The sequence below is a fragment of the Triturus cristatus genome, chromosome 11, assembly GCF_964204655.1.
Source record: "Triturus cristatus chromosome 11, aTriCri1.1, whole genome shotgun sequence".
NCBI classification, from domain to species: Eukaryota; Metazoa; Chordata; class Amphibia; order Caudata; family Salamandridae; genus Triturus; species Triturus cristatus.
In genome coordinates, this window is record NC_140594.1 from 1123980531 (window position 1) to 1124268888 (window position 288358).

The window sequence follows — 288358 nt, forward strand, 5'->3', positions numbered from 1 at the left end:
CATCACATCCGTCATATAGACCAATTGTACACTGTCCCGCAGAAGAATCCTGCACCCCCCAAACAGTCACAATGTACATTGCCATACAGTCTGCATGCAAACCTGCCCAATGCGCCAACATATATGTCAACACAAAGTCAATTCGCACCTCCCCTTCACATCGCAGAGGGGCACAGAATACAACACATCAGTGATGCCAGAGAGGACCACCACACCGTCCACACTGATGCCCTACAACAGCACATATCCCACACAACCCCCCACCAGGACCCAGACAGCCTAGCTACTCAGAGGAGAACACCGAGCCTGCAACAGACCACACAGCAGGAAGCACCCACAAGCACAGCTGGCCCACGACACTTCACCCACCCACACATCGCACCCCAATGCCATGTTCCTGCACGCCAGAAAGGAGGTGGCCCAACAGGTGTGGGTGGGGACCGAACCCATGGAATGCGAACCAGGACACAAACATAGGTGTCTATCACCCTTCAGGGGCCACCAACACCCCACTAAGGAGACCCACACTGCCATAGAGACACATGCAGTTGCACATTCACAGTACAGAACCACGGGCAGGGGCACTCAAATTGCAGTCACACACCCATGTTGGCTCTGCATACGATGGCCCTGGCCACTCCCCTTACGAATTGATTGGGTGACGACAAAGCTACATGTCCAAGCTCCAACCCGCAGCCTGCGGTGACATGTCTGCATCCGATGTACACAGCACAGCGTAATGTCCTCGGGCCCAGGGCCCTCATGCATACAACAAGACCACAGGGACACACGTAGATATCATGTCAAACTGGCTACGGGCACGTGTGCCTGGCCTCTTTATTGGCAGGGCCACATGTACAGTGACGCCTGTGCTGGATGTGTGTGGGGTGAGTGTAAGCCAGTCCACACGGAATGCTTGGTGCTGGCAACAACTGGAACATTGGAAACCAGTGCAACGGAAACAGAAAATGCATACATAACAAAGCCAACTGCACGGCAACATGGTGGGAGCCGAAGTAAGGACAGAGGTCCCCCAATATTCAGTCAGGAGGTTCCGTGAGTTGCAGTGCACTGAGGTAGGGGCACTAGAGATGAGCGCACTCATGTGAAGGAATTGCTAGGATTGTGTCCCTTCGGGTTAGTCCTGATGCAGATGCAGTGGGGTGTGATACACCTGCATCAACTTCCTCATCAATGTCCCAGGTCTCCCACACTGCCTGAGGTGACTGTTGCGTCTGCAGTCCACAGCGCAATACCCAATAACGGTTCCGGGTGTGTGGCTCGACTACCACCTCCAGTCTGCATTCCTGCCTTGAGGATGTTGCCTCCTGCCCTCCCATTGTCTGTTGCAAAAACAACAATTGATGGACAGAATGCAGAACAATGTCATACATTCACCCCAGTACAGAGATCTGGGCCTAAATCCATCATTTTTTTGCTCACCATGCCATTCCAGTTTGAACCCAGCCATATGCAAATCAGTCTTGACCCTGTGCCCCATGGGAACAGTCCAGCCCGAACTGCCAAGCCAGGTCCTCCCTGGACAGGAAACAAGCATCCTAGGACCGGTTTCGGGCTTTCAGCCCTCGTCAGCCAGGATAGCTTGATTCCAGTGGCATGGAGAGCACGGGACTCACGTCTGAGCATACCCTTCCCACTCGGGGTGACAAATGCAAAAACAACAATTGATGGACAGAATGCAGAACAATGTCATACATTCACCCCAGTACAGAGATCTGGGCCTAAATCCATCATTTTTTTGCTCACCATGCCATTCCAGTTTGAACCCAGCCATATGCAAATCAGTCTTGACCCTGTGCCCCATGGGAACAGTCCAGCCCGAACTGCCAAGCCAGGTCCTCCCTGGACAGGAAACAAGCATCCTAGGACCGGTTTCGGGCTTTCAGCCCTCGTCAGCCAGGATAGCTTGATTCCAGTGGCATGGAGAGCACGGGACTCACGTCTGAGCATACCCTTCCCACTCGGGGTGACAAATGCAAAAACAACAATTGATGGACAGAATGCAGAACAATGTCATACATTCACCCCAGTACAGAGATCTGGGCCTAAATCCATCATTTTTTTGCTCACCATGCCATTCCAGTTTGAACCCAGCCATATGCAAATCAGTCTTGACCCTGTGCCCCATGGGAACAGTCCAGCCCGAACTGCCAAGCCAGGTCCTCCCTGGACAGGAAACAAGCATCCTAGGACCGGTTTCGGGCTTTCAGCCCTCGTCAGCCAGGATAGCTTGATTCCAGTGGCATGGAGAGCACGGGACTCACGTCTGAGCATACCCTTCCCACTCGGGGTGACAAATGCAAAAACAACAATTGATGGACAGAATGCAGAACAATGTCATACATTCACCCCAGTACAGAGATCTGGGCCTAAATCCATCATTTTTTTGCTCACCATGCCATTCCAGTTTGAACCCAGCCATATGCAAATCAGTCTTGACCCTGTGCCCCATGGGAACAGTCCAGCCCGAACTGCCAAGCCAGGTCCTCCCTGGACAGGAAACAAGCATCCTAGGACCGGTTTCGGGCTTTCAGCCCTCGTCAGCCAGGATAGCTTGATTCCAGTGGCATGGAGAGCACGGGACTCACGTCTGAGCATACCCTTCCCACTCGGGGTGACAAATGCAAAAACAACAATTGATGGACAGAATGCAGAACAATGTCATACATTCACCCCAGTACAGAGATCTGGGCCTAAATCCATCATTTTTTTGCTCACCATGCCATTCCAGTTTGAACCCAGCCATATGCAAATCAGTCTTGACCCTGTGCCCCATGGGAACAGTCCAGCCCGAACTGCCAAGCCAGGTCCTCCCTGGACAGGAAACAAGCATCCTAGGACCGGTTTCGGGCTTTCAGCCCTCGTCAGCCAGGATAGCTTGATTCCAGTGGCATGGAGAGCACGGGACTCACGTCTGAGCATACCCTTCCCACTCGGGGTGACAAATGCAAAAACAACAATTGATGGACAGAATGCAGAACAATGTCATACATTCACCCCAGTACAGAGATCTGGGCCTAAATCCATCATTTTTTTGCTCACCATGCCATTCCAGTTTGAACCCAGCCATATGCAAATCAGTCTTGACCCTGTGCCCCATGGGAACAGTCCAGCCCGAACTGCCAAGCCAGGTCCTCCCTGGACAGGAAACAAGCATCCTAGGACCGGTTTCGGGCTTTCAGCCCTCGTCAGCCAGGATAGCTTGATTCCAGTGGCATGGAGAGCACGGGACTCACGTCTGAGCATACCCTTCCCACTCGGGGTGACAAATGCAAAAACAACAATTGATGGACAGAATGCAGAACAATGTCATACATTCACCCCAGTACAGAGATCTGGGCCTAAATCCATCATTTTTTTGCTCACCATGCCATTCCAGTTTGAACCCAGCCATATGCAAATCAGTCTTGACCCTGTGCCCCATGGGAACAGTCCAGCCCGAACTGCCAAGCCAGGTCCTCCCTGGACAGGAAACAAGCATCCTAGGACCGGTTTCGGGCTTTCAGCCCTCGTCAGCCAGGATAGCTTGATTCCAGTGGCATGGAGAGCACGGGACTCACGTCTGAGCATACCCTTCCCACTCGGGGTGACAAATGCAAAAACAACAATTGATGGACAGAATGCAGAACAATGTCATACATTCACCCCAGTACAGAGATCTGGGCCTAAATCCATCATTTTTTTGCTCACCATGCCATTCCAGTTTGAACCCAGCCATATGCAAATCAGTCTTGACCCTGTGCCCCATGGGAACAGTCCAGCCCGAACTGCCAAGCCAGGTCCTCCCTGGACAGGAAACAAGCATCCTAGGACCGGTTTCGGGCTTTCAGCCCTCGTCAGCCAGGATAGCTTGATTCCAGTGGCATGGAGAGCACGGGACTCACGTCTGAGCATACCCTTCCCACTCGGGGTGACAAATGCAAAAACAACAATTGATGGACAGAATGCAGAACAATGTCATACATTCACCCCAGTACAGAGATCTGGGCCTAAATCCATCATTTTTTTGCTCACCATGCCATTCCAGTTTGAACCCAGCCATATGCAAATCAGTCTTGACCCTGTGCCCCATGGGAACAGTCCAGCCCGAACTGCCAAGCCAGGTCCTCCCTGGACAGGAAACAAGCATCCTAGGACCGGTTTCGGGCTTTCAGCCCTCGTCAGCCAGGATAGCTTGATTCCAGTGGCATGGAGAGCACGGGACTCACGTCTGAGCATACCCTTCCCACTCGGGGTGACAAATGCAAAAACAACAATTGATGGACAGAATGCAGAACAATGTCATACATTCACCCCAGTACAGAGATCTGGGCCTAAATCCATCATTTTTTTGCTCACCATGCCATTCCAGTTTGAACCCAGCCATATGCAAATCAGTCTTGACCCTGTGCCCCATGGGAACAGTCCAGCCCGACCTGCCAAGCCAGGTCCTCCCTGGACAGGAAACAAGCATCCTAGGACCGGTTTCGGGCTTTCAGCCCTCGTCAGCCAGGATAGCTTGATTCCAGTGGCATGGAGAGCACGGGACTCACGTCTGAGCATACCCTTCCCACTCGGGGTGACAAATGCAAAAACAACAATTGATGGACAGAATGCAGAACAATGTCATACATTCACCCCAGTACAGAGATCTGGGCCTAAATCCATCATTTTTTTGCTCACCATGCCATTCCAGTTTGAACCCAGCCATATGCAAATCAGTCTTGACCCTGTGCCCCATGGGAACAGTCCAGCCCAAACTGCCAAGCCAGGTCCTCCCTGGACAGGAAACAAGCATCCTAGGACCGGTTTCGGGCTTTCAGCCCTCGTCAGCCAGGATAGCTTGATTCCAGTGGCATGGAGAGCACGGGACTCACGTCTGAGCATACCCTTCCCACTCGGGGTGACAAATGCAAAAACAACAATTGATGGACAGAATGCAGAACAATGTCATACATTCACCCCAGTACAGAGATCTGGGCCTAAATCCATCATTTTTTTGCTCACCATGCCATTCCAGTTTGAACCCAGCCATATGCAAATCAGTCTTGACCCTGTGCCCCATGGGAACAGTCCAGCCCGAACTGCCAAGCCAGGTCCTCCCTGGACAGGAAAAAAGCATCCTAGGACCGGTTTCGGGCTTTCAGCCCTCGTCAGCCAGGATAGCTTGATTCCAGTGGCATGGAGAGCACGGGACTCACGTCTGAGCATACCCTTCCCACTCGGGGTGACAAATGCAAAAACAACAATTGATGGACAGAATGCAGAACAATGTCATACATTCACCCCAGTACAGAGATCTGGGCCTAAATCCATCATTTTTTTGCTCACCATGCCATTCCAGTTTGAACCCAGCCATATGCAAATCAGTCTTGACCCTGTGCCCCATGGGAACAGTCCAGCCCGAACTGCCAAGCCAGGTCCTCCCTGGACAGGAAACAAGCATCCTAGGACCGGTTTCGGGCTTTCAGCCCTCGTCAGCCAGGATAGCTTGATTCCAGTGGCATGGAGAGCACGGGACTCACGTCTGAGCATACCCTTCCCACTCGGGGTGACAAATGCAAAAACAACAATTGATGGACAGAATGCAGAACAATGTCATACATTCACCCCAGTACAGAGATCTGGGCCTAAATCCATCATTTTTTTGCTCACCATGCCATTCCAGTTTGAACCCAGCCATATGCAAATCAGTCTTGACCCTGTGCCCCATGGGAACAGTCCAGCCCGAACTGCCAAGCCAGGTCCTCCCTGGACAGGAAACAAGCATCCTAGGACCGGTTTCGGGCTTTCAGCCCTCGTCAGCCAGGATAGCTTGATTCCAGTGGCATGGAGAGCACGGGACTCACGTCTGAGCATACCCTTCCCACTCGGGGTGACAAATGCAAAAACAACAATTGATGGACAGAATGCAGAACAATGTCATACATTCACCCCAGTACAGAGATCTGGGCCTAAATCCATCATTTTTTTGCTCACCATGCCATTCCAGTTTGAACCCAGCCATATGCAAATCAGTCTTGACCCTGTGCCCCATGTCTGTGCCATCTCCCGTACTCACACTTGACACATCTTCCCCATCATATTCCCAGGTCTTACACACTGCATGAGGTGACATAGCTGCGCAACATCTACACAGCACAAAACTCAATCACTAGCGGACAATGGCTTGCGGTGCACTGAGTCACTGGCACCTGGAGTGCTGAGCAGGGTATCAGGCCGATAATGGCATCCACAACAGGTCTGAGCAACACTGTAGGTCTGTCAGGACCACCGTATCAACTCTGGCAGATGGCTTTTGGAGGTGGTCCTTGCGGTGGTGGCGTGTGCCTCCTGCGGTGATGCGACATCCGGGCCGGTCAGGACCCGAATCTATGTGTGTGCCCGGGTGGCCTGCAGTTGAGGCCGGAGGCTACGGACAGCGCAGGGCCACAGACACATGGCGTTGATGACCCCAAGGCCAACGCTTCAGGGGCCAGCCAATATCTCAGAAGAAGGGGTCCCGGACCTGACCAGCACAGAGTTAGTGGCCCTGGATCCACAGCGACTGGCACAGGCACCCAGCCACGGGACTGTGACTTGTGGTGCAGTCAGATGGGCCATGCGACCTGAGCGGGTCACCATCAATGTCCGAGGTGTATGGTGCAGAGGGTATCGGGAGACAGTGGAAGATGTCCTCCAGGGCATGACGCCAAAAGGTTTGATTTTATCCGGAAGCAGCAAATGGAGGAGTGGAATGCGTCAGCCTCGTTGCCACCACCAATTCGGTATGAGCTACATGAGGATGAAAACTGCCCCCTAGTCTATAGACGTGTGGTTGTGATGCCATGCACAGACTTGTTGGCACCACATCGAAGGGGGTATAGTGACTTGTCCTATGCCTTAAATGGTGTTCACTGTCATGGTGTAATCAAGACTCAGTTCCAAATGTGTGACCTACCTGACCGTGGGGTAGGCCTGAGGCAGCGGTCAGCACAGGCCATTCACGAGTGTCGCCGGCATGGGTTGGATGGTCCCACCGGCCTGCGTCGTTCAAGTTCCTCTGGGCCGGTCCCCCCACGCACCGCGCACACTCTCCGTGAGTGAGCCTAGGCTGCCCCCGATCCCGCCGATGCCGCCGCTGCCCGCAGCTGTGCTCCTGGTCCGCTGTTGTGGTAGTTCCTCTGCTGCGCTGCGTTGTTTTCCCTGTATTAATTTTTATTTTATTCCCTCTGCTGTCCTCTTGTTGTGCCCAGCCCCTGCCCTCTGTTTATTTCGTTTTTTGTTCTTCCTCCTGTTGTGCCCAGCCCCTGCCCTCTGTTTATTTCGTTTTTGTTCTTCCTCTGTTTGTGCCCAGCCCCGGTCGGGTTTCCCGCCACCTCCCCGCTGCCCCCTTGCGGCCCCGCCCCCTTCCCTCTGACTCCCTTCCCATTCGCTGCCCCGCTCCCGCCTCCCAGCTGCTCCTCCCTCGCTCCGCCCCCCCTACTCTCCACATATGGCAGAGTGGCTAACGCGCAGCGGGCGCGCCCAAAGCGTGCCGAAGGTGCACCAAAGGCAAACCCGTCTGCGCCCGTCCGCACCTGGCCCGCACCCAGCGCCCGGACCCCTGGCCCCCGCAGATGCCAACCCACCCGCAGGACTTACGCAGCAACCGAATTCAACGCACTCAACACCGGTCGGATCCCCGGTTGCTACCGAGACGCACCCACGGACCCTTCAGCTGCCATTCCTGCTACTTCTCCTGCATCCGGATCTGCACCGCACCCGCACCCGCCAAGCCGAGCACCAGCAGCAACCACCTGAAGTGCATCCTACTCAACACTCGCTCCGTCCACAGACACGCCGTGGAACTCTGGAACCTGCTCGACACAACATCTCCAGACGTCGCCTTCCTCACGGAAACCTGGATGAATGCCTCCTCAGCGCCCGACATTTGCCATCGCCATTCCGGACGGATACAAGATCACCCGGAGGGACCGCGTCAACCAGACTGGAGGAGGCATCGCCATCGCCCACAAGAACACCATCCGCATCACGACCAACACCGACGACACCCTCACAACCGCCGAACACCTGTACTTCCAGATCCACACCGACCCCAAGACCACCCTCTGAGGCACCCTCATCTACAGACCCCCGGGACCACGCACACAATTCAGCGAAGACATCGCTGACTTCATCAGCCCGCACGCCCTCCCCTCCGCTGACTACATCCTCCTCGGGGACCTCAACTTCCACCTGGAGAACAACAACGACCGCAACACCACCACCCTGCTGGACAACCTCGCCAACCTCGGACTCAAACAGCAGGTGACCACCCCCACCCACTACGCCGGCCACACGCTTGACCCCGTCTTCTCCTCAGCAAGGACATCTCCTTCAGCCACGCCACCGGACTCCACTGGACGGACCACAGCTGCGTCCACTTCAGCTTCAGAAAAAACACAATCCACCACCACCAGCAACAGGCTGCACGCAGAAGCTGGAACAAGATCACAGCCGACCAGCTCGCCGCAGCCCTGAGCCAGGACCCTCCCGCCAGCTCAGCGAACCCCAGCCATGCCGCCAACAACCTCACGACTTGGATCAGCAAGTGCGCAGACGACCTCGCCCCACATAGGACCCCGCCCAGCAGACCAGGCAGTAAGAAAGCACCCTGGTTTACCGATGAACTCAAGAGCTCCAAGAAGAACTGCCGAGCCCTCGAGAGAGCCTGGCGTAGAGACCCGACACCAGACAACATGACCACCCTCAAGCTCGCCACTCGAAAACACCACCAACTGATCCACACCACCAAGAAAACAGCATTCAAGGAACGACTGGACAACAACGCCCACAACAGCAAGGAACTTTTCAACATCGTCAAAGAGCTCTCCAACCCCAGGGCCGGAAACAACGACATCACCCCATCGCAAGACCTCTGCAACTCCCTTGCCTCGTACTTCCACAACAAGATTACAGACATACACAACAGCTTCAGCACACAGCCGACGCACCCGACGATCGCACCAGCGCCCCCCCACCACCACCCTCCACGCCTGGACCCCGATCAACACCGAAGAGACCATACGCACGATGAACTCCATCCACTCCGGATCTCCAACCGACCCCTGCCCCCACCACGTCTTCAACAAGGCCGACTCCGTCATCGCTCCCCATCTACGGGACATCATCAACGCCTCCTTCGACACCGCAACCTTCCTGGAGAGCTGGAAGCACGCCGAACTCAGCGCCCTCCTGAAGAAACCATCAGTCGACCCCACCGACCTCAAATACTACTGCCCCATCTCGCTCCTCCCGTTTCCTGCTAAAGTCATCGAGAAGACCGTCAACAGACAGCTGGCTGCCTTCCTCGAGACGAATGGATCCCTCGACCTCTCGCAGTCCGGTTTCCGAGCCAATCACAGCACCGAGACCGCCCTACTCGCATCCACTGACAACATCCGAGCCCTGCTCGACAACGGGGAAACAGCGGCCCTCATCCTCCTGGACCTCTCCGCGGCGTTCAACACTGTCTGCCACCACACCCTAGTGCAGCGCCTCAGCAACGTCGGAATCCAAGAGAAGTCACTGGAGTGGATCATCTCCTTCCTCGCCGGAAGGACACAGAGAGTCCGCCTCCCCCCGTTCAGATCAGAAGCCACCGAATTCATCTGCGGCGTCCCTCAAGGCTCCTCGCTCAGCCCCACCCTCTTCAACGTCTACATAAGCCCCCTTGCGGCCATCGCACGCCAACACAACCTCAACATCATCTCCTACGCTGACGACACCCAGCTGATCCTCTCCCTCACCAACGACCCCGCCACCGCCAGAGCCAACCTACACGAAGGGATGAAAGACCTAGCCAAGTGGATGAGGAACAGCCGCCTGAAACTGAACTCAGATAAGACGGAAGTCCTCATCCTGGGATCGTCACCCTCCGCCTGGGACGACTACTGGTGGCCCCCGGCCCTGGGCAGCGCACCCAAACCAACGGACCACGCACGCAACCTGGGCTTCATCCTGGACTCCTCCCTCTCCATGACCAGACAAGTCAACGCTGTCTCCTCGTCATGCTTCAACATCCTACGCATGCGCTACGGAAGATCTTCCGGTGGATCCCCACCGAAACCAGGAAGACGGTCACCCAGCACCTCGTCACCAGCCGACTGGACTACGGCAACTCCCTCTACGCCGGAACCACTGCAAAACTCCAGAAAAGACTCCAGCGGATTCAGAACGCCTCAGCACGACTCATCCTGGACATCCCCCGACACAGCCACATCTCCGCACACCTAAGAAACCTGCACTGGCTCCCCGTCAACAAGAGAATCACGTTCCGACTCCTCACCCACGCACACAAAGCTCTCCACAACCAAGGCCCAAGATACTTCAACAACCGCCTCAACTTCTACACTCCCACACGCCAGCTCCGATCGACCAGCCACGCCCTCGCCGCCGTCCCCCGCATCCGAAGAGCCACTACGGGAGGAAGATCCTTCTCCTACCTGGCCGCCAAGACGTGGAACTCCCTCCCCACCCACCTCCACCTGACCCAAGACCACCTCGCCTTCAGGAGGCAACTCAAGACCTGGCTGTTCGAGCAGTAGCGGACCCCCCCCACCCCAAGCGCCTTGAGACCCTCCGGGTGAGTAGCGCGCTATACAAATGCCTTGATTGATTGATTGATTGATTGAGTTCAGTGGCACCATGTGTTCGGACACCTCCGTGTATGTAACCCGAGTTTCGCCCGGACTGAGCCGCATCTTCCTCTTACTCCTCTCCGTGCGACTACTGGTGTGGACTATGCCATTCGTGATTTGCGCCTAGGTGCTGGACGTGGGACCTATTGGTCCGCAGGGTAGTCCTGGTCCCTCATCCACGTATCGCCAGCTGGCGTTGAACAGGGTTAGTGGCACCACGTGTTGCCGGCTGGCGTTGAACAGGGTTAGTGGCTCCACGTGTCGCAGGCTGGCGTTGAACAGGGTTAGTGGCACCACGTGTCGCAAGAAGCCCATATGGAACTATGCCTCACTGATTGAAGGGAGTCTGGTGCTGTTGCCGGTGGCCCGGATTTGGGGTTCATGACACAGTTTCACACATGGGACCTACTGGGCCGAGGAGTAGGCCTGAGGCGGCAGTAGAGTACGTTAACGAAAAAGGACTAAAGCGGGCCCGTGTCGTGGAGGCCGTGATGGTCTGAGGAGGCCGCCAAGGTCGCGGGACTCGGGCCTGGAGCTTGTGCCGGAACGTGGTGGGCCCTCCTTGACACACGCTGGTGTCGGCAGGTGATCAGTGAGGCCTGGCTGCACAGGGGCGGGCCTGACTGTTCGTGGTCCAGCAGGCGCACAGCGTCGCAGGCAACTCCGCCCTAGAGGATGGCATCAGCCTCGTGGCGGAGTGAGAGGTGCCACCCTGGCAGAGACGTTAGGCTTTCCGGAAGAGGACCATGCTCAGGGCTACGTGCTTCTTATTCACACCCCTACGCTGGCGTGGCGTACGCTGGGCCATCCCACTCTGATCACGCTTAGGGGGGAGCATAACAGGCAAGATTTTCGCGAGGTCCCCCACTGGCTGTGGTGACATGGTTGTGTCCACTACACTCCATACACCAGAGGTGAACGTTGCCATGGATATTGGTGTGTGCTGCATACTGCGGTCTGTCCAGCACATCTCTGCCACTCTTGGCATTGTGTACTTTCCCAATCATGGTACTACTGCATCCGTCACACATGCCTGTTTGCCCCCTCTCCCCACATTCGGCTGTTTTGTGGCTGAGGTGCCATGCCGTTGATGGCTCATGTTCACGGCTTGGCCAGGTAACCATTGTGAGTTGTTCTGTCGTGTCTGGTGGGTGGGCATGTTGTTGTGTATGTTGGTTGTGATTTTGTGACGTGTGCATTGCCAGAGTTGTGATTTGCATAGTTGTGGAATTGAGGTGAGTGGGGTGTTCATTTGGAACTTGCCATGGGGCTGTGCATTTCCCTTGTTGCCATACTGGGTACGCTGGTTAGGGATGGACGGTTGGAGGATGAAGGTATCATGCACACTGGCTGTGTATTTGAAAGCGACATTGTTGAAGGTTCCACGGTGTTGTGTTGTTGCCTGCACATTGGGGTGGGACGTGTGCTTTCTGTTGCGGTGATTGTGTGCTGTGTCACCAGGGGGCACAGGTGGGACATGTGTGCTGTGGATTGCCCCCAACACGTATGTGCATCCTGCTATGGCGTATGATCCTTGCTTGGTCTCCAGTGTGACCTGCGCATTGTGTTGGACATATGGGGACTGGGGTACCAGGGTGATGGTGATGTCCAGGACAGGTGTGAGGGACTTGGATGTGGCTGGCAGTAAGACTCCTCCGATTCTAGTGGGTGTTGGTTAGGGGTGCCAGGGGCCAACAGGTGCAGCCAAGCCAGCAGCCTGGTGTGGGGTGGGATGTTGGTTGTCCGCTGTGTTAGTGCCTTAGGCCTGTTGGGCGATGATGGTTGGGATGCGTGGTATGCTTTCCCTTTCAGCCTGTGACATTGTCAGGGGTTGGGTCTGTGAGGCTGGTACGCTTCCTGGGGGTCTTTGTCTGCGCTATGTCTGGGGTGGTCCGGGGGGTGTTCCGGGTGTGGGTTGTGGTCCTGGGGTGGTGTGGGTGGGTGTTGTGGCCCTCTTGGGTGTCCCGGCTGCATGATGGTTGACTCCATGGCATCTGTTGCCCTTCCGATGTGGCCCTGGTCTGGTCTCCCTTTTGTGGTGCAGGCTGCTGTCCGACTTTACACCAGGTCAGAGCAGGTGTAGATTTCCTGGTGCTAACGCGCCTTATCGCCTGTTTTGTGTATTTATCGCAGTTCTGTCTGTTCGTTGTGAATGTTGAGTTGTGATGTTGGTGCGGATTTTAGCACGGGAACGCCCACTCTGCATCTCATTAGCGATAGTTGCGGGTGGCCTCTGTGGCGATGCTTTTTGCTGCTGCTATGGCGGGTAAACTGGTGCTGGGAGGTATTTTTATCACGACTTTGGCTATGATAAAGTGACGTTAGTTCGGCGATAGTTTCTTGTGAATATGCCCCCAGTGGCTTCAGGAAAAAGCCACCCTTACTCCTAGCTACCTTGACCAGGGGAGATGGTGCACGCTTTGTGTTCTGCTCTCGACAGATGCTATGCAATAGACCAGGAAGATGTTGTCTTGGGGAATATGCATCCTGGATGGACATCATCTTAAATGCACCAAAGGGAGACACCTTACCTTGAAGTATTCTGGTACAATGCATTTACTGAGCCCAACTCGAAAATAAATGGAATTATATTATATATCTAACACCACCTACTTAGACCATCCATGGCCAGAGCAACGAGAACTGCTGAATTTTATTCACAGAAGCTCTAGTTTCCAGTGTACAGAAAAGGATCACTAAAATGGCTTCTGCAATATTGAACTTTGGAGACATGTCACTATCAGAATAGGAGAAACTGAGACCTAAACCGATGCAGAGATCACATGACTTTTGTTTACTTGTGTGTAGGTCTCCGGGCTGTCCCATTCTGTAGAACATCAGAGTGTGTGATAGAACACCGTTAAGAGTACAAACATGACACATGCCACTGGCCCATGTCAAAAACACATGAAATCATATGTAACAATTGCTGTCGGACGGACACTGACAAAGTCTTTATGCACCCACAAGTGTTGTTTGTAGAAAGAAGAACACAATATTGTGGTGTTGTGTTTAGCATTGCAGGAATACCAGTTGGATCATGTCTGACCGGTACATGGAACTCAGAGTGGATGATACATTGGACTGTAGATTGTTTCCTTGTAGAGGTCTGTACTGGATTCTTACAGACCCATAAGACAAGGCAACAACTGCCTCCATCTCTTCACTTAGGACCATATTTATGGGAAAGACTTGCGATGCAACACAGCGCAGCAAGTCACCTTGCTGTGCTGCATGAAAGGGTAGGACTGCACCATTGTTTTAAAGCATACAGTGCATTCCTGCCTTTTCCCCTGCTCTGGTGCCGTTTTGGCTGCCTAGTGCCAATGGAGAGGGTTCAAGGACGCCTGTGTTGCATGAGGATTGTTTTTGTGCAGGAAGGAGCACCTTCCTGCGCAAAAACAATCCTCTGAGGCACATTCCTCTTTCTCTGTGTGCTGCAGAATGCAGAACACATAGAAAGAGGAATAAGCGAGGAGAAATAGAGGTATTTCTCCTCGTTACTCCTCCCCTGGGAAGGTGTAAGATTTTGCTGCATCCCTAGTGTGAGCCGGAATGCGAGTCAGACCGGAAGTGGAGCAGGACTGTGCCGCGGCATGTAGCACCGGAAACGGGAGACGGTCTAGTCTCGAGACCGCCCTTAGAGGAGGGGCCAGACACGGAAGAGGAAGTGGGACGCTTAAAAACGGCAAGGAAGGACGAGAAGGTGTGGGGGATGCGAGGAGTATCGAGAGGAGCAGGAGTATCGAGCGGAACAGCGGTGAGCAGAGGAGCAGCGGTGACCGGAGGAGCAGCGGCGACCGGAGGAGCAGCGGTGAGCGGAGGAGCAGCGGTGACCGGAGGAGCAGCGGTGACCGGAGGAGCAGAGGCGACCGGAGGAGCAGAGGCGACCGGAGGAGCGGTGGTGATCGGAGGACGACGAGCGAGAGGAGAAACAGCAGCGGACGACGAAGCAGGTCGCGTCAGTAACATCTTTACGGCTCTCAAACCCGGTGGGCAGCAGGGAGGAGAAACTACCCCGGGTCCCAGCGCCGCGGTCCGGAGAACGGGCCGTGGCTCGAGGCAAGTGGCTCTGCGGGGACCTTTTGGGTGGGGGCGGTGGGGAGGTTGTGAAGGGCTGTGACCCACGTGAGAGGTGCAGAACATCCCCGACCCCACACTTCCCCTCCTACACATCCCCTTGGTGACGGTAGCACAACAAAGAGATCCTGGTAGCAGTAACTCAGACCATTCTCTTTCTCTTTTCTTTCTCCCTGCAACCCCGAGCACCTGTGAAGATTGAGACCCCTGACGTGGAGGAGCAAGGAAAACACCCTACAGGGAGAAATCTCGGGGAAGACCTACGTTGTTTTGCTCTGCCTAGTTACAGTTTGAGACTGTTCTATCAGTGTTTGGTTCTCCGCCTATCTGTAAATAAACAAGAACCTAAACCTATTCATGGTATACCCAACTTCTTTCTGACAGTAAAACCCCACGAGGGACGGTAACCCCCACGCCTAGGTTAACAAGTTGTTGTAAATCTAGGGATGCGTCAAAATCCATGGGAGTTGCGTGGGATCACTCATGGAACGCCCATGGAACACCTTGCCAGGACAGAGTAACGCAATGCAGTGATTTGCGCTGCCGTACTCCAGATTTTGGAGCCACTCTGACCAAAGCAAATTGGCTTTGCCTGGCTTTAAAAATCTATCCTACGTTTTGCTTCATTCTTGCACCACTTTATGTGGTGCCAGAGTGACGCAAACAGCTCATAAATAGGCCCCTTACATTCTACGAACTGCCCCCCCCCCCCAGAGTACACTTATCTACATCCAATAACAACTATGGGGCATATCAGCAACAAACGGCGATAATTATCGCTAAGCGCACTTAGCGCAAGGATAATTATCGCCGGCTAGCATGGATTTTTATTGCTGAGATAGTGTTCTATTAGCAACGCTTATCTCAAAAGCTATAAAAATCCTAGTGCTAACTGCCTAATGTGAGATTATATCTCACGAAATGTGGCGTTGGCTTGTTGATAGGGCCCCACAAACTTAGCCATGATATCCACCTTCCATAGGATATCATGGCTAAGTCAGTCCTGAAGCAGGCGTAAGGAAAGTAGCGATAACAGGGGTTAACACTACTTCTCTTGCAGCTATGCTTCATAGCGTGGGGCTTGATGATAGGAGAAATGTCGCTTAGCGACATTTCTCCTGTCATGTTAGGTCAGGAACGCCCACTTTGCATCTCATTAGAGATGCAAAGCTGGGCGTTAAGATTTCGTGGGTTACTGCAAGGTTTCACGCGTTAGCGTGACCTTGCTAATTAGGCGATGAAATTATCGCCGCTTTTCGGCCGAAAACGGCCACAAAAGCGGCAATAATTTTCTATCACCGCCTTGCTGATATGCCCCTTTATAGGTAACAGGAGCAAATGCACAGATACTGATCGAACCTCTGAACACCATATAGAGACACGGCTGCTTTACTTACTTCCTTATGTCTACGACCCCTCCTGAGGCATAGGCCATCAACCAGGACTCTCCAGCTGCTGAATTATCTCATTGTCCCCAAGGCAGCCTGTTATTACACTGATCTCAACACAGTAGTATTGTGTACAATTTGAAGACGTACAGCATACAGTGTGATATCACCTCACCTTGAAGGGGTACACGGGTGTCAATCATTGCTTATATGATGACGAGGTCCTTCCATATTCTGCAATGCTCCTTAAATCTAAGATGCTTCTTGTTTGTAAGATGTTTCTCTAATGTGAGGTAGGATTTCTGGTGTATAGAATGTTTCTAAATTCTCATCCATTTCTCATATGTCAGATGCTTCTTATCTCTTTAATATTTCAGGGCTGTAAAAGGTTTCTTGATTCTACATTTTTTCCCCATGGCTGATTTATACTTTTGAAGGGTTTCTCAAGTCTTGCATGACACGAAAATGTTTCTCAAACATAAGTTGATTCTTATTTAAATATGTTTTTCAAGACTACGTTTCTGCAATCCGACTTTTCTCTACTGTCACCTGATTCCTATTTTTTATTTACTTTCTCTGCGATTTTCCACCAATGGACTCATATTTCTCTACAGTTGTTTCCTGATTATAAGGTGATTCTAGATCTAATTATCTACATTAAATGTCTGGAAGTATTTATTCAAGGCTTAATTTATGACTCTTCTGCATTACTGTGGAAAAGGGTAGAATCCTCCCTTATGAAGCTTTCCTGAACCCCCAGGGGCAAATGTACTAACATTTCACGCAGCGCTGCGAAGCAACTTACTGTGCTGCGTTGCATGAAAGGGAGACATCAGAGTGCACCATATTTACAAAGATAACACGCATTTCTGCTGCCTCCCTGTGCTGGTGCACTGTGTGCGCCAACGCAAGCACCCGTGCACCACGCTGCAAGGGTGCCTCCGGTACAAGCAATATTGTTTATGAACAGAAAGGAAGACCTTCCTGCACAAAAACCATCCTTAAAGGCATTTGCATTTTTCTATGTGTGATGTGGTGTGCTTCACACATAGAAAAAAGGATGTAATAATGAGAAATAAAGATATTTCTGCTTGTTACGTCTACGTCTGGGAGGCTAACATTTTGATGCATTCCCAGGTTTACAACGCTCTAGGGATGCACCAAAATCCATGTGTGGATACATAGGAACACCCACACTCCACCTATGGAACGCATCTCTGCTGCAATGTAACGCAAGGCAGCAAAATGATTTGCCTTACATTACCTTGGAGTTACTAAACCACACAGAGCCGTGCAAGGTGGCTTTGTGTGGCTTAGTAACCCCAGTCATAGGCTTGTGTTGGCTTGTGCCACCAAGCAAGATGCGAGGGCAATGCTATCCCTTTGTAAATCTGCCCCCAGTCTCTCTCTTACACATCCATGCATGAGTTGCATTGACATCAAGGCTGCATGTTGCTCTAAGATGTGGTGGGCAAAGTGTGGAGACATATAGGCACTTTAGTCTATCATAAGCACTTGGTCAAGCTATGTACCTGCCTGTGCACCAGACATCCTCTCTCTAAGTCCATATGAAAATGTATATCCACTTTAAAGTGTAGGATAGCCACTTTGCTGGGGACATGGTCTTCACATTGACAATGCCGGAGCAGCACTATTGTGTACGAACATAGGCCCGGCGCGTTGTCATATACACCTGCGCAAAGAGGTGTTGAGGACGAATGGTGTTTCTGATAGACTTCCAGTGATGCAAATGTTGTTGGAAGAGTTGGAGGCCAGAGTAGAAGTAACTCTGCTGTGTTCCTCAGATTTTTTATTTAGAGTTTTATATAGCACGAACAAGACCCGAGACATCAGGTATCAGAGCACTTTACAAGGGCACCAGTTTCGTTACAGATGGACCCATTCATTTTTGTTAGGCTCGGGGAGATTAAGTGATTTGCCCAGAATCACAGGATGTTCAGTGTCATTGCCGAGACTCGAACCCGATTCCCCAGCTTCAAGGTCGACCGCTCTAGCCGTAAGGCTACATCCTCTCCCCAGATGAGACATTTTCTATTTACTCACAAAACTTTATTGCCATTCTGTTTGCCATATTTACCTTCCTTGCGAAGAAGTTGCAGCCAACCACTGCTGCATCCAGCACACCACTCCACTGCAAAATAGTAAACTTCCCCAAACTCAAAATGTTGCAGCTGATGGAATTTGTTGAGCTTTTTCCAAGTCAGCCTAGAGCATCCCTCAGCAGATGTGCGCTTGTGTTGTATGGACACTTTTAAGTCTTGCCAGATAGACAACCCTTTTTTCTCTTCTTGATTCCACCGTTTGTGCCAGGCTTGCCATTGCTGGTTTTCACACTTGCCCTCCCCCTTCATAGTTCCCTTACTTCTCCCCTTAAGGGTTCCTTCAACCCGCACCACCAGCAACCCTGACTAAACTGCTGTCCCCTCCTTTCCAGTCCCATGAGGGACAGTTCATCTATCCATGATTTCTGTCCTATCTCTTCGGTCACATCCCCATCATAGAACTGGCTAGGCCTGCTGGTCCAATTTTAATTAACATTTTTGGGTTTAAATAAGATGGAAAGTGTGAGCAAGAAGGTAAGTATTAAATACTCATTTCCAGCTACATACTGTCCAAGTATAGTGAATGGCCATTGGGTAGTATATTGTTGATATAATTCCTGCACTATATATGGGATAAAGTAATCCCAGCTGTACATTATAAGGACATTGTAAGTCACTAGGAGTTCCAGTTCCACACAGGGAAACAAGGTCGAAGGCAGAGTATAAGGTCATGGAACTCTGAGGTGACTTGCAATATCTTTTTAATATACAGAAGAATGTATTTTATTCCTTCTAATACATGGTCACAGCATTACACTTTCCACAAACCACAAACTTGTCTTTTATGTTCATTGCAGGCAAAGAGTCAAAGCAGAATATCTACTGAAAAATTAAAAACACCAAATAGTAGTTAGTAATGTTTGCAAAAAATATATTAGAATTAGTTTAATGTAAATCAGATTTACAAACTACTCTGGCTCTGCTTATGAAGAAACATGCAAAGTCTACCTTTCCAGTAATAATCTACAGCGTGGAAAAAATAAAGAGGTTGTCAGAAATATTTCCTTTCTACTAATCACTTTCTAATTTTTCAGAAACTAGAAGAAAAAGCGAGTTTCAATTTCCAGTGTTTAAGCTGCAGCTGCAATGATGGTGCATGACCTGTCTTTCATCCTGGCTGATGGCTCTTGCAGCAGGCATGGTGAAGTCCGAATACATCTGTATCAGGTTTTTACAGTGGAGCAGCTATGTGATTTCTTTATAAAAGTAGCTAGAAATGTCACAGCTCAGCAGGAATATGGAAATTAGAGATGGGCTTTTATAAACGTATTGCAGGCTCCCATGTATTATATGTTGTCGAGAATTCTGAAAATCTGCAGGCAGTGGTACCATGGGTGGGTTGATCTGCCATCGTAATGTCTACTGTATGTGTGATGCAGAGAATGGGTCATTCATCATCGTATTGGGAATCTCCATATCTGAGAACATTGGGAGAAGTCCTCAATAAATTCAACATCTGTTTGGTATAAGAACAATGCATGGAGCTCCGGAGGCCAGAAAGTAGGTAGTCAAATGGGCCATAATTCTTGACAAATGTGTGACTACAGGGCTCACCCCCTCAGAGCCTCCATGTTGTAAAGAATTACAGAGCAATAAAGACTCAATTGGAGTTAAATAAAGATAAAACTGTAAGGTACAAACTAGGATATTGTCTCATGCCTTCGTATGCACCGGAATCTGGTCCTGGAGAATGCCGTACTGACCCACCTGGGCTGCTTAGACATTATGGCTGAAACATGTCGACCTAATCTAAGGATGTGAGAGTTCATTGGTTTCTCTCAACACATCCACCACTGCTTTAAATCCTTGTATAAGTTTACCACTATTAAAATATACCACATTTGTAGATAACCTGACGACAATTTTGAAATCACCTATTTCCTCATTGAGAAAACCAAAGAAAACCTGCTCAGCTGTAATCAGGTGTTGAAGCACACCGTTGACGTGCTAGGTGTCGTGGGTGAGACCCCAGTGATGAAGAATGTCACCAACTAGGTTAGTGGCTGAGGGGTCTTTTAGTAAAACCTAAAGGCGTTTTGTTAACACCAAGTGTGAGGGACATATCAAGCAGACTAATAAAGGAGTAGGGTAGCGTGCTCGCTTTTCTTTGTTGAATGTCTGCATCCTGAGATTTAGGCTCTTTGGCTTTTTTCTTCATGTTCAACATCTCTAAAGACACACTTGTCTCTTCTTCCTCCACATCCTCGTTTTCTTGCTCACATTGACATGTGTCCCAGTTAGGCCTAGAGGGAAACATTGCTATTTTTACATGTACACAAGTTTCTTCCTAAAGGTGCCTTCACTCTCACACAATGCCTTTTGCCACACATTTGCAACTTTGAAAGTGCGGATTAGTTTCTAGGAAACTGTACTTGCTTACAAACCAACATCATAAGCACACTATCATGATACCTTGACACATCATGTACAAGGTTAATACATACATTGTGCACCTGTGATTATTTGTTTTGTGCCTATGGCGACACAGCTATCTATAACACAAACAATGGCGGCCTGACCAAGATTTCAGCCCAAGGCAAGGATGCCTTTTGTTATAAATAAACATCCGTTTCCGTGTGTTGGCAGATAAGTCTTTGCTGTAATTTGTGAGGTCTCTACGTGCTGATGCTTCGGCCCAGCAGCCTGCTATATCTATGTGAGGGGTGTCCAGCTCGTGACCACGACGGGGACTTACATTCTTTTCCTTCAGGTAATGAGGGTTGGATCGTCCAGTATGGGGATTCTTGGGAAAACACACACATGTCCCTGACACTCAGGGTAAGGGATGCATAATTGGAGTACGCCAATTTCTAGATTGTTTTATATGCTTGCATATATACATTGTTTCAGCACAATGTTGAAACTTTTCACACTGTTGACTGTCCTAGTACTTCTAATAACTTTCATTTGCTTCTGTCTATTGATCACTGCAGTGCATACATTTTATACAAGAATCATGTTGGTTCAATAAATATTGCAAATGACCCACTGTGTATTTCTTGTATACTTCTCGGAGAGAAAGAGAGCACGAGTGACTGAGTAAAAGGGTTCCAGATCGGTTACCGTGATTCCGGAGGGGATCAGGATAGTCATGTTCAGTGGTTGCCAGAACCATTTCCGACCCCCTAGGGTTAGGGGTGCTTATGGTCGCACTGTAAGCTAACTCGTCTATGGGACAACATATCCTGTGGGGGTGCACAGAATCAGTCTGGCACAATCCGAACGGTTATACTGTCCACAAACACACGGTTCCTACCATAGGTTGAAAACGACATGATGACATACCTGGGTGGGAGAGGGCCCCGGCAGGATCTAAGCTTCTGGACATAGTATGATACTTGGGAAGCACCTGAAGTGTCTGCAGTGAGAATGTGTAAGTCAAGGTACGTTTGGTAATATCAACAAAACCACAGTCAATGCTGTGGTATAAGAAAGAGCAGACGATAAAGGAACAGCCGATGTCTCACGCTCAGATGAGGTTGTCAAGGCAGGAGTGCTGGCGAGGTCATCAATAGGTTGACTATCGATCAGGTCATCGACAAGCCAAGTGCTGATGTGACAACCATCGACTATATAGGTTCGGACAGTGACTTAGTCGACGATTAACAAGAAAATGACCATGTTAACACTGTTTCTTTTATTACTGCTGAGGAGGAAACACTGTGTGACCAACTGAGAGAGCCACAGTCAACAACGTGGAAACTGATGACGTGATAATGGATTTGACTGAAGATGAAGCAGACATCAACAATAGCTTGGATCAGGTAGTAAATTAATGCGGAGACTTCATTTTGACCGATGGTGTGGAAGGCATGGTGTGGGGGGAGGGTCAGCAGTAGAGGGGAAAGCTGAGTAAAGCGTTTTTTACCCCTCTAGCCACCTGGTGGAGGATGGAAGGGGCTGGGCATAGCAGCTGCTCGCAGCCCCGGCAACGGCTCTGTCAGGTCTGGGTTTGGTGTCTCTGGGCCTGGGACCAGAATTACTAAGTACTTGCATTGTCCTTGCATCATGCCAGACACTGCAAGTGCTTAAGGGACATTTACAAAGCCACGCAAATCGGTGCTTGTGTGACCTTGTGTCACTCTTCATCTGCAAAGTACCGCAAATCAGCCCCTTTCACTACCTTGCGTCAAACAACATCGGAAAGGCGTTACATGGGCGGGGCACAGCTGTTTCTGTGCATCCAATCATGGATTCTGACACAAACCCAAATTTACTAAAGTCAGTATACCATAGTTTGTGCCAAAATGGTGTGACGACCCGATCTTGGCATAAGGAGGAAAAATATCTTTATTTCTCCTCGTTACGTCCCCCTTGCATGTGTGCCACATTCTGCAGCACACATGCAAAAAGAATGAGCTGCTAAGGATTGTTTTTGTGCAGGAAGCGATACATTCACCGTCCCCAAGGGAGCCTGCATTGGTGCTAAACAGCCTTAAGTGTGCCAGCGCGGGGAACGAGCTGAACAGTGCTATAGATTTGTAAATACGGCGCAGTTCAACTCTCTCTCATTCGTGCACTGCAGCACCTTGCGTTTTGGGTGAAAGATTGGCAAGTCCGAGCCCTGGTATTTACAGCCCTCTTCCACATCCACTGACACTGGAAAAGGTTCACTTCTGTGAGCAGCACATGGGCTTTAGAAGGTTGCTTTGGAGGCTGTTTCTGAGGCTGCACAACGACGACAACAAGGAAGTCATGGGCAGAAGTAGCCTCAGTTGCTGGAGGCAGATGGAGTGGAGACACATGCGCCTTCGAGAGAGGCTCGGAGAGTCCTTTAGCAGATCTAAAGGCAGTTTCTGCAGAGGAGTCTTCTTGCTGTCTAAAGATATTTATTCATTTGTTTGTTTGTTTATTTTTCTAACTAGCCACAACCCATGTGCTTTCCATCCTCTGAAGCAAACCTGAGTGTGATGGCCAGTCACATGTCACTCTCTCAGGTGAGACATCACGTCAGATGCTACATTATTTTAAGTTTTTTTCTGGAAAGAAGCAGTAAAAGTGCTGGCTGTGCAGAACATCAATGAAAAGCTTTTTTTTCCACAAAAAAATTCAGACCTTGAAGATGCACTTCTTGGAAATTGTTTCTTTCAGGGTGAGCAAAAAACAATGAGGCAGATTTACAACAACTGGCGCATCCCTGCATATCAGCAGGGATGTGGCAGTTATTTTGTGTCACGGCAGACACCTCTTGCGCCACCATGGATGCGCCGCATTTATAATGCGGCGCACCATGGGGCAAGAATAGACAGATGCGTGACGCATGTACTGCCGTAAAGGTGACGCATTGCTGGAGTCGCGTCGCAAGAGCGACGCAGCTCCAGCAAGGCTCGGAGTGCCCCTATGCCTAACATGCTGCGTCAATCCTTACGCCTACTTCAAGCAGGCACAGGGTTTTGACGCAGCATGGCCGTAAAAGTGACTGAGTGAAATCTTGTAGATTTCACTCAGCCACTTTTAGGAGGCGTTCCTGCACTGGAACGCCCCCCCCCTGTGCGGGAACGCCCACATGTGGCGCAGGGCTTTACAACGTGACGCATCTCCCTAGATGCGTCATGTTGTAAATACCCCACAGCATGGCGCTGGCTTTGCGCCACCGCTGCGTCACAAAAGTGACGCAACAGCGGTGCAAATGTGTCGTACGGGGCTTGTAAATCTGCCCCAATGGATTCAGGCCCAGATCTCTGTACTGGGGTGAATGTAGGACATTGTTCTGCATTCTGTCCAGCAATAGTTCTTTTTGCATTTGTCGCCCCGAGTGGGACGGGTATGCTCAGACGTGGGTCCCGTGCTCTCCATGCCACTGGAGTCAAGCTATCCTGGCTGAAGAGGAGTGAAACCCTGAAACCGGTCCTAGGATGCTTGTTTCCAGTCCAGGGAGGACCTGGCTTGGCAGTTCGGGCTGGACTGTTCCCAAGAGGCACAGGGTCAAGACTGATTTGCATATGGCTGGGTTCAAACTGGAATTAACATGGTGAGCAAACGATGGATTTAAGCCCTGATCTCTGCACTGGGGTGAATGTATGACACTGTTCTGCATTCGGTCCATCAACTGTTGTTTTTGCGAACATCAATGAAAAGCTTTCTTTTCCCACAAAAAAACTCAGACCTTGAAGATGCACGTCTTGGAATTGTTTCTTTCATGGTAAGAAACATACTCCTGGATTCAAGCTACTGAAAAACAAACGCAGCAAGTTTTACCGAAGCCAATAGGCCTGGCTTTAATGTGTTAAAGTATGAAAAAAGCATTGCGCAAGACAGCATCGGCACATAAAAGCTGGACCCATTGGTTTTGACAATACTTGCTTATCATGTACATGGTGCACACTACTGCAGGCAAAATGTGACAACATTAAAAAGTACCTGCTGCAGTGAGAAAACAAAATGAAAATTAATTGTTTCAGCGCACGACAAAGAATTTAAGGGTCAAGATTCATTGTATTTTGAGATATAAAAATTCCCTCTCGCATGCCAAAGAATGCACTCTGTAGGGGCAGAATGACATGACATCCCCAGAACGAAAAAACGCGGAAGTGTGACCAAAGCCCACTTTATGTATATTTGAAGGATTGCAACAATAAGTCAACAGGACAGTGGCGCAGCCAAGCCAGACCTAAAAAGGCTGTCATCGCCTTCCCCTCTCTAAATACAAGATGCGAGTCCAAGAACACAGAATAATTCAAGCATGTGAATCTATGGAAATTCCAACATTGGAGAAATTGTTGTCACCTCTAGTTTGAGCTTTCAGGGTTCACCTCGCCTTATGGAAGCACCAGTCCTGAATCTTTAAAAGCAGAAGCTGGAAAAGCTCTTTTAAGTTATCCGTGCATGGTAAGGTGCTAGATATTCTCAGCAAATGTTTTTTCTGGGTGCCATTGCTGCTACCCAGTAAATAGCAAGTGTCTTTCTTCCTTACACTACAAAACATTTGCTTAGTGGTCGAAGTGCTTTAAAAAAAAGTAAGGGAATTGTGATGCTGTGCACAATGGGGTCAGAGTGAGCAAGAGTGGGGGTGGGATGGAGTCAAAGAGCTGGCTAAATAAACAAACAAAGGGGGCAGATTTACAAGAAACTGAGGCATCTGTATAGATGCATCAGTTTCCTTGTGCCTGTGTGAAAAACCCTTGCACCACCATAGATGCGCCCTATTTACAATGCGGCGCACTATGGCGCAAGGATTGACAGATTCTGACGCATCAGTTGGCGAAAAGTCACGCATTGCTGGAGTCGTGTCTCAAGCACAACGCCACTCCAGCAATGCGTGTTGCGGCCTATTCCCAATACACTGTGTCACTCCTTAGCCTACTTCAAGCAGGCGTAAGGTTTTGACGCAGTGGAGTCCTAACAGTCACGCAATTAAATCTTGTAGAATTCACTGCGTCACTTTTACGAGGCTTTACTGAGTGGGAACGCCTACCCTGCATACATTATATCTGACACGGGTATAATGTCAAGCGAGGCTTTACAACGTGACACATCTTCCGCATTTTCTACGCAGCCATTGCGTCACAAAAGTGACGCAACGGCAGTGCAAAAGTGTTGCAAGAGGTTTGTAAATCTGCCCCAAAATATTCAGTAACTTTTTTCTGTCTATCACCATCAGGTATATACATATAAAATAACACACAGGCTAAATGTAAAATAAATGCAAGTTAAGTTAATCAGTGGGAAACGCACTATTGTCCTATATAAAGCCTTTATTAAAGAATGCACTGTAGAGGTCTGTGTCTGTAACCAGAGAGCCACGGAATAGAATCCTGGTTGGAGCAGTAGAGAACAGTTAGGGGCGTAAAACGGGCCCCTTCAGCACAGGGCCCTGTATTACGCCCCTTTAAAAAGCAACAATTCATAGCTCAGCTGGTTACTCCTTTCCAATACCACTCAAAAAGAATAAATACGTGTCATCAGGAAGTGTCAAGTGATTCCATCAATTATAGCCAATATCAGCTTCCAAGCTCCCTTTACATTTGCAGATTGAACCGTTGTGCACATTTACATCTCTTTCAGGCAAGCAGGCACCCTGGCAAGAAGGCTTGTTTAGCTGTCTGCCCGCCTTCCATTTAGCAGCACAGGAGACTCCCTACCCTACACTGCAGCTGAAGTATTTCAGCTCTCGGCATTAACCGTCCCAGGAAGTTATCTTTTCACAGAGAGAAGGGAAAGTGTTTTCCCTAAATTAAAAAAGTATGGGCACGCCTTGCCCCTCCGATCCCGCTCACTTCGACCAGTGCATTTGCTAATTACCTTTTTCTGAATTACACCAGTGGTTTGCTAACATGTTGCATTGGGGGTTTTCAGTCTTCCCTGGAAATCGTCTAGAAAGTAATCTTACACTGCCATCTACTGGTCAAATTGAGGAGTGTTGCCTAATTAGAGCACATTCATTGTACAATATACATCCTTACAAATGCACCTGAGCGATGTGGGATTGGATGAAATACAAACAAGTGCAAAGACAAGCAACTGCTTCCCATCTGCCCCTTGTGTCTTGCTAAGATTAAAGTTTCACTGTGCGAATTTCGAAAACCTGTGTGTCTGCGAGTTGAGCGATCTCTTATGCCAATCAGTGGGGTCTCGAGAAAGGATTATTACAGGGGGCACGCCAGGGGCCACCAATAAAAATGGTGGGCCACTTATGTCAAATGTGTTGTTTTTTAATTTCACTTGTATTTCTCTTTTCTATAATTCCCCCACCAATTCTTTTTTAATTGCGATCACATCTCCTTTTCTCATTTCGTTTTCGTCCTGTGTCTTCCCCTAGAGGCCTACTTCCACTTGCAGCCTTAGATAAACAGCTTAAGTCCTGCTTTCTTTTTTCGTTTTACAGAGCTCTTTGATTTGCTAATAGGCTTGGTTACAGGGGCCACCAGGGGGCCAAGAGGAAAACACCTGGGCAAGGGCCCCAGGTAGTACCACTGGGGATGCCACAGATGCCCACAAATAAATGATAAATATTATTTTATCCTAACGTGATTTACATTTTCCAATATTTGATATGTTTGTTCAGAATAATACAATTATGTAAAAATGCTAAAAGACATGTGGTATAAAGTACCCCCTGCCTCACTTTACAAGGGTATTCGGAGTCTCTGGGAAATGCCTTTATACGGTCATGGAACTCCAAGGTGACCTTTTTTATCTCCTTTTAACATTAGGTAGGGGGTATTTTATTCCTTATAATTAGGGCTCCCGGTTTTATGGTATTTATTTTTCTAACATTCCTGTCTGTATTTATCCATATTTATTTTTTGATCATTGTATCTGTATTTATCCACATTTATTTTTGACGCAAGTAAAAAAGGCTGAAACTAGTATTTTGCCACATTTATTTAAACTGATATGCACACTTGCACTAGGTTGTTATAGCTGTTTTTTTTAAATTGGATCCTATGCTAAATGCAGTATTCACATTGGGGCCGTCCCTGCCTACCTTTGAGAGTGCAGGCAAGTTTCTTCCTATCCTGATGAGGCATGGCGCCCTCCCACCCCAGATCGTTCCACCTCCATGGCCCTACTGAGGGAAAGCATGCTCGCCTGTCTGGTGGCTGATCGGCGAGGGGAGGCCACATCACTACCCAGAGAAGTGAAACCTCTCTAGTGCCTAGGGCCTATGGAGACAAGAGCAATATGCAATAATTATGGCCCGGAAATCCCAGAATGGAACTAGCTTTCTATTATACCCGCTGGATTTCGTCGCCATCACATGCCCCACTCTTGCTCGCCCTGTGTGGTATGGATAAGAGGTATGAGTGTTGGGCTCACCTTGCTTGAAAATCGCCGGCGTGGCAAGGCATATCTGAGCTCGCTCAATCCGTCTTGGGAGCCGCAATCTCGGGTTCCTTTGGTCCCTGCCAGCGGTGCCTCACTCCCTCGTAGGACCCATCCCCCCGTTTCATGGGACCGTCGCTCCACCTTCAACAATCTACTATATTTTAAAATAAATGGTGTTCTTTATGCGCTCCCCTTTGACCCACCTCCATTCAGTGTGAGCTAATACTTATTAGAAGCATGTCCGCCCCCTCCATGCCCTGCCACATCAACCTCCTTCCCCCTCCCATACAACAACAAAAACAAAAGGTTGCTAGGGCTTCACCGGATGTCCTGTGGTGTTTTCACATCTCTTAATGGACATCGGCTGCTTGCACTGCTTCAACAATTTACACCTTGCCTGACCACCGCTGTGAGGGGTCCTGGAGGGTCTCTGTCGACACGGCGCTCCCAGCTGCACTTGTTTGCCCCTCTTCGGAGCGGCAGTTTGAGGGCAGCAGTTTACGATTTCTTTCGGCAGCCCCTGTGCACCTCTGACTCAGATTTTATAGAGAAACACAGAGGCGGCAGGAACATCTGTTTTGTAAGTATTTTGCAGTTTCTATATATAAATACAGACAAAAACCAAAAGGTTTTCCGTCTGTATTTATATGTATAAATCCGTTTAAACGGAAAACCGGGAGCCTTACTTATAATACATGGTCATACAATCATCCTTCCCACAAACCACTTAAATCCTTCATATCTTGCTCTTTCATATGAAAGAGATAGTATGGTTGCTGACATGAAGAATAGCTGATTCTGTAGTGTGAAATTAAAACACCAAAAAGTATTTGGTAATTTGCTGCAAAAAAAGATATTAGAATCTGTTTAATGTGACTCGGTTTAACAATGCTGTATTTCAGAACGAATAGAAACATGCAGAGAAAGTTTGTCTTCCCCATAAATCTGTCATTTCTGTTGATTACTGTTCATGTTAGAATTTTGCTTTCGAAAAAAACAGTTGTTATTTTTATTATTTCAAGTGCAGCTGCATTATTGCTCTGTGCTCTTTTAATGACTGCTGGTTCTTGCAACATATAGATATATATTATAGACAGACTTTTAATTATGGATTCCATGTTTCTATGTCTTATTTGCAAATAATTACATTTAATAGGTTATCTTTTCACATGAAGCCGTGATAATGAGGTATATGTGGAAGAGTAAATAAACCAGGAAATGGTAGTGAGACAATATAAGTGTGTTGTCTGTAGCTAGATAGATAGTAAACAACGTCCAACTTTACAATCAACAGACAACAAATCGACTTCATGGAACAAATCAAAGAACCAAGACTACAGCGCACGGACTCAGGCACGTAGCGCATCACTACTAAACTAAGGGGCATATTATCAAGAAACTGCGTTAATTTATCGCCGCTTGCCCTTGAAAATTCCCATAGAAGCCCATGTTCTGGGGTCAACATGGGCTTCTATTGGAATTCTCTGCGGCACATTATCAAGCCCATTATCGCCACCTTAGCGGCAGTTTTCTGCCGTTAAAGCGGCGATAATTTTAACGGCGTGCTTGATAATATGCCCCTAATACATTAGGGGCAACATGCGAATGGAAAATAGCTTCTCAGGTTGTATAAAAAAAGGCTTTGTAGTCTCAATTTTAGGTAATCCAAAAAATTGAGATTACCTAAAATTGCTACTACAAATAGGAAATTGTAAGTGTATAAGCATTTTCCAAATGCAAACTGAGCATTTAAGAAAATTCAATTACCATCGACTTCAAGTCAATGGTACTGGTGCCCTAGGGCATGTGTGCGCTGTAAATGAGCACATTTATTTTTGGGGGAGTTCTACAGGGGGGCCTTAGCCCCCCGGTGTTCCCTTGGCTTTGCATGACCTAATTTGCAATGGTCAATTAGGTAAACACAGATTAGCTAATGCAAAACCATTCGCACCTATGGGCCTTTCGGCCCAAAGGAACAAACTAAGTAATATTACTTAATAGTGATTCTCTATTTACCGAATCGCTATTAGGTAACATTAAGGAATCGCACAATTTTTGGCGATTCCATGCATCCATAGCATTTTGTGATTACCAAATAGCGATTCGGTAAACATTGCTATTTGAAAATCGCAAAATGCTTATTTGATGCATGCAGCTATAGATGTCCAAGCCTTCTCAGTGGTAAACAGTGGTGCCACAACACCAAACAAATGACAGAAAAGCACCATAAACTTGGATAAAATGACGTCACCCCTCCAGTAATACCAATACAAAGTTTGCCACAATTAGTCCGAAAAGCCAGTTTGTCAACTGTGGTGTTCCCCTAAGCAGAATAATTCACCATGCCTTCATCACGCGGTTCAGCTGCAGCCCTTTGTTGAGAGATTTTGTCCCAGAATCGAGTCCAAGGTTCTGGCTCTGCACATTATGATGGAGAAACAGATTTAATGAATGAAGGAAGGATCAAATCATAGAATCTGATACACATTTTATGGTTCCTGATCCTTGCTACCTTAATGCCATTTGGGATGGATGTTTCATGAGGATGACAACTGAACTTTAAGATGCAATAGTGGTCTTCAGCTGGTTGGTCTTGTACCCTTTGAGGTCTCTCCTGGCACATTTTCGATGACTGTCAGAGATACTGGTGGCTTCCATCAGATGGTTCGTCAACATCTTACCATGATGTCAGCGAGAGGATGGCCATCAGTAAGACGAGGAGAAGGCCCGCCTTCGGCACCACGCCACTATCATGGGGACAGTCTGTGTAGGGCTCGATGCAAGCCGCATATGCCATGGCATGCGCGACAAAAGTCTGTTCCTGGACACCGTGAAAGAGATGCGCCATTGGACCCTTGGCGAAGATCACAACATCTTCACCGCCGTGGGTTTCCGAGGACAGAGGGACCGCTGCCAGCTGCTCGTAATTGTTCAGTTCTGCAAAAGCAAAATAAAATATATGCAAGGAATTGCACACAAAAAATATTCCCCTCACCACTCCCTGTGGAATATCTCAATAGGAATTATTATACTGCTGTGTTTAGCTTCCTTTGGAAGTGGTTATCTATTACACTGACACATGAGCAGTGAAGAACAACTTTCTGTTTTATTTTTAAGAGCACTGAAAATAACTGATTGTGAGCCAGGGTTCTGGTAGACACTGATTTCACACTTCTTCCCGGCTTCTGGGTACCCTAAGGAGGAGGTAGAATGGTGGATACTGGGCCAGAATCTCTTTCCATGCATCTGCTTGGTGTCTGCAGACCATGGGGAGGCAGGTGTATGCGAGTGGTGCATTTGGGCCGTCAATCATATCTACCTGTGCAGACTCGCGACCAACAGAGGATCTGAATCTATGCTGGAAGTGTCTCTCATAAACACTTAGCCCTGCAGCGAACCCCTGCTGCCCACAGCCAAAGGCCATGTCCAGTGCGTATTAACTGCCCTCAGGAGTTGGATGCAGGGCCTGGCATGGCCGAAAAACACAGTGGAGTTATGGTGAGGGTGGTTATAGGAACTTGCCATAAATGTATTTAATAACTATGAACATCATTTCACAACTACAGCTAAAATAAAGTTGTGTTTACAAAGTAACATTAAAACCAAAGAAACACAAAAATTCACCAGCTATAATTAACTCTGCAAAGCATAATTTACACAAAAGCCATGCAAACGAAACTTGCACGCAAAATGCAAAGTTATTGTTGGGGTAGTAAAATACAGCAATTATCAGGGCTCAATGGGCCCCTCAGGGCTCTAGGTCCCGGTGCACTGCACCTGCCACACCACTAGTAGCAATACCCCTGAATACTGTCATGCTCTCTTATGAGAGATTACCATGTGCGCTCACTCACAGGGTGAATGCCTGTCCGATGCACACACCGAAGTGGACAGATCTAGCAGGTCCTCATCAGAAGACTTCAGGCCCATCATCCCTTCATTGAAAGGCTGCATTCCCATCTGCCAATCACTGGAAGGCTCAAGCCTATCAGATCCCTTATTGGTAGGAGAAAGCCTCTCAACACAACTCATTGGCTGGGTGTGGCCTATCACATCTCAAAATTGAGAATTACTTTGATCATAGTCATTTCTGAAATTGCACAGCTTCTCTCTTTATGCTACAATTAGACCCAACCACAAAAAAACCTCATGATCCTACAAATCAACTTAAAATTATCTTTGTTGGAGCTGCAGTTGGGATTACGCACCCTCCAAACGTTTTCTTCCATATAACTTGAATAATGTTACATCACCTCCACCAATACAAACAGGCAAACGTTGTGATGTCAGGCCCTTACGCAACCTCGGTGCATGCATAGCACAGTTGAAGAGGTGCAACCGCACACTACCCAACCAACGTAGCTTGCTGCCCGCGAGTGATGTGCTCCGTAGACAGGAACTGGGATGTACCAGTCTCTTTACATTTAACACTTGGCCTCCTGGGCACACAACATCAACTATAGTTTGGGGGATGGAGGTGCAAGCCCTACAGCAAATGGAATACTCTTACCGAGCTCTGTTTCATTAGGGGCGGGCCGGCCTGCTGAGGTATCCCGGTATCCTGGTCCGTTGCCATAGAGAATGGAGGTGTATGGTTTTTTGTCAGCCGCTAGCTTGGGGGCGAGACCTGTTGCAAAGGAAGCAGAAGAGGTGTAAGTAGTGCAGGGAATTGGGAAGAAGCTCTTGATGAAATACTAGTGTACATTTTTATTACGCGTCCAGAGACTGCGTATTCCACCTAATTTATCCTTATTCGCACTCACAATTTTACACATACTTTTTCTCCCATGGGAGACTGCTGAAAGTAGAACATGTCTTGGGGGAAGTGTGAAACTGATAGTTAATCATCAATCAATCAGGGGCTTGTAAAGAGTGTCTACTCACCCATGAGGGTCTCAAGGCGCATATTAACATGGCCGTGAGGCTTGACTGTACTAAAAAGTCTCCCATTGGTGTTTCACATGACATTTGTGGGCAAGACATGCTTTTTGGATAATTTTTTTACATTAGACACCAACCAAGTGCAGTGAGATGAAATGCTTAATTTAATGTAATTTTCAGAAAATTACACATATCACACGAAGGATAAAAATTGCACGTCCCTGAAAGCACTCATCAAGCGTCAGAGTTGCACAGTTAAAGATTTAAGTCATCGAATAAAAGCCGGAATCACGCCGGATCCCACACAGAAACATTTGATGGCTGATCTTAACTTTCCCTCAGAAGAGACACCTTCAGTCAGCAAGGGTCATGTTAGATGTTAAAGATTAACATGATGCTTGTCCAGGGAGTTAGATTAAAAATAACAAAAATGTATTTTGCTGAAGGAATAAAACTTAAACATGTCAGAACCAGGGTTTAAATTGAACGAATAATCTCAAAGTACAGAATAAGATAAGATGATTTGGAAATGTGGACTGTGTTGCAAGCCACATGGGAGAATAAGATATTGTGGGTGAGTAAGAGCCACCAGGGAGTAGCTACTCCTCACGTGTTCCTCCTTGAAACCCCAGACATCTTCCAGACAACCCCTGCCTTCTTGCCACTTAGTCATCATTGCTCTCTGCTGCTTTGTGTCTTCTAAAGGTAACTGGGGTACCATGTGTGATAGGAGAGATCACACAATTCATACATCAAACCCCAAACACCCTGTGAATGCAACCACCAGCAAACCGCACATTGAATCAATTCATTATTGACCAGTGATGTCACTTCCTATGACGTCATTGTGTGAACAAGGAAGATCTGTTTTCATTTCTGCTAAGCTGGGTATGTTGAGAAAGTGACATAAGTGATAGGTGCTTTCTGACATTGAAACTGTGCAGTGTGTTACCAACTAAATTACAGACACGCATATGTTCTGTCCCCAGAAAGTTAAACACCGGATGATTCAGAAGGCACCTTCCTGCTTAACATGCCGAACTTTCACTCCAAGACTGGGACCTGGGACCTTTACATTGTGCAAGGGCTCTGGCATTGCTAATGTAACACATAAGATGCTCGCCAGGTCCATGACTTGATTATGGAATTATTCAGACTACTAATGAACCTAGCAAACAGAAATTCCACCTGCCTATATGGTTCACCAGTTGCTTTAACTCTTTTTTGGCCTCTACTGTGGTCTGAGACCCACTTTCCAGGCCTCGGCCACAATCCTTTTGTGAAATAGATTTGGTCTTGACTTTCAGTCCAGCCCTTCGGTAACATGAGGCTCGTCTGACATTTGGACAGTTTGCAAAGCTCTCACTTTGCAGTATCAGATATTAATAAATAGAAACATATAAAATAAATACTTGTGTACAGGGCCAAGCTCACTCTGTCCTACAAGTCTCTCAAACCCTGGAATGCCTAAAGTATACCGGGTGAGAAACACCGAAAGCTGACTGGCTGACCGCAGTTCCATATCCCTCATAAACAAAAAATATGTAATTTAGTCAAAAGCTAATTGGATTTGGACGTTGGCAGCTAGAAGGCTGATCTTTCATGAGTTTATGCGATATGGTCAAAAAACGGCCTTATAAAAAAATAATTCTATTCCCTCACTGTTCCTGAGATCCTGTTTTCATTCTTTGGAGCAGATGTAAATTAATGCTAAGGTAGACATTCTCACCCGAGAAGCACATTAGCTGTAATAAATGCTTAGCATTGAAAATGTGGGTTCTAAAGAAAAAATCCTGTTTTGCCACTGGGTTCAAAACTTGGAGATTTTTGTACTTCAGGGACTTCCTTCAGGGTGGCGCGGGAAAGCCTTCTAAGCAGCCCCTTAGTGCTTTTCTGCTGTGTAAGCTAGTTACCTGCTTGACTACTAGCCTCTTTGGCTTGGAAGCAGAGATATTAATGGGCCAGACGCAGCGCCCAGATTCTGACACCTTCACAATTATTTGATAAACCATTTCGAAGAATTTGTGGACCTGTGGCAAATGGGTATTTTCTAGGAGGACTGAGTTTTTTGGAGAAACTCAACTAAGTAAAGTGTCTGGAAATCTTCTGTGCCTTAAAATCAAATTTTCTGGGTCAGAAAAAGCCCAATTTGTGGGGCTGGAATAGAAGCAGGTTCGGAAGGATTTATTCAGACTCAAGAGCAGCCTAGCCAAACTTTTTCTTCTCCACGAAAGCTGCTAACTGAGATGTCAAGCCAGGAATAATCAACTTTAAGTTTGCTTTAAAAGATTTAGCCCTACCTTTGGAATTATAACAAACTCTACTAAAACCCTGGGAATTAACATAGATATTTACCTTCTGTATTTAAAGTTTACTAGAGTCAGGCTGGTTATTTTCCTGTGTAACTAGTATTGTTTCTCTTAAAAGTGGGTTATGTAGGATTGTCATTGGAGTTTGCTGCTACAGTTGTTGCTTTTAAAGGCGTTTCGTTGCGCTCTTCCATAAACTAGTTTCAGAGTCTGTTTTGCTCAATGCAACAAAATTTCAAAGATACTCATTTTCCAAACAAATCCAGAAGCCCACCTTTACCTCTGATTCTTCAAAAGCGATCTTACCGAAGAGTGAAGTTCCACGGAGGGTGTATCCACCAAAGGAGAAGACGTGGGAGTGGTCTGCGGTCACCACCGTCAGCGTCTCCTTCTCCGTGGTCAGCTCTCCACCCCTCTTGATGGCCTTGTCGAACATGACCCCCTCTGTCAGCGCCTGCTTAGCTCGGGTGTCGTGGTGGCCGTGGTCAATTCGCCCTCGTATAGGAGGAGGGGAAAAAACACACAAACACGGTACTCAACTTGGGGAAGTAAAGGGAACTTTAGAAGACGCATGGCTGCATTCAGGGTGCTTATATTCATTATGTCAAAAACTATCTGAAATATTCCAGGGGATCCCACGCGCACAAAACTGGCCAAATAAGTACAATCATCACATTAGTCTGAGAAGAACAAGAGTCTAGCCCTGTTGAAGGTCAGAAGGAATATAGTCATGTTTCCACCATTGAAACATAGTCGTTGATTCTTACCCGATACCCAACTCTTTCAACATGGCCTCCCTAGGACACTGACTGCAGGTGGATAATACCCAGATGGAAGACCATCTTTACTCATGAAGCCTCAATTCAAGTATATATTGTCATTTTTAAAGATTAGGAGGTCTTGCTTGTGCATTAAAAAACAGAGCACAGTTTTTTAGGATGCCGTAGGACAGAGAGGACATAAGCATCGCTTCCTGGCTTCACGTTTATTTGGATAAAAGCTTTCTATCCTCATGTGGGCAGGATAGGGATGGGCCTAAGCTATTCACCCAGTTGCTTTCCCATCACTTCATCTTGCCCTAATTGAGAGACGGGGCACAATGTAATTAATTGGCAACCATTATCTTAGCATTACCACCAATTTTAGTGAATTATCGATAAGCTAAATGTTTTGATTGATTCTCTTAGGACCCCTGGCCCACAACTTATTTGCTCTCCAATTATCCCTGTCCTGATGAAGAGCTTTTAATTTAAGACAAGGTCAAAACTCTGCTGACTTCAACACAGCTAGATTCTGGGACCCTACATATGACCCTTACTGGGAATTTCTCATCCCCGATTATCTCCCTCTGAATCCCAGAGTCCTGGATTCGCTGTTTTCTTCTGTATATGCACGTCTCACCTTGTCACATGAGCACAGTGTGATCACCATCTGAGCACCATTATCAATGACTTTCATCTATTTTGGCTGTGTGTATTGATTTATTGTAAAAATCTAAAGAGGTAAGAAAGAGGGAAATGGTGGTTGTGACTGACCCGCCCCCCCCAGTGTTACAATCAAGAGAGGGTCAACCTCGAGTCAACTAGGGTGGGCCCACAATGTAGGGGAAAGACCTTTTCCTTAAAGGAGCTCTCACTCACTGAATGTTATCCAGTGGCATGCTCCATCATCGAGTTCTTCCTGACCCTCTGAAGGTCGGGCATGCTACCACCTCTTTACTTACAACGATCATACTTGAGGGCCAAGGAGCGATAGTAAATCCAGCTAGCCTGTCTACCCCAGTTGTTAACCTTGTCAGATGGACCAGTGAATAAATACGGATTTGAGCACCGCTTAGGCATTTTTAGAGATTACCTCATTTAGATCCCACACCCTTTTTCCTTAAAGAAAATGCTCCCTTGTAAGTTAAGAGGTGGTAGCATGCCCTGACCTTCAGAGGGTCATAAAGGACTTGATGTCACAGGATAACATTCAATGAGTGAGGGCTCCTTTAAGGAAAAGGTCTTTCCTCTATATCCTGTAGGCCCACCTTCGATGACTCTAGGTTGACACTTTCTTGATTGTAACACTGTATTGATTTATTGTCAAAGTCTTCTCCTTTACATTGCCTCCTGCAAATAACAACTTATGTATGTAGCTTTCAATGCACTCCTTGTTACATTGATTACCCTGTGTGTTAGAAAGCAGCTGTTATATGAGTCCACCAAGAACAAGTATTTTGGATTATCAACACAAGGAGAGGAAGGCATCACCATGTAATGCAACAGATAAAATTAAAGCCTGTGCTGGGCTATACCACAGTCACTAAAGAGTAATGGTGCAATGATACCCTGCTTATGTTATATGTACCTCTGTCCATTCCAAGGGTGATTGCTGCGAAACTCTTCAAATGGTTGATATAGCTGTTATGGAGTTTTACAGGTACAATCACTGGGTCTCGTGAGAAGATACCAAACGGAGCTCTACAAGGGCCTTGTATTGAGGGATTGGACTGTGCGGCAACATTAAATATGTGGTGGATGGGATTCACAGTGATCCTGGGGATCTAGAATCCCACTTAAGGGGAGCATCCTGCTAGATCCCATGTTGGACAGTACAGCAGATTTCCCAAAAGTGTAAACTCGCTATAGGCAGTTCACACGTCTGATATAGAAAATTGTGAAAGTAACGCTTGGGTCCCCATAATTGTTCAGAGATGAGGAAAAGGTTTAACCTGGTGCTTTATGTGGGATGAAAAACTTGGGAGGGTGTAAACAGGGTGCAACATAAAAAGTGTATCTAAGAATCTTCCATGGCAACATAGGCATTTGTCAAATGGACATGACCCATGTAACTAAGGGTGAGACCTAATACATGTGAAAGACAACCCTGTGCTTGGAAAGTGTTTAAATAGGGTCTTTTTGGTCAAGAATAACTAAAATCAGCAACCAACTAGATATTTATTCAACAGTTTTATAGCAAATTCTGGCCTACGAGCAACAGACCCCTTGACAAAGTAAGTTTAAAAGTAAGCAGCGCCTTGGCTGCTTGCTATCTCCTTAGGCGAGTCAATGGTACAAAAGTCTTAAGTTGGTTATTCAGGTGGAAGGCGATAGTAGTATCTGAGATCCTAGGACACCAGTGGTAAACAGCAGAGTCCGCCATGTTGCTTCGTCCCTTCAATGACAGCTCCAGCATGTGACAGTGCGGGGCAACAAAACAATGGCGGACTCCATAGCTGCATTATCCAATGTCTGTTTCTTTGAGTGGCTATGGTTCAGCACTGTCAAGCCCTATTAAATTATAGAACCAAGGAAAGGCTTCCCAGAGATGCTTTGAGTGACCTGAATTTGGGTTGTGTGCTCTAAAATGATGGACTTCTCGGTAAATGTTGGTGCGTCACTAAAAGAGGGAGAGGTGTGGGATAACGAGCAGTCATTTCATAATCTAAGCCAGTTATTTAACTCAGTAATTTAACCCAAAATATGGATATTGGAGCTGAGGATTGCTGGAAAGAGAACAATGGGCATGCACAAAGAGCATGTTGGCTTGTGTGTCAAAAAATGTGGGAATAAGAGGAAGCTGGCAAGATAGCTCAGAGAGTTATGCAATTCTTCCTGTTATTTGTCTGTCATCCACAGGCCATCACTTAAAACCCTTTTAGGGCACGTTTTAAATTCTTCCCTCTTCTGTCGGTATAGTATAGTCCCTTCTGTTATTATAGAGCTAAGATATGGCACAAATATGGGCTTGGAAGGGGGTTTTCTAAAAAGAAGCTGTTTATTTATTTATCTATTCATTTATTTGTAGTATTTATATACCATGTACATAGTCCAAGGGCATTGGAAAGCTTTAAATGCAGCTGGGAAATGGTAAAAGCACCATACATTGATGATAGGGATAGAAGAGAGGCTACAGGGAAACTATTAGTCAGATACATTTTCAAGAGAAGGGTTTTTCAGTCCTTGTGGGAGAGTAAGAGATTTGGATTTACTTTAAGAGGATCCTTGATGGAGTTCACACAGCTGGAAAGCTAGGTAGGAGTACACATGTTTGGATGTTTTGGCTCCCTTAACTGTTAGGTTTGTCAGGATTAGTTAGTCTCTGTACCAGTTGTTTCTGTGGCCTTTAGTGAGTTGAAGTTTGTCCGTCAGGGAGGGTGGTAGGCGAGTAATGCTTTATGAGCATCGCAAGCAACTTGAAGTCAATTCTTGTTTCCCGGGGGAGTCAGTGAAGGTCTTTAACAAGGGTAGTGATGTGGTCAGATTTTCTGGCTCCAATGACTAGACGGCCAGCTGCTAGTTTCACATAGTTACATAAGCCAGGGTGAAAACCACCATTTTATATTTTCATGTTTCAAGTTGACATCTTTCTTAATCGCGGACTCTTGACCCACAACTACAAGAGCAGAATCAATAATGACGGCATGACTAGAACTTCCGCATGGTAACATGGGTGAAGTTTTATTATATAAATGACACCACTCCTTTATTTAGGGAGAGGAGCCCTTCACAGTCACTGACAAGGTTGGCCCATGTCGGAATACTAGCCCAGCTGAATCCTGTTTACCTTCCTGAGAAGGACGATGTCCTGCTCTCCACAAGAACGGGTTCCCAGATGAAACATACTCATAGGTAACTGGGGAGTTAGATCACCCTAGGGTATTGTGTCAGATTCGTACCCCCTAAACCTACTACGTTAGGAATCACTAGGTAGCAGTATAGATTTGATTATATATGAATGCATATAATTGATGTAACAGAACCATGGTTGCATTGTTTATCTTCTTTACCATTCTAGTAATGCTGATTACTCTGTTCTGTTTCCTTCTATTAATCATTGTAGCGCCTGCTTTTTTACTAAGAATCGTTTTGTTTCAATAAATGTTTGAAATGCCAATTTGAGTAGTTCTTGTGCTTTCCTTTGGGCATGCATGAGTTATTAACGAAAGAGTGAGAGCCATGATTCCACGATTTCCTTGGGGAGTCAGAGTTGTCATGTTGTGAGGTTGCACATGCCCCCGGTACCCTGTAAGGTTAGAGGTCCAGATGGTGCATTGTGAGCTAGCCAGAACTAAGGCCAACATGGGCAGCTGGTGTGCGTGGACTCAGTCTCACACAGCTTTGATGTTTATGTTGTCCAAACGCTCAGTCTTACTGATATAGTTTGGGGATTTTCCTTTATGTACCTTCAAACGCTATTTTGAATTGCCAAAGCAGCCTTATCATGTGAATATTCATGGTGACAATGGATATTATCGTCAAATAAAACTCAAGATTTACCTTGTTGAACTCTTTCTGGATTAATTGCGACTTTGTCGCACCTTTATCGCTGTGCTACAAGAGGGACACCACTCACAGCAGAGTGGTGCAACTATTGCCTGTATTCTTTCGCCCTGGTTTAGAGGACGACTCCTCTTCAGCACGCTCAGAACTTTCAAATTTGGTTTATTTTATTCAAACCATATGTGCGTGGTATTCTATATCATTGAATAGTATGAATCATACACATTACACGAGATGAGCACCTGCATGTGAAACAGACTTTAGAAGCATCAATGCACACAAGCGTTATTGTTATTTATTGTTATTTTTAATACTAATGTTACTGTTGTTTTTGTTGTTGGTATTATCATCATTGTTATTATTAGTGCAGTTAAGATTATCATTACTATTATGGCTATTTGAAGGTGGTTTTGCCTAGTGTGTTTTGTGTTGCATTTTCACCCTGTGGGAAGGGTAAGCCCAGACGTGGTTCCCGTGCTCACTGTGCCACCGGATTTAAGCTAGCCTGAGCTGATGAGGGGTGATGCCTCAAAACTAGTGCTAGGATGCTTGTTTTTCGGTCCAGGGAGGACCTGGCCTGGCAGTTCAGGTTGGACTGTTCCCATGGGGAGCAGGGTCAAGGCTGATTTGCATATGGCTGGCTCCAAACTGGAATGGCGTGGCAAGCAAAATAATGTTAATGTTAAAGGGTTAATGTCTCACCATGGATTAAACCCAGATCTGTGACTGGGGGTGAATGTTTGGCAGTGTTCAACATTCCGTCCATCATCTTTTTTTGTTAATTGTATGGGGCTCCAGAGGGCAAATATATGTATTGTCGCTTGGGTTAAAAATCCTCCTTTGTTGTAGCATAAAGATGGAAAGAGAGAAGAATTTGGAAACTGAAAGTGCTGATTTCATATAGCAGGTAAAAGACACATGTAAAAGAATCAACTTATCTTCGACAAAGAGATAAAAGCCTTTCTCGTTCTTGCTGAGGATCTTAATGGCTTTTTCTGTCAACTCAACAATAGAGGGGTCGGAGGTGTGGTTCCGGTTCAGTTCATACTTCATGTCTCCAGGTTCAAACAAGCCTGCAAGAATTAAAACACCTTTACAAAGATGGCCGCTGAACTATTAGTCACTCTGATACACACATGGAACCAGTCAACAGGCCAGGCTACAAGTGACTCAGACCTACAGGTATGACTCAAAGTCGATTTGCCAAATGATGGCGGCAATGGAAGTCACAATAGGCAACCTACGACCTCTGATGACATTGCAGTATCAAATTATTGTCCAATCTCTAATCCTTGAACATCCTCCTTTGTACTTGTTTACCCCACACTTCATTGCTCCTCCATCAAAATCCATCTGAACACGGTTTTTATGCTGAGCCTGATTCCCACCTTTGCATTAGCTGCTCCATAATCAATGTCAGTGAACGTCAGACCTTTGCGTCACTGGTTTTTGCTCCTCTTCTTCTAAATCTAATGGGCCGATCTGTGCTATTCCTCTCCAAGCAGGAACTGATAGTGCAAATCTGAATCTTCTGTACATCCCCTTCTTTCTCGTATTCTGGAGACCATGCATGCCTAAACCCTGGCCCAGTACAATCTCAGCAGTAGGCCATCTCTGGCAAGACAATGACACTCTGGAGGAACTTGGAAAGATCCCTTTTCATCTCCGGCTCCCCTTCCCATGCCCTCATCAGACACTAAAACACAATTGAGACAGCACTGACATCAGCCATGCCTAAGGTGCCTGGGAAATCTTGGTCTTTATGCCCTGAGTGTCAGGGGTTCAAACCCAAACTCAGGAATTCAGCGACATTCTCAAGGTACATAAGAAAACATTTTAATGTATAGCTTCCATTCCTCTTTGTCGCTTGGTTTATCTGCTACAGAGCGTTTCATGAGCACTATGTATGCTAATATGTAAGGCTGAAGCCTGGAATATTAACTAAGGAGCATTGATATACCTTAATATTATGGCCAAAATATTGAAGACAAACCACTGAAAGGTAAGTGCCTATAGGGAAGTATAAATTTAATATTCTAAACCCCACATCTACATACCTTGACGATATTTATATCAGCAAGATAACGTTGGCATAGAAAATCTTTACATACCTATCTGTTGATAGTTTTGTCCTCTATATATTGGGTTTGGTATTAAAGTATAATGATCGGTCGTACTCGATATATGCAAAAAACACCAATATATCATCTAAGAACCTCTACACCAAACAAATAGGGCTTCTGAGAGTACACAGGAACACAAAACCCACTCAAACAAAAATTGTGCACACAAAGCATCCAACACTACGGCCAAGATAGCAAAATACAGACATTCTACACAAACCTTCAAAATGTCAGACCCTGGTCTGCCTGACTTCCTGTCCGGTGTCATTTCGCACATTCCAGCTAGGCCAAAGTTTCATGTGAAAACCAAAGGAAATGATGGACGGAGTGTTGAACATTGCAAGCACTCACCCCCAGTCAACTGATCTGGGTTTAATCCATCACCGTTCTTTAGCCCACTCTGCCACCCCAGTTCAGACATGGCCATATGCAAATCAGTCTGACCCTGTGCCTCATGGGAACAGTCCAGCCCGAACTGCCAAGCCATGTCTTCCCTGGACCGGAAACAAGCTTCCTAGGACCGGTTTCTGGCATTTCAGCCGTCTTCAGCCAGGCTTGCTTGAATCCAGTGGCAAAGTGAGCAAGGAACTCACGTCTGAGCATACCCTTCCAACTTATGGCGAACAAAGCAAAAACCAAAGGAAATGATGGACGGAGTGTTGAACATTGCAAGCACTCACCCCCAGTCAACTGATCTGGGTTTAATCCATCACCGTTCTTTAGCCCACTCTGCCACCCCAGTTCAGACATGGCCATATACATGGCCATATGCAAATCAGTCTGACCCTGTGCCTCATGGGAACAGTCCAGCCCGAACTGCCAAGCCAGGGAAGACATGGCTTGGCAGTTCGGGCTGGACTGTTCCCATGAGGCACAGGGTCAGACTGATTTGCATATGGCCATGTCTGAACTGGGGTGGCAGAGTGGGCTAAAGAACGGTGATGGATTAAACCCAGATCAGTTGACTGGGGGTGAGTGCTTGCACTGTTCAACACTCCATCCATCATTTCCTTTGGTTTTTGCTTTGTTTGCCATAAGTTGGCAGGGTATGCTCAGACGTGAGTCCCTTGCTCACTTTGCCACTGGATTCAAGGAAGCCTGGCTGAAGACGGCTGAAATGCCAGAAACCGGTCCTAGGAAGCTTGTTTCCGGTCCAGGGAAGACATGGCTTGGCAGTTCGGGCTGGACTGTTCCCATGAGGCACAGGGTCAGACTGATTTGCATATGGCCATGTCTGAACTGGGGTGGCAGAGTGGGCTAAAGAACGGTGATGGATTAAACCCAGATCAGTTGACTGGGGGTGAGTGCTTGCAATGTTCAACACTCCGTCCATCATTTCCTTTGGTTTTTGCAAAGTTTCATGTGGTCACATTCGGATCAAGCGAAAATACCACCATTTTTCAAGTTCACGTTAAATTACATCTTTTTCTGAACACTATAGATTGACATTTGATGTGCATTTAATTGTGCACTGGTGCAGGATAATATTCTCTGAAATGGCTTTGTTTACATTTACACTTCCGAGGCATATTATCAACTACCTTGAACATTCTGTACAAGGGCTCAGTTCACTACACACAAAGTTGTCACTTATTTTTGTCTGCTCTGCGACAGAGCTATCACAATAGAATTATCAATAGTGGCCTGACTGGGGGTTCGGCATGGCAGCATGGGTGATATTTATTATATAAACAGCATTACTTCCTTGTTTAATTAGAGGAGCATTTTGCTGACCCACAATGCGAAACCCAGGCAAATAGAAATCCCAGGAAAAAGTAGCATAAAGCCATACATAGACCAGAAGAACGTTCAAAAGGACACAATATGTAAGCCAAATTTAAGAAAATAGCACAGAGAAAGAAGGGCGTTTCTTACCCATGACATACGTTGCCGTTGTATCATCTATTTTATCCAACTGCTCCTTATTCCACACATACTGTGCCCTCTGGAAGAAGAGTAAACACAACGATTAGATACCCCGTGTCTTGCATTGACCTGAGACAAATGGCATCCATTGAACACCTTTCTCACAGCCAGAAAACAAGTCGTGTCTACCTAGATCCAGTGTCCCCTCTTACTGTGGCAAATCTAAGCAGGTGGCAGCAGAAGATCTGTAGGCCAAACATCTGCAGGGGCCACAGTGAGGCCCGACGTCTGCAGGGGCCCTGGTGAGACGTCTGTGGTGTTCTAATCAGGCTTTAAAGAGGTGGGACGGTGGAACTGATTTAACAGAAGGGAGGAGGTCGAAGCCTGAAAAATGAGAGGGAGAAAGTAGCCACTGTTGAAAGACTCTCATAAGCAGCGGCTGTAAATATGGAAGCTCTTGTGTCGTGTAGTTTCCACTTTCCAGTAGGAACTGGGCGACAGTAGTGCCTCGGTGGGAGAGAGATGGGCTGAGGCTAAACTAAACTCACGAAAGCTTACAGCAAAATACCAAAGAGCCACCAGCCAGGAGGGCTTTCGACTGGCATGGAGCTTGCCTTTTGCCTACCACTGCAAAGGAAAGATTTGTGTGTGAGTCTAGCAAAATGGGTAATTCATATATGGATTAGAGCTAACCTGATGCCCAGTTTACAATATACAACAGCATCGCTGCCTTCAATTCAGCCTGCGATTGCCCGAGACCTCCCAGGAGCCTGAGTAAGGCAAGTAAGAGAGGGGCCGGGAAATGGAGTGTGGGCGCTGAAACTATCATAGGAAGGACAATATGTAAAGAGCAGATCATCTTGGGGGTAGGATTCTGTCTTGGGGAGGCTGTCCATGGGTGTGAGGACAGGGATAGGTCCTTGTACGGGATCAAGTGGGTACCACTCTTCAGATAAGGTTCTAAGCTGGGGACCTATCTTTTGAGAGGATATCTTTTAGTAAGTGGAGTAGAAATGGGAAAAAGTGAGATAGGGGGACCTGTCGTGGGGGAGAATTGGTGAGGTCTTTGCCAAGACAAAAGACAAGAGAAAAAAGATGGAGAAGATCAAAAGTCTTGTGGAGGAGGAGCTGTAATGTTGGTTACAGGCAGGAAGGTGTAAGGAATATTGGATTGGCGGAACTAGGAGGCGGCCTACTATCGGTCGCAGTCCTGGGGGAATGATGTTCTGGGAGGCGACAGTCCTGAGAAAGAGGAGATGATGACCGGGAGAGGCAAATAAGGTGAAGTGTCCTCAGGGCTGCTTTACAGGAGTGGGAGACTCATTCTGGGAAGCGGGAAGTAAGAGTGAAGAATGAGGAAGTGAACCAGCGGCTGTTCTGATGACATTGCAGAAAATGGGTAAACGTGCTTTACTGCCGCACTGTGGAAATTGAGAAATGTGGGCATTGAGCAACTGTACACTACTGCATATTGTGAAAATCGGGGTAATCTGTGTTACAACAGCACTGGTAATTGCTGCCCTCTTTATGTGCCTCCTCTAGTCATTTAGTTTCTTGCTCTGTTTTTCCCTTTCTGCCTGTTTTTCTGCCCTTTGTTTTGTGTTTTCTGCTAATTTTTCTGCCCTGTTTTGCCCTCTTCTGCTCGGTTTTGCCTTTCTGCTCGTTTTCTGCACTCTATTTTGCCTTTTCTGCTAGTTTTTCTGCCCTCTGTTTTGACCTTTCTGACGGTTTTCTGCCCTTGGTTTTGTCTTTTCTGCTAATTTTTCTGCCTTATGTTTTACCCTCTTCTGCTCTATTTTACTTTTCTGCTTGTTTTTCTGTCCTTTGTTTTGTCTTTTCTGCTTGTTTTTCTGCCCTCTGTTTTGCCTTTTCTGCTAGTTTTTCTGCCCTCTGTTTTGACCTTTCTGACGGTTTTCTGCCCTTGGTTTTGTCTTTTCTGCAAATTTTTCTGCCTTATGTTTTATCCTCTTCTGCTCTGTTTTACTTTTCTGCTTGTTTTTCTGTCCTTTGTTTTGTCTTTTCTGCTTGTTTTTCTGCCCTCTGTTTTGCCTTTTCTGCTAGTTTTTCTGCCCTCTATTTTGACCTTTCTGACGGTTTTCTGCCCTTGTGGTTTTGTCTTTTCTGCTAAGTTTTCTGCCTTATGTTTTACCCTCTTTTGCTCTGTTTTACTTTTCTGCTTGTTTTTCTGCCGTCTGTTTTGCCTTTTCTGCTAGTTTTTTCTGCCCTTTGTTTTGTCTTTACTGCTCGTGTTTTTGCCATCTTTTGCTGTTTTGCCTTTTCTGCTCGTTTTTTCTGCCCTCTGCTTTGCCTTTTCTGCTCATTTCTCCCCCTCTTCCCGTTGTTTCCTCAAGACCTTGCTTTTCGACAGAGACCTCACGACCCAGCGCCCAGATACTCCTAGGGGTGACAATGCCACGCTCTACAAATGCTGATTGATTGACTGATTGATTGTAGAATATTAGAAAATATGCCTTCCTGTGGCATTGTGGAAGCTTGGAATTATGTCTATTCCATTGTGGAACTATGCAAATCACTGTGGCAACAGCAAGATTATGAGCATTTCTAAAACACAGCAACTGGCCAGATACGTGCCCTACTGCGGCTGTGTGTAAACTCCATCGGTTACGTTCCGGTAATCTTCATTACTCTGAGTTCTAGTCTTCCTTGTCCCAGTTCTTACAATATGTGGGGCTCTCATGCCGATGACAGAGTAATGCACGCCAAGTCTTCAGCAGCTAACAGTTAAAAGGTACTTTGCTGGCATCAGCTAGAGGCGCCCATGCGAGACTAGGAGTCAGATATGATGGTCTTATCTGTTTTACAAATGGTTCTAAAGGTTGTGTCCACTTTGGCAAGAAGGAACTGTTTTGCTAATGTTATCGGTTATCTGTTGTACCATGAACAGGGAAACTCCTTTAAGGGCTCCAGGGCTTCGCACTCCTTGTTTCCTGGCCAAGTTTTTATTATAGCAAGAGTGGATAATAATGTATTATCCACTCTTGTTAAAAAAAAAGAAAACAAATGCAAACCAGCAACAGATTGATACAGCAAGTGGCACTGTCTGATGGCTGGCACAGCCGTCAGAGAGATTGTCCAGGGTTGGTGAAACCCCAAGTCCCGGCTTCGAGACCCTCGCACGCCACACTGCCTCCCCATCTGTGACCGATTATTTATTTATTATTTATTACGGAGTTTTACATAGCGCGAACTTGACCCGAAGGTATCAGAGCGCTTTACACAAGCACCAGTTGCGTTACATGAGGACACATTCATTTTTGTTAGGCAGGGGGAGATTAAGCGATTTGCCCAGAAGCACAGGATGTTGCGCGTCCTTGCCGAGACTCGAACCCGGTTCCCCAGATTTGAGGTCGACCGCCCTGGCCGTTAGGCCACATCCTCTCCCCTGCTAAAGGGTCACAGCTAAAGGTAGTTACAGGTGCTGCAGGAGTAAGCCCTTGAGTGACCAAGGCTACACACCAATCAGGCTGTCACCCTCCCTTTCCCAACTCATCATCACAGAGTTGAGTAATGGTGGGACGAAGGAGCAGAGACTGAAACATGGTGTGAGAAGTTGGCCTGGCATATGCTGGTCACTAGTTATAGTGGCCACCTTGCACCTATCCAATTCGACTCTTATGGTAGATAGGTTTAAGACAACCTTTTAAAGAAAGCTATCCTAGTGGTAGCTGTGGAGAGCAGCCTTCAGGCTAAGTCTCAGAGGAATGTAAAGCAGCTTGTTTTACCTTATAATCTCTTGAATTACCAAATGAAAGGACACCACACAGGTATATATACCAAATATATATGTATTTATTACTAGACACACTCTACTAATCTCATTATGAGATTAGAAACCAGGTACACATTCAAATGTCAACGTTTCACAATAAATTAAGCACAAATATGGCTGGAGTCCTAGGGGCGTACCAGACCATATACTAAGAAAGTGGTATAAGGATGTCGACTTGCAAAATAACAAGGCCTAGGGCCTGGGTAATCATTGGGGCTTCACTACTGCAGTGTTAGCAGGTAAGTAACAGGCCCACGGGAGACGCGTGCAGTGTGTGAACACAGCCGCGGGTTTCCTATTAGTTATAATGGTTCAAGTCGCGGTTAGATTTTTACAGTTCTAGGGTACTTCTAGGAAGACTACAAGCAAGCCACTTACAAGGTAAGTATTTCGAGAGCCAACACACACTTGGGCGCCAGAGTGCACGAGTTACCTCACCCAGGGAAGCCGGGTGCGTAGGTGTCTTTTGATGTTGGGTCGCGTCGCTGTTTTCTATGGAGACCAAAGAAGACTTGCTGCTTGCAGTGTCTGAAGAAGTGTCCGGTGGAATCCGAAGGTGTATTCAAGATGGAGGAGACCTGAAAATTGAGGGGACAGTGTTCAAAGTCACTTGCCAGTGACCGGTGGCCATCAAGATGGATGACCACAGATGTCGCGTCGATTCAGGTCGTCGATGGTGTTTTGACTCTTCACTCACAAGGTCCTGGAGAGATCGACGATGACTAGCAGCTGGATTTGGAGTGTCCCACAACGTCTGCAGATGATGGCGGTGTCGGCAACCGGATTGGAGCCAATAAGTCTTGGCAAATGCAAGTCTTGTGTAGACTGAAGAAAGTCGATGGTGCAGACCAGCAAGGTCTGATGGACTCACCCAGTGAAGGTAAGTGAGGGCAGGCCCGGAGCAATCAGAAGAGCCCTTTGGGTTGTTGAGAAAGTCTTCGGGGGACCCACTAGCCAATGGGCAAGTGATCGCAAAGACGCCACCACAGGAAATGCTTCACAGGAGACCACGGTCACTTGGGACGGGGTAGGCCGCTGATTTTTGGTGCAAGACCTGCTGGAGGCTTGGGCCACAAATGGTCCAAAGCAAAAATTCGTAGAACGTTGTTTAGGGTTTGCACTCTAAAATAGTGCACAGTTCCCAGGTATTGCAGTTCCTCATCACTCGTGGGGTCCAGATGCCACAGCTTCGCTGGGGACTCAAAATGGTTGTCGAGAGGTCAGGAAATCTACTTCTGGGGTCGCAGGGACTTCGGACTCCAGCGGGAAAGTTTGCAACCGTTAATTAAGGTTTTTGGTGCCTGCCAAGCAGGGGAGTCACTCCTTGACCCCAAGGGAGATTCTTCTGTCTTCCAAAGGTAGTGGAACGTCGAAGGGCCAGGATTCTTCTTTGTAGAGCATCATCCAAGGTTATCTGATTTGTAAGGGCAATGCTCGCTATCTTATAGTGAAGATAGGGGAGGGACCAGCGAGACCTCTGATCCCGACTGGAATGTTGCGGTCCCCGCTGACTATTCAGTGGTTCATGTAGACAGGACTGGTACCAAAGGTGGAGGGATCGCTATTATATATCGATCATGTCTCACTGTTCGGATGTTGCTTCAGCTCTCGGTAGAAGCAGAGGCTTTAACCTTTGTCATTAAGTACAAAGGTCTGGAACTTTTTAATGGGCTATTAATATACAGACCACCGGGGGAAAGATCCTCGTGTATAAGTGCTCTTCAGGCATTTTTAGAATCCTGTTTGGACTATCCCACTTTCACCATTCTGGGTGACTTTAACTTTCATCTAGAGGCCAACAGTAACTCTGATACTTCTACTTTGGTGGACAATCTGGCAAGTTACGGCCTTAAACAACTAGTTGAAGAGCCTACACATATAGCCGGATATATACTCGATGGTATTTTTACCAATCACGAGCATCTTCAAGTCGAGAGTGTCCTACCCACTCTGTGGTCCGACCACTCCACAATCCATTTTAATATAAAACTTCCATCAGTAACGAGTGGACGAAGACGTAGGGTAGAGCTATCCAAGTCCCGTCCCTGGAAAGAAATTAGAAAGAATGAGTTGCTGACTACTTTGGAGACTGAGCCACCTAAGGTGTCGTCTGACAACAACATCTCAGCATAGAATTTTGAAGAATGGCTGAGATCAGCTGCTAATCTTCATGCTCCGGAAGTTATCAAACCCTCCCACAATAAAAGGGTTACTTCACCATGGTATACGCATGAGCTGCGGCAAATAAAAATAATGTGCAGACGGAAGGAGCGAATTTGTAGATCTGACTATAGTTCGGAGCATAAGAAAGGGTACAATAGTATACTGGAAGAGTATAAGGCAGCGATAAAACGGGCGAAATCAGTATATTTTACCACAAAGATCACGGGGGCTTCAAGCTCCTCTAAGGAGCTGTTTAAAACTGTAGCAGAGGTAGCTGAGGGTCCGGGCGACGAGAGGTTTCAGCCAGATCAAAGCTTTGTAGAGCAGCTATCTTTGTTCTTTCAGAATAAAGTACAGATGGTATACAACTCTCTACTGACCACCGTAGGTGCTCAACAACACATGACTGCACCATCCCCGAATTATCAGGATCTTCCACACAGGCTAGCTCGCTACGTGCCCCTGGAAGTGGACCAAGTGGCCAATCTGTTGCTCCAGACGAAGTCTGGTTCCCCATTGGACCCATGTCCCCCTTACATCTTACATCTACTGCCTCATAAGACTAGTTCTTCTCTGACACCGCTTATAAATGCCGTCATTGCTTCTGGGGTTTTTCCCACGCCGTGGAAAAAAGCCTGTATTAGACCTATTTTAAAGAAACCCGCCCTAGATCCTCTAGACGTAAAACACTGTCGGCCAATTTCGTGACTACCATTACCCTCTCAGATTTTGGAAAAAGCAGTGAATTTACAACTAACGGACTATTTGGACAGGAACAACTTGTTGGATCCCACACAGCATGGTTTCCGCTCGTCTCACTCCACCGAATCTGCATTGCTCATTGCCACGGAACAGATTCGGAAGGTGATGGATGGGGGAGGAAGAGCAACACTTATCCTGCTCGATCTGACCGCGGCCTTCGATACTGTAAACCATTCGGTGTTGGTGCAGCGGCTGAAGGAAGTGGGCATGGGGTACAATCGGGGCTATTCCATCTCCCGTGCGGAGCACCGCAGGGCTCTGCGTTGTCTCCCACTCTTTTCAATCTGTATGTTACACCTCTGGCACAGGTAATCCCTGAACATGGTGTCTTATGCCGATGACACTCAATTAGTGGTCTCCATGTCTCAGAATGTCGGGCAAACAGCTGAGAGGTTCCGGAAATGTCTTACTGATGTAATGGCGTGGATGACTGGGAACTTCCTGAAGATAAATACTGATAAGACCGAGGTTATTGAGTTTGGCCAACTTCCCTCCATCTGGAGCCAAACCTGGTGGCCCAACGAGGCAGGCTCCTGTCCAGTCCCTGTAATCAGGGCGAGGAACCTGGTAGTGGTTCTGGATAAAGATCTAAAGTGCGCCTCTCACGTCAATCAAGTTACTTCAGCCTGTTTCTTTACATTGAAAATCTTACAGAAGATTCTACCTTTTATCCCGCTATCTCTCCGTAAAACGGTGGTGGGAGCCCTTGTCCTTTCAAAAATCGATTACTGTAATGCGCTTTATCTCGGGATAGGTAAGGGTCAGATGAAAAAACTCCAATCCCTCCAGAATGCGGCAGCGCGATTACTCCATGATCTGCCCAAACATCATCCGACCTCAGCAGTAATTAAACAGCTGCGCTGGCTTCCAGTGGGCCAGAGGGTAAAGTTTAAAGCTCTCTGCATGGTGCATAAGGCAATCTATGGAGGTGGAGCTTTGGACATTCAATTGATGTTTCCCATGTACCTACCCGTACGTACCCTTAGGTCTGCTAACGTAGGGCTGGTTTGTGTCCCCAGAATTAAAAGAGCCAGATGGGGAGGAGCTGGTTTCTCCTATCTGGCCTCTAATCTGTGGAACTCTCTTCCGGAGATAGTCAGGCTGGAACCTAACAGGTTTCTCTTTAGGAAAAAGATAAAGACCTTCCTTTTTCCAAGACCCTAGGATTTCGCGCTGTATGTTTGGTCCTCCTAGCGCCAAGACGCCACGGCATGAGTGCACTTTATAAATGTTTCAGTCAGTCAGTCAGTCAACCACGACATGTTTTGATGCAGTCATTCCAAAGTTAGCATTTTAATGCACTTAAGAGTATATGGTTTAACCGCATCCACAAACAGCCATAGAGAATAGACTCTGGTAGCTGCAGAGGGGCCCTGCTCAGGCAGAGGCACCCCCTCACATTGTAAATCAAGTACCCTGCCCTCAGGATTGATAGGGCCTGCCCTAGGGGTGGCTGATAGGTTTATATGTGTGTGTATGTTGAGATATAGGAACCTATATTTCAGTGAGGAGTGCTAACACTACCTCACCCAGGCTGCAGTAGCAGGCCTGTGGTGTCAGATTGAGAATGCTTCCCAGGGGTGGCATAATACATGCTGCAGCCCCTGGTAGGCCTGTGAAGTACCAATGCCCTAGGTACCTAAGGTACCATATACTAGGGGCTCATAAGGTACCACAGTATCCAATCACTAGTGCATCTAATATGCACACCAAGTCGTTTAGAGAGAACAGAGAGACTGGGGCCATGATTAGCAGGGACCCAGCCAGACTATAGCCATAAACCAGTGTATACATCAGAAAAAACGTGGGTGCAACATAAGTGCAGATCCTACTCTCCTACACATGGCAACTGCACAGATTCGAGGCTTCAGTTTCATGCTAGAAGCAGAAAAGATCCAGAGTCCAAACTGAACCTGAGCAGGCAACAAGGGAAGTAAATAAGCTTTTAAGTGTGTGGGCGAAAGTGTGTGTATGTGAGAACGAGCGTGTGTATGTTTGAGCAGGTTTGTGTGTCTATGTGTGAGTGAAAGTGAGAGAGAGAGTCAGTTAAAGAATGAGTGAGAATGAATGACAGTGAGTGAGAGGGAATGACAGTGGAGCTGAGTGTTTCTGTGTGTGAGACTGAGTGAGTCAGAGAATGAGTGAGACGGAGTGAGTCAGAGTGAAAATCAGTGAGAAGGATTGAGTCAGACTAAATGGGACAGTGTAAGTCAGTGGGACTGAGTGGAAATGAGTGAGAATATGTGAGTCAGGGAGACTGAATGGGTCACAGTGGGTCATAGTGGGAATGAGTGAGACTCCGTACGTCAGTGAGACAGAGTGGGTCAAGTGGCACTGTGTGGGTCAGAGTCAGATTGAGTGGAGCTGCGTAAGTCAGTAGAAATGAGTGAAACTGAACGTGTTACAGTGGTACTGAGTGGATCACAGTGGGACTGAAGAGTTCAGAGTAGGAATGATTGAGACTGCTTAAGTCAGTGGGATTGAGTGGGTCACAGTGGGAATGAGTGAGACTGCATAAGTCAGTGAGGCTGAGTGGGTCACAGTGGGACTGAGTGTGTTACAGTGGGAATGAGTGAAAATGAGTAAGTCATTGAGATTGAGTTGATCAGAGTGAGGCAAAGTGGAACTGAGTGAGACTACTTAAGTCAGTGAGTCTGAGTGGGTTGCAGTGGGTCAGAGTTGGGACGAGTGAGACTGTGTAGGTCAGTGATACTTAGTCGGTTAGTGGGGGACTCAATGGGTCAGAGTGGGACTAAGTGACGCTGCTTAAGTTATTTGGGCTGGGGTGTCAGAGTGGTATTGAGTGGTTCAGAGTGGGAATGAGTGAAACTGAGTGGGTCAAAGTAAGAACTGAGACTGAGTAAGTCAGCAAAATGGTGTGGTCAGAGTGGGGCTGAGTGGGTCAGAGTGGGAACGAGTGAGACTGCATAAGTCAGTGAGACTGAGTGCATTGCGGTGGGACTTAGTTGAAATGAGTGAGACTGCGTAAATCCTTGAGACTGAGGTGGTCAGAGTGGGTTCGAGTGAGAATGGGTGAGACTGCGCAAGTCAATGACACTCAGTGGTTCCTGGAGCCTGAGTGAATCAGAGTGAGAATGAGTGAGTCAGAGTAAGTAAAAGCGAGTGCAAGTGTGAATGAGAGTAAAATAATTAGACTGGGAGAGAATGAGTGAGAGAGTAAGACTGAGTGCAAGCAAACCCTTCTCCAAATCCACTGAGAAGGAGGATGTTTTGCTCAACGGAATTTGCACCAAGGATTACGCCACACTACTTTCACAGGTCACCAGCCGCCACTGACCATGAAGGAGTTGTTACACGTTTGATGAATGTGCAACTGTTTTAGTTACCTGAGAGCCAAGGGTTTCAGTAACTTTCCATTGCTGACATTGCTGAGGGAGGGAATATCTATCTGGGTTTACTGTTCTTGTGTTAGACATTAATGGACCTGCTGAGCTTGAGATGTTGTTCAGCTGAATAAAACTGTTCTCAAAAAGTTATCCCACTGCTGGCATTTATTTCTGAATTATGCTTTGACAATAGCACTCAATACAAGAGAACCAAGCACCAGAGATAAACCTTACTCAACCTGCAACTGATAATGTGTTCCGATGGTGCGCAGAGAGGACCGCGTGAATGCACTGCAGATATCCTCAACAGAAGCCCTCTCAAACGTTGCCTACAATGTGGACACTGCTCTTGTTGAATTAATCTGGACTGCTGTTATCAAAGAGATAATATTTAGCTCATAATCAATAGTCACCAACTAGTAGATGAAAAACTTGGGTGTTTCCCTTGACCTGTAAGGGAAAAAGTAATAAACAGGTAGTTGACCTTATTTAAACTAGGCTGCCCTAGCACACTAGTTAGAGAGGGCCCTGTGGGCATTACATGCATGAAATGTACCATCTGCTACAGACAAGATTGGAGGAAAGAGTACTGGAAGGACTGTCTCCTTGACACATGAAAAACTGAAGGGACTTTTGGAAGAAATGATGGGGCTGGGCAAAGAACTACTTTGTCAGGGGGAAAAAGTTCATTAAACCACAAAGCAGCAGTTTCATAAGCTTGGCATCCTGGACATATAGCCACTAGAAAGATAACTTTGTCATTAAGAAACTAACTCTGCCAAGAGCAGAGGTTCAAAAAAGTGTTCTTGTACGCCCTATTACATTAAATGGGGGTCCTATGCTCAAACTGGAACCTTAGCATATCAATAAGAAACTCGTCAAAAGATGGGAAGCTAAGTTTTCGATGGGCTCAACCTTTTTCCATTGAAAGTCTCTCATAGCAACCCACTGATTTCTTGAAGTCCATATAGCTAGACCAAGAAAAAACCCAACTTTAAAAAAATCAAACATCTTCATGCAATCACAAAGAGCAACTTGCAAACCTTCAGAAATAGACCAAGCCAGAAAATTCTTCCAATATCTGGAGGGCACCTTTACGTCTCAGGACACAAAGACTGCTGTATACGTAAAGTCACTTCTGTAGAACACTCCAATGTTTCTAGAGCTCCACCTCAAATTCCAGTCTCCTAACTGTAGTCACCTGATGGACAATTTCAGAAGTAATAGTAACCTCTACCTAGGCTTGATTAACAATTGGAACAGAAGAGGGAACCAGGGGAGCCTGGGCTAAAGCGGAACTACCAGAATAATACAGACAAAATCCTCTTGGATTATCCTAAAAAATCTTGGTATTCGAGGGATCAGAGGGAAGATGTACAGAAGACTCCACCCATAGGATGGATAGTGCACATCATGCCCAAACTTGTGCAGATAGAACTAGAGAACAGGTGTTCAGGAGGAGAGCATTTTCTTCTTATGCAAAAAGGTAGAGGCAAACCTTGGAAATATCTCCTGAAACAGAATTGGGCACAAACTCAGACATACCTAAAATAGAAATGCCCAGCTCAGGTAGTAAGCAAGCCCATTCTCCTTCTATGGCAGACACTCTGCCCTCAAAGTGCGAATGTTAGACTCTACCTCAAACAGATCTTTTGAGTGAGAGTTGATAGACCCTGCAACTGTGAACCCCATGCTGATTCACAAAAGCTCTAGTCACTTAGTGATCCATTCTTATGTGTACAGCTGGCATTCTGATTAAGTGAGCAAAATGCCTTAGGTCTTGATTCCAATTGGAAGTCCTCTTACTGTCTAAATGAGATCATTGGACCTATACCAAACCCCTTCCAGAGATATCCTCAGTATGTAAAATGCCCACCAGTGGCACTCTTTTGGGAGGAGAGGCAAAGCCAATCTGCAAAACCTAAAACAGGAAATGACTGCCCAAAGCAAAAGAAATTGAGGTACTTTCTGGAACCCGCACAGACAACAATATGAAGGTAAGCATCGGGGGCGGAGCTAGCTCGCGACCAAGATGGCCGCTTGAGCCGAGAGCTCCGATAAACCGTCTCACAATCCGAAAATTATCCTGCACCTGTGACATTACTGCAGCGCTACACATAGATCCCCTGACTCCTGAAGTTGTGTGGCGTAGGCGGAGTTAGACGCCGAATCTCTAGCTGTCCCCTGTGCGGAGAACGAGCCTCCATCGGCGCTGGGCGGTTCGGGCCCTGGACGCCGGGGCCGCACTGAGGCGGGCGCTGTGGGATCCCGTGGCGAGGCTTCCGATACAGTGGAGGCGGCGTCTGGATCCTACGGCTGGGCTGCTTTGCGGGGCCGGCTGGCGGGGGGTCCGCCCGGCGAGATCCGGTGCCCGGCCATTGGTACTTCCACCGGCTGGGGCCTAGTGCTGCTGGTGCCCGCGGCGTACATGACCTGCTAGGGGCTGGGATTGATGGATTGGCGGACCCTGGCCTTCCGGAGTGAGATCGGAACCAGAGCAGCTGCAGTGAAGGAGGTGCCGCTGCGGAGCGAACAGCGCTTCGTGGACTTGGAAAAATTACGTCTTGGCAGCGCTCAGTGAGTGGAGGGGCGCCTGGAGCCTCTGAGCCCAGGGGGTTTGGTGCTTCCCCCCGGCTGTGCACCTACGCGTGAGCTGCCCTTAGGGAGCTGGGCTTCCTAAAGCAAAGAGGCCTGGTTGCTGTTATCGGGCGGTCTCTGCCCCGTTTCCGCCTGGCACATTATCGCTCTACTGGAGGTCTGGGCTGGTCAGGGACGCTTCAGGTCACGCGACACGAGGACTGCCCCTTGCATCAGCCGACTTACTGGGCCTTACGACCCCCGATGGGTTGATCGGGAGGAGGCCTCTGTTTTGTGCTGGGGGAGGTGTGCGGCCTGCTCATTGTCCCCCCTTGCCATTGAAAGCGGACTGATTTGGCTTGCGCTGTGCCCCCTTCTGTGACCTGCCTTGTTGCTGTGCTGCTGAGGGATGGAGGAGCCTCATGCCGTTGCTTGTACGTCCTGTGGAGTGCCTGCGGAGGCCCTGGTGAGTGAACTCTGGATCTTGCTGTGTGGACCTGCCCCTTCTGCTTGCAGTGCCCTGATGATGTTGTGGGTTGCGGCTGCCCCCCCTGGCAGTACAAGCTGATCTGTGCCCCAGCTGTCCGGCCGGCCCCTGAGGCTGGCCTGTTCCTGTATACACGGTGAGTATCCCGTCTGAGCTCCCTGCTGTTGATGAGTAGCTGGCTTCTAGGGGTGAGGACTGTTGTTGCAGGTGACCCCTACCATTGAGTCGCTTCCCCGGAGTGCGTTGTTCTCCGCCGCGGTGCCCCAGGGGCTGTTCATACCGACCGGCTGCAAGATGCCAACTGTGCTGTGAGGTCCCCTTGCACCCTGGTCTCTGCTGCGTAGGGAGGACCCGCTGGAGGTAGCCCTTCACTCCTCTTTTTGGTTCAGTCGGTTGGCTTTATTATTGGAGGTGGTTGGTGCCAGTTTTCTTGCGACGCACACACTGCGGGACTTGCGAGGTGTTGGCATCCTGGGATAGTGACTGGATCGCAGCTGTGGTATGCCCATGTCCAGGATGATACCGATGGCCTGCGGCTGGCGGTGAGGGGCCTGGTGGCTGTGACGAGATCGCTGCTTCCAACGTTTTGTTTTGGTTGGTACTCCTTAGGGTGCCGAGCCCTACACGAAGATACGATGGGACGCACTGATAAATCGCAATCTCAATTGTCGTTTGACCCTAAGTGGCCCAAGTCTGGCAGATCTGCGGCTGAGGGGGATGTCGGAGAACAGGTCCAGAACCCGGACGAACAACACCAGGATATTCGCGGCCTCTTGCTCTCCATGGAAAAGAACCTCCAAGGTGGGATATCCTCTTTAGGAGCCAAGATGGACGCATTGACTTACAGAATGGACCGCATGGCCGAAAGATTGGACAAACATGCAGAGCGGCTGGACAGCTCTGAGCGCAGACTGACGGAGACCAAGGAGGCGCAAACCGTCCTTGATACGGAACACAAACAGCTGGCCAGGGTGGTGCAGCTCCTCCAGGACAAGACAGAAGACTTGGAGGCCCGTTCTCGACGCTGCAATCTCCGCATTACGGGCTTGCCGGAGTCGGCACCCACAGGGAGCTTGGAACTCTTCATAGAAAAGCTTCTGAAGACATTATTGGGTGATTCCTCCTTTTCAAATATGTTCGTGGTTGAAAGGGCGCATCGCTCACTTGGCCCTGGGCCAGCGCCGGGCGCCTCTCCCAGGCCAATCATAGCTAAACTCCTAAACTATAGGGACCGAGATGTCGCACTTAAACTTGCCCGCGAGAAACAACCGCTTCAATTCGAGGGGTCGACGATCTCACTGTTCCCAGACTTTACTGCTAAAGTTCAGAAGGCGAGGCGCTTGTTTGCTCCCATGAAGAGGCAGCTTCAGGAGCTGGGTGCGGATTACGCCATGCTATACCCTGCTAAGCTAAGAGTGAATCGGCAGGGCCACTCTCATATATTTACCGATCCGAAGGTCCTGCAAAAAGCTTTGAAGGAATGGACGAGGGAGAAGCGAGCACCGCCGGAGCGACTGCTCGACTGCTCTTGGATGAAGCGACGGGGGGTCCCTTGGATGAGCAGGGCTGACCTGCTCCTGGCGTCAGGAACTGTTGACATTTATTGTTGAGTATTGCTCCTTTTTCTTCATGTTTGTGGGTCAATGCGGGGGCACGCCCTGGCCGGCATGTCTGTTGATTTGCATATTGCTGGGTCATTTTACTCCCATGGCTGTGAGGTGGGAGGTTATCGCCTTTGCGGCTTGGGGGAGACACAACAGCTTTTCTCATATACTAATTTGTTTCAGTCTTCCGGTGCCATATTATTGGGGGTCATAACTGTTCTGCTTTATATTTATTGTTATGTGTTCTTTGTTGGATTGGTATTAGATTCACAACATGCTTATGTCGCTCCCCCTTTAGACCCCGGGGGAGATACGCTCTTCTGGATTTAATCACAGCTGCAAGTTTTCTTTATGGCGGGGTGTGGAGCATTGATCTTATTGATCACATACCTTTTTCTTTTGAGCGGGCTACATCCCCCCCGCGTGTATTACACCTGGGATGTTTCTGGATGTTTGGATTTGGGTGGGGTTTCTTTTCATTGGGTGGGTGGGATGGTTCCGCAGCCTAGTTGGGGTTGGGCAGGCGTGGGAGGGGGGTGGGGAGGGTCTGACTCGTGCATTGTTGAGAGGCTTGCTATTGTGGAATGTTGGCATGGGCTTCACCGTTCTAGGAGGGCTGATGCTTACTTTTGGAGGCTGCATGTGTGATTGGGCACGATTGGGGGGGTGGGTTTATGATGGGAATGTTTATGGTTGTATTTACTTTGCATTTATATTCGCTTTGTTGTTGTGGCAAGACACGGTCTGGATTGTACTCTCCTCGTCCTTTTCTTATTGTATTACCATACATGACTGACATACCTAAGTTTCATTGCAATAGCACCCTAGACTCGCTGGTTTTGCTTACCTGGAACATCCACGGCCTTAATGACTTTCGCAAGGTTCGCAAAATATTAAGCTACTTGAATAGGCACAGCGTGGATGTGGCCCTCCTGCAGGAGACCCACCTTCACCCGGATAGCCCCATACTACGCACCAAAGGGTTGATGGGTAATATACATGCTGCGGGTTTCACTTCGCACGCTAGGGGGGTCATGACGTGGGTGAACCCGAGGGCAGCGATCTCATTGACGCCCCTGGATACGGACAGAGAGGGTAGATTTGTTCTGTCTAAGTGCTGTGGTAAGGGGCTCGAACTTTTCATTTACAATGTTTATGGCCCTAACTATGACCATCCTGACTTTTATGCTAACTTAACGGCGATGTCCCAACCATACGCTTTGGACAATATCTTGTGGGGCGGGGATTTAAATTTTGTCAGACACCCTGCTCTGGATCGGTCCGATGGTCCAGATAGACGTCCTTCGGCCTCAGCCAGATTGGTAGAGACGTCCTTGATAAAGTTGGACATGTATGATGTATGGCGCCATAGACACACTCAGCAGGGTGGATACACGCACTATTCTGCACCCCACAATATACACACAAGAATAGGCTACTGGTTTGCTTCACAACAATTGACTCAACAGATTTGGGCGTGCACGATCCTCCCTCGCACCTACTCCGATCATTCTCCATTGCTTCTTACGCTGGCCTCCCCTAAGAAACGTATCCCTCCATTTGCATGGCGCTTTCCCCCATACTCCCTTCTTGATTCAGTTTTTAAGGAGGAGATCGCAACGTCCATTGAGACCTTTTTCGAGACAAACATAGGTTCAGTGGACTCCTTTCTGACTGTTTGGGAAGCTTTTAAGGCATATATTAGGGGGGTGACCATATCCAAGCATGCGGGGTTCTAAAGTCGCTACGCACTAGATTGACTGCTTTAGAGCGGAAACTGAAGGACCTTGAATCCTCTCGTGAAAAAGTACAAAGTGAGGAAGTGGCGCAAACTCTACGAGAATACCATAAGGAAGCTGACGTAGACATAAAACACCTCGGGAAATACGCCACTGCCCGTAACTATGGTGAGGGGGAGAGGCCTGGTAGGGTGCTGGCACAGATTCTGCAGCAGCGGAGGGCCAGAACCACGATTCCAGTTATTAGGTTACAGCATGGTGATCCTCCGCTTACGGAGGATCAGGTAGCGGGGAAATTTCGGAAATACTATGCTGAACTCTACTCTTCCCACGGTCACTGCTCTGATGAACGTATAGAGGATTACCTGTCGCATATTAAACTCCCTTGGTTGTCCAACTGGCACCGCGAGTTCCTGATGAGGCCAATCGAACGCGAAGAGGTGCTACTTGCCCTCTCGGAGATGAGGGCTGGTAGTGCTCCGGGAAGTGACGGTCTCACAGTAGCCTTCTATAAGGCATTTCAGGATCTCCTACTTCCCCACTTACTCACACTGTTTGAGGATATATGCACCTCAGGAAGTATGCCTCCAACTATGCGAGAGGCGATACTGGTGGCCATACTTAAACCTGGGAAGCGACCAGTGGAGTGTGCTTCGTACCGACCATTGTCCATCATGAACGTGGATGCTAAGATCTTCGCGAAGATACTTGCCAATCGTCTTAGCCCACTGGTCACCACCCTGGTGGCACCTGAACAGGCTGGCTTTGTTCCTAGCCGTAACTTAACCTATAACTTGCAAACTGTCTTCGCTGCTTTACAACATACCCGCTCGGAAGTCCCAGCGGTTGCGGTATTCTTGGACATGGAGAAGGCCTTCGACTCTGTTGAGTGGCCTTTTATGCGCCATGTCCTGGGCCGTATGGGAGTGGGGCCGGTTTTCCTGCAATTACTTGCGACACTCTACTCCTCCCCAATGGCGCCCATTCGGATTGGGACCCTAGTCACTGATCCCATACATATTTACAGAGGCACGAGGCAGGGATGCCCTCTCTCACCAATATTGTATGCCCTGACGGCAACCCCTGGCTTGTGCACTCCGTGAATACCACAGCCACAAGGGCATACGATTCCCAAATTATCGCCTAATTGTATCAATGTATGCGGATGACACGCTTATCTATGTTAGGGAGCCCGAGACCCACCTTTCTTCGGTGTTAGGGGACGTGGTCCTCTTTTGTTCTCTTTCAGGCATAGGGGTGAACTGGAACAAGTCCATTATGTTCCCTCTTACTCCGGCCACGGTCCGTTTTGAGCCAGAATATCCCCTTTTATGGTCCACAGAGGTGGTACGATACCTGGGTATCCGGCTACATACTGACTCGGAGGTTGTCCTGCGGGAAAATTATGGAGTTGCCATCTCCAAGCTGGAGGATGATGTGGACAGATGGATCGCCCTTCCGCTCTCTTTGATGGGCAGAGTGGCACTCATGAAAATGATAGTTCTACCGCGTTTTCTCTTCCTATTTATGAACATTCCCATGGATTTGTCCAAAGCATTCTTTAGTCGTCTTCACTCTCTATTGGTGCGCCTGGCATGGGGGGGCAGGCAACCGCGCGTTGCCTGGAGGATATTGACGCTACCATATGCGATGGGAGGCCTTAGTGCTCCGGACTTGGAATTGTACTATAGAGCCGCCCAATCCTCACATACATATTATTGGATACATGGACCCTCTGACATACCACACTTGTTGATTGAGACTATCGTCGCTGATCCCAGGCCTTTGCCCGCCTTGTTGTTTTCACCTCGAGACAGGCGTACGGGCATAATGGACTCTCTTAATTCGGTCGTGCACGCTTGGCACCATATATTGGCCGCTCATGCCGGTAATATTCTGTATGCCCCATTAGCTCGATTGGACTGGTGCAGCTGGCTGGCGCCATGCAGGGACAGAGGTGTCCTTCTTGCGTTGCAGTCACTCAATATACATACCATGGAGGACCTCTTTGAGGACGGTACTGCCCGTGTCTTGGGGGATGTCGCTGAGGGGGACACAGCCTGGACTCCCCTCGCGTTATTTCAATTTCATAGAGTCAGACACGCCCTTAGGGAAATATTGGGAGAGGACATGGCAGAACCCCCAGAGATCCCGATACTGACCGCCATTATCAAAGTCAGTCATCGGCTAAATTGATTTCTAGAATTTACCACTCCACGTTAACTGCTAGAGACGGTGCATATGCGAAACCACGTCTGGCATGGCAACGGGACCTACAGATAGACCTAACCGATGATAAGTGGCGATACTGCTGCTTGAGTACCAAACGAATCTCACTTAACGGGCGCCATAGACTGGTCCACTTTAAATTCCTCAACAGGGTTTATCACACCCCGGAGTGATTACACCGCTTTGGTCTACGTGACAGCCCCCAGTGTGATAGATGCGGAGAGCCTACAGCTGATTTTCTGCATGTGGCCTGGACCTGCCCGGGGATTGCCCATTACTGGGGTGATATATTCTTGGAAATTAATCGCATTACGGATATGTCTCTGTCCCCTGACCCGCTCCTAGCCCTACTGGGCTATTCACAACCACTCCCCAAGAAACATAGACGCCTTGTTGATATGGCGCTGCTCCTCGCGAAGAGATGTTTGGCGGTCTGTTGGCTTTGTGGCCCGACACTGACCCTGTCTCAGTGGACTAGAGATATGCTTTACTGTTGTACTCAAACCGAAAATTACAGTGAGTTATTGCCACCCCGTAACAGACCTAAAAACTTCTGGGCCCTATATCTTACCCGGAAACCTCCTCTTGCTATTTCTGAGCATGGAAGTGTCGCTTCCCCGTCGGGGGCTACTTCCAACTCTTAGGACCCTACAGGACTATGCTACGTAAGTTATGAACTGTCCGCCCTTGCCCACTCTCTCTTTCTCCATTAGATGGAGATACACCGGATAAGGTGCTTCGGCTCGTTTAGTTGGTGGGACCAATCTTTTGTTTTCATTCCGAATTCTCTCTACCTTCCTACTGCTTGATTTATTTTATAATATATGCTTTGTATGCATGTATATGATTTGCTACAGGAGGCTGTCAATGTTTGGACTGTGTCAATGCCTTGTTATTATTGTTTGTATTATTTGCACTGGTTCCTTTTTTTTTGTTGAAAATTCAAATAAACATATTAAAAAAAAAAAAAAAAATATGAAGGTAAGCATCTCTGAGATCTAATGATACCCGAATGACTTTGGGTGTCATCAGAGGAAGAATATAAAATGGAGGTATACTTTTAAAATGAATGTGTGGGATGCAGAGATTGCCCCTCATTAAGTCCAGGCAGGACGAAATGCCCCCCGACTGCATCTGCACCAGAAACACCCATTCTCTTCTTTCTCTGAAGACTCTTGTTTTATTGTAGTCTATAACAAGAGATCCTGTATTGCTTTCCTGAGAGCTTGAAGCTTGACAGGACATTCAAGAATAGAAGTTGAATTGAAAACATATTGAGGAGGTTCCCAGAATTGAATTCTATAACCTTCCAGAATTGCTCGAAGTGCCCAACGGTCCGTTATTGAATCTTGTCAGACATGAAGGAAACTTTGCAACCAACGTCCCAATGGTCTCCAAGCAGAAGTCATGGTTTTGATGTTGGAGGATCAGAGAAGGTTGTAGACCTTGATTTTTCTGAGAGGGGGCACCCAAGCACCAACAGTTCCTTTAAAGGGCTGGACAACACCCTTGCATGGAAAGGAGGACCAAAAGCCCTCTTGAAACCACCACGCCTCTATCAGATGACCTCAACAGGGCCATTAGGGCCTTCTGCCAATTTCTTGACCAACTTTGTTAACTGCGAACCAAACTATTTGGAACCACTAATAGGCAATCACATTAAAAGACCTTTTTGAGATTTGTCTGCTTTCTACATCCTCATCTACGTGGCATGGGGTGGCCAATGAGGGTCAAGATGCTCCTGTACATAAAGAATCAAATGGAATGCCTAACAAGACCCATACTTACTGTTCCATTGTGGACAAAATGTTTGCACGGTTATTGCCCTAGTGCATCCCTTCTGCTAATGATTGAAAATCCCTCAAAAGGAACTTACAACATATGTTGAATCCGCATTGCCTCCGATTGAAAAGTTCGGGAGGGGGATGCGCTAACAGGGACTACAGGTCCCAGGATTCTCTCTCTGCTCCCAGAAGCAGGCTGCCAGCCAGGAAGGAGGTGGGCGCTGGCAATCACGAGCCGCTTTAAGGGCGGCCCCCAACCGCTCAATTGGAGGTGCTAATAAGGGCTGGCAGTCCCTGGATTCTCTCCCTCCTCAAGGAGGGCATTGCCAGCCAGGAAGAAGGAGGGCCCTGGCCCTCACAAGAAGCTAAAAGGGCACCGTCACCATCACATGTGACCGGGCCAAAGGCAGGCCCGTCATCGACCGGAGGAGGCTGGGCAGGCCACCCCTCTTGGCTTGGCGACCCAGAAGTTCAGTTCCAACATACAAATGTATTAATTTCTCATGGTGGTTCAAAGGAAGGTAAAATTAACCAGCTGGGCTATCTATGTATTAAAAGAACACCTCTTACAGAATATGGACCCACTGTTGTATCATTCAAAAGAGTATGCTGGACTTAATGCTATCTTAGTATCTCAGTAATCAAACTGGCACTCAGGAAGTCTGCTTCACCCTAGTCATCTTGAACTTGTGCTTTTTGTATTATTTTGAGTTTAACATCTCTAAATCCCTCACCTATCATATTGACTCTTGCCTTCCTCATCTTCCATTACAGGGAAAGAAAAGCCGAGGATGCCCCACACGGAAGGAGAATTCTTTTTTTTTTTAAATCCCCTGCGTCCTTCAGCCAACAATTGTCCTTTAAAGGAGATCAATACCTTAATAGAGGAGGTAGAATCATCCGTCAACTTAGAGTGGACTCGCAGGGGGTAAAGTGCCCGGTCTTAAGATAACCAAGTTCTTTAGCTCTGCCAATACACTGACATCAAGTACGGGCATACACCTATCCAACATCCTAATGAATAATCTGGCTCTTCAGCAGCTGTAGTAGCAGAAACTATCTCAACAGACTTACAAGATGGTGACTTGGCTCTAATGACCAACAACAGATTTGAACCCTTATCTGCACTTGATTCTGTAGACGGCAACAACTTCTCTTCTTTCCATCCGACAGGGCGCACTACTTGCAAACAAGGCTTATGTTCTGCTACTAACCTCCCCCCATTCTTTGCCAACTAAAAGGGAGGTGGGGCATTTAAATACCAAAGCCTCAAGGCTAACTGTATTAATTGAGGTCCTGTCATCACTGAGATTGACCCCAAGTGCCATTGTCCCTGCTGGTTTAATACAAGTCTGTTCCACCAAGGACTCTGCTCAGACAATTTAAAACTCCAAAGTTTGAAATATTCTAAACATCAACTTAGGCTGGGATCCTGAGCTCCATAATAATGCTGCTGCAGACCATCGCTCCACCTCATATGGGTACAAGAAGTCACTATCTACTTTGAGTACCCATCAGAAAGGACACCATTGGCATCCTCATGATTTCCGACCTACATCCCCTCTCACACCTTTAGGCAGAAATACTCTTGAGTCTGGCCCGGACCTTGAAAATATGGTCTCTTCACAAGCCTTCTTCTCCATTCAAATAAACCACAAACCTCTTGTTCCACTTGACAAAGCAGACAATGTTTATATGAAAAATGACCCCAAATATGGTGGAAAGAGGATGATGAATCTTTAAACAATAAAGTGATACGTTGGATCAGACAGCATGGACAATGTTGTTTCCTCACTCGATCGATACACTTTCAGTCCGGTGCTTATCAATGAGGTCAGGTTCTTTGGATTCCATTGAATTGACTGACAAACCCTTCTAACAATGGCTCTAAGATACGGTTTAAACTGAATGTTACTCAGACCCCCTGTTATTGTATCCCTAATCCATCTACTTCGCAATCTCCTGAGAACAATCTTGAGAAGATTACTCTGCCTTTAGAAGGCTCTATTCTTAGCAAAGTTGACTGACCATTTACTTAGAGTATTTCCCCTGACAACCAATGCACTGCTTAGAGTGTCTCTGTAAATAATCATACGCAAAACACTCAATTTCAAGTCGCTTCACCTGCTGGTTCAGTTATCTTTAAGGAAAAATCCATTCGTACCAGCAGATCTTCCATAAAAGACCGATGATCATGTAACTAAACTCCATCTCTTATCTTGGAACGTTGCTGGCCTACGTTCAAGAATAATCGATCCTGGGTGGAATGTGCTCAAGGATTCATATCACCTTTGCCTATTACAAGAACATGGGCAACGACCCAGAAACACAGATTAGCGCTACGTAACGATCGATATAGATGAAATCCTCTTAATTGCTGGTAGCCACTCTGGAGGCCTAACTATATGGCTCAGTATTTTACTGGAAGGCTCAATTACAAGACTGAATATTCCTTCATTGGACATTTTAGGCTTTAGAAAGGGCCCCTACTTTACATTTTTAATGATTATATCTGTCCACTTCCCCCAAAACAAAGAGTCCTTAACTTTACAAATCCTTAATAAATACTAGGTTTGACTAACGGCTCTAGAAATTTTCTTACCGGAAACTTCAACACTACTTTTGAACCCCTCTCCTGCATGACCAACTTAATGCAGTGGGAGGATGAGAGTCTAGGGATCCCAATTTTGAAGGGTGAACCAATTAGGGCAGCCCCTGCGGTCACGGTCCCCCACCAGCTGACTTCGTTAACCTTGTCCCACTCTTCAAGGGCGTGCAATGGTAGAACACCCTCTGATCTGGCTAGACTACAGCCCATACTTTCAAACCAGGGGCTTCCAAAGCAGAATTGACTATTTCATTATAGACAGAAGTCTTTGGGGGAACCTGGAAGACTTTAAGGTAATTTCCTGGCAGGATAGTGATAATGATGAATTACACCCAATACTAAATGATGATTTTTTATTTTTTTATCTGGTGGATCTCACATACAGAGCTCCCCAGAGCCCCTTATTTCAAATAACAAGAGACTAGTCAAATGGCCGTCCGTACAGAGCAATCCTACCACCGTGGCTAATTTATGATTCTTCTCCAACTATTTCAGCCCCCTATGGCACATATGCCCAGTTTGCAAATACCAATTATAGAACTGCATATTAGACGAATTTCCTCCCTTAAAGGTTTTGTAAGTCATACAAAAACCCCGGCATCTGAAGGTGAAGCCAAATCAACCCCGTGGTATTGTGGTGTGTGTCGTAGAGCCAAGAATGTATTTTTAGGTCTCGCCTGACCCAGCGCTTGCGCTGGTCTGGCGAGACTTAAAGTAAGGGCTTCAAAAAATGCTACCGCCGGCCACAGCTTGCAGTGCATGTGCGCAACCGCGCGCTTGAGAAGAGGCGCCATATGGCGTTATTACTGCTGCGCACGCACCACTCGCGCACATGCACTGCAAGCTGTGGCCGGCGGTAGCATTTCTTCCCCGACACGGCAGTCATTTCTCGAAGCGGGCGCTTGCTTTTTTCTGTTTATTACTTCTATGTAGTCGGGTGCTGAGATTGCTTCAAAAGTAAAGAAATAGACAATTCTTTACTTTTGAAGCAATCTCGGCACCCGACTTTAGCTTAAGATGTTTAAGCTAAAGCACGGGTGCCGCCATTACTACAGAGCAGTAATAAACAGAAACAAGCATTGGCATAGCCAGTAGGTCTCGCTTTTGGGACCTTATAAGTATTTAGTTATGCAACTGTTGCATGGGTAAACACTTATAAGGTCCCAAAGGCGAGACCTATTGGCTATGCCAATGCTTGTTCATTTGAGGAATGTGCATTAAATTGTATGCATTCATCTGTAGGTGAAAGGTCCATATGATTGCTGCAGAATATTTTGTTCTTTTCAGATTCAGAGCTATCAGTCACCGACCCTACCCCATTCTTCTCAGGATCACAGTTCCCATACTTTCATTTATTCATTCACCCACTATTCCCAAGTGAGTAAACTGCTTGCGCATGAAGGGTAGCTGGGCACTGAGATATGCTGCACGGATGAAACGAGACAAGCCGAGTCCCCCACGATCTTCTGGCTGGCAAGTTAGCAGGGAGCTGTGGGCTCTGGTAAATGGCACAACCCCAAGCTTAGCACTTGGTAGGGCAGCACAGAACTGGATCCGGTGCACTGCTCAATGTCTCTCAAAACGTATCTTAAGAACAAATCTCGTAAATTTTACTACCACAGTGTGTCTTAAAATGAGTTAGGATTTTTCGTCACAGTCCCAGCCTCCGCCTTAAACATAGAAGAATTATAATAAGTATAAGAAAACACTAACAAAAATTAAAAACGTGGTATTGTTTTTGATGCAATTGCTAGGCCGTAATTTTTTTAATTTGGCTGACTTAGCTTCAAAATCGAGATCCCTATCACAGAAAGGAATTGAATTATCCATCTAAAATCAACTAACAAAGACCCTTCCTAGTGTGGCTTGGATTCCATCGCTAGTTATGTTTAATTATGTAAAATTGATCGATTAGGCTATTCCATCGTAGCGGTCCGGCTCTACTGGACCAGGTTGGTGACCTGATGATAATACCCTGATGTATCCAAATAGTGGTCTCTTTTGTGACTTAGTGCCATATGTAGGTAATTTCAATTTACCGATTCATAAATACCGAATTTTACCGATTCGGTATTTAAGAATCGGTAAGTTATATGTAGGTCAACAATCGGTAAACATTACCGAATCGGTAAAATTCGGTAAACATGAATCGGAATTTACCGAATCGGTAAATACCGAAGTGGTATTTACCGAATCGGTAAATACCAAATCGGGAGTTCTAAAACACATGACTTGAATCAGCCAATCCTGTGCAACCTAAACCCCACCCAACCAGGAAGTGGCCACACCCAGGCAGGTGCACACAATCAGCAGACTCTGGTGAGGCTGGGAGTGCTGAGGAGAGGAACAGAGCAACTGCCTGATTCAGCCCTGGAAAGTGCAACAATGGCCAGCCAGGACACAGAGAGGGAAGGAGGGGAGAGGAAGCGAAAGCTGAAATTCAGCCAAAAGGAGCTGCAAGTACTGGTGGAGGAGGTCGTGAAACAGCACCAGAAGCTATTTGACAAACAGTCACAGCAAGTGCCTGAGTCAGAGAAACGTAAGATCTGGCTTGGAATCCAGGCACAAGTGAATGCGATGGGAGTGACACACCGGGACATCGATGTCCTCAAGAAGCGGTGGTACGACATACGTATCATCACGAAGAGGAAGGTGGCAGATTTAAAAAAGGAGGCCAGCCAGACAGGAGGTGGACGCAACAGGGCACCAGCCCTGACAGACCTGGAGGAGCTAGTGGAGACCACCATTGAGGCAGAAAGCATCGTGGGGATTGGGGATGCTGACAGCTCCGGCAGAGGCACCTCCAAACAAGGTAAGACGCTTGCACAGCAATGTGCCCCCCCCCCCCACCCCTATCCCAACTCCCCAAATGTGCAATGTGAATCCCACTCCAGTACAGGTGTCAGTGCATGCTAGCAATGCATCATGGGAGATGTAGTCCCTGCAAGCCCAAACATGATACGATTAGCACAAAATAACAGGGCATGTGACACACAGTGGCGAGAAGCTGCCAGAGGACATTGAGATACTGGTTTGAAAATGTACTGTCATGTCAGCAAATCAATGCTTCAGGTACACTTAGCTGATGTTGCTTTTCTGTCCACAGGCACTACTGCGCACAGAACAGCCCATGACAAGGGAGAGAGGGCACACCACAAACACAGCGCAGAGAACGCCACCACCTGCACTGGCCAGGGACCGGCACCACAGGCAGTGACACCACCCCAGCCAGCATCGCCGCTCCAGCCAGCATCCCCACTCCTGCAGGTGTCACCACCATCTTCACCACCTGCATTGCACAGGTTGAGGTGCCGTCCTGCTGCCAGGTTGGATGTGACAGACTCATCGTCTGAAGACTCAAGGGGGGCGGAAAGGTCCACTGTACCCCAGGATGTAACCCATGCCAGTGTGCCTTCCGACTCAGAGGGAGCCGACACAGTTGGCAGACGGTGCCGCAGGGCTCGGCTGCAGAGTCCACCTCCCCTTGGGCAGGGCCATGGAGTGTTCTCAGGTCTTGAGGGCACCATGGTGAAAATACAACGCATCCAGGCAAGGGCAATGGTGTCCGTACAGCGACAAATGCGTGGCCTCAATAATACTTTTGGAAACATTGACAAGGGCATCAGCGCCATGGCAGGGGGCATGGCTGAGATGGCAGCGGGCATGCGGGACATGTCCCAATCCATCATGCTGCTGTGCTCAAAGTACGATGAGGACAGGGCAGCACAGCACAGGGGACATCAGAGAAAGGATCTGACCTCAAGGGCAGTGAACCGGCTGGCGACTGCCACATCGCTGCTCTGCAGGCGCTCTGTGGCGATACAGGAGGGCCTTGCACACTGCAGCACAGATGTGTCCAGGGGGATGGTTAGGGTCACGAGTGCACTAGAAGTGCTGCTCACCAGCCAGTCTGCAACAGCTGGCGCTTTGGATGCTGGTGACACAGAAGACACGACCAGCAGGAGCAGCATAACCCCCCCTGTCCAAGACACACGTCGGAGCAGCAGGCGGCAAGGTGGTGCCACTGGTACCCCAGCCAGTGAGGACGCTCCCTCAATTCCATCCCGCACTGGTGCGCGTGGGCGCAAACATTAAAGCGTCAGGCAAAACAATGACACCATTGGGTGAAGTAACCCTTAACTGACAAAAATGTATTTCTCATTGTTGTTGGAATAGGTTTTCCTTTGTGTCGTGGCGTAGTGCTGCCTGATTAAACTACGTTATGGCATCCGACTACTGGCTCTGTCCCCTTACTCATTCAGAAATAGTTGCATGTGATCTCTGCCCGTCTCACTCTCCCATCTGTTGCTGTTGGCACTCCTGCTGCGTTGGCCTCTGCCTGTGCAGACTCATCATCATTGTCCTCAATATGTCATTTCGACCTCTGTGCCTCTCTTTGTGGCAAGGTTGTGCAGCATTGCACAAGTGGCAATTATCTTGCAGCAGAGGATGGGTGTGTACTGGCGTGCACCTCCGCTCTTATGGAGGCAGCGAAACCTGCTCTTCAATAGTCCAAACGTGCGCTCCACCACATTGCGTGTAGATTTGTGTGCCACATTATATCGTCTCTCACTCTGGGTTGATGGGTGTAGGTAGGGAGTGAGGATGAATGACCGCACGGCATATGCACTGTCCCCTAGGTGAGTAAAAGGGAGACATCAGTCACATGCCTCAATACACTATGATTTGCACTGAGTACTATGGAGCGTCACTGTTACTTACCTAGCAGGTATCCTTCTCCAAATTCTCCCGCAAGCAGTCGTGTGTAGATCCCACTGTTCTGGAAGATGTAGGAGTCATGGGTGCTCCCAGGGAATTTGGCAACAATATCAGTGATGATGTTCCCTGCATCGCAGATTACCTGCACATTGATGGAGTGGGTGGACTTTCTGTTTCTGTAGATGTGCTCAGTGGCAGCTGGTGGGCAGATTGGGATGTGTGTGCCATCTATACAGCCAATGACATGGGGGAACTGTGCCATGTGATAAAAGTCAGTTTTAGTTTTCTGCAGTTCAGCCTGTGTGTTTGGGAAGCTGATGTAGTGGTGCATTCTCTGCATCATGGCATCCAGGAACTTCCTGAAGAAACGGGACAGGCAACTCTGGAATACACCGCCCACCGCAGCTATCACCCCCTGGTAACTGCCAGATGCAAGTAGGTGTAGGCTGCAGAGAACCTGCACATGTGGTGGTATGGCATGCGCCCTTCTTGTTGGCCGGTCCAGGAGTGGGTGCAGGTCCCTTATCAGGTCCATGATGGTTTGGGGGTGTAGCCTGTACCTTTCATGTATCTCAGCGTCAGTCAGTTGAAAAAGTGTGATTCGCTGTCTGTAGATGCGTTCCTCCCGTCTCCATATCCTCAGTCCTGCTGCCTGTAGACGTAGCCGCCTTGCAATGACATACAGAGCGGCCATGTTGTCCACGCTGTTGCATTTTGGGATTGCTTATATGCACTGTTGATGCTTACCACCTGCTTTCTATCAGTGTTAATTACCGACTCTTATTTACCGATTTTCATGGATTTCTTAATTACCGAATTTACCTACATATCTTTTTCCGTTTTACCACTTCATATTTACCACTTCATATTTACCGAATCGGAAAATATGTATTCGGTAAATTTGAAGCGGTATTTTAGAATTCGGTAAATATGAATCGGTATTTACCGATTCATATTTACCGAATATGGGTTTTTGGCCTCCTACATCTCAACTATCTAAATACCGGTCGGTAACGGGTTTTTTACCGCATTTCGGCCATTACCGACCGGTATTTAGCTACCTACATGAGGCCCTAAATTACAATACGTATTGTTCCGGTATGAGACGTAAATTTGATGTATAACGAGTATGAAAAGAGTTACGCTCGGTAATGATTACAATATGCTACTCAAAATACCTTCAGTTGCCATGCCATGATGTCACAGAATGCACAATGCTGGGGTACTTGTCTCTCTGCCTTGAAGAAGCATGTCTAGTATTGCAATAACTCACCACTGTCCATTTTTAATCTCCATTGCCCTTGACAACATAGCACATTAAGAATTAGGGATACAAAATGCACCATTGTCAATGTGAATGATACCAAGGTTGACCAGCAACAGGGATGAAGTATACTCTACAAAAATTCCTCAGACAATTTTCAGCCAGTAATCTATTTTAAATCTCATATTATCATCACTAGAAAGAAAATATTTTTTAACAACTCAGGATGGTGCTTGGGTATACAAAACTTCCCTCAGTCAAAGAAGATCTGTTTCTAACAAATTAACAAGGAGACTATAAAAAAGCTGCAAAAATTAGCTGCTATCATAATGAAGTGTCGGAGAAGTTGAACAGATCAGAGGGAGGTTCGTCAATTGTGACTCCTAAATAGACATGTCATACCTTTCGAAGGGGCACTACAAGTTTCTGGTGTTGGCACTTGGTATCCTGGTCCTAAGTATGAACTACAAAATATTGAAGCTTCATTATAGAGACAATTTTTAGGTCTAAAATAAAAAAAAAGATTACACTTGAGATAGGTAGATTGGAACTTGATTTAAAATCTTGAGGACTGGTTGTGAGTATTTCTATTTTTGTGGAAATTAGATACAATACGTGCAGTTCATGGTTCTTCAGTATAGCTTCTTAGATGTATCAATGGCTAGTTGAAAATAGTTATTAGTTAATATACGGGTAGATTGAGGGATGGTTTGTTGAGCTAACCCCCTATAAGATTTTCATGAGCCCTGAAACAATTATACATGAATTGAAGAGGATTTAATAGGGTTGAACATATTTTCAAGCTATTTTTAGGACGTCTTGAAGAGACAAAAATGCACGATATACATAATTGTGTATCAAGAAAGATAAACATTATTATTACATTCTTCCCGAAGAGCAAGATGCCAGGAGAAAATGCATGCACTTCCTATTCAGAGAGGAAACCATGGTTGATTGGGCTTGTTCCCTTTGCAAGAATGCCAGAATCTGGCACGTGTGACAGATAGGATGCCAAGCCATCCTGACTTAACTTTGTGCCATCGCTACAATATATGCATTAATGATGCTATTGAATGTAATCGCGTTTAAAACTAAATTTATTATATTTCAGTGTTTAATTAAATATGCAAGTAATATAGAATGCGTTTGGGTTAATGGGATATTCATTGTTTAAACCAGAAGTGTAGCAACTTGGAATTATTTAATGTTTACAGTAAATCAAATAAACCTTTAAAATGTTAGGTGCTGTTGAAAATCTTCTAATTTGCTCCAAAAGAACTGTTTATCAATTGTGCATTATGAGACCATTTGTTTGAGAGAGAATGGAGGAGATTAATGCAGTTTATACATGTGGATCATCCACGTTCAAGGACTTAGTGCAAATCACTGAGACAAAAATGCTGCTGGAGATGACGGTAAGCGGCACAAGAAAGAGAAATTTACAGTCAGCTCTCAGTAGGCGTGACTGCTGAAAAGGATGCCTGTTTAGCCCTACGGCATAGGTCTAAAAGACTGCATAAATGCTTTTACATATTGAAAAGAATAGGTCATGATATACATTGTCCATTATTTCCCAATTCTCCTTGACTTTTATATGTGCAGTGACAACTACTGTAAACAAACAGAACAGCTCTTGGTCTAGCATTCCAGATGGAAATGCATGATTGACAGTTTCTTTCAACAACATATTTCTACTTTTGTTTTATTGAGCATCTCAAACATGATGCTGATTGGAGGTGACACCAAGCGCTACATTAAAATTTAGCGTCTTAGGTTACCGCAGCCTACAGAGGTCAAAAGGTTGGCAAGGGATTAATTACAAGATTGGAATGACCATTACTTCACATATTATATCTTTGAGTTAAACAAATGCTTAGTGCATTTCCTGATATCGAAAGCATGGGTTGCAACAATCACTTAAAGTTCTCCCACACTTACCGTTCGGTTTTTGAGCCACTCGTCGATGAGATTTCTCCCGTCTAAGCGAAGCCCATTCTGTTTTGGGTCAAGGGGGTATTCAGGATCCGGAGTGCCGCTGGGAGTCATGTACTTTCTACCTCCTCCCAGGATGACCTAGAAAAAAATATACAGTTTGTCATCCAGAACACGCTTGCACGAGGATTTATTGCGACTGATCAACAGTGCAGGCAGTGGGATTTGTAGTTTTAGGCAGAAAATATGACTCAATGTAGATTACATGCTGTCCTTGCAGAAGGACTCACAACACACCATAGCTCTCATGAAGGACATGAATGGTGTCTTCTCAGCAGTCCCTTGTAATTGAATGAATGGTCTGAATCTGAAATATTGTGTGACATTTGGGGGTGCTTGATGGGCTTGAAGTGGAAGGAGAGTTGGTTGGCTAAAGATGGCTGTCAGTGGTTCTGTGAGCTTCTAGAGTAACAGGTAGGTAGAAAAAGGCGTGGCCTCTTGTTCACCACTCATGGGATGCACCTTGAGAATGGTCTTGTATGTGGTGGTGTTTTTGAGAGGGACATGGAAACTGCAGTGGTCTATCTACAACTTACCATTTCCCGAAAGAGAAAGTAACAACTTCTACAATACAATAAAATTATGCAACATTGTGTGATATTCCGCATCGTATGTTTCCCTATTATGCATCGTTGACCTATTTAATTATGATGTACCACTTTGCCCTTTGTCTCTTTCTACTGCATTCTCTGCTGCTGCAGAGAATTCCATGTGGAATGTATATAGTTGAATTGCTAGTGTGGCGCGGCAGTTGGCAGAGGCTTCCCCTCTGTGTTGGTGGCTGGAGTTTCTTTCGATGGAATAAAACTTTCTTCATCAACCTACATCGCTTCTTGCATTATTGGAATACGCACCTTTACACATTGTCAATTTGTTTAGACTGATTTGTCCACTTGACATTTATAACCATATTGAATGAGCATATATCTATAATGGTGCTACTGCTTTATTGTATGCAGTTATCCTAAGAATGAACTGCTAAGCTGGAGTCTCTTCAAGCAAAGTAGTATATAAAAGGCACAAATATTAGTTTACCCGCATGGACATGTGTCATATGCAATCATACCTAAAACCAGTTAGGCGGAGGTGAGATGGAAATGGAAAGACACTCGTGTAGCATTTCCGTATGCAGCCACACCATAGCACAGTAGTTAGTGGTTCTATCCTCTTTTTTATGATGGAGGACACCCTGAGCTAGTTCCGTGCTTTGATCTTAAAGGCCGAAACTGTTGGTAATCAGTGACTCATATAATAGTTTAATGGTTTTTCTGAATTGTGGGCTAACCCACCTTTACTCCAACATCTCATGGAGGCCCAATCTATCCTATCAAATGCCTTTTCCACCTCAAGTGAGATGGCCGCTGCAAGTTTCCTGGTATAGTGGCTGGGAGAGACATGTCTGACAGGGTACAAACCTGCCTCACTGCCTAATGCCATCAGCAATAGCAGTGTTCTCATTTCTGCGGGCTCTGGCATCTGCTTCCCTACTATGTGCATTATGCGTGTTGCACATGAGGACCATGTGGGGTCTCACGATTGTTACAAACCTACAGCAGGCCTGTGCCCAGTCCTTTATCAAGCTCTTTGCTAGTCCTGGGTCATTGTGATTGACGCATAGACCCGCAGCCGAAGCTACATTCCAGATAGATTTATTTTGCTCCGTTTATTCAAGGGCATTGGAGACATTAGGAATAATGCAGGCTTTGTGGTTTGGAGTAACTGTATATGCTCCGTGTAATGACAACTTCTACCCACAGGCCTGTGTGGTACTCATTCCAGGGCAACTCCCAAACACTATAAATTGAGGCACAACACAACTTGATGCTGCTAATAGATACCTTTTGCTAGGCTTGGGGAGAATGACCGCACTGTTCAAATCCCGGGGAGAGGAGAAAAAACTGCAGAAAATAAACACAGCTCTTGCATGCATGTTTTATTTCTGTTGTCCTGTGGCCTTCGTGACCAATGAAACCAAGGGTAGAAACAGCAGTGCCAGGTGTACAAAGGGGTAACTGGGTGTAGCAACTGATACCTCTGGCTACCACTAATTGATGCTCAAGCAGTCATCTAATTTCCAGTTGAATGATGAGGGCATTCTGTGAGGCAGTGAGTTTTACAAGCCAAGAAAGGGACCCTGAAGCAGCTGCAGTCACTCATTGTCACTAAGGTGATCTCACTGAGAAGGTCTTTCTCAAAACACCTCAAGATGGCTTCATCACATTCCACACGACTTGCAAAGGGCACTAAACTAAACAATATTTAAGGGCAATTTTCTGGTCAAGTTACATGGCTTGTCCATATGGAGAGGTAAAGACATACAGTTGTACCGAAACGTAGAACAAAACACTTGTTTCAGGCACTACTGGGGAACAAGTGATATGTAATGCAGTGGTCACCTTGATGGAAGGACAGCCCTCTTCTCAGCAACTTGAATTTCCTACAACTCCCCCCATAGCTGTGGCAGTAAAAGAGCAGGGTAGAAGCCGAACAGCCCAAACATTGCGATCCTGTCAAATCGTTTGTCTATAGTACAGGAACGGAAGAAACACCTGACCAAACATCCACATATCTTGTGGCTCCTGGGGGCCCTTATGATCAATTGTCAGAAATAGTTAATGATTTTATTCCAAGAACTGTGCAAAGCTGCAAAATGGTGTTGTTAAGGTACTTTGTCTCATTGTAAAATGGATGTTTTCAGATAGCAGACGCTCGACACTGTTGTCAACTTTATGGTGTTCCCAGAAGGTCTTTGTAGTTTTGGGCTCCCATACCAAATAACTTGTCATTGAAATCCCTTATGAATTGTATTGTGTTATATCAAAGCATTTATATACCACTTACTACCCCTTTGAGTGGCACTGAAACACTTTGCTACATGGGCAGCAAGCCACAGTGTGTAGGGTGTGTGATTGAAAGGGTGTTGTCTTTGTGTTTTGAGAGAAGGGAAGAGAAGGAGAAGGAGAAGGAGAAGGAGAAGGAGACAGAGAGAGAGAGAGAGGTGCAGTTTATTGTTTTCAGTAGGCGGTCAGCTTTGAGCTCCCCTGCAGGTCCCTTTTGGTATTTCGCAGGATCATTGTCTACTTAGCTGGTTCCTGCACTGCGTTGTCCAACCTGATATTTTGTTTAAAGTAGTTGGTGCCGAGCAGGACTGATTGGAAAAAGAATTGGCCACAGATGTTCAGTAAATACGAGGTGCATTCACGACATACGGGGTTTTAAATAGGATCCTTGGGGACCCTTCTTCAGCTGTCTGAAGATTGTGAAAGCCAGCTTTCATGAGAAGGGCCTTTTATTTTAGTGAGTGAATAGGTAAGTGAGTGTGTAAATTAGTAATTGAATAAGTGAGTGTATAACATGTACAGTGAGTGAGTCAGAGATTGACTTAGCGTCTTGGTGAATATGTAAGTGCAGTGGTGAATGAGTAGAAGTAAGACTCAGTGGGTGGGTACATAAGTAAATAAGTGTGTACATAAGTGAGTCAATGAGTCACGTCTCTCTCGTTGTCTTGTGCTCTAAACTTACATCGATGTCCACATTGGTCACGAGCTGGTGAGCGATATCAGTGCACCCTTCCTTTAGCACCGCTGAAGGCATCTCTGAATCTGCGTACCAATCCCTCTCCGCAATGTGGGCGTAGGAACCCGCAGGAGAAGCGTGTTGCACACGGGTAGTGGTCACGATTCCAACTGATTTACCTGTACAAGGAGATCACAAAGAGACAACTCAATACAATGTGAACATAAAGGAGTGCTCTGAACTGAAACAATCACCCTATGTGGCACGGGTGTTACAGATGTGGCCTCTGTGGATTGCTGTACCATCGAGTCACGTTCTTATTTTTATATCCTAATTTACAGGGTTCTCCATAGCAGAAAAGATCTCATGGGCGTCAGAGCATGAACAGAGATGGTCATTCCTTCCTGTTGTTGTAGACATACCAAGATGATTGCTGCACAGAGCAAGAGAACACGAGATAAGTGTTCCATAATATCTACATGCAGTTCATAAACGGAGCGTGCTCTACAATCAGGTGTTTCCAATACTCGTTGCCCATCAGTAGCATTCCATTACAATGCATGAGGTAGGTAGACACATTAACATAACAGGTGCTAGCGTGTAGGCAGGAGAAGAGGGAGGATGTCTACATGCATGCCTACTCTTGGTGGTCATACATGACCTCCTAGGGTAGGCACGAATGTAGAGTGGGCCTGAATCCAAGTGTCCCCTGTGGCTATTAGGGCGTAAGCCTAGATTCATGTTTGTGCACTAGCCGCGAGGTTCACTTTTCACAATACTAGCTCGGCATGCTTGGAAGTTCTTGGGTTCAGACTTGGGGATGCTCAGGGTGGTGTTTTCCTAAGAGAGAGGGGCAAAGAAGTCCAGAGTTCAGGTGTTGCTTCAGAGACAGTCTGATCATGCCCCCTTTTTATTGGGAAAGGGCAACACCTTTGGGTAGCCTAGGTTTCTGCTATAAGTATTTTGGAGTGGTTACTTGGACTGCAGAGAATGTACATGCATGTTAAAAGGACCATCTTGCTCTAAAGGGGGCTTCCGGTCAATGATGTCACAATAGGTATCAGAATCCAAGCAAACATCATCAAACAAAGGAACATTCTGGAATGCCTTTGATGGTGATCGTTAGAGGCGCAGGACTGGGTAAGAATAACTTAGTTTTCTATACCTCTTTATGTTGGAGCCGACATTCGATTAATGTGATCCTTTAAATAGAAATCACATTTATTCATTTATTTAGACACATTTGCAATATACTGGAGATGCAGGACGTCAGCCAAAAAGCGATGGATGTCCCGTCTGCGGTTTTCGAGTGTGCAGACATGTATACTCTCTAAGTAGCTTGGAGAGGACATGCACCACTTTTGGAGGAAGTTGAACATCAGCCAAACTCTAAATAACCCCCATAGTAAGTATCAGCCACCTAGATTTTACAGTATGAAATCTTGTTATTCGTTTTCAGACATGGGGTGACCCACATGGTTGCAGCCAGACACGATGTCTAAAGGAAACAAGTTGTAAATGTAAATGTCAAGGTACTTATAGAGCGCACTGTCACCAGACGGACACCTTGCGGTGTCGCCTTTGCGGTTTCCTGGCGCTGATCCTCATACCGCTGTGGAACCCCTCCTGGCTTTCCCTGTGAAGTGTCCACTCCTGGGCACCCCCAGGGTGAAGCCAGGCATCCTTAGCGCTGTTGGGGCCGGTGTGGAGGCTAAGCAAGCTATTGCCCAGAGTTGCAGCGTGGGGCCCGTGATTAGAATAGGCACCGAGGCGAGAATAGACAGGTCCGAGAAAATAGAGCCCGAGCCCCGCCGAGGCGGGAATCAAACCCTGGTCCCTGGCCAGAACTCTGCTTCAGGGTCTGCCGCTCTAACCATTGAGCCACACTCCTCCATTTAACTTTTTTAAACTTTACCTAAACTTTTTACAATGAAAGGAGCATATTTTTCTAGATTTCATTCTGAGCTGTAATGTCTCCTACATCAAATGGCATTATTGACATAATCTCTGTGTCCTTTCATGTTATACTTGTAATTCTTTCCCAATCCCCTAAACTTAGAACTGCATGTTGCAACAAATCCTCTCTTTTTTAATCTTAAAACATCCCATAGATGTCTAGTCTTTTTGCTGAGGTCTGCAAAAAATAATTTAGAGCTTTGTTTGCTATTCTTAACTCCATCACTCCAAACCCAATGACACATTCTAAAATGAATATAAAAACTGTGAGCATGGGCATCTTCGTTGCATGTATTTCCCCCCACTTGTATGCACCAACGTTCCAAAAGTTTACCCCCAAAATTGAGCTTTGGATTTGAAAGGCTATATTACTATGTGGCAAGAAAAGGCAAATTATGCAACATAATGCACATGTTCCGTGACCATAATAATAAGCTATTTTGTCATTTTAGCACATATTAATTTTGTCTGGGCAAAAATTACATTTTAATACCAGTTTAACACCTGAATACATCAAGGAGCAATTAAAAAGTCATCATTTAGCATTTATGAAGGACTATCATTATATGGCACCCCTAGAAGACATGTCAAGTCTGTGCAGCCTGAAGCTTATTCTGCATCTAACATCAATAACAAAACATCCCCTTTTTAACAAATTATTACTAATAATTTTGTCTAGTGGATGTTCCTGTCTCAGTTTGTTCCTTTTATAAATCCAACACGTCAAGGAGTCAGTAAGCTCTGAATTACCTTTTTCAACTTGACATCATGATTAATACAGAAAATGACAAAAGAATACCTAGGAAGAATTTAGGACCATCATTTGGGCAGTCTTCCTCCTTATTTTCAGCTTTAAGAAGAACATATATGAATGCTTGAATCCAAATCAGTGGCTTAGTGTGGAACTTCATCGCATCATTAAATACATTTTTGAGCGAGAAATCAACACCTTTTCATATTAATCTTAAAAGTCAACTGGTAGCCGCAGGAATCATGTACCTCCCTCCATCCATTCATTCATTCTTGCAAAACAGTTCCACGTTTTCTAAATGGTTACATCACTTTTCATCTTTGGATTCGATATCTCTTTAAGACTAGGTATATCCGATGCACTGTAGAAGTACATTTATATTCTTATTTCCAGCTTTCAAATCATCTGAATACAACTTAGGTACTACATTAATGTTTTCTTCAATTAGCACATCTAGTGACCCTTGACTTATCTCTTATCCTTAATCTTTAAACTTGCAATATTCAACTTTCAAATATAAAGAATTCAGATAGTCATTGCATTAAGAGATTTAAATCTAATTTTATTTGATATCAGTAAGTGCCTTCATTGTCAATTTTTCAATGTCCTCTCAATGTCCCCTTGCTCCTCTATTAACTTTTTTTAAGTGATGCCTTACCAACAATTTCTACTCAGACAAAAGCTTTGAATGCATCCAGAAGGACAGTATTGGTGAAATCGGATTCAAATCCAAAAGCTCATATAACTTCAACTAATGGGTTTATCTTATAACAGAAGTAGTCATAAGACATGGGCTATGGTGGTCCTAAAGACGCTTATACAAAGTGAAGTTGAAATAAAATAAAAGAATAAACTGAAATCACTATATTCCCAATCCCAGGCTCCATTGCTCCATTACCCATCAAATTAAAATGCCCCTTCCATCATTCTGTATCATGGGCATAGAGATTAAACTATACTCTGTTGTAACAAGATGTAACTTAACTACACGTCTTCAAGGCTGAGATTTCACAGAATTGCCCATAAATATTTGTTATAAAGTCTATGGACTAGTCAGCGATTAGCTGATCTTTCTAGCTAAGGATCTCTTATGAAATTAAAACCTCATTAATGGCTCATCACACTGTTGTTGAAAATCTGCTATGAAAGCACAGTGACCTTGATGTGAGGCAAAGACCTATCCTACCGACAACAGCGGCACGTCTACCCCTGCCAGATGAACAAAAAAAGAACAATGAATGCAATGATTGACCGCAACCTCAACTGCAGACAAGTAATCCAAGCACCATTCATGTCAATTGCTATTTTGTTCACTGTCCTACAGTGCACACCCACCAACCAGAAGCAAATAAATGCTGGATTATAGCATAAATCGCAATCCTAACAACAGACATAAAAAAGTTTGTTTTTAGCACTGAGTCAACCTCTAAAGTGGGCCCCAAGTGTTTAGACACAGGCCTGCAAGGGGTTTCAGAGAGGTTCACCTAAGTGTTTAGACACAGGCCTGCAAGGGGTTTCAGAGAGGTTCACCTATGTGTTTAGACACAGGACTGCAAGGGGTTTCAGAGAGGTTCACCTAAGTGTTTAGACACAGGCCTGCAGGGGGTTTCAGAGAGGTTCACCTAAGTGTTTAGACACAGGCCTGCAAGGGGTTTCAGAGAGGTTCACCTAAGTGTTTAGACACAGGCCTGCAGGGGGTTTCAGAGAGGTTCACCTAAGTGTTTAGACACAGGCCTGCAAGGGGTTTCAGAGAGGTTCACCTAAGTATTTAGACACGGGCCTGCAAGGGGTTTCAGAGAGGTTCACCTAAGTGTTTAAACACAGGCCTGCAAGGGGTTTCAGAGAGGTTCACCTATGTGTTTAGACACAGGCCTGCAAGGGGTTTCAGAGAGGTTCACCTATGTGTTTAGACACAGGCCTGCAAGGGGTTTCAGAGAAGTTCACCTAAGTGTTTCGACACAGGCCTGCAAGGGGTTTCAGAGAAGTTCACCTAAGTGTTTAGACACAGGCCTGCAAGGGGTTTCAGGGAGGTTCACCTGAGTGTTTAGACACAGGCCTGCAAGGGGTTTCAGGGAGGTTCACCTGAGTGTTTAGACACAGGCCTGCAAGGGGTTTCAGAGAAGTTCACCTAAGTGTTTAGACACAGGCCTGCAAGGGGTTTCAGAGAAGTTCACCTGAGTGTTTAGACACAGGCCTGCAAGGGGTTTCAGAGAAGTTCACCTGAGTGTTTAGACACAGGCCTGCAAGGGGTTTCAGAGAGGTTCACCTAAGTGTTTAGACACAGGCCTGCAAGGGTTTTCAGGGAGGTTAACCTAAGTGTTTAGACACAGGCCTGCAAGGGTTTTCAGGGAGGTTGATGACTCATTAGGGAAGCACTGTGGTGGGGTGTCAGACAGGATTGTCAACTTTGACAAAATACATGAATCTAGAAGGATTGCAGTTCATGCACAATGCTTCTGGGAGTAGGAGATTTGAAAAAGATAAATAGAAAGAGACTAGTGAACATCCAGGACACAACAGCAGTAGAAATAGCAGGACAGATGAATTTGAGGGACTGTGGAGATACTCAGAAGAACAACTGAAGCAACAATGCACGTATCCTTTTCTCAGCTGAATGTGCCACTGTTCAGAGACAATATTGTCAATCTTCAATTTTTTGGGGTGTTTGAATAGGGGTCTAGTTGACCGGGAGCAAAGGGATATCAGGATTCTTTATGCAGTTGGAGTTATTGGTGAATTTCTCTTGGAGCTAGACTCAGAGGTACTGGTCAATTCTTCTGACACATATACCTTGTTATCGGTGGATCGCAGGGCCTATCTGCTTCTTTGCATAGCACTAACGTAAACAGAGCCTCCATTTTGCTGTTGACCTTAGGTGGCAGTGAATGTGAGCAGTCCAAACTTACATTTGGATGGTTATGTAGGCTGAGGAAGTGAAATACAGCCAACACTAACAATAAGCTGAATATCCAGATAATTGTATGTATTTGTAAAAATAATATACCTTTATTCACTTTTAGGTTTAATAGTATTGTAAGAATTCAATGTTTTGAGGACAATATCCTGTAGCAGATTGAAAGTATTTGACAGAGACTTTGGCAGCTTTGAGTAGATGCTAAATATTCTTATGTGTTTACAAACTGTCTTCCCTGAGGGAAGCACAAGAAGCAGCTCTGTACGGAGTCCGACAGTCGCACTGAGGACTGTTGGCTGGCACGCAACCCAATGAAATCAAAGCGTGACCAGCTGCCTGGATGGATTCCAGCCGGTGGAGAATCCCAACGGAGACATGTAACACCAGGATCAAGGTAGCACACCAACCACCCAGCAGCTGACACCACACACTCTATGTTGTCGGAGTGTCATGCCTTGGGTAAGACTTCTTTCTCTAGCTACGATAAATATATGGATATTTGACTCATAAGTCTGATATATTTGGATCATGCCGATGAGCATGTCAAATGGGACCGATAAGCAGGACAGGTAAATTGGAGAGGCAATGCAGAAGGTGCCAGCACAGTCTTCACATGTGTTTCAGGTTAAACTACCACCTGGGAGGAAACCTACAAATGGGGAATACAAGTTGGGATGCCCGGTCCTCTTATGTTAGAACAACCCGCTTGTTGTATACTTCTATATGTTTGAATGTGATTGTGAAGTGAGTGGCATATTCCCTAACAGCCTGTGGACAGTTTACCATGGAAGGCCAGTAGACCAGCACTTCAACAGTGTCAGATGAAAAGGGACTGTAAACGTATACCTTAGCCAGTGGCCGCCAGTGACCACCAACACACTAGCTGTATCATGACCTGGACATGGAGGCACCAGAGCAGTCATGTAGGCATTATGATTTTGCTCTGATAGGAAACACATATCTACAATAAAGTGCCAACACTTTTCTCATATGTTGGAACAAAGAATGAGTTTCTGTTGAGCTTATGTTTTTTTAGTAAATAAATCCATCCGAATAACAAGAACTAGGCTTTAGCTGACTTATCAATCATAGGCAATATATTCAGTTAGTTTGTAAAGTTTGCTGCCAGTCCTCTGCATCATGTGGACATACTCACATTTTCATGTCTCAAATAAATAATGTTTGAATGTATTTTTACAAGCAGGACAGCCACCTTCCCAAGAATATTAAAATGTTGTTTCAGCAGAATTGTACATGTTCAAGGTTTCACTAGCTCTCTTAGGAGAATCACATAAATGTAGCAATAATTGTTCTATCACAGGTGGTGTTCATGAGAAGCTCCTTGTTGTAGAGTTATGGAAGAGAGCCAAAATGTATTTCTTGTAAAGGGTTCACTCTGCTTAATTCTGATTGGTTTCTTATGTGGGAACCATGTGCAACTATTGAATCCTGTGTTTAAACCCAATAAAAGTACGCTCTTTGGATGCCGGAGGAGCCCTTTCTTACTGACCTTATGAAGGCGAATCTATTGTCAGATGGCTCTCCCATTATATACTCTGTATTTTGCTGATTGGAACCTTACTGAGTTCCTTGATTGATTCTGTGTTCTAACTGAGCTCTGCACACTGATTACTTGATTTTGATTATATCATTTGATTCCTGTATGACTTATTATTTTAAATTAAACATTTAAGGTTTGGAACTTTCTATGCCTGACATTTTTGCGTGACCAACTGGATCCTACCTGCCTAGATTGAAGCCAACAATTAGAATGCTTTACAGAGAACAGGCCCAACAAGGAGCAGCAACATCTCATAGGGATTCACACCGCTCCCGGTCCATCAGTCGCACAAGATAACAAGAGTTAGCGCAACATCATTATCAGTCCTACAGAATGAAGCTTCATTCGCAGCCACTGACCCAACTTTGCAGAACTGGTGGACATCTTAGTTCATGAGAAATCAAAACACAACAGTGATAACTGTACCCGCGCAAGACAGGAATTTACTTCTTAAGAAGTGATTGACCTCATGTCCCCGGGCATGATATTTACAACGCAGATGGTGTGGTAAGTTACAACTGTCCCACACATTGGAAGAAATATCTCCAAATAGCAAAGACACGTGACTTACGTTGCTAGTGATAATTGCAGAGAAATATTGAACAACAAGATATTTCGTCATGCACTGGCCATAGCGGGCACCAGGCAATTCCCCGGTGAGAAGCACGGGTGGGGGCCGGTTTTGGCCCCCTTGGGGCCGTTTTTCTCACAGGGCCGTTTTTGCAGCATAGCTGTAAAATCGGCCCAGTAAAAAAATGGGCCATAAGCCGGCCTGGCAAAGAGCTCGGCGGCACCCCCAACCCCCCCGGGGGGAACGGCCGAGCACTTTGCCAGGGCCGGTTTTGGTTCTCAGTCCGGCCCTGGTCATGACTCCCAATGGTTTCGGAGTGAGTCATTAGCCGATAGCAGTGACGAGGTTTAGGGATGCAGAAGAGGTCCTGAGGCAGGTCCGATGAATGCACTATTACAGTGTATGCCCCTCTACAGGGCCGTCTTTAGAGTGGTGCGACCGGTGACGCCGTGCCTTGTTCTAACCAGGGAGGGTCTGGTCGGTGTTTTGAAATAACTGATGGGTTTACAAGCACCTCCTGCAGAGTTTCCTGTGTGCCCAGCAGATTTCAGGCAACAATGAAAATGTCAATATATCTAGTTATAAACATTCTTGCTGGAGGGAGCTCAGCGTTTTGTCTATGGGTGGGCGGAACTCGGGGAATTTGACTTTGCGGAATACCTTGGATTTACATCAAAACTCTGCAAGATTCCGCTGAGTTCTGTCAATGGGCACAAATAGGCACGCCATGCTGCTCCACCTGTGATTTAGTGCCGGTAGTACATTCCGTGCTGAAAAATCAGCACGAACGGCAAAACGAGCAGCAGGCTACTGACCACGAAAGGTCGTGCCCTTCTGTGACCTCCCACGACCATCCGTGTTTGAATAATCTTGCCAGATGTCCTCCTAGCGACCAGAAATTACGCCAAATCTCGCTCGTGCTCACCAACTCATCATTCGGGAGCCTTGCACGATAATGAAATCTATCACATGGTAATTAGTGGAATTTAGAAGAAGAGAAGGTAATGATAGAGAAAAAGAGGTAGAACTAGACAAAGACAGCTAGGAGGGAAGAAGATAGATTGTGAGGGAGGTTAGGTAGAGGCAACAGAGGTAAAAACAGAGAGGAGAGGTTGCTAGGTGAGGTATTAAACAAATGGTGAATTAAAATGAGAGGTTAGGCAGACAGTCAGAAAGAGAGAGACCATAAGCTGGTGTGGACAAAATGAGGTAGTGAGAGATATGCGAGATAGAGTATGATGTGGAGGAGAGAGAAATGTATTATAAATAATTCTAAGGCAGTGAGAGAGTTGAGAGAGAAAGATAAAAATAGAGGAGTTATAGAGAGCTAGAGAGAGAGGCAGAGAGATGAGATGACCTGCTATTGATACTTCTTGGGGAAAATGACCTGCTAACTGGGATCAAATGTTTCAATAAGATTGGGACTTGTTGATGGAAAATGGCAAGGAATGAGGAGTTCAGGAAATGAGACGGGTCAAGAGGCTAAAGGAGGCGTTATAGGCGGGGGGTTGGTTGATTTATTTTTGGGATTGAAATACACAGATGTATTTATTTAGTATTTGGCGTCTAGGGTTTATTTATTTGTTTGAAGGTTTTATATAGCGCGGACAAGACCCTTGCGGGTATCAGAGCGCTTTACATGTCAGATGTAGGAAACAAGAATAGACTTAGCAAACACAATTATAGGTGATTCAGATATACGCTACTCAAATAGGTATAAAACTAGCGATTAAAATACAGAGCTCAATAAAACAGACTAGTAATTAAAATACATTAATAAGTCAGTAGATTCACGTGAGTTGAGCCATGAGAATTGCTTTGACTTCTTTTTTTTAAGGAAGCAGTGGAAGGATTTAGTCTTGTTTCTGTGGGCAAAGCATTCCAGATCCTGGGAGCCATTCCAGAGAAGGATCGGTTGTAGGTTTTTTTCTTGGCAAATCGTTGTGGTTTCAGTAGAATAGTTTAGGCACTCCTGGAGGATCTATTACCAGCAGAGAGCACCAGTTTCTGAGCTAGGTAGGTCGGAGAATTGTGATGTAGGGCCTTGTGCGTCATACATGCGATTTTCAGATGAATTCTAGCATCAAACGGTAGCCAGTTGAGGGCTCTAAGGTCTGGTGAGATGTGAGAGGTTCTCTTTGAGCCAGTGACGAGTCTCGCAGCTGAGTCGATAGCGGCTCTTAGCGGGGCTGTCGACGACCTTGGGAGGCTGCATAAGGTTGCAGCCCCATATTCTACTCTTGGGATTACTAGGGCGTGAACTGCTTGTTCGAAGTCGTAAGCTGGCAGGAAGGGTTTCAGTTTTCGCAGGGTCCTCATGTGGAAGTTAGCTCCTTTTGTGGGAGCGCTGATCTGCTTCTGCATCTTTAGGTTGCTGTCCAGAGTCACACCTAGCAATTGTGCTGATTCGACAATCCGAGGTTGTCCTTTGAGAGCTGTTAGGTGCTTCATCCAGTCCAGGATAGTGGATGCTTTGTTAGGGAGAGCGATTAAGAGGAACTCCGTTTTGAGAGAGTTTAGTTTCAGATGGTTTTCGGTCAGCCATGTTTGTGTGTTTTTGTAGTGTTGTGTTGAGAGACTTGATGTCTTCAAGTGTGTGGATCTTGATGTAGATTTGGGTGTCGTCTGCATACATATGGAAGTGAAACTTGGAGAGGCTGAGAAGTTCGGTGAGTGGTTCCATGAAGAGGTTGAAAAGAGTGGGTGAGAGGGAGGAGCCTTACGGAACTCCTAACGTGACTGGCATGGGGTTGGACAAGGATTGATTGACCTTAAACCTTTAATTCATTTTATGGTGAATATGCCAAGAACAGAGGTTTTTTTCTCTTTTTTAGTCTTGTTTTTTTAACTTTTCTCAAATTTAAAGATGTGTTCATAGGTCCCTCGCCACATTGCTCAAAGTGAAAACTCATGAAAGAAACAATTTTCAGACAACCATACCTGCTTTCTTCGCCCTCTGGAGCACGGATATGACTTCATTGCCATTGGTGGTGTTGCAAATGTCCCGCTTGGCAGCAGCGGTCAACCCGAGGGTTCCATAGTTAGCTTTCACCCCACACTGGTAGGCCGTGGATGTGCCAGCGCTGTCGGGGACGCGACGGTCGACATTATAGGTCTGTGGGTAGAGAATGAGCTTTTTTACAAGGGAGGTTTCGCATATCACCTAAAACTAGTTTTATCTACAGTCCCAGAAGGCCATAGTTGATTTTTAATATACATCTGCCTTGCTACATCAGGGACTTTTGGTTCTCAGTAGGAAGATAAACAATATGGTTTCTGGACTCAACATCCTGATGGAGACACTATCAGTCTATTTCAGAAGTGTTGTGCCCCCATAGTACACCTTACATGCAATTGAGAAGAAGTCCTGGGTCTCCTGTAGCTTAGCACCAAATCAGTACCACAGGCCGAGGCATGTCAGAGGGAGGTGTACAGTGCAGTAGTGGGGAAACAGGGCTACAGATACATTTACTAAAACCTTTGAGTCCTTTTACTACACAAAAAGAGTTCTGCGGTGCCAACTTTGTACCAATCATGCTGTCTACATTCTATATCATTCTGAAGTTGAAATGCTGTTCCGGTAGGGGGCATGTTTCGAAGCCACATGTAAAAAGGGGTCCTGAATTTCTTGTTGCGATCTTATGGAGTTGTGTCAGCGAATGCTACGCATTGTGTACGTTCTGGTGTGACGCAAGTCTGAGTCCCATCACAGTGGACCTTCCAATGTCTGGTCATTGTTCGGCTGAGATCATGGGCCACATGTCTGGCTCCCAAGTTCTCTCCAAACCACTGAATTAAGTTTCTACTTTCTTCTCCTTTCCTAAGGACCTTGTCTATGTAAAATCAAAACCTACGCGGTCTCCATGGGTTTTAAGAGTTGATTCCAAACAGCGCGTTTGTTGAAGGTATTCACAGAAAACCTCATTTTAAAAGCTGAGGTTTTCTTTTTAAGTCAGAAAAAGCCTGAATTTCATTTTAGTGATCATTCGAGTGGCCCTCAGTATCAAAGGGATACCAAACAAGAAATTATTATTAATGTGGAAATGCTTACTCATACGTTCCTGACCTCAGATGGGTGGAAAAATGCTCCGGAAAGGTTGCATCCAGTCACTGGCGTAGAGATTACTCTAGTAACTTGTAAAAAGTAAGCACTGGGTTTAAAGCTTCAAGAAAATGGTTTCATGGAGGTGCAGTGGTGTCCAGGAATCTCAAACTAAGTCACTGGAGGTGAAGAACCGGTCTGTATTTTGAAGAATGGATTTTGAAAATAGCTACTTTAGGCTCATTGAAAAAAGTAACATTAATGCCAGTGACGTAGAAGATGAATTTAAATAGATCTGGTATTCTCTTTTGGGACATGCCACATATCTTAGATTGGTTCAGTGAGCAGAAGGTTTAGTAGTAGAGAGATAATACCCATGCCTTTTACACCCCCCTATCCATTTGGGTAAGTACCCTCTGCATTATTCCTATCCGGGGAGCTGGAAGTTGGGGTGCAGGAGGTTCTGCAGCACCCCCAAAAGTACCTTGCAGGAAATCAGGCGAAGAATGAGTGCTAAAGAGACATTTAATGTTTGTTTTTATAATGTTACTGTGCGTTCAAACACAGAGATCAAATCTCATGACAAATGGATGCTTATTGTTTTAACATGGGGACTGATGCCCTCCTTTCATTTTTGTAGCTGAATGGTGAGAGAAATGTGTAAGGTGACCCAAGTGGCAAGAAGCATAGAAGAAAGGGCTGCAGGAGAGCAACTGTTTCCTAAGATACAATTACATTTAAATAGTTGTAATTGAACTATACACATATTTCAAATTATCTCAGCAGTAAGGAAAATGCAATGAGACACGTTGGGCTGTTTTGTAATTCCGAAGTGTGGTGGAAACAACGACTTTAATAGGATCAGAACAAACCTGCCAGTTAGAAATGTGCAAATGATAAAAATGCACTGAAACCAGAGGTCCAGGGGTTTCTGTCTGAGCACCATATATGCTTAGCAGTAAAATGCACCTCTGATGCAAATGTAGTTGCCATTACAATGGAAAATGTGTTCTTCGTAAATAGCAGTGGCCTACCACGTCATGCTTTCGTCATAGGGTAGGGACCGTGTGCTCCAAAATGCACCACTCGCAGATACTGCACCCATCTCTGGCCTACTGACCGTGCATGGATCACTGGCTGCACTTGTATCTCTGTGACTTCAGTGACGTCACATGCATGGCTGCACCCCCACTCTGAAATCTGGGGCAGCACAAGCGTTCCTTCTTTAGGCGTCCAGTCATGAGAATTGACCAACTGCAGATGGTTCTTAGCGCCTGGTCCTCACTTCGTACTTTAAGGGGGTTGTTTGTTGTTAAGAATTTAATTCACTATTTAGCCCATGTTGAATGGCGCTCCCTGCATATGTCTTTTTAAAAATAAAACAAAACGAAGAAGACGGGGTCTAGGCGGTCCCTCTTGAATGTTTTGCCGATTAGCTTTAGAATATTCTGGGAGTCTTTTAGGTAAAGAGAGAGTCGGAGAAGAAAACGGACTATAAGTTTAACCATGCTGATAAGGAAAAGAGGAGACCTCTATGGTAATGCTAGATGCGGACTAAAGAGACGTAACCATACTGCTATGGTAATGCTAGATGCCGACTAAAGAGACGTAACCATACTGCTATGGTAAAGATAGATGCGGACTAAAGAGACGTAACCATACTACTATGGTAAAGATAGATGCGGACTGAAGAGACGTAACCCTACTGCTATGGTAAAGATAGCTGCGGACTAAAGAGACGTAACCCTACTGCTATGGTCAAGACAGCTGCGGACTAAAGAGACGTAACCCTACTGCTATGGTCAAGACAGCTGCGGACTAAAGAGACGTAACCCTACTGCTATGGTCAAGACAGCTGCGGACTAAAGAGACGTAACCATACTGCTATGGTAAAGATAGCTGCGGACTAAAGAGACGTAACCATACTGCTATGGTAAAGATAGCTGCGGACTAAAGCGACGTAACCATACTGCTATGGTAAAGATAGCTGCGGACTAAAGAGACATAACCCTACTGCTATGGTAAAGATAGCTGCGGACTAAAGAGACATAACCCTACTGCTATGGTAAAGATAGGTGCGGACTAAAGAGACATAACCCTACTGCTATGGTCAAGACAGCTGCGGACTAAAGAGACGTAACCATACTGCTATGGTAAAGATAGCTGCGGACTAAAGAGACGTAACCATACTGCTATGGTAAAGGTAAATGCAGACTAAAGAGACGTACCATGCTGCTATGGTCAAGATAGCTGCAGACTAAAGCGACATAGCGGCACAAGAATAAAAAAGGATAAGGAATAAGGTGTTGAACCTGCAGATCTTCTCCGGGGTATCTTTGCGTCTGGGAGAAGGGGAGTAACAAGCACCTCACAATCCGGATACACTTGGGTGTACAGAACAGAACATTGATTCAGTGAGCATGCACTAATTGTAGGTCCGCCTTGGCCTCAAAGTCACACATTGGGCATGGGAAGAGTCTGGGGTAATGAATCAAACTCCTGAATGGACAGTGGCCTGGGCTAGCCAGCACACTATCCTGATGAGGTTTTGTGCATGGACAGGGGGGCATTGATGAACGCAAAGAGCTAATTCAGCAGAAAACTGAGATGGCCTAAGTCCACAACTATCCTTCGTGGCACAGAGCTTGACACTATTAGAAAGAAGTCAGCAGAGCGGATGCACAGGGTAGTCCCTCTTGGTGAAGGGGAAATCCTCCCTGTTGTGACAGAAAAAGTGACCATCATATACCTGTGGTCTCCGATAGATCAAGCAAGCTTTGCAAGAAGGCCGTCCCACCAGGACCACAATGTTTTTTGAAGGGCGACAACACTGGAGATAGGGTAAAGTAACATTCACAATGTTGATCAAAGAGACAACGATGGAGCAACGAGGCAGGACAAAATTCTTACCAACAGATGCAGCCAGTAGCTCTGCCCTCTGGACAATCACGGGCAAAATATGATGCTGTTGGAGATTGTCCAAATGGTGGCTGGCAAATGGTCTGGCCAGTGATAAACATTTTTAGAGTAGTTCCCAATTCTAGTCGCAGTGATGACGTGGGAAGGAAGTTTGAAGAATAAAAGCAGGATATCCTGGACCGCCATCGCAAACTGCTGTCACGTAGTGAGATTACAACAAACTTCGTGTTTTTTAGATACTTTGTGTTTTTTAGATATCTTTGAAACTGAACATTTTTCGGTAATTTGTACAAAGGAGCAAGAATGTAATTGTGTATATCTTGTCTTATTTTAAGATAAACACGTTGATGGACCTGGTACCATTCACAAAGATGAAACTTGTCAGGTTAGTTTTAGGGATCATGGCTTGGACCTTGGGTAGTTATGATGTGAGCAGAGAGCTACAGAGGATGGTTTAACAGTGTAGTACCTCCCTGTACTTATCGGAGAGCGTTTACTCCGTCTTCCCATCTGTTGCTTATTCATCCAGGAAGAACAGATCTTTGGCAGCAGTTGGACTGTCAGGTCTTTGGCAGCTCTTAGATTCGGTGATTTGGGGGACAGTTAGACAAGGAGGCATTTGCGTGAGTTAGACTTGCAACTCCTTGTTTCATCGTGAAAACACGCAGGTGAGGTTCCCAAAGGTTCATCGGACAAAGGATGATGATCCGGTATAGCAGGTTTAAGAAGGTGGTCCTCTGTGGCAGAGACGGCATCTCGTTGCCAGTATCGGAAACCAGGGGGGCATTTCTGTCAAAGATGTCATCTACTTCCTTCGAACATCCTCTATTCCACAGCCCGAAGCACCAAGCGTATGTTAATTCATGGTCCCAGACATAATGGAGAGGCCAAAAGAGAGATACGAAAAGAACGATGTGGGATGGTAGAATGGGTTTTATGGTGTCCGGAAAAGGTGCGTCATCAGCCTTATCAACTAACCCTAGCGGAATGGTGTGCCCTGGGCAAGGGCTTTAGAAATATTTCCAGATTGGGTCCATGAGTAAGAGGCACTCACTGCCTATGAAGGTGTATCTATTCTGCATAATGGTGACGGTGTCTCTCAAGGAACCTTGCATGTCCCGCAATCAGCATGAAATATTTTGTATGTATGTCTGTGGATTTATATAGTGCAAACCTAGCTATAGAGTAACAGAGTGTTATGGCAAGTTGTGGTAACATTACATTTACATAGACGGGGGGAGGTAGGGTTGAGTGGTGCAGTATGGGAAACAGGGGCATAGCTGTCTAGGCAGACTATCTGGCATGCCAAGAATGGATTGGAGAGTGTACGGTACGTCTAGAGCCATGGTGATGCATGGATTCAGAGTTATACACTGAGATGTTGCTTTAAAAGCAGGGTTTTGAGATTTTCTAAAGTGTAGGATGGATAGAACCTGGCAGACTGCCCCTGGGATGGCATTCCACATCCAAGGGCTAGAGATGGTGAAGACATGACTTGTATTTTTTTGGTTTCTTGGATCTCCTGGTCTCTAGTCTTTTGATGATGTTGCTGTAGGGTTTTAGAGACCTCATCAAAACTTGATTTTGGAAGCCAGGCACTGTTGTGTACAACTCTTGGGTGTGTAGTGAATTATGCAATTTGTTTTTAATAGGATGCATGATTGGAAAGCAAACGGGTTGAAATCTTTGAGCATAGAAAGATCTCAACTGGTTATAAAGTCATTTCATGAGGGCAGCTTCAGAAAGAAGGATATTTTTCAGGGGAACAGTTTGAATACCAGAGCATCAGCAAGTACAGCTTCACCTCCATAAAGTTGTGACAAGACTAGAGCTGGCACGCCAGGTCTGAATTCAGCTTCCAGCAGGGAAGGTTTCACTCTGCAAAGGAGGGGCATTTGTAGTTCTGGTTTTGTGTGCAGCATAATGTTGAGTTTGCGGTTCAGAAAAAGCCAAGGTACTGAGCACTAGTGACGAGCTAAGCCCTGAGCTCTTGTTGTTCATCGATCGAGCCACCTTCGGACATGGTGTTTTTTCCTGGAGTTGCTGTACAGGATGAAGTCAGTCTCGGCTGGATCCCATCTAAGGCAAGACATGGACATCCAAGCTTCAGGGGCAGCAAGGCGCATCTTAAGAAGAAAGGCATCAAGGTTTGATGTGATCGTTAGGTATAACCGGGTGGCGTCTGTGTTTTTTTTTATCTGTTGATCTGACAATAGGTTTCCCAAAGGGTCCATGCACAGAAGACAGATGTGGGCATGGAGATAAACCTATTTGGGTGGATCATGTCAGTGGGATGTGGTCTGAACCCGAGAATCCCAACTGGGCAGAGGGGATGTTTCCTTTTAATAAGACTTGAGCCGCTATAGGACAAAACCTTTAAAGCCCATTCTGTGCGCTGTGATTGTCATGCATGAGGAAGGCCAGTTTCATGGTAGACGTTGTTCAAGGCAGCCAAGACATGAAGTCGTACAATAAGGCAGGGCTCACAATCCTCTGTTATCCGCAGGGCATTACATATTATTTGAACGGTCGTGGTTCTCCGCACTGCAAGACGGTCTAAGACTCTACATATTAAGATGTGTAAGGTATTAAACTCAATGTTATGAAGCCGGAGGGCAAGAGCTTTCTTGATGTGTGCATGGGCTCTAGCTGGTGAGTCTGCGGGATCCAGGTTGGGCTTTTATCCAAAATGGCAGAAACTGTCCTGTCATATGAGCTGTTATATGGCCGTTAGCGTCATTTTTCGACATTGCATGAGCTCTGCTGCCATGATGCTGCTTTTGCACACTTTACTACATGACTTTATTTTGCAAGACTCTGTTTGTGCCTTTCATATGAGAACTGTCTGTTTTTGGCCTTCTCTATTGTCCCTGGAGATTAGTCTGAACACTATGTGCAAGGTCGAAAAACATGCCCCTGGTTATTCTGTTCTGGTCAGTTCCCATTACCTAGACAAAACATGCTACACACAGCTGCACTGCTGGAGAGCTTGTGCTTTGATATTACAGGGATGTATGTTGTTCACACACACTTGGAGGGAAACCTTTCCTTGGAGAAGAGCTATGTTGTTCCTATGATGTAAAGCTACCATCTAGGCTCTAAGGTATGGGGTCTGCTGACAAAGCCCAGAGATCTTCCTTTATATAATAAACCCCAACTTACCAAGGGGAGGGTGGTTAGGCCTTATAGTGCCTTTTTCCACTGTCTGTATATGATGACATCCCCCTTCATATTCTATGGTATTGTAACAATGCTAACTCTTCTAGGTTTATGTATTTTGCTGCTGGTAGCGGCTCGTATACTGCATTATAGAGCACGATAGTTAAAATAAACATTTTGAACTATACAGTGACTCTGACCATCCTTATTGTGGACAAGTACGAGTGAGTGAGCGAAAGGGTATGTCTTGCTACCGCGATTCCTGAGAGAGACAGGAGTGTTGTGTTCTGGGTTGTCTAATCACTTGTAGCTTCGTGTTTATGTAGGAGAATGAATGAGACAGTATAGCTTGTCGGTTTTGGGATTTTGGGTACTAAGGTGGTAGGAAGATACAACCCCTATACACAGAGGTCCTGTTTTCCTGCGCATAGTTCTGTGTATGTGCAGAATCCCCGCAACAGAGCCCCTAGAATGGCACCTTGTAGTAGCAATGCATTGAGGGGGTGCTGTTGTGAGGGCACCTCCTATAACCTTCATGAGTGACAAAAGGCTTCTGTCATCTTTGAGAGGGGCGGCCTTCAGCCACTGTAGTGTAATAAGCAATTCTTCAGTGGAGAGGGTGGTGAATGAAGTGCATGTGAGAGTCTGTGTGATGATTGTGAAATGTGAAGGTCTGGTCAAGGGGTGTGGTTCATTTGGTGTTGGGTTTCCTCAGTCTGGTCTGTTTTGTGCTTCCTGTACATACATTTCTTCCACCAGCTGGCGCATGATTTGAGTTTTAATGCCTGTAGCTTCGGGTATCTGCTTCACTTCGGTGTGGCGCCTTCACTACAACGAATATTGGAACAGTATCGCCTCAAGATATATTTTCTACTCGGTTGTGAGTAGTATCTATATGGAAGGTTGCGTCATAATACATACCCAGTATTGTCGTTGGGTCCAATTTCTGCCTGCGTGTGTGTTTTCTCGGCCAGTGACTGAGGGTGTGAGAGAGACAGATAGTGCAAGAGAGTGTTTGTGTGTGTGTGTGTGTGTCAGCAGTAAGCACATGAGTGCATGCATGAGACTGTGGTGTGCTAGAGTGTGTGTGAGAGATAGTGAGCGCAAGAGAGAGTGTGAGTGTTTGTGTGAGAGACAGTGTACAGTGTGTGTGAGAGAGTGCTGGAGAGAGATAGAGCGTGAGGGTGGTAGTGTAAATACGTGTGTGTGTCTGTGTGTGAGAGAGAGATAGATAGATAGCATAAGAGTGTGTGTGTGTGTGTGTGCGAGAGAGAGAGAGAGAGAGAGAGAGAGAGAGAGAGAGAGAGAGAGAGAGACTGACTGTGGGTGAATGCATTCTTCAAACTGTAGTGTGTGTGTCTGACAGCGGGTGAGTGCATCCTTCGGACTGTGGTGTACACGTGTGGGTGTGGGTGTGTGTGTGCATGAGAGGGACAGAGTAAGTGCAAGAGAGAATGTCAGTGCGAGTGTGTGGAAAGCGGTTCGAGTGTGTGAGAGAAATTGAGTGTAAGAGAATGAGTGTTTGTATGAGAGTGCAAACATGTGTGAGAGTGTGTGTTTGAGAGAGAGTGTGTTTGAGAGAGTGTGTTTGAGAGAGAGAAAGAGTGTGTGTGTGTGTGTGCGCGTGTGTGTGGGTGTGTGCGCGTGTGTGTGTGTGTGTGTGTGTGCGTGTGTGGAGCAGTGGAGATGCACACCGTTTGAGCTGCAAGGCTCACAAGTTTTGGATTCTTGTGGGGGATCTTTAAGGGGGGACGTGCGTCACAAACACACTTTGTGTGCTTGTTTGGCTTGCTGTTTCCATTTTGCGAATCCAGACCCAAACATTGCAGGGAGTGGGACTCACCTTAGAGAGGGCCACAAATGGAAAGGTGTCCATTGCAAGGGTATTCTCCTCGCCCACTTTTCCTTCGAGTTGTCCACTAAGGATCCGAGTGGCAGTGACAGTGGGGACTCCCATCCCTGGAAGAAGAAACTGCATCAGTACCACAAACTTATAAAACACAATGTTCACCAAGGACAATACAGCTCTGTCCGTCGAACGACGCTGATAGGCTCACATTAATATCACACTTTCATGTGTGTGAACATTACGAAATAAACAAAGAAAACTGAAATTACAGGATCATTTCTGCAATAACTGAAAATGTGATCAACAATTGTACACAGTGTGCTCTGTTCAGGTCTGTACCATTCACAATCCGGATGAGTGCACGAGTGTGTGAAACGGAGCCTGCAGAAGCAACTGAACAGAAATTAAAACCACACGAGTCGATATGCCATTTTCAGGATGCTCGACCATCGAGCGAGCAGAAACCAAGCCTTGGAAGGAGAGTGTGAAACGAAAATGAATTGAAAATGTAGAATGTGAGGTGGGAGACCTTTTAGGCGGGCATGGATTCCTTGTTTTCTTTGGTGTGTCTTGTAAAGCTGTGTATGTCAGTTTCTTCTCTTGGAGCTTTTGGTTCTTGGAGGAAAGAGATGAGATCTGAAATTTGAGGGGTATTTTGGTTCTGTGGTGGAAATAGGGAATAATAATTCAGTCTTCAGGCTTGACTAAGTGTGGGTGAACTTTCCTGCTCTCTGAGAGTTTTCCCTAGGGTGCGGGTCTGTATGGGAGTCCATCTTGCATTCTTCACCTCCCTGTGTCAGCCTGAAATATGCTGTGCTTTTCTGTGCAGTATGTTATTTAGGGGGGTCTCCCATGTGTCTGTTGCAAAAGATCCCATGAGACTCATCTTACATCATCTGGGTGATGGCGATTGCGACCTTTCACTCCCCTACAGGGTTCCCTCTCAGAGTGGTTGTCTTCAGTTGGTGACCATTTGATGCCTGTCTGGGCATGTTTTTCTTTTCTAGTCTAGATTCTGTTAACGCCAGTCCGGTTTTACCTTCATGCTTATGTGTCTGTTTGTCTAGGGCATATCCAGAACAAAGAATCAAGGCGGATATCTTAGAGATCACCCAAAGAGCACTTGACAGAGGTTCACTGTGCATGCAAGAATTTAACTACCTTAACGTAGAATTTCATCGAATACCCATTTTATACGGAGTACCTAAAATTCATAAGAACTCTTCCAGCCCTCCGTTTAGACCCATTGTCTCCACGGTCGGGTCACTAACTGAGCCTTTGTCCAAATATGTGGACAAAATTCTACAACCGTTGGCATCTAATCTCCGAGGGTATATAAAAGACACGGGACACCTCATTAGTGAAATTGAAGGCATTCAGTTTAACACCTATACAGACTTCCTAGTGTCCATGGACATCGAAGCTTTATATACTAACATTCCACAACTAGGGGCATTAGAAGCAGTTAAACATACCCTTGCGAATAACAACAATACCGTTGATCGGTTATTCCTGCTGGAATGCCTAGCAATTGTTCTAAAAGAAAATTACTTTGAATTTAACGGACACATTTTTAAACAGATACTTGGAGTTAGTATGGGCGCAGCCTGTGCACCTAATGTAGCAAACATCTACATGGGAGAATTTGAAAATAAGTTTATTTTCAATGAAATAGCTCCATTCAGCGAAAACATCAAAAGCTGGTATCGTTTTATTGATGACATTTTTTTTATCTGGAGAGGTCCGGAAGAACAACTGCATGAATTTATGGCGTGGATCAACCTTTGTGATGTCCACCTTAAACTTAGCCCCAATATAAGTAAGTCCAAAATTGAATTCCTAGATATTTGGATACAAATTATTGATGCTAAAATTGAAGTCAGTCTGTATACCAAGCCTACCGCTAAAAATACTTTACTCCAGTACTCCAGCTTTCATCCTCGAAGCCAAAAGGACAACATCCCTTTTAGCCAATTTTTACGGTTGCGTAGAAACTGTACTACTATATCAAATTATGATATACATGCAGAAGAACTTAAACAAAAGTTTGCCAGTAGAGGGTATCCCCCTAAACTTATTAAAGATGCTTATAAAAGAGCGAAATATTACGATAGATCCGTACTATTGCAACCAAAAGAACCCAAAACTGAGGAGAAACTGGTCTGCGTCACTACCCATTCTAATATTGATCATAAAATCAGGCAAATTATCAACAAAGATTGGCATATTCTACATACAGATCATTCAAGAAAGAGTCTCCCCAAGCCTATCTTTGCATTTAGACGCAATAAAAACTTAAGGAACTCTTTGGTTAAATCCAGAATACCCATTGCCAATCCATTTGTCCAAAAATCTATCACTGGCACCAAACCTATCAGTGGTACTCACAAATGTGGCTGTTGCCACGCATGCCAGTTTGCCATTGTTACTAACGAATTGATTTGGGACAAACGGACATTCACATTTAAGGACATGACCAATTGCCGTACTCGACATGTTGTTTATCTTATCCTTTGTCCTTGTGACAAAGGATATGTAGGAGAAACCAGCAGAGAATTTCGTGTACGTTTCAGTGAACATAAGTCAGCCATACTTAACAAACGCGAAGGGGCCCCCTTGGTGGCCCATTGGACTGAGAAACACCACAGTATCTCAGATCTCAGGTGGCTAATTTTGGAACATGTACATCCTCCTAACAATCTTAATGTGGATGCCATCAGACGCAAAAGGGAAGTTTTTTGGATATATGTCCTTAGGACACAAGAAAAAGGCCTTAACGAACATCTTCCTTGGGAAAACGCGATTATATAGATTTACTCCTGGTCCCACCAATAGTAAACTGTATGGGGAAAATGTATTCCTTTACTTCATTTTGCTAAAGGAACCATACATTGAGAACTGTCTATTTTGCCGAATATTTTAAATATTACCTTGAGATCTTGGTTCCTATTTGGACCACATTTATAAAGGTTGGTAAAATACACACTCTTTTATTGGTGTACCATATAGCACCCCCGAGACTACTACTAATAATTTTTGTTCCCTAATTCTTGCCCCATAATTTTCAATTTAGCAACTGGCATTAATTCATTAATGGGGCATTATCGTTGAGCACAGTCTAAGGTAAATGTTAAGAATTCTCGATAGAGAGCTTTTCTCTCTTTCCAAGATGTCCGCTTCCATTGTCGATTCCGAAGCCTGCATTCCGAATAGGGAATTCGTTTTAAGTTTGCCTTCCCGTTTAAATTTTAGTCCTATTTCAGTGTCCATTATCAGTGCTCACTACTTCCTGGTTCTCCTTATAAGGGAAACGCCAGTCTCCATACACTCTTCCTTGAGAGCGCTAACTATGGAATCCTTGACAAGTCTTTGCTGAAATGCTCGGTAAGAACTACAATTACGCTAGTTTCAGCCTCTTTTACTGCTCTAAAAATACGCTCACGCTGCTATCTTTTTAGCATTATTTCTAAACTATACGCAATTCTTTTGTAGATTGCTCCCACGAGTGTTACCATTTACGCTAAGCACTTGATCCACGCTCGAAAGATATCAGCCCTCCATATGACTGAGTAAAAAAGGAGAACAGGTAACTCATATGCCGTTCACCATAAAATTTAGGTTAGCAATTCGTACACATACCCTCAACGTTTCTTTCCCCTATTATACTTACTAAAGCTACAAATTGTATACTTTCAGGTTTTATTCAAACCCAGTATTCACCAACATGCTGTGACTAATTTACCTCCACGGGTTTGCATATCGTACTTAAATAATTCGCGGATAGGCCTTCAAAGTTCCGGCCCGTATTTTACCAGCGCGTTCTTCTCTGCCATATCTGGGTAAGTAAGTGGACCTAGCTGTACATACATTGAGTTTTCTCTAATACATCTAGGCATTTAAATTAGCCTGTTCTTGGTACACTTTCAGGCGATTTTTATCACGTGACCATTCTCTCTGAACTTCCTGGATATTACTATATGCTCGCCCAGTTATATTGAACTAACTCTGACGACACACCACTGGCTATGATATTTTCTTCACACCTAGCGATATCGTAGTAAGTTACCTTTTATCCTTAAGTTTCTTCATAAATCCTAGCTATAATTTTTCGTACGTTTCATTGAATATACCATAATGGTCTATCGTGAGATATGATCATTTCATTACTTTGATTGATAAACTGGCTATTGATGTTAGATGCTCCTCGCATACAGATCCTTCACTACTCCATGGACAGATACAATTCTAACTGCCTTTTGCATATAAGAATTATCTCCATTCATGCTTTACTACAATTCCTGCTAGTCTCGTGAGTCCTGCCCAGTTCCTCTCGGTATTCCAATTATGTTCTCAAATCTAATTATGGTCATTCTTTTCTTTTTATTGTAGCTTCTTAAACACTAAAACTAAAGATTTAGGAAGCCTCATTACTGGTATCCCCTTGTATAAGGGTTCCTTGTTGGCAAGTATGTTGTTACCTAACATATTATTCTTCCTTTTCCTTAATGTCTTACCTTTTTGCACTTAGGTTATTGGAACTATAATGACATTTCCTCACAAAAAATCCTATTCTTGGGTGTTTGCTGCATCACGGGTGTACATAGAGGTTCTTATTTCTTATTTCTTTACTCTTTACTCTTTCTACAGCTCCTGCTCCTTCTTTTTGTTTTAAATAAACTAAAAAATCTAAATAACGTTCACAATCACTCATTGTGACTTTTTATACCCACAGACCAACGGCTGTCAAAATCTAATGTTTAAATTCCATTGCATGAGTGTTGGACATCAAACTAGGCCTTGAAGCCTTGTTTTTCTGAAAGACCACTGTAATATGCCCTGAAGAAGGAGCCTGTAAAAATCATTTTTGAGCTCCGAAACGCGCGTTGGCGCTGGTCCTTTGTTCAAACTCCACAACCTATGATTTTAATTGTCAATATACTGTTGTTCTCTTGAGTTTCAGGTTTATTGTCTTTAATTGTGTGTCATATATGTGGTATATGTTTTCTTATTTATGTCATGGTTGTACAATTAATCATAAATTGTGCTTCAACAGTTTGATGTTAAGTGTATTACATGTATTATTACACAGTATGAAAAATGTTTATGTATATGTTCTTTGAGGTTGTTGAAAAAATGATAAAAAATGAAAAAATGAAATAATATAGTTTTATACACCGTTGACTGTGGGTATTACTTTACTTTATGGACATATTGCCTTCCACTTAAATAGTATAGTGTAGGAAGTTTTGTTTTTTGAATAGTTTCTTTCCCTGATTCCTTCCTCACTTATTAATATATTCAGGGTCCCTCTGCTGTAATCTATCTGTTTGTCCTTAACCCGTTAACCGCCGCGTAAATTCCGCCGCGGTGTGGGTGATTTCTTGCGTGGGCGGGGCCGCGTCGGCCAACGGCCGTGCGCAGCACTACCGAGGTAGTGCTCGCGATGGCCGTTGGCAGACGCGCGCACACGAGGGGTCAAAGTCTTTTGTCCCTGTGTCTAAAGGATCATGATTAAAAGAATTCTTGTATTTCTTCCTACGGAACCGCGGTTCTCTTTATTCCAATTCTTCATCCAGATTCCCAGGAATACCAGATTGCCCCTGGAGCAGCGTAATATTGGCTACACTCTTACACGTCACAAATGCACAATACATACATGCACTTAGCACATGTACTTTTTAGGTGATTGGATAAAACCATCCTTACACTATTAAAATGTATTTACTTTAGAAACAAAAAGGATGTATGTATTGTGTGCACTAATGTTTCATATTTGCATTTATAACGTTGTCCTTAGTCACATTTAAACACATGTACTCAAGTTATTTCATCTGTATGCAACGTGTAACATGAATCTAATGTACTGTTATTTTTTATTCATTTGTGGTTGAATATGCACATGCATATTAAATGTGCACCATTCATTTAATGTTTTAACTTCCCATTACTAGGCCAATGTTTCTGCATCAAATCCTGTTTTCCATTCTCTGCTTGAGTGTCTTTTCCTTGCAGGTGCATTTACATGGTTTGTTAGTTTGAGAATAGATACAACACTGTACTAGTGATAGAGAGAGCCTGAGAAGAGGCCCTAGACAAGGAACATGGAGAGCCAGAGCGTCAAATGAAAGTTTCCATTTATTAATGTTGCGAGGAGTCACAGGAAACCTCAGACAATATCGTTCCCAGGTTTGGCCTGGGATAGTTGGAACATGTTTCAGCTCCCAACGTGAGAATGGAAACACGGCCTGACTGGGGACCTAAAGCTGCCCTGGCAATTATGTTGAACAAGGCAGGGGGAGGGGCCTTCTGGAGGTGTCGCACTTCAAGCGCAAAGCACTTATGCTACTGGGGGCCGATATTGCAGCACCACTGCAAGACTGGCCTCAAGTACCAAAACTGCCCCCACCGCTGCAAAACCGGCCCCCACCCTTCCAGCCTCCCGGGGAATTGCCCAATGTCCAGTACTGCCAGTCCGGCCCTGAATGGAAAGGACAATGGAGCCCCTGATGATGTGAACAGAGGGATCTTACTTTTGAGACTATTGTGGTAATAACTGATGTTCACACTGTCTGAGGTTACTGCATTTTCCTATGGACTTTGAGAGGGATAGACCTCTAGGCTTATCCCCTTTGATTCTTTGCCGAGTGTGGCTTAGACTAACACTTATACTCCTATCCCAACAAAACTCTTGACCAAGCTTCTGAAATGCTGGCACGTTCCTGCACTTCCCGCATTTTCCTATTTTTCGGCATTCCCCTGATTTTTTAGATCTTTTTAGTTTATAAACAATTCTTCCTCGTCTGGACTTTAATTTAAATTCAGAATTCACTCATGTATGGAAGAAAGTGTCAGAAACTCTTCTTTGAGCATCACATTCTGTTCTTGATCTTTAGTATTGCTGTGACTGAACTTCTTGTCGGCCTTATACTGGTAACGCTTGAACTCCTTTAGACGTTGGGTTATCCGGCTGTTATTCTATATCGTTCTAGCACTGTATTGAGATCTGTTTGCCTTAACCTGACTGCTAACTTGTACTAAACTTTCTTAACTAGAGTCACTGATTCCTGGTCCTTATTGCATGGCCACATGGGTTACACTGTTATTAAAAATTATTGTTTAAATGCTAACTCCCTTTACCTCTCAGTCGGCGACAAGAAGGTCCGCAGGATAACAATGGAAAGAGAGTTGGCCCAGAGCTGGATCACCCCTCCTTATTTTTCAATCTCCCAACAGTCAGCAAGTGAGTATGGAGGGAAAACTGGGCGGGTCAACAAAACCACCACTGAGAACTGTCCTATTGCACCTGTCAGACTCTAGTTACGGTACTCAACTACACAGGAACAGAGATGCTAGTTCCCAAATCCACCCCGACAGCAATCCAGAGCTTAGTGTGACAAGTCTCTAGAGTGGCTATCTTGGGGGAAGGGGGAAAGTGGATAAAATAACAAAAGAGAGAAGAGACTGTTCTGTGGCTTCCTTCAGGAGTCCGTCCAGCAGACTTCGATTGCTGAAGTGGTAACCTGTAGACAAGAGTTATTGTTATCATAAACCTTTAGTCCTTAACCTCTCTTGTCTCTTAACCCCTATGGCCTTGTTTCCTTACCATGCCAATTCCAGAACTCTGCTTCTCTTCTATTTCTTTTATTTCTTTTCTGTGTGTGCCTTTTATTCCTTAACTATATTCTTCGTCTGCAATTAAAAAGGAAATAGCTAGTACCCAAAGTTTATCTGCCTCATATGAATCTTTCTCCCTGTGCTTCTTACTTACTTTCCTATTTTTCTTTTCACTCTCCTATGTTTTATCTTCCTTGGTATCTGCTTTAGTTCTCAGTTTTCTTTTCTTTTTGCACACCTGCAATATATTTACATTTATCTGTTAAGAACTTCTGCTCTCTTTTAACTTGGTATTATCTATTTTAATTTGGTATTCTACTTATTGAGTTTGAGGACTTTTCCTATTTGTAATTATTCATCTGTGTATTTTATGTTTTCTCTTCTTATTCTTTTCGTGGTGGTATTTTACTCTCAGTTCTTAGCTACTGTCCAACGACTTATTTCTGTGGTAAGTATCGTTTTATCTTATTCTAATTATTTGTAGTTGCTCAAGCGTTCTAACATGTATTGTAATTCTCTCTTCGTTTTTTCAGGACTTGCCGTTACAACTCGTTACCTCTGTGAAGAATTACAGTAAAACCACTTCCTCACAGTAAGTTCTATAACTCTATTGACATCAGTAATTTACTTCAGTCCTCTGAAGAGACAAATATACACTCGTTAACTTAGCTTCGTTTTTCTTTTTCTTCCTTCAGATGCTCCTGTAGACACTGCTTCCTCTCCCTGATGACTCGATGCGAATTCTTCACAAACTGAGATTTGCTGTTCTCCTCACACGTCACTCTACTTCATTGAACTCGGATTTCTAACTTGAATCTAGGGACTTCCGAAGCCCTTCAGAAATAATTCTGAAAAGCCTTCAAACAAGGCTGAAACACTTTTTGTCAGCGCGCTCTGAGGTGCGCACCTGACTCTCTAGAATTCTTGGTGAAGTGCGCAGTTCCTAAGCAACGCGAGCCTTACCTAGGATTCCAGCGCGTTCTCTGCCAAACACTAGAACGCTAACAGCTACTCGGTTCTGGTGGCCTTTTCTGGCGCCATTTCCGAGTCAGCTCCACCCATGTACCTTCCATTGCTCGGGGTGTACAAACTTTTGAGTCTTCGATGCACAATTAAACCTATCTGTAATCTTGGGGTCCTGACAGTACCCTCCAACAAGGTAGGTTCTCTCCTCTGGGGTTTAGTTGGTGATCGTAGGTGAAATGCCTTAACTAATCTTGGAGCATGGACATCTTCCTCTCGTTCCCAAGATCTTTCCTCGGGCCCATAACCCTTCCAGTCCACCAAATAGTATAACTTCCCTTTTTGCATTTTGGAGTCTAGAATTTCCTTGACTTCAAATTCTGTACCAGTCTCTAGCTGAAGAGGCCTTGGAGGCAGGTTTTTTCGTAGATTTTCTGGAGCCTTCTTCAACAGGGATATGTGGAAAACTGGATGTATTTTCAACCTGGGTGGCAATTGAACTCGGTAAGTCACCGGATTTATTTTCTCCTCTACCAGATATGGCCCAATAAATCTCGGTTGAAACTTCCGATTACCTTTCAATCTCAAATTCTTAGTACTTAACCAAACTCTGTTTCCTATTTCCAATGAGGGGCCTACTCGTCTCTTTCTGTCTGCATAACTCTTATATTTTTCTTTAGCTAATTCAAGATTTTCAATTGCCCTCTTATGTACCTGATCTAACTGTGTTACGATCTCCTCCGCCGCCGGAACGGAGATCTCGGTTTGCCTCAGGGTTGCGTTGGGATGTCTTCCATAATTCATAAAGAAAGGGAAATACCCAGTGGAAACATTCTTTGCATTATTATGGGCGAACTCTGCAGCCCACAAATAGTCCGACCAATTTCCTTCTTGTTTCAAAAGAAACAATCTCAAATACTGTTCAAGTTCTTGGTTCACCCTCTCGGTTGACCGTCAGTTTCTGGGTGGTAACTAGTGGAAAAACGGACTTCTGTACCCAAACCTTCCATGAAAGATTTCCAAAAGTGGGAAATGAACTGTGGACCCCTATCTGTGATTACTATTTTAGGGATTCCATGTATTTTTACTATTTGAGCACTAAAATGAGTCGCCAACTGCTTAGCTGTTGGCACTCCCTTTAAAGCTGTAAAATGAGCCATTTTAGAAAGGGAATCTACCACTACTAAGATGGCATTGTAGCCCTGACTAAGGGGTAAGTCTGTAATGAGGTCTAATGTAACAGTGTGCCAAGGATAAGGTGGAGTGGGTAAGGGCATAAGTAAACCTTTTGGGGCCTGCCTTTCGGATTTTCCCTGATCACAAATCTCTCAAGTCTTAACATATTGCTCAATACTCTTCGACATTTCAGGCCACCAGTAGTGTCGCTGGATCAGTTCTCTGGTCTTTGCCTCTCCCTTGTGTCCTGCCAACTTTGCATCGTGGCATTCCTTGATAATCTGTTGCTGCAACTCCTTAGTGGGAATATACAGAGCTCCTTGGAAGTAGGGCAACTGATTCCGAACCTCTCTTCCTTCCTTCTTCGCCCACTCTTTCAAGGTCTTTTCATCCATTGCGTCGAAGATACCCTGTTCAAGATCAACTGAAGTGATTGCTCCAATAATCTTTTCACTTGGCATAATGGATTGATTTCCTAGAGGTGTCTTTTGATTTTCTGTGTCTATCCTAGACAAGGCATCTGCTTTTCCGTTCTGGGCCCCTGGTCGATAAGTAATGACGAAATCGTAATCAGCAAAGTACAGCGACCAGCGCAATTGTCTTGGTGTTAAGGTTCTGGCTGTTTTTAGAAATTAAAAATTATGGTCTGTATATACTGTGACTTGATGCTGTGCCCCCATTAAATGATGTCTCCAATCTTTGAATGCGTCTTTTATGGCCAATAGCTCCCTCTCTGTGATTGTATAGTTTATTTCTGCCGGAGTTAATTTTCTTGACCCGTTTGCTTGCTTCGTTGGGACAAAATTCCTCCCACCGCCTGATCAGAGGCATCGGTCTCCACATAAAATGTTTCAGTCGGATCTGCATGTTGTAGGATTGGGGCTGATGTAAAACTTCCCTTTAGGGATCGGAAGGCTTCTTCAGCTTCAGTTGTCCATTCAAATTTGACCCCTTTTTTCAATAGACGGGTGAGTGGCAAAATCTTATGCGAAAATTCTCCAATGAATCTCCGGTAAAAATTGGCGAAACCAATAAAGCTTTGTACTTCTTTGACGCTCTCGGGGGACTTCCAATTGATCACCGCTTCGATCTTCTTGCGGTCCATAAGAATGCCAGTTGGTGAAATTACAAAACCCAAAAATTCAACCTGAAAGCACACTTCTCTAGCTTTACAAACAGTCTGTTTTCTCTCAGCTTCTGTAAAACCTTTCTAACCTGATCCTGATGTTCTTCTTTGTTCTCAGAGTAAATAAGGATGTCATCAATGTACACCAGTGCACACTGGTCGATGAATTCCTTCAATACGTCGTTTATGAAGTGTTGAAAGGCTGCAGGAGCGTTACATAGCGCATAGGGCATAACCTGATATTCAAATAGGCCGAACCTCGTTCTGAAGGCTGTCTTCCACTCATCGCCCTCCTAGATTCTCACCGGATGATACGCTCCCCTCAGATCCAACTTTGTGTAAATTGTTGCTCCTTTCACTTGATCTAGCAAAACAGATATTAGCGGCTATGGATAACGGTTCTTTTTTGTAATCTTATTGATGGCTCTGTAGTCGATGCAAGTCCTCAAATCTCCTTCTTTCTTTGGCACAAAAAATATGGGCGAGGAGACTGGGACTGCGAGGGACGAATGAAGCCGTTTGCTAGATACTTATCCAAATACTCTTTTAGGTGATGGTGTTCTTTTTCCGTAAGGGCATACACACGGCTGCAAGGTAGGTTTGAACCATTTTCTATCTCAATTTTACAATCGTAAGGTCTGTGGGGTGGTAATTGTTCTGCCTCCACTTCATTGAATACGTCTTCAAAATCTTGATATTCCTCTGGTATGTCTTGTACATGGATTACACAAATTGAACCTCCCGTCTGACACAACGAATGTGCAGGATTCACCTCTTGCTCCTGCAGCTGGCCTCTGAAACAATTTCCAAAACAATAATCTGATTCCATCTTAATGGCTCTGGTACTCCAGTTGATTTTTGGATTATGTTCAGTAAGCCAGGGAAGCCCAAGGATCAACTGGAATTGGGGGGCATCGATCAAGTTAAACTGGATCTTCTCCTCATGTCCGTCATTCGAAATCAGATTAATTAATTCTGTGTGACTGATTATTGGACCTGAGGACAGATTGGTTCCATCCACCGCCCTAACGGGCTCAGCTTTTAACTTTTTGATGGCTTCGATTCCCACCTTGCTCGCAAACCTTAGATCGCAAAAGATTCCGGTGGCTCCTGAGTCGATCATCACTGAGACTTCCCTCAGTGTCACGTGTTGAAATCTGATTTCCATTGATAAAGTTAGATGTGGCGCTGCAGACTGTAGAGTATTGGCCACCCTATGTTCTTTTGGAGTCTGATCGAAAATCGCATCCACCTGTTCAACTCCTCCAACAGATGGTGCCTTTAGTTTTCCTTCGGCTTGAAACTTACCTTGGGTTTCTTTGGACATGCACGCACAAAATGACCTCTCGATCCACAGTACATGCATAGATTGTTGGTTCTTCTCTTTTCCTTCTCTTCTTTGGAAAGAGGACCCCATATTGTACCAATCTGCATTGGTTCGATGCCCTGCTGACCTTCATTGCTTCGTTCTCCTTCCGACCTTACTCGATCAAATCTTGGAATCACTGCCTTGAAATCTTTCCTTTTTTCACCTTTTCTTTCCCCATGACAGAAATCGATTTCCAGCACTAAATCCACCAACGCTGAGATTTCTGTCGGTCTATTGGGTATTCCGGCCAGTGCATCCTTTAGCTCATCTCTTAAACCTCGATAAAACACCGCTGCTCTCTTACTCTCAGGCCAGTTGGTTTCCACCACTAGTTTATTGAATTGAGCCAAATAAGAGACCACATCGCGGTTCCCCTGTTTCAGGTCGAGTAGCTCGTTGTCTATGGCTTGGGATATCCGCCTTCTGTCAAATATTCGAAGAAACTCTTCTTTGAAGTTCTCATAATTCCGCAATATGGGATCGTCTTTTGAAATCAGAGGCAAAGACCAGGATGCTGCATCCCACTTAAGTATGACAACACAAAGGCCACTTGAGACTGAGCATCTGGAAAAATGGAAGGGCGGCACATGAAGTGTAATGAGCACTGCGTAATGAATATTTGAGCCTTCTGCGGATCCCCACTAAAACGCTCGGGTGCCGCTAATGGAATGACAGGTGAGAGGGAGTGAATCACCTGAGTTGTCATCCTATTAGTCCCTTCTGTCAATGAAGCTTGAGCGTCCGACCCAGAACCAAAAGGTTGTCTAAGCCTTTGCGCCAATTCTGCGGTTTCTTTTCTAGAATTTACTACTTCTAACCTGAGGCTCTGGTTTTCCTCTCGGACTGCACTTAACTCTTTTTGTATGGTATCTAATATTGTTCCTAAACCTTGTACGTCTATTCCCTCAGCCATCTCTGTTCGGGTGTAAAATGCAACGTGGGCACTTCACTCTGTCAGACTCTAGTTACGGTACTCAACTACACAGGAACAGAGATGCTAGTTCCCAAATCCACCCTGACAGCAATCCAGAGCTTAGTGTGACAAGTCTCTAGAGTGGCTATCTTGGGGGAAGGGGGAAAGTGGATAAAATAACAAAAGAGAGAAGAGACTGTTCTGTGGCTTCCTTCAGGAGTCCGTCCAGCAGACTTCGATTGCTGAAGTGGTAACCTGTAGACAAGAGTTATTGTTATCATAAACCTTTAGTCCTTAACCTCTCTTATCTCTTAACCCCTATGGCCTTGTTTCCTTACCATGCCAATTCCAGAACTCTGCTTCTCTTCTATTTCTTTTATTTCTTTTCGGTGTGTGCCTTTTATTCCTTAACTATATTTTTCGTCTGCAATTAAAAAGGAAATAGCTAGTACCCAAAGTTTATCTGCCTCATATGAATCTTTCTCCCTGTGCTTCTTACTTACTTTCCTATTTTTCTTTTCACTCTCCTATGTTTTATCTTCCTTGGTATCTGCTTTAGTTCTCAGTTTTCTTTTCTTTTTGCACACCTGCAATATATTTACATTTATCTGTTAAGAACTTCTGCTCTCTTTTAACTTGGTATTATCTATTTTAATTTGGTATTCAACTAACTGAGATTGAGGTCTTTTCCTATTTGTAATTATTCATCTGTGTATTTAATGTTTTCTCTTCTTATTCTTTTCGTGGTGGTATTTTACTCTCAGTTCTTAGCTACTGTCCAACGACTTATTTCTGTGGTAAGTATCGTTTTATCTTATTCTAATTATTTGTAGTTGCTCAAGCGTTCTAACATGTATTGTAATTCTCTCTTCGTTTTTTCAGGACTTGCCGTTACAACTCGTTACCTCTGTGAAGAATTACAGTAAAACCACTTCCTCACAGTAAGTTCTATAACTCTATTGACATCAGTAATTTACTTCAGTCCTCTGAAGAGACAAATATACACTCGTTAACTTAGCTTCGTTTTTCTTTTTCTTCCTTCAGATGCTCCTGTAGACACTGCTTCCTCTCCCTGATGACTCGATGCGAATTCTTCACAAACTGAGATTTGCTGTTCTCCTCACATGTCACTCTACTTCATTGAACTCGGATTTCTAACTTGAATCTAGGGACTTCCGAAGCCCTTCAGAAATAATTCTGAAAAGCCTTCAAACAAGGCTGAAACACTTTTTGTCAGCGCACTCTGAGGTGCGCACCTGACTCTCTAGAATTCTTGGTGAAGTGCGCAGTTCCTAAGCAACGCGAGCCTTACCTAGGATTCCAGCGCGTTCTCTGCCAAACACTAGAACGCTAACAGCTACTCGGTTCTGGTGGCCTTTTCTGGCGCCATTTCCGAGTCAGCTCCACCCATGTACCTTCCATTGCTCGGGGTGTACAAACTTTTGAGTCTTCGATGCACAATTAAACCTATCTGTAATCTTGGGGTCCTGACAGTACCCTCCAACAAGGTAGGTTCTCTCCTCTGGGGTTTAGTTGGTGATCGTAGGTGAAATGCCTTAACTAATCTTGGAGCATGGACATCTTCCTCTCGTTCCCAAGATCTTTCCTCGGGCCCATAACCCTTCCAGTCCACCAAATAGTATAACTTCCCTTTTTGCATTTTGGAGTCTAGAATTTCCTTGACTTCAAATTCTGTACCAGTCTCTAGCTGAAGAGGCCTTGGAGGCAGGTTTTTTCGTAGATTTTCTGGAGCCTTCTTCAACAGGGATATGTGGAAAACTGGATGTATTTTCAACCTGGGTGGCAATTGAACTCGGTAAGTCACCGGATTTATTTTCTCCTCTACCAGATATGGCCCAATAAATCTCGGTTGAAACTTCCGATTACCTTTCAATCTCAAATTCTTAGTACTTAACCAAACTCTGTTTCCTATTTCCAATGAGGGGCCTACTCGTCTCTTTCTGTCTGCATAACTCTTATATTTTTCTTTAGCTAATTCAAGATTTTCAATTGCCCTCTTATGTACCTGATCTAACTGTGTTACGATCTCCTCCGCCGCCGGAACGGAGATCTCGGTTTGCCTCAGGGTTGCGTTGGGATGTCTTCCATAATTCATAAAGAAAGGGAAATACCCAGTGGAAACATTCTTTGCATTATTATGGGCGAACTCTGCAGCCCACAAATAGTCCGACCAATTTCCTTCTTGTTTCAAAAGAAACAATCTCAAATACTGTTCAAGTTCTTGGTTCACCCTCTCGGTTGACCGTCAGTTTCTGGGTGGTAACTAGTGGAAAAACGGACTTCTGTACCCAAACCTTCCATGAAAGATTTCCAAAAGTGGGAAATGAACTGTGGACCCCTAGCTGTGATTACTATTTTAGGGATTCCATGTATTTTTACTATTTGAGCACTAAAATGAGTCGCCAACTGCTTAGCTGTTGGCACTCCCTTTAAAGCTGTAAAATGAGCCATTTTAGAAAGGGAATCTACCACTACTAAGATGGCACTGTAGCCCTGACTAAGGGGTAAGTCTGTAATGAGGTCTAATGTAACAGTGTGCCAAGGATAAGGTGGAGTGGGTAAGGGCATAAGTAAACCTTTTGGGGCCTGCCTTTCGGATTTTCCCTGAGCACAAATCTCTCAAGTCTTAACATATTGCTCAATACTCTTCGACATTTCAGGCCACCAGTAGTGTCGCTGGATCAGTTCTCTGGTCTTTGCCTCTCCCTTGTGTCCTGCCAACTTTGCATCGTGGCATTCCTTGATAATCTGTTGCTGCAACTCCTTAGTGGGAATATACAGAGCTCCTTGGAAGTAGGGCAACTGATTCCGAACCTCTCTTCCTTCCTTCTTCGCCCACTCTTTCAAGGTCTTTTCATCCATTGCGTCGAAGATACCCTGTTCAAGATCAACTGAAGTGATTGCTCCAATAATCTTTTCACTTGGGATAATGGATTGATTTCCTAGAGGTGTCTTTTGATTTTCTGTGTCTATCCTAGACAAGGCATCTGCTTTTCCGTTCTGGGCCCCTGGTCGATAAGTAATGACGAAATCGTAATCAGCAAAGTACAGCGACCAGCGCAATTGTCTTGGTGTTAAGGTTCTGGCTGTTTTTAGAAATTAAAAATTATGGTCTGTATATACTGTGACTTGATGCTGTGCCCCCATTAAATGATGTCTCCAATCTTTGAATGCGTCTTTTATGGCCAATAGCTCCCTCTCTGTGATTGTATAGTTTATTTCTGCCGGAGTTAATTTTCTTGACCCGTTTGCTTGCTTCGTTGGGACAAAATTCCTCCCACCGCCTGATCAGAGGCATCAGTCTCCACATAAAATGTTTCAGTCGGATCTGCATGTTGTAGGATTGGGGCTGATGTAAAACTTCCCTTTAGGGATCGGAAGGCTTCTTCAGCTTCAGTTGTCCATTCAAATTTGACCCCTTTTTTCAATAGACGGGTGAGTGGCAAAATCTTATGCGAAAATTCTCCAATGAATCTCCGGTAAAAATTGGCGAAACCAATAAAGCTTTGTACTTCTTTGACGCTCTCGGGGGACTTCCAATTGATCACCGCTTCGATCTTCTTGCGGTCCATAAGAATACCAGTTGGTGAAATTACAAAACCCAAAAATTCAACCTGAAAGCACACTTCTCTAGCTTTACAAACAGTCTGTTTTCTCTCAGCTTCTGTAAAACCTTTCTAACCTGATCCTGATGTTCTTCTTTGTTCTCAGAGTAAATAAGGATGTCATCAATGTACACCAGTGCACACTGGTCGATGAATTCCTTCAATACGTCGTTTATGAAGTGTTGAAAGGCTGCAGGAGCGTTACATAGCGCATAGGGCATAACCTGATATTCAAATAGGCCGAACCTCGTTCTGAAGGCTGTCTTCCACTCATCGCCCTCCTTCATTCTCACCAGATGATACGCTCCCCTCAGATCCAACTTTGTGTAAATTGTTGCTCCTTTCACTTGATCTAGCAAAACAGATATTAGCGGCTATGGATAACGGTTCTTTTTTGTAATCTTATTGATGGCTCTGTAGTCGATGCAAGTCCTCAAATCTCCTTCTTTCTTTGGCACAAAAAATATGGGCGAGGAGACTGGGACTGCGAGGGACGAATGAAGCCGTTTGCTAGATACTTATCCAAATACTCTTTTAGGTGATGGTGTTCTTTTTCCGTAAGGGCATACACACGGCTGCAAGGTAGGTTTGAACCATTTTCTATCTCAATTTTACAATCGTAAGGTCTGTGGGGTGGTAATTGTTCTGCCTCCACTTCATTGAATACGTCTTCAAAATCTTGATATTCCTCTGGTATGTCTTGTACATGGATTACACAAATTGAACCTCCCGTCTGACACAACGAATGTGCAGGATTCACCTCTTGCTCCTGCAGCTGGCCTCTGAAACAATTTCCAAAACAATAATCTGATTCCATCTTAATGGCTCTGGTACTCCAGTTGATTTTTGGATTATGTTCAGTAAGCCAGGGAAGCCCAAGGATCAACTGGAATTGGGGGGCATCGATCAAGTTAAACTGGATCTTCTCCTCATGTCCGTCATTCGAAATCAGATTAATTAATTCTGTGTGACTGATTATTGGACCTGAGGACAGATTGGTTCCATCCACCGCCCTAACGGGCTCAGCTTTTAACTTTTTGATGGCTTCGATTCCCACCTTGCTCGCAAACCTTAGATCGCAAAAGATTCCGGTGGCTCCTGAGTCGATCATCACTGAGACTTCCCTCAGTGTCACGTGTTGAAATCTGATTTCCATTGATAAAGTTAGATGTGGCGCTGCAGACTGTAGAGTATTGGCCACCCTATGTTCTTTTGGAGTCTGATCGAAAATCGCATCCACCTGTTCAACTCCTCCAACAGATGGTGCCTTTAGTTTTCCTTCGGCTTGAAACTTACCTTGGGTTTCTTTGGACATGCACGCACAAAATGACCTCTCGATCCACAGTACATGCATAGATTGTTGGTTCTTCTCTTTTCCTTCTCTTCTTTGGAAAGAGGACCCCATATTGTACCAATCTGCATTGGTTCGATGCCCTGCTGACCTTCATTGCTTCGTTCTCCTTCCGACCTTACTCGATCAAATCTTGGAATCACTGCCTTGAAATCTTTCCTTTTTTCACCTTTTCTTTCCCCATGACAGAAATCGATTTCCAGCACTAAATCCACCAACACTGAGATTTCTGTCGGTCTATTGGGTATTCCGGCCAGTGCATCCTTTAGCTCATCTCTTAAACCTCGATAAAACACCGCTGCTCTCTTACTCTCAGGCCAGTTGGTTTCCACCACTAGTTTATTGAATTGAGCCAAATAAGAGACCACATCGCGGTTCCCCTGTTTCAGGTCGAGTAGCTCGTTGTCTATGGCTTGGGATATCCGCCTTCTGTCAAATATTCGAAGAAACTCTTCTTTGAAGTTCTCATAATTCCGCAATATGGGATCGTCTTTTGAAATCAGAGGCAAAGACCAGGATGCTGCATCCCACTTAAGTATGACAACACAAAGGCCACTTGAGACTGAGCATCTGGAAAAATGGAAGGGCGGCACATGAAGTGTAATGAGCACTGCGTAATGAATATTTGAGCCTTCTGCGGATCCCCACTAAAACGCTCGGGTGCCGCTAATGGAATGACAGGTGAGAGGGAGTGAATCACCTGAGTTGTCATCCTATTAGTCCCTTCTGTCAATGAAGCTTGAGCGTCCGACCCAGAACCAAAAGGTTGTCTAAGCCTTTGCGCCAATTCTGCGGTTTCTTTTCTAGAATTTACTACTTCTAACCTGAGGCTCTGGTTTTCCTCTCGGACTGCACTTAACTCTTTTTGTATGGTATCTAATATTGTTCCTAAACCTTGTACGTCTATTCCCTCAGCCATCTCTGTTCGGGTGTAAAATGCAACGTGGGCACTTCACTCTGTCAGACTCTAGTTACGGTACTCAACTACACAGGAACAGAGATGCTAGTTCCCAAATCCACCCTGACAGCAATCCAGAGCTTAGTGTGACAAGTCTCTAGAGTGGCTATCTTGGGGGAAGGGGGAAAGTGGATAAAATAACAAAAGAGAGAAGAGACTGTTCTGTGGCTTCCTTCAGGAGTCCGTCCAGCAGACTTCGATTGCTGAAGTGGTAACCTGTAGACAAGAGTTATTGTTATCATAAACCTTTAGTCCTTAACCTCTCTTATCTCTTAACCCCTATGGCCTTGTTTCCTTACCATGCCAATTCCAGAACTCTGCTTCTCTTCTATTTCTTTTATTTCTTTTCGGTGTGTGCCTTTTATTCCTTAACTATATTTTTCGTCTGCAATTAAAAAGGAAATAGCTAGTACCCAAAGTTTATCTGCCTCATATGAATCTTTCTCCCTGTGCTTCTTACTTACTTTCCTATTTTTCTTTTCACTCTCCTATGTTTTATCTTCCTTGGTATCTGCTTTAGTTCTCAGTTTTCTTTTCTTTTTGCACACCTGCAATATATTTACATTTATCTGTTAAGAACTTCTGCTCTCTTTTAACTTGGTATTATCTATTTTAATTTGGTATTCAACTAACTGAGATTGAGGTCTTTTCCTATTTGTAATTATTCATCTGTGTATTTAATGTTTTCTCTTCTTATTCTTTTCGTGGTGGTATTTTACTCTCAGTTCTTAGCTACTGTCCAACGACTTATTTCTGTGGTAAGTATCGTTTTATCTTATTCTAATTATTTGTAGTTGCTCAAGCGTTCTAACATGTATTGTAATTCTCTCTTCGTTTTTTCAGGACTTTCCGTTAAAACTCGTTACCTCTGTGAAGAATTACAGTAAAACCACTTCCTCACAGTAAGTTCTATAACTCTATTGACATCAGTAATTTACTTCAGTCCTCTGACGAGACAAATATACACTCGTTAACTTAGCTTCGTTTTTCTTTTTCTTCCTTCAGATGCTCCTTAAGACGCTGCTTCCTCTCCCTGATGACTCGATGTGAATTCTTCACAAACTGAGATTTGCTGTTCTCCTCACACGTCACTCTACTTCATTGAACTCGGATTTCTAACTTGAATCTAGGGACTTCCGAAGCCCTTCAGAAATAATTCTGAAAAGCCTTCAAACAAGGCTGAAACACTTTTGGTCAGCGCGCTCCGAGGTGCGCAACTGACTCTCTAGAATTCTTGGTGAAGTGCGCAGTTCCTAAGCAGCGTGAGCCTTACCTAGGATTCCAGCGCGTTCTCTGCCAAACACTAGAACGCTAACAGCTACTCGGTTCTGGTGGCCTTTTCTGGCGCCATTTCCGAGTCAGCTCCACCCATGTACCTTCCATTGCTCGGGGTGTACAAACTTTGAGTCTTCGATGCGCAATTAAACCTATCTGTAATCTTGGGGTCCGCAGCACGTACACAAAGAGCCAAAAGCCCCCAAGGATAGTTTTAATAGGAAGGTGCCCCTTCCTCCACAAAAACTCTCCTTACCATAACCCAGAAACCTTTGCACTATGGTGCATGGGTGCCTGCGTTGGCGCAAGGCATCCCTAGGGGCTCCAGTGCATGAAGAGAGCAGAACCGAGCCGTCCTTTGAAGAGGTGGTGCAGTTCTGCTCTCGTCAGGTGACGCAGTGCAGCAACTTTGCTTGCTAGGCTGTGCTGCGCCCCTTCTTTATAAATATGCCTCTTAGTGACCATTTTAACCCCTTCGCCGCGGGGGTAATTCGAGGGGGGCGGCGGCGCTGTGCTCGTGACGAGCCCAGCTCGTCATGAGGCACAGTGGAGCTGTGCTCATGACGATCTGAGCTCGTCACGACTCCGCCCACTAATTGATTCCCCCGCACAGGCGGAGAATCAATCGCGCGTGGGCGAAGTGCGACCGTTATGACGAGCCCAGCTCGTCATGAGCACAGCTCCACTGTGCCTCATGACGAGCTGGGCTCGTCATATGCACAAAAGGGGTTAAGGAAAAAGTAGCACACTGTGGCCATAAGAAAACTCCTTGTATTGATGCAAAATCACTACTTTTTAGAATTCACAAGCATTGGCAGTCGGGGGCTTGGAAAGCTGTGCCAATCCCAGGTTTCAAGGCGCACTACTTGCAATCGAGCTCCCAAAAGGTGATGGGACAAATGCATTCAAAAAGTCTTTACCACTCACAATTTCTTGGGATAGCGTTCCAAACCATTGTTTACCACCCACTGCGCCACTCTAGACAGAAGATAGACAGGGTGGCAGAGGACAAATCTACCTTTACTCCACCTGCCAAATTTAGAGAATCGCCAACCGGGCAGACATCTCTATACATTAGCAGGAAACGCCCTCATGGTGGTTCCTGTCAGTGTAGGAAATGTTTCACAGATGGCGGCATCAAATATGGCGGCTGGCTGTCAAACTTTTCCAAAGTTTTTTTTATTTTTTGAAAACAGACTCCTAAAACAGGAATTTGTTTTTGAAAGAAAAAAAACTAATGGCCCCCCACACCAGTTTTCTCCCACGGTGTGGGGGTATTTTTTCTATTTTTACTGTTTGTACCTCACTGCCAAGATATACCTGGACAGTAAAAAAGAAAACAGCCAAATGACCCCCCCACTTTTAATAGGGTAGAAGTTTGAATGGATTAATTCCTACGGCATCTACTCCGTGGGGCTGTCGAAGGAAGTTTTACCCTGACAGAGTAATTTTTACACCATCAGCCTAGAACCTGCAAACCACCCAACTCAAACTTGGGCGCCCACCCATGGTAGGGTGGTCCTTGTCATCCCTATTTAACAGAAAATAAGGATGAAGAAAATTGAATCGGACCAATAAAGCCTCAGTGGCATAACGCAAAAGACGGGGTCCCCCTGCAGAACGTGATGAGGGATCCCGGGGTCTCCCAGAACGCACACGCATTCATTGGTCTTGAGCTCAATGGGGGCCCCCTGAACGATTGGGCCCCCCTACACTGCAGGCTTTCCAGAGTGTTCAACTATTTCTCATTCCATTCCATTGCATACATTCTGCCAGGCATGGCTTAGAGGGTGATGGGGGCCCCTTCCAAAGCAAGAGACCCTAGGGGCCCCCTAACCAATCGCGTGACAGGTGGGGGACTCCGTTACTCCCCTAGGAAGCTCACTGGTAAGTAATCCTAGCATAAGTTAAAGGAAATTTGTTGAAAAAAAAAATAAAACAAATGTTGCATGTTTACTTCCAACAATTGCATGTGAGCGGTTGGCGTATCACGTCAGCATCACGTCACCCAGTTAAAGCAAACTCCGAACAGGGCAATAAAACAATTACTACTATCAGCTGCTTATGCCAAGTAATTACAAAGCAGATTTTAAACCAGCAATAAAAATATTTCAGAAAAAACATGAATTGCAAAAGGAATGAACTATGGACCAATAGTGTTATGCCACAGAGAAGAGTGAACGCCTCTTCCCGCTGCCTCTTTTCCTCCTCCCTCTCCTCCTCCTCCTCTTTTCTACCTCCCACCTCACTCACTATTTTGCCTGAATAAAAGCTGTAGAAATTGCCTGGTACCATACAGTCAAAGGCACATGTCATCATAGCTGCCCCACCAAACACTGATAGAGATGGTAATGAATTACAAGGCGAACGCATCATCGCGAGATGGGCGGGGCCAATAGGGTATCGTGACTGTAGTATCCGGCTGGATACAGTCGAGTGTTTCACTCACACTGAACATCCACCCACCACAGGCGTCACCTGTCAGGTGACCCTGTCAATAAAAGGGGCCGGAGTGCACGTGCTCCAGGCCAGTTACTACTATACATCTCCTGGTGTCGGTGTCCATGATTACCACAATGTGGGCCTAAGGCCCAACTCCACAATGGCGACGAGGCGGGTCTGAACCCGCGTGCCTGCCGCTCGCTCAGCATCGTCCCTCTGGGGGAAGGAATGAGCATGAGCCGAACTGCGTCATCGCCGCCTTCTAGACCCTGGAGAGTCAGCGCAGCCCGCCGGGAGGTCTCTACAGACATATTGTTGGCTCGACGGCCGAGGCCGTGCTGGGGCGGACAAGGGACACCCTGTGTGCATATCAGCACCGCAGCCGCTGCGCACTGCCATCGCTGCAGCCCTGTCACCAGCCAGCCCAGCCGTGAGAGGTCAGTGAGGGATACAACAGGCGCAAGAGAAAGTGCCTCTGCTAGTGCCACGCCGAGGCAGCCGTGCTCCTGACCCGCGAAGCATGCAGCCCTGAGGCCTCCATGGGCTGCCCCCGCCGGCCTGCTCTGCACTGAGAAAGGAAAGGATGCATCCTGGTGCCCCCTCGAGGTAAGGCGAAGTCCCCTGTTCAGGCGTAGCACGGCCACAACTCGTCCACAGATGGCAGCCTACACGCGTGCGCCCCACGCTCCCACACCGGCTAGAGACGGACCAGGCATACCGGCACAAGTAAGGAAACTGCTGCCCCAGCTAAGCGGCTAAAGCGCCAACAGCGGCCCGCAGTACAGATAATGCCGGCCGCAGCACTGTGAAGCCCACACCGGCAATACCAGCCCGATGCAGCCTGGCGGACCACTGAAGCACGCCAACTGGCACTCAGCTTGCACTCTCCTCCGTGTGCTGATGACATGCGACCCAGTAACGTGGCCTAGCTGGAGCAGGAATCGCTCTGGTCCTCGGCCTTCCTGCCACTGCAGGACATCGTTGCAGCATGCACAAGGCAGCCGCGGCGCCTCCTAGTGGCTGAGTCACGGCGCCCCGCCGAAGCAGCACGGAGATACGCATTTCCTCAGGAAGCAGGACGGCCATCGGCACCTCCCTGCAGACAGTGTCTGAGTAGCTGAAGGGAGACACTCACCCACACACGGGGAACGGTGCAGGCTAAAGACAGTCAATCACGCAAGGCAGTCCCTCCCCACACACTCCTTCGTCAGGTGAGACTACCGACTGGCAGAAGCCCGAGAGCAGCAAACAAGGCACCACCTGGTGGCATGCTGCTGTATTGCATCTACCGGCCACAAAACATTGAAATTCCAGCAAGAGGAAAGGCTGCGGGAGAAGGCCAGCTCCCAGAAGGAACAGCCGGACTAAATCCACCAAGTGGTCCCTTGTCACCACGAGAGAGAGAAGAAGTAAAAGACATAGAAAAGGGCAGTCAAGTCGCGAGCACTGCAAGGCCCCCTGCTGTAGCGCCACCTGGGGGGCCAATGAAACAAACCACACAAACACCAGTGTACACTGCCGCCAGAAGCACGAGAAAATACCCTGCAGACTGGCAACTGCACAAGAGACCCTCCTGGGCATCAAGAGGAGCCACGCCCCCAGTGAAGCACATAACTGGCTTAAAGCTGCACCTGCAAGAGCCTTGCCACTGACTACAGCAGTCACAATAAAGAGGAGAGGTGCGCAGGCACCAATCTCGGCACAGAGTGAGCTGCTCCCTGTATGTCAGACACAGTTGAAAAGGACAATCCAAGGCAAAGTTCACACTCCCTGCGAGAGCAGTACACATACCCCAACCCCTGTGGAATAGACGCTGTACGGTTCCTAACAACACAAACGCCACCTTACGCAATATCAGCAAGGCTGCCCCAATCCCCAGAGGAAGGCACAGCGCATCTACAGAGACAGCGAGAGACAGCAAGCACCACTGTCACAGCCTACAGCCATGAATCTGTTCTCCCCCAGCAAAGGCCCACCGAGTGTCAGCGTGTGAGAAGAGGAAATGTCCCCAAGGAGAAAAATGGACACTGCGTGAATCCCAACTGGTGTCAGACACCTCCACATGAAAAGAAGGTGCAAAACACATCCCCTGTGGTGAACGGGCACCAATGCGAAGCTAGAAAAGGGTAAGCCAACTGTCAGAAGAGGGCACCCAGGCAGACAACCAAGTGCCCAAAGCCAGATGTGGGCGTGAAGATGCACCAGCGAACCTGACAGCATAGGCTGAGGCCCGGGAGAGAAAGGCTGTTGCACATCACCAAAGACCCCTACAAGCCCGATGCGCCTCCAGTCTAGACCAGCAACGACCACACTCAAGCAGCAACACCCATGATAAACCCCACTAGCAAGAATGGAAGATCAGCCAGACAGTGACGTCTCAAGGTAACCACCCCACTACAGCACAAGATAAGACTGGTGCAGAGCGCGCCCCACATGTGGCTGCCCAACGCCACCGCCGGAGCAGAGATTGCATCATTTGCTCCTCCCGGGGTAGACACCACGGCAAACTACACCCCAGGCGCACCACGTGCCAGAAGAAAGCATCCCAGAGGAAGGGGGAGCGCACTACACCAGGTGCGCGCAGAAGACAATGCCAGTGAACCTGATGAACGAGCAAGCACCCAGGAGACAGAGCCATCTCCACAAAGAAGCACTGCTGAACGCAGGTAGGAGAGAACCCAAGTCTCCACCGCACCAGAGATGCCCTGCAGTGGGCCGAAGACCACACAGGGTTCTCCCTCGCACTGCGTCAAGACAGAGTCGACAGGGACCTAAGATTGCAAGAGAGGAGTCACACACCCCACGCGGTAGGCCGCCACAGCAACAGATGCTTCAACAGCACAGCGACACGTGACCGGACGTCACAGCGCACAGCAACAAAGGAGCCTTTCACGCAGAGTGAACAGTCCGGACGAGCGCACCGGAAGAAAGGAAGAAGCAGGCGCCACGACGGCGCAGCCTTGGGGCTCAAGCCAGATGCCCTCAAGTGAAGATAAGTGGGACACCGCGAGATCCCTGAAGAGGGGATGGTGCCAATGGAAGTCCCCAAGAAGCACATGCAAGTCAGACGGACGGGACAGGCCTGCAACAGTCCCACAAGAGAGAAGGGAAGACAGTCATAAGATCGACGCGACCAGTGAGATGTCCATGTGAAGCAAACATGAGACAGGTGGCAGGGTGCCACATCCAAGGAAAAACCTGGTCGGAAGAAGAAGAGCGTGGCGCAATGCCATTCCGCAAAGGAGGAAAGAACAGTGGCATGACGCCACAGGGCAGACAACCACCACAGGCGTGCAAGATGGAACAGAGGAGAGCGACAGAACTGAGGAATCGCACCAGCGCTGAGGAAAGTGTTCATCCACACAAGCCAGCCACCGGAGTGCAGAGACGTCACTGGAGACAGCTCCGCGGGAGGACCTACCGTAAGCCGCTAGTAGCGCAGTCTGCGTCCTGGCCCCACGCTTCGCAGTTCGACCGTCCTCTCACCTTTCACCGGCTGCTTGGTATCGATAGCACCACACCTCGCAGTGCACCTGCCCGCAGACAACGGAGCAGTGCCACGAAGTCCCTCAAGTCCTCCTCACTCCCTAAGGTCATCCCGACAGAAGAACGCCGCCTGTCTGCCCCCTGAAGAAAACTAAAATCCTGTTACTACCTTCCAGGTGCATCATCACCAAGGAGCATCGCACCACCCGAGTGAATCCACACAGACCCTGAACAAGCGGAGCTCAAGGAGGCGAATCACCCAGGGACAGTCTGTGCACCCCAGTCAATCCACAGCCTGCCGAAGTCGAGCATACCCGGCCATTGGAAGATCCGCTTTGGGGACTACACAAGACTCGGCCATGGTCCTGTTGGGTGTTCTGCAGCAACCCCTAAGAATGGCCTGCTCAATGTCCCGCACAGCCCACGTGGTCACGTGGCAGTCCAGGGGACAAGGGCCTCGACGGAGCTCCCGTGAAAAGGGAGTCCGAGTAGGAGAGATGGGTCGGCCGCAGCTCCACGTCAGGCACAGGAAACACGAAGGTCGCAGCTGAAGAATAGTCACCCACAAGATCACCAGAGGAAGGCGCAGAACCCAAGTCCAGACGGCGAGGACACCCAGACAATGACACCACCCTCAGAGGCTACATGAGCGACTTGTGGCTGTGAGTCCGTTGGCAGTTCCCCAGCGACGCCTTCGCACGGTTCACACGAAGCCCCACACGGTCCCATGGCAGCCAGCAGGAAAAGCCCTCCAAGAGGCTCCAGTGGCAGAGGAGTCCAGGTGAGAGAGGCAAGTCGGACATCGCCCCGCAGTCAGGAGTAAGGAGAGTCACCAAGCACGCCACCTCCGAAGGAAGGCCTCACTCACACAGATCGTCTCTGACACCAAAGTGGATTTCACCGCAGCTCCAGATTCAGCAGCATGGGAACTCTGTACACCGACATCAACACCGCGAGACCAAGCCGGTCTGAACTACACCACTGAAGTGGAGTCGAACATTTTCACCTTGCGGTACAGAACTCTAACACTGCCCAGCAGGCGGCCTGAAGTAACTCATGTGGTGGTGATTTTTGCTTAGTTGTTTTCTTACAGGTTGGACTTTTGTTTGTTTCTTTTAATTGAAATTTGGGAGGGATGTAGTATCCGGCTGGATACAGTCTCGTGTTTCACTCACATTGAACATCCACCCACCACAGGCGTCACCAGTCAGGTGACCCTGTCAATAAAAGGGGCCGGAGTGCACGTGCTCCAGGCCAGTTACTACTATACATCTCCTGGTGTCGGTGTCCATGATTACCATAATGTGGGCCTAAGGCCCAACTCCACAGTGATTAGCATGTATCAATTCAAATGCTGCATCACCAGCTCCTGGTACCAGGGCTGTTGCAGACCCTCTCAGAAGAGTTTTAGTCAGACACTACCAGAAACTTTCAGCGGGGGCGTGATCCCAGTAGCAGGAAGTACCGCCATTTTTACTTTGTCAGTGTCGCTGGCCTACGCTCGCCATGCAGAGCACCACCAGCAGTGTCTAGCGACCATGCCCCCACCGGGGCATGGGACCTGTGTACCTTGATAACATCCACTGTGTGGAAGGATGCAGGTGACCACCTGTTCCTAATTTGCACGGACTGTCCGGAATTTAGCCCTAATGTCCATTGTCCGTGATGGATATTTGAAGGGACGGCATTTCTCCATAATTTGAGCCTTTTAGCTAAACCACAAAAGTTAAGACCATACAGCTGAGATTCCCCAGCTGAAGTGGAAGTGAGGGGGCCTCCTCCATCCAGAAAGAGGGGTGGACAGCTAAACTAGAAACCAGCCTACCTGCCAGGGTGCCTGCTACCTGAAAGAAATGCAAATGTGTGCAACTGGTTAATCTGCAAATGGAAAGGCTGCATGGAAGCTGATATAGGCGTTAATTGATGGTCACTTGAATCCTACTGCCCGCAAATATATTTTCTTTTTCTGAGTTATTGTAAGGGTGGTCCAAGCTGAGCTGGGGAGTGTGTACTTTTAATGGACAGTTTTAAAAAGTGTTTGCACTAGGTATAATCTGCATACTTCTAAAACCTATGCTTCGGAAACACTTTATCTTTAACTCAAATGTATTTGCACATTTTTTGGTAGACTATATTATACTGTGTGTAAATAACTTTTAAAATAATGACTTACACATTCACAATGCTTTCCTGAAATTCAGGGACCTCCTAGCCCTGAAAATATACAAATCACTCTTCTCTGCTGCATTAAACAGGATTCAAGTATATGATGTCTGCAGTGATCACATTAACTAATAGAGGTTTCGTAACATAAAATAGTGCCTTTTCAGAAGAAGTCCCCTCTGTCTTTTTTCAACCTAATATTAACTTCCTTGACCCGCCGTACCTGGATGGTGCCTTCGGAGATTTCGCAGCTTAGATTGGGCGGCGCTGTGCGGGAGTGGAGGAAGCTGCGGCTCCGGGCTAATTTTGGCAGGGACAGAACAAGCAAACCCGGCCCCGGCTCCGGCACTGGCTTTGGTTCCGGCTACGTTGAGTGGTGCAGGAAGACCTGGTATGCGGGTGGGCTGGTAAGCTGGGGGAAACGGAAGGCTCGAGGTAAGGCTGTCCCCGCTACTACCCTTGCAATTAAAGCTTTAGAAGCTCAAGAACTCGTCTCCCAAAGTAACGATAGTTTTTTGGCTGCTTTGGAATCTGGGCAGATCGCTCTCAAGGAAGCGAGAGGAGCTACTATTTCAATTATTACACCTTGGGAGTGTATGGATAGCGGGGGGCATAGCCTCCAGAGTGCCTTTAGCAGTGTTATTGTGCAGAAGGGTTCTAACCTTAACTAATAATATCACTAACACCATATTTCCAATAAGTAGATATACCCTCCGAAACATAGTGGCAAGGCTGGATACAAACACGGATACTGCCTACCCTAGTGCTGGTGGTCCCCCAACTGTCAAGATTAAAGTCTCTGCTAGGCAGGGAGGGGGGAAAGCAGCCACGGAGGGTGTCTCCGGAGAGGGGGGAAAAGGTAGAGGGAGGGCAAAGAAAGCCCCCTCATCTAAAGTCAGAGTGACTCCTTCGCTAAAGTCCTTTTACAAGGTATTATCCAACCCTCAGGACAGAGGTAAAGAAGCAAACAATAAAAGTACCATGGCCTCCCCTAACAAACAGACTTTGAGATCCAGGAGTCCCGAGAAATCACCTTTGCCTCTATCTCCAGAGAATGACACCCAGTTGATATCAGCTGAGGGAGACAGTGCAGTTCCCCTCGCAGATATACATCCCTCGGTCAGGGTGTCGAATAGATATTCAGCTTTAGGAGCCCTAGGAAGTTCAGCCTGTAGTGAAAATCAGGAAGCCTGGAACAGGATCAGGAACAGATAAAACTGCTGAAACTGTTTCAGCTGAGTTAACACCAATGGCTGTTGCTGAATTCCCTCATATACCAGAGGGTGATACTTCTCGGAATAAGAATGACGGAGTTGGGGCTTTAGCGGATATACTATTGGCCTTAAAGGAAGATATTGGTAGGAGATTTTCAATCTCTGAGACTAATCAAGCCAATATTAAATCTTCCTGTGAGGTATTGGCGCAAAAGATTGAAGAGGTCTCCAAAAGGGCCGATATTCTAGAGGGGGAGGTCCCAAAATTAAGGGAGGCACTACACAGCTCCACTGTCGAAATGGGTAAGTTAGCACTTCAAAATAGAGATTTAAAAGACAATATTGAACGACTTGAGAATCATGCCAGGAAGAACAATCTAAAAATTTTGAATGTCCCGGAAGACTTGGAGGGAAATGATATAAAAGAATTTGTGATTGCACTTTTAAAGGGAACAATCCTTAAGGACGTCCCGGATCTAAATTTATCTTCTGATATTCAACGAGTTCATCGTGATCCCTACAGAAGAAATCCAACAAGGTCTAAACCGAGGAAAATCCTGGTGAACTTTCTCACATATACATCAAAAGAGAAAATTCTTTCTCTTGCGTTGAAAACAGGCCCTGTGAAGTGCAGCTCGTATTCCAGCCCGTTCTCCTACATCATCAGGTCTGACATTTCCCATATAACGGCCACAAAACAATGGGAGTTAGGTAAAAGGATGACAACCCTAAAGGCCCTTGGTGTTAAGGTTCAATTAAGATTCCCAGCCCTCCTACGAATAATGTGGAATAATCATATGTATAATATGCATCAGATTGAGGAAGTTGACGACCTTATTGGGAAAATACGAAATGAAAAAGAGGGAGAGGCTTCTTTGTAATATCTGTTAACAAACTATCTTACGCTCTCTTATCTAGCGTTGGTATTCCACTGAAGGGTCCAGGAAATCAATTTTTTTTTTTTCTTTCCATTAATCTATTTATGTATAGTGTCAGGGGGGGCCCTGCCCTAAGAGCGTATGCTCAGAAGAGAAGGGAGGGTTTCCCAGGGTAGTAAGGTAGGGGCACAGGGGCAGGATAGAGTTACAGGTGTAAGGGGGGGGAGGGACGGGGAGCACGGTGGAGTTGCAAGGGAAAAAAAGTCAAACAAAATTCCTCAATCTCAAAGAAACCTGATTAATTGGGCGCTAAGGAAGCAGTATATGGAATATCTAAGGGGTAGTTGCAATGAATAGATGTATAAATTTTATCTCATGGAATGTTAATGGTCTCAGATGCCCACGAAGGCTTAGATTGGTAATGAAATATCTCGAACAAACTACAGCCCAGATCTTCCTTCTCCTGGAGTCTCATTTGAGCCTACTGGAAAGCAGGATCTCTTTTGGTAAATTCCGCTGGGTTGAGTCATTCTATCCCTCTGAGCAAGTAGGCCACACCAAAGGGGTGGTTATCTTAATTAGAACAGGTGCTGGAGTGGATATTAAATCAGTTTCCTCAGATCAGTCGGGTAGATGGATTACCGCACAGATTGTAATTGAAGGGAGAGAGTTATCCTTAGCATCATTTTACGGACCAAATCTCGATGATCCAGCCTATATGTATAAATTACAGGCTAAGTTAACAGAAACCAACTCCCCAATAATTATAGGAGGTGATTTCAATGTTCTTCTTAACCCCATTAGGGATAGGTCCAATAATAGCCATCATGTTGGAAACCCTAATATTCGTCGCGGGATGATTAATATGATGCATGAGCTTGGTTTAGCTGATGTGTGGAGGGTAAAGCATGGTGATAAGACAGGGTTTACTTTCTTCAGTAAAAAATACGGTCATTCTTCAAGAATTGACTATCTGTTAGTTGATAGGACTATCTTGGAGAATATTCTTGATATCTCGATCCTACCCACCATCCTCTCCGACCATGCTCCTTTATCCTTCTCTTTTCTATATTCAGGGAGAAGGAGAACTCCTAATCCTAGATGGACATTAAAACGGGCAATGCTCTCAAACACCAATATAATCAATGTTCTCAAAGCCTCCACAGTAGATTATTTCCGACTTAATCTAGGTTCCACTTCCCTGGAATTTGTTTGGGATGCTTTTAATGCAAACTTACGAGGCCAACTTCACAGTTTGATTTGTTCAAAAAATAGAGAAGAATTATCAATCTTCAAAAGCTTGGAAAATAGCATAAATAAATTGGAAATCGAAAGGCTAAACAATCCTCAGTACTCAAATGAAAAAATGACACAAATATATAAAGATCTTGAACATTTACGACAGGTCTACAGAGGAAAATTAGAGGTGAAAATCAAGGCACAGTGGTCTGTCCAAAATATGCAGCATTTTGAATATGGCGAAAAAGCGGGGGCAATTTTAGCCTGGAAAGCAAGGGCAGACCGTGCTAAAAATAACATTAATGAACTAATAATTGAGGAGAGTGGGGAGAGTTCAGGAAAGTGGGAGGACATGCAGAGTTGTCTTGTATCCTTGTTTTCAGATCTGTATAGAGAGGAGTCCATACCAAACTCAGATAATATCCAAAAGTGGTTGCAACTTAAAGAACTACCTATCTTAACTGAAAGTTGCCGTCTCTCTATAGATGCCCCTATAACAGAGCTAGAGGTAAAACTATATATTAGCAAGGTCAAGAGTAACAAAGCTGCAGGGACAGATGCCCTTCCGGCTGAAATATATAAAATACTACAGAATGAGTTACTTTCCGGGATGTGTGAACTATTTAACTCCATATACAGCCCTAATGGTAGAGTCCCAAGCTCATGGAAAGAGGCCACGATCGTTCTTGTACTAAAACCCGGGAAAGACCCCCGTAAAGCAGATTCATATAGACCAATCTCCCTCCTAAATGCTGATTATAAGATCTTTATGAGTATTTTGGCAGGGAGATTGGTTAAGGTAATCCCTTTTTTGATAAATAGGGACCAAAAGGGTTTTATCCCCGGCAGATATATTCAAGATCAGACTCTGCAGTTAATTGGTAGCATTGATCTAGCAATAGCAAGGTCAGAGCCCCTGGCTGTCGCTGCATTTGATGCAGCTAAAGCCTTTGATCGTGTCTGCTGGATTTTCCTTTGGGAACTTCTGAAATCAATGGGCTTGGGCTTAACTTTTATCCAGACCTTGACCAATTGCTACCAGGGTGCCTCTGCCACAATCTTGTTAAATGGCCTGTTAACATCTAGTTTTGCAATAACTAGGGGTACAAGGCAGGGTTGCCCCATTTCACCCCTGCTGTTCGACTTGTATATAGAACCGCTGGCTCAAGCCATAAGATTAGATGAGGCAATTACTCCCTTTGGTGTTAATCTATATAGAAGTAAGGTAGCCCTATATGCAGATGGCTTGCTGGTCTATACCAGTAACCCAAATGAGGCACTTCCCAGAGTAGAATTTATTATGGAGGAGTTTGGAGCTCTTTCAGGCTATCTCTCCAACTCCTCCAAAACGGAGGTGATGTGCTGGAACATCGAGAATTGGGCTGGCCGTATCAGCAAGGAATTTAGATATCTCGGGGTAACTATAGTGAGAAATATTGATGATATCCCTAAGATCAACTTGAAAAAAGTGTCAAATGAGATCGAACATCTATTCTTAAGATGGAAGAACTTGCCCTTAACTATTTATGGAAGAGTTAACTTGATAAAAATGGTAATCCTGCCAAAGTTAACTTATCTATTTAGTACCATTCCTCTTGGTTTCTCAGATAGAGATATCAGTAAAATACAAGGCAAAATTGGCAGTTTCATCTGGTCAAATAAAACATCAAGACTCTCCTGGAAGAAGCTAAGGCGGAAATTTCTGAAGGGAGGTTTGGCCCTTCCCGATCTTTCGTGGTATGTCCACTCGTTCCAATTTAAAAATGTTCGGGCATTACTTATGTCTCCGGGTGATTCTAGTTGGGGGATGATTTTGAAAGAAATGGCTATTTTTGAGGGAGGAGGAGGGGGCTTCTTATATAAGTTTGTTGCCCCAAGGTATTTCAAAAAGGTACGGTTAAAGGTACTAAAAACAGCCTTAAATGGGTGGTATAATATCAGGAGAATGTGGGGGATCCGTTATTACTCAGACTTCGCCCCTATCTGGGACTCCCCTGGTCTGCTTGCCTGTTTGAAAGACTGCCTGGCGAAACCTATAAAGGATGCTGGCCTTATGATTTGGTCTGACCTTATTTCCTCAGAAGGCGTCCATCCATGGGAGGTGTTAAAGGCCTGAATTGGTAGCCTATTCTCAAGGTTTAAATATCTCCAATTGGTCTCCTGGTTTACCGCAGAGAAAGAACATATAGGTGGAAACTGGGAAATAGAGTCTCTTTTTCAAAAAACAAATCCTATCAAAAAATAGGCAGGCCATTGGTATAAAACACTTCTGGAATTTGATTAGGCCAAGTCACCCCCACTGCAGTCGGTCTGGAACTTATCTGACTTGGACCGTGTTGCTGTAGAGCTATATGAATCTTCTCTGCATATATTGTATAAACTAATCAAACCTGCTTCATTAAAAAAGAACCATTTCTATGTTATCAACAGACTATACTACACCCCTAAGAAAATTGCCAAGTTTGCTACCCATGTATCTGCAAAATGCCCAAGGTGTGAATTTTCTCCAGCTGATGATTTACACATTTTCTTCGAGTGTGGAAAATTAAGGCCCTTTTGGCAGCAAGTGGAATATGCGCTCTATGCTATTTTTAAAGTCAAGATCATCCTGAGCCTTCCGTTAGTAATCTTTGGTATTAATAATGACTTGATGGACTGGATGTCAGTAACGCAAAAAGGCTTGATAATGTACTTAATACTTATTGCCAGAAGAGAGATATGCAGACTGTGGAAAGATCCAACACCCCCACTGTATGAAAAATGGCTGAGGGCCTCATTCAGTGCTGCCCGATTAGATCTTGGCCACTTGGATGGTATGGAATCTAGCATTTGGTCACCACTCTTAAGCTGGGGCAGAGACCTGAGATTGATTTAGTACCCCCAGGTCCTATGATTACACCTAGCTTCAAAAGAAGTTGGCCTGGGCAGGCCTATAGCTAACGCAAAAGGCAGATGCCAGGGGGAGCTCAGGATATCGGTTGGCTTACTGCTTCCCATTGCAGGTGCTATATGGTGAGATGAGGACAAAAAAAAAAAAAAAATAGTGCCTTTTCCACCGATTTGTTTAACTTTCATTTATTTTGTATTTAAGGTGTGTGTTATTTTATAAGCAGTTACCTGACGGTGAAAGATCAACAAAATAGATCAAGAATACTTTGTTCTTTTTTAGCCACACCTCTGATTCTGCCTCCCTGGTCACTGACCCCCCTCCCCACTGGACTAGGATCACCGTATTCATGCCCTTTTGTTAGTGCACTTCGACCTCTGCATTAAACAGCCATGTAAAGTCTGAAAAAGCCAGCGATATTAGCATATGGTGGCCTGCCTTCTCTTACCTTCACTATTTACAACTATTTTTCAGTGGCGGCTCGCCGAGGGAGTGCTGCAGGCGGCGAGGCGGGGGAGGGGCAGGGTGGTGGGTAGTAATCTCCGGCATACAGCCGAACGGAGGTAAGTAAGTAAATAAATAAACAATTTGCAGTGCGCGCGCTGCATCGCCGAATTGGCGTTGCAGTGCGCGCAATGTAAATTGTTTTATTTATTTACTTACCTCCGTTCCGCCATATGCCGGAGTTTACTACCCCCTCCCTGGCAACTCCCCCGCCCCGCCACCCCACCCCACAGCACTCCCTCAGCAAGCCGCCACTACTATTTTTTTTATATTGTGACATATTAACCTGTTATCTGTATTTATTTAAAACAGTGCGCTATTCCTCTGACTGAACTGTACAAGAACAATGTCCTTTGGAATTAAAGGGTATTGAGAACAATAAACTAATCTAGTCAGTGGCTTCATTGTCCTACGCGTGACTGGGAAGTCTAGGTTCAAATCCCAGGTTCCCTCACTGATTAAATTGTGTGATTTAAGTCAAATCCATTTACTTCATGTGTCTACTTTGCTTAGTAATAACATTTCAGAGCACTTTCGAGTAATTCAGTTCAGGATGGATTCACTTGCATATTTTTTTAATAGTCTGTAATATTCCAACATCCAGAACAATATTGTTGCCTATGAACCCCTTCTGTGCCCATGACGAGCTGGACTCGTCATGGGCCGCGGTTGCGCTGTGCCCATGACGAGTCCAGCTCGTCATGAACCCCGCCCGCTAATGCAACGCCCGGCACAGGGCGGGGAAAGGGCGTGGCACACAAGGGGTTAAAGGATCAGAAGAGAATTGGTTCTCTTTGTTCACTCATGGTTTTGTCAGCAGGAAGGATTAATAAATGATTTAAAGTTCATGATTAGAAACGTATGCTTCAAATAAATATTCATGCCATGTTGTGTTCTAAAGTACTACATTGAAACACTGCTATATGTTAAAGAAACACTTCTTACATCATGGTCTTACATGTTGTTTGCTGTGTAATTTACACCTTATATATTTTGAAGATTCTGCATGTTCTTTGGCAATTAGGGATGACTCCGACCACTTGTTCGACCTTGACTCAACCGCAAGACATGGACAGAGTGGATAATTGCTCAGGGTGTCACCTTTCAAGGCATCTGGCCCCACTCGCCCTCCGCGAGCATGACCAACTGACCATTGCACCAGCACAGTTTGCCAGGGTGGGTGTTACCTGTTCAACACTTAACAGTGCCTCTTCTATTTCTGGCCTCTCTGCTGAGACTAATCTCCCGATACGTAATACTTTCCGATACTCATGGCAAGCCCATCTTGTCTGATTTTAGGAATTGTTCCACCTTGTTCTTCTCTTCCTTATTTGTCGGGTTGCTGCGGATCTCCCATCTTATCTCAATTTTATCCTGCTCTTGAATTCTCTTTGCCTGATAGTCTGGGATCCCAGTTCTGAGATGAATGTAGAGTCCCAGAAGCAGACTTCAGTGCTGTGAGACTACAGACCTGTTGTGGGTACCTCACATCCTGACAATAGGTGCGAGACTGTCGCCCACAGCATCTGCTCTGCCTCAGTCAATGTTTTAGGTTTAACATCCAGTGGAGGGTGAGTTGAGCCAGATATTTTTGTTCAACCGGTCTAAGCTAGCAGAGGGTAAAAAAGTCACTTACCTTAATGTTTCCCAGACTGTTTGCCATGGGTTTTAAAATGTTTAGAAACATAAGGAAAATGATCCCGTTGCTTTCTCGCCAAGAAAGATTGGATACATTGGGGGAGGGGTGATGCCCTTGACCCTGTGCTCAAGGGCGTCAATTTACTACTGAAAAAAAGACATATTGTGCCACCAGAATGCAGCATACCTAGAGGCAATCACATACAGAGCATAGTAAATAAATAGTGCTATATAAAATATAGTAAATAAATGCACTGATAAAGAAGTGGGGTATGGCATCTCCTCGGATGTGTCTGTAAAATTGACATTTTGTCCTGAACTTTGACCCTTTGTATTGAATGTTTACAGTCCTGTCCAGAATTTGCCTCCATGCCGGGTGGTCATCCTACACTGAAAGCACAGATGAAGGCTGAGGTTATGCCCTTTTATGCACTCATCTGTATTAATTTTTTGTTTCATAAAAACACAGTGATCCTGACACTGAGGGAATTTTCTTCCTGTGTTTTAGAGACACTCTTTCTTTTCCCTGCTACGGTCCACCAGCAGAAGCATCATTTGTATCACAAAGCCAGACAGGGAAAAGGAGTGGTGGTTGCCCCATTCTAAATAGAGAAAGCCTTCGTCGTACCGCTGTGACCCAACAGCCCAGTGGCGGACAAGCTATCGGCTCATTGGTCGTCCAGTCGCACTTCCAAGCGAGGTCCCGCCCTCAGAAGCCAGGTGGTTCCCTAAACTCTAACTGCAAGTTTGGCAAACAGGCAGCACTGTCAGTTTGTGGGCTGAACCACCAAACTCTGAGTGATGCCCCAAGTACCTAAAGCCATACCCCCATTAAAGAACACTGAAACCCACACAAACAGGGCAAATCTTTCAGCATTACTCGAACTATCTGAGTCTCTTACTAGAGTGCTTTACAGATAATTATGGATTTACCACACTTGCCACATAATACACCATCATCTACATAATTTGCGTGGTTAAAAAAATAGTTTCTAGCTCAAACGGATCAAAAGTTATTAATAAAGCAATATACGTGGTGCTGCTCAGTGACACATCCAAAGTAAAGGTTAACTGGTCACCATTCTGTTGCTGACTCCTGACTGCTGTAATTAGGTGTTAAACTGGTTCTCATGAGTTTAAGCCTTTACCCTGGCGCTATTAATATAGCCTTATAGCCCGCCGTAGCGGGCTATACCGGCTATTAAAGGCCCGCTGCAGCGTTAAAGGCCCGAGCCGAAGGCGATGGACTTTAACAAAAGCAGCGGGACTTTAATAGCGGTATAGCCCTGCTACGAAGGGCTATAAGGCTATTAGAACATTCTGCCACTAGAGGGCAGAATGTTCTAACAAATTAAACAAAGGCTTCTCGAAGCTCGAGGAGATTTAAATCCCCTCGAGCTTCGATAGGCTTTGTGAAAACATTGGAATGTTGCTCTGCGGGCCTTTACCGGCCCGTAGAAGCACAGAGCACTCCATTGACTACAATGGAGTGCTCCACATTCCAATGTTCTAATTAATATTAAAAGGAGGAACTAGCTAAATAATGCCGATGCAAAATGTACTGAATAATTTGCTTTTTTGATGCAGCATACTGTATTCATCCCTGCCACATAATTTAGTACTCCCTTACCATACAATTGCTGAGTGTGAAGTGAGGGAGGATTTGCGCATCGTCTTCAGGTTGCGGGGTCCCAGATTTCATTAAAGCAATATAAGTGACAAACAAAGCGCTCAAAAAAGGAAATGTCTACAATACATGACATCTGCTCACCTGAATTTATATGTGATACGGAACAGCACAATAACAGTAGTTTATTAATTCAGTATGCAATAAAAAAGACTAACACCTGTCGCCCAAGCCTTGAAGCTTTGGGAGCCTGGAATAGTTTTAAATGTCACACTTGTGGGTGTGTGAGGGCTAGTAGTTGTGTTGGTACTGACACTGGCAGCGCGGGTAAGGGCAAAGGGTGAAGAAAGCTGCAGAGGACTCCTCACAAGGGCCCTGGCACTTTAATATTTCCAAATTAAGCACTGGCGAGCACCATGTAATCTGCTTTGTTATGGCAGCAAAGACTGAAGGGCAGGTAGAGGGCACATGTTGAGTATTGGTGGTGTTGAGGGCAACGTCTGTATCTTCACCCACGTGCACATGCACTGCTCACACAAAAGACGAGGACTTCTGGCACACACCTCAAAGTTAAACTTTGTAGATTTATAAAGCACAGTTTATCACCCGCGAGGGTATCCAGGCGCTGTCCATGGGCACGGGGAGATTAGGGGATTTGGCCAGAATCACAGGATGTTGCACCGACGCTGAGACTCAAACCCGGACCCCCAGCTCCCGAGAGGGCAGCTCTGGCCACTGCACCACATCCCCATGCCCCCCCCCCCCCGTTGACAAGTATGGCGGTGTTGTCTCGAATTGGAGTGCAGAAACTTTGACCTCAATCACAATCTCAGCACCACACTCCATTCTAAGATTTGCAGCCAAACTTCCCACTCCTACAACCAATGATTTTCCTCCATTGAAAGTGGTGCCCCGCCCCCTACTCATACCAAAAGTTTACCTTTACTCTGCTTCCGCTGCAAGAACTATCAGAAAACCACCCCACGCCCTGAGAGGGGATGTCAGCCTTATATGACTGTCCATGTAGCTATTTCTTTTTTTTTATGTTTGAGAAGCTTTATTGAAGAAATTGTTGACATGTAAAGATATCAGCAGAAGCATAAAACACGTTTAAATATAATATAGAACATTGACAGTGCTAATATCAAATATTAAAAAGACAGAAAGCATTTTATGAGGATTTAAAGATAAAGGAAAGGAGAAAAAGGGAGGAATAAGGGGGAGGGGAATAGGAAATAACAGAGCAAAATATGAACATTAAAGATTAAGTACGGCATATAAACAAATGATATAAATGAATAATACAAAATGATCAGCATAAAAAAGAAATAACATAAGAAACCTGTAAAAAATGACAAGAAGAAGAGAGTGGGAATCCTTCAAGGAGGTTTGAAATTTTCTGAGTTGATAAGTGGAGATTTTTCCAGGGTCAATCGATCCAGGTATGAAGTGAGAGGCAACCAGAAAAGATCAGTATTACGGATAGGTTTGCAGGAGGAGGCAAAGGCAACATCCAGTCTGTGAAAGTGACAAAGTGTTCCACCAACCTTGTACTGAGAGATTAGTAAGGGACTTCCAGTTAGAAGATATGTGTTGGAATGCGAGAGCAAGCATGAGATCGAAAAGACCATGTGAGTGTAAAGGAAGGTCTAAAGAATCAGAAAGACTACCTAAAAAGAGAAGAGGTATAGAGTAAGGAACAGAAAGTGTAAAAATGCGAGTAAAGTATGGCCACATTTTTCCCCAGAATGTAGAAACAACAGGACAGAAAAAGAAGAGATGAAGAAGATCAGCATTAGGGGTACCACGTGTCCAACATTTAGAATCAGAAGAGGCTAAGAAACGTGACAGAGAAAGAGGAGAAGGATAGAGTTTGTGATATAGATAAAATAAAGATTGAGTAATAGAAGCCGAGCGGGAACCATGTAGCTATTTCTAAAGTGCAGACAATTACCCAGGGCTCTCACAAGGATGGGGTGGGTGAAAGAGGGCACTATGTCCCAGGCCTCTGCTTTCCAGGCCCCTTGCTCATCCTGCAAAATGTATTTATATATTTTTAATTCAGAGCAAGCCTGCCTCTTTACTAACGTGAAGGCAGCTTATGTGGTTAATGACAGCGACGTCCATGCTCATCTTGGAGTACATATTTTTTAATACTTTGAAAAGGTGCACGTGGCACCCACAAAAAAACAAAAGTAGTGCCTAGAGGACCCTTTATTGAGTTATTACCCCAGGCCTGCACTGAACCAAGCACCGAATTACACACTGGTATGGGGTGTTTTGGACTAGGCCATGCAAATCTAGAAATCAGGGTGCACGGCCTTCCAGAACTAGATCGAGCTAGCAATGGGCATGCAATGGTGACTATTTTAAGATTGCAGAGTCTGATTGGATGGGACCACTGTCCATCATAAACTTGGCCCTAAATTGTACACTGGACCAGATGCTCTTGAAAATCTCAGATTCGACTCTTCTCCTGCTCAGGTCGTTTGCAGCCTGGGTACCCGAATGACAAATAACAAAGGGGACCCGATTCTTCAACGGCTCATGTCTAGACAAAGGTCACAGGGGCACCCGTTACTTTATGACAAGATATAAGGCGGGTTATCAGTAGTTGGCATCGCACAGAGTTTATTCATTTACGTTTATTGTATAGACTATTCCATACGAAGCTCCTTATCTGTGACTTGTTTGGAATTTCAATGTGTTAATGATTTCTAATATATACTCTCTTCACATGGTCTCAAAACATATTCTACCTTTTGCAGAATGCTAAGAGTCCTAAAGAAAATTAAAAACAAAAATTAATAATGTTCCTCTAATGGTGAACAATTGAGCCTATAAAATAGGAGCACGGCACAGTGTCAACAGCGCCATGATGCCTCTTTTCAAGGTCTAAGTTGAAGCACTATATAACTCTGAAACATAACATATAACACAACATAACTCAATAAGCATTGGCAAAGTTAATAGGTCTAGCCTATGCAAGAGGTATTGGCATCGCCAATGTGTTTTAGCCATGTTGTAAACCAGCGTGGCTTCTGCTCAGCATGGGTAAATGTTTGTGGCGTAGAGGGGGGTGGCGTGGAGTGTCATAGAGGTGAACGGTGAAGAGCAGAGTGCTATAGAGTGGAGTGGCATAGAGTGTGGTGTATTGGAGTGGCATAGAGTGGTGTCGTGTAGAGTGGTGCACAGCAGAGTAGAGTAGAGTGGACTGGTGTAGAGTGTATTGGTATTGAGTGTTGCAGAGTATAATGGCATAGAGTGCAGAGGCGTAGAGTGCAGTGTCATAGTTCATAGTATTGCATAGCAGAGTGTAGTGGCATAGAGTGCAGTGATGAAGAGCGGAGTAGAGAGGAGTTGAGTACAGTGCTGCCGAATAGTGTGGCGCAGAGTAGAATATAGTGCCTTAGAGTTCATTTGCATAGAGTGGCTTAGAGTACAGTGGCACAGAGTAGAGTGCAGTGGCACTGAGTGCAGTGATGTAGAATGTGCAGTGGTGCACAGTGCAGTGGCCTCCAATGCAGTGGAACAGAGTGCAGTGGGACACAGTGCAGTGGTGTAGAGTAAAGTGGCATTGAGTGCAGTGACGTAGAGTGCAGTGACCTCTAGTGATGGTAATAGAGTGCAGTGGAACAGAGTGCAGTTGCGTAGAGTGCAGTTGCGTAGAGTGCCGTTGCGTAGAGTGCCGTTGCGTAGAGTGCCGTGGCGTAGAGTGCCGTGGCGTAGAGTGCCGTGTCGTAGAGTGCCGTGGCGTAGAGTGCTGTGGCGTAGAGTGCCGTGGCGTAGAGTGCCGTGGCGTAGAGTGCCGTGGCATAGAGTGCAGTGGCATAGAGTGCAGTGGCGTAGAGTGCAGTGGCGTAGAGTGCAGTGGCATAGAGTGCAGTGGCATAGAGTGCAGTGACAGAGTCGAGTGGAGCAGAATGGCGTAGAGTTCAGTGGCATAGGTTGGAGTGGAGTAGAGTGATGTAGAGTGCAGTGGCGTAGAGTGGATTGTTTCAGAGTAGATTGAAGTGGTGCAGGATAGAGTGCAGTGATGTAGAGTGTAATGGTGCAGAGAAAATGGTGCAGGGGTCTGTGGCATGGAGTGCTGTGGTGCAGAATGGATTAGAGTGACCTACTGTGGATCCGCGTACAGTGCAGGGGAGTAAAGTGTTTCAGGGTAATATGCCTAGGTGTAGAGTGTATTGGCATAGACTGAAATACAGCAGAGTGCAATATTGCATAGTGGCATGTAGTGGCGTAGAGTAGGGGGTGGACAGAACTCACAGGGTTTCACTCTGCAAAATTCTGGGGAGTTACAAACAATCTCTGCGAGATTCAGCAGAGTTGTGCAAGTGGGTGAAAATCGGTAAATTGCGCTGCTTGTGCAGATTTTTAGCACCTGGAGCTTGTTCTGCACTTCAAAATAAGCATGAGCGGCACCGCGCGGAGCGCTAGAGGATGCTGCTTCTTTGTTGCCACTCAAAGTACATGTTCTACATGACTGGCAGCTTTCTCACCCAAACGGTTGCAACCTGCCACAACTGTCCACGTTGGGAAAATCTGGATTGATGCCATCCTAGCGCCAAAAATCAAGCTAGGGGATGCCAAATCTTGCTCACCAACGTAACATTGGTGAGTAGCTCATGAAGCGTAATGGGGAGTAGACAAAACTCTAAGAATTTCACCAGCGGAGCGGAATTTATTGCCCACCCCTAGAGCAGAGCGGAGTTGTGCAGAGTAGATTTGAGCGGGCTAAACTAGAATGATGGGAGTGGAGTGGTTTAGAGTACAGTGGTGAAGAGTGAAGTGGTGAAGAGTAGAGTGGCGTGGAGTGCATTGGCGTAGAGTAGCGAGGCATAGAGTGAACTGGGGTAGAGTGCAGTGGCATAGAGCGAAGTGGTCGAGAGTGGAGTAGACTGCAGTGGTGCAGAGTGCAGTGGCGCAGAGTAGTGTAAACTGAAGTGGTGCAGAGAAGATTGGAGTGGCCTAGAGTGGAGTTGTGCAGAGTAGTTTGGAGTAGCCTAGACTGGTGTGGCGCTGAGTGCAGTGGCAAAGAGTGCAGTGGTGTAGAGTGGTGCAAAGTGGCATAAAATGGAGTATACATGGTGTGGTAGCGTACTGCCATTACATATAACACATTTTCAATCGAAATACCCATTACATTTACACAAACATTCAGTTTTGCTAATAAAACTGTACAGCACACAAATGATAATGTGTGGAAATGGCATCTCCTTGTGTATTATTTGTTATTAAAATATTTTTTTCCACAAGACTCATCGTGGTTCATGACTGGTTCGCCGGCAGCTGGTCCGATCTGGCGTACCGGGTTGAGCTCCGATCGATTGACTTTCTACAGCTCCAAGCCTACTTGTATGGGGCCCCCATACCACAAGTCCCCCCCCCCCCCCCATCACTAGGACAGTCCTACTGGCTTGGCGCACTGCCCCCCGCCACACGAAATGGGATGGGAAACTTACCCAACATACACCCCTGTGGCATGGCACCTGGCTGCGGGAGGCCTCGACTCTCCGGGACTTCCATCATTGGGACCACATTGGGATCTTGCTTCTTGGGGAAATGTGGGTTGGGGACCACTTCAGAATCTTCGCAGATTTGCAGCAGCGCTACTGCCTCCATTCCTCCCAATCTTATAAATACCTACAGCTTGGGCATGCCCTCAAGGTGCACATTGTGTCTCCCACCTCCCTCCCTGAATTTAGTCCCCTTGAAGCCCAAGTGATGATGGGGAACCTAGGTAGTGGGGGGTGTTGCGGATTTACCGCTCTCTAGTTAACAACGGCCCTGCAACCCTAGATTCACTGCGTGCGCCCGCTGGGAGGGTTGGCTGGGCCCCTTTGAGGATGCGGACTGGAGGGACGCTCTCATGGCCCCCAAGACCTTGATGACATCCTCCAAACTACGTCTAATCCAACTCCATTATTTACACATGGCACACCTAACCCCTGCACATCTATATAGAGCCCAACTGCGGCCCACCCCAACCTGTATACGATGCAATCACGCTCCAGCCGATTTTCACCACATGGTCTGGCAATGCCCTGTCCTTGCATCATTCTGGGCGGGTGTGGAACTGGAACTTACACAGGCCCTGGGGTGGACGGTTCCCCACGACCCATTACATCTGATTCTTGGTGTGTTTGATGGCCTGGATGGCTCTCGGGCCGACAAGCGCTTCCTTGGGACTGCAGTGGCGGTGGCGAAGCGTGACATTGCGGCACTCTGGTCTCATGCCAAGTCCCCTACTGTACGGAGGTGGAGACAGGGGGTAGACTGGTGCAGAACTCAAGAGGAACCCCTCTTTGAAGCCCGGGGCTACCCTGAACTATTCGAAAAGATTTGGGGTAAATGGTTCAGTCTACTGTCCTGAGGGGTGTGTGTGTTCATATGTATCATGAGAACCCTGCGCAAGACTCTATTCTAATGAATGACTTACAGGTCTCTGTCATTTTCCTTGCGGTTGTATACTATCCAGACACTGTACTTGGTTTGCTGCCAATGTAAATTTGTGGTTTGTTTTAAAAATCAATAAACTTGATTATGAAAACAAATATATTTTTTTTTCCAAAACACTTCAGAATTAATAAAAAATGTGCTTTGTTTGTGCATTCATAATTCTGATATATTCTGAAATACTTGCAATGTTCATTTCAATGTTCTTGTGTGCTAGAAAAAAAAAACCTTTCCTACCCCATAGTATGCAGCAAGATTGTCCCATCAATTTTCTCACTTTGAAGTCTGGGAAAGGAAAGTAAACACCAAGATCCCTCGGAAGACCGAGCCTGAAATCTGACCTCTGTCTTTGATGCAAAGCAAATGTGACGAGATAAGAACAAGATTTACAGTCCTGTTTACAGAAAGGAGCACTCGTGGAAAAATACAAGGGGGATGATGTGAAAAGGCTTTGCTCCTTGGGAGGGTCAAACTCACTCTGGGCAGCCTAAAACAAATAAAGCCAGCAAATAGAAAGCCAGAAACTGAGTTACAAACCACAGAGCCAATGGTATGCAATGGGCGGAACGCATTCTGAGGGAAGGTTTCTGAATGTCCCCAAAATGTCTTTAGCAAACCAGAGAGCTGTGCTGTCTGGTAGGTGTCGATCTAAAAAGACAAGTGAATCATCATCTTTGAAATTCTCTACAGGATTATTCTAGTTTTTCTGGAATGTATGCACCTGTAATACTGGCATTCAATTCTGACAACTTTTAAACGTGTATTGACTGTCATAGCTCTTGTGAGGTGTTGGAAATCCAAAGGAAGCTGTTGAGCCAGGCAGAGTCCGCAAGATGTACACATGTGCCCTATGAGGGCTCCAAGGGAAGTGAGATGTGCAGATGTACCCAGGGTGGGTCTAGGTGAAGGGAGATGTGGAGATGGACCTAGAGGTGGTACACTAGAGGTGAGATTTATAGATGTGCCCTGTGCTGGCTCACGGGGGATTGTCCGTTGGAAGGAAGATGTACAGATGTATCGCGTGATGGCCCAAGGGTAGCGAGATGTCAAGATTTATCCATAGTTGAGTCCATTAGAACCAAGATGTAGAGATGAACCAAGTGATGTCTCCATGCAAAGAGTGATGTACAGATGCACCCCTCTGGAAGCGAGATGTAGAGATGTGCTCCATGATGCCTTATGGGAAAGCGAGATGTACAGATATGCTTTATGATGGCGCCAGGGGAGGTGAGATGTACCCAGGGATAGCCCATTGGAAGTGAAATGTACAAATGTGGTCCCTGATGACTGTTGGGAACGTGAGGTGTACAGATGTGCTCTGCAATGTCCCCTGGGGATGTGAGATGTTCAAATGCATCCAGTGATGATGTAAGGTAAAGGAGAGGTATAGATGTGCTCTGTGATGGCTCCTGTGGAAGTGAGATATACAGATGTGCTCTGTGATGGTACCACGGATGCGAGAAGTACAGACGTCCCCTATGATGGTACCACGGTTGCGAGGAGTACAGATGTCCCCTGTGATGGTACCACGGATGTGAGAAGTACAGATGTGTCCTGTGATGACTCCTAAGGAACTTAGATGTACTGATGTAGCCCGTAGAGGTGCCAGGGAAGCAAGATGCACAGAGGTGCATTCCCCCTGAAGGCTCCAGGGGTTGTGAGATTTCCAGATGTGCCTCGTGATGGTGCCAGGAAAAGCGAGATGATCCGATGTACCCTGCGATGGGTCCAGGGCTCACCTTCCTGAACATATAACAGGAGGATGACTCTTTGTATCTGACTTTGGAGCAAGTGAGCCAGTCAGGGTTCCTGCAGAGTGAAGGGCAAACAGATGTGGCTTGTAACTGCAAGGAAACTCGGGCCCTTCCATTGCCCAACTATTAAAAATCCATATTCATGCAATAAAGCAAGGCTGTTAAGGTGCACAGGTGTTGCCGGGGTGGGAGCAATGTATTGCATAAGCCCCTTATGCCCATGCTGTACAGCCCCTGCTGAAAGAAGCATCTGAACAAAAAATCTTGAAACAGCAGTGCTCCCTCCACACATGTCCTCTTCCAAGGTAAAGAAAGCAATATTCGGCTGGCGTTGAACAAACAGAAAAGAGTTGAAAACTAATGTTATTACATCCTTTCCATCCTTAAATTAGGGCCTACTGTACCTCGTGTCCCCTGTATCCAGGAGAGTGAGCAGATGGTAGGTGAATTAAAAATTCTAGGATTGAAATTGAGACTGTGGAATTGTTTTTATTTACTTGCGGCCTTATACCGCGCGAACAGGGCCCAAAGGTGGCAGGGCGCTTTTTATGAGAATAGGAACCACACATAAGCACTAGGATCCGTCACATAACATTAGATTGACGTTAAAAATGTTTTTTAATGTAAGTCGTATTTTACCAGCTTTAAAAAAAATGTGCAGAGCAATTCCTGTTTCACCAAACTTCAGATTTTTGTTACATTTTTTTTTTGACATAAATAATCATTAGGAACAAAGATGAGAAACAACAACTTGTGGCTTCTAAACTTTGCAGGATGGTTCTGAATTTAGATTCATCTCACTGAATGCCTACGTGCCACAAACGTGCTGGCCCACAGGAGAGTCCACAAACTGGTGATGTTATAACCTATATCCTAACAGGTGGTCTATGTCTCTAAAAAATGTGAACCCAGATTTGCAGGGCAGTCTGCAAAAAACACCCCTAATTCTGAATTGAGACATTAAGTTCTGAAGCAGAAGTTCAAACCCTGAAAGATCAAAGCCTTGTGCAGACTTGCCTCTAGCTTTATTTTTGCATCCTCTTAAGGGGACCTCTACTGGTGGGCCTGTTTTTTTTTCTTGAAAAGGCTACACAAAACAACATCACATCTGCAAGCTGTTCTGAAGTGGGCAAAAGAACTGCCACATACAGGCATGGAAATTCCTGCCCAAAAAGACACAGCCGAGCAACCAGCGGTGTCCCACCCAAAGTGGGAAGCTTCTGATGGTCATAATGTCCACCTCTCAAGAAAGAGAAGACATGTGGGCATCTTCAAACATCACAGTGATTGGGCAAACGTATCCCATTTAACAAGAAGGTAGAAATGCCTTTCACTCTCACGCTCTCCACCCACACTAGCAGTACCTCACCCCAGAGACAAATCAGTGTTTGTACAGTATCTACTCCCTACAAAGAATAATTGGGTTTACTTACATTGCCCATCAGTCAGCCCTGTCCTCCCCACAAATTAATGGGGAAGTCTATGTGGTGATAACACATTTTTATCTAATTTCTTGGAAGGGCTGTTCTATCCTGAACTGATATAGTACTTACCGGGAAATTAGAGCACTCTTCTGTTAGGACGATGCACTCTTTTTTATCTCGTACAAGCCCCTATCTTTAGTCCAGGCTCACTAAACCCCCTCTTAACTCTCTAATTCATTTCTTTCTTCCATGGTCAAAATCAAGCTTATAGTTTTACTATGAAGCTCATGAGGCCATACTGGTTTCTATTGAATGAATCTGTTTTTAGCAAACTTGGGTGTATCTTCTGAATATCCAGTATATCATTGGGTACTAATATCTAGGGTGGGCGGTAAACTCTGCTCCTCCGGCGGAATCCACAGAGTTTTGCCACCTCTGCGCTCGAGTTCGGAAAAACTCCACCAAGCAACATGTGGCAGAGGTTTTCTCACACGCGGCTCGCCATCGTTAAGTTGACGAGCTGGAAAATCAAGAGCTAGACAGCTTCGTGGCAAGATTTTAAAACAAAGGCGGTCGTGAGAGGTCACTACCACTCGCTTCAGAAAGAGGCCATTCGCGTTATGAAAGCTGCCACTCGAGTAGAAAATCTTCTCGAGCTGCAGAAAAAAGAAGCGTCCTCTGACACGCCGTTCCCGCTGATTGTACAGTTTGGTGACAATCTTCCGGGCCTAAAATTGAGCATAAATAGTGCAATCATACCAAATTCCGCTGCTCACGGAACTCAGCAGAATCTCGTGGAGTTTTTAGGTAACTCCACGGAATTCCGCAAAAGTGAAACTCCGCGAGTTCCACTCACCCCTACTAATATAGTCGGAAAAATATTGATAGGTTTGTATGTATAGATTTTCTATACCTAACTCCACATCTATGTACCTTGATGATATATATCTTCAGCGTACATAGATGTTGAGTTAGGAATAGTAAATCCACACTTCCCCGTAGCACTTACCTTTCGAAATTCAGTCCCTCAGTACTTTGCCCGCGATCAGAGCGTGTCGTCATATTCTTGTACTCAATAATCGAGAGTACAGTCGGACTCCAGGCATTGCTCTGGTGAGTGATCAGCATGGAACTGCTATATCTACCTTTTATTTCCACCTTCACAACCACTTCCATTATCTATATGTCCTGCAGCTTTGTTTTTTCTGTATTAAGAGGAGTCATAACATTTTTACTGTCCCTCCAATATATGTCCAAAGTCTGCCTCAGCAGAAATGATGCTTGGAGGCATTCAAGTGATGAGGGGAAAGCTTGCGGAGGTGACAGCCCCTTGCAGTCACTCAGGGTTAGAGGCAGTGTACCTACTGGGAGCTCGGTCACGTGATATTCACCGTATGTTTCAACATATCAATGCTTGCATTCCACTTTTTATGAATGAGGCTGCAGTCTGTTCTCATCAGTGTAGCCCTTTGTCTCCTATGCTGATCTCACGAGACATTTTGTGAGAGAAATTAAGTTTCTTAGCCCTATATCTATCAACTAAATTTCCCGGCGAGTGGCTCAAGAGAAACAAGTGATGTGTCTAATGACAGTAGCAACTACTGCAAGCATTGTATTTCAATACATAATTAATATTTCTCTAAAATAAATTCCAATAAATCTATCATTAACTTATGGAGTTTTTCTTTTGGAACAGGATTCTACCTTAAGTCAATAGCTTTTGATCAGATGTCATTTGCATAGTAGGCTGATTGTCTCAGCCAGTGTGAAGGACACCCCACTCTCCAGCCCTCCAATCACTACTCACGGCTGATTGTCTCAGCCAGTGTGAAGGACACCCACCTCCCCAGCCCTCCAATCACTACTCCTGGCTGATTGTCTCAGCCAGTGTGAAGGACACCCACCTCTCCAGCCCTCCAATCACTACTCCTGGCTGATTGTTTCAGCCAGTGTGAAGGACACCCACCTCTACAGCCCTCCAATCACTACTCACGGCTGATTGTCTCAGCCAGTGTGGAGGACACCCTACCTCCCCGGCTCTCCAATCACTACTCACGGCTGATTGTCTCAGCCAGTGTGGAGGACACCCTACCTCCCCAGCTCTCCAATCACTACTCACGGCTGATTGTCTCAGCCAGTGTGGCGGACACCTCACCTCCCCAGCTCTCCAATCACTACTCACAGCTAATTGTCTCAACCAGAGTGGAGGACACCCCACCTCCCCAGCCCACCAATCATTCACTACTCACCATCTCCAAGGAAAAGGATGAGGTTCTTCGCCCGGTGTATGATCGGCTCCAGCTTTAGTGCTGCCTGGATGGCACGGTCTGCTTTCTTGTTCCAGTAGGCTGCTGTGGCTTCCTCGGCTAATGGAGACCGCAAAAAGAAAGAGGGTGATGGTTACAAAAGTGAGGCATGGGGAATAACATTTCAATTGTAAGCCAGTCCTGTGTTCAGAAATGTGACATAATCGACTTCTTGCGTCCCTTCTCCAGACCAACTACATGGAGTTGTCTATGTGACTTAGGTCTGAGGAGACTGTGGTCAGATGATGCTGAGTCCAGAATTGATATAAAGTTCACATATTATTAAAACATGCCCTGGAATGTGCATATAGTAATGGCCAATCTCATTGCTGAGAGAGAGGCCTCTAAGGGGCAGTAGTAGCTTGCAACTGTTTTACAACTCTGAATTATGTGATGTGACAATACTCCACCAGCCAATTGATTTTCATACTTCTTATGGAGGGTCGTAAAGCGCTAACTGCCCCTTCCGAGCACATTCTGTATAGAGGGGCAGGAGAGAGCACACCGGGGCTGGTTTCTGGGTCCCTTGTACAGGTCTTGCAGGATCTTGCATGGCACACGTGGCGTGGGCCAGAGAATAGCATAGAATGAGGAGGAAAAGAAGACAGAGAAACAGGAAGAATTTTGGGCAGGACTTTGAGATCTTTCGAAAAGAGGCCAGTCCAGCATTTGTGTTGTGCATAGCCGGCAAGATTTCAATTTACTTAAGTGTGGCATTTGTCAGGGCGCCTTTGCGTGATACATTAAGTGACACTTAACCACGAGTGGTCCAAAATTTTATCTCAGTGTAATATAACTTTCTACAATATAATTGTCCAGAAACTGCAATCGGTCTCTGAGTGAAGGGATTAGAAATATAGTAATACTCATGTAGCCTTCAATGGATAAAACGCAGAGCAGGACCTACCAACATTTAGTCCAGACGAGACCTCCATTTTATGAAAGATTCTCCACAGCAGGGGCTCAAACTATAGGGCTATCTCATGGTAAGTGGATATTTAGAGATCACACCACTCAACCAGCATACTGTCTCCTCAAATGTCACTCAACCGACTAGTATTACTGAAGGAATGAAATGAAAAAGGATTTATAGAGCGCAATAAATGCCAGAAGGCCTCAAGGCACCATTAGCAAGACAGTCTGCTGGAGAAGAGAAGTGGGAAAGGCTCACTAATGGCTTTTAAGAAGTGAACTGCCTGGTCTTTAATGCCTTAAAAAATGAGGCGTGAGATTGAAGGCTAGAAACTGATGGAGGAAGAGAGTTACACAATGTGGAGGCCGCCACTGAGAAGGCTCTGCCTCCCCATCTTGATCTTTTGAACCTAAGTGTCTTTAAAAGATATTTTCCTCAGGACCGAAGCTGTCTGGGGGTGGGGGGGGGGGGGGGGGGGAGGGGGTGTAGTGGTGAAATAAGTCCCTGAGTTGTTGAGGCCCTCTGTTATTGAGGGCGCTGTGGACCAAGCAAAGAGCCTTAAAGGTAATTCGATAGGTAACATGAAACCAATGGAGTTTGTGAATCCCTACAGAGACTGACTGAGATTTAGGGATTTCAAGAATAAGTCTGGCCACTGCATTCTGGACTAGCTGCAGTTTCGCAAGAACAGCCTTGTTAATGTCAAGATAAAGTGCTTTATAATAGCATGACATAACAAGTACCAAAGTCAATGTTTTTGTGCCTGAATGGGGGAAAAAGGAAACACTTTTCTCAGGGATTTAATTATCCAAGACCAGGTGGAAACAGTCCTGTTCACCTGCGAGTTAAAGGATAATTTTGTGTCAATCATTACTCCAAGGTTTTTTGCCGAGTCAGTTGGAATAGGTAATGCCGCTAATCTGTGTGCCTACAATAGATTGGACCATATGGAGAGTTGCCCCCCCAAAAATCAGGACCTCCGTCTTGTCCCCATTCAAAAGTAGATAATTTCTCCCCATCCAAATGGCAACTGCCTGCATACAAGTTTTAAAATTAGAGGCAGTCGCATTAAGGTCCTTTGAGATGGACACGATGATTTGGGTGTCATCAGCATAGGACGATGCTTGAGGCCCAAAAGATCTAACAGCTTGTGCTAGTGGTGAGACATACACATTTAAATGGGTGGGGCTCAAGTAAGAGCCCTGCGGCACCCCACAAGGCAACATTCTGGAGTCCGAATAGTACTGTTCAACCATTGTCATCTGAGATCTATCTTTGAGAAAAGAAGCCAGAAGTTTGAGTTCAGAATCTAGGACGCTGCCATCTCCCCCGCGTCCACCATGGAACGGATGTTATTGACAGTGGATACTAATGCTGTCTCTGTCCCATGGTTGCTCCTGAATCCACATTGGGAGCCCTCAAGGAATTGAAATTGTTCAAGGTAATTAATTATTTGAGAATTCAGATGTTTCTCAAGAATTTTAGTGGGCACAGGTAACAAGGAGATGGGGCAGTTAGTTTTGGGCTCTCCGGGGTCCAAATTGGCTTTTTTAAGCAACAGCTTAACTACTGCGTTTTTCTGTATTGATGGAAACCATCCAGATGTAATGACATTATTGGTAGTTGCCACGAGGCGGACGACAATACTTTTGGCTCCTTAGTTGTAAAATATTGGGGGGACAGGAGTCTAATGGAGAGCCTGATTTGATGTTAAGCAAACATTCTGTCTGATGTGTGGAAGCAAAGTAAACCGTGGAAGGCTTGCTGAGGAGTTATCTAAAATGGGCTGGTTACATTGCCATACAGGTGGTATCTGCGGCTCTGTATTTGAAACGTTAACCCCTTCCCTGCGGGGGTAATTCCCCCACGGTGCAGGGGGGGCTGCGGCACCGCTGTGCTCGTGACGAGCTCAGCTCATCATGACTCACAGTGGAGCTGTGCTCATGACGAGCTGAGCTCGTCACGGCCCTGCCCACTGATTAATTCTCCCACACAGGCGGGGAATTTATCGCTCGTGGGCGGGCCGCAGCCGTTATGACGAGCTCAGCTCGTCATGAGCACAGCTCCACAGTGACTCATGACGAGCTGAGGTCGTCATGAACATGGAAGGGGTGAAAGAGATTGGAGTAATTGAGCTCCGAGTCTTTGTATATGTCCACCACTTTGGAATGAAAACAATTTAGACATACGATTTTCTATGCACTGTGGGATGGAGGGAACAGTATGATGGCTAATTAATTTGAAAAGATTTTTAGATGATTTAGCTGCAGCAAGTTTATTGGTGCAGAAACACAATTTTTCTTAATTGATAACAGATTTGTATTCAGCCAACTTAGCCTTATAGGCCATTTTTTCAGAGACTGCCCTATATTGGTACATCATGTTGGGAGAAATAAAAAAAAGTCTGACAGCCAGCCAATCAGAGCAAGGAGACTTCGCAAATCTGCAGCCCAATTCGTGAATCCACAGTCCAATTGTATGCCACAGTGTTTTGTAATTGGATCCATGAAAACTTGTGGATTGGTGAATGTGCAGAAGATCAGCAAATTAAGAGTCCAGATATCTCTTATAATTTAAACCTTTCATCCTTGCACTGACACACTTTTTTTTAATGCTAATTTATAACAACTATAAAAAATCACACCAATCCAAGCAAAAACAATTTCTTGAGTAAAGTTCTACTTTCATGCCACGGCCCAGACTATATTAGGCTGCGCTGGTGCAATGTATCTTAGGGCGCCAATGACTAGGCCTTCTGGTTGATCGCCATTAGGACCTTTTCGTTGGCCACTGGGGCTTGGTTTCCTATACCGAGGTGTACATTATCCTGTTTGTGTCTAGAACCTTTCCGTAACGTGGGCATTACTCTATGTCTTCATGTATATTATTGATTTTTTCTGATATTATTCCATGTTATAGACTCACAGTACCTGTCGAGACGTGATTTTGACTTGTCATTCCTATGTGAATTTCCGAGAACCCTGTGTGTGAATGATATTTGAGATTGACGGCAATCATGTCAGAGAGCATGTTGCTGATATGATCTACACATTTGGTTCTACCACTATGGACACTACACTATGTAAGTTATTTCCGGAATTGATTTTTCAAAATTTGTCCTGATGTCATGCCATGGTATAAACATACAGTGCCTTTTGAGAATCGATTGATAATTCTGGCATTTCCAGAGTATACCACAGTGAATGGAACTCTAGTGAACATGCAGTATTTATTCCTATGACCTTAGGCTTAGGGTGACTACTCCAAAATGGCCACCTACGGATGAGATGTTTGTCCTTCTGATATGTCTGTAACTATAAGAAGGGAGTGGGAAAAATGCATGTCATGTGATCAAGGCCGTCATGGCCAAACCTCATCATCTGGCTGTTACACTAAAGAAAACAACATTGATGGTGAACTGCTTCCTTCCTGAGTGGAAGCCTTGAATTTGTTGGAGGGGATTAAATTTGTAAAGCTGGCATGCTACACCCCCACAGGGCCACAAGTGTTATAACGGGAGCCTTAGCATGTACATATATTTGTGTGTGTGTGAATGTATATATATATTTATATATGTATATATATATATGTGTGTGTGTGTGTGTGTGTGTGTGTGTGTGTGTGTGTGTGTGTATATGTGTGTGTGTATATATGTGTGTGTATTTTTTTCACTAAAAAAACAAAAGCTAAAGCAACGCAATATTGGGTGAAAATTTCTGTGACAATGTCGCATTTAAAACTACAAAAAAACACTGAAATTCACCAATTCTAGTTATTCCTTGTAACTAACTATAACTCGCGCCCCTGCCATGCACAGTCTTGTCAGCAATTATGTCAAGTTAGGACATGGGTACCTCAGGGCATGAGTTATAGCGACTAGAGATACCTAGAACTGGTGAATTTTAGTGGTTTTTACTTTTTCTTAAAGCATTACATTGTCACTGAAATTTTCACCAAACTATATCACTATTTTAACCTTTGTTTTTTTCAGTGAATTTCAATGGGTGTTTTAACGTAAAGCAATATTAGATTACCATAAGTAAAGCCAAACCCCCACCACACACGGCCTGTGGCCATTTCCAGAGATGGGTTGGTGGCGGCAGGGCCTGGCCTGCAGCCAGGCCCTGCGTCCAACCCCACTGGCAGCCAACCCCAGGCCCCAGATGAGGCTCCAGTGGATGGGATCCCCAGGAGGCCTATTAAGACTCAGCGAGGGAGGCCATGTGCCTCCCTTCTCTTTTTTTGAGGTTTTCGACCCAGGGGAATGGAGACTGGGGCTTATCAAGACTCGGGGAAGGAGCCACGCACTTTCCCTCCCCTTTTTCGAGAAATTGGGCTCCAGGGAATGAGGTTCCTGAGGTCTATTAGGCTCTGGAAGGGGGACAGCTATGCACCTTGCCCCTTCATTGCTATAATTCAGCCCCTTGGGATAGGGTTCCTGGGACTCCCAGAGGCTCAGGGAGGAGGGACAAACACCCCCTCCCCAACCCAATATTTTGCACCACTCCCAGACCCTGGCAACCGCAGGCTTTTTTTAATCATAGCGCAGGCCTGCACTTATTTATTTCCTCGCAAATTTGGGATTACATTTTCTACTAAGATTGTTTATGGCCTCAGGCAAGGTCCTCTCTGGAACCCCACCACCAGTAATAGGGGGTGGATGTATCCCTACCCTACCCCATGGCTGAGTCCCCAGTCCTAAGATGGCTGCCGCCACATCCTTGTTGATATGGTGGAAGCCAATCAGATCCAAGCATAAGATCTGTTGGCCCCATTGACCGTTTGAGGCATGAAATATACAATTTGTTTTAGCATTAATTGCTCAAAAACTACTGAATGGATTTACACCAAATCACAAAAAGCACACTTTCTGTGCCAAGTTTTAGCTTTCTGTCAAGTTTGGTTTAAATCTGTTCCGCGGTTTGGCTACTGCTGACTCTAAATTTCCTATGGAAAAATGAATAGGAAAAGCATGTTTGCGACCCTACTGTTTCACAGCAACGTTAAGATGGGGAGTGTAAGTAAAAACGTCATGAGAGTGGTAAAAGCTAACTTTACACATTTTTCTGACCGCAACCCTTAATCAGTGATTTCCACACTTCACAGAATGCCTTGTATTGACGTCATTGTTGTAGAGTATGTACATATAATACTAAATCAATATACACAAATATACAAAACGTGTACATTCTGAGAATATGTCGTAAAGCTAGCAGCGGTGCTTGTATGTTGGCTAGGGTACTGGCTGTGCTGAAGAGAACTCAGCGGCCATGTTACAGAAACTTAGCAATGAAGCAAAAAAACAGACGGAAGGCATCTATTGATACCACTTATGCTTCGTGCATAATACAGAATGGACCAAAAGGATCTTACTCCAGTGCACAATGCAGAAAATATTTTATGCCAAAGCAAAATGGGGTAAATGGATCCTGGAAAGTGAAAACATATGCAACGCATGCTGCTTTTTAATTAATTTAATCAGTAATAGAAGTATTAAGGAAACAAATTAGAAGGCCACGAAAAAACCCTTAAAAATTAAGAAAAAGCAGCAAACTGATTTCGAAGTACATTTACAAAAAATGTAATAAAAATGGAATTCGCTGATTTGCCATATTATTTGCATTTGAAAGTAAAGAAATGTCTACATTATCCACTTCTATTAAGTACACTCAGCAGAAAAGGTGAAATCGCCTTGCGACACTGTAGAGATGAGAGCCGACCCAAAATAATCATAGAAGCAATTTTGTTTTTGAAAAAACTGAAAACATTTGGATATTGGACTTAATAGGGATCTGAAAATATGGCAGAATGCACAGGAAATCTTTCAAAAGTAAGAATTATCAGAAGGAACAGAATCAAAGCTATGTGGTAGCCCTCTCGGGCAAGAGAGGTGTTTACCTGGAGCGCTTCCCTCATTCCAATAATATAGACAGGGGACTTAGGTGAGGGTCGAAACCAGGTCCGGCCAGGCTCACCCATGCTATTGGTCGAGGGAGTCTCCTGCATGTAGCTGCCAACGAGCAGTACCAGCTGACCCTGAACAAGTTTGGGTTATCACTGAATCCAGAAGACATAAAACCAGGACCGGCTTTAGCACTGGTGGCGCCCGGTGCGACAACCTTTTTTATGGCACCCCTCCCCAAATACCCTCCTTCTTCAAAGATTCCTTCACTTCCTCCGTTCAACAGCGCCCTTCATCTCTCCATAGCCCCTAACCTACATTTCATTTTTTTAAGCGCTATTCATAGTTCACTGACACTCACTTCTGTGATCTGTATGGTGAACGTTCTTTGCAGCAGGCACATTAACCCTCCAGAGGTGTGGTACAGTGGCCAGGGCAGCTGACTTCGTAGCACAGGGTTCACGGTTCAATGCCTGGCTCCGGTGGCAGCTCAGCTCAGCACCATGTGACTCTGGGCAATAGCTCACTTCATTTCCACGACGGCCCCCAGCGCCTTGAGACCCGTAAGCATGAGTAGTTTGCACTTTACAAATACAGATTTACATTTCTAGGTCTCGCCTAGCGAATGCAGCGCAGCTACATCGCTAGGCGAGACTCTATTGTCGTCGCTTTGGGGCACGAAGGGAAACAAACCTTGTGCGCACCCGGACAGACGATGGGCACGCGCATGGCGTCTCCTCTCTAGTTTTGGAAGGCGGAGAGGGGCCCTAGTCCAGAGGGCCTTGAAGAGGGTTTCATTGGTAAACGGACATAGACACCACGCGGTACATAAATACACAAAGAGTTAGGGTCACTGACCTGCAGGATACACAGTCGTTCTAGCACTTGGGAAACAAAATAAATAACTTTCCAAAAACAATACTTATTGAAACTGAAAATACAGATTTACGCGTGGTGTGTACGTTCTGCCATCTAGTGGTTGAATTAAAAAAAAAAAGTTCTTGTTTTCTGAAAATGTTCATTGTGGAGTCGTCGACAGTAAGATCCTCGATCCTCTAAGACTCTAAGTGACAGAGAGTAGTTGTACACAACACCCGAAAGACTGGTTCCAATATTCAGATTGCTTTTGTGTTTTGTTTGTGCGGTTGTCAAAGAGTATGGTGACATTGCAGGTTTAGTCACGCTGCATTCGCACCCGAAATAAAACACAAATTTGCCTAACCTCTGGCCCTCTTCTCTCAGCTGCAAAGACTCGTCACAGAAGCACTCTAAACAGAAGCCCTGCATCCTGCCCACTCTCTCTGCTGCAATAATTAGCGTGTTCAGTGTAATTATAAATTCAAGCCATATGCAAATTATTATGCAAGTACACTGATTTACAAGGTTTTAGGAGAGGCAGCTTTCTCAGAGTGCTTTGTGTGTACAATTTCTGTGTGGCTAGTAATGTTTTGCCGCTGCCCCAAGTGTTTACACTAGCAGGAAACATGCTGGCACTGTGGGTGTACCTGCCCTTGCCAGTGCACAGTGGGTGTTTGATTTGTCACAATAACCGCATACAGTGGGTGTGCGAACATGATGGTGCATAGAGTCACGACACTGGCACAAATCAGTTTGTGCTTGTGAGTTACCGCCTCTCCAGCCCTCTGTGAATAATGTGTGTATAACTGTGTAGAACACAAGGTGTTATACCTGCCATTGCGGGGCACACTGGGCGCTTGATTTGCACCCATTCAGAATACCTGCATGCACTGGGTTTGAGAACGTGAGAGTGCATACAGCCTCGACACTGGCACAAACTAGATTTGTATTTGTGAGTTAACAGTTAACACCTCTCTAGCTCTGTGCACACTGTGTGTCTATGAGACATGCACACACTGGGTGTGTGTCTGTAAGCGTGTGAACATAGCCAGACGTTTTGCTCACAGTACGGGTGTGTAGACAGTCAAAAAAATTCCAAACAGCAGGCGTATGTCAGTCAGTGTGTACAGACTAAGTTCTGTTCATACTAAGTAGGCGCCTGAGTGTACACCATCCCAACACTGCACTGGTTGGGAGTATACATACAGCCACAACAGCTGCATAAATGTAGGAGGGTGCAGACTGCTGATATACTTACAAGCACTGGGTGTGTCAGCAAGCGTCCCTAGGCCCTTACTTGCATTACACCGGATGCGTGTCTAATTTTGCACTATCCTGCCTCTCAACACATTGTGTGCCACCGGGACAGAGGGTGAGCACTGCTTACACCTACATTTGTAGAGCGGATGAGGTGAACATCGATGCCACTCTTTGGAAACACATTTCATGATGCCAGTATATATTTTTTGGAAGTGGAGTAATCCCATTTGAAGGCTTCTTTGTCCTCTCAATAATTATTTATGTTCTGCATGGTATTTAGCTGCGCACGATGGCACAAAAGTAAGCCAGCAGTGCCTAGCGTAGCATTTGTACTCGCTATACATCCTCCAGCACAAATTCCTATGTGTAGACAACATCAGACGTCAGACATGTAAGATGCATAATTTAGGGTACAGCACACGTTACAAAATGGATTTCAGGCAATATACACACCGTATACCTCCAATCCACAACACAGTTTTCCACATCTTGCCACAGAATTTCACAGCGCACCACATAATTCAACTCCACAACATGTCAAGACTCAGCAGACAATACCATCCCACATAACTAACTCCATAACTCACAATCTAGCTTTACATCATTCAATTACACTTAATGCGATTTAATTACTATCCACATAATTCTACAGCGCACCATGCCAAATATTTCCACAACTCCACACCACACAATTCCATACCACACAAAATCCACTACAAACAATTCCAATGCAACCCATCTCTTCCTCGCACTCCCACCAAACCTATCATCTCTCCACAACACACCCACTGCCCTTCTCATCTCTCTCTCACACTCCCCAAACCAATCCCACTGCCCCCTCTCATCCCTCCCTCACTCTCTATCGCCTTTGTATACAGCCTGCTCATACATGCTGCCTTCCTGTACCTCCTCAGGCTGTGCACTAGCTCAACTTTCGCCTCCCCCCCCCCGTGCCCCTTCCACATGTCCCTCTCTCACTCTTTCTCTCATGCCATCTCTCACCACTCTCTTTCACTCGCTCAAGCACTCTTTACGCCCCTCTCATGTGGTTCACTTAAGGTCTTCGAGCACAATATCTTTCCCGTGTCTTGTCAAGGTTTTCATCCCCCAATCCCACGCTCTCCTCCTCCTCTTGGGGTGCCTTCTGCATATATACGTGCTCCCTCTTTATGTGCCTGCGACCTGTTCTCCCCTTCTTCCTCTCTTTCTCACACATTCTTTCTGCTCCTCTGTCTGGTGTTCATTCACCACTTTGTGCACAAACTACCTAGCCCTCTCTGTCTTCCTGTCTATCTATTCTCTGCACCTCTCACCCCTATCTATTCACCATGCCACATAATTCTACAACATAAATACACTACACACCACACAATACCACCCCACACAATTCCACAACTAACAATTTCAATCCAACCCACATATTTCCACTCTACACCACAGACATTCACAACACTTCAAACAAAAACACATAGGTAAAAGACATTACCATTTACTACACCAATAGCTCTAACTCTCGCAAATGCGAGACCTATTGCATTGCAAATGCTTGTTTACATTTTACTCTACTTTAGGGTGATTCCAAACTGCCACCAGACAAAACTCAAATCTTTCACAAGAATCACCAGAGTTATCTTGACATTTTTATTGTTGCCTGAAAGCTGCTGGATGCCCAAGGAACGTCATATGCTTTTAAAGCAAAAGTTATTTTTAAACACAGCGCCCCCCACCAAAGTCAGCGCCAGGTGCGGCGGCACCGGTCACACCGCCCTGAAGCCAGCCCTGCGTAATACGGGAGCTGGAAAGTAAAGAGAAACATAACGTTTACCTGGGACTTGAGCCAGGGCGTGTGAGCCCGGCGCGCGCGCCCAGAGGAGCAGCCCAGCTAGCACCAGCAGCTTCATGGCGCTTCACAAGCGGCAGAGGCGGAGGAAGGCGTGAGACTAGAGAGCTCTCGGGTCCTTCACGCTGATAAATAGTTCCTTGTGATCCCTTCCTGCATCACCTTTGGACCTCCATAAAGCGATGACCCAGAGGCCCGCTGCACGCGCAGGAGCCTGCCCTCTTCACCACTACTGTCCCCGCAAACACACACGCGCCTTATCACCTGGCGCCGAGGACTTTGTCAACGTAGCTGTGACGCAGCTCTCTCACCACAGAGGTCTTCCTTGCACTAGGAAGCTTCGGAGGGCACACCGTGAAATAACTCAGTCAGGTGCTGTGATGCTGGGCTCCCAGCCGGGGTCCTGACATTAGGATCCAACTCTAAGCGGGGAGTTTATTTTAAGGCACATTTCGGTCTCTGTCACTGGATAACACAGAGGAAATTCAGCATCTGCTCTGAAAGGAGCCAGCGGTGCCGCAGGCCTCTGCATGTCTGTCCAGTGGGGCAGTTTGTAGGGCGGATCTTACACCTGGAAGAGGACAGCTGGTAGCATTCCTGTGGAGTGTGGGATGTACAGAAGCCATGCCCGCCCAACTCAAGAAGTTACTTAAAAAGCACAAAATATACTCTGTAGTGCATGTGAAATGGTTTGCACCATCTTGTTGAAAGGAAGAGGCCATTTATTGTCCATCAGCTGATGGTTCAGAAGGACCCCAACATCCGAGGTGCAAGTGAAGGCAAAAGATAGTGCCAGTGGCAAAGTGAGCAAGGGACCCACATCTGGGCATACCCTGCCAACTTAGGGCGAACAAAGCAAACACAAGGAGATGATGGACAGATCGCAGAAACTTTTCAGACACTCACTCCCAGTCACAGATCTGGGTTGAATCCATCATCATTCTTTAGCTCACTTTGCTACCCCAGTTCAGACACAGCTATATGCAAATCAGTCTTGACCTTGTGCCTCATGGGAACCGTCCAGCCCGAACTGCCAAGCCAGATCTTCCCTGGACCAGAAACAAGCATCCTGGGACCAGTTTCGGGGTAACACCACTCATCAGCCAAGCTAGCTTGAATCCAGTGGCAAAGTGAGCAAGGGACCCAAATCTGGGCATACCCTGCCAAATTAGGGCGAACAAAGCAAACACAAGGAGATGGTGGACGGAGCGCTGAAACTTTTCAAACACTCACCCCCAGTCACAGATCTGGGTTGAATCCATCATCATAAAGTGCACAGGGGCACACAGGAAGGCAAACACTGCCATATGGCAGCAGAAGGCATGCACCCGCCTTTATTTTTCCTCCACCACTCCAATGTATTCAAAGTAGCTCCCAACATTCAGATGTTGTAATATAGAGTTGTTTAATTATTGCAGGTGTGCCGACAAGTAGTGCGAAGCAGATTTTGACTATAGCAATGGCTGCCATCTACTCAGTTTCAACAACTACCATGGTAAGGAACTAAGGGGCATATTTACAAGAACTGACGCATCGGCATTGCTGTGCCAGATTCCTTGCGCCTGCCGCAAATGCCCTAACGACGCCATGGATGCGCTGTAGTTACAATACAGTGCTCCATGGCGCAAGAATTCATGAATGCGTCAGAGATTCTGACGCATCTTTTGGCGCTAAAGGGACGCATTGCTGGAGTTGATCGTAAGACTGATGCAACTCCAGCAATGCATTAGAACACAGAGGAGAGTCCCTTGTTAAAAGCCCTGTGTCAATCCGAACGCCTGGTTTGAAAATGCGTAGGGATTTTGACGCGGTCAAGTTGTAGAGTGATGCAGTGAAAAGTTGTACATTTCACTGTGTCAGTTCTACGTGGCTTTTAAAGTGGGGAAGCCTACACAGCATACATTATACCTAGCGCAGGCCCCTACAAACCGACGCATTGGGCCCAATATATCAGTTTGTAAATATGGAGCAGTGTGGAGCACTGACTGAGCCACCGCTGTGGCGAACAAAATGCAAAAACAACAGGTGATGGACAGAATGCAGAACAACGTCATACATTCACCCCAGTACAGAGATCTGGGCCTAAATCCATCGTTTTTTTGCTCACCGTGCCATTCCAGTTTGAACCCAGCCATATGCAAATCAGTCTTGACCCTGTGCCTCATGGGAACAGTCCAGCCCGAACTACGAAGCCAGGTCCTCCCTGGACTGGAAACAAGCATCCTAGGACCGGTTTCGGGGTTTCACCCCTCTTCAGCCAGGATAGCTTGATTCCAGTAGCATGGAGAGCACGGGACTCACGTCTGAGCATACCCGTCCCACTCGGGGTGACAAATGCAAAAACAACAGTTGATGGACAGAATGCAGAACAATGTCATACATTCACCCCTGTGCAAAGATCTGGGCCTAAATCCATTGTTTTTTTGCTCATCATGCCATTCCAGTTTGAACCCACAGTCTTGACCCTGTGCCCATGAGACGCAGGGTCAGACTGATTTGCATATGGCCATGTCTGAACTGGGGTGGGGGAGTGAGCTAAAGAATGATGATGGATTAAACCCAGATCAGTTGACTGGGGTGAGATCAGTTGACTGGGGGTGAGTGCTTGCAATGTTCAACACTCCATCCATCGTCTCCTTGTGTTTGCTTTGTGGGCAAAAAAAATGGCGCTGCGGCGGTGTTAGCTCCTTGTACATATGCACCTAAAATTCCTTCTATTGGTAGAAGTGGGCAGAAGTACACCCAAAGCACGAACTCTATACAGGAAAAAAATCCACTGCTGGATTCTCCCCTCAACTTAGCAATTCAGGAGGAAACTGAAGGATTTTCCATTACCATCCAACTCTAACTCTGTGTCATAGACCCCCTCTGACTGGCTTGACCACCATTTGATGGCGGAATATCAGTATTAAATATTTTGGGTCAGAAGGGAAAAATATAATATGGAGAAGTCCCTTATCAAGGTGTTTCAACTGCTGCCCTCTGACATAAGCTTTTTCATCTTCAAGTACCAGTTTGAGTACTGAGCAAAATTCTTTGCACCTATTTTTATCAGAGCAAGTAGCCAATCATACAGTCAAAAGTGGTGAATGCCCCCATTTCATAATAAAACAAAGGCATATACTTACATGGTGGGTGGTAAACTCTCCAAGATGATTGGGATGACAACTACCTGCTTTAATTTGAGTGACAGTTGTTGAATCGATGGTGGTAAAACTCTATTAGAATACCTTTATGCCGATGGCCTTGGCGTTTTGGGTGCAAAGTACCACAACCCCAGACTCTTCATCATCGAAACTCTGGACTTGTCTGAAAGCTCCTGTGGGATTGGTTGGGGATGCCAACGAGTCATAGAAAGAAGCTAGTGCTTGATTGGGGACTTTAGGAAGCTTTTATGTATTTCCTCTATATAACCTCACATGGAGCTGATCAATGCCTGCTTTGTCAGAAACAACAATATATTCACCCTTGGTGATGGAGACAATTTTTTAGCTTGCTGTTTATGTTTGAGCTAATGGCAAAGGGCCTTTTCAGTGGCCTGGAGCCTAGGGTCTCAAAATTGGATAACCAATGCCTTTTTCTAAACTCTTGATTCTCCACAAGTAGCTTGGGTGACTAGTCAACATCTTAGCCTAGACTTAGTGTAAGTGTCATAACAGACCGCGGGCAGTTCGGAAGGGCAGTGATGTGTCAAGGGCAGACACAAGCTATAAAGCATTTCTTACATGACTTTGGCCCTCACATGACTTGTATGTGATGAATCTGTATTTCTCATTTGCCAACTAAAGGCTTTTTTTAACAGAATTAGCAAAATTGGCTGATTTTGAAGTGCGGGAAAATAAATGCTTAGATTGTAATCTTCAAAAAAACCTGATGTGTCCTGTTTTTATCTTGTCAATAGGACAGGTAAGGAGCCGGGCAATGGGATTTGATCTTCCCATCTCAGCTTTAAGGTGGAGATTCTCCTGAATCCAAGGGCAGAAGTGGTCAGAGGAAAGGAAGCCATTCTTGGAAGGAAAGGATATGCACATCTGGACTTCAAAGTTCAAATCATGTTCTATTGCCAATGTAAGGAATGCTTTTTTCTATTTTTCTACAATAAAATGTCATAATCTATACTTGCAACACCCATGAAGGCACATCAATATTTTAGACCTAAATTGTTTACAAATGCATTTATTAGTGTAAAAAGGGTGTGTAACAGTTAGTTCATTACTTGTTGATATTGATTATTTTGAAACATGATTCAGGCACTATAAATATATAATGTGCCGAAACGTATATTTTTAGAATTCTTAATTCACGCTAACCATGAGGATATTTGTGTTATGAGAGATTCAATCATTGCTGAACTACATGTGTTTACAAGTATTCCTGAAGGCTGCAGGCTTCAGTGATTGACTGAACTGCAGCCTTGTCAAATGTTACCCAGGCTTGGCTAAAGTTTATTAGGGCAATTGCTTCATGTTGTTACATCTACATGCCTTTTTCTGGCTCATTTCCTCTGAGCTTGGAGATGGTAACAATGGGGGGCTGGTCTCTGCAGCCAATCCAGCGTGACTAGGGGCCCCTCATCATTGGATGCGGATGTTCTGGTCCAGAAGGTGGTGCTGGCCTCTACTGGCTAAACTGCATCGCGTGGTGCGCTCTTCAATGTGGCCCCGTCCACCATCACGGGACCGTGTGGCTGCCTTTAGTGTATATGTCCTTACTAACTTAAGCAGAGTGCAGAAAGGTCCCAGATAATGGGCTTAGAGTACCACAGAACTGCCACCTCGATTTTAGCCAGGCTCTCCCCAACCCCATAGCAAATCTTTGAGGGTCAGACTCAAGATCGCCGGTGAATCTGACCTGGTTTGCGGAAGAACGCAGTTAACATCCACTCCAGCAATCCTGCATCAACCTCTGCTGCGGTCTCCTCATCAACAATGTACTAAAGTTTGCAAAGGTTTGTGCCTCTCTATAGGTCCAATCCTCCACACCATCATTTTTCCCAAACCAAAGAGTTCTCTGTGTCTGGTGCCTTGAAGGACATTGCCCTTTGTTCCTTCAGTTTCTACGCCAGCCACAAGGATAGGTAACAGGAAGTGCTGACATTGGGATGAGATCTCCATCTTGTTGGCTGACACAACAGGCTATGTATTAATACACAGAGCACTGTATTTCTTGTATTTCTGCATTTCCTTTCAGTTTCTTGAGGACAGAGGCCAAGTCCAATCTGCTGCTCAGCTCCTACTCCTCCTAGTTTCTTCTTCCCTCAAGGGGAGGATCCAGTGTTGAGTTGATGTAGGGTTAATATATCAATTTGTGAACATCCACCTGCAAAAACATTGACTACCAATATATAATCAATGTATGATGAAATATTAAATATACCGTTTAAAAAAAATGTATGGTGCTGCCATGGCCCGAAGGCATCAGAACATTTTGCAAAGAGTACACCCTTGACTAGAGCAGACGCTGCTCTCCTGCTCCCGCCATTTTTCCTCCTGTGGGGCGATCTAGTTGCTCTGGAGGGCTTAAAAAGGGATGCTGCGCTAGCGCGTTCGACCCTTGACTAGAGCAGACGCTGCTCTAGTCTAGTCAATTGAAATCCTTTTTGCACATTCTGTTTTTAAAATTGTTGGATTAGCTGCTTTATTTTTCATGTGGGAATTTGAATTGGGGGTTGGCATTTGGTGGCTGGCGGGGCTTCAACTGGGGGCAGACTGTTTCCGATGACTCTCACGAGCCGCCATGTTTCTTCCTGTGGGGCGGTCTAGTCGCTTTGGAGGGCTTAAAAAGGGACGCTGCGCTGGCGCACAGCGGATGCGCGCCGCTGGTGCGCCGAAGGTGCACCAAAGGCAAGCCTGTCTGCGCACGTCAGCGTCCCGAAGGCACAGCAGATGCGCGCCGCTGGTGCGCCGAAGGTGCACCAAAGGCAAACCTGTCTGCGCACGTCAGCGTCCCGAAGGCGCTCGGCGTTGGGAATGCTGCTCTTTTTCCTGGAATTAATGGAGGTAAGAATATTCCAAGGCTGAAATACAGTAGAGATAGCCTTATGACGATTGGCAGTCATGCAATGTGCTGCACATTAATGAAATCATCTGCTGACTCTGACCAACTGCTATGTAACGTTTGCAATTGGAAAGCAGTCCCTAGAGGTGGTAAGGGATGGGTCTCTGGGGAAATGGCTATATCCTCGGGCCACAAACTCCTTTGAGTGATGTGACCGGGGAAAATCTTAAAGCTATTCTTATTAATGCCAGATCTATGAGGAAACATGAATATCAACTTTATGATCTCCTTGTGGAAGCCAAGCCGGATGTCTTGTTTATCACTGAAACCTGGCTCCATGAAGGATCAAACCCTACTCTCGCTAATGCTATTCCCCCCGATTATATGATAATCAGGAAAGACAGAATAGGTAATAGAGGTGGGGGGTAGCTATTATATGCAAGAACTCTCTCCCTTGCTCGGCTATACCTATTACGAACCTGGAGGGAGCGGAAGGCTTAGGATTCCATTTGTCTGTCTCCGCCCACCAGTCAGTTCCCGGGGTGATTATATGTAGACCTCCAGGGCCGTCAGGTCGTTTCCTAGAGTCTATTGGCCATGCCATAGCACCTATTGCTACTAGATTTAGTCAATGCATGGTCCTCGGGGACTTCATTCGTCATTTTGACCAAAAGGAAGACCCAGAGATCAAGAAGTTGTGCGAATCCTTGCATATTTTTACCATGGCACCGTATGTGATGTCTCCCACTCATGAAAAGGGTCACATTCTGGACCAGATTTTTTCAACACGTAATATTGACCTAGACAACCCTCTCCCTATTATTTGGTCAGACCATTTTTTGCTCACTTTCTGGTTGAAAAAAGAGCTTAATAGGACCCGGTCTCATGGTATTCAGCAAACGAAAGAATTTAGATCTTTTAAATTAATTACGCCCGATTCTTTGGCAGAAATATTAAGCCATCACCCTATTCCTGTGGCACGGTCTCTAGACGATGCGGCATTCACTCTAGAAAGCTGGCTGCACAATTGGGCATTGCATCTTGCTTTCCCTAAGATGAGTAGGGCTGCACGGGGTAATACGTCTGCTCCTTGGTTTACCGAGGCGTTGAGGAAGAGCAAAAGTGCTTGTAAATGCCTGTAGCGCTTATGGAGGAAAAGTTTTGACCCATTGAGTAAAGACACCTATAAACAGGCACTTAAAGCGCACTACATTAAAGTGCGTGATGAGAAAAAAAGCTTCCTGGCCACAAAAATTGATTCTGCCAGGAACTGTAGTAGGGAACTATTTAAGATTGTGAAAGACTTTGCGCCTCCCCCAATGTTACCCAGAGTCTTTTCACTCCCACCCGTGAATGGACCAATCAGATTGCTAATTTTTTTTTTTACAAAATCAAGTCCATCCAAGACACATTTGATATGCCTACTTGTATGAGTCAGGACGTTGTGCCAGACCCTAAAGGATACTACAGAGAGGAATTACTTCTTGAGTTTCCTCCTGTTTCTCTGGATACCTCACTTACCATTATGAAAGCGTTAAAATCTGGGTCGCCTACGGATCCCTGCACTGCGAAAATAGTAGCTTCTGTTGCTGAGGTTTTGAATCCAGCTGTTAATCAAGTCCTGAACCTCTCCTTGTCCAATGGAAAAGTTCCAGCGAGGTGGAAACAGGGTAAAATCCTCCCCCTTCTGAAGAAACCCTCCGCTGACCCAGCTGTAGTTAGTAACTATAGGCCCATAACACTGCTTCCCTTCCTTTCTTTGCTAAGGCGTTGGAGACGTATGTGAATGTGGTGATCACGAACTTCATTGAGGCCACAAATGCTCTCCATCCCAGTCAATCAAGTATTAGAGCCAACTATAGCACTGAAACGGCCTTATTGGAAGTCACTGAAAGTATCAAAGCCACCCTTGATAGAGGAGGTAAGGCAGTTTTAATATTGCTGGACCTCTCGGCGGCTTTTGATACCGTGCCTCACGGACGACTCCTTCAGAGACTTAGGGAACGTGGCTTCGGGGCACGGTTCTTAGGTGGTTTTCTTCTTTCTTGGAAGGCCGTCAGCAATCTGTCTGGTCCCCACCTTTCTCAGCTGATATTCCTTCGCTGAATGTTGGAGTGCCTCAGGGCTCAGTTTTGAGTCCAACTCTTTTTAATTTTTATATGGCACCACTGGCACCTCTAGCGGAGAAACTCGGGGCCAAGGTTATAACCTACGCCGACGATTCCCAACTTTTGTTCACGTATGAAAAGGATGAGCCGCTAAATGAAAGCTTAATACATCAATGCCTGACTAAAGTGTTTGATTGGTTTCGACAGAACCAATTGTCATGCACTTCCGCCAAAACTGAAATTATCTTTTTTGGACACACCCCGTGTGATGAATGGCGGAATTGGTGGCCCCTAGGATCAACCTTCTCCTCCCAGTTCTGTTACCACTGTGAAAAATCTCGGAGTCATGCTTGATTCGGATCTTTCTATGAAGTCGCAGGTTCAATCTGTGGCTGGCACGTGTTTTAGGCTCCTAAAAATGATGGGGAACTTTTTACCACTGTTGCCTCTGTACCATAGGCAGACGGTAGTCCAATCCTTGATTATGTCAAGGCTGGATTATGCCAATGTATTATACCTGGGCATCCCAAACTATTTACTGGGCCGTCTACAGGTTGTGCAAAATGTGGCAGCCAGAGCGATCCCGTTGGCTGGGCCTAGGACTCACATGGCAAGTCATTTGAAAACCCTACACTGGCTATCAGTGAAAAATAGGATTAATTTTAAGTCTCTTGTGCTGGCCTTTAAGGCTCTTCATAAGAGTGGGGCTCAGTACATCAGAAAGAGAATTATGCCCTATATTCCAGCCAAGACGCTGAGGTCATCAGCCCAACATCTGTTAGTGGTGCCCAAAAAAATTCGGACCAGGAAGGGGGGACGCTCCTTCCAGGTGGTTGTGGGCAGATTATGGAATTCGCTGCCTCTTTCCCTCAGACAAGAACCAGAGCTTTTTAGCTTCAGACGCCAATTTAAGACCTGGCTGTTCCATCAATAATGTATGCTGTGTAGGACTGTGAGTGACCAGGGTCTCTCTTTCCAAGGGGTACCTTCTCAGCGCCGGGACACTCCTCGGAGTAGCCGTGCGCTTTACAAATCCCCCATAACATAACAGTTGGCAAAGAAGCACAGCAGGAGTACATTAGCGATATATCCTAGCAAGAATTAAGAGCAGATAGTTTAGGGTAAGGGAGAGATATGCTATACACGGGTAAAGTTCCAAAGCAACCAACACAAGAGTACATTCAAGATACAACAAAGAAAAATTAATAGCAGACATTTGAGAGCGAGTGGGAGAAAAATGATCTAACCCAAGTGTCTTTCAAAGGGAAGAGCCCCAAGATCTGATTTGGAGGTAGCATGGAATGCGGTTAGATCGAGGAAGTCCCATATTCGTGGGGCGCTTCCAGAGAATGGTTCATGAATACCTCTCGTTTGAAGGTGGCGGCTCCAGGAGAAGGAATTGAGCATTTATTGATCCCTGTTTTCCACCAAAAACTTTACATTTTTCAGATAGGCCCTCAGGCGAAGAGGAGGGCAGTGCCTTGTGTGTGGTGCAGGCAGTTTTACATTGGGCGAATGCCTCAACAGGCAGGCATTGAATTTACTATTCATAACTTCACGCTAAATACCTTGAGGATATATGCTGTTGAGTGAAGTACTTCTGGACTTACGATCAATAAGTCTATCTGACCTATGCTCATGTCTTGATTATACAATGATAGCTGATATTCTACATATATAGATATTGCCATGATATGTACATATGGAGTTAAGAATGGTATTTCTATATATTCCCTTGGCAACTTACTGGTGGTTGATATTATGCAGTACATTGTTTTGTAGGTCTATATTTGAGACCTCGATATTCCGCCTAGGGGTGGGTGATGAATTCCGTTCTGCTGGCAGAGTTTTGGGCACTCCACAATATACATGTAACACATAGTCCCAGCCAAATTCCGCCAACTGCTGTGTGGTGGAGTTTTTTGGCGAGGGTGACTTGCCAACAGTAAGTTGCCACGCACAAGCAAGATTTGTTGTCCCCCAGTGTGATTTTCAGTCTCCAGGAGGGCACCTGGCGAGATTTCCAAAAACGCAGGTGGTCACGACTCTTCGCTGTAAGAAAGCTGCCTGATTAGAAAATCTACGCGAGTGGCAGCAGAATCAACTCGAGAAGCAGCGCCCTGTGGCTCACCTCATGGTGCAGTTCACAGAACGAGCTCCCGGTACTAAGTGTGAGCAGAGCAATGTGCCTAATTCCGCCTGTGTAATATATTTGGAATGTGAATTATTAATGTCTTTAAAAAGTTAAACACTTTAGAGCTGTAGGTTCGGATGCACAGTAGCAATTTTCAGAGGATGTTTACGTTACTTTTGTAAGATTAGACAGTTTCTGCGATTTACTGTGTGACAGAGAGGGCACTCTGTCACAAACACGATGAAGTAACCTCTACCCTGTCCACCAAACCCTCAGTCCGCCTGCCTCATTTAGAAGTGGGTGGACCCAAAGTAGTCCGTCGACAGAGCCCCTGATGACTCCATTAACGGAATATTTCCTCCGATGACCCGATGGAGTTTGGGCCGATGGGGGGGGGTGACATCGCACTGTCCACCCTAGCAGTTCCTTTCAATGCACAGAGATGACCGCAGGGCCAGTGGTAATCTCTAAATTTGGTGGATGGAGCACCCTCAGAATGACGGAAGAAATGTCTTCCACTATCTCGACAGACACTTCTCCATCTGCCCAAACTCTAGATTAAGCTCGGAGTGTTCATATGATTTTTATTAAAATTTTCTTTTTGTTTTAATTATCAAAGCTTGCTTGAACCTTCATAAGTTGCGTTAATTTTATTGTATTCACAATTTATAACTTTATGGAGGTTTGCTGAGTAATTCACATACAATTTCTTTTGCACTGCTTGCAGTAGTGTCTGCATATGTGCATATAACATTATTTCATTGTTTTACACTTACTCATATATATTTGTAGAAACCTACAGCGAGCTTTGTTCTTCCACTGTTGTAAGAGCGGCGGTCGACTTACCTTCGGAAATCTGATAATGCGAGACCCCTTATCCAGTTGTTACGTCCACAGTGCCAAGTGCATATTAAAAGTGGAAAACCATAGGTGGAGTTATGATGTGGACTGCTGGGTTATATAATGGTACCCATGGCATCCGTACTGACCACAAAACCATACTAGGGTGAAAACAGGCGGTAATAGATATTAATAATATGCTCTTACGCATTCTTAAAATAACTGAGAGATATTTAGCATGTTTGTCATCTTGGAATATCTATCAGCAAATAATAAATACTTATTTGAATCTCAGGTTTCATCCAGGTCAGTCAAGCCACAGCAGTTCCGTATTACCAAATATGCAAAGTAGGAACCGGCCTATGGGCCCCACTTCTTTTAGGGGCCCGCGACAACAGATCAAAATAATATTGATTTGATCTTGAAAGAAAATTACAATCAAGCTTTCTTAAATATTGTTTCCAAAAGATAGGAAAAAATGAATCAACTCAGAGAAACGAAAACTTTACCCACAAGACTCTATAGAGAAAATACTGTATTAATGGAATGGACATATTAACAACTTAAAGTATATAAACCAGAGACATCAGTTTCACATAAGGGTTTGTCTCTTAAAAGCTCATCTTCTGGCAGCTGGCAGTTTGTAAAAAAATCCAGTGCATTGTGTATTAGGAGATCATTTGCGAGGAGGGGCCCAACATTTCGACTGCCTAGGGGCCCCCACAGGGTTTAATCCAGCACTGTGTCAAAGAGCCTTGGGGCTCCTTGGCCAGAGTCACACTCACCTCAAGTCTGCCCACAGGTGTGTCTTGAATCAGCTGTATCTTGCACATATCTTCAAGATCAGAGCGCACCCCGACACTCCAGACAGTCCAGCTACACATCTGTCAGCAGGGAATTACAGCAGGAAACATCCTTGGTACTAGACTGCCTCCTGCCTGATAAAAATGAAACACAACACGTCGGGAAGCCTAAAGTCCAACTAGCGTTTAATGCGAAACAGGCAGACGCGCAGTAAAAGATCAAAGACAATTGTCATTTCAACTGATCAGAGTTCTCCCCAGTAAACACCAGTTGAAGTCAAGAAGGTAAAAACATAAAAGCTACAACAGTGTTTTAGGTTTGCTCCTAATACGAGTTAATGAAAAATAGGTGACGGAAACTTGTCACTCTCAGCGATAACTTATCTGATGTGCCGGTGGCAGGATCTTCCCCCTGGGATGGTACAGAACAGCCATGAGGAGACATCATTCATATACGCGACACCAGCCTTAGTATTCTGCCACCTCCATATGGCAGATTTGAAAACGAGTTTACGCTGTTAGAAAATATGCAAGGTACAGCCCTGGGCCCTATGTCTCCAGGCCTCCTACAGTCATGGACATTTGCAAACAGTCTGTGCAACAGGAGGGTCCAAGCTAATATAAAATGGAATCCATATTTGATTATCTGATCGAAACCCATCCACTTAATAACACTGCATTACATGGAAATATATCAACATGATACATGCAGATTCCACAGTTGTTTTCAGAAGCCTCAGTATGAACAACATGCCAACCCCTGTTCCTAGTGCATTGTCTTTTTTTTTTAAAAAGATTTCTTTTTAATTTCTTTTTATTAAACCATTTCGACTGTAATACATAAAGGACATAATAGCAGGCGACATCAATTCCAATCAGATTAGATTCCTACATTTCAGGAATAAGTACAAGCATCTTTCCTGGCGGTTAGGGGGTTTCCATAGCCTCATCCTCAGTTCGCTGGCAAGGTGGGGGACATATATTCCCTCTATATTGGTTCCAGGCTCCCCATATCTTACTCCACTTCCCGGGGCACCCCCTAGCTACAAACACCGATTTTTCTCTAAACTTGCACCAGTCTAGGTCCTCTGTCCACCTCCCCAAAAGGGGTGCCCGGACGGCGCCCCACAACTGTGCAATGTTCCTTTTTGCGATCATGTACGCCAGCGTGGCCCACTGCTGAGTGTACGTGTTAAGGTCCGTAGGCTCCCAGACATTCAGCAGGCACCTCCGCGCCACCGGCTGCAACTCAACTCCCAAAACTGTCAGCATTGTGCGATGTATCCCTCTCCAATACCCTTCTATTCGCTGACAGCTCCACAGTATATGAATAAAGGTCCCCTGCTCTCCACACCCCCGCCTACACTCTCCACTTTCCGCCCGTCCTATGCGGACCAGGCCGGGCCCCGTTATATATGTCATACGTAATATTTTTAGCTACACTAGTCTCAACCTGGCCTGTGTAGCCACTACCCTCGGGGAGGAGACCGCCTCTTGCCAGTCCTCGTCGTCCAATTCTAATCCAGCACTGTTCCACTTTCCCTTAAGGATCTGTAGTGGATCTTCCATATTGTTAATTAACTTCTTATAAATTAGGGAAATGGTCTTCTCTGGGACATGCCCATCTAGCACTCGGTCCTCCAGTGGGGAGGCCTCCGGTAGCTTCTCGCCCCTAGGAACATGCGCCATTAACGCGTGGCGGACCTGGAGATACCGATAGTATTCAGTGTCTGACATGCTAAACTGTTTCTGAAGAGACACGAACGGCAGAACTGTATCCTTCCCCCAGACGTCTTTGACGCGCGTTATCCTGATTAGGTCCCACTTATCAAAGCCCTTGGACTTCCAGAGGCTCCCCAGCTTCTCCGAATTCCACAGAGGCGTGGCCCGCGTGAGCTTACCATCCCAACCCAGGTTCTTTTTGACCGCATGCCATACCTGGACAGCATGCGCTGTAGGGCCTGTCAGCGGGAATCTACCGGGTCTAGCATACAAAGCCCTGGTATAGTCTCCCCCCGGGAGCAACCACTTGTCCATTGCGTATCCGGGGTCGTCTGGGCTACAATATACCCCGTGGTTAATTGCCGCGAGCTGAGATGCCCAATAGTATTTTTTAAGGTCTGGGAGACCGATACCCCCATCGTACCAGTTCAAGGTCAGCTTTGAATACGCGATCCGGGGCCTGCCATCCCAGAGGAGCGTCCTCTGCAGTCCCTCAATTTCTTTAAAATAAGACAGTGGGACCAGATCCATTGTGTTCTGGAGAGCATACAAGAAACGAGGGAGGGCCATCATCTTAAAGAGGACCGCCCGTCCCAACATGGAGAGAGGAAGGGACCTCCAGCGCACGACATCTGTCTTAAGCCATTGCACGGGTGGGTCCAGATTATGAGTAAAGCGCAGTCTCGCATCCAAGGTGACATAGATCCCAAGATATCGGAAACCTTCCGGTGCAATCTTTATTGGGCAACTCAGCGGTATCACTGGCGGGTCTCCTGCCAGCACATAAAGTACTGACTTGGACCAATTAACTGTAAACCCCGAATATCTACCAAAAATAGCTAGCACGTCCAATAGACAGATCAGTGACGCCTTAGGAGTGGTGAGATAGAGTAGGATGTCGTCCGCGTACAGGGAGATCTTGTCCTCCCAGTCATTGGTCCATCTCAGTCCCCGGATTGATCTATCTTGTCTAATCCAGGCTGTCAACGGTTCGAGGGCCAGCGCAAAGAGAAGTGGTGACAGGGGGCACCCCTGGCGAGTGCCCCTGCTTAACTGGAAGTCCCTGGACCCACGGTTGTTCACTATTACTCTGGCCATAGGGCCGGAGTATAGGAGACGGATCCAGCCCAGGAATTCCGGCCTAGTGCATTGTCAACCTCTTCTTTCTACTGAAATTCAGACTGAATAAAAGGTGGACACAAGGCACTGGCCAGCACATATACAGAACAACCGACACAAGCGGGGAGCCAGGCAAAGCCATCAAGGTTGTAACTTTCAAGGTCCACAGAGTACCAGGGAGCATCTTCCTGACCTCCTACCTGAGCAACCTGCATTGAAGTGATGGACAGTCAAGCAGATGCTGATGGGAAAGGTACAGACCTAATATCCCAAGGGAGGCGCTGCTATTCGTTACATCAGAAGACTAAGGGGGTCCTTTAAGATGAGGTGGATGGCATACCAGATAGCCAGGTTAGCAGAGGCTATGACTTCCACTGGAGGAACACCGCTTGCCCTATTTGGAGAAATGCTCTTAGCTGGCATGGATTTTAAATCCTTCATTGCAGACACTGGTGCGACAGGCTCACTGATGCCAGAAAACTCTGTTTAGTGGGTACCATGTTTGTTTTGTGTGCTGGGCCATTATTTGATTTCTTTACCCAGGAGGGCCATGCAGGAACATGGCGCCACGCGCAGGGAAATCTAGTCATTGTCCTCCCATCCTTAGTAAGATGAGGTAACAGCCACTGTGACATGAAGGGCCTGTGGCAGAAGGGTCATCAGGTCAGAGCTTTCTGAAGGTGACTGACCATCACACTCCTTCCTACAAGTGTGACAATTTGGACTATTCCAGGCCACCAAACCTTTAACAGTGGCATGGGCGGCAGATTATAGTTATTTTTTTCTGTATATTGAATTAATAATTACCTGTTGTACTCATCTCTAAATTAGCCAGACAGCCCCACCTTGTGGCAGACTGTCACAAGCGCCCGTGATGACAATTAAGTGACGGTGCCGAGCACCGGAAACCACCGGCTCAAATTAAGCACTGGAAGCAGGGCAGATCTCTTGCTTGTGTGAAAATAGCAGCCCCAAAAAACCTTGGGGTCTCCAAATTCCAGCTTCTCCATCGATGGGGACTGTTCTATGGACAAGGAAGCGGGAATGACATCAAACCCGTCACTCTCCATACATATCACTTGCACAGCACACACTGGAGAAGTGAAGGTGGCAGGGGTGCAAGCACCCAGGCCTGTGCCCCTTTATTAGAGGTCAGATGCCACCAGCCGTTCACATCAAACAGCCTGATGAGATGCCCACAGCCCCCTGCATTATGGGTATGATACACTTTGGCCCAGACTTGTGCACATCTGGAGAGCCTCCTTCCAAGAACTTTGGAACTAACTTACAAATCATCATGTTGATGACAAAGCACAAATTATTGTGCTGCTACAAACTTTTAAATTCCCAGTTTGAATATAAAGAATACCTAAGACACACAATTAACTTATCTAAAATATTTCATGATCCATAAGGTGTGGTCAGATAAGGTCCTATTGAGCACCGCAGAACGCAACATATGGTCTCCGGCTCAACCGACCTGAGCTGTACCAACCTTTGGTTCAACTTCTGATCCTCAAAGCCCACAATAAGATGCTCAAACCTGGGCGGAGATGGAATCAGTCTCTTCGCTTGTGTGATTGTGTAATATGTGGAAGAGGTGTTGCGCCGCGGCCAGGGCGACTGACTCCGGAATCTGGGGATCACGGTTCGATCCCCGGCGCCGGTGGCAGATTAGCCCAGCACCATGTGACTCCGGGCAATAGCTTGCTTAATCTTCCCGACGGCCCCCAGCGCCTAGAGACCCTTACGGGTGATTGTTCGCGCTTTACAAATGTGGATTATTATATTATTATTATTATTATTATAGTATTATGTACACTTGCACTTTGTGAAACGAGTAATACGCTAGTCAACAAAAACAAAAAAGGACGTTCATCTGCACAGTCATCTCAAGGCACTTGTGTGCAGCTCTTTGGATTCATCTTACAGGGTTTTCCACTTCTGAAAACTGTCTTCAGGCCACATTTGCATTGTGAACGTAAACCAGGTGTTTGTGCATGCGCACCCAAGAATGTTGTACGTATCATGCAGACGTGAGAAATGCACCTGTTAAAAATAAAAAAAACACAGTCCTCAATGCTTGTGACTTTAAAGTTATTGTGTGCACAGATCAGAGTCGAACTGGGACAGAAGAATAAAAGTGGCCCCCATTGCTGATTTAGATAGCTAAAAAAGCGGCCCATGTTTGCAAATTGGGGCAGTTTTGAACTTGTAAAGAGATGCTGTATAAGTGTTTTGCAAGGTACGGAAGACTGCATGCATTTGAGCTTGCTGCCTGAGATGTTTGTTTTAATATCAGGAAAGCAAGAGTAAGAATTGATCTCTATGCTCTAAATAAACAGTCTCACGACTCACTGATGCCTAGATGGATTGATTTCGAGCGCTCCTTGCTACTCAACTTCTCCTTTTCTGACATCTGCTCTATGTCTAATTGCTCCTTTATTTCTCATTATCCCATTTTAAAATACTCCCAACACTTGATTCACTCATTGTTCACAGAGGGTGCCACCTTTCAACAAGAGTTCCTTACATCCTCCATTTGGTATAGTAAATTCATTAAATTCCGACACAAATCATTTTAATTCAAACATTGGAAAGAGAAGGGTATTTGTTATGTTCATCAACTTGTATCCCATAACTCTGTCATACCCTTCACTGCATTGCAAGAACGTTATAATTTACCTGTCTTCTACTCTTCCCAATACTCACAAATATTCAATATCCTACAACCATTTCTGTCGTCAAAATTTTCTTCCAATGAAACCACTCCATCTAAACCCTATACACCATTGACCCCTTTAGCCACCTTAAATCCCGACTACAATCCGAAAGCTTCTATCATATACAAGCTTCTGTCCACCCCTACATCTGATAAGCCAAAATCCACTGTTGAATTAGCTTGGGAACAAGACTTCTCTCTATCCCTTTCCACTAATAGATGGAATAAATTATGGCAAAAAATGTTCACAACTTCAAAAGCTGCTAATATTACTCAATCTTTATTTTTTCTCTACAATAGAGCTGTTTGTACTCCAAATTCAGATTCATAAGATTAATCCCTCTTCCCTTTGTTGGTCTTGTCTTGCCTCGGATGGCACATTGTTACATTTAATATTTTACTGTCCTAATGTTCTTAAATTTTCGAAATCCACTTGGTCTATATTTTCCAAGATATTTCATTGTAATATACCATTATCAATTCAAAATGTATTTCTTGGATCTATGTCTACTGATTTTCCTGACATTACACCAAGTTTGAAACTGTTTGACCTTTTCATTTCCTTTCCATTTAAAGTGATTCTAACTTGTTGGAAAGATAATTCCAAAGTTTGTACATTAATATGGTGGAACCTTATTTGTAATGAACATAGAATTTCTACTGTCTCATCATCAACGTTATCTCAGAAAATCAAATCCGATTTATTTTGGATTCCCTTCACTTCTTATTTATCCTCTCACCCTTCTATATCTTAGTTCTTTATCTCATTTTTCCCCTCTTTTTTTTCTTTTCCTCATTTTGTTTTTTCTTTTCTTTCTTCTCTCTCTTTCTCATTCCCTTATTTTAAAAAACGTTCTTCTAGCTTCCACTTATCCTAATATGTACCCTTATTCTTCTTATTCATTTCTTAACCATAAGATGATCTAATTTCTGCTCTCCTTATTATCTCTGAATTAGATTGTTCTTTATTATAATATTTTTTGATGTTATACACTATATTATTCTATTGTTTCATCTTATGTTGAATTGTAACACTGGTACCTTTATTATTACATCAATAAAAATTATTTAACAACAAAAGAAAGAGTAAGAATTGGCCCAGCAGACTATAAAACAGGCCCACAAACAGCCCAAAACTTCCTGATTGAGCTGTAGGCCAGTCCGTCCCTGGCGCAGATCACCATAGTGCAGCTGAAAGGCACAGAGCAGTCATGCACCGACCTGCTCTCTTCTTCACGGCCCTCCTAAGAGCAGGATGTGCACTACCATCAGCGTGTGTGCAAATGCAGCCTCGCCCTACATTTTGAAGGGGCGAGGGACCCCCTTGTAGAAGTGAAATCGGATTCTGCCCCAGGAGACCCCAAAATTTCCTAAGGAACCTTCTGCTAAAGGGCTTGTAGACAGTGGTGTAACAAGGATACTGTGGGCCCTTATGCAAGCTAAGACCCCCTGGTTTGGCACTGGCCTGCTCACACCCTTGGGCCCCAGTGCCACTGCACCTGCTGTACTTTTAATAGCTACACCGCTGCTTGTGCTGTAGACGCAAAAAGTAAGACCACATCTAGGGTGGTGCACATGGGGTACCTCTCCTGAAGCCTCCTTGTACACATGTTCTGATAATAGGCTGTGTGCAAGGAACAGTGAAATCTTCATTTACTCGGAGGGCACCTGAAATCTTGATTTGCTCGAAGGGGCGGGGGTGCGCCCACCCTTTTCAATGGGAGCCCACTACATGTTATGGGTTACCTAAGGGGCCTACTATGTTCCCCGCACCAGTGTGTTTGATACCTCCAGGAATAGTGCATTCCCTAGTGCCTTGAGGTGAGCCTTAACTCCCTTTGGGATCAGTGCTCCTGCCCCTTATAAACTGCGCTCCTAAGGTGGTCAGCGCCCCCTCCTCCACGTAATGCAACTGGTGCACTGCAACCTTTGGGGGGGGATCAGTGCCCCCTGCACCAGATGAGGTCTACCCCTTGAATGGTTTTCATGATCAGGGCCCACTAACCAATGAACTTCATCCTCATGTAAAGCGCTCTGATACCTCCGGGTCTAGCCAGCGCTATATAAAACTTTGCAAATAAAATAAAAAATAAATAACTGCAGGTAGCAAACCCACTGAGCTCCAGACACCCCGCGGCTTCCCAGAAACCTCACCAGCCAGAGTCCACTTTCCTTCACCAGCCAACAAACTAGCCTCAAGATCGAGTTTTATTAAAGATTTAGATCTTGCAATGCGATCTACAGTATACAAAATGACATTCATTAATACAGATTTAAAAAGGAACTATAAAATGTACACATTTTGCAGCACATTAATTCATTAACTGGGAAACGTATCATCTCCATCGCAGCACTTGCTGTTGTCGTACCATTTTTTATTTTAAAAAGTGGTTTTAGAAATCTCTGTTGAATCATTTTCAAAGCAGGACAGGCAAACATGACAAACTCGCCAAACAAGGTTGAACGCACACACATAAGGCACACTTTCTACCACAATCATTTTTGTCCTATTCGTCTGCCTTGGCCTTCCTAGGGCTAATGTGGTCTCTTTTGATTTCCCGCAACCCATCCATAGACTTCATTTAGTGGTCGCCAGGGGTCGCAGCTGTGACCCCTGACTTGCACTTTTCTAACCCTAGCACTGGCTTTGCGACCTCTGGCCTCAGAGGTGGGACATTTAGTGCCAGGAACCCAGGGGCAGCTGGGGCGCCACTCTCTTTATTTTCTGTCAATTTTTTAAATTACACTAATAAGGAATGAATAAAATATATTATTCACTAATACTGTAATAAAAATGGAGAACAATAAGCTGGAATATGCCCATCCATGGCAGCTGAGGTAAGTAAAAAATGCTTTTAAATGCATGTTATGTGTGTGCTTGCGGGTGAGAGTGTGTTTATATGTAAGAGTGGCTATGTGTGAATTTGTGTGTATGTATAAGTATGTGTGTGTGGGTGAAAGTGGAGGTCAAAGGGCGTGTGATGTCACTTTAGCTACACCTGGCAATTTGGGGGATTGATGTCCATGAACCCATCTCACCACCTCTCCCTCCTCCCCATGGTCTCATTGGCTATGGGACATAAGCCCACCTCCTCCATTCTACTCAGTCTGCTTTAGACATTGCTGTGAGGTTCCCTAGGTCTAAAAATATGAAATGTATGGTTATTGCCATAAGAAAGTGACTCACTCAATTGCTCTTTGGACTTCCCTATATTTGATTTTAATATATAACTTTGCTCACACAAATTAAGGACGTTTTGTAATACTGTTTGTACAGTCCAATGTTTTTCGTATTTGTAACTTTTTTTTAAACTTGTATACTTACTTTCTGCTGGGTATTTCATGCAAATAGTATATTTTATACAGGCCCTCACTAATCTCAAATAGACCTGTGAATGTGAATTTACCAATAATACATTTTGTCTATCTAATTAACATGCATGTGTCCCACATAAACTAAATGTGGTGTATTTGACATAAAGCTTCTAAAGGTGACGTAACCACATCCATTTGCATGTGTTGTACTACACACAATTAAAACCTGGTCTCTCATTTCTCTGTCTGTGCAGCTCATGTTAAATGTGTGCTTCAATCTTTTATATAATGCTAGACTAGTTTTACTCCTGTTCATTTAAAATGTATTTCTTTTTGTGCTCGTGTTGTTTCTGATGCAAGGAGCAAGCCACTTACTCAGGCTAAGGAAGGATACATACATCATTTCAAATGCGCCATTGTTTGTAATTAACACATTTGTGGGGTGAAAGTCACTGCTTATTATTCATGCTGGATGGTGTTGTTATTTTCCATGTGATGTGTTTTCTGTTTTACCACTGGATGTGTTGTTGAATCATTTGTTTCGCTCCACAGTGACAGTACAAGGTCTCTGTTTGGAAGGCTTTATAACATGCTGTTTGTGGGAAGTGAGACAAACATATCTGGAACTCCTCTCAAGCAAGTCTTTAGGATGGATTACACAACAACCTTGTACCTAGAATATTTCAAGGTCTTTCTTGGCTTTCACTAGAGAGTAGCCTCCACATTGGTCTGTTCTATATTCAGAGATTTGCCAGGATTATCTCTTGCCTTTAAAACCGAGCAGTCCCTATGACTCACTCATTGCTTTGTGCAAGACCGTATTCAGTTCTGGTTATTATCTACAATTGGGCTTAGTTTCTATTGCCTGTGCTAATTCACATCTGTTTGCATTTGTGCATTTTGAATTGAATTTACTAGCCAGTTTGATATGCCCCAGATACCCACCCGATAAGAAGCTATGCGGGCACATCGGGAGGTATATATCTGTAGAATGGGTGGGGGGGGGCAATGCATATATATATATATTTCTGCCTCAATAAACATCTTGGATATTGCAGATCGGTGTAGCTCATAGATCTTTACTTACCGCGGCAAAGATTCTGTGAAGAAAAAAATATATATATGTATAATTTTTTTTCACTGGAAGGAACAAATGTCAAAGAAACAGTAAAGTTAGGTGAAAATGTCAGTTAAAACATACTGTTTTAAACGAATAAAACCATTGAAATGTACCAGTTATACTTATCTCAACTATAACTCATGCCCTAAGGTAGGCAAACTCGTGCCCCACCATACACAGTGTTGTCATCAGTGACACCATTTCAGATGCCGCAGTGATGTTATCAATGATGTCAGAGAAGATGTCATGAGTGATTAATATGTGGGGTAATTAGCAGCACAGTGAGGACGCGAGTTATAGTTACCTTAGAGCATGAGTTATAGTTACTATAATTGGTAAATTTCAGTGATTTTGTTCATTTAAATTGTAATGTTTTAACTGACATTTTCACCAAACTATAACGTCACTTGAACCTTTGTTTTTTTTCAGTAAATTTCTTCGGTTTTCTGTAATGCGAAGCAAAATATTATTATCATACCTAACTATAACTTCCCTTTAACCTATGGTTTTTCAGTGAATTTCTTTTTTTTTTTTAATGCAAAGTAAGATATTATTATCATAACTAACTAAAACAGCACTTTAACCTTTGGTTCCTCTAATGAATATTGAGTACTTAAAACCATATTTAATAAAGTTTTATTAAAACATGTCTGTGATTCTTTCTATTTACATAGGTTTTATTATTACATTTTGTTGATTAATCATGAAAATAAATAGACATTTAAAAAAAAGACTTTTCTTGTAATTCTGTGGGTGTCTGTATGACGGTGTATATGGGACTTTGTGTAGGGTGTTGAGTTTGTGTGTGGACCAAGTTGTGTGTGATTTTAGCGCCAGGACGCCGCTTGGCTGTGGCATCTGTGCGCCTTATAAATGAAGAATAACATAACATAACATAACATAACATTGTGTGGACTGCTCTGTGAGTTTGAATATGTGTGTGTGTGTGTGAGATTGTGTGGGTGTTTGTGTGTGCGTGTGTGGGATTCTGTCTGTGTCTGGGAGCATTGGGTAGCTATTTGTGAGTATCATTATGTAGGTGTAGTTGTGTGGATGAGCATATTTCTGAGGGTTGTGCGAGTGCATGCGATTTTGTGACGGAGTGTGTGACTACATATGTATTGGATTGCATGGTTCTGTGAGTGCCTATGTGTGAATGTGTGTCTGTTTATCTTTTAAAAAAACAGCCAGCTATATGGTTGTGTGTGTGAGAAAGTATCTGTGTGTGTGGTTGTGTACATGTGTCTGTGTGTATGTGAGTATATAAGGTTGTGAGGGTGTAAGTCTGACTCTGTGTATAGGGGTGTTATAGATGAGTGTGTGGGACTGTGTGTGTGTGTGTGTGTGTGTGTGTGTGTGTGTGTGTGTGTGTGTTCATGGCTGTGTGAGTATTTGTCAGTGTCTGGGGGTTTTCTGTAGGTATCTCCATGTGTCAATGTGTGGGTGAGTATGTGTTTGAGGGGTTGTGTACATGTCTTTCTGTCTGTGTCTGTTTGTTTATATGTATGTGTGTGTGTGTGTATCATTTTTTTTAAATGGCAATATGGATTCGCAAAGTCTTAGGGGGCTGCGCTGAGCATTGTGATGGCTCTGCAAATCAACATACAAACAAAAAAATAACTACTTGAATAGGTTCAACTACAGAGGGGGTCCCCTCCCACCACCCTAAACAGATCCATGTGGGAAGGGGACTTCTAGCCTGCTCCCTTCCACCTTATTTTTAAAGGTTTTTGAGGACAAGGGTACCGAGTTCCAGAGTCCAAAGATGGAGGCGCAATTGGTGTTCAAGAAGTGGCCAACCAATCACAACACAAGCTTTGCCTTGTGAATTCATAAATCCATTGTGAAGGATTTGCGGCCTAAAATATGTAAATATCTTCACTGTAAAAGCAAAGCTTAGAGTGACATTATAGTTAGGTGTTTAAGTGAAACAAGAACTGATGTTTAAAAGAAACAAAATACAATTACACCAGATGTAGTTTTACCAATGAACTATAACTTGCACCCCCATCTTGCATTGATTAGGACCTCACATTTTACATGGGGGACCGTGGTAAGTATTAGTAATTTGAACAAATAAGTGATGTTATAAATGGTGTAATTAAGTTATGTGATATGTGAGGTCATACCAACCACCAGTGCACATAATGTTTGTCTAACAAACATTTTCTATTTTAAAATTAGGGAGTTGTTAAGCGACTGAGAAGATAGGCAGGGTGAGTAAACAGATGTGAAAAGGGGATGCTTTACTTATACAGCCGTCTCCTTCTTTAACTATCTTTAGCCTCCTTAAAAATACACTGTGCCTCCAATTACTAAAAGCCCATACCTTCCTTCACATTTTTAGCCTGCTGGTTTCTCAACTACATTAACATCTCAATGCTCATGTACTTCAGCCTGCTCTGCAGGAAAAGCTTTAAAATCGAAAGCTCCTATTGCAACAAAATAGGATTCAGAAGTGCTTCACTGTTTTCTTGAATACAAAGCGTTAGCGCTCTAGTTGTTCTTGCGAACTCTGTGGTGAAGCTGCTGTTGATCCCTAGGAAGTTAACTGACAGACTGCTGTTGGTGTTATAAGTACAAGATTCTCTTTACATGTTAGAATGGTATATTGACATGGATGAGGAATATATTCGAATTTTTAGAAAATGCATCCTCATTTTAGCATTCTAGAGCACTGACCATAAGTTCTGAGACAAAAAAAATCCCAATTTGTTTAGTTTTTAAAGGAAATGTTTTACAGCTTTGATTCAATCAACATGGCTTCAGTTCTGCCACACTACAGTCATGAATATGAGTGTTGGCTTTCTAGTTTTTCATTGGATCACTGCAGGAGGCTGCAGTAGAACACTGCTTTTGGAAGAGCACGTTTTACTCAGAATGTCAGACTTTATTCTCACATGTCTGTGTCAGATAGTGTTAATTTACAGAACATATGCTTCCAGAGCACCTTTTACAACCTCTATGAGAAGATCATGAGAGAAACCAGTAATCTCTCAAACGTGGTTCACCAAATCCCAAGAGAGGATCAGCATTTTACACTGGGTGAAAGCACCACAATTCGCAAGATTAGCAGGGTATGCCCTTTGGCTAGGTCCTGAGACTATGCATGAATCGCACCTACAACAAGGAGGGATGTTTCTTAGAGGCTGGAATCCTTATGAAAAACCAGAATGGCCATGGCTATTCTTACTACATGGGCACAGCTCTATGACAGGACCAGCTTACTAGAAGTTAGATCTAAGAATAATGATCCCAAAAGGGTGTGTCTTACAACTTTTGGCATGTATTGAATACTGAAACTGACATCATCTGGGATATCTACAGTAAAAAAGATCTTTGATTTTTCATGGTCTTCTTGGCGCATTTCAAATCACTGAAGGATCAGCATGATTCATTCGCAGCAAGTTCTTCCTCTTCTGCTTTAAAGACCTTATGGCATGTATCATACGCGTTACTCTTTTCACTGTCTAATTGTTTTCCTCCAGCAAACCCTAGTTTGTGAACTATTGGCCAATCTATGTCTTTCGTTCTTTGAATCACTGAGGTTCATTAAGAATCGGCAGAGACATCAGGAAATTGGGTTGTCTTTATTTGCCAATAGTTTTCTGTCACTCTGTGCTTTAGAAATGTTGGTAATTGTAATTTATATTTTTTTTTTGCGATTTGGAGGCCACATTGGCTAAATCAGGTTTTGTCTTGTTTAGACATTGGCATGCAGATCTGATCATCACACTTTCCATTTTAGGTTCTGAGGCTCTTAAATCTTTGTTTTCTGGCAATCCACCGGGTTGTTCTATTCTTTAACGGTAAACATTGTGGCTTCAACCACGTGTGATGTCTCTTCTAAAGAGTTTTTGTTTGCTAAGAGTTATTTTTTTATTGATATAGACTGCAATTATGGCTGCCTACTCACAGGGGTAGCTTTGCTCAACTCAGTAGTTAGGACCAAGAGACAGCTTTATCTGTCTTGATAGCTTCATGATTTCTAAAACATCATAGTAGAAAAGCATACATATAGAGGGGTGTTTGAAAGGACACTCAAGGTATGACTCCACCCACCGCAGTCGGCTTTCGCCATTGACTGTTTCACTTTAAACGATTGTATTTCGCTTTTACACATATATACATCCTCCTATTAAAAAGAAATAGTCCTCCAACATTAGAAATGTTAAGGCATTTGTACTTACCAGTGACTTCCAGTACCTACATATATTAGGGTATAATTACCTACTTCCATAACAATCAAGAAATTTATTCTAAACTGCCATATTTGCGCATCATCATAAACCAGCTTTGACAGAATAATTTATCTTAGAAAAAGTGAATGACAAATCAAGAAAAGAAACCTTGTATGAAAATGTATATTTTGAAGCCATACTCTCTGCTTTGTGAAGGATACTTCAAGAAATCGCACCTGACTCAAGAGGGACATCTAGTAATGACTTGAGGTACTACAGGTTTGTGAAAGCCTTTTCAAGGTGTTGCACCTGACACAAGAGGAACATATAGTAACAACTTAAGGTTCTGCTGGTTTGTGATTTTCTTACCAGTCTCTAGTGTTCTAAAATATTCATGGTAAGTATAGATCTATAAATAAAAGGACTTTTTGCCCAATTTGTTATCCATTTGTTTGCTCAAATGACATTGGCATTTTTGCTTCTCCCTACCACAAAGCTCATCATAGGAAAACAGAACAGCACAATTCAGCTATAGTCTTTCCTCAATATAAGAAACTTAAATTTACTGATACACATGTAGAAGCAATGAAGAGAGTCTGCTACGGTTAGGGTACTTCACAGTTTTCCAATGACTGCCAGTACTAGTACTGCAGCTCTTTAAAAGATGTCTCAGGATGTTGTAGCTGACTCAAGTGGAACATCTAATAATGACTTCAGGTACCATACGTTTGTGAAGACTAAGTATTTGGAGCTGACTTGAGATGGACATCTAGCGATCATTTGAAGTACTGCAACTTTATGAAAGATTTTTCAAGCTGTTGTATTGGACTCAAGGAGGACATCTAGTAACTGTTTGAGGTACTGCAGATTTATAAATGTCTTGCTAACTTCAAGTTTTCCGAACATTTCATAGTTAAAATGCCATTATTACCATTCTGCTTTCTCCTACCACAGCACAGGTCAATGGATCAGCACCGTTCAATCATCTGTCATTATGTACTATAATTTACTGACACATCTGTACCAACTGTTAAAAGGTATTCTGCTAAGAGTAAAGTTGAAGGTACTTTAATTTACTAGTGACTGCTAGTATATATGTGTATTGGGGTGTCATCACAGTGTTTCTTAGTAATCAATCCATTTATTGCAAGTTACAACATTGACTCAAATGTATGAACTAGCTTTGGAATATTTATTAATCCTATAGAAACGAGCACAAATCATTACATTTGTAAATGTGTATATGCACATTTTTATTTTGATGCAACACCCCTCAGCTTTGTGAAGGACATTTGAAGTTGTTGCAGCTGCCTCTAGAGGGACAACTCATAACCACTTCAAGCACAGCAGCTTCTGTAAGACTCAAGGCTGTTGCAGCTAGGGGACATCTAGCGGGGGCTTCAGGCAATGCAACTTTTTGTGAAGGCTTCAAGCAGTTGGATCTGCCTCAAGAGGATCATGTAGTAACTACTTGAAGTACTAAAGTTTTGTTAAGAACTTTTCAAGAAGTTGCATCTGACATAAGAGGTACGTCTTGAGGTACAGCATCTGTGTTAAGACTTCAAGGAGTTGGAATTGCCTCAAGACGGACGGATGTCTGGTAACATCTTGAGGTACTGCATCCTTGTGAACATCTTTTCAAGCAGTTGCTTTTTACTGAGAGACACAACTAGTAACAACTTGTAGGTCTGCAGCTTTATGAAACACTTTTCAAGCAGTTTCTTCTGACTCAAGAGGGACATCTACCAATGAACTGAGATGGGAGTGCATTGCTGAAAATGTGTCTTTCTTTTTATTGATAGCTCCAGTCTTTGCGTCTTCTTGGGATTACAAGTCTTTCAGTGGTAAATGTTTACTCCTTCTTGTAGGAGAGGATCACTTACGGGTTGTGTCCTGAGGAAGGCTCTCCATATTAGTTGCAATATGAACCCGAATGCAAATGCTCGCAAAGATTCTCGTGATTAGGGTACCATTCTGCTGACCAAATACACTTAAAGCACTGGCTGAGAAAGGTGATGCTTTGGAAAGGTTTTTGATACTTTGTATGTTTTGTAATAATTTTGTATGCACACCTTTATGCTCATTTCTCATTGTAAGGCCGTTAAGCTAAAGAAATGAAGGAAAATTAGGAGGAGGGCAGGAAAGTGAAGTGGAAATGAAGATTGACACCGTAAGGCAGGAAAATGTAGGACAATCAGGCCAGTTTACAGGAGGACAGAAAAAAGGGGACGACTGACCAACCAGAGGCTGGCAATGAAACCAACATAAAGGAAAGCTGATCAACCAGAGAAGGCAGAACAACACAGGTGAAGGCAGAAGAGATTCTCGAAGGGCAGAAACATTAACAAGAAGGTCTGTTAACCAGAGGAAGTGAGTAAAAGCTAGGAGAAGGCAGACCAGGCCTTGTCGAGGCAGGTCCATCGGGGGAGGGTGGTGGGTGAACTGGTCAAGGAAAGGCAGGTTAATTAAAGGAAGGATGGGCAACCAAGCAGAGACAGGTACACTGTAGGGTTCACAAGTATGTCAAAGGAAGGCAAGCCAACCATTAGAAGACAGACCAGCCAGTCTAAGATTGAATGGAAAATAGGGCTACCCGCTGCTAGGCAACAGTGACTGGTCCACGTGCTGACCGGAGTGTCATAGCGATTTATTGTGAAATGTCAAGTGCTGCAAATACACTAAGATGGATGGAAAGTGAAGGATCTCTATGGCTCCAACTGATGGAGGTGCACCTTGGAGCCGTAGGTGCAAGGACCTTCTTTCAGAAGGTCCAACCGAGAAGGGGAAGAGGCTGGGGATGAACGAGGCTCATCACAACATGTCCAGGAGGAACCAAGACTAGTTCCCTGTAGTGATGTCTGGGTTGAGAAGGGCTTTAGACATACAAAGAGAGAGAGGCTAAAGCAACACAAGAGAAGGTAGACCCTGCAGTGAAGAGCCAGTTATGTTGACTAGCTGTAGATCAGCAACCAGCAGCTTACTTTCTACTGTAGACTTGCGCTCAAGTGCAGGTGAATGGTAGTGTGCAACAGTGTGCCTTCACTGCTTCTGTTAAAATCCTAAGCAGTACTTGTATATCCTTGGCAATACATTGCACAAAATAAATGTGTTAGCAAGCACAACACTGGACCCCTTCAGCTCCTGGATACCCTGACGGGTGACAAGTAGTGCTCTAGAAATTGACTGATTGATTAGGCAAACTTTACATTTTTATTTAAAAAAAATTATCAAAATCAGGTTTCCACCCTGAACTGAGTGTTCATTGCTATAAAAAGTATAAAAGTTCGATCAACGCGTGTAAATGTTCATGTTCATGAAGGCCTCAGTTGGGGTCGCTTGGTTTGGATTTCATTTCAAATGAGAAGGGACGAGAAGAGAAGAGGCAAAGAATGAAGATGAGGTTGAAGGTAGGGTGGGGGATCACCAACAAAACATCCATAAGTGTCACCGGATCAGCAACAGTAGAAGTGTTCCGAGGAAGTAGGGCCGGGTACATGGATGATGAAACGACGCTGCCATGTTCGACTCATGTGGACAGTCTGTGTATGGCTCAATGCACATGGCGTACGCAATGACATGGGCAATGTAATTCTGTTCGCGGACGCCGTGGAAGAGCTGCGCCATCGGACCCTTGGCCATGATCGCCACATCCTCCCCACCATGGGTCTCGGTGCTCAGGTTCACTGCCGACTGCTGCATGTAGTCATTGCTCTCTGGTTATAAAAAAGAAAACGAAAGGTGAGACCACGTACCTACACCATCTCCCCCAATGAAAAGTATGTATAGTCACATTTCAGACCGAGAGCTTGAATTAGAGTGTGGAGAAAAGGCTTTACTCCATCATGGCGATGGGCTTTACTCCATCAGAAGTCCATCGCCCTGATGGAGTACCTATCCCCCACATTTAGAGATGTCTACCTGCCCTTTGGACAACTTTTAACAACAGCAGGAACCACTTTCATGGCTGTTTCTGTCAATTAGTTAAAAGTGTGACTGACTGTACCCTCAAAATGTCAGCATTTAGAGCTTTCTCACAGCTGGGCATTATTCCAACCATCAGCCCCTTCCAGGGAAAAACTAGAGCAGCAGATCCACCAGGTAATGCCACCATGGTGGACCTGTAGACATTCATTTTTTATCCAAAGACACCAACCGCACCCCCAAAGCAGGGGTCTGTCTTTCGGAAAAAACCATTACTGATACACTCTATATCTTGGACTCTTTTGACATCAGTCGACCATTCCTGTCTGGAACATGCCATGCTTTGTGGCAAGATGGTTCAAGATAAACACCACCAAGAGCATGCTAGGGATTAACATCAATATATAGACGGTCTTTCCAACTGCTTTCTCACCAGCCTTGGGTAGGCAGAAAGGGATTTCCTGATGAATCCACCATTGGGATTACCGTGATAAGCCGGCTTTACCGACAGATGGGCAGCCGGGTGAGCTGTCAATTTATAGCAGTGATCTTATCACCATCTCTATTTCAATATATCAATCTTCATATCTCTATATTAGTGCCTTATTCTTTCATCATTTTTAATTTTTACAAATTGTGAGCATTTATTTTTCATGCTGTCCTCCATTTTAAACCTGCGCTTAACCTTGAAAACAAGAAATGTCAGGGGAAGAGACAGCAAGTCCATTCCAGTGGAAAAGAGAATAATGTGACGAACGAAAATGTTGCATATTCTTTAAATTGCCAAGAAGAAAATGTAACACTTTACTTTTAAACATTGCTAATGTGGTTTGCACACAAACCTCAAGGGATAGCTTTGAATCCCTCCCAACTAAGAAAAAATGGTTACAGAACACAAAATTAAAATTAGATAGATGAATGAGTGTTAATGTCGCAATCCAAAGAAGTTAAAACATTAATAGTTGGCTACATCACACATTATTTTTTTTAATGCGCGTTTTCCCTTTTTACAAACAAATGCATTCTGGGAAGTGTAGGCTTTATTCACATCGATTGAACCACGTTGACTGAGTTACCAAACTACAAGAGTTTGAAAGTAGAAAAACAACGACTGGAATCACATTCAAGAGACATGGAGTGCTTGGTTATCTCTGACAACAATAACAATTGTTTTATTCACTGATATTTGCTTAAGAACAAGTGTTTCAAACTCGTGGGGTTGAGATACTGTTGACTGAAGTAAGGGACAATAAACTTCGGAGCGGCCATGGTCATTGTTTCCTTACAGAGAAGCAAACATTTCTACAACCAGGGGTCTCAGAGGACAATCACAAGCATATTAAAGAAGCTGAACTCCAAATGCAACTTGGCCTGACAGCTTAGGTCATAGGTCATATCTCATCATTGTGCACCTCATAATCGCACAATGTAGGATATGTAGTGAAGAAAGGAGAGAAAAATGTATTTTACTAAGAAAAAAACAGTTTTAAAAAGCAAGATGGGATGTGGACTTTAAATAAAACATTTATGGTATAATTACACCACATTTATCACAGTTCCTTCACACTTATTGTAGTAAACTAAGATATCAATTCAATCAATTCAATTGAACTTTATTCAGTTTTACATCAAAAAAACATAAAAGTTATACATATAAGAGTGCATAAAAACATTAAACAAATACAAAAAACAATGATACATACAATAGTAATTTAAATTTCTAGGTTTCCAACACTTCTGATTTTGGTTTGAGGAGATGTGTAGTAAGTAGAATGAAGCGGGTGGCACCTCTGTTAGGTGAAAGTGTTCGCTTTCAAGGATTGGGACAGGTGAGTAGTGAGTGTTGTACCAAATTTCTTATTGCCGTTTGTGTAGGTACAGATGACCCATTGCCCCGCGGATGCATACGTGTCGCAGGCAGCAGAAGGGGGCAATGCTCGACGGTATCTCAGTGGGTAGTTCATTGTATATTTGGCAAGTGATGGATGTATGTTCAATCATTGAATCAATCAGAGTTGGTAAAATGCAGCTACTCACCCGGAAGGGTCTCCAGGCGCTAGGGGGGATGGGGAGGGGCAGGGGCAGTTCCGTTGAGTGCTGGGGTCATCCGATGAGCCGGGTCTTAAGGTCCTTCCTGAACTGGAGCAGTGTTTAGAGTTATGTCTAATGTGTTCTGTTGTAAGGTAGGGACCAGTGTCATGAGCCAAGTGTTGTCCGATGTGTATGCAACAATCTAGCCACTCACCACTAGTGGGAGTTGTGCGTGACACTGGATCCAGAAGCTAGCGGAGCATTCCATTGTGAGCAGGGTGAGATCTATACAAATAGAAGTTCTGAGATGCGTGTAATGTGTGCTGTTGGAGGCGAAGCATATGACATTTGAGGTACATACTGGTTTGAGCATCTGCACTGCAGTGGGTGTGACTGCGGCGTTGTACATGAGTGGTGCAAACACTCAGGCCCACATTACACAACAAGGGCTAAATTCCGAGCCTTGTACCCACAAAGGTTTGTAGACGGCTCCGAATTACCAGCTGTGTGATGAATATCACATCATTACAGTTTTCCTCTGTAGATTCCAGCAGGTCAAACCTACCAAAATGTATTGAAGTGAAAGGCCTGTAAAAAGCCAAAACATGAGGAATTTTTATATTCTGATTCTGCATGTTATGCCTCATTTTCAAGTTGAAAACTTGGAATAGCAGTTATTTACTGTACCCCGGGCTAATGGTATTTACTACGTGATGAATACCCCACCCTCTTCCACCAAACTTGTAATGAGGGCCCAAAAGAGTAAGAAACCGTCTTAATGAAATTGCCATTTTCTCTTAGTTTGTACAGCAATCTGATCTGTTGTATGTTGTTCATCGATGCTCTGGATTCTTCATGTGTTGGCGAAGGTGAGAACTTAAGTGAGTTCAGGACTTAGGACCTTATTTGAAGTCAATGTAAAGAAATTCGACAAATCCCATTTCCAAGAAGCAGGTGTGATATCACAGCGCTACTATTCTGGTTTTTGAGAACAGAGCAGCGGAGAAACTGTAGAGGGATGTTTACTAATACTTGGAGGGTTGTTTACTACTGCTCGGAGGGATGTTTAGTACTGCTCTGAGGGATGTTTACAATTGCTTAGATGGATGTTTACAACTTCTTTAGAGGGAGGTTTACTACTTCTTAGAGGAATGTTTACTACAGCTTGGGGGATGTTTACTACAGCTTGGGGGGATGTTTACTACAGCTTGGAGGGATGTTTACTACAGCTTGGAGGGATGTTAACTAATGCTTGGAGGGATGTTAACTAATGCTTGGAGGGATGTTTACTACTGCTCGGTGGGATGTTTACTAATGCTTGGAGGGTTGTTCACTACTGCTCGGAGGGATGTTTAGTACTGCTCGGAGGGATGTTTAGTACTGCTCGGAGGGATGTTTACAACTGCTTAGAGGGATGTTTACAACTGCTTTAGAGGGATGTTTACTACTTCTTAGAGGGATATTTACTACAGCTTGCAGGGAAGGTTACGAATGCTTGGAGGGATGTTTACTAATGCTTGGAGGGTTGTTCACTACTGCTCGGAGGGATGTTTAGTACTGCTCCGAGGGATGTTTACAACTGCTTAGAGGGATGTTTACAACTGCTTTAAAGGGATGTTTACAACTTCTTAGAGGGATATTTACTACAGCTTGCAGGAAAGGTTACGAATGCTTGGAGGGATGTTTACTAATGCTTGGAGGGTTGTTCACTACTGCTCGGAGGGATGTTTAGTACTGCTCCGAGGGATGTTTACAACTGCTTAGAGGGATGTTTACAACTGCTTTAGAGGGATGTTTACTACTTCTTAGAGGGATGTTTACTACAGCTTGCAGGGAAGGTTACGAATTCTTGGAGGGAAGGTTACAAATGTTTGGGGGACGTTTACTAATGCTTAGAGGGAAATGTACTAGTTCTATGAGGATATTTACTACTTCTGCTTGGAGGCATGTTTACTACTGCTTAGAGGGGATTTACTACTGCTTAGAGGGGTGTTTACTACTGCTTAGAGGGGTGTTTACTACTGCTTAGAGGGGTGTTTACTACTGCTTAGAGGGACGTTTACAAATGGTTAGATTAAAAGCATTGTGTGCACTTAATCACAAATGTGAGGTGTTCCTTAGGGTTCAGTTCATGTTAAGTTGTATTAATGGATGGGAAGGGAAGAAACCTGCCTCAAAGGAACTGTCACTTTGATGAGATTATTGGCCCGGCCACAAGAGCTAAACAGATCCCAGCGCATGTGTAAAACAGATAAAGATCTGAGACTATTTCTTGTTCGAGACAATATATAAAATTTGAACACAAAAATAGGGGTTAAGGTCACACGTTGTGATACGTGAAATGGAGGTGAAGTTGTGTATTGGTTGGAACAGCACAGAAGATTTTGCTTGCACCGTGAAATGCATGAGGTGCAAATATCTGTGTGAGATCTTGGAAGAAGAGACAGTGCTGCTGTTGAAGTTTCAGCAAAGGTCATGCCAAGGTCAAGAATGACCTGAAGAAAGAAGCACAAGAACGAGGAGGGAAAGGATTGGGGTTGTATGTCAATTATACACAGAAGTAGGCCATAGCACCATTTAGAAATATGTAGATCCATGAGTGTCTAGTTTTTCTTTTTTCATATGTTAGCACAGGCTTGGACCAAGGACAATAGAGAGATTTTCTTAAGCAACAGATTACACATTTTTTTAGCCATAGGGAATATAATTGACTTGCCTGAATTACCCTGTATTGAGCCGAGCGGATGCTCACTCCCGACTCCCCAGTGCAAAGGGCAGCAGCTCTGGCCATGTCAATTTCAGGACACATATAAGGGCACCTAACCCCCTGGCATCAGATCTGCTGTTTAAGCACTGGCCAAGTCTGTTCCTAAAAGCCATGTTGGCTGGCATTCTCATGTAGTAGCCCACTTGATAGAAGCTCTTTGGAAACAGAACAAACTCACACCTATGCTCTGAGAAGTCCACCAACTGCCCGTGCCTGCGTGCATTTCAATCCACACCTGCGGCACTGTCTGAGAGCCTGATCTAAATTTCAACGGCCAGATTACTCCGTCACAACGGTGATGGATATCCCATCCACCGAAATATAAATCCCATAATAACCTATGGGATTTATACTTCAGCGATCGAAATATCCATCATAATTGTGACAGAGTAACCCATCTGCCGAGATCTAAATCAAGCCCTGAAAGTTGATCAACTTAAACACTAGACCAGGCACCTAATATTAAGACCTTGCTTCTCCTACAACGCCAGCATTGCAAAGCTCAGTGGTAAACTCAAACAGGGAAAGAGAGATACAAGGCATCTTCTGCTACTTTTGTAGGGTTAGGGACTCCGTCCCTGACGAGATCCAGCACATCCCTTCTCCACTACCTGAAGGAGCTGAAAGCCAGTCCAAACAGTTGTCTCTGCTTGAAGAGACGCCCCACGTTCGGCTAGTGCAACGACCCTTCTCTAACCACGCCCCTTCATTGCCCAATTCATTGTGCAAATCTCACCAAGGCAGGTTTCCCCAAATCCTCCTCTTCTCTAGATCGTGTGCCAATTCGTGATTGTCAACCACTCCGATATTTGCAGCCAGGTTCACGCTATATAAGTTTGAATGCACATGCTTGCACACAAATAGAAATAGAAACACAACAGAGAAAAGCCCTCGTACCCGTGTCCGTGGTGGTAATGTTCGCACGGGTACCATTGCGCACAGCAAAGCCTGGCCCGTTGCCATACAGAATGCTGGTATAGGGCATCTTGTCTTTTGCTTTGCCGGCTGCCAGTCCTGCAGAGGAGACAAAGACAACAGAGAATATGGAGTTAAATCACTGTGGGCTGATCTCAGATACTAAGGCCTGAAGCTTAGATTTCTTAGAAACTCTACCTTCATAAAGTCAGCTGCCAGGGGCGGTCTACAGGTTCCTGTGAAGGCAATGGATTTAGAGCTCATCTGGAAAAATTTACTAAACCGAAGAAGTCCAGTGGTCTCTTCTAATCGCCTGTAATTGTCTTGACAGCTGAACATTCTTTTTATGGCAATGGACGGTGAACCACCTTTACAACGCGGTCGTCAAACCGCGATACATTTACATCGCGGTCATTACATGCATGTCGTTACAACGACTTGCGCTGGATGGCGCTATACACTAAGGAATAGTATGATTTACTATTCCAACACCTTCCCTACTGTTAGGTAGGCTGGAGTTGGAATAGTAAATCATACTATTCCTAGGTCCAGCTCCTCTAGCGCAAGTCGTTGTAATGACTTGTGTTGTAATAACTGCGATGTAATGTACCACGGTGTAACGACCGAGTTGTAACGTAACATATTCCAATGGCCATATCCTCTGACCGACTGCTTTACCAAGGAATGGTGCTGGCAGTAGCATCTGGCATCTACGGAGACTGATGGGGCGGGCAAATTGGTGGTGGATAATTGCATGCACTATCGTTCCGCAAGTAAAATAATAAAAATCCACTTACCTTACACACACTACATGCCCTTCTCCTCGCTGCACGTCCTCCTCTTTACTGCAGTCCAGTGTTCAGCGTGCGCCTCAGCCAACTTCCTTATCCAATGCTGGTGCAGCTCTCGTGCTGTTAACCAACATGAGAGAAGTTCCAGGATTGGAGGAAGTGGCCTCTCTCAGTACTCCCGAGTTCACTGGACGCCTGTGCTTGGTCTAAACCAGCTGTGTTAGAGAGGGTTCAAAGTGTGCAAGTGTGGCTGACCGTCACAAGATGGCCAGACAAATGGACATGTGCACTTTGAACTGACGTGCCCAGGCAGCCCTCCCTCCTCCGTGCTGCTGCCACTCAGCAGGCTCCGCCCCATCCTGACACTCAGTTCGGGACGGAAGGATGAAAAATCAAATGGTAATAAATGAACTTTATTATTATTTTAATTTCATCTCTGGGGCTTCTGGGGGCATTTTAGTTGGCGGGACGATGTCCCTCCACTCTATCGGAGGAGCCGCCCCTGGGTGATGGCCAGTTCAGGGTAAGTCCTGTAACTACCCGAACAAGAAACTAGCTTATCTATCTCATGGTAAGAGGCAGACAGGTTTTCTTTCTGTGGAAGTGAAGAGTGTCAGTTTGTTGGGGGATGAAGCCAAGTGAAGAAAAAAAAGTTGTATGTGGTCTTTGTCGCGAATTCCTCAAACTTGTGAACAATGCCAATCCTAGTGAACATTAAGACTAAAGTATATTTGACTTGGAAAAACAACTTCATTAATTCCTAATACCATACACGACTCAAAACAAATTTGAACAAGTATCTACAATTTGGGCATTCTTTTCGCTCCTCTTGTAGAATATTATGTGAAAGACACATGCACACACACCACACGGTGCCCATACTCTGCACCTACCACTGACCTCTTCTACTATGAAAAACCCATACACCCACACCAAGCCCCACACCACGTGGTGCCCATACTTTGTGCCTACCACTGACCTCTTCTACTTTGAGAGATCCATGCACCCACACAAAGCCCCACACCACACGGTGCTCATACTCTGCGTCCACCACTGACCTCTTCTATTTTGAAAGACCGATGCACCCACACAAAGCCCCACACCATGCGGTGCTCATACTCTGCGTCCACCACTGACCTCTTCTACTCAAAGACCCATGCACCCACACCAAGCCCCACACCACGCGGTGCCCATACTCTGCACCTACCACTGACCTCTTCTACTATGAAAATCCCATGCACTCACACCAAGCCCCACACCACGTGGTGCCCATATTTTGTGCCTACCACAGACCTCTTCTACTCATAAAGACCCACGCACCCACGCCAATCCCCACACCACCCGGTGCCCATTCTCTGCGTCCACCACTGACCTCTTCTACTTTGAAAGATCCATGCACCCACACCAAGCCCCACACCATGCGGTGCTCATACTCTGTGTCTATCACTGGCCTCTTTTACTTTGAAAGACCCATGCACCCACACAAAGCCCCACACCATGCGGTGCTCATACTCTGCACCTACCACTGACCTCTTCTACTATGAAAAACCCATGCACCCACACCAAGCCCCACACCACGTGGTGCCCATACTTTGTGCCTACCACTGACCTCTTCTACTCATAAAGACCCATGTACCCACACCAAGCACCACACCACACGGTGCCCATGCTCTGCGTCCACCACTGACCTCTTCTACTTTGAAAGATCCATGCACCCACACAAAGCCCCACACCACGCGGTGCCCATACTCTGCACCTACCACTGACCTCTTCTACTATGAAAGACCCAGGAAGTTCAGATGAGAGCATCTCCTCACTTGTCCAATGTACACAAGCATGTGAGGTCCATAGATATTGACAGTATTGCATTGAGGCATTTTAGAAAGTCTTTCCCATTATCTTTAAATTCTAAATTAGCAAAAGGAATAGATGAAAATGCTCCACATGCTGCAGCATCTTTGTCTGCTTTCAGAAAGAACCCTATTGTGGTACTTCTCCAAACATGAAGGTTTGATGTTACCTGGCACGCAAATGTAAACAGTTGTTGCTAATACTGGCACAACCGCTACTGGAAAAAACCTGCCACTGATTACTCCTGTTTTACCACCCTGGAATTATCATTGAAGGGGGATCCAGGCAATTCCGGGGGGATTGGGGCACTATCAGAGATTACAACTTTTGGGGGAGTAGCATGGCGGAATTGGTGCTTCCAAACTCTGAAGATCTTACTGAGGCATAGACCAACATATAATGTATGGAATCTCATTTTTCGCAAATTCAGCATAACTTTCACTTCAGTACATGCAAGTGTCCTTTTAAAGCTGTGTAAGTCAAAGTGACATAAAGACCTTAACACAAGGGGCACATACTTCATCAACCCCTGTCCTAATTGCTGCCACTCTGTTGCTTAACCATCATGATCAGAGTACAGAAGGCAGGCCGCCTACATCCATACCACCCTGAAAGCACCTGGTCTCGTCTGATTTCAGAAGTTAAGCAGGTTCGGGCCTGGTTAGTACCTGGATGGGAGTACAGAAGGCAGGCTCATAGCCAACATTGGAACCGCTTCACTTACCCAAGATACTGTTACCACGCCGGGGGTTCCCGCCAAAGCTGAAGACATGTGAGTGGTCGGCGGTCACCACGGTCAGCGTCTCAGACTCACTGGTCAGCTCGTTGGCTCTCTGAATCGCTTTGTCCAACATGACGGTCTCCATCAACGCCATTTTGGCTCTATTGCCATGGTGTCCATGGTCAATTCTACCTCGTGATGACAAGAAAATGGAAGCTCATTAAACAGGACAAATTGTCTTTGTTGTTAGAAGCGCTGTGCGTTAAAGGAGCATTGGACTGTCCTCTTAACATATTTCATTGACTCTAAATGTCAGGATGAGCTCAAACTAATTCATAATCCCTCACGCTCCCAAACATGCTCAAGGGTTAGAAATTAATAAATTGTTAAGAATACATCAACTGCACCTTAAACCCATAAATAGGGTTGGTTTCTTTACCGTGAAAAGTAACCTTTCAAATTGGTTCCTATTTTTTTGGTTTTAATTTCATCCAGTCTATGTTGTTCTCTGATAGACTTTTTTAATGTTTTTTTAATTTGCTATACTGGTCTTACTGCAAAAAAATGCTGTTCAGTCTCTTCCTGGCCAGTTTCACAAGAAGTTAGGAGGTCCTGGTAATCCCATTTTGTTCAAAAACTGCCCAAGTGGGTTTACCAGAAGTTGAGTGCTCCAGTGCCGTAAGTCCACATTTTTTACTGGGGACAAGTCCTCCAGGCCATGTCTGGAAGACTTTCCTCTTGGAAAAATGCTTGAAGTCCAATTTCACAGGTGTCAATCTGCGCTGAAGCTTTGATTTCCTCCCGAAACACCTCAGAACCTTCCTCCTGGGCTTCCGAAGGAACCTCAAGACATGGCTTTTCCAGATGAAGCACGCATGATCCACTCCTCCCCCCTCAGGCCTGCCCTACTCAGTACCTGGATACGCTCACAGGTGATTAGCCGCACCCCACAAATCCACATAACGCAACACAGATCATAACAGCAAATGATTCTCTATTTCACAAGGGTCTTTAAGGGGTCCTCTTGGGGTCTCCCATTAATACTAACATTGACAGGAGTGGTGGAAGGAGGAAAGAAGTGTCGATGCTGGCTGAGTCACAGCCCTCCCAGAGAGCGCACACTCATGCCTGGCCCAACCCCATATCGGATTCCCCACTTGGCACTGGCGAGGAGTCAAGGACCTTGTAAAAGGGCAGTTAACGCTATTGGCACATCAGTTAATATGACTAATTACCTAATATACCCTTAACTGATGATAGGCAGTTTCTGAGATTGCAGTGACTGTAATAATAAACCTTAGAAAGGCGCCATTAGTTATCTGTGTAATAGAGCAATTAAAATACGAGCTACGCAGTAGTCAAAGTGGGCGGGATCAGAGGGGTATAACGTGCCCATACTTTTTTAGTTTAAGGAAAAAAGTTCCCACTATAACCTTCCCAGGGCGGTTAATTAGGACAGATGCCAGGGAGTCTCCTGTGCTGTGAAACTGAGATTGGGGCAGACAGCTGAACAAGCCTTCTTGCCAGGGTGCCTGCTTACCTGAAAGACATGTAAATGTACACAACGGTTCCATCTGCAAATGTAACGGGTGGTTGGAAGCCAGTATTGGCTTTAATTCATGGAATCACTTGACGCTTCCTGATTACACAAATTAATTAATTTTTAGTGGGGGGGGGTTGGAAATGAGTTACCAGCTGAGCTGTGAAGTGTGTGCTTTTTAAAGGGGCGTCACACAGGCCTCTGCGTGGAAGGATCTGCAGGGGCCTGTGTTTCGCTCCTACCTGTTCTCCACTGCTCCAACCAGGTTTCACTTCCCTGGCTCTCTGGTTACAGACTCAGGCCTCTGCAGTGCATTAACTAATAAAGGTTTCATAAAGTGTGACAGTGCATTTCCCACCGATTAACTTAACTTGCATTTATTTTACTTTTAAACTGTGTGTTATTTTATATGTACATACCTGAAGGTGAAAGTCCGTAAAAAGTTAGAGAATATTTTGGAGTTTCTTTGCCACGCCGTTGACCCCGCCCCCATTGTGCACAGCATCACAGTTCCCTTACTTTTTTAATGCACTTCGACTGCTGGAGCTATGGAATGTAAACACAGATGACTGTCCAGGCGGGTATCATAACAGAAGGAAGCATGCAGAAGGGAAAGGGAGGGGCAGACATCACATTTCTATGCACTGTGCAGGCATCCGAGGTACAAGCTATACCTGGCTTCAGAATGCATAGACACTTGAACCCAATGTAGCGCTGTGAGGCCCCACCAAGTGCTATTAACAAAGCGTGACACTAGTTACTCAGGTGATGATTCAACTGAATTAATTACGTAATGATGAGGTGGTATATGAGATTCCACGGGGCAATCAGTGACCTGGGATAGCATAATTGATTAGCCCATGAAGCAATTAATGGACAGGTGATAGGTTTATGAATGAGGTCATAGTGAGACATTAGATACAGTGGTAAGGCAATGAGTGGCAGCTGAAGGGGATATTTTCATGTTTATAATTACACAACAAATGGGCTGATGATAGTAAACGTATTTTTATTTTTTTAATAGCTTTATATAGCGCGAACTAGCCTGGAAAATATCAGGCATCAGAGCGCTTTACATGAGCACTAGTTTCGTTACAGATGGACACATTCATTTTTGTTAGGCGCGGGGAGATGAAGTGATTTGTCCACAATCACAGGATGTTGCGCGTCAGGAGACTCGAACCCGGTTCCCCTGCTTCGACATCGACCACTCTAGCCGTAAGGCCACAACCTCTCCCCATAATCTGTCAATGGTATTGACTCCCAAAGAGGTGCTAATTAGCGACCATAGCAGAGTGAGGGATTGTGGGGCATCAGTCGAGCAGACCTTGTGGAATTTATTGAGATGCTAACCTGGTAACTCATGAGGCTTATGGTGAGGCAACCAAAGAGAGGAGTGAAGGGAGGAGGGGGTGTGGAAGAAAAAGTAAAAAGAGGTGGAAAGAGAGATGAAGGAAGCTGTGATGGAGGGAGAAAGTGAGAGGGGGTGGCTGTAGCAGAGGTCAGAAGAAAGGAAGGCTGAAAGGATGGATTGAAGGGGGTGAGGTGTTTGATGTGGGTGAATAACCTCGGGATAAAAAAAGCCAGGTTAAACTAATCTGGTTAAATGTAAAGTTTAGGGGCTAGGATTTGCACACTGGAAAGGGTTAGTAACAGAAACAGGGAAGAGCAGCATATACGGTTTAGGATGGGTGAGGAGCGTAACCATGGGGTTATACATTTAGATAGAAGAAGGGTGCGGTTAAAGGTCAGTGTACAAGGGAGTCTCCCCTGTAGGCTATGGGAAAGTGAAATTACCTGCAGATGTACATTAATGCTAGATCCTTTTAATGAAAATGCTCATTCCCATGTGGGCCTTAACATGCACTGTTATGTTTTGTTAATTGATTTTTTACTTTTTTTCCTGCCTGAAGCCCACTCGAGCCTTAGGGGCCGATTCACAAATCAGAATCTTCACTTTGTTTTGTTTATTTAAATATTTTTTTTTTTATTGGCATTTGTTATTTTGCAAAACAAAAAATCCACAATCCATATACAGTCATGCATGTGGTAAACCTTTTACAATAGGTATCTCTGGGTTTAGCAGTGGAAATCATAAGCATTGAAGGTAGATACCATGTCATATGATCGTCTCTACTTTAGAAGTCTGAAGTTTATAGGGTATACCATAACATCTTGTAGTGTCTCTAGTTAAACAATCGCCTCTACCACATTGTGGAGAAGTGTGGCTCAATGGTTAGAGCGGCAGACCCTGATGCAGAGGTCTGGCCCGGGACCAGGGTTCAATTCCCCCCTTGGCGGCTCTTGGATTGCACTCTCCTGAGCGTTATGTTTTTCTTTTATAGTTAAAAAAGAAAAAGCTGGGCAGGCATGAAGCCACATATGTAAAAAAGGGAAATCCGAGACACATTTTGTATATCTGAAATCAGGGCCGGCTTTATGGCACTGTGACTGGTGCAGCCACACTGGGCGCTGACCTGGAGAGGGGAGGGGGCACTGACTTTACAGGGGGCTGTGTTTAGCAATAACTTACAATTTAAAAACACCTGCTGCAGAGTTCCTTCTGCATTCATCTTTCAGGCGGCAATAAAAATGTCATGATAACTCTTCTGATTAATGTTCCTTCTAGAGAAAGAGAGATATCAGAGTTTTGTCTAGTGACAGTTTGACTCGCCATAAAGTAGTGCAGAGGCTTAATATGCCTGCTGCAAAGAACAGATCTGTATTTTATGTGGATAGCTGAGTAGATTAGTAAAAGCAGACTTTACCAGCACTTTAGAAAAAATTAAATGTATGTGAGAGAGGGCCTATGGAGAGATGAGGGGCACTTTTGTCGGTGGTAGTGAGGGAATCCGAGGAGGAGGTCATGTGGGGGGGTGCCAAAAAGACTGTCACACCGGGACACCACCAGCGCTAAAGCTGGCCCTGTCTGAAATTAATGCTAAAGTAATTGAAAAATAAGACCTCAAGAATGTATCACCCGAGATTGATCACTCATGATGAGTCTCAAGGCGATCAATACTCCGAAAGAGACCCATGTACAATGGAAGGATGGGAGTATGGTGGATGTGCAGAGAGTACAAAAGTCCTGGTGCTGTTGTAACTTATAGACAAAGACTACGCAAACCATAAGAGGCCAGTCTAGTAAGGGTATAGAGCGGTCACGGGCCCAATACTTATCTTCAACAAAGAGGAAAAATCCTTTGGGATTCTTGCTGAGTATCCGAATAGCCTTGTCCGTCATATCAACAATGGAAGGATCCATCGATGCATTTCGATTTAATTCATACGGCATGTCTTTGGGCTCAAAGAGACCTATGGGAGTAGAGAAGACGACAAAGAAACTGTAAGAGCATAGTTTCCCGCTGAAGGACGCGGTGGTACTTTCATTGACTGCGAGCTCTCGTCGGTATCACAGTCTCGCCACCAGCCTTCAAACCTCCTCTTCTACTTACAAAGAGCAGACTCATTATTTTGTACCAACTCATAAAGCTATTTGTGCACCTGAATGTAACTTAAGTGCATGTGTTGCCCCATCTACAAGATTGGATCTCAATTCTGTTGGTGGAATATTGCCCTCCTAAATAGATTTGCACCACGATGACAGAATATTACAGGTAAGTAAAGCAGATTCACAAAACATTTGCAGGTCGTTTCTCACAATGAAACCAGTTGGACATTTGCTACTGTCATGTAAATGTAAATATAAATGTTGTAGACTTGTAAAGCGCACAGCTGCCCCAGCAACGGGGCGTCCCGGCGCTGTAGACCGCTGGGGAACCCGTCCTGGCTATCCCTGTGAGATGGTCCCTTTCTGGGTATCTCCAAGGTGAAACCAGGCATCCCCGGCGTCTGTGGGGGGCTGTTGTAGAGATGAGGCAAGCTTAATGCCCAGAGTTGCCGAGTGTGTTCCTGGTTAGAGTAGGTACCGAGGCGAGAATTATCAAGTCCGTTTTGACCCTGGTCCTCATGGGCAAGAGTAAATCAGTGTGGAAGGTGTGGGAACAGCCCCAAAATTAGAATGGGGGTTGTCTATGGGGAAAATCATTTTCTTCTATGGAAACAGATTAAAAAGTTAAACCGTGTGAATACACGCATGAGCTATATTGACGTATGAAACATTACCCTACGAGTAAATCCTGATGCACATGGGTACTCATGGGAAGTGGTAACTGACCACTCTCAAAAGTAGTACTGCTGGAATTTCTGTGAATTCCAAGAAATGCAAAATTTTGCTCCAAAAGCCACTGGGCCACATATCTGACTCCTTGTGAATTTGTCCCAGAGGGCATGGTTCTGGATGGAAATTTCAATAAAAATACTTTACCCATAAGATAGTTAATGGAGTCTGCATCCACTGCGTCAAAGTCTGCTTTGTTCCACACATATTGGGCATCCTAGGATTAAAAAAGGAGGGATAACAACGAGTTTACACTTACATCTCAGCACATTTAATTTCAAAGCATATCTACAAATAACTAGAGGGGAGATCCCTGGGGCCGGAGAATTTGGAGTGAGTAATTGTGGCATCAAAAGGGTGTAGCTAGTGCTTGATAAATACGGAAGTGGATAACAAATATTTAGTTTAGAATTCTGAAATTTACACAAATTTGATAGTTTGTGTTTCTGTCTTTCAAGCTTTAATTAAACACAGTGAGCTGAAAAATGAGAGAAACAAACATGGTATCATATTTAGTGCGACCCACATCATATAAAATACAATTTCCGACCTCCATGTACAGCCCTCCGCCTATTTCTATCTTTTCTATGTGAAGGTCTCCACCCTGGTTGCGGAGGCTTCCACACACGTAAATATATGTTTTAGTAGTAATTGTGGGAGGAACCTGGGGAAAGGGCTGGAAAATGGTGAGTACTTAGTACTAGGGGGATGGCGGGAGTAAAGAGGAACTCAGAGTGGAGTATATAGGGCTTTAGGGTGGGACACCTAAATACAAACACCCACCCATAAATGAGTAAGTGCATTGCTATTCACAAACTGCACCTCTGAAGTCACTAAAGCCAAGAAGCGCCCAAAACAGTTGTAATCCAGTCCAGCCTTGGTGTAAGTTCAGCATCACACATAGCTACTCACAGGTACTGCAATAGTCTCCCATAAAAATAATAGAGACAGGGAGTTAAAATACACACCATAGGAAATAATATTGAATAAAACAAATTCATTATATATAATCTGTGTTAAAAGTTAAGTACAATTATTTTTAACTAAATAAATGAAAATTCTTTAAAAAAGACAAATCCTTATTATTATTCCCTCTACTTTAACATAGGGAGATCTCCACTTTGATGGTGGATACCCCTGCCTATGTGAGAAAAATTACTAGTAGTAATGTAACACTTGTAAATCCTGGTCCTGCAATTTTTTTGCACTCTTAAATTGTGAATAGCTAAAAAGTGTAAAGTTACTGCTAGGTGCAGTAGTAAGTTTATAAGTGGGTAAATCTACAAGTGTAATTACCTTTGCGAAAAAGACTATTCAAAGTGTCTGGGTCATGTTCGGAGCATAATACTTTTTTTTTATCTCCAGAATTATGAGCTAATAAGGCATTAACCTGCAAGTTAAACTTGGTTATTTGGTACAGCCTTTAGGACAGTACAGACAACTAGACATTGTCTCAGATGCAGGGCGTGGCCTGGCTTTGATAATCCACAGAAATAATTATCCTGTGAACCTTTTACAATTTCCTCCTGTAGATTTTCTTCACTTGTATTCTGCTTCTGATTATTCAGACCGGCCTGTAAATTATTTGGAGCCGCTGACTGAGTGGAAAAGTGACAGAGCGAGTGAGTGCATTAGAAGAAGCAGGTGACTGCACTAGTTAAAGATGGTTGCACCGTTTGCATTGCAAGTCAGCTGTATTGATAGAAACAAATTAGTGAGAGGGATCAACAAAAGCAAAAAAGGACATGTGTAGTAGCCAATAGGAAGAGGCCTGTATCAATGGATATATCCCATCTGCTGTTGATCCTGACTTGTAATGGCTACTCTACCTGCCTGCCCTTCAACCACATGTCTATCAGGTTACTCTCATCCTTTCGTGTTCCATTCTGCTTCGGCTCAGTTGGATATTCGGGATCGGGGGTGGCTTTTGGGGTCATGTATTTCCGTCCCCCACCTAGGACAACCTGGAAGAAATAAAAAGAGTCTTTAATTTTATATAGTTACATTTTTACTAGGATAGTCAAAGCATTACAAATCTGATTCAATCTTATAATACAGAGAAAGCCAGGATGTGCATAGTAAATTTGTGTATTTATTGAACAAGCATTATTTAGATTATGCAGCTGTCCTAAAATAAATTTAAATATGTGTGTGTGTCTTAATACAATCCAGTTATCTTTCCTATAAGCAGCTATTCCCGTGAATTCAAGCATAAATTGTATTGGTCTTCAGTATTAAATGTCAGAAATGTGTATGTCAGGAAACAGGTCACAGGAACCACACAAACAAAAATGCACTCAGGAGGAAAGTTTTATAGGAAAACTGCTCGCCAACTTGAAGCTATCCACATTGTAAGAGTATGCACATGAAGAGACTGGGGCTCAGGATTTGGTGGTTCTGCGGAACCGGCCACTGGTACTTGAGGTACTGTCTTCAGGTTAGCAGTCCATTTAATAAAGATAGGTCAAACAGTAGTTCCAGGTCACGGTGGGCAGTGGTAGCATAAAGATGCTGGAAGTCTTTTTCTCAGTGCCTGGGAGAAGTGTGTTTGGGTTGTTTTTCTCTCACTACCAGCTTTAGTTTTTCGCTTGCTTACCTGCCCCCTCACCTTTATAGGTTTCTCCCTTTCGGTTCCCCTTGCGTACCCCTGCACTTGGCTCTTTTATTTCCCTCCATGCTCCAGTTTGTTGGATGTATCTGGGCTGTGTTTGTCTCCTGTCTCCCAGATGTTCCACAGATGCACTCGGATTCCTAGGGGTGTCCTTCCTCTGCTCCTTGGAGTTCATCATAGCTCCACCTACGCGTGTGCTGGTAAGCGAACTCTTTACTGGTATCGCATTGTGTTATTCCATAATGCTGAATCTGTCCTACCCATCTCAGAGTTCACCCATTAGCAGAAGACATAGTCAGAAGGTCCAGTGAGAGTTAAAAGTTGGTATCACGTGGTACCAGCAGCTGAAGCCACGCATTTTCCCTACCGACCCTTGTTTACTTCACTCAACCCCGGAGGGTCTGCATTGCTGATCCTGTACTTCCGGGGTCAGATTCTGTTGGAAGGTTGGGGTTTCTGTTTAATCTTTCTGCCATCCCATTACACTCTGGTCCCAGTCTTGACATTAAATCACAAAATTGTCTGCCACAGCTTAATGTATACTGATTGTTAGACCCCGCTAGGTGCTGTCTATGTGTTCATAGCATAGTATGGCTTACATCCTAAAGTTGAGGTGCAAAAGACAATATAATTGTTTATGAGGGAACTTAGTTTCCCGGGTACTGACAGTATACAAGGTCGTAGCACCATAAGAGGGAAAGCTGTGGAGACACTCCAATTATAACCCTTGATCTAGGACACAAAACAACTTATTCTGGAGTTTGGTCTGTCTCCTAGATTAGAATGACCACTAATTCCACTCAGAATGAGTTATATAGTGAAAACTTGACTGCAGGTGTAAAATCCTTATTGTTCTGGGCACAGCTCTGGCTAAACCTACATGTTTACCTGGTTAGAGCTCGTGCACCTGAAATCTTTGGACTCCTTTGGGCGATAGGTGACCATGGTGGCAAAATATGGTATCTGAGCTCACCAACCTATAGCTTGGCTACCTGTGACCCACGCCTGATTGAATGCGGCACAGGGTCTTAATATAATCTACTGGGGGAAGCACAGAATGTTCATGTATGCAAACACCTCCTCCACTAGCCTGAACAATCTTTAATTCACTTTAAGAATAGAGTGGAATTTAAAACAGTATAAAGGGGAACTGCCCTGATGAAAGGATGGAAGGAATTTGCACAGAAGGTGAGTGAACACGCCCGCCTCACTGCGAGTATAATGGCATATCTATGGAGGGGCTACAGAACTTCTATTTATTCTACACATGTACTCCCCACCATGGATTCAATGGCCTACCATCCTTTTTTGATTCCATCTCATTGACAGCAGCCAGCAGCACCAGTATCAAACCTGTAATGATTGCTTTCCCTATAGGACTTCTCACCCGGAGTAATAGAAAACTTGGGGGCCGATTAATAATTTGGTGGACTGAGATTTGGCAGTTTGGGTGAAATCACCTTGACTGCACCTCCACCTGCCAAATTGTGAAATGTACACCATGCCCGCTGTCATTTCTTAAACCATTGCCAGGCACCGCCGTCACAGTGGTTCCTGCCAATGCTTTTTGCAGTTTTATGTACGGCTCCATCACGCATGAAAGAGCCATACAGCAAACACATGTTTTTATTTTCGAAAAGAAAATCCCAAAGCGGCATTTTCTTTTTGAAAATAAAAAAAGACAACGCTCCCTTCGCCATGTGAGTCCTCTCCCATGGCAAGAGGTGCATTTTGAAGTTTTGATTGCCCCATACCGCCAGAGTTTTCTAGGTGGTGATGGGCAGTCACAACTGACCTCTAATTTCACCCCTCTAAAGTAGGTGGGCGGAGTTAGAGGTCAACCTCCGAAGGCCCTTACTTTGTCAGGTCATCGGAGGGTTTTTAATCAAGGCAGAGACAGAGCAGTCTCCCTCATGAATAAACCAAAGGTTCGTCCACTTTTAAATCAGGTGGATGCACAACAGTCTTAGTGTTATGAACACTCCATCACCATTGCGACGGAGTATCCATACTGCCAGGATATAAATCAGGCGCTACGACCCTTGCTTCCATCTGCACAGCAAAACATAGAAAGAGTTCCAACTGCTAGTCTTTCTGATAAGAACAGCAACAAAAATATATAATCCCTCCAAACGAGACAGATTTTCCCCCAAATCGCCCAAGACAAGCCGAGGATCCATCCCGAGGATTGCCCAAGCATCCAATAGACCCATCCCCCACCACATGAGCATCTCCTGCCGACACCCACCTTCGGCACTCTGCTTGAAGCCTTCCCACGTCTGTCAACAGGTCAAGACCTCACTCATGTCAAGGGACAGGCTTAGGTCCTTGAGAATAGGCTAGGTTAACCTGATGCCAGGATTCAAAATCAAAAACCAGAATACAAGATTTACGCAGTTGGGCTTTGAGGGAAGGAAATCCGAATCTACTCAATGTAAGGGACATTCCCGTCCCTTCCATTCTTCAGTAATGACTGGCAGGCCAGGAGCTGTGCATAGTAACATAGGCAGTTGCAAACGGTGTAATAAAGGTAAACTGCTACAGATCTGCTCATGTACTAGCATGTTTTCAGGTGAATGCTTTTTTTATTGTATAGAACTATTTAGAGGACTAACATTCATAACTTCAAATAGCCAGTGTATGTTAAATCAATTAAATAAAGGTTTAAGTACACTAGCTGCAACTTCATTTTATCAAGAGGAAAAATATGGATGAATACAGTAAAATGAGCATTAAAAGTCTATATACGGTCTGAAATTTAAAACCATAAATGCATCAAATACCATCAAAAGAGGAGCCAGTATTGTGATGTATCATTCAAGAAACATTCATCCAAATTACAAATGATAAAAAATGACAATAACATTGTGAGTTGTTTTTGCTAACTTAATCCCATTTAATTTTTGAGCATCAACCCCCTTGAACAGAGTACGGACCGTCTTTACGTACATCAATGTCTATATTGTGGACGAGCTGGTAGGCGATATCTTTGCAGCTCTGGTTGATGGCATCTTTAGGCATATAGGCATCAGAGTACCAGTCTCGGCTGACCACATGGGAGTAGGCTGCGGCTGGAGAAGCATGCTGGACTCTGGTGGTGGTCACGATGCCCACAGATTTTCCTGGAAGACAAATATTGGCGTACAGGTGAATCTTCAAGCCATGCATTGATCACCATTTGGGGGTGGGTGGCAAGAATCATCATATCTTGATAATGTGCAAATGATTTTATACAGTCTTGCTTGCTGATCAGAGTTTTCCATAAAATGATCCCTTGAGAAGTGATGCAACAGATTATTAATGCTGCAAGATATCCCTATGATTATAATTGAAGGCCTATATTGATGACCTTATAAGATCAAATTTGGTCAATTTACAGTCACCACATAATCAAGTGGGACTGCTAATGAACCAGAGAGCCAGTCGCACGTGGACTTCTGGCAGCAGTCACACACTGAGGATTGGATTCGAATGCAAGATCCAATATCCTGTGGTTGTGAAGATCCACTGTCCTGTGGTTGTGAAGATCCACTGTCCTGTGGTTGTGAAGATCCAGTGTCCTGTGGTTGTGAAGATCCAGTGTCCTGTGGTTGTGAAGATCCAGTGTCCTGTGGTTGTGAAGATCCACTGTCCTGTGGTTGTGACGATCCACTGTCCTGTGGTTGTGACGATCCAGTGTCCTGTGGTTGTGAAGATCCAGTGTCCTGTGGTTGTGAAGATCAACTGTCCTGTGGTAGTGAAGATCCAGTGTCCTGTGGTTGTGAAGATCCAGTGTCCTGAGGTTGTGAAGATTCAGTGTTCTGTGGTTGTGAAGATCCACTGTCCTGTGGTTGTGAAGATCCAATATCCTGTGGTTGTGAAGATCCAATATCCTGTGGTTGTGAAGATCCACTGTCCTGTGGTTGTGAAGATCCAGTGTCCTGTGGTTGTGAAGATCCAGTGTCCTGTGGTTGTGAAGATCCAGTGTCCTGTGGTTGTGAAGATCCAGTGTCCTGTGGTTGTGAAGATTCACTGTCCTGTGGTTGTGAAGATCGACTGTCCTGTGGTTGTGAAGATTGACTGTCCTGGGGTTGTGAAGATCCACTGTCCTGTGGTTGTGAAGATCCAATATCCTGTGGTTGTGAAGATCCACTGTCCTTGTCATTGTGAAGATCCACTGTCCTGTGGTTGTGATATGGCAATGGCTGACTCTTTCACAAATGAGAAGAGCGGTCATCGCAATACTTTTACACAATGAAATTCTACTTGGTTTGTGCACCATGAAGGGCATTACGTAATGCCGGCTGCTATCAGATTATGTTTGAGTCGTGCTGTGTACCTAGAGTTTGCCAGTTGACACAACTGCAGGCATTGCACGTCTCAATTAACTTCCGTGCAAACCTCCCTTTGCGTTAGATTGACCAAAACGGGCACTGTGATTATCAAAGGTACCAAACTTATCTTACAATGGGGTGATTAGTGTTTCCTGTGCCAGGTGTACATGCTGGTCAACAAAGGTAGGCTGTGGTCCAATCAAGAATTAAACAAATCTGAATTTTGTTTATGGGTAACCCACTGATGCAGATATGACGGTGTGATAACAATAAGGGAGGCAGTGTGGGGCAGGATGGTAGACAATTTAAAAAAAACAAAAGAAGAGATCAGTCCACATAGGTGGAAGGAGTCTGACGAAGACTTTGTACCATAGGTGCTGCACAGGAAACGCAAAAGTGATAGACAAAGAACAAGTAGGAGACTTGGGCAGGGATTTGGGTTCGGCGGGAGGGAAATAAACAGATGTTGCTGCTTCCATGGTCAGGAGGCTCTGATCACCCGTGGTACATCTGTCCGCAATATATAACATGTTACAATAAGTAAAGAAACAAGATTCACAAGCCCAATGAGGGATCATAGTGCTACAAGAGTTAATAAAAATGCCAATGATAATCGATATAAAACAGGAAAACTAAATTGAAAATAAAATCTTGCCTAGCTACCTTGAAAACCCGCCCTCTCTGGCACTTCTGAATCGTTGGTTCGAGGAGCCACGCCCTTGTAAAGTTGTCATGTGATTGGTTGTGATATACATTGGTATGGTGTAATTCCATGGCCTGCTAATCTGAGCTCACTTAGTATCTAAATGTGGGGTGGCTACCTTCAAATCTACTAGAAAATGCAAAGCCATACCCTTTTTGAGGCTGAGGAGACCACGCCTTCCATACCTGCTTTCTTCGCCCGACGAAGGATTGATTCCACCTCATTGCCGCAGGTGGTATTACAGTGATTGTAGACAGCTGCTCCACTCAATCCCAGCGTGCCAGCATTGGCCTTTACTCCGCACAGGTAGGCAGTTGCGGTGCCAGCACTGTCCGGAACCTGACGGTCTACGTTGTACGTCTGGAAGAGAAGGAGGGTTTGCATTTAAAGGCAACACAATAGATTACCATATATTAGTGCTAGTTGTACCAGAGCAATTTGCTTTCCTCTTCTGCTCACTATTGACCATCGGGCTGGCCCAGGTCAGGGTTCTGCCGCCACAGCATGCGCATAAATCATGGTCTCAGGTTGACCAGCTCTTGGAATTAACAGGGGAGTCGTCATGAATGAGCACGGTCCTAAATCTATGAACACCACTGGATGCACCTGGGTGCGCTTCCCTAGCCAGCTTGCTGAATGTGTTTTCTTTTTTTCCAACGCTGGACAAATGTCATCAAATTTACTTCTGTCTTGGAATTTCCCTCTCTCACTTCCAGAATTCAAATTTACGAATATTTATTGCATTAAACCTTCGCTGATCAACGCAGAATTAAAAAGAGGGCCTGTGACATGATGAAACCAACAAAAGTAGGAAGCTAAGTATTTTCAGGAAACTATATGGAGAAAATTAAGTAGACTAAGCCAATCGGCGCTCATTCGACAGTAACCAAGCGGTTCCCCAACAGTAAACAGAGCTGGTGAACTATGGGTCTGGCGGGCGGGAGAACCGCTGGTTCACGACGTTCCTTCTGCTCTCCCAAACCCTAAATAAGGGTCCTAACATTCTGTTTGTGGAGACAGCCATAGATTTGCAAGTGGGACTATGCAGAAGAAGGCTAATGCAATTGTATACATCCTCAGTTATGTAAACAATCTTGGACTGTCTTCTAACATCTCCCATTCTTGGACAGTCCACCGTTGCTACACACCTAGGTCTCCAATATATAAATACCAATCCATATATACATACAAACATTCAAAGGATCATCCATAAGCAGCCTCTAGTGTTGACTTCCATCGGCTCCGATACCATTCATTGTCCAGGTATCCATCCATAAAGGTCTGTAATGGTCATGTTGGCTACAGAGGCTCCTCCATTGGTTGCCATGTGACCTCCAACCTTCTGAGAGGTACCTTGCACTACTTACCTTGGAGAGAGCCACATAAGGGAATTTGTCCATGGTCATCTGTCTGTCTTCGCCAGGGCCGCCCTCGAGCTGTCCCTTATAAATGCGAGCAGCGGAGATGGTGGAGATGCCCATACCTGAAAAGAGATTAGATAGATCTGCATCACCATCACAAAGGACATATTGAGGCCTTTATGGAGGTTAAAAAAAAAAAGTGATAATGTGTAAAGAGACATCACCAAGACAAAGTCAATGTGATCGGTAAGATAGAAGATGATGCCGCTGAGAATCAGCCCACTGAGGGTTTTGCACTCTGTGTCCCGAAATGATGGCAGGTGTAGAGAGCCTGTTTCCAAGGGTCTCAGCACTATGGGACTCCCAACGTATCCTGTAGCTCAAGGAGAGAGTAGGTACTCAATGCTATGATAGCCAATTAACTCTGCAAGACTGGATTAGATTGGGAGGTATAAAATTCCACTACAGACTGCATTTTTAGTTGGAGTGCCTGGCCATGTCATTGACTCATGCACATTATATTTAAATACTAATTCCTTTACTATTCCTTTGGAATTAAATCCTACAATTGACCCTTTTGAAATATATATGCTTATTGTCTGCCACATCTGTAAAGCCTGTGGAGATTACTAAGCAACACGCGGGCTAACAATTCTAACACCATCAGGCAAAAGATGACACGGGTAACCCCTCATTCCTTGTATTAAACCCACACCTACCCACATAGGTCACTGGAATGTGTGGGGGATTAGTGGTAACATCCACAGGTGTGGGAACACACTCTCCAAATGTGTGTGCTTGGTGGGCCAAATTGTTGCCTGTAAGCCCACAAAAGTGTGAATCATTTTCTGGTCCACGTGCCAGCTGTTTTGTGCATCCTGCACCCACCCAGCTCTTATAGATCGAAAGTACCAAGAGATAAAGAGATCTAAACTATGTTTGGGACTTTGTTTCCGAAACAGGTGGGCATTGGAGGCTGGTGGGCATTTCCAGCTCACGTTGGGGACAGCAATGCATCAACATTGTGGCAGGTTGACTGTGAGTCAGCGTGTGGCTTGCCCAATATGCCTACCCAGTATGTGATCGTCAAGTAAAGGAATAAGCAAAGGAGTAAGCAATTTCAAATTTCAATAGAGTCACTTTCCATTCATGTCAAGTGCAATAATATCTTACTTTGATGTTGTACAGCCAACACTTGTGTCATGGCATGAACTGGACTGCCGCTTCTATAGGGTTTAATTAAATCTCCTCACAAGCTTAAACAAAAAGCACAGGTGCACCACAAATGTACTCAGACACGGAAGAGAAACATATCTTTAAATTCGCATCCACATGTATTCTTCAGGTATCTTCTTTATTTTGATAATGTTTAAAATACGATCAGGGTGATCAAAACACAGCCGACGCATTTCGTCCTTTACAAAAGGACTTCTTCAGGGCGCAATAGATCCGTATAGTTGTTGAAATGATTCCAAAAAGCAAAAACAACGGCCAAGTACAGTATACTTCTGTTATTTGAGGTATTTGGCTTGCATGTGAACATCACCTTGTCTACCAATACTGAATCCATCGACGATACACGTGCACACCGACGGATCCAGGCCGGTTGTGGTATACTGCGTGAATTTACTCCTTTCCATCTCTACTTAATCCGGGAATAAGGATTGCTTCACCCGGGAGAGATTACTTTAATATTTTAATACACTAAAACACTTTACTTGGTAGACAAGGCGATGTTCACACGCAAGCCAAATACCTCAATTAACAGAAGTAAAGGACGAAACGCGTCGGCTGTGTTTTGATCACCCTGATCGTATTTTAAACATTATCAAAATAAAGAAGATACCTGAAGAATACCTGTGGACATGAATTTAAAGATCTGTTTCTCTTCTGTGTCTGAGTACATTTGTGATGCACCTGTGCTTTTTGTTTAAACAGTGATATTCCAGTATTGGAACTACATTGTGACAGTGGGTGTTTTTTTCGGTGTGCACACGATATGCTGGGTAGTTCCAGAATCTATGTACAATACATAGGGATAGAAAATCAGGTGCTGTGGCCTTTAGGGTTTCACTGTCTAGCTTCTCGCCCTTTAAACTGGTCTCCTCACAAGCTAATAAATTAGGAATACATTTTCAAAAACTGCAAATATTCTCTATTAGTTCCACCGTTCCATTAATAATTCCAAAACAAGCCGATTATAAAAAGACTCTAATTACTACTTTTAAGAGAATCCGTTGCTTTTACAAAGGTATTATTTACCAATTACCTTAAAGATCCAAAATTCACCACTTCATGAACCTGAATTTCAGTATCCCGTTAAACGTTTGCGTCTCATCATTAGCTAACAAATAATGCTATTGAATCAGGAGCAGCAGCCGGGCAATGAACATATGGTGCAGAGTGCCACATCATTATAAGTAATGGGTACCAGCACTTGAATTTGATACAGGAGGCAGTGCGCAATGGTCCTGGCCGGGGTCTGCCATTTGCCAGGATGGAGCCTGTCAGCCACATTCCCACAAGCAGCACACACCATCTGCAACCAGTGCTTAATTTGAGGCGGTGGTTTCCGGTGCTCAACACCGACACTTATTGTCAACACCGGGTCTTATGACAGTCTACCACATGGGGCGCTGTTTGTCTTATTTTCAGAGGAGCACAACACCTATTGTTTAATACAAAAATAGAAATTAAACTCACTAATACCTGCCACCCAAAGCAATAAGAATAGCTTGGGCAGCATGTATTAGTCATTTTAACGTATATTTCAAGTCTGAGTTGTCACACTTTTATGAGTGGGACGGCTAGGAGTGGGGTGGGCCAAGCTGCAGTGGCATCCTGACAAGAGTCCTGGCACTTTTTTTTTTTTTACAAATTAAGCTCTGCCTGCCACGCTGGATCCGCAGGGTCTTCCATACCCCCGCTTCCCCTACCTACCATCCACTCCGGTAGGCCTTATTTCTAGTCGGCCTTTCACAGACAGACAGCCCTGATCTTTGTTACTTTTAAAGTTTTTTGTGTTTGTTTTTTACTATTCTGTCTAAAATGAAAATATATTTTCAATTCTTAGTAACTTTTCATGAAGAGGTCACTTCCTTAGCGTGAGAGTAAATCTATGCTCCATGCATTGCTGCTGTTCAGACAGAAGTCCCCTCCTTCTGACGGCGTCGTAAATTGATACCTACTACAAGGTAAATCAAAAGGCTTTTCTCTCAATTTAATTTATGTGATCCAAGGTGCTGTAAATCAATTTTTGTTGATGGAGAAGGCTTCTTATAAAGTCATAGACATCCAAAAACGTCTTTGAAAAAGCCTGGCCTTTAAACTACACACTGACAACAGAATTTTCGACCTGTGTTTAATTCCTAAATCCATTGAACGGACTCCCTAAAAGATTTGTAAGTGAGTTGATTTACACACTATTCTAACTCAGGTCTGTGCATATTTAGGGAAAAACACTCGCGACATTTATTTGGCTGGTCAAAATATTAAGAGAGGAATATTTAGGCAAAATATACTATATTTTGTGGATTTGTGTTTCTAAAAATGCTGTTTTTGAATTCTGTATTTTCAGATTGCACCGCAAAGGAGGGTCATCTGAAATTGACTATTGTAAGGTTTGTCCTGCCAGTTCTGAAGAGTGGTGCAGAGAAAAATACAAGTTCAGCCCCATTGAAGAACAGAGAAATCCAAGGATTATGCACACTGGTGGAGTAAACAACAGAACAAAAATGGCCGCCCATCAACAGGGCAAGGGCGAGGAACCGACCTTAAAGACTTGAGCAAGAGGGGATGGTGACTCCAAGGTACCTGTTGTGCGGTTTGCACTTTGGCATGTCCAGTAGGAGTGAGCTGCTATTAAGGGGTTCCCGCTTCCACACTGATATGAGAATTAGGGACTGACCATGACTGTAGGTGAAACAGTTGCAAGAAGTGCTGACAGGGCAACGAGATATGGTACATGCCACGGATCCATGCATTCGAAGAAAAATGTGCAACACCAAGAAGATTGTAGGGCCTCCAGGGACCTGGGTGAGGTGATAACACTCCGCACTCAGGTGTGGGTTAATGGCTTTACACAACAACAATTGTAGAACCGGATTTTACTGGTGATAATGCACAAAGGTGCAATTTGCTGATAGTAAGGTGTGCCTGCTGCATACATATAGAGGTTATGCATAGCATTGTAGGTAAACAACAGCTTTTTTATGGTAAGTGTGAAGATTGTCAGTCCACCCTCAAGTTAAAAAACAAACCCTATGGGAGTGAAAAGACTGTAGGCGGTCCTAGGACATTATAGGGATCTCTGCGCTTGGGCTCTTCACCCCTCTCTCTCTCTCTGCTGATTCTCTACGTGCCCCCCCCCCCCTCCTATATTTTTTATTTTGCGCCCAAAATAGAAAACCAGGTGTTTTTTTATTTTTTATAATCTTTATATTGTTTTTCTACAATAACAAAAAAAGACAAAGCAGCAGGGCCGCCGACGCATCTTAGCAGTGTCGCAATATTTCCTGGTGAAGTAGCATCCATTGGTGTGCTGGCCTCATAGACAGAGTTTCATTTGCTGCACATTTTATCATTATCCTATCGGAGCCTGTGGAATATAGGTTACAGACCTGTGAATGATGGGACAGGATTGGCCAGCCACATTTTGTGCGTCTGACGTCATGTTGACGTCTTGTGGCGCATCTTTTCAATCTAGAAACATACTCAGTCGGTGCCAAATGTTTTTAGGCCTGGAGGTGAGAGGTTGCAACACTGCAAAGTCCTGTGTTCTTTCGTTGCGCAATGCCACGAGCGGCAGCCGGGACGGTTCTGTGGTCGGTGGGGGGGGGGGGTTGCAGAGACGAAGGGTAAATAAAAAAATGTAATTCAACTTATCTCCTCGCCGCGTCCTTCCTCGCCACGACCTCCTTGTCGTGTCTCTGTTCTGGCTGGAAGAAGGCACAGGAAGCACCCAGGCTGACGCCCCCCTGAGCCAATCACAATGCTGCATTGCAGCGTTGAGATTGGTCTGAGCGCCAAACCACGGCACTCAGACGGGGACAGGGAGCCTGGGCATGTTCTCCACCCAGGCTGTAATGCAGCATGAGTGGAGAACACGTTTAGTGCGCATGAATGTTTGGCTAGCACCCGAGGGCCGGCCAAACATCTATGCGCACTTTAGGGAGTGCAAACCACTCCTTCCATCTCCTCCCCTGTCAGCAGAGATGCACTGCCCCTCCAGGATCAGCTGCTGCGCCTGCAACAGAAAGAAAATTGATAATAACTTTTAGCTATACCATTTTATTTTTCTTTACACTGCTGAAAAGCAGTGGGGCGACGCCCCTCCGCCTTAGCGGAGGAGCCACCACTGACTGCCACGTCACACAACCAGTTGGTTATCGTGGGCATTGTGTCTCTGTGACAATCCGCCGTTTAGCTAGAAGTAGGGCTTTCACTGTGAATTTTCTAGCAGTTCCTGGATTAAGTCAAATATATTCCAGCAGGGCAGTCATGGCGTCAGCAATCACTACGGCAGTCATTTGTGATATGTGCTAGGGGCACAGAACTGCGCCATGCCTGCCATGTCTGCTTGTTCAGTGTTGCATCTTATGCATTGGTGCGCGCTATGTGTATCAATTTTGTATTGTTTCGTTGGGGTGTGGTCATACATGCCAACATTTCGACTCTACAAAGAGTGGGAATTTGAAAAATATATCAAGGGACTCTATTTTCGCCATTAAAGTGCATTGGAAGGCAGTGGCTTCTAAAATAATGACACTCATGGCTTTATAAATTGGGAGTCTCATGTCTGAATCTGGTCTGTTGGCATGTATGGGTGGGGTATGCCTGGCACAGGAACTTGTAATGGAGCAGGTTATGTATGTGGTTTATGGACACCGTTTTCGTCTGTTGGCTGCAGTAAGTCCAACTTCTCTCCACGATGCCCACTCCTGGGTCAGCTTCACAGGCCTGCCTATAGCACTGTGCCTCGGTGGATCGCTTATAGAGTCTCGAGACCACCTCATTCCATCTGCGGGGGAAAGAGTTCGCACTGCTCTTCTGGGAATTTGAGTATTTTATTCGCTGACCGAATGCCTGGGTCAGCAAACCGCCTTTACCACAAAGCTATTACCAAGAAATACAACTACCACGCTTTCCTTAAGCCATAGATACTGTTTCTACGCATGTCACTACAGCGCTCATTTCTACCACGCAAATCGAGCAACGGGCGAGGGAAATTAATGAAGAACCATCTCTTTTTGTTTTTTTCCCACCTACCGTTTTATAAATAAAACCATTTTCCTTTTGTTTCCTTCTCTTAGGGAAAGAGCCGTGTATATGATGTATAGCCCCTGAGTCTATAGTAGGTGAAGACATCTATTGGGAAGGTTGTTGGCACACCCCTGGTTGGTGGGGGTTCTAGAAAACGACCTTTGCTAAAGAGATGTCCAATTTCTGTAATATGTTTTCTCTTAAGGAAATCTATACCCTCCTTTTCCCTCGTCAGTGGTAGTGCTGGCTTAGAATTATCTGTAATGAGAGTGAGTACAGTGGCACGTGGCCCATAGGGACATTGTCGTTTTTCCACTAACTTAGCATGAGCACGCTACAGTTTGCCTGCTGCGTTTGTGTACGTTACTACGCGTCTTTATTTTTGCAGTGCTTTCCATGATTTCTTTCACGTGAGAACTCATCGCTGTGTTCACGCTCTGCATGTTCCTGGGATGCTGACTGAACGTTATGTGCAAGGTCGAATAACAATGCCCCTTGTTATTTTGTTCTGGCCAGACCTTACCCCTTAGACAAAACATACAGATGCAGCTGTTTGGAAAACATACTTGGGTTTTTTAGTAGAATACACGAATAGGTAAGAGACACTTGGAGAGGGACCTTTCCAGGGAGAAGAGCGAGACAGCACCTATGATGTAGATCTACCATCTATAGGTTAAGTTATGAGGTCGGCAGACAAAGCCCAGACATCTTCTATTATATAATAATAGTGCTTCTTAGCAAGGGGAGGGAGATTAGGCACTATAGTCTTTACTCCATTGTCTATTTATGATGACCTCTCCCTTCATGATATATGGACTAGCTGCTGTGATGACTATATTAGTATTATGCATTATTCTCCTTGTTGTGGCATGTATACTGCATGTTAGGGCACGTTAGTAAAAATAAATATTTTAAACTAGTCTGTGTCTGTCAGATCTCATTGTAGACGAGTACAAGAGTGCGAGCGAAAGTGTGTGTCTTGTTACTGCGATTCCTGAGAGATCCGAGAGTGCTGTGTTCTGGGGTGTCTAATTATTGCTTTCTCTGTGAGTAGGGGAGCAAGTGAGACACTTTAGCTAGTCGGTCCTGGGCTCATGGTTACTAAGGTGGTAGGAAGACCTAGCCCCTATACACCTGAGGTCCCATAATCCTATGCATAGTTCTGTGTTTGTGCAGAATCCCTGCAACAACAGGAAGCGGGCATTGAGTTTCTCCCCAACACATTTCCATGCCCAGCAGGTAGCAGCCACTGGATAATACTGTGTTGAGGGTGTGAGAGGCCAGCCAGCAGCAAGGTCTGCAGTCCGGTCGGTCCCATCCACTCCTTGTCTGGGATCAGGTAGGGGATGCACCTAGCTGGTTGATACCATGAGTGACTTTAGTGGCTTTGCGCTGCAAAATAATACATTTCAAGCTCTGGTACCTCTAAGCCACCCCATCCATGAGGTAGCGTCTTCTCAGCATTTTGCCTGCTCATGTCAATCTGGCGGTGTGTTCTAGAAGTATGAAATAAGGACTTTGTTTAGTGAAATGGGGATTGTAGTGAAAAACTATAAAAATATGGGAGGTACAATCATGTTGATGATTCCCATGCATCCCACAAGCAATAGTGGCAATTTGATCCTCATATCTACCTCTTGTCACAGTTTGTCTACCCCTGGGCCATAATTCAGCTGGATTATCTCCCTGGGGTTCCTCTGCAGGATCATCTCCAACCTTTTCATGGGGTCATCAGCCCATGGTACAGGAAATTCTAGCGACAGGCGTCTACTGGAGTTAGTTGAGGGGACCAGCTCAGCTTTATCTCAATTGATACTTATCTTGGAGAGCCCAACGAATTTAATTATTTTATAGAGCAAAGGCAAAAGGTTGACCGTGGGGTCTCGGATGAATAATAGGATGTCGTCAGCATACATGGAGTGAAAAAGAATGAGGACTCCAATGCATGTGCCTATTCTGAAGGAGCCACGCCAGAGGGTTGACTGAGAGTATAAACAAGAGGGGGCATAGCGGGCGGCCTTGCCTTCTGCCTCTGTATATGGGAAGTGGCTTGGACACCAGACCAGTGGCTCGGACCTGTGCTCCAGGGTCAGTGTATAGAAGCTTTATCACTTGCACAAATCGGCCTGCGATGCAGAATCTAATGATGGTCAACAGGAGGAAAGGTCATTACAGGGAACTGAAAGCCTCTTCAGCATCAAGGAGGGCGACAGAGATAGCGGGCGGTACAATGTGCAAGTCCAGTGGTCCTTCCCTGACTTGGGGAGGACTCTGATGATGGCTTCCCTCATAGTAGGAGGGAGTATTCCCCTCTCTGGTGCTTCTCCAAATACCTTCAGGAGGCGAGGCCAGCCATGATTGTGCGCTTTTTAAAACTCATTTGGCTGGCCACCTGATCCGGGGACCTTACCACCCACAAATCCCTCCACTGCTGCCATAATTTCATCAGCATGTATTAGCTCATTAAGAAAACATCTGTGACATCCCTCAAGCCAGACCAGAGCCACCTCCTCGAGATATCTCGTAATTTGGATGTATATAGTGCCATATGGTACTTGATTCGTATGTCTACGATGCCTTCACCAGCCATGACAACTTTTCGGGCCACGGTTGTGAACTGTAATATAGTAGTTTGTTTTTCCTCTCCCCCCCAGCAACCAGGCTAGCATCCGACCAGTCCTTTTGATTTCACTGTAGCAGCAGGCTCGAGCGTTTTCCCCCCTGTATGACATAGTTTCCTATTCGCCAAATCTCTGTATTTCTTTAGCAGTTTGTTTGTTTATCTTAGAAGCTGTCAGAGGTGATAGCGGATGCTTTGAATACTGGAGCTTTCAGCTCCATGCTCTGGTTCAAGTCATTTCTACAATAGCAGCGCAACATTTGCCTTTGAAGGCCTGGCCATGCAGTGCCTCAGTGGTAAATGTCTAACCCTGGGCGTTGAACTCCGCTGTGCTCGCGGAGGTTGCAGAGTCTCCCGCACGCCACGTTACGCGGAGCTCGCGGAGTTCCGAAAAACTCTTTTTTTTTCCCTCACTCGCGTTCGTCAACGTCAAGTTGGCGACTGCGAGCGAGAAAAATCAACCTCCCGGTGAGATTTTTCCTTGTTCACGATCGTCGACATCAAATTGGCGAGCGTGAGCATGGAAAATAAACATCCCGGTGAGATTTCTCAACGCTGGGTGGTCAGGTTTCTCATTGCGAATGGTTGTGTATGCTCGCGACTGCTCGCAATGAGAAACTGCTTGTTTGCATTGAGAAAGCTGCCGCTCGAGTAAAAATCTACTCGAGTGGCAGAAAAGGGAAAGAAGGGACCGCTTGCACTGTGCAAGGTGCTGTTCTCAATGATTTCACAGTGCGGACAAGCATCCGCACTGTGCAATCACCGCAAACTGCATTTTTCTATGGAACTCCACCGCTTGCAGAGCTTCACGTAATGCGGCGGAGTTTTTTTGCCACTTCGCAGAAGCACTGGGGGAGTGATCAGAAATTAAGTCTACATTGTGTACCCAAGGGACTAATATCTTTGGTAAGTAGCCAATTTTGTATCCTAGATGATGTATTGTGGGAGTGTGAGTAAAGATAGAACACCTGTTTGGATGGGTTATTACTGCACCATATGCCATAGAAATTGCACATCTCTCTGAGAGCATCAGTGGACGCGGGACTGCATGTATCCGATGGTCTGCTAATCCAAAGCCGGGTCCAGTGCCAGATTGAACTGGCCTTCCCACAAGATCCTCCCAGAGTCTGCATTGCAGAGTACTGAATACACCTCTCAAAAATAGGTCAGGGTACATTTTGCCTATATAGTAACCCTTCGAGCTAATGAAGTGGCCCACTCGGCCTACATATTGTTTCGGCAATCGGACGTCTACGTTTCGGCATATTAGAATACATACCCGCTGCTGTGAGTAGGAGCTAAAGGATGAAAAGTACCTGTGGGTACCCTAGTGGCGAGCGAAAGTGCTGGGTAGTGCCGGTGAGGTATGTGTTTCCTGCAGCATTGCCATGTCTAATGCGTGTCTTTTAAGATATGCTGAGACCCCTAGTGCCATTTGGGGGTTATTGAAACCCAGGACACTCCAGGATAGAAGCTTCAGCTTTGTGTTTGTCTCGTGAGGCATCGTCATTTGATCATGTCGTCTGCATGAAGATGCATGTGTGCTTTGCATATACTAAAAGTAGTTTCAACCTGTGCTCCAACAATACACTTGCGTATATGGTTCCAAACCCCTCCACATGCCGATTCCCCCACTGTCGGTGCCAGGCAGCCTTCCAGATCTCAAACAAACCAATTAAGACATAGATTGGTGTTACACAACATGGGGCTTAGGACAGCCACAACGCATAGTGCAATCTCAAGAGTTATTCCCCCCTCCATGTGTTCATTATCACATTCATGCTGGACCTTAGTAGGTAGCTGCAGGCCTAGTGCAACTGAGATACATGTGAGAGCCGGGGAACATGCTACAATGCCTGCCTATGTCGGGCCATAAGGGGCCTCAGGCCGCTGTATAATATCTGAACACTCTCCCAACATAGAAGACCAGGTAAGCTGATCATGGAGTGTCTACCCTTACCGTGTAGGAGAAGTTCAGTGAGAGGAGTCGGGGTCTTCCCAGCACTCTTCATTCCCTGTCAATTATGGTTGGCTAGCTGGATCATTCATTGCCGCGTCGCTGGTACAAGTTCTGTCCATTAGGTGAGCAGACCTTGAGAAACCTGCCACGTGCCATGGAGCCTGCATCTGCTGATGTGAAGATGTGTGTCATGTCATGAAGGTCCATCAGGCACACTGGGTAGTGCATGGCATATTTGAAATCCTTTGAGCAAAGTGTGCGCTGAGAGCGTTGAACGTCCGTCTGGCCTCTTGCATTGCTACTGTGAAGTTAGGGAGGAGAAGGTGGAGCCTTGGTGAAGTAGGGGACTATATCCTCATGCCAGTCACAGACCAGTGTTCCTATCCCGAAAGTTTAGTACTCATTTGCTCAGTGGGCACAGTGGCGCACCAGATGGAAACCTGGGGCCTGCCGAACAATGCGCATGTTCCACCATCCATGAATAAATCAGAAAAGGAGCTTCTCTCAAAGTGATCAGTTAGAAAGGTTTCCACAAATGTATCCGCTCTTTCCACGTTGACTCAGCAATGCCCTTGATGCAAATATTCTTCCACCTGGAATGTGCCTCCAAGTCTTCGGTTTTGGTGGCGATTATGGACAGTGTCTTTTCCATTTTCAGAAGGCACCTGTGTCATTCTGGAGGTCTAAGAAGTGCCTCTCTGCACCATCTATCCTCTCATTTTGTCGATCCAGACATTCGGACATTCGGTCAAGGCGGAGGGTGACAGAGTTGATTTTGCAGTCTATCGAGGCCAGACTAGCCTTGAGTTCCATGAGGATAAAGTCTGCTGCGGGGCTAATCCTTCACTCTGTGAACATGTCACTCCCAGCTGTCGTCTCAGGTGAGAACTGCCTCCACTCAGAGGTCTGTTGCCTATCAAAGGCAATCTTGCTTTGTTTGGGGTCTGTCTTCCCCATTTCTTTGCCCCCCTCCCAGATCCCAGTATCAACAGAAGCACATAACGGTGCAGCTGAGAGTGTGGGCAGGATGGTGGGGTCGCAACGGGAACACACACGAATACTCCGAGGCCTCAGGTAAACAAATTGCCTAATCTTGCAGAAACTAGGCCTTCATCTGTCAAGCCTCACCTTTGATGCCTAAGGCCATGATTATCTCATTTCTGGTGCGCGGGTCCAGTACCATCCACTTTTGAAGCTGTGAGTTGACAATCGCTACTGAAGCTTCAGTAGGACCCCTATGCGTGGTCACAGGCACCGAAATCAGGTACATATCTTCCATGATAGTGTACCCTTCTGAACAGGTGTCACATCTTCTGCATCCTTAAGCTCACCAGCCAGCCCATCACAACTGGGCCTCCAAGGTTCACAATTGCAACCACAGCGCCCACAAACTCCGAGGCTGGAAGTGATCAATGCCTGACCCAGGTTGCCTCGACAGAAGCGCCAGCATGCGGATGTTACTGTAAACCCTGGGCATGAGCAATTTGATGTCCATGTATTAGGGATTACTGCTGGTATGTGGGTTGGGACACCAGAACTTTATTTCATGTGGCTGTCTTGGCTGTGGGCAAGCCATTCCCCCAAGCGCAAGGTGGTGTAAGGAGTATGAAAAAGAAAAAACTTTTGGGCGGTCGAGTTAGTAATAGTCCAACTTTTGAGGTAAGCGCCCAACAAAAAGTGAGTTATAACTGCAGCGCTTCACGAGCATGTATTTTCTGTCAGGACAATGAACTTCAGTGCTGAGACGGAAAAGAGAGCGCTCCCATGGCCTTTTCGCAACTGAATTTTACTTTTCTAAGGTTGGTGCCCATGTATCACGATGGTGCCATAACAGCCCCTGGTCCAACTGCAAAGGCTTGCAAGACAGCAGCAGGTTAAGCCGCCTGCTTGAGGCATCAATGCTAGTCTGCCGGACAAAGGAATAACTAAGCCTGTCCACCTGCTCTACTGGTGTCTCATTAGGGGCATGGGTGGCCTGTATGGGACAGACTCACTTGCATCTCCTGGACATACGAGCGAGTCCTGGGCTCTTGGGTAAGCTGGAGGGACAGGGCTGCTATCTAATGCCACAAGATCTTGACTTCTCAACTCAATGTTGGTCAGTGAGTGGGTTGGGTATCTTCGCACTAATGGTTGAAAGAGAGATATGCATTCAACACCATTTGGATTTGGCTTCATGGAGGCCCCATTGATTAGTTAGGCCTTAGGAAGTGACTTAGCATGGAAAAGAAAGTAGGACTGGTTTCTGGTCCCAGATTGGTGTGTGGGGCCAAGAGGGCTGGTCATGTCATCAAGGACTTTCCACAGACAGAGAGGAAGAATTTGGAAAATTATAAAGCTTCCATGCTCTGGAGATAAAACCCACACATGGTGCACGGTGCTCCACAGGGCTTTATTTTTGCTTCTGGTGACTTATTAAACTGTGGTTCATCCCAGGCTGATAAAGGACATACAGGTCTGTGAGCAACATTTTAAGGTCTGTAAATAACCCAGGGGTTATGATTTTTTTAATGACTATTTTCAACTCTCTCTGCTAACCCCACATCACACCTGTGGCGTGATTTCTTTCCTTGACAGGGGTCACAACCCATTACAAGCCACCTCCTGAACTGGATTGTTTGCTTCGCCTGGGACTAGAGAACTGTCCTCGCTGCTGTCTTGGACCACCAGAACTGGGATTTTACCTGCTTCCAACGCTGCTCCTCGCCGGACCCGCTGCGCGGGTCCCGCTTCGTTCTTCCCTCTTGCGGTGACCCTGCGTGCTGTGAGGACCTCTGGGGCATCATTGTTGTTGTTGGTGCGTGTGTGGGGAATACCAGGGCTGCGAGCTGACCCGCAGGGACTCAAAGTACCAGGAGTTCCAGCGTGAGGTCGAGACCCGCAACACCTGGGTCGCTCTCCCTGCGTGCCCCGCCCCTCCCTCAGCAAATAAGTGCCTGCAGCTGTGTAGCACCATTGGGATTGTTTGCTTCGCCTGGGACTAGAGAACTGTCCTCGCTGCTGTCTTGGACCACCAGAACTGGGATTTTACCTGCTTCCAACGCTGCTCCTCGCCGGACCCGCTGGGCGGGTCCCGCTTCGTTCTTCCCTCTTGCGGTGACCCTGCGTGCTGTGAGGACCTCTGGGGCATCATTGTTGTTGTTGGTGTGTGTGTGGGGAATACCAGGGCTGCGAGCTGACCCGCAGGGACTCAAAGTACCAGGAGTCCCTGCGTGAGGTCGAGACCCGCAACACCTGGGTCGCTCTCCCTGCCTGCCCCGCCCCTTCCTCACCACTTACCTTATTACTGGCCTTTGTTCCCGCTGCGCGGGAGCGCCCGGGGTGAAGCCCGGGCAAAGGGCGGGCCGTCTGAGGCCGTCAGAGGCTGAAGGAGGCTGGGCTGGGCCGTGTCTCTTTCGCCCGAGCAGGACTGTTTGTTGGTAGTCATTACAGCTGTCAGGGAGTATCATGGCTTCAAGTCCCACTGTTGGTATATCCCTGTTAGCAGGGGGACTGAACCAAGGGACCTTAGATGGTTATTTTACCAGGACTTCACTAGAAGCTGAGAGGGAGCAAGTACTGGCTGAGCGACGTATTGAGCGTCGTCGCTCGATTGAATCCATGAAGGGTAGACGGCCATCTTTAGACCCCCTGCAATTGATTGTTTCTCCTCCTCTGAGTATCCTTAGCTTATCCGAAGGCCCTGATGTGTCTCAATTAGGCAGCACTCCCGTACTTTTTCGCGAAAAATCTCTTGTACCTGACTTAACTGCTCCTTTGTCTCTTATTCCTGTACTCCCTGTTAGCGGCCCAACTACAGTGGTGGAGATTCATCATGAGCCACGTCCTATAGTTGTAGGGACCGCACACGTGAATAGAGCTAGGAAAAAAGCGACTCCTAAGGTGCTGGGGCCCCCTCTTAGTAAAAGGAGAAAGAGGGGGGGTGAGCAACCTAAAGCCAAAATTAGTCACTCAGACTTTGGTAAACCGTCCAAATCTCTTGTATTGTCCTTAGATAAGCCAGCAAGCACATCCCTACAGGCACAATCTACGGGAAATGAGGTAGTATCTCCTGCTCTCCTAGGTGGCATAGAACAGCTAATCAAATCCCTCATGTCCCCGATCAAGCAAACACTAGACAGGTTGGAACAAAGGTTAGGGACCCTAGAGCAAACTATTGCTGCTAATACCGGGTTGTTAAAAACTTTTGAGAAATCGGTACTGCCCTCTCCAGCTCCCGCAGCACCTGCTGCTATTAGTACTACTCACAGCAAAGAGGCAAATAAAACCACTAAATCCACCATTAGTGTCAAGCAGAAGGCTCCGCCCAAAACTATTGAGCAGCCTGTACAGAATGACGGTAGAGTAGCTGCGGGGGGGCACAGTATTCTCCACCCAAAACCTGATAGCAATAGAGGGGTATGTAATGCTCAAGCAGTGACCACAGAGTATAATGGGCGTACAGTTGAGCTACCCCCTGAATCAGTACCATATGTGGTAGTCCTTACTGGAGTTCCCGCGCTAGCAGAAGGTAACAGAGAGGGTTTCTTCCAGCTAAAGCACAAAGTTATGCATTGGTTGGCCCTGAATAGACCTCTCCCTTGCAATATCGACGGCGAGATCTTGCATGTTCGGCGCCTCCCGTGGCTAGGTCGCAGGGTTAAGGACCTACAGGGGGATATTATTATTGTCAACTTCAGAGAGCAGGGAGTTGTTAGGCATATATTAAACTGGTTCCCGGGGAGTGGAAGTAATCTTATCACTCCCTACGACCCAACGTATTTCTATCCAAGACCCCTGGTAGGTCCCCCAGTGAATTCTGGGATCTTAGCTTGTGATAGACTTAGTCATCATCCCGCACCCCGAAGCAACTGGCCTGTGCCCCATGTATTGTACCCCTTGGCTCCTAACAGATCTTTTGGGTGGCATAATATTCCACCGAGTCATTGTGGTCCTAGTTGGAGAGGTATAACAGGCCCACTGACCCCTCTGACCCCCTTGGACGTGTCAAATAGATTTAATGCCCTCTCGGGTATGAGCAATTGCGATTGACAGTCAGGGCCCTTAGGGTATTCTATACCTGCCTCCATGGAAGTGGAGGGATTGGCTGACTGTGGTAACACCCCTAAGACGCTGATACCCGACCAGGGATTGTACTCTCCAGTGGCCATCCATTCTCCTAATCGATCCACACTAAGCAATCCAATAGTGGTAGCGGAGGTTGTGAATTCAGACGACACAAGTGCTTCTTGTATAAAGAATTCTGCACATGTACAGGGAGGGTTCGATGGCAATGGACCGATGATGGGGGTTATGTGTTGGAATATAGCGGGCATTTGTAGGAATCTGGACCTCCCCGAATGGCACTCACAGGTAGAACAGCACTGCATCTGCATCTTCCAGGAAACTTGGAGCCTTGAACCTGTTTACAAAGTTGGATATTCCACATATTATCTGCCTGCCCTTCAGTCACCATCCGGGAGGGGCCGGCCTTCGGGGGGACTCCTCATCTGGGTGGATATCTCTCTGGGGTGTAGTATTACTCAGAAGTATAGTGGCTCAATCGACATTCTTAGAATCTCACTGAAAGGCCCAGGATTTAGGGGGCACCTAGAGATTCTGAATGTGTATGCCAGAGGTACTAGAGGTAGCTCTTTTTCCCCCACTATAGTATTACTGGAGAAAGTCTTAGATGAGTGTGGTGAGGATGCCCAAGTCATGATTGCAGGAGACTTGAACTGCACGTTCGAACCCCTTGCCGCAGAAGACATTCTGGGTGTGGTAGAGGATGATGCGAGGAGGGGTATCCTACCATTATCTGTTGAGCCGATAAAGAGATGGACAGAGAGGGTGATCCAGCTAAATTCTATGACCCTGGAGCACGGCCTGCGAGCCGTTAATGGAAGAACCACCTCTGACCCATTGGGCAGTCAGACATACAACAGGGCTAACCATTCTTCCCGGATCGACTACATCTTGCTTGATTTTGACCTTTGGCAGTCTGTTGTGGATATGGCTGTAGTACCTACCATAGATAGCGATCATAATTTCCTTTCGCTTTCCCTAAGGCACCTATGGTTAAATCATAGTACCCCAACCTTATCACCAGCCAAAAGGTCAACATCGGATGTCACTTTGTCTAATTGCGGTAGGCGTCTCAAATGGCGGAAAGTAGCCTCTGACGCACCAAAATTACAGGCCATAGATCAATTTTTGGAAGCTACACTAAGTGAGATGGCAACAATCTCCTTAGATCAATCTGCTTTACCCAGGATTACGCTGATGTTCCAGGAGACCATCAATTCGATTGGTAATCTCTTCAAGGCGCAAGTACGTGTAGGTAGGCCGGATGGCCACCCCAGGTCAAAAGATAAGCAGGGGTGGTATACGTCAAAATGCAGAGAATCGAAGGCGTGCCTTATTCAAGCTGTTAGGACAAAGTCGCAGCCCCTTGTGCTGCAGGCTAGAGCACAATACAAACGAGTGATTGGGATTGCAAAAAAGGAATGGGAAGACGAATATTGGCAAACTCTAAGAGAAGCAAGCACTGGGCGGGATGCAGCCCGTTTTTGGAATACTATTAGGGAAAGGAACAGACCTGATAGTAACTTTATAACGTGCAACATAACTTGTCAGGCCTGGTTCGAACATTTCACTAACTTGTATTCGAATCTTCAAGAGGCATCTGCCCCCCCTGCATCCTATGGACCCTTAGTACCCATGAGAAATGAAATGGTTTCCCCATTTACAATCAAAGAAGTAGAACACGCTATTAGATGTATTGTGCCCCAGAAGGCAGCGGGACCCGACGGAGTTCCGGGGGATCTGCTGCGCTTAAACCTGCAGAGGTGGGGGAAGCTTATTCATTTTCTGATCAGTGCAATCGACAAAGGAGCAGCCATTCCCGACTCTTGGAAGGGGGCAGAGGTTGTCCCTATCTTTAAGAAAGGCCGGAGGGACGACCCTGCCAATTACCGACCAATAAGTTTATTGGATTCACCCCAGAAGGTTGTGGGAAAGGTGCTCCTAGAAAGAATCCTCCAATGGATTAACGACGAAGAGATTCTGTCGGACTATCAGGCTGGTTTCAGGGCTGGAACGGGCACGATAGAGCAGGCCTTCAGGCTCTTACTACTATATTGGAAGGTGGTAGTGATAGGTGGAGGCAGTCTTTATTTGGCATTCATCGACCTGAAGACTGCCTTCGACCTTGTGCCCAGAGAACAGTTATGGGGCATGTTAGCTGAAATGGGGATTCCACTAAACATCCTCTCCATCTTAGTGCGCCTGCATGATGGCAATTATGCGCAGGTACGTTGGGGTACCGATGGCCAGAAAACTAGCAGGATCCCAGTGGCAAAAGGGGTGCGTCAGGGCTGTGTCCTGGCTCCAACCCTTTTTTCACTCTATGTGAATGGGGTTGTGGACCATCTACACAAACAACCTTCGGACGCACCATCATTGGCAGGGGAGAGAATTCCCACCCTTCTCTTTGCCGATGATACGCTTCTAATCTCAAAAAGCTCAGTGGGCCTACAGAGACTTTTAAACAATTTTCAGACCTTCTGTGACCAACGGGGCCTAGTAATAAACACAAATAAAACGAAGTACCTGGTATTAAATCCCCCCAAAAAATTAGGCCGACCCCCTGTTCTTAGCGAAACCCCTCTGGAAAGGGTCACTGTTTTTGACTATCTAGGGATCCGTATTACAGATTCCATGCAGTGGACCCCCCATTTATTAAAAATGTCTCTTAACCATAAAAGGGTTATAGGGGCACTTGTTAGAGAGCAGAGATCTTCTTCGACCAAGCCTATTGCCCCTGTTCTGGATATCTACAGGGCAAAGGGAGTTAGTTCCGCTTTGTATGGCGCTGAACTTTGGGGTACCTCTAACATCAGCGTCCTAACTAGGTCTGAGAATAAGTTTTTAAAATGTATTATGTCTCTCCCGCAGAGTACACCTACGCTGCCCCTCTTTTTGGACCTTGGTTGCCAGCAAATTAGTGACGTAGCAAAACTGCGTCCACTGCTTTTATGGGCTAGGCTATGGCGCATCCCTGAACTCGCCAAGTATGCTAAAGGCCTAGCAGAGGTGATGTCGATGGTAGGCTGGTGTAGGATCAGATGGCTTACTGATGTCAAGTCTATGCTTGGCAAACTAGGCCTTAGTGAAGCTTGGGAAAACATGTCTTCCCCTCCGAAAGCAGCCTTGAAAACCTTATATTGGAATTGGGTTAGAAGCAGAATTTCCACGGATCCTTCTCATGGTAGGCTCACAGAGGAGTTTTTAGTGCATAAGGACTCACCCTGTTTGGAGCTCTACCTAGATTTGGTCTGGAAGCCATATGATCGGGCCCTTTATTTTAGATTTAGAGTGGGGTCCCTCCCTGTGCGTGCCCTAACATCTTGCTGGAAACCGCCCTACCAGACAGTTGCATCTTGTCCCTTCTGTAGCACTCCCAAAGAGACAATTGAACATTTTCTTTTTGCGTGCCCGGCCTATGTTAGCCCAAGGCAAACGTGGCTTAAGCCCGTGTGTAGGGCCTTGGGCACTAGGCATTCATCTGTGGCACTTCGAATTTTAATATCAGATACCCGGCCCTTGTATGTCTTAGCCTCTCGAAATTTCTGTCATGGGCTTGGTCGATCAGGGCAAAACGGCTGTTAATTACTGTTTAATTGATGACTTTTAATCGTTTATTTGTTTGATAACTCGTTTTTCCTTTTTTGCATAAAAACCTGCATTTGTTTTCCTTGTTTTTAGATATAAATTTTAAACGATTGTGCTTTTTTTATCTGTCGCTTTTATAATGTAACAATCGAAATAAAGGTGTTGACTGACTGATAGAGCAAGATTGGAAAAAACAAGCCCTCCGGTTTGAAAGGAATCTCATGCCGCCGCTGCAACGGTTCCAGCGTGAGTCAGCCTCGTGGCAACGGCTGCCGCTGTCGCTGTCGCTGCTGGGCCGCGCGGCCCTCTTCAAAATGATGGCCCTCCCTAGGTTTCTGTATGCGCTCCAAAACCATCCGGACTTGGTGCCTGCCTCGTACTTTGCGGCGGTGGAGGCGGCACAGAGGGCCCTCCTATGGTCGGGAGCACCCAGAATAGCGCTGCGGAAGCTCACCCTGGGGTGGTATGATGGGGGGATCGCTCTCCCGGATATCCGCAAGTACTACTGGGCCGCCCACCTATCGGCAATAAACCAGGGGACATACTGCGACGGCAATGACCCGGGTTACGGGATGGATAGGTGGTTGCTCCCAGGGGGGAACTACGACGTTGCGTTATACTCTAGACCGGGCAAGTTCCACCTCACGGGGCCAACGAAACACTCAGTTCAAATATGGCACACCGCGCACCGGGCGCTGGGGTGGGCTAACACACTTACACTGGCCACCCCCCTGTGGGCGTCAGAGAGATTGGGCAGCCTGAGGCATACGAAGGGGTTCCGTAACTGGGACCTCATTGGGATCTCCCGGGTGGGGGACCTTTGGGGGCCGGAGGGGGTCAGACCCTTTGCCTACCTCCGGGACACCTACGACATGGCGCAAACAGAATATTTCAGGTACCTGCAGGTCCGTCACTCCCTTCGAGCTAACATCCCTCCAGGGACCCGACCTCCGCAGGCCTCCCCGCTTGAGGACAGGCTGTTGGACGGCCACATGCCGGAGCATGCCATTTCCCTCACATACAAAAAACTGATTAACAACCCCCCGACCCCCTAGACCCCCTGAAAGCGAAATGGGTGGCAGACGGGCTGGAGATTGACGATGAGGAGTGGGTTATCGCATTGGGGTCTCCTAGGGAAGTAGCGATATCAGCTAGACTCCGACTGGTGCAGTTAAAAATTTTGCACAGAGTGTATGTCTCCTGCACCAGGCTCCAGGCGATGGGGAGGGGAGGGACTGTGTCATCGGGGGTGTGGAGAGAGAGGTTCCTTTTTTCATATTTTATGGGAGTGCCCGGGGGTGCAGCGGTACTGGAGGCGAGTGGTGTCCTGTATGGGGGAGGTGTGGGAAACTGAGATCCGCACGGAGGCTAAGAGATGTCTGTTGAACATTTGGGAACCCACGGACTTGTCCCAACGGGGGAGACTCTGGGTCACACTGGGACAAATGGTCGCCAAAAGGAATATAGCCCGTCTATGGGGGGCATCGACCCTGCCGAAATTGAGGGACTGGCAGAACGATATGGACTGGTGTATGCTACAGGAAAAAACGGTATACATGGCACGAGGGTGTCCCAGGAAATGGGAGGAGGTGTGGTCGCTTTGGAACGCATACCGAGGAGATATAGTTGAGCCACCGCGGGCCCGCCTATCCGGCCTGGAAAGTGTGGACGTCATATAGGCTGCGGGCCGGTTCGGGCTGCTAGCCTGGCCCTTGGACTGTCCTCATAAGTTTCCGGTGCTGCGCCACCCTAGATGCACTGCATAAAGAGACCTGTCTTGTGTGACCTGTTTGTGTTTTGTTGTCTGAAAATAAGAAAAAGATTTACAAAAAAAAAAAAGATTGGAAAAAACATGCAGTGGAAAATATCGAACTGTGCCTCTATTCACAAGTTTTTTTCTAATTTTTCAATTTGTTTACTAGTGTGACAGATTTTTTATTTCTTTAAACGCTTATTTCGACCCTCCTAATCGTTTTTGGGAAGTACAAGGCAAAAAATGGAGGGATGTGAAGGCTGTGCATGGAGCCGCTTGATTATTCTGTACTGATTGCTCAGTACTAACTGGTGCCATTGATGCTCCTAGGAGCCTGGGACCATTGATGCTCCTAGAAGCCTGGGGCTATCGATGCTTCTAGGTCCCTGAGGCCATTGATGCCCTTACATGTCTGGAGCCAGTGATGCTTCTAGGTGCCTTTAGCCAGTGATGCTCCTAGGTGCGTGGAGCCAGTGATGCTCCTAGGTGCGTGGAGTCGTTGATGCTCCTAGGTGCGTGGAGTCGTTGATGCTCCTAGGTGCGTGGAGCCGTTGATACTCCTAGGTGCCTGGAGCCATGATTGCTCCTTGGTGCCTGTAGCCATGAATGCTCCTAGGTGCCTGGGGCCATTGATGCTCCTAGGTGCCTAGAGCCATTGATGCTCCTGGGTGCCTGTAGCCAGTGATGCTCCTAGGTGCGTGGAGCCGTTGATGCTCCTAGGTGCCTGGAGCCATGAATGCTCCTAGGTGTGTGGAGCCGTTGATGCTCCTAGGTGCCTGGAGCCATGAATGCTCCTAGGTGCCTGGGGCATTAGGTAAAGCAGCCTTCCAAATATTTGTGTTGAGGCTGGCAGGGGGGGCAAGAGGTTTTGGGAAGCTGGTGTTCGGCTGTGGGTCAGTTGATAGTAATGGATAGCTTCTGAGAGGTATCCAGGTACAAACATTTAAAGTGCTTTGTGAGAGAGGAGACCACCATCTTAGATTTGATGCTTTGTTTCATCAATAGCCAGATTAAGGACTTCTCAGTGAAGGTGACGTGATCCAAGCCCTTCACGCCAAAGATACTTAAGCGTCTTATATAGCGCTAGCCAGACCCGAAGGTATCAGAGTGCTTTACAACATTTATCATGATGCAATCGGGCACATATTATTTCAATAAGTAGCATTGTCTCGTGACGACTCCTGTTAAGGCTTGAAGGGGATCGTAGGAGCGAATCAAAAGGCGGGCAATGAAAATGCCTTCTTGTTGAAGTGTCTCTATTGTTCACTGGGCGAGATTCCTGTGACAGAGGAGCTATGTCTCATTGGGTGGAAGCTATCAATTTAGAAGAGTTCGGTTGAGGCTAAGGTCTTTGAGTTGTTCTTTGAAGTCTATGAAGGAGGGGTTCGTCCTGATATGGACTGGGATGTAGTTCCAGATTTTAGGCGCATTTCCAGAGAAGCAGCGTGTTAGGGATTTTTTTGGGCGAGTTTTGGGAGGAATGAGAAGTAGTGTGTTAGTGCTCCTGGGATTCCTTGTATGGCCTGCCTATTTGAGTTTGGAGGCTAGGTAGGCAGGTTTGCCAGTATGAAGAGCTCTGTGTGTGAGACAGGCAGTTCTTAGTTTGGAACGTGCTTCATTTGGGAACCATTTTAGTTTGTTTAGAGACGGAGAGATGTGTTCGTATTTCTTCACTCCGGTCACCATCCTAGCAGCTGCATTTAGAGTAGCTCTGAGGGGAGCTAGGTGGGATTTTGCCGTGCCTGTGAGGTTCGCATTCCCGTAGTCCAATCTGGACAGAACCAAAGATTGTGTGGCCTGTTTAAGGTCATTGGGAGTTATGAAGGGTTTAATTTTGTTGAGTAGTTTTAGATTGTAGAATGCGCTCTTCGAAGTGTTCTTAATGTGTTTGCTCATGTTTGGGGGGGGGGACGGTTTAGAAAACAGGTTGGCCCCTCTGTTGCATCCTTAAGGTTTAGGATGGCAGGCTAATGTACACACTGGTGCAATGATCTAGTCGTGTTATGACCAGGGTGTGCGTGACTGCATTTATTTCTAGTCCCCCCCCCCTTTTTTTTCCAGTTCGAAATAAGAGCAGCTAGCCGTTTCCCAAAAGCAGCCTCTTATATCTGTGAAAATAAACTTGAGAAATAGAATCTACACGGGACCCACCTTGAATGTTTGATGAAATGAAAGCGAGAGGTTGAAAGAACGATCTACAAAGTTTGGGATGCATTCTGGCGACGAGGAAATGACGACTGTAGCTTTGCACCCATTTCAACTGATGTTTAAAGCAAAACTCTTTACGTTTTTATTTTTTTTTATTTTCGACTGTAAACTCTCTCGGCACGCTACTTTGATTGCACAGATGTCCACCAGCGTCTTCCTTTAAAAACAAGCATTGACAAGGTCAAATAGGTTTGATCTTTGCACGGTGTATGCATGATACACACAGACCACACATTCCAACACATGTGTAGAGTAGGACAGGTATCATATTTGTTATCAGAAAATTGAGTTTGACAACTGTAAGTTACCTACTGCTGATATATGTACGAATTACCTGTGAATTTCTGGGAATAAGTTGCACTTACAGCAAAAAGAAACTTTGAAAACTGGGCCATTGTATTAAAAATAAAGTCGATTTTTAAAAAAATCACTTTTATTGAAAATGTCATTTTTCATGCAACACATTTCCAGATAAAGAATTAGGTTTTCAGGCGGTTCTCGACTAGTACTTACCCCACACCCATTAACTTGCACCCCTTCTTACCGTCTCCCAGGAAGAGAATGGCATTCTTTGCCTTGTGCATCCGGGGTATGAGGTTGAGGGCAGAGGTCAGAGTCTCCTTGGCCTTCCTGTTCCAGTAGGCGGGGTCCTTCTCGTAATCTGCAAAAAAGAAACCTCCGTGAACATACGATCAGATGACAAGAGTCGTAGGTTTAAACAGCATGCACCATATGGCATCACTTTAATAAGAGGCACAGACTGTTGGGATCATTGAGGGGTGCATCATACGAAATAAAAACCACTACACAAAACTAAACAATACGTTTTTCAACAATTTCTGCCACTCAGCAAATAATGTTCCTATAGTGATAATCTGCGTCTCCAAAAACTTGATAAAATTGGAGACATTGTCTATTAAACTGAAACAGAATGTTATGTTATATATTCTGAAAAATAATGGACCAATCAGAGGGCAGGCAAAACATACTTATCTACAGGGAAACAATAACTGAAACACCCCTCATCTCTATAATTGCGGTCCTTTTCCGCCCTGGAATAATGGCTGCGGTTGGGGCTGAAGCAATGGTTAATATGAGCCAGTGGTTTCCGGTGCTCGGCACTGGCACTTAATTGAGAACAACGGCTCTTATGACAGTACGCCACATGGTGGCACAGTGAGTCTAATTTTGACAGAAGAATGCCTTTCTGGGATTTATACATTTCATAGCGTATCATTGTATGGCACATCTGAATACATTATGCAGCTGTAAACCCCACCCAATGGATGGGGGTGGGGGGCAGTGTAAATTCAAGGCATGGCATATCTTAAGAGTTTGTGATCACCTATAAACTCACAAACTCTTCTCCAAATCTTTTCCACCATTGAAAGGGTGTAAATATGTCTCTTCAAGGTACGTAGATGCGAAGTTAGGGTTAGTATATCCGTACTTCCCTTTGTGCACTTACCTTTCGAGATTTTGTCCCTTGGTATTTTACCCTCAATATGAGTGTTCCACAATATCCTGGGGCCAATATTCAGGAGCGGCACTCCAGTGAGTAATTGTAAACTTTTGAACCTGAGAAATAGCAACATTTCAAAAAGCAAACCCATGACTCACTTAGTGGTGCGTCTGCAATGCCGCTTGTAGAACTCCATGTATCGCTGCAGAGTTTTTTGATCCGCCCAGCCCTAGCTGCAACTCGCTCAGATTTTCGACTGTACCACTGCTGCGTTATGTGAATAGGGAAAATTGGCGTCCTGCACATGTGTGCAGGAGTGATCTTAGTGGCACAGGTTTGTGAATCGAGACTCCAGTATCTGACTTTGGGTCAATCAATCACTCTGGATTTGTAAAGTGCTGCTTATCACCCGTGAGGGCATCCAGGTGCCCAGAATAGAGCCTAAATCAAGCCTCACTAATGAGGAGCTGTGCTGGACTGGGCCAGAGTGAGGTTGAAACAGAGGACACTTGTCTTTGAAGAAGTCTTTTAATTTCGCTGCTGGTTGAGTCTTCTGAAACATTGATCATACCCGACATGCGAATGAGCTGTAGAGCACATGCATGTCTAAAACTCTGGTCATTTCCGTGTGTGTCAGCTGACTTCTGTGTTTGTTAGGTGTGTTTTACATATGTGCCCATCCAGAGACTGGTACAAAAGGAATCTCTTTCTGGATGGATGGGGGCAGGTTTGCAGCAAGACTGGATGGGGTGATGGAAGGTGTCTCCCCCAATTTAGACATATTAGGAAACATAATGGGCACTTATGTATTATGCTCCAATAATACTATTAATGGGTTTTGGTGACATCATAAACCCCAAGGCTGACGAGTGTGAGGTTTGTAAATGTCTTCTGAAGCTGAGATGTCTTTAATGGAACTAATTCTGTTTTGATATGAAGGACATTTCGACTTTGAAAGTTGGGATTATTTGCAGCTACTCTCTGCAGTGTTCAGCTAACAACGAGTCAATCATTTCACACAGGCTATTTAGGTTTTAATATTTCATGGGTGGAAGATAATTAAATAAAAGTTCAATGGTCAACCTTTCAGGTTTTCTTTTACATTTATTCACTTTAAAGCATTTTTATACTCAAAAACTGGTGACAATTATCCATTTTCACTATTTAAAAAAATATGTGTTTCAGTGGAACACGATGATTCATGTATGGTATGGAAAATAATTCACGGGTACAGAATCATAATTCACGGGTACAGAATCATAATTCACGGGTACAGAATCATAATTCACGGGTACAGAATCATAATTCATGGGTATGGCATCATCTTTGTGTACTACGGGATTTGAAACCATCTCTGTTTGTGAAATAGCAATAACCAATCAGGAAATATCAGTGTGTAAAAAAAAAATTGGGGGGTTTGTCTGATGTGATGAAGTTTAGCTTTTGCGTGTGCACTGAGGGGTGAAATCAAACAAAACTATAGCATTTTAGGACAGGGCGACAATTTCCGATAACCCCATGGCGTTGTTATTAGGCTGAGCTTACACGACTACCATCCCCACCCCTCGAAACCAATAGTAGTGTCAAAGAATGTGAACCTTCAAGGCTTTTCCCCCGGCCCCAACCCCCAGCTCCCAACCCATGAGATTTAAAAGCTTTGCACATATAAATATTACAAAGACGTGCGGCAGAAACAAGCCCCAGGTTTCTTTTAATTTAGATGAAAAAGCAAGAAACAGACCCTCCCTCCTTTGTTTCCCTACTGTTAAACATCATTACAGCCATGACAGCGCGTGTCCATAATCTTCAAGTGCCAAAAAGATATTTATGAATCTGTCCTTTTATAATGTAATCTGGTGGTCATGTGAAGCACTTTAATGCCACTGGGTCAAGTTGACGCTCTGTAAACCGAAGAAAAACAATTTAAAAACACACACACATTAGTTATTATTTTAGATAATAGTTTTGTTGCATTTTTTTTAGCTCCCTGTGCACTGTTCTGTTGCTTCTTGAAATGTGAACATCGCTTCGAACATTTCGCAAAATAAATAGATAAAATGACTTCTAGTCATTGACTCTTGACTGCTGTAGGGTAGCAAAAAGGATCACTGTCAACAAATGGTTCGTTGTGCAGTAAACTACTTCAGCCATTAGATGGCGTCAAAAGACTGAAAACTAGACTTCTACTCAGGATATTAAAAGCTAGAAAACATGAGGGTCTTCAGACAAATTGAATGACTGCAGACTGTGTCTGATGGTTAACTTTGTTCATGTAAAAAGACAATGACGTCATATGTAGAGGCAGGGTATGGCACAAGATTTCATCCTTCCAAGGCAGAAAGGTTTGCAATGGAACTGTAACAATTAACTATATGTAACAATTACACCCACTATTTAAAGCATCATAAGACAATTCAATGTGTATGTGTGTGTGTGTGCCATGTAAATGGTCATATGAAGACATTAGTTCATTTGTAAATTTTGGACTGGGCCACAACCAAAGAAAAGAACATTTTTTGCATCAAATTATATCTGAGAAAGGGATTAATTACACTACAGCATTTACTCCAGCACAAGCAGTCTTCACCTCTGAGTCTTAAGGTGTGATGCACACCAACACGTGAATTACCAGAGGTACACACTTTTATCGTGATAGTTCCATAAATTGAATAAAAGGCCTTGCATGGGGGCACTCTGCGCCTGCTCCCATGCACCCATCCAGTTACATACCTGCTCATGTGATTTCAAAAAATGTCCTAGGTGGGCCTTTATTCCTCCCACCACAATTTCAATTTACCTCATGAACACCGACTGGTGTTTTATGGGCACACTCTAGAATCAGATGTACCGAAAGTGTCAAGCTCCTTCCAGGTCATGACAGACAGCTTCCAGGTCAGGGCTTTTCTGTGACAAGCTAATGCTTTCTGGGTCTTGTTTTGCTCCCACTGAACTAACACTCCTAAAATAATGATTTGGGTGAAAAGTTCAGGTCTGAAGCTAGTGTCCATAATGACCTGGAGTGAGGTGGTCCCCCTGGACGCGCCCTCATGACTTGTTCCGATCCTTTCTCAGTGACACTCTCATAACTTCACTGCTGGTGTCCATAAAGGTGAACTGCCCTTGCCTACACTTTCTCTTATATTACACCACCAAACTCTCAATCAATCAATCAATTAATTAGTGCTTGTTTAGCGCAGCTAATCACCTGTGAGGGTATTCAGGCACTGCGTTGCTGGGCTTAGTCGAAAATCAGGGTCGTGAGTCTTTTCCTGACGTCCGCCACCGAGGTCGTTGTTCAGAGGTGGAAGGGAGGGCGCTCCAGAACTTGGCAGCGCTGTGGGAGTAGGAGCGGCCTCTGCTGTGGCTTTGGCGGATGCGTGGGAGGAGGAGCGGCCTCCGCTGTGGCTATGGTGGATGCGTGGGAGTAGGAGCGGCCTCCGCTGTGGCTATGGCGGATGCGTGGGAGGAGGAGCGGCCTCCGCTGTGGCTATGGCAGATGCGTGGGAGTAGGAGCGGCATCTGCTCTGGCTATGGCGGATGCGTGGGAGTAGGAGCGGCATCTGCTCTGGCTATGGCGGATGCGTGGGAGTAGGAGCGGCCTCTGCTCTGGCTATGGCGGATGTGTGGGAGTAGGAGCAACCTCCGCTGTGGCTATGGCGGATGCGTGGGAGTAGGAGCGGCCTCCGCTGTGGCTATGGCGGATGCGTGGGAGTAGGAGCAACCTCCGCTGTGGCTATGGCGGATGCGTGGGAGTAGGAGCAGCCTCCGCTGTGGCTATGGCGGATGCGTGGGAGTAGAAGCGGCCTCTGCTCTGGCTATGGCGGATGTGTAGGAGTAGGAGCGGCCTCTGCTGTGGCTACGGCGGATGCGTGGGAGTAGGAGCAGCCTCCGCTGTGGCTATGGTGGATGCGTGGGAGTAGGAGCGGCCTCCGCTGTGGCTATGGCGGATGCGTGGGAGTAGGAGCGGCCTCTGCTCTGGCTATGGCGGATGCGTGGGAGTTGGAGCGGCCTCCGCTGTGGCTACGGCGGATGCGTGGGAGTAGGAGCGGCCTCCGCTGTGGCTACGGTGCATGCACGGTGTCTGTGCAAGGGCGAGGGAGGTGGAGTGAAGGTTTTTGGACAGTTGTTGGAAGTTCAGTCAGTGGTTCATGTATGCTGGCCCTTGGTGGTGGAGGGCTTTGTAGGCGTGTGCCAGTAGTTTGAATTGGCATCTTCTCTGGACGGGGATCCCGTGGAGGTTCCTCAGGTGTGGGTGATGCGGGTCCGTTTGGGTAGGTTGAAGATCAATACTGGCACACAATTTAATTTGAATTTTTATTTGCCTTACTCTCCATGCCCATTATATCTTCATATTCAGTATTTAAATTGTGCGGTCTGAACTTTCTTCCCTTTATTATATTATATTTCAGTTACCCTACACAAATGTTGTAGTAGGCCTCGGCGAAATTTAAATTATGGTGGCGTAATTTGCTTGATATCATGAATATCGTGTTACTCACACTATGCAAAATTCCCAAAATTATGCATTTCTGCTACTTTGCAAAATTATTTGCCATTTGTGGCTAACAGAAACAACGGAAAGAAAGCGGCTGTTGTATGTGGTGGATTTTTTTGCACTTTTTGTGGGGTGAAATGCCCTCTTGCATCAAAAATTTACGTGAGGACACATTTTGCACTATATTACAGGGCTAAATGAAGGATTTGCATTTGGTGGCAAATTACACGAATTTCACTATGTTTTACGTGTTAGCGTGTGCAGTGGTCGAACATCCGTTTCGCCCTGGCCCGTAGTGTATACAAGTGAAAAATAGACAAATAAATAATGGGGCGTAACTTAATGCAGTACCTATGAATACTTACTCTGTTTGGGAATGGTGCCATAAACAGCACGTGTTTCTAAGTATTAAACAATGTACTATAGAGAAAGAAAAAACCTTTTGTGGGGGCATTTAGTATGGGGCCATAGAAGGTGACTCATTGCTAATGAAGTTGGAAGGCACCCTTGCACTTAAAAATCTAGATCATTTAAGACCTGGCTTGTCACGCGCAAATGAGTTTTCTTCTAGTTTTCATTTTTGGACTCCTATTTTCCCTGTAGTGCCGGGACACTCTTCAGAGTAGCCGTGCGCTTTAGAAATCCTTCTATTCATTCATTCATAAATAAATGTTGCTGAAGAAAATCGGGCCCTTAGAAGCATGGGGCTTGTGATGCAATATACCCACTACCACCTGTGTGATCACACTGTAGATAGTGTGAACACAGCATAAATCCAAAACTGAAGCCAGGGTGGGAGGAAGAACTGGGTGCAGAATAAAAGAAATAAATCGATAGCGCTGTCCTTCGTAAAGGGGCGTCCCCCAATAGCACTCAATAAAAAATGTAAACACGTGTAGTCAAGTTCTTTTGATGAATTTATTATTAAGTATAATTGAATAAACTCAAATTTTCATCATTTTGGCTTTCATATATCAATAGGTTGAGTCCATATTTCAAAAAGAACAAACTTAGATTTAGAATAATCCAGATATGCAATTGAACGTGAGTTCCACTTGTTGTACAGTGGCCCAATGCATTTCGGGCCGTAGCCCTTCCTCAGGGGCCGTGTATTTGTGAAAGTCAAGAGTGTTTATATCAGTCAAGGCATCGTTTATAATAAGAGATGGTGGTATGAAAAGTGTGCGTCTAAATACACAGCACATAGTGAATATTGAAGGATCAGTGATGGTGCTCGTTACTTAGTGTAACTGTTAAACAAGGGTGACGCTCACCGAGAGAGGCGTGCCCATGAAAATGCAGAATTAAAAGACCGCTTACTTTGTTCAATACGATATCGATGTCCACATGATGCAAGATAGTTCTAAGAAAAATAATACAAGGGTGTAAGATCCCGAAAGATCTGTACAAATGAATAAAAACCATACGGAATCTCCGACATGTCTTACCTAGGAGTTGTAAAGTTTCGTGCTCAGACTCGGACATATTCTACTTCCGGGTGATGTGTGCGTGGATTATCAGAGACGTATTTAAATGGGGGTAAAACGTCACATGATTCTTTGAAAAATGGATACACATACACGCGATGTGTTTTAAAGTTAATCAAAATCGTACGGATGAGAATAAGAAAAAAGCGAGAGATAAAGGTGTATCTCTCAAATAATATTAACAAGTCACGTAATTATAAATGTGAAAGAAAAAATATGAACGAAGCGTCACGTGATGACGCGTTGAAAGATGTAAACAAATGATATATGTATAACACCCCGGTCGTAATAAAATGGAAAAAAAATTACATTGGTAATCTCCGAAAATGTCAGTGAATGTGTCAAAAATCTATTTGATTGTAACAACACGTATGTGTTTCCCGAGTAACGTGATTAATAAACACTGAAGAATTTGTAGTTTGAGAGGACGTTTCGAGCCTTGTGGTACAATGAAAAGGAAGAAAGATAACTTAGACTAAACTAAAACTTGCTATCACCAGTGAAATGAGAATGATGATGAAAAAGGATTCTATTCTGTGTATAATACAAGTGATGTGTATTGCTTGAATCAAGTAAAATAAAAAAATTGAAAGAAAGTGCATATAAAGGACTAGTGAACAGTGTTTTAACATACGTAGACAACACGTATCAACAATTGCTCAACATATGTAAAATAACACATAACATGAAAATGCGTTGTAAAACATATTGTAATAAAGATGTTTGATGAATCTAAAAGAAAGCAACTAAATTCTAATTTTTCATTTAATCCGTTGGGATTGGTGGTGTTCAAACGGTAAATCCAAAACGTTTCTCGCTGTAGAAGAGATTTTGTAAGGTCCTGACCAGGCTTGGGTGTAATTTGTTCAAGGACACAAAACCGTAGTTGGCTGACATTGTGTTTGAGTTGGTTAAAATGAACTGCCACTGGTGATTTTGGATTTTTAGTACGAATGTTTGACTTGTGTTTATTAATGCGGATTCTTAGTTTTCTTTCAGGTTTGCCAATGTATACAGATCCACATGGGTATTTCAAAAGGTAGATGACATTTTCGCTGTTGCAATTGGCATTTACCTTTAATTTGATAGGAATTCCTGTATGTGGGTGTCGAATGGTGTCCCCTTTAATGATGGTGTTACAATTTCCACAGTTATAACAAGGTAATGTGCCTGTAGCTTTAATAGGTTCACGCGTGGATACCTTGAGTATCTGTTGAATGTTCCTGGTACGTTGGTAAGCAAATCTTGGATTTGAATCAATAATGCCATTGAAATCAATTTCTGATTTTAACATAGGCCAATATTTTAATATGACTTTTTTGATACGAAAACTCTCAGTGGAGTATTTAGACACAAATACTAATCTTTTGGTATCACTGTCTTTACTTTTGAGTTTTAGAAGATCTTCTCTGGATTCTGTTTGTACTTTGGTTTGTGCTTCTTGAATTGATTTCAAAGGATATCCTCTGTCTAAAAACTTGTGTGTGCATACTTTTGCACTGGTTTCATATAGTTCCTTAGTTGATGATATTCTTCGAAGTCGGAGTAATTTTGAATATGGCAAGTGTTTTTTGAGAGAAGGTTGATGAAATGATTGAAAGTGAAGTAAGTTGTTACGGTCCGTTGGTTTGGTATAGACCTCAGTTGGCAACTCTGTATTGTGAATTTTAATTAAGGTGTCCAAAAAGGTGATCTGTTCAGAGCTGATAGACGCTGTAAATTCTATTCTGTCATCAACTTTGTTTAAATCTTCAATTGCTTTCAATAGAGACTTCTCAGGACCATTCCATAGAACAAAAATGTCATCGATGTATCTTTTGTATGTTACAAGATGTTTTAACCATGTTTCCTGATTCAATATATTATCCAGTTCAAATCGGTACATGAACAAATTTGCATTGGTCGGTGCGGCACAATTGCCCATTGAAGTGCCCGATGATTGAATGTAATACTTGTCTTGCCACTTAAAGTAGGAATGGTACAAAGTAAAATGTAAAAGTTCCATAAAAATATATTTAATGAATGGTCTTTATTACTGTGAATGAGAAAAGATTCTACAGCTGAAATTCCCAAGTTATGGGGAATGGAAGTGTATAATGATTTAACATCAATTCTGCATAGGAGGGTATGCTCTGTGATTTGTGGTTTGATAAGTTCCAATAAGTTGAGAAAATCTGTAGTGTCCTTGATGTATATTGTCATATTCTGCACTAATGGCTGTAGGTGCCTGTCCAAGTATCTCCCTATCGGTTCATGAAGAGAATTCACAGTTGATACGATTGCTCGAAAAGGTGGTAACGTAGCATGCTTGTGTATTTTTGGGATCATGTACAGATAGGGAATAGCTGGATTCTTTTTGTAAAGATACTCCTTGTCCTCTCTTGTGATGGAACCATTCTCAAAATATAAGGTGAGGATGTTCATGAGAATTAAAAAAAAAAAATTGTAGGATTGATGTCTATAGATGTGTATGTGTTGGTGTCTCCAACATGTTCATTGACTCTTTGTAGGTAATAGCTGGTGTCTAATATGACCATTGCACCACCTTTGTCCACCTGACAAATGGTGATGTCGGTGTTGGATGCTAGTTGTGCTAGAGCTTGTCTTTCTTTCATAGTAATATTGGTAGATTTGGATTTACTGTGTTTGTAGATGTCATGTATTTCCTTCTTTATGATAGTTTCAAATGTGTCAATCACTTTATGACTCGCGGGTGGTAAAAAAGAACTTTTATTGGTGAGTCCCAATAGAGTGTTGGTTTTTGGTGCACTCTGTTCTTGAACTATATTATTGAAAAAGTTCTTAAGACGAATCATTCTCATAAACTTGAATAGGCTGACTTCTGTGTCGAGACGATTGGAACGATGGGTGGGCACAAATGAATTCCCTTTTGCAAGGTATCCATCTGAAATTTGGAAAGATGATATTTGGAAATATTAATTACAAGACTCGTTGACTCCTGGTTCCTTTGGCTACTGGTTGTTTGGTGCCTGTTAAGTTTCCCCCTGTCTTGTCTGGTGGTCTTTGGCCTTTCTCTAAAAAAGGCCGTTTATCTGTTGGTACATTAGAAGATGATGGTTCATTTCCTTCTTGTGTCAAATCTGTATTTCTGGTACTGGATGCTTCTATGTTTTTTTGTATTTTAGAGGTCGATCTCTGTCCTCTGTATTGAGTATCATCAGATGATGAAGCGTCTGTGTCTGAAAAACGTCCATTCCCAGGTTTTTGTTGTTGTCTTCTCTGGGCAAAAATGTCTGCCCAATTGTAAACCTCTCCAAGTTTGTAATCCGTGGTGTCTCGACGGAATTTTCTAATTTTTCTCTCATTAATTTCCTTGGTGTATATGTCTAGTTTTTGATTGAGATCATCTAATGTTTTGTCCATTTCTTCCTTGGATAATAAATTACCCAATTCTTGTTGAAGTTGTGAGATTTCTTTGTTTAGGTCATCCAATACTTTTGCCAATTCTTCTACGATGAGTAAGTTTAAGTCAAGTGAACACTTGTTTAGAATGGCTTGCCATTTTTCTGTAAATTGTTTGTTGTTTTTGCATAGAGTCGATTTCAAAGAAATGCGCAATCCCCTGGGTATTCTTTGTACTTTGTGGTATTTGATAAGTGTGCTAGCGTGCAAACGTTGATTGATAGCTTTCTTTGAGATATACAGCAATTGTTTGATGTTGGATTGAATAGATCCGGTGCCTTGGCTTGGCTTGGCTAATTAGTTTTCTTCTAGTTTTCATTTTCGGACTCCTATTTTCCCTGTAGTGCCGGGACACTCTTCAGAGTAGCCGTGCGCTTTAGAAATCCTTCCATTCATTCATTCATTCATAAATAAATGTTGCTGAAGAAAATCGGGCCCTGAGAAGCATGGGGCTTGTGATACCCACTGCCACCTTTGTGATCACACTGTGTCTACAGAGTGAACACAGCATAAATCCAAAACTGAAGCCAGGGTGGGAGGAAGAACTGGGTGCAGAATAAAAGAGACACACCTTTTATGACAAGACCACCACACACACGTTTCCTGCTGAATGCAACATTTTATAAGTGTCATATGAAATATTTTACCTTTAAAAAGTAGAAAGGATAGTGGTTATACAATTGTGTTCATGTACTTCGTTGGGAGACAAAATCATTAATTATTGGTAAATGAGATTTTGAACTGGATTTGCTTCAGCGAAGGCTTGGACTGGCCATTTTTTCTCACCGGGCATTTCCCCGGTGGGTTGGAGCCCTTGGAAGCCAGTTTTTAGGACAGGGGGCGCTGTTGGCGCCCTGGTCACTTTCTCCAGCTTTTCCAGATAATTACAGCAGGCGTGGCCGGCTTTAAGAGATAGGGGGTGGGGGGGGAGAGGGGGAGACAGAGCGAGAACGATTAGAGAGTGAGGAGGTTTTACTTTCCATGAAACCCATTAATTTTCTGGAGAACTGGGACCCTTTTGAATTAATGTGTTACAATATCAAAGTATATAGGTTGTAATGAATGCTTCTAAGAAATGTAATTGTGCGATCGTTACGTTTTCCGTACAAGTATGAATTTTCCAGACTCGCCGCATAACTGCACATCTTCTGCACCATTTGCAGATGTAAACAAACAATTCTAGCTCAAAGTGATCGCAAGTTTTTAAAGATGTTGCATATGATGCAGTGTCACGCAAACAACCTTTGAACAAGCATTTGCAATGAAATAGGTCTCGCATTTATAAGAGTTTGAGCTATTGGCATTGTAAAATTACAATGCCTTTTATTTATGTTTTGGTTTTAAAACTAATAAAAGGCATTGTCATTTACAATGTCAGTAGCATAAACTCGCATAAAAGCAGTGGGTGGAGTGCAGCAGTGTGCGGCGTGCAGCAGTGTGCGGCGTGCAGCAGTGTGCGGCGTGCAGCAGTGTGCGGCGTGCAGCAGTGTGTGGCATGCAGCAGTGTTTCATGTAGCAGTGTGAGGCATGCAGCACTGTGTGGCGTGCAGCGGTGTGCAGCAGTGTGCGGCGTGCAGCAGTGTGTGGCGTGCAGCAGTGTTTCGTGTAGCAGTGTGAGGCATGCAGCACTGTGTGGCGTGCAGCGGCGTGCAGCAGTGTGCGGCGTGCAGCAGTGTGCAGCGTGCAGCAGTGTCGTGCAGCATGCAGCAGTGAGTAATGCAGCAGTGTGCAGCAGTGTGCAGCAGTGTGCAGCAGTGTGTGGCCTGCAGCAGTTGTGCGGCGTGCAGCAGTGTTTCGTGTAGCATTGTGCGGCGTGCAGCAGTGTGTGGCGTGCAGCAGTGTGTGGCATGCAGCAGTGTGCGGCGTGCAGCAGTGTGCGGCGTGCAGCAGTGTGTGGCGTGCAGCAGTGTTTCGTGCAGCAGTGTGCGGCATGCAGCAGTGTGCGGCGTGCAGCAGTGTGTGGCGTGCAGCAGTGTTTCGTGTAGCAGTGTGAGGCATGCAGCACTGTGTGGCGTGCAGCAGTGTGCGGCATGCAGCAGTGTGCGGCGTGCAGCAGTGTCGTGCAGCATGCAGCAGTGAGTAATGCAGCAGTGTGCAGCAGTGTGCAGCAGTGTGTGGCGTGCAGCACTGTGCGGCGTGCAGCAGTGTGCGGCGTGCAGCAGTGTTTCGTGTAGCATTGTGCGGCGTGCAGCAGTGTGTGGCATGCAGCAGTGTGCGGCGTGCAGCAGTGTGCGGCGTGCAGCAGTGTGTGGCGTGCAGCAGTGTGTGGCGTGCAGCAGTGTGTGGCGTGCAGCAGTGTGTGGCGTGCAGCAGTGTGCGGCGTGCAGCAGTGTGCGGCGTGCAGCAGTGTGCGGCGTGCAGCAGTGTGAGGCGTGCAGCAGTGTGAGGCATGCAGCAGTGTGAGGCGTGCAGCAGTGTGTGGCGTGCAGCAGTGTGTGGCGTGCAGCAGTGTTTCGTGTAGCAGTGTGCAGCAGTGTGTAATGCAGCAGTGTGTAATGCAGCAGTGAGGGCAGCAGTGTGTGGCGTGCGGTAGTGTGCGGCGTGCAGCAGTGTGCGGCGTGCAGCAGTGTGCGGCATGCAGCAGTGTGTGGCATGCAGCAGTGTGTGGTGTGGTTTGTAAACAACAAGAAAAGCGGACATCAAAGGAAGGGTGGGAGGGAACGAGCATATGGGGTGTGAGTTATAACGAAAGTTAATTGTTGTAAGAGGGGATGCAGGAAGTGAGGCTGAGCGCGCGCTGGCGAAAGCAGTCTGCTGCTTTCAAGTCCGATGCCAGATGCCAGCTTTGCGCTTGAATGCCTCACATGCACTGGCCATAAACTGCATTCCTAAGGTCTTGTGCCCCTTACTAAATCTCTCTGAATGCGTGAGGCGGCGCACGCAGTAGCTGGTGGCAAATGGAATGCGCGTGGTTGTGCGCGTAACCGCCACCCGATCCGCCTGGGAAGCCTTTGGGAGCTTTTTCTGAAGCCCCTACATAAGTCTCGCTGGGCGATCGCTTACGCGATAGCCAGGCGAGACCTAAAAACGTAACTGGGCACTTTTCACCTGTCAAAATTGCAATAATCAGGCCTTAAAGGGGTTATAATTTAGTTCAACGTAAACACTTATTGTGATAAACGTCAAATTAGTGACTGAAAACCCAACAGAATGTACTGCAGAACGTCGCATAAACTGCTTTTTCTTCCTACCCCACCCCCCACCAATTGCTGCAGTTTGAGTTTAAATTCATTAAGAATGTTCTGTTCCCTTGCGGCATAAATTAGTGCTCCGTGCCAAATAATTCCAGTGGCCCTGGTTAGAGTTTTCTGTGCGTGAATTCCAAAAATAGATGAATGCCATTTGAACCCCCTGTTATATGCGGTGTAAGATTACAAACTCCATTGCTCTGATAACGGGATTTCCAGCAATACTGAGGGCATCCCATTAAATTCGAATATATAGAAAGCAGAGAGGAATGCTGTTTATTAAAAAGCACAGCCGCCCCGTTTTACCACATTTGTGCAGATACATGATGAGTTTTCTCTCTCTTCTCGTTCCATGTTTGGGCTGGCAGGGCGCGGCTGTGCCCGGCTCCGCAGGCATCAAGGCCCGTTTAGTAATGGCTGCCATGATGCCATCATCTTGAAAGATGTTTCCTTGACGTTTTCTAGCTGCCTATCAGCCGTGGGAAACGGGGTTAAGACATGCTGTGAAACACTGGCCCATCATGTCAGGTCTAGTAACTCCCAAATCATGTAAACACAGAGCTTTAAGCGGGATGAACATTTTTGGAGAGCCTCTCAAAGGGGCGTAGCCGATGTAATTGAAGGCGTGGCTTAAAAAACACCCAAACTAAAAATCTATGCTCAGCACAGGGAGCTGCCCGACTGGTATTTTGCTGTTTCTGTCATTGCATCCAGATACATAATACATAGGGTGACCAGATGTCCGGGATTTCCCCGGACGGTCCCGGTTTTTGGAGGTGTTCCAGCGTCCCGACACTTTTCTCCAGATTTAAGAAATGTCCCGGTTTTTGGGTAGTGCCTGGATTATTCAAAGAAATGTCCCGGTTTTTGGGTAGCGCCTGGATTATTCAAAGAAATGTCCCGGTTTTTGAGGGAGGGTTGTTTGAACCTGCACAATAAGCACAGTGTTGTGCAGGCTCACATTTCGACCGGCCCTCTTAGAAACGGGAACAGAAGTACAATTCCTTAAAGTCTCCTGCGGTGCGGCTCTGCCTCATTTAAGCAGCACAGCAGGAGATAGAGTGTGAATCAGGGCTGCAGAGGCCTTAGGGCAAGGCCAGGCCCACCAGCAGCCGGACCCTGGAGCTCTGCACAGAACGGGCGGTAAAGTAATGTGCAAATATTTTATTTTCTTAAAAGAACACCAATATATATATTTTTTTAGAATGAAAAACTGGGAGGGGCACAGACATAGAAATAGGACTAAAAGCCCAGAGACCAAATAGGACATTTAGTCCTATTTCTATGTTTATGCCCGTCCCGTTTTTTCATTCTGAGAATCTGGTCACTCTAATAATACATCAAGTATCCTTATACCTTCAACAAGTCGGGACTATTGTCTTTGTCAATGGTTGTTAGTTGCATAAGATAAATAAGCAACAACTGCAGCTTCGTTGTATATATATATATGTAGGAACTGGGGTCACCAGTCCCCCTGGGGGTAGCTTGGCGCGAGCAGGTAGGCACCCGAAAGCTTAAGTGTAAAGTGACCATACAGCACACACATCCACTGAGACAGGAAACGCACGCAATGACTGACACCACACCCGTGAGGTTGAGTAAAAATCAAATAGCTTTATCTAGATCAGAGACAGGTTCTCATCAAAGCATTTCATTAGAGGACTAACTACGGCATTGGCATTAGCGCTAAACATAGCAGTCAATCAGAGCGCTAAACATGGCATTGACATTGGAGCGCTACACATAGCAACTAATCAAAGCGCTAGACATGGCAATTAATCAAAGCGCTAGACATGGCAAATAATCAAAGCGCTAAACTTGGCAATTGATCAAAGCGCTAGACATGGCAAGTAATCAAAGCGCTAGACATGGCAAGTAATCAAAGCGCTAGACATGGCAATTAATCAAAGCGCTAAACATGGCAATTAATCAAAGCGCTAAACATGGCAATTAATCAAAGCGCTAGACATGGCAAGTAATCAAAACGCTAGACATGGCAAGTACTCAAAGCGCTAAACATGGCATTGAACCAGGCCATGTCCGTACGAACAAACAGGTCAATTAAGGCAACTACTTAGGCAGGAATACAACCTGTTCCTCCAACCGGAGTGGCTCTAGCGATATCCTTATGCCCCAAAGTATCCTGCTCGTTAGGCAATTGTTTAGCCCTTCAAAGGGCGAGAGTTAATGGGACCAGGGGCCGGTTTATTCCCCGTTCCCGGGCAGTGGGAGCCAATCGGGCCCAACGATAGACTTCCCCGGGGGAGGGGCGAGTCCAGGGCCTCTCTCTGGCCTTCCGCCCTCCTCCCCAGGGGTTACCTTAATCTTCGGCCTCCTCAGGGCCCTTGCAGCAGTCTTCGGCCGGGCGGGGGGCTCGCTCTCCTTGGAGCCCCTCCCGCCAGCTGCGTGTGCTTCCCAGCGATGTCCGGGCCGAGGGGGGGGCTTAGCGATAGGCTCTGAGGGGCCGCCCAGGGAGCGAAGTGTTGTGGGGCCTCCGGCGGGTCTCAGGGCCGGCCGGTGAGCCCCGCGCTAACAGAAGGCCGATCCCGGGCCCTCCGAAGGCTCCTGGGGGCCCGGGGACCGGCGGTGATGGTCGCAGGGGAGGCGCGCCCGCAGCCGCCAACAGCAGCGTGGCCTGCGGGGGCGCGGCCTCCCACACCAATCGGAAGGCGGCGGGGGTGGCGTCAGCAGTCCGCCCCCGTCACGTGATCGGAGGCAACGACCTCCAGGCCTATCAAGGCCTTCACAGAATTCCGGCGGCCCTCTCCTTACTGAGGGCCGTCGCGGGGGCAGACAGACTCTGGGCCCACATCGGGGCTGGCGCCCAGGACGCGTTGGCGGGGCCCCGATTTCTTCAGTGGGCCCCGGTGGTGAGTTTAGCTTAAGCGCCCCGGCAGGGGTGGGGGCTTCCTCGGACCCGGGCCTCAGTTTGGGGGCAAGCTCACTACAGGCAGGACGCGCCAATACAGGCAGGACAGTTCCCTCACGCTGGGGCAGGGCAGTGCAGGGGTCCCAGGTGGAGACAGGGAGCGCAGGGATGACACAGCGCTGGTACCTGGTTGATCCCCCAGAAGTTCTGTGCGAATTGACTAGGTCTTCTTCGGCGCTTGCTGGTTCCTACGCCCTTAGGAGTTTGTTTCTTAAGGGGGGGGGGGGTAGTTTGAGTTGGTGGCTGGAGGCAGGTGAGACAGTCTCTGTAGGTCGTCCCTGGGTTCCCAGATCAGTGGGCTAGTCCAGTGTTCCTCACGCAGCTTGGAAGGCAGCACCTAAGCCCTGTCACTCCCAGTGGTATAGGTCTCTGACTAGGCCCTACCGCCTAAGTCTCCTGCGTAGGTTCCCCCAGGTCAGCGTTGCCCCAACTGACTAAAAAGTTTCCCTCCTTTCCTTAAGTATGCCCAGGTCAGGTGACCACTCTCTAAGGCGGCAAAAGCAGACCCCGCCCTTATTCTAGAAGGCTCCAGGAGCTTCCCTAGTCTAGCTATGGGGGAAAAAGGCGGCTGGTGTGGCAACAATGTTTAGGGTCCCAGCCAGCTCCTGGCAACTAGGGTGCTACTAAAAAGACCACTCTGCAGTAGCAGGGGCCTGTGGCAGCCATATTGGGAGAAGAGAGCACCTGCACCTTAGCATTGATTCGCAATGGGAAGGCGCTCGGAGACCTAAGGCCAACGAAAAAGAGGGTGGAAAAAAATGAGGCAAGGGCAAAAACACAGGGAAAGACCACCCTAGGGCTGACAGGTCTAACAATATGCAACTACAAAAATAGACTGGGGGTCTAAGAGGAAGCACAATCGGTGATGTGTATGCTGGTAGAAGGATAACTGTTCTTTTGTCCCTGGCAAACCGAGCTGAGCAGGATTTCCATTAAATTATATCGTTGTGATAGAGCTAAAGTGTCAAGCTCTGTTGATCGGTGTTATCACGTGGTAATCCGCCACCTCCATGAGGGTAACCTTTAGATCATAAGGATTCCCTCTGTGGCGAGCTCATACGCTCTTCGTGAATGCCATTCCCAACCAAGGCAAGCAATTGATGCCACAGCGTGTTGAAGAATAATAGAAAAAACTATGTGATGCAGTGCAATGTGTCACCGAGTTTGGGAAGGAGGCCTCCTTCCCAAACTCGGTGACACACAGAGGTACCGACGGACAGAGCGGGGCCTCATCTTTACCCGAGGAAGGTTCCAGGGAGGTGAGGTTTGGGCCTTGACCATGCAGGGTGATGATTGCATCCTGTAAATGAAGGTTTCGCATCAAGCGAGGTTGTATGGTTCTTCTTATTACAGTGTTTTGACATAAGAAGTTTTTGGTTAATGTGCAGTAGCTGCTATTAGGTCCTGAAGAAAGCCTAGATCATTTCCATTTGGGCTGAAACATGTTGACCATGAAGTAGGAGTCATGGTGTTTTCTGCTATGATTCACTAGCGGAGACTCAAGTTAACTCCCCTTGTTTTTACTAGGTGTGAGGAAAGAGATACTGTCAAAACGCTTTACGTCTTTTCACATAACCTTTTTATTTCTCATTGCACTGCATCACATAGTTTTTTCTATTATTCTTCAACACGCTGTGGCATCAATTGCTTGCCTTGGTTGGGAATGGCATTCACGAAGAGCGTATGAGCTCGCCACAGAGGGAATCCTTATGATCTAAAGGTTACCCTCATGGAGGTGGCGGATTACCACGTGATAACACCGATCAACAGAGCTTGACACTTTAGCTCTATCACAACGATATAATTTAATGGAAATCCTGCTCAGCTCGGTTTGCCAGGGACAAAAGAACAGTTATCCTTCTACCAGCATACACATCACCGATTGTGCTTCCTCTTAGACCCCCAGTCTATTTTTGTAGTTGCATTAGTTTAGAATAGGGGATTTGGACTTGGGCAGGTCTTTAAATTATTTTTCCCTTAGACCCTTTTCTCACCTGTTGTTTTGAAGGTCTAACAATATAACATCCAACAACTTGCGAAGAAGTTGTACTGAATACAAGCAAACTTGACTGCATCACTGGCAGAACGTCTCAATGGTACGTAATTCAACGCTGCACATAAGTCCCAGCTGCCAGATTTTAAATAATGTGCCACTAGGGTTGTATGGCCCAAAAGCAGTGGCGTAACACAGGCCGCTAAAGCCCCTGCAGTGCGGGGGGCCCATGAGCTGCAGGGGGCCCCCTCAGCACAATACTCTGGCCCGAGAGCTCCTGATTAAATCCAGAGCGGGGTGCCCCCTGAAGTTTTGTTAGGGCACTGCCCAAGAGGGCTCCAAGTTTCCACAATTCCGCTCCCACATCTCATCGCCAACTAATGCTCTGCTGTGAAATGTTTGGCAGACAAGACTAATGAAGGCATTTAGAAGAAGGATGGTAATAGGACGGCAATAAATTGACCTCGATTAGCCGTCTTGTGAGGGCTGTTTTCATGACCATATAGCCATCTCCAGGTCTGTTGGCAGGGAACGTGCGGTGTTTGCTCCTTACACAACCTCTAAGTAAACCATGGAGTTATAACACAGAAATCTATATGTGGAAGAAGTCCAACACAGTCAAAAAGGAGGGATCATATGGCGGGAAAGGGTCAGGAGAGTCAAGGTTGGTGAAAAATACTCCTCCCTGTATCCAACAGATGTGCATGGCTGAAGTAGTCTTACTCACTGACACTTTGACCATAATCAATTTAACGGTAGTTTACCATTCTCAGTTTAATGGTAGTTCCATACAAACAGTTTAATGGTACTTGATTATAATAATCAGTGTAATGGTAGTTGAACAATACAAAGCTCTTCAATATCGTCCTAAACTATGACCCATAAAGATGCACATGTATGTTCATGCAGACCAGCGGCCATGTCAGCTAAAAAAACCTTTCATTAAAAAAGTTGCACATGACCTGTTAGAGACATATGTAATGTTGTCCTCATAAAACCTGGCACCAGATTCCTCCGTGCTGGCATCCCAAAAGAGCTAAAATTGATAAATTCACAGTCAGCAGTAAAAGACAACCCAACTGAGTGCCAATCATTATTCTAGGGAATCACAAAAGGTGAACCTTTGTATCGACAGGTAGAACCAGTAGACCAGAGACATTGCACATACTACTTCAACAGATAGAAGACATGGGAATCTTCAGAAAAGTGAAGGGACCAATGCCCAGGCTCTCCCCCGTTGTAGACAATTGTACTTGGCCAAACACAGGGCAAGGTGAGAATTTGTGTGGACATGTGTCTGCCCTATCTGGATAATAAATGTGAAAGATAACCTAATTTCATCTCAGGTGATAGGGGAGTCATCAATGGAGCAAGGTGGTTCTAGACATGAACACCAGCACCCCCAGCTGCAATTACATGAAAAACCCAGGTCTCTGCTCATGGTGGGCACTTCAGGTACAAATGACTGAGGTTTGGAGTCTCATTTATAGCAGAGGTGTTTCAGTGCAGCATCCAGGATGGTAAACCTCTCCAACATTCTTAGTGTCAGCAATGGCATCTAAACTGATCACAGAGTGCAGAAACAACTCTGTGCTCAACTGCAAGAAATTGGAGTATTAGTTGGGGGTTAAGAACCCTCTCCAAATAATAATCACAATCCTGGTCAACGTGAATCACAAACGTCACTGCATAAAGCTGTGCTCAAACCCCTTGTAGACCAGGCAGGCTTAACTTGGAGGCAATGATTAAAGTGTTTATGCAGTAATCAAACAGTAATAAAGTGAAAATTCAACACAAGAAAAACCCCGAACAAATTTAGAAAAATAAAGATTTTAATAAACGAAATGCCTCTCCAAATGACACAACTACTATAAACTAGAACCAGAGATGTGAATGTTTAAAGTTTGAGTTAAAAATAGTGCCAAAAATCACAAAGTCTCCCATCGTGTGTATCTAGTCGTGGCTAGACCTGGTCAAAGCCAAAATTTAGGGCTGACTGCGATGGATCGCCAGTCGAGTAAATTGAACCACCTTTGTCCCAGTGGAAAGTTTACCTTTTGATTCAGGTTTTCTGGAGAATAAGTGGTCAGCAGCGAGTCTTCAGTGGAGCAAGCTTCAATCTGGTTTAGGAAAGGCTCAACGTCGACAGGGAGCCAATGTACGAAGTCTCAGAGTAGAACACTGGCTGCTCGGCATCAGGGTCAGTGAAGCTGTCAATGAAGGTTGTCGGCTTCGATCAGGAGCCTGTTCAGGCCGAAGTCTGGTGAAGCCCTCGATCGAGTGCTGCCCAGTGCCAAATCCTGTGAAGCTGTTGACGAAAGAGGTCAGCGTCACAGCTCAGACTCAAATCTGTTGAAGCTTGCAGTAGGCAGACAGGATTAGATTCTGACCACAAAAGACACACAGCCAGACTCCCTCCCAACAGAGATAAGCAGATATCATCAGGTAAGGTCCAGTTGGGACATCAGTTGGAAAGCAGGAAAATTCTCTGAAAACTTGTTGTGTTCCTGTAGCTCAACCAGGAGGCCAGCAAACTGACTCTTGAAGCCACTTCTGGGGTCTTGAGTTCAAGACAAGCAGGTCCAGTCTTCCTTCAACATTCAGACAAGAGAGCAGTCCTTCTGATATTCCACAGGTCCAGGAGTGAACTGTTCAGTCACAATGATCATGAGTGGCCCATGTGCTTAAACTCTGCCTCAATGACTCCTGCATCAGCACCCAATGATGGTGAGAGACCTGCGCACCTGAACAGTGCATCTCCACACCCTGCTTTTGAGGTTGGCGAGTGTGAGAGGCCATATGCCTAAACCCTCCATCTCGGCGTCCTGCCCACGATGATTGGGAAAAGCCTGTATACCTGAACTCTGTATTGATGCAGTATTTTCGTTGTTCGATGGCTGACTCTGTGTGGTACGTGTGACATGAGAGGTGTGACAAAATGAAGCCTTCTACCAGAACCAACTGTCTTGGAAAAAAGTGGCCACAGAAAATAACGATAGCTGCATTTTAAACATAACAATCAGGAACAGGCCTTTTATTCGTCTGATCTGCCTTTTAAAAAACGAGATATTTATGGCAATATATTTCTTTTTTGCACACTAATGGTCATTAAAAGAAAAATAGAACCTCCCAGCATTTTTCAACACATTCTGAGCATCTGCATTTTTAATCTGACCTACACTGAACTGATTCTGACATTATAGCTTTTTGATGTGTTTAATTTTGCACTTGATTCGGCTAGTATGCTTCATGCCTCCAATATTTTTTTCAGAACAAAAAAGCAAGCTCAAAGGAATCAAAAGTTCCTAAAAACACTGCAATACGTGTTTGTGTGCAGTGGAAGGCTCTCTGCAAAGGTCAAGTGGTCATCTTTCACTTGATTTTTTATATTTGGTTTGTAAACTGTTACTAATGAGGTAAAATATTTGCCCCGACAGTATTACCCTGTGTAAAAATGACAAAATAATGAATACTGTGCCTCGCTTTGTTATGTTATGTTAAATTAATTGTATACAGCGCACAGCTACCCAACAACGGTTTCCCAGCGCTAAACCTGACAGAGGACAAAAGCAATAAAGGAAATCAGAAATGCAATTCAAGATGGTAAATAACCACGTTTTTAAAAGTTTACGAAAATTCATGTATGAAGTTTCATTACGAATTGCAATAGGAAGGGAATTCCAAATAGATGGACCAAGGCAGGCAAATGAACGACCTCCCATTCTTTTAAGTTTAACACTGGGCACCAAGAATTTACCATGAGTGGCCGAGCGAAGTAAACGAGGAGGCTGGTAAGGGTGATCTAGAGTTTGCAAATATTTAGGAGCAGAGCCAGCTTTGATTTTATACATATAACTCATGGCTTTAAACTTCACACGGTTTTCAACCTTAAGCCAATGAAGCTTGCGCAAAGCACTGGAAGTCGAAGATTTTTTAGAGAGCTGACATAGCAGCCTGGCAGCAGAATTTTGGACCACCTGTAGTTTCCGTGTGACATCCTTATTTGATCCCAAATAAAGGATGTTTCCATAGTCCATTCTAGTTGTCACAAGCTCCTGGACTACGGTTTTCTGAGTGGAAACGGGAAGCATCCAAATCATTTTTTCAACCATTTTAAGATGGTAAAACAGGTGGCTGCCACCTTTACTGCCTGCTGCTTCATAGATAATTTATCGTCAATGAGGACTCCCAAATTGCGAACATAAGCGGAGGGCTGAGGAAGATCACCCATTTCACACGGCCAATGCTGGGGGCTTTGCCACATAATCTGCCCTTTCTTGCTTCATAATTAGGTCAACCCTGCTGTTGAATTTGGTGCTCCCTGACGCTTAATTCCAGTGGCTGTGAATATAAGACAGGAGGTACTTTATCTTCGATATTACAGTTGTGTTGTGACATTTCTAGTCACCTATAACATCGAAATGATGTAGTTGCTCAACTGTTATAAGCGGTTACAACTGAGTTGTAACATCACAACAACAGCTGTCACAGAAGCCCAAGTAAAATGCAGCTGTAGTTTAAAAATGAAAAAAAGAACTGACTCTTTGTTCTTCTGGTCTGTTTTTATATTAAAATGAACATTGATCAGCTAAAAAGAGATATTTAAAGCAATATGTTTACTTTTTTCACAATGTTGGTTATTGCAAGAAAAACTCTACATGATTCTACATATTCTGAGCTACAGCATTTTTTAATCTCATTTATAATAAAAATGAAGGTATCTCTTAGCAACAAATTACTAACTGCATTTTAGTGTATTTAATTTCACAATCCATATTCTGCTTTTACTCTTTAGTTCTGCAACCATACTCAGGACCACTGGAATTATGCGATTGCGCGGCTGCGGTAATTTTCATCTAATTATAGATTTGCCGCATATGCCATATTATCCATCATCTGGTGCATTATCTTCAGATTTTAACTCAAAAAATGTTTCTACCTCAAACGGTTCAAAAGTTACTAAAAATGAGCAGACACGTGAAAAGCCCTTTGCAGAGCTGGGCTGGTTACCTTTCTGCTGCTTATTGGTATATTCCGGTGTTAAAGTAATACTAGTGAGGTGCAACACATGCTCCGAGAGTGTTACCAAATTTAAAAATGATGAAATAATGAAGTAATACTATTACAAAATGTACCACAGTATGCCACATAATTTGCCTTTTCTTGTCGCATTATATAATTCAATCGTGCCGCATAATTTCGCCCTCTCCTCTTAATTCCAGGGGCCCTGGCCATACTGTATCTTTCTAATGAAAGATCAAGAATTCAAGTGGTTTGTAGGAAGGAGGATGGCATGATAAAGTATCATAAGGGATACAATACCCGCTGCTGTACATTAAAAGGATATTGCAAGTCACCTCAGAGCTCCATGACCTTTTTAAGGAACTAGGACTTAATTCCCCTGTATGTATGTGGAGCTTTCAGTGACTTGGAAAATCCTTATCCTGAAAGGCCGGGGTACTTTATTCCGTATATCAAGTCTTTTAAGAGTGACTGCAAGGATTGGTTACTAGAAAATAAGTTAACCTTTGAGAAGGAGAAATGTGGATTTGAAAAACGTTCAGCATGTGTTTTTTTCTGGATACTACAACAACAGAGCATTAGAGATCTGAAAAAGAATAAAAGCATTTAAATGTCCCCGGTAATCGGCACGGCCACAGCTTCCAGCAGGGTGATTTGCAAGCTTGCTTTGCAAATAAGTTTTAAGACAGATTAATTTTAAGATATTTATAAGAAATTATTTTAATTTCATCAAATATATAACTATAACCAGGGAATCCGTACTATTTAGGACATCAGCATGTTCTTCACATTTGGTAATAAATATTTTAACAACAAAGAGGCTGGTTAGGCGTGGCTCTAATAAAGGATATTTTGATGGAAAGTTCTCAAATTCTCAGCTGGATTCCTGCTCTGGGAAAGGACCATCTGGATCTTTGGAACCAAGAGTTTGAAGAGGAGTTCGCTCTATGCCCCAACTAATGGTTGAAAGTACAAAGCATTACAAATGATACACAAAAAGACGCAAACTTCTAGGTATAGTCTTCGGAGAGTGTGTAGCAGGACATCATAAGTTCAGAAGTCTTCGGCCCAAGGGATGAATTATGGCTTTTAGCGGAAGAAGAGTAAGATTCATTAGGCCACAGAATAAGCCATTTTCTTTGCTAATGTGCCACTGAATTAGGGCTTGCACCGCACAGGGTGAGTGGAAGTCAGAGTGAGAGATGAGGGTTTGCCAGAAGGTCTTTGCCGGAATCAAACAAGTTTACAAGTAAGGAGTGGGAGGTCTCATTCAGAGATAAGACACTTAGAAGAACTTACTGGAATGTATTATCACTCACATTTTGGTTAAAAGAAGAGTCACATTCTCCCCTGCATGCAGATCCCAGATCCATAAATTGGCAGGGTATACTCAGACGTGAGTCCCTTGCTCACTTTGCCACTGGATTCAAGCAAGCCTGGCTGAAGACGGCTGAAATGCCAGAAACCGGTCCTAGGAAGCTTGTTTCCGGTCCAGGGAAGGCATGGCTTGGCAGTTCGGGCTGGACTGTTCCCATGAGGCACAGGGTCAAGACTGATTTGCATCACCACCCCCTTTTGTCGCTCTTCCTGGAATGTGGCAGTGAAAGCCAACAAGCACATGGTCCAGGTTGCTCTACTACTTGTTTCAGGCTGCCTGTTGATGTTCTACTGGAGGGTGTAATCTACTGCTCATTGCCTCTAACACTGAAACTGCTGCTCATCCGCATGAGCATTGCAGTGTTCAAGGACAGTATATATTAACTGAGCACACAGCGGCCTTAAAATGTAAAGGTAAACCATAAATGGACAGTAAAAGTTTGAGCCGTGAGGGAGCAGGTGAGACAGTCGTCAGTGGGGATAAAAATAAGGGTGGTGGCTCCTGGAGTGTACAAGGACAGGAAGACTTGTGGATGATGGCGATGCCGTCTCCGCGTTTGCGTGTGCAGCTGATACTACGACATCATCGACTGTGGGGGCGAGGACATCCAGAACGTGCGAGCCATGTTTCAGTGAAGAACACTGCACCTGGCTGACGTGTGGCAAAACCGTCTGAGATGTCTGTCCTGAAGTACTGTGGTGTGTTCATTAATGAGCAAGAGGTGTAAAGTCTTCTGAGCGCCTTAGGTGTGAGTGCAGATGAGTGGGTGTGGGGTGTGAACGAGTGCGCTGACGTTTGTTGTAGAGATGTGCTGTGTGTGGCTACGCAGTTTGCGTGTATTATGATGACTGTGTAGGGAACATGTAGGGAGCTTAACTGGTATCAGAGAAGCAGGTGCTCTGGTCCCTACCCCAGTGCTTAATTTGTAAAATATTAAGTGCCAGGGCTCTGACCAGGAGGCCACTGCAGCTTGTGCCATCCATCGCCCCTGTCATCGCTGCCAAAACAACCACTAACCATCTCTCTTGCATGTAAATGTGACAGTTCAGATTATTCCAGGTCCCCAAAGCTAAAGGAATGGCTGGGGAAGCAGGTATCAGCAATTTTAATGTATATTGTATGCATAAACAACCATTGTTCTGCTCAGCTCTAAATTAGATGAGCAGCGCCACCATGTGGTAGACTGTCAACACCATACTTAGAACAGTTAGGTGCCGAACACCGGAAACCAATCAAGTGCCGGTGCTGAGCACCGGAAAGCACCTGCTCAAATTAAGCACTGCCCTACCCCTTTCCAAGTCCTAAGAGAAGCAAACAGAAAGTTGCCTTGTCTTCGCCGGCCCTTTGCTGAGGACTCCTGCCATGAAAGCGCCATACTCTGGCTGATTCTGGAGTGGGATATGAGGTCACATGACCCCACCCACACACACGCTGGTGGTTCGGGTGCTTCCGGGAGGCTGAAGGGAAGGGAGTGCCTTACCTGTTTGTGCGGGAAGTTTTGTGGGATAAAGCACTCTCTGTCCCAGATTAGCTGGTTGTTGAGTAAGGCGGGAGGTCGCATGACCTAAGCAAATCACTTCCGGATAGGCAGGAGGACGGGGCACCTTAATATCTGTGAAGGCAGTTTGGTGGGAAAAACAGCTCTCTGTGTACTGATTGGCTGGGTCTTCAGAGAACGGGGGCTCATTTGAGCACAATTCTGCCAATGCTGGTTCTCTGTAGATGCTACAAGTTAGAATATCTTCCTGTTTTTTGTGCAGGTGGCCTGGGGGGGGGGGGGGGGAAGCCTTGTGAAAATGTAAACAAGGAAGATGTACTAACTGATCCTAGATTTTTGAGTACTGCATATATCTTTGAGGGAAATGAACTCTTGTTTGGGACCTATTTTATATTTAATTATTCGTTTTTGTAGAGTATTATTTTTCCATTTATGATGTTTTTCACCATTTTTATGGAAATTTGCTACAGAGAGAATTGTGGGTAAGATTAATCAGTTCACAATTAGGTCAGCTAAATATGCCTGCCCCTAATCAGGACATTGTGCTGAACATCCCCGCGTAGATGGCAACAGTACAAAGAATGCATTTCTAGGCCGAGATGTGCCCGCCTCAGCAGCAGGCGCACACCTGGACCCACAGCCTAGATAAGGCACGCTGGCCCGGTCTGTGGCGCGGAGCATCTTTAACAGGGCAGGCCTGTCACAGACTGGGACAGTGCACCCTATCTCAATGAATGTGCCCCACCCCACATCCCCCCGAGCGCAAACCCTGACTTGCACCTGCCCTGGCATTGGCTCATTTGTGCAAGGCAGACCCACTCTTTGAAGCTGCCGTTCTGCCTTACTTTGTGCAGGCGGTGACCCAGCCTGCACTTCGAGGGGATGCAAGGATCCCCCTGCAGGCAGGTGCAGTGAGTGGTGTATGTGGAATGTCAGAGTCCATAGGATCACTTTCTCCACTTCCAGGTGGAATCCTCAGGGGCAAAATGGCTGTGCACCGCCTGATTGCGGCACACAGCCAATGCACCCATGATAGCTCCTTCGCCTGTGCACCTGCATCTATTCATACAGGGCAGTCACGGATGCAAAATCTTCCTCATTTGCATGGAGTCTTACCCCTATGCAAATGAAGGAACGCCCCGTTGAGGCCTCACAGGTGCACATGTGGAACCCAGGGCTAGACTGAGAACCCAAAGCAGCCCTTGTAATTTTGTCGGGCCAGCCCCCCCCCCTCCATCTCCAAGGGGGGGGCGAGTAGTTGCAAGTGTGAAGCACTGCTGCTTTTGTTATTGGGGGACGATATTGTCCCCACAGCTGCAAAACCGTCCCTCACCCTTCCAGCCTCCCGGGAAAACGCCAGATGCCCGCTATGGCCAGTCCGGCCCTGGTGGCACCAGCACCACCTGTAGTACACAAGGGTCGCTTCCTTTGTATTACATTGCAGGGGGCGGTTTTCTCAAAGTTTCTGTACTACCAATGTCAGTGAAATAGTTTAACACTAAAAAAAATGTCATTCGGCGTCCTGGCAGGATTGTATCCAATGAGGTGCTATTAGTTTTTTATAGAGAAGAGCAGTTTTGCAAGAGTAAAATAGTAAAACGCCGCATAACCCCCCTTCTTCCCTGTCTCCCTTTACTCGCTCAAACAATCTTCAAAAACAAGCATTGGCAAAGGCAATAGGTTTCACCTTTAAAAACACACGCTATGGTTTTACCAATGTTCATATTGGACTGATCAAAATCCAAAATAGCGAACTGTTTGTGAGTAAACTTGCGCTATTTGCCCGCATGATTGCGACCAGATTTTACCTGGAGGCAATTGTGTGGGCAACACCCGCAAGGGATGTAAGAAATTTTAGAAGATTGTGGAGTCACCTGAAGGAAAACAGAGCCATTTCAACAAAAGTTAACAGGACACAGCTTTACAAAGCCATGCACAAGACTTCACTTCTGCACACAGCAGGGAAACCCTGGAGAGATATAGATGATTTATGACCGGTGTTTGGTCCAGGTGCAGCGAGACATGTAACCTGAATGGAATTCTGGAAGTGTGCAGTAAGTAGGGTTGCATCCTTCTGAGAAATAAATACTCGCCATTTCTTTACTTCTTCCTTTCTTGGAAGGGTCAACGCCTGGTAGGTGAAAAACAAATGTGTAAAATTCACAGTATCCTTTTGTACCATGGCAATTTTCCCTCTGTTTTAATATTGCTTTAGATATAATTTAGATCGATAAAAAACATTTTAAGAGATTTCATCACGATTGCTTTTTTTGGGGTTTATGTTTCATAAGGTCAAGAAAAAATCCAAGACTTCACCATAAAAATGTTTTTTTTTCCTTTCTTGGACATAAAACTATATGAGAGGCCGGTAATAAACGGGTAAAGAAATGTAGTAATTTTAATAATCCTGGAAGTAAAATTGTTCCCTGTATGCATATATTTTGGAGAAACAGAAATATAGTGTAAAAAATATGTGTTGTTGCTACATTAACACAAATTGTCCACTGTGTGTGTACATTGTGAACCGTGGCCCTCGGTAATGCAAAGACCATGGGGTCCATTAGGATAACGGATCGCCAAAAACCTCCGTCCGCTGCAAATTTCCCCCCCGCCACATTACCATGGCGGGGGGGACCCTGGCGGATGGGAAGACCGCACGCTGGTTTTCCGCTGGTAGGCAATCCGCCCGATTGCCTACCGGGCGGAAAAGCAGTTTATATGGTGGCGGTGTCTGGTAGACACCGCCATCCATATTACTATGCAGGCAGGCGGGTTTTTTTTGCCCTTGGGGGCCCATAGCTGGCCCCCAGAGATTCTGGGGGGTGCACATGGGGGGGTACCTATGGTACCTCCCTGCAGTTCCATGCACAACATGGCAGGCACCGCGCGGTACCTGCCATGTTGTGCATGGAAGTGCACTTCATGCCTTCTTGGCATTGTGGCAGGTGGTGCTGAGAGCACCGCCCGCCGCAATGTCAAGTATGCAGGATGCGCCGGCCAGTGTGGCGGGCGCATCCTAATACCACCAACGGGACCCCCGCACCGATGGCGGGCGGTCCCATTCCCCTAGAGGATGGCGGGCAAACCTTCCGCCCGCCATCCTAATGACCCCCCATGTGTTTACGCGACTGTTTCACCAATCACCCGTTCCCAGCAGCTCACCTAAGACCCTCCAGGCATTCACTCATTTACATTTCCAGGAAAAGAAGGAATGAGTGGTCGAGTAAAGGCCAGAAGAACAGATTGACAACTTGGAAGTGAACAGCAGCTCTGTGTGCTGTGTTTACCACCACCCCTTCAAGAGATAAATAAAACCGAACTGGTAGGGCTTTAAGGGGGAGGAAAAAACTGGGGGTCTCTGAAGGGGGTGTGGTCAATGTAATTAAGGGCGTGGCTTAAACACACGTAAGCTAAAAATCTGTGCTTAGCAAAGTGTGACGCCCGACTTGTACTTTGCTGTTTCTGTCAATGCATCCAGATATATAATACAACAAGTAACATCATACCTAAAACTAGTCAGGTCTATTGGCTTTGTCAATGGTTGTTAGTTGCATAAGATAAATAAGCAGCAACTATGGCTTATATATAATATTTAAAAAGCTTCCACTTAAAGCCCTGGTGACACCAGGACAATGTCGCTGTTCCTAAGTTTCAAAAACAGAAGGGAAATCCAGAGAGAAAACGACTCTCTTTAAAGGATTTCCCTTCCCCTACAACGCTCACCGGGCATGACGTCATGCTGTAACTTCTCCACTGGTGAGAAGTGAGCAGTGTGAGCACGCGCACATCAATGTGTGCATGCTGTGACTGCAGTCCGGAAAAAAACGGACCGCCTGGCTGTGCCAGGGCACAAAACAGAGCCCGATAGAGACCCGGTTCGAGACCCAGCTCACATAAAGCCCTGCGAACTGGGATCATAAAATGCACAGAACACTGTGCTAGGTCAGGGGCTTTGAAAAGCTTGAAGTTGTCACAGAATGAAGCGGACTCCAGTCACCAGTGCAAACAAATGTCGCTCAATCGTGCACTGGCTGAGAGAAGCGCCCCCAGAGCCTCGCAAAGTTGAGAGTTAAAAAGTAAACATAGGCTATGCACAGGAGGTGCAGACTGCACGGACAGACCACCTGCCCCGTGTGCTACTGCGAGAGCCCCATCTCAAAAGGAAGTCACTCATCAGGTTTATAGTTCTACACGAAATAAACGCACAGCAAGCCTGTTACATGCTCCTACTTTTAATGTAGTATACGCAGGGCCACTGACATTATGCAATTGTGCGGCCCCAGCGTTTTTTGCATAAGTATGCTATTTCCACATAATCCATCATCTGCTGCATAATCTTCAGTATTAAACAAAAGAAAATTGTTTCTAGCTCAACCAGTTTTAAAAGTTACTGAAGACGCAGCAACACGAACTGCCGCTCAGTGGAAGACCCTTTGTAAAGATTGACTGGTCACCATTCGGTTGCTTATTGCGATATTTTTGTGTTAAACTGGTGCTAATGAGGTGCAAGCAATGCCCAGGAAGTGTTAACAAGTGCAAAATGACAAAAGAATTAAGTAATACTACCATAAAATGTGCTGCATTAAGCCGCATAATTGGCCTTTTTATGCCGCATAAGTTACACAACCCTGCCGCATAATTTGGCACCTCCCTGCCACAGGATTCCAGTGGCCCTGAGAATGTGCACAATATTGTCGTACGCGGGATGAGTGCTGGAAACAATAACATAAAAGTACATCTCTATAAAAGCTTGCAGCCGTTGCAATACTTTTCAAAAGAGGGTGGCAAACAGCAAACGGCTTTAAGTTGTGTCACCCTGGGCTTTGAAAGAAAATGCTAACGTGTTTTTTAACCTGATGCGCCTTCAATAAAAACTGAACATTGTTTCCTGGCAATCTTTTATATGCAGAAACTCGTCACAGAAAACCAGCACGGGCATTTTTTCTCACCACTGAACTGTCCAGTAGGCTGCCAGTGTACAACCAAGAAGAGGATACACCCTCTTAAGGCGGGTCCGGATGTGTTCTAGCAGCAGCCGTGACATCTGCAACCAGGCGCGCAACACCCATTGGGCTCACCGCCCCCACCTAGACACACACACAACCCCAGGCTGAAACAGCTTCGCGGGCTGGCGACCCTCTAATTGCAGCCGCACCCGAGTGCTTCACAGGTCTTTAAACGACCATTTACTTGTAAATGAGGCTTTTGTTGTGTTTTTACCACTTCTTAGAGCCACTCTGCCTCTGGCTCGATTAACCCCCCCCCCCCCCCCCGAAATGTGGCTCTAGCAACAGACACGCCTCCAGGGTCCCCACCCCTCGGGCCAGCTGTGCTTACAAACCCGAAATTCATGGCTTCAAAGCGCCGTGAGGGATGTTAGCCCGCGTGTGCCGCGGTGCAGCAGTGCGGAGGGCAAGTGGCAAGATGTAAATGCAGATCGAACTGATTCGAAGGAATATAACTTTAACCCCTGAGTCTCTGTAGTCTCCATGAGTTAGGGCTCCTCTGTGTCCTTTTACAATGTCACACTTTGCTCCTTCCCTGGCACTCGGGTGACTGTTGGTCGATGTTTGTAAATTAAACAGGCCAACAAGCACTGCCTGTCCCTAAACAAGGTGTGCACGCAGTTCCTGTAAATCTCTTAGCAAAGAACTTACAAAAACACACAATTACAGAAGCAAAAGGAAAGGGTCAGGACTGAGTGACTGTCCAGAATCATAATTTATATGTAAGAAAAACAGGCGCTGGCAGCATAACAGCCGCCCCGTCCTGTGCATGGGGCCACGGGCAGTCCATGGAAGAGGGGTGTGCGGCTTGGACATGAAGCAAGGGGGAGGCAATGGAAAGGAGATACGCTTTTGCCTGGGTCTGGAAGCGAAGGCAATCTCAGGCGACAGCCCTAGAGCTGCCTTGGAGCTCTCCCTCGCCTGCCACATTATACAGGATGCAAAGTACAAGCGCGGGTGCTGGACGAGCAGCACACGGAGGGAGAAGAAACATGGAGCGCGGGGGGCACAGGAGCGCACAGTGCTTGAGAGCGACGCGGAGCAGGGGTATGAAGCATACAAGGGAAACCGCTGTAAAACACGCAGTCATGCAATTCCTAAAAAGAAAAGGGCAATCAAATGGTTGCTGCATTCTAGCGCATAATGTAGGAAAAATAGGCGATGAGCTGACGTTTTATGGGCATAGCAGAATATGTCGCCGCTGTGCCGTATGGCCAGCCTAAGTAGGAGGTGTGCAGGAACGCAATCACTCAGCTTGGTTATACATTAAGGACCGAAAGGAGAAAATAGCACTTGATTTCATTTGGCGTGCCGAAGAACCCGCTATGTGCTGTTATCCATGAACTAGAGTCTCTCAATGGGACTTTGAATTCATTACCATCCGCCTGACAGTCATTGTGCTGCGCAGCCACCAGCGACAGGTGGGAGGTGGTGGGAGGTTGTGGTGGTGGTGGTGGGAGGTTGTGGTGGTGGTGGTGGTACAGCACAGAGAGATTAAGTGAACTACACGAGATGCAATAAAATACAAGCAACGACGGACGCCGAAGCTGAACAAGCACCGAAGACAGGTAAACAGTGTAACACGAGCAGGAAAGAAAGACAAGCATTGGCATAGCCAATAGGTCTCGCCTTTGGGACCTTATTAGTGTTTAGCCATGCAACAGTTGCATAACTAAACACTTATAAGGTCCCAAAAGCGAGACCTATTGGCTATGCCATGCGGCCGCAAAAGTGAAAGTGATCACGATAGCGAACAAACATCAAAGCGGCCATGCGGCCGCTAAAGTGAAAGTAATCATGGTAAAAGTGGCGCGCGCCTGCGCACATGCACTGTAGCTCTAGGCTGGCCTGGTAGCGCTTTTTGGAGCCCTCTCAATAAGTCTCGCCAGACCAGCGCATGCGCTGGGTCAGGCGAGACCTAAAAACAGTAGTCCCACAAAAGTAACACAAAGACCAAAGCAAAAAGATACCAGTAACTCGGTGGTGCTCCATGGGAGAAAACAAAACACAAAAAGGAGGGACAAAGAGGAAGGATTAACCACTAGGAAGTAAGCATTTTTAATGGGCAATCAAAGGGGCGAATAAAAAGATAATGGTCCGGCCTTAATCCCACAAAGTGTATACAACATGTCTGGAAGAGACAGCACAAGCGCTGCCTTGGCTTGACCAAATGATGCAACATTTACAAAGCCCTCACGACCTACAACTACATCTGGCAGTCAAGCTCACCAACTCTGGTGGCTCTCGGTACACCAGAAACAAAGACACCATCAGACTGGATAGAATGAAGTGTAAAAAATGTTTTAAGAAAACAGGGCCATAGGTATTTTCCATCTAAGCACCCAGGATCTGAAACAACCTCCCAGTATCCATTAGACGCATCCCAACCCTGTTCATATTCAAGAAAGAGTTGAAGACGCACCTCTTTAACGATTACAACGTCATGATAGAGTCCACAAACCAGTCACCACGAATATCTTGACTGTGTCCTTGCCTATGACCTTGAAAAGTGTTCATGGTCTTTTGGCTAGGTTCATGCCATATAAATAGCGCCTACTCACTGAAACTCTATTTTCTACTTTCTCTTCCACAAGCCTTATATTTAAATGAACCTTCCCATCCAGTCCCCTCACACCTTCCACACCCCTGCCCTTTCACACACCCTAATCCTTCTATAACCTCAGTGTCTTCCACATACCACAGCCCTTTCTTTCACTCACACACACACACACACACACACACACACACACACACACACACACACACACACACACACACACACACACACACACACACACACACACACACACACACACACACACACACACACACACACACACACACACCTTGCCCTTCTACAACCCCCACCTTTCTACAAATCTGTTCCTTCCACAATCCCTTACATTAACTCCACCTCTTATACAATTTCCACCTCCCAAATATCACACCCCATTCACAGCAACCGTCTACAGTTCTCACCCTCTAACAACCCTGCTCCTTCTATGATCTCCGCCTCTTCCACCATTCCCTACCCCCTAGCATATCCTCAGTCTCTTGCACAACTACCACTTCCAGGGGCGAAGCTATAATTGGCATAGTGGGGGATGAGATGGTTAGGGTCCTACTACACAACAATTATTGTTATCTTTCACTACCCAACTGGGTGCAAGGAAGCCCCTTTCCCTGCTTGAATAGGGACCCACTGCATTATTGCTACACCACTGGGGCCCCTTCCCAAAGCATCCAACCCTTCCACGTCCCTCTGGTAAAATACCACCGAAAGCACAAACTAACTTTCTCTTAGAATAGACTCACTTCATGGCTTTTCTATCAACTCTCTTCTTTACTGTGATAAGGGTGCATCTTTCCATCCCCTTTTTATTTTAACCAAAGCGTTGCATTTGTAGCAGTGTAGTACTTTTAGAAAATGTGGTCCAGCGGTGTCAACATAGAAACCAAGAGACTAGAGTTCTAGGGCCCATTTGACAAGTTTTGTGATCCTGGGTTCATACCCTATCCCCAAGTGCCTCACATCCTTTAAATGGTGAAACAGAGTCCTTAGAAGAGTCTAAGCGCTCTAACGGAGTGAGATAACAGAAGAGACACAAATTGACATCAAGTTCTATGTTCCTCTTTAGCTTCTGTGGAGAGGGACAGCTTTTGAAAGAACTGGCATCAGCTGCTCAAAGTAATGTACCTTTTTGGGATTCAAAAGTCACTAAGTCACCTGGTTACTAAAGGTTTGCGCTGGCTCTCATTGGACACAAAAGATAGCATCAATTTACTTACAAGTCTTACATTGTGTTGCACAAACTTTAGTAAATCTGAGCCAGACTGTCAAAGAGCCAATGAAGGGCTTGATTGGTCAAAAAGGTTCAAGTCATGTTCTCTAGTCACAGTTCACTGCAGCAGCTGCTTCCCCTCCATCGTCCCAGTTACTTGGGAACCTCATTTCAGGAGCCCTGATAAATGGGGCTTGTTATCCTCCTGAAGAGTTACAGATTGCAGGGGTACTGATAAATCCTGGATGAGCCCACTCCTGGCTGATTTAAGAAGCATTGGCAAAGCCAGTAGGTCGCGCCTTTGCGAGAGGTTTTATTTTTGTTTTCTCTATTCTACAGTAGTTGCGTGGATAGTAAGTGTAGATTGATTGTGTTAATAAAATAGTTTTTAATGTTTTGCTGATTAAGTGATGTATGTTGGATGTTTTGTCTGCCACGGTAGACCTATTGGCTTTGCAAATGTTGTTTGTCAATGTTAGCCAGCTGTAGCACTAATGCCCTACATTACCTTAATGGCATTGTAAAGCATTACTACAGATTACATAAGTTCCCTTTGGCATGTGTTCAGCGAGCTTTTGAGCATGCTTTTGTTAAGCCATATTTGCACAGTACACAGAGGCTTGGTACTTTCAGTAAGAGAGGGGGTCTTATTTTAGCCTCTATTCAGTACAGAAGTTGTATGTATACGGTATTTATAGATAAACCTAATTGAAAGGCAGTGGAGCTCTGTATATTGTCAAGGCAGAGCCACCACAACCTATGATAGAAGTGGTAGCTGGTTTGTGGACTATTGCGGATGTGGTTTGATGTAAAAGTATGAATCGATGTCTGTAAATCCGTCACCTCTTGCAGCATCGTCTCTGTGTCCCCCCGTCAGCGAACTTTAGTCACGTCACGCAGCTCAAAGAAGATGAAGCAGACTGCTCGCACAACTTCTTTCCTTGCTCCTGAACATTAACTTTTGGAACATGCTGTACATAATGTTTTGGGTTTGCAAATATGGCTGCGATAATTATTGTCAGTGCATTTTGCCTGTGTGTGATGATTGGTGGTCTCACGTGTAGGTCTCCAGTGAAAGCAGTTATAACGCAGGGACTCAGAGAGGAGGAGACTGAAAGAGCGGCCGACGACAGAGGGGGCAAGCAGCGATGAGGGAGAGGTTGGGTAGATGGAACAGGCGCCCTGCAAATGTGGCGAGGTATGGACAAGATTTACAAGCTGTTTGCAAAAACAGTGCTAGAAGCATCAACACTACAAAGAAACAAACGTAAACCTTCCCAAAACATGGGCTGAAAGAAGCAAAAAACAAATAGTGCGCATACAGGAACTGAATTAGACAAAAGTGAATGTATACAAGTAATAGGACACTGCTCCGTAGAAGGAAGCAAGACACAAGAAGGAGGGACAAAAAACACAGACTGCCCACATAGAAGCAAGCTTTTGGAAAGGATACACTAAGTAACAAATCAAAAGCAATGGGCGGGATATCGCAGGTCTCGAAGAGACAGCGTATGCGCTGCCTAGACGAGACCTAAAAAAGGAACCTGTGGGTACACATAGAATTAAGGAATTACCAGTGAAAATGTCTTGCTCCAATCCCCTTGTTAACTCCTCTTTTCATTCCAAAATGTAACCAGAAGTCTCCAACTGCTTCTACCGGTGGATACTCCGAGTGATATGAAAAGGGGGTTCCCACAGTATTTGGGAGTCACATTGCAATAATTCAAGGCTTTGCAACATCAATTGTAGTCAGAAACCAATTATCAAATACCAACATCTCATAGGGGGTGGTATCAGATTTAAGGAAAAGCATGTTGGGCAGACTTGGGGGAATCCAGCAGTGATATGTTCTGACACTAGATTTTTTTGTTTTTAATCCGCAACCGTCCCATTAATGGGTGTGGCCCGCTTTAAAAAACAATAAAGTTTCCTGTTTGGAAATCAAATGCAAGGATGGTGGCCTGCTGTCCCTTGCAGGCCGCCATCGCTACATCTGCAGTCTTTCACAATGGGTCACAAATTGTGACCTTCCAAATCAATAATTACTAGGCAATTCGTTTTGATAAGCTCCACTTCAGATGTACAATTTGTAATGGAAGATATTACTACCTCAGTCAAATTGCATATCCACTCCCCTGTGCAAAATTGCACCACTAATTTGCAATGGGTCTTTGTACATCGGGCTCCAAACAACCCAATTCCTGAGTGCACGCCTTCATACGCAAGATCATGAAATGAATTAGGTGTCAACATGCTTCAGTTTGTTCTCTACATAATTCAGGCACCTTGAAAAGCAGTTTAGTGTCAGGGGTGAGCAGCTTCTCCAGTATAGTTGCATTCTTTCCATTCTAGGTGAAATGTTATAAGAATACAGAGGTCAACAGAGGAGTGGATGCATGATTGGCGCCCAATGTGGGACCCATTGAAATCCCTGTGTTCCAGATTAATAAGATGTCCTCTCAATTTAGTGGTGCCACACCAGTGTGTCGTCAGCTCCAAACACTCACATTAGAAACTGGTTCATAAATCTTAGAAAGGGAAAGTAAATAAGTTAATGCTTTTAGGAGCATGTCTATGATTGGCCTAAAATTCCAGCCTTACATAGAGTACTCTTGTGAAGCTGCAACCGTCTGAACATCCCACAAGTACTCACTTGTACACATATGGGACTGTAGCAAGTCTACTTCACCACGCCCAAGTCATTCTTACATATGCTAACACTACTATGTCCATGGGAGTAATTTTGTCCACATTGAGGCAGCCCTTCACCTACTTCCCCGCCAATTTTGGAGGTGATTCCAAAGTAGGCCTAATATATAATTTTTTTTTTTTACTTTGAATGGCTCCAACATTCCTCCTCTGCCCCTGCTCAGTAGTTGAAACCAGGGCAGATGGTGATGTGGGCCATACATAACATAAAATTAAAGATGGGTAAAAAGTAAATGACTGGGATGTTTTTCACCTTGTTGTTCTGAGTGACATCATAGACAACTCGATAGCGGTGGGCAAGTCACTGAAAGCTCGAGCTTGGTCCTGTTGGCACCTCGAGGCTATAAACAAGCCGAGCTTTCATGTGGCTTCTGCCTCTCATCCTCCCTCTAACCAGAATGTGGCATTAAGGCCAAAGCTGCTGACTTAGGAACTGAGGAAACTAGTTCGAGTCTCGGCATCTGCTCAACATCCTGCGATTCTGGGCAAATCACGTAATATCCCCATGCATTGAAAATATGAATGTGACCTTGTGTAATGGGAGTTATTAATGTCAAAGCTTCCACATGTCAGGTTTAAAAGTTACGTTTCAACATGCTCTTTCAATGACTGTTGTTTTTTACATGATATTTGTTGTCTGATTCACATAGCAAACATTTTGAGGGCTCGGCTTGTGCACATGCTCTAATATCCGAGTCAGACCCTTGGCTCGGCACTGTTTCGGTTCTCCCTGTTAATTTGCAGTCTCGCCCACTTCTACAACGTGAGCTTCACTGTTGTTGTATATTTGATGTTGCTCAGAACATCCCCTTAATTCACGGTTACCCATATATAATTCTATATATGAATAGGGTCGGTGGTGATTTCCATGTACATTTAAAAGGTGTTCTGTCCTGTTTTATCGCCCTTTGATGGATAACTGTCTAACAATTTTTGCTGAGAATGTAAACATCAATACAGCTAGTCCCATCCAGACAGATGGCATTTGACCCTCCCAAAGCACACACGTGCAGCAGGTAACATTGATCTGCAACTCACGCTATGTATCGAACAATTTACTCGCTCAAGCGTAAATGAATTGCGCACATACAGGTGCATACCTCATGCTTACAAGGCATTGTGCAAACTCGCAATGATATGCTACTGTTACTCTGCACAAATACATTAACATTCTGCAATGAAACTGAACATACAGTATTGACGTCACATTGTGTAGCACTAAATAATATTGGTGCGCATGACAAATCAAGTTTAAACAGAGGTGCAAATATTTTACATAATGAAGAGTGGCAGGAAAATAAGAGCAAACACATGTATAACGCAGTGGTTGTAAGGTCATTTAGGCAATCTGGACCTATGTGCGTGTTGACAGCAGAACTTGGTGCTGTTAATGCAGGCAGACTGAAACGTGGAACTGATCGAGGCTTCAAGGGATCAAGGGCCCCATCTAGAGTTTTGTGGACTAGGAGTCTCACCCACAATTGGCAGAGCTCCTGACACGCCACACTCTGGTTACTTCACAGCATCGCAGGAAATGCAGGCATTACGAGCCTGTGCTGGCTCTGCCATCAGAAACCCTTGACTCAAACACCCACCCACCACCTGAACTGCCTGTTTAGGGCAGGTGTAGCATATGCTATGCACACTAGGACCCTCGTGGTTCTGGCCGGACTCTGACAGGAACTACATGATATGCAAGGGAGGCGTTTAGGTGTGGTTATGGGAAGTATGATGTAATGTGCAGAGTATGAACGAAAGTTGGAGAATAAAGATATGCTCAACCACAGCTCCCGTGTGTGGCGTAATCTATGTGCAAGATCCAGGGTTGGGGAAGACGCTACATCTGGTGACGTGTAGGGGACATGTGCTCGTGAAGAACAAAACTGCTCTCACCGAGCGTTTGCAACAGTACAGCAAACTGCTCGTGCGCGCTGCATGTGCCAGAGTCGAAGCAAAGCAGTCTGCAATTGGCACACCTGGAGGCAAAGCCCCACTTCAGCCCATGCACTGCCACAGATCACTGACAAAATATCGAAGGTCAGAATATCGACTTACAGAAATATCGAAGCAAAAATTTGGAAATCAAGAATATTGACATGCTATCTACATCATAGTAAGTACAAAAATATCGATAAAATATTATCGATGTCAAAAAAATCGTTAAAAATATAGTTTTTTTAAATGCTAAGAAAATCTTCTTCTATAAAGTAAATAACTTTAATTAAAATAAACAGATAAAAATAATAAAACATGTTTAAAAATAATAAATACATATAATGTAAAATAAACACAGAAATATAAAAAATAATATATATATATACTTACTCCAGTGAATGCAACAGTAGGGAAAGTGTTGGATAACGTAGAGTTTAAAATTACTATTCCCACTCCAGAGAGTGAAACAGTAGGGAAAGTGTTGGATACCTTAGGGGTAAAAATTACTATTCCCACTGCAGAGAGTGAAACAGTAGGGAAACTGTTGTATAGCGGAGGGGTAATATTTACTATTCCCACTTCAGAGAGTGAAACAGTAGGGAAACTGTTGTATAGCCGAGGGGTAATATTTACTATTCCCACTTCAGAGTGTTTAACAGTAGGGAAAGTGTTGGATAGCACAGGGGTAAAAATTACTATTCCCACTCCAGTGAGTGCAACAGTAGGGAAAGCGCTGGAAAGCGGAGGGGTAATATTTACTATTCCCACTCCAATGACTACAACAGTAGGGAAAGTGTTGGATAGCGTAGAGGTATACATTACTATTCCCACTCCAGAGAATGCAACAGTAGGGAAAGTGTTGGATAGCTTAGGGTAAAAAATACTATTCCCACTCCAGAGAGTGAAACAGTAGGGAAAGTGTTGGATAGCGTAGGGGTAATATTTACTATTCCCACTCCAATGACTACAACAGTAGGGAAAGTGTTGGATAGCGTAGAGGTATACATTACTATTCCCACTCCAGAGAATGCAACAGTAGGGAAAGTGTTGGATAGCTTAGGGTAAAAGTTACTATTCCCACTCCACTGAGTGCAACAGTAGGGAAAGGGATGGCTAGCGTAGAGGTAAAGATTACTATTCCCACTCCAGTGAGTGCAACAGTAGGGAAAGCGCTGGAAAGCGGAGGGGTAATATTTACTATTCACACTGCAATGACTACAACAGTAGGGAAAGCGTTGGATAGCGTAGAGGTATAAATTACTATTCCCACTCCAGAGAATGCAACAGTAGGGAAAGTGTTGGATAGTGTAGGGGTAATATTTACTATTCCCACTCCAGAGAGTGCAACAGTAGGGTAAGTGTTGGATAGCGTAGGGGTTAAATTTTCTATTCCCACTCCAAAGAGTGCAATAGTAGGGTAAACGTTAGATAGCATAGGGGTTAAAAATAACGTACTTACAAATTAAAAAATAATTGTAATTAAATAATGATTATAAAATTAACCATAAATTATTTAAAAATACCAATAAAATGTAATAATTACTTTAATAACATTAAATTACTTCCCACCCTATTCCACAATAAACACACAAACCACTCCACATAAAATTTCACAAAATTAATACAATTATCAAGTAATCAATAAATCTAAATTCATTACCAATTAATTAAATACATTATCAATATCAATAAATACAAATTTATAAAAAATAAATTACCAATTAATAATTAATTATCAATAAATTAATTACCAATACCAATAAATAACAATTGTGAAAAATCAATTGCCAATTAATAATTAATTGCCAATTAATTAATTAATTAACAATACCAATAAATAATAAAAAATCAATAACCAATTATTAATTGCCAATCAATAATCCATTACAAATAAATTAATCAATACCAAAGAATAATTATTATAAATTAACAACTAATAATAATTATCAATACCCAAAATAAAAAAATGATAATTAAAATTACATTACTTTCCACCCTATTCCCCTATAAACCCACAACCCGCTACAGAACTAAAACGAAAAATTTAATTAAAAAGAGTTAATAATTCCTAAAAATTATTTAATTTAATATAATTAAATTACTTCCCACCCTATTCCCCTATAAACCCACAACCCGCTAAGGTACTAAAACGCATAATTATCTTTACAAAAAATTACTAACTTCAAAATAATTAATACATATATATAAAAAACAGTACAATACTTAATAAAATAATATATATCACATACATATAAAATACATACTAAAATACATAACACTAATGTAAACATCGATATTATTAACATCTATATTTTTGCTATCGATATTACTAACTTCGATATTTACAAAAACAATATTTCTAACCTTCTGGTCGATATTCTGGTTGGCGATATTCTTGATTTCGATATTCTGTCCCTACGATATTTACAACTCGATATAAATGTAGGTCGATATTTAAAACTCGATATTTAGACTGTTCACCCCACAGAAGAAATCTGAGGCCCTGTAGAGGAGCGTGTTCAAAACACCTGCCAATACTGACAGTAAGGTTGTCAGCAAAGACGCTGCACCTCGAACATAAAGCAACCAGGAAGCGACCTGAAACTGCGCATTACTCTGAAGGCACCAACATTACGGAAACAGCCTGAACTCTGCATGGTGATGTGTGCATGTGCGTCCTGAGAAATGGAGTTGTTCGAAGAATGTGCAGTGCACGCATAGGAAGCACGAAAAAAGATCATTCGCTGGACTATCAACAGCAGTCAAGGGAGCAACCATTCAGACGACGCAAGAAAAGTAACTATAGCCCTGATTAACTACAAGAAATAGAAAACAAAGGGAGCATAATTACATTGCTAAGCGATTGGAGGGTACTGCGACACATGCTCCTGCACGTGGCTGATGCTTGCAGAAGTTGTGTGAGCTACTCTGCACAAAGAAACCAGTCAAAAGACACGCGATAACATAATGGCGGCAGAAGGGAGCATGAAATACAATGCAGCTGTGTTCTTAAGGCCCACACCGCCATTCGACACAGCCAACAAAATAAAACATTGGTGCCAGGTGGACTGCGTGGATTGAAACATTCGATGACTTTATAGATGTGTTTGAGGAAGAAGATGGTAAGAAAATCATCAAATATTTAAAAACCTTGCAGGTGATGGAGACACAACATCATACCGAAAGGTGAAAGAAGCGCTGGAAGCCAGATTCAATCAAATGCCGAATGTTGACTATGAAAGGTATACTTCAGCAAACCACGACAACAGACTGGTAAAACAATGGATGAGTTTGTTGAAAGACTTGATACACTTATTAAACATCGCAAGTTCAGTGATTTTACAGATGAAGAAGGAATGCGCCCCAGAGTCATGGCTGCCTTTTAGGTTCTTTAAGAAGGCATATGTTGAGAGAGACACTCGGAGTAGACAAAATGCTGATGGCTGCGAGAGCTGAGGAATGAGTGGAAGGAAAAGCTACTGACATGGAAGCAGGGGCAGCGCACAATGAATCAGCGTTGACCATGAAAAGCAAGCACAAAAGAGATGCACATAAGTCGAAGTCCTCAAAGAAAACAAAACTATTCTTCCAATGTGGATTTTCGTTTCCTCATGAGGACAAATGTCCAGATGTAGGACAAATCTATAAAGGGTGTGGGAAGGAGTACCACTTCAAAACTGTGTTATGAGCTAAAGAAAAATCAACTTGAGGATGCGAGAACATGCTAGAAACACTCTCACCATGCCCACAAAATCAAAAAGCAACATCAACTACGACAATTTGAGACCAAGCAAAGTCAATTGCCGTCAAGTTCACCTTATAAAGGCTCTTCAATGTCCTTGTCGTGTATGAGTGAAGAAGATGGGTGCTTGCTAATGATGTCCAAAAAAGGACGACATGCACATATGGGGTAAGTTGCCGGTGAAGAAGACCGAAGCTCAAGTAAAGATCACAAAACAATGCTGAACTTATTTCATACACTGTTCTAGAATTTCATTGAAGGTAAACGGTCACCCCGTATTGTTCATCATCAACAGTGGGGCATTGATTAATATCATGCCTGTGGAAAAGCTAAACAGACTTTCGCCTGTGCCCCGCTTCACTCATTCAGACACAAAAGTGTATACCTGGGGCAGCTTCTAAACTGGTACAAAGCCAAGGATCATTCACAGCGATAATGCAACACAAAATGATGTCAGTACAAGCCACCATTCATGTGCTACAAGGAACCTCATCTTTTGCATGCTTACTTAGTTAGTTTTGCCACAGCGGCTGACATGGGGTTAATATCCCTCAGCTACATTCTCTGTGCTCAGTCTGATATTATGAACAATTCCAATCATTGTTTCATGGTTTGGGAAAACACAAGAAAATGAAAGTACAGCTTCATATGAAGGAAGACATTTGTCCTGTTGCCCAGTGGCACCGGAGAGTTGCTTATCATTTGCAAGAAGCTGTAGAAAGAGTTTGACATCTGGAATGACCATCCCATACAGATCAATAATCGTTATGAGGTTTTATCCTCACTCAAAGATATTGACTGACTGGGAATGGATGAACGGCCGGGATTAGTTAGAGGGGTTGAGATGAGAAGTGATATAGACCCTCCGACAGTAGGGTGTTCTATGGGAACTAAGATGGAGAAGTATTTACCTACTGGACCCGCTATGTCACCAGACCCCCTAGTCCTGAATCCCTGTATAAACGCTGGTGAGGCAACTTCTAGGTGTGGTGGCCCGGCAACGTTGAGAACTTCAATGACTATTTCCTCTTGGAATATAGCAGTGCTGGAATCAAAAGCCTCGTCTGCTGATTGGATAACTTATATATATAGGAGACTCAGATATCTGGGTATTCCAGGAAACATGGTCTATTGATGGGGTCTTTCACGTCGGCTATTTGAATTTCTTCAAACCAGCAATAAGGGGTCATAGGGGTAGAGCAGTTGGCAGACTGACCTGTTGGGTGAGACAATCTGAGGGGATAAGGGTGGAGGAGGTCAGCATTGATAGCCCAGATATTCTGGCCATAAGGGTCAGATCAGTGAGCGGCCTTGATTTAACTTTGTATAATGTTTACGCTAGGGGTCAACCTGGTGAGAGGTGCTCCCAGGTCATAATGGCTTTAGAGAATCATTTGTCCCAAGTGGCGCCTAATGATGATTTAATTATTGCAGGGGATTTCAATACCTGCTTCGAACCACTAGATTCAGAAGACGGCAGGCTTCTAAGGGCGGTTAATGGTAGGACTAAGTCCGATGCCAAGGGTGCGGTGACATTTGATAATGGTAGATCCAAAAGCCGCATTGACTATATCCTTGTGAATGTGGAGAAATGGATACTAGTTTTAGACATTGAAGTGCAATGTCGCCCTGAAAGTGACCACAACCCCTTGGTTCTTAAATTTGATGATAGGAGTTTTTGTGGTCCAGTATTGATGGAAGGCGACACTTGCCCCAATATAGTAACTAATGCGAATGATTTAAGAAGGGTACGGTGGGCCAAGGTAGCAATGGATGGAAAGAACGTGGCAGAAATTAGGGCTCTAGTGTCAGGTTCTTTAAGGGAACTTTCCGAATGCGTCTCCCAGGAGGTCCTAAATGCCAAGTTGGGGGGAATCCATAGTGACCTCTTTAGCGGCCTAAAAAGGTTTTTTTACAAACGCTGGACCTGCTAAAAAGATTAGTATGAATAAACCTAACTCGTGGTGTAACAACACGTGTAGGCTAGCTCACAAAGCTCTAGTGGTAGCCATTAAATCTAGGATCCATGGTACCATCAAGCAGTGTAGAATAACTTATAAAACGGCTATCAGACACGCCAAGAAAGAATGGGATGAGGATCGCTGGCGTTGTCTGTTAGCATGTAGAGGTAGGAATTTGACCCAATTCTGGGATCTTATTAAATGGGGGAATGGACATCGGTCAATAATCCCGAATAATAATGTCGAACCGCAGCAATGGGTTGTCGTCTTCGAAACACAATTCCAACTGCTTTCAGAGAGGTCAGGGGTTGTCCCACAAATCCAAATTGACGACCCTATGCTGTTTAACACAAAAGAGGTAGAGACCATTCTTAAGTCTATCCCAAGTGGTAAGGCACCGGGGCCCGACCATTCCAGCCGATTTATTCAAACAGGATTTTGATTTATGGATACCCTATATTACAAATTTAATTAATTCAATAGCTGGTGGAGCCCCAATACCTGCATCAAGGTCTGGAGCGGAAATCATCCCTATCTATAAGAAGGGTGATCGTTCCGCTCCGGCCAATTATAGGCCCATCAGCTTAATTGACGCTATTTAAAAGATAACAGCACGTGTAATATTGGGTAGGATCCAGGGCTGGATGTCCGAAAATTACATATTGGGACTTTGGATCAGGCTTTTAGATTTGTCCTTATATATTGGAAGGAGGTCTTTTGGGGTAGGGGAATGCTCTTTGCTGCCTTTGTGGATTTAAAATCCGCCTTCGACCTCGTGCCAAGAGAAAAATTATGGGAGGTCCTACTGAGACTGGGGATGCCTAAAGAGTTAGTCTACCTTGTGGTTAGACTCCACGAATCAACGTATGCTCAGGTTCGTTGGGGGAAACTGGGCGAGGTTACAAAGAAATTTGAGGTAGGAAAGGGCGTCCGGCAAGGGTGTGTGCTGGCACCAACCCTGTTTTCTCTATTTATTAACGGGGTAGTGCAGTATTTTGTTGATGAACCAACGGACGCGCCGATGCTCGCCGGCCAAAAGGTGCCCCTGCTCATGTTCGCGGATGACACGCTGATACTATCCAAGACGAGACAGGGGTTGCAGTTAGCTCTGTCTCGTTTTGAGAAATTTTGCTGCGAACATGAGCTTGTGGTTAATGTAGGGAAGACTAAGTTTATGGTGCTCCATGGGTCCAAACCCGTTAAAGCACGTGTCTTTATGGGTGGGAAACCTCTGGATCAGACAAAAGTCTTCACCTATTTGGGTGTCACCTTTGGCGATAAGTTGAGCTTGGATCCCCAAGTCAAGATTCTCGCACTGAAACACACTCAATTAGCGGGAGCATTGACCAAGGAACACAGGCTATCATTAACTAAGCCAATAGCTCCAGTGGTCAAAATTTACACGACTAAAATTATTCCCGCTATTTTATATGGTGCTGAAATCTGGGGGTTTTGTAACCTGACCCAGTAACCCACAGCCCAGAATAAATTTATGAGATCGGTTGTGGGCCTGCCACAATCGTCCCCCTGTACTCCACTGCTGTTTGATTTAGGCTGTCATAGTATTGAGGATACTGCCCGTTATAGGCCGTTGGCCTTCTGGAGGCATCTCTGGATTACTCCAGAGCTCCATCTCTTTGCTAGGGCTTTGTCCGAAGTAAGGGGATTGGATCGCCTGCATAGGATCCCATGGCTGATTGGCATAAAATCTCTCCTTATTGACATGGGGATGAGGGAATTTTGGGAGAGCCCTGAATCGGTGGAACGTCCTTCCAAAGAATCCTACCGAGCAGCATATTGGGAGCTAATTAAAACAAGGAAGTTCTCCTCTGTCACTAGCCCTACTCTGTCTAGAGATTTTTTAGATCTAAAAGATGAACCCTGCTTGGAAAGCTATTGGGACCTTATATCAAAGCCATCAGACCGCAAGCTTTACCACCAATTCAGAGTTGGGTCATTGCCACTCCGGAAGTTTACATGTAAGTGGCAACCAGGAATTGGTGATAAGTGCCGATTCTGCCCGGATCATACTGAAGATATTGACCATCTTCTATTTGTATGTCCGGTCTATCACAAACCTCGTAGCTTGTGGCTAAAACCAGCATGTCGGTCCTTAGGAACTAGCTCTGCGATGGCTGCTAAGAGGCTGCTGAAATCTGGCTACAATGAGATCACAGTAATAGGAGTAGCTAAGTTCCTGAATTAGGCATGGGTGTTGCGGATGAAAAATTGGGGGCCCTAATAGCTAAGATATTTTCCCTTGGGGTATTGAATGAACTAAGTGGAATTATGCATTTTTATGGTTTTTATGATGTGCTCAAAGTCTTGCGCGTGGGATATATTTAATCTTGTATTAGGAACTGTTTTAATGTGTAAATATAGGTTGTTTTTTTTTAAACCTTACTGAGAAACTTGTAAACCAGTCTTAGGTCTTGGTATGATATATATGTGGTTGTATCTAATTTGAATATATTGACTGTTCTGTCTTTTAAGATGAATAATCGCAATAAAGACTTTTTAATTGAATTGAGTTTGCAACACTTTAAAAACATGACATCATTGAACATTCCACAGGCCCCACGCCATAGATATGTGCCAGCCAAACAGGACCATTGGGATGGGGAGAGACCTTGGTCCCCACATATAAGACATGATCATGCAACTGTATGGAGCCTAAGTATTTTCCTGTGTTAAACTAAACAAAGGATGCCACCAACTTGAGCTAGAAGAGAACTGCAGATATATCACCACTTTTTCCACTCATGTTGGTTTGTTCAGATATAAAAGACTGAGCTTTGGAGTATCTACAGCGGCTGAGATATTTCAGGATGTTATCCGCAGAGTAATCCAACCTGTTACACATGCTTTCAATTATAGTGAGGACATACTTATTTTTTAAAGCACTCAAAAGCAACACAAAAAAGCCCTTACTCAAGTATGCCAGTTACTTGCTGATGCAGGTCTCACTTCGAATGCAACAAAATATGAATTTCACAAAAACAAACTTACATTTTTTGAGCACATATTCTCTGAAGGGGGAATTACTCCAGATCCAGTTAAGGTGCAAGCACTGTCATCCACTTGCCTTCCCCTAATATGTTACCATGCTGCGGTCCTTTCTAAGCATGGCCAGTTATTGCTCAAGATACATTTGCAATTTTGCCACAGTGAGTGCCCCATTGAGAAACTTGATGAAGACGGAAGTTCCTTTTCAGTGGTCTCCTGAATGTGATCAACAATTTCAAGAAATAAAACAAGCAATTGAGAATTCAACTGAAATGGCCTACTTCCACTCCAGGCTACACACCGAAATCATGGTAGATGCGAACCCAGTAGGGCTGGGAGCAATCTTTGCTCAACACAGCGGCCATCCGAATGCTCGGAGACGTACTGTGGCTGGCCTATGCTAGTCGAAGCCTGTATGAAAAAGAACGCACTTACTCTCAGCCTGAGATGGAGAGTCTGGCTGTGTTGTGTGGGCCTGCAAACATTGTCATGTATTCCTCTATGGAAAACAATTTACTGACATTAGGGTCTAACAGGCATTGCTCACTACTTTTGGGAACCCGAAGGGTAAGTTGCTTCCTTGTATCAAAAGGTAAGGGTTGAGGCTGCAAGATAATGATTGTGAGATTGTACACAAACCAGGGAAGGATAAAAAAAGAGCATTACTTTTCACAAGCACCATTACATATAATCATGGTTCGTCATCCAGAACCACTAAAGGATATCTCAATTTTATTGGGAGGTCAAGCACATCAGTGGCTTTGTCCGTGGATCAAACCATTGCTGCCACCAACACCGACAAAGACATGGCTGTCATGAAAGAACTAATTGAAACACAGTCATGGAGACAAAGCACACAGCCTCTGGATGATCATGTTGAATTCCAAAAGCCTACAGGATGAGTTACCAGACACACAAGTAGGCATAATACTGATAGATTTGAGAATCTTCATACCCGAAAGCCTGAGGCAATGTGTCAGAGTTGGCCCAAGAAAGGCACCGTGGCATTGTAGTCACTAAAGGAGCATTGAGAGACAGAGTGTGGTTCCCTAGACTAGATGAAGGAGTAGAAAAGAAACTGAAGGCGTGCCACATCTGCAATTGCCTGTCCCCCAAGGTGATTCAGCACCCAGTGACAATGTCTGACCCCCATGCCCATTCTTGGGAAAGAGTCACAGTTGACTTCTTTGGACCATTAGGAAATGGACAGAGTCTCCTGGTAATCAGAGACGAGTATTCACGTTTCCACTTGGTAGAAACACTGACCTGAACAACTCATGATAAAGTCATTGATAGGCTTTCAAACACCAAAAGAGTGTCCCCCTCTGGCCCAAAGTCAATGGTGTAGTCAAAAGATTTATGGGCACCCTCAAAAGTGTAATTCAACAAGCGTCCATTGAACAAATCGACTTAAGCCAAGCTACGTGTGCCAGGCCCTCCATGCCTATCGTTCAACCCTTCACTTTAAAACGGGTGAGAGTCCAGCTACCTTGTTGTTCGGGAGAGCCGTCAGAACAAAACTTCCTCAGTGGCATCAGAGCGGTCAGTGAACGCTGACAAATTTCGTGACACTGACAACTCTTATAAGAGGAAAATGAACGAGTATGCTAATCAGCGCCGACATGCCCAGGAAGCAGTCTTTGACAAAGGAGACTGGGTGATGGTAAAGCAGAGACAGAAATGAAAGACAGACACCCCATTCACCACCGATTCTCTACAGGTGATGGCGCACAAGGGACACATGGGAAGTTCATCAATAGGGACATACCACATTTCAAACACCTACCCCTTCACTCGGCAGCTCATGATGCTACCTTGGAGGCGATCACATCTCCAGGTTTGGCTCCTGAGCCTGTGTCTCTGTTGCCTGATGAGGGTGGACCTCGATCACGTCGGATCACCAGAGCCGGCAGACAAATGCAAGCTCCGCACAGACTGATTGAGGAGATGTGATTTAAGTGATGTCTGTCATTTTTTATTTAACAAAGGGGGAGAGTAGAATATTGATGCTATGCACACTAGGACCCTTGTCGTTCTGGGCGGACTCTCAACAGGAACTGTGTGATATGCGGGGGAGGCGTTAAGGTGTGGTTATGGGAAGTACGATGCAATTTGCAGAGTATGAATGTTATAAGATTTGTAAAGCAAGTAGCTGCTCCAGCAATGGGGCTTCCCAGTGCTAGACCCAGAG

General features: G+C 45.3%; 2 protein-coding genes across 2 annotated transcripts in view; both read right to left on the minus strand.

Moving 5' to 3' along the window:
* Nucleotides 1–28854: 28854 nt before the first annotated feature.
* On the minus strand, nt 28855–160193 carry LOC146786166 (intestinal-type alkaline phosphatase-like). The gene is made up of 11 exons (XM_085635694.1): nt 159917–160193; nt 149102–149218; nt 98761–98876; nt 89738–89912; nt 79051–79223; nt 75475–75609; nt 44473–44542; nt 41413–41547; nt 35517–35708; nt 32531–32647; nt 28855–30957 (listed from the first exon to the last, which is right to left on the minus strand). The coding sequence occupies exons 1-11, from the start codon at nt 159990–159992 to the stop codon at nt 30698–30700; spliced, it is 1566 nt and encodes a 521-aa protein (XP_085491820.1). The 5' UTR covers nt 159993–160193; the 3' UTR covers nt 28855–30697.
* A 28980-nt stretch (nt 160194–189173) lies between these two features.
* LOC146786167 (alkaline phosphatase-like) overlaps nt 189174–288358 on the minus strand; it is a 104932-nt gene continuing 5747 nt past the window's right edge. Inside the window, exons 2-11 of the mRNA XM_085635695.1 lie at nt 237696–237812; nt 213704–213819; nt 212522–212696; nt 210270–210442; nt 206539–206673; nt 204857–204926; nt 203710–203844; nt 198993–199184; nt 195609–195725; nt 189174–189705 (exon numbers count right to left, since the gene is read on the minus strand). Of these exons, the coding sequence (XP_085491821.1) occupies nt 189437–189705; nt 195609–195725; nt 198993–199184; nt 203710–203844; nt 204857–204926; nt 206539–206673; nt 210270–210442; nt 212522–212696; nt 213704–213819; nt 237696–237812 (1499 nt within the window). The 3' untranslated portion in view covers nt 189174–189436. The remainder of the gene's footprint in view (nt 189706–195608; nt 195726–198992; nt 199185–203709; nt 203845–204856; nt 204927–206538; nt 206674–210269; nt 210443–212521; nt 212697–213703; nt 213820–237695; nt 237813–288358) is intronic.

Bases quoted from the DNA above. Each gene is read 5' to 3' on its own strand.
- LOC146786166 (XM_085635694.1), bottom strand. From the start codon at position 159,992: ATGAAGCTGCTGGTGCTAGCTGGGCTGCTCCTCTGGGCGCGCGCGCCG. The intron at 89,913-98,760 runs GTGAGTCCCACT...CTCTACCCACAG, and splicing joins CATTTGTGGCCCTCTCTAAG to ACCTATAATGTCGACCGTCG. The intron at 30,958-32,530 runs GTAAGAGTATTC...TTGCTTTTGCAG, and splicing joins CCCTAATGAAACAGAGCTCG to AACTGAACAATTACGAGCAG.